Consider the following 288358-nt stretch of genomic DNA (forward strand, 5'->3'; position numbering starts at 1 on the left):
AAAACCAAATTCCTATGGGACCTCATACCCTCTATTTCTAGGAAGACCATGCCTTTTTGAAGCGAGGGATTGGTTCATAGGAACTCTAACCCTAAGCAAAGGACCCAACAAAGTGGTGCTAAATTTATATGGATCACAAAGAGGTAATGGATCCAATTTCATTGAAGTCTTAATAGAATCTTCCGAAGAAGCCATCAAACAAATCTTTCCTAAGAAAATAGAGACACAGTCCATGATAGTGGGCACTATAAGCCAACTCCCGAAAGAAGAAAAGTCTTTATCACTAGGCGAATACCTCATGCCTGAACCCAAAATGACTTCAGAAGTCACCTCTAAGTAACATCAAGATAGAATCATGGATGTATTGTTCTCCTTGTTACATGGTAGTAGTAGAGACAGAAATAGACATAGGGTCAAAGATAGAGACAGAGACAAAAGCAGAAGTAGAGACAGATGCAAAAGCAAAAGTAGAGGACACACCAAAGGATATGTTCTTCTCTTATTGAGCCCCCACACAGAGGAAAAAATAGAGTTCGAAGAGGATGAACAAGACATTGTAGAAGAAGACTATAAAAGCGAATTAGAAGAATCTATCCTACTCGTAGAATGTATAGATTGTAAAAATGTCGAATCTAGAGCATGGCTATGGAGGTTGAAAGAGGAAGAGTGAGCTCATGAGGTAATAGAAATCAAGACCAAATGTCACACAAGTGAATTATTTTCCAAGATAGAATCTTGGACTCATAAACACAGTCTTGTGCATTGAAAATGAGATAGACACTTTTTTGGAAGTACAAAAGTACTATGACATTGCATTAAAAAAGAGAGCAAGTACAATGTTTTATAGGAATAGACTAGGCTGCACTTTCCACCTCTGTGCATATGGGATTCTGCATCCTAAGCCCACTCTGCTCCATACAAAGAGGCTAAGCTAAGTGTGATTGCTAATATCTCAACACCCCTCCTCGATCACAACTAGAGAAGTACAAAGTGTGTAGAGGCTTTAGTGCACAACCACCTGAAAATTGTGGGCACACCATAAACATGGTAAACACCAGAGGCTATCACAGAAAAGGCTAAGTGTGGGTACCAAAGATGTGGTGGACATTTGGATGCTATAATAAGGGCCTCACAAAGTGTACAGAGGTTGTAGTACAAGGTTACATGAGGAATTTACAAGCTTATGTCAGAAGCATTAGGACTAGGAAATACAAGGGTAAAAAAGTCTATCAGAATAGAAGGAATGATGAGGTTTGTCCTTCACCTAGTGGTCTTTTTCTTCTTCTTCTTCTTTTGCTCCATGGTCTTCTTCTTCTTTAATAGCAACTAGATAGGCCTTTTGGGACCTCTTCCTAGCATGACGGAATTTCTCTGTGTGCCCGACTCTTTTGCAAAAGTCACATATCAGTTGATCTTTCTTGCCCTTGTATATGGTACCTACATATAACATTTGTTCATCTTTAGAGGTGCTTAGTTCTTCTTTGGATTTTACATTTTTTTATTCTTCTAGCAGGGAGGCCTTAATGTCAACTAGTTTGGTCATCTTGAGATCAATACCTGCAAGAGCTAAGTTAAGAGACTTTCCATGTAGTTTAAAGAGTTGCAAGAGATGTGTTTGATTTCATATCTAGCATAAAAAATTCAATCAGTAATCCATACTTAGATGACTTTGATTGTGCACCAAACAAAGTATCTAATCTCTTCCATGTATCATTAGAGGTTTCACAGGTATCCACATGGTGGATGTAGTTATCATCCAATTCCATCTTAATGATGGCATACGCTTTGTCATCATTCTTTTGCCAAGTAACTGCAAGGTCCACATCCTGAGGCTTCTTCTCCTTGCCATTGGTAATGGCCCAAAGACCCTTCTTCATCAGGATGAGCTTGATGCAAGTTTTCCAGGTGTGGAACCCAACCCCTTTGAACCAAAAAATTGGAGAGACTTTGTCCATGGTGGAGCAACAAATCAGCACCAAAACTCTTAGATTTGAGCTATAGAAGCTTTAAATGTGTCAAGAGACACAAGGAATGTAGTGTCAAATAACACTTGATAAGTATCAATAGATACTATGCTTTCAGGCACTTTATTTTGATGCTTGGATTTCTCCCCTCATTGCTGATTTCATGGGAAATGCTTTCTGAGAACTTTAGATCAAAGTGGCCTTGGCTTGGTTTAAGTGGAAAGAGAGAGAAAATGAAGGAAAAGATGAGCTTGAAGGTAAGTGGCTATGACTGCCAGTTACGGTTTCAGGACAACAACCTCATATTTTGGCTATAGTAGCTAACCTAGTGGACCATTTGAGTTGAAATTTTGTCAAGAGGTAGCCCATATGATAAACGTCAAAAGCCCTATGGTAGCCATTAACATTGTGAGGTGTGCTGATGGCGCCATTAGTTGAATATCAATAGGCTAGCTATGGCTTCCTACAGTACCACCTCTGAGAAATCTTCTAATATCTCTCTACTGGAGTGGAATTTTCTCAAGCCCTCTTAGTTGAAGTAATTCACCTATATGATCAATAAATCTCCTATGATAACTTGTGGAATAATGCTCACATTAGGGAGAGAGAACACGTCCAATTTATAGTAGTGAAAATTACACCATATCTATGTTTTTCAATAATGTTAGGTTGTATGTTGTACAATGTTAAGCAATTTTTGGCTCAAAAGATGTGCCTTGATCTAAGGAACAACTCTTAAGAAGAAAGCTTGAAGAGATATGACCTCCTTGAAGAGATATGGCTGCTCCAATAGAGGTAGGTAGGTGCTATCTATGGCAACCAAGAGAGATAAAGTGAAGATGGAGATGGAAGATGAAGGGTTTATGTCAAGTTGAGCTAACCAAAGGTTGAGAGGAGCTAAAGGAGTGATTTGTAGAGATGTCCATGGTTAACTTGGCTTTGATACCATGTAAAAATGTCGTATCTACAGCATGGATATGGAGGTTAAAAGAGAAAGAGTGAGCTCATGAGGTAACAGACATCAAGACCAAATGTCACACAAGAGAATTAGGTTCGAAGATGGAAGCTTGGACTCATAAACACAGTCTTGTGTGTTGACAATGACACACACACATTGCTAAAAGTACAAAAGTACTATGACATTGTATTCACAAAGAGAGCAAGTACAATGCTTTATAGGAATAGACTAGGTTGTACTTTCCACCACTATGCATATGGGATTCTACATCCTGAGCCCACACTACTCCATACAAAGAGGCTAAGTTAAGTGTGATTGCCAATATCTCAACATAGATGAGGAAGAAGTTCTAATGGTTACAGAAGCAGAAACCCCCATGCTATTAGATAGAATGACTCTGGTACCCTTTGGACTGGCTAATGAGTTGCATCATATGCAAAATATCCATAAGAAATGGATTAGGAAGAATAAGCCTTCCTTCAAGAGTGGCTCTTGTCATCCAAAGTTACCCGTCTTAAGAGAGGATGATGGCAATGCATCTTGCCAACAACCACAAGTTCGGCAGCCTAAATAGAACTCAAGAGGTTCCTGTTATGCAACATTCTTGGATACATCCTTGAAAGATGAATATCTAAGTCAAGAGATAAATAAACCTCCCACAAAACCCGAAATAGCCTTGATACCATTTCAGCATCCCAAAGAGTGAGTTAAGTCTGCATTGACAAACCAAGTCAATTTCAGTGGAGCATCAAATGAGGAGATCACTCCCTTGGAGGAGTCATATCTATACCTAGAAGTAGTCCATGGGACCTTCATTCGTGAAGTGGAAGGTGGAAAGCAATTAACTTTCCTGGATGTTGATGGTACAGAACGTCACTTGAAGGTGGGAATCAGTCTTCCAGAAGAAGAACTATCGGTCCTGCATGACCTACTGAAAGAGAACTTGAACGTTTTTGCATAGTCATACAAAGATATGAAGGGGATTGATCCTATGGTGTGTCAATATCAAATCAATCTAGAGCTTGATGCCAAGCTTGTGAGGCAAAGACAGAGGTGCATGAATCCAAATTACTCTAGCCTTGTGAAAGTCAAATTACTGAAGCTCCTTGAAGTGGAGTTTATCTATCTAGTGGCCAATAGCGAATGGATTTCGCCAATCGTGGTAGTACCCAAGAAGAATGGAAAGTTACGAATATATATGGACTTGCGAAAGCTGAATTCCAAGACTAAGAAGGATCATTTCCCTATCCCTTTCATAGACTAACTATCGGACATAGTGGCTATCCATGAGCTTTATTCCCTCTTGGATAGATTCAGTGGATATAATCAAGTCCAAATCGTAGAAGAAGATCAATCCAAAACCACCTTCAAACAGAATGTAGAACCTATACTTAAAGAGTGATGTTGTTTAGGCTTTGTAATGCTCTTGTTACCTTCCAACGAGTGATGATGGCCACATTTCAAAACCATCTGCATGATTTTATTGAGGTGTACCTAGATGACTTCTATGTCTATAGCTTAATCTGTGAGCATTGGGGACACTTGGAGCAGTGCTTTGATAGATGTCAAGAGTATATAATCTCTCTCAATCCCCACAAGTGCATCTTCATAGTCTCGTCATCAAGAGTTCTTATGGGCCACATTGTCTCTACATAGGGGATAGTAATAGATCCTACCAATATTGAGATGATCGTAGCCTCAACAATGCCAAATAACCTCAAACAATTGAGGGGATTCCTTGGCCATGTGGGCTATTCCAAAACATTCATTGTGCACTTTGCAACAAAGGCAACCCCTCTACTTAAGCTCCCGAGGAAAGATGTAGAGTTTACATGGACCACTAAGTGTAATGAAGTGTTCAACACTCTGAAAGAGTGTCTAAGAAGCTCCCATGCTGTAACCCCTTGATTGGACGAATGAATTCCATGTGCACACTGATGCGTCAGTTAAAGGCTTAAGCATAGTCTTATGCCAAAAAGGATCCTCAAAGTTGGATCAACCTATCTATTATGCAAGCCAGAAAGTAACCGATAGAGAACAAAACTGCATAGTGACGGAGCTTGAGTACCTAGCAATGGTGTTCGCCTTGGAGAAGTTTTGACATTACCTAATGTGGACGCACTTCAAATTCTATGTGGATCATGAGGCGTTGTCCTTTGTGATGAACAAAGGAGATGTGAAGGGAAGAATGATGAGATGGCTTCTTCTGTTCCAAGAATTTGACTTTGAAGTGATTCCCAAGCCGAGTCATTCCCATGTCGTGGTTGATCATCTATCATGGAACCCTCAGAGCGACAAAGAGGAGCAGGATGATCCACACCTTCCTGATGCTTTAATTTTTCTAGTCAAAAATGTAACCCCATGGTATGCGGACATAGCCAACCTCTTGGAAACACAACAGTATCCTCTTGGTATCTCTAGCTGAGAGAATAAGAAGCTTCTGTTAGAATTAGCCCCCTACACCTTGTTAGGTGGTGCTCTGTACAGAAAAGGAAAAGTTGAAGTACTGTGCAGATGTATTATAGGAGACGAGATCATAATAGTGTTGAAGGGATGCCATGATGAACCTTGTGGAGGACACTTCGTAGGAGAAGCAATAGCTAGAAAGGCCTTGCTCGCAGGATATTGGTTGCCGACCCTCCATAAGGATACTTATGAGTACTACAAATGTTGTGATGCTTGTCAACGAATGGGGAAGCCTACCAAATCTAGCACCATGCTACTACAACCCATACTTCCCCTAAAGCCATTCGAGAAGTGGAGGATCGACTTTGTAGGCCCCATTGATCCGCCAACCAGAAGGAAATAGAACAAATACATCGTGGTTTGTACGGATTACTTGACAAAGTGGTGTGAAGCCAAAGCTTTGAAGTGGGATGATGGCAACAACACGGTCCTATTCTTGTACAAGAACATCATCACCCCGTTGGGAGTAAAGGTGCCTCCGCCTAGCCACCTGTGTATTACTACACTAACAGTATCCACCACTGCACACTGCAGGTGGTGACTACAGGTGATGGTGTTGAGATATCGAGCTCCACTCGTGATATGCCAGGGTGACCGTTGTGCATTTATGTCACCGACTTGTCAGTTGCAGATGCGGTTGGTACACCGCCCATGAATAATAGCTAGATGACAGCTATCCTTATCTACTCTAGTTCGTGGCTCAGTTAGTATGCCACCTTAGTTAGTTGAGTTTGGTTTGAGACCCATATATAGGGTTCTTCTATTTCTATGTACTTAAGTTCTTTTGGCTTATACAACTAAGAAGAGGAAAACTATTTTCAGCCTTCACCTGTGTGTGTATTCCCCCATTGTGCAAGCAAGAAAGCTACAAGTGAGACTCCTTCCTTCTCTCCCACAATCTTGACATGGTACCAGAGCCTTGTTCGTGGTAAGGAGCTCAAGAAAGCAAACCAAGTTCACGGTGTTCTGGTAAGAGGACCAGTGTTGCTTTCATTTTTCTGTTTTGGGAGCAAGTCTCTGCAGGTAGCACAGCCGGAAAGTGCAAGAGTGCATTTTCTCAGATTGAGACGCCCTTCGTGGTATAGCAAGAGGGCAGTATATGCTGCAGGAGAGGGCTTGCATCCCTGGTTCCTCTGTTTTTTTGATTTGAGGCCATTTCAGGGCCTGTTTTGGAGGCGGAAGTTTTCTACACGCACTCAGGAAAAGACCCTTTTTTTGCTGTGCGACCACTGTTCTACAGGTCGGTGAAAAGTTACCATAGAAATTGCATCGTATGCCTGTGCACAGAGATATTGGGAGTTACAGAATCATCCTTGTTGCCTGTTGATGCAAAATCGTCACTAGGAAGTGACTGTGTGGTCAAATACCACTTTCGTCAGTTTTGCAGATTTGCCCTTGAGAGGCTGAAGCTGTGTTTTTTGCAGTGACATAAATTTTTGCAGTGTTCTGTAATGGCATCTGATTCTCTTTCACAGATTGTCACTGAAAATCTTGACAAGAACAACTTCCAAGCATGGAAGTTTAGAATGAAGAATTTCCTTATGGGAAAAGGATATTGGGAATTCGTTGCAGGAAATGAAGAAGAACCAGTTCTTCCTGATGTTCCCAACAATCAACAGCAAATGCAGGCATTTAAAGCATGGCATGAGAGAGCCAGGAAAGTTATGTACTGGCTGTCTATCAGCATTTCAGACTCTATGATTGTGCATATTCAAGATGCAAGTATGCCAAAGGAGGCATGGGATACTTTGTCAAAAATGTATAGTACAAATACGCAAGCCAAGAAAATGCAGCTCAAGCAAGAGTTGCACAATGTGCAAAGAGAAAGTATGAGCATCAATGACTACCACATGAAGGTGAAAAAGATCGCATATGCACTTGCTTCCATTGGGTCGCTAGTGGAAGATGATGATTTAGTTTCTGTGACCTTGAATGGTCTAGGAAAGGATTATGCACAGTTCCGAACATCCATTTTCGTCCGTGAAAGATTTCCTGATTTTGAGGAGTTGATTGCTCTTCTAATTTCTGAGGAGCAGAGAAATGGTGGTGTGTCTTCTTCAAGAAGAACTTGAAAAGAAGCTGTCTTCTACTCAAATGCTGGAAGAGGTAGAGGAGGCCGATCTGGAGGCCGTGGTAGAAATCAAAATATGCAACAAACTCAAGAAAACCAGTTCTTTGGAGGAGGACGTGGTAACTCTAGAGGCAGGGGGAGCAAAGAGGTCGTGGTGGATGGCAAAGAGGCCAAAATGCAAACAACAATGTTGAATGCTACTATTATGGTAAAATGGGTCATATGGCTAAAGACTGCTATAAAAAGTAGAATGACATCATGAATAGAAAATTGCAACAAGGGAATTATGCATCTTCTAGTAGATAAGGTGATGACAGAAATGAGCATTTGTTTATGGTGCAGCACGTGACCAATTCTGTGACAAGTGTAGAAAAAAGCAATGATGTGTGGTATGTTGACTCAGGTGCATCAAACCACATGACAGGTCATGCAGAATGGATGGAGGATGCAAGGAAAATGGAAAAACCAGGATTTGTGGAGACTGGTGATGATATTGCACATCCTATTGTGCAGATTGGAAAAATTCATTTGTCTATGCAGGATGGGAAAAAGAAATACATGTCGGATGTATTTCATGTCCCGAATATCACCAAGAATCTGGTTTCTGTTGGTCAAATGGTTGAGCAGGGCTTGCAGGTTAGATTTAATTCTCATGGATGCTTTGTTGAGGATATGAAAAATAAAGGTCGCTTGATAGCAAAAGGAAAGAAGAAGGGCAGAATGTTTATGTTGGATGCAGACATGCCTGAATTGAGTGCAGCAATGTTTGCACATGGGACCGGTGTAGTTGCAGATATTGATATCTGGCCTAAATGCATTGGTCATGTTAATGTACAGCAACTTAAATCAATGCAAGCCCAAAATGTTGTTGCAGGATTGCCTAAATTCAAGGTTGCAGAAATACATAAGGTATGTGAAGCCTGCCAATTTGGAAAATAGGCAAGGAAACCATTTCCTAGACATGCTCAAGAGAGTAAGAAGCCATTGGAATTAATCCACTCTGATGTGTGGACTACTAAAGTTGCATCTATTGGAGGCTATCATTATTTTGTCACTTTTATTGATGATTATAGCAAAAAAGTTTGGGTGTATTTTATGAAAAAGAAAAGTGAAGTTTTTGGGCATTTCAAAACTCTTAAAGCTATGGTTGAAAAAGAAATATGCCTGCAAATAAAATGCCTAAGGTTAGATGGAGAGGGAGAGTACCTCTCAAATGAGTTTGCAAGGTTCCTGCAGGAGCATGGCATAAAGCAGCAATATTCATGTAGTCATACCCCACAGCAAAATGGAATTGCAGAAAGAAAAAACAGGCATATTGGAGAGGTATCTCGTGCCATGCTCAATGAAAAAGACCTGCCAGATTTTTATTGGGCTGAGGCAGTTGCTACAACAGTCTACATAATGAATAGGACTCCCACTGCAGCAATACATGGCATGACTCCAGAGGAGAGGTATACTGGTAGGAAACAAGATATTTCTCATTTGAAAATTTTTGGTTGCATTGCCTATGTTCATGTGCCAGATGAGTTGAGATCCAAGTTGGATCCAAAAGCTGAGAAGTGCATCTTTATAGGTTACTCTCTGCAGTAAAAAGGGTAGATGCTATAACCCTTCTACTCGTAAGTTTACAGTGAGCAGAGATGTTGTTTTTTATGAGATGAGTAGCTGCTATAAACCAGTAAATGTGATTGATAATGTAGATGTACAAATTGGTAATGCTGCACAGAATTCACAGCAGCAGTCACAAGATATTAGTGGACCTGGAGCGTCCTCTAACAGTGGTTCACATTCTTCGCCATGGACAGGAAGATTGAGATCAGGAGAATCTTCTCAAAGCAATGCAGATAATGGTATGCAGGTATCACGAAAAGGAAAAGAGAAGGTAGATCAGCCCATGTTTGATGTGAATACATGTCACTCTTATGTGGATGGTGAATCCAGTGGCTCAGAACAGAGCATTGATGATGCGTTGGGTATTCCTTCTATTGTTACACCTGGAGTAAGGAAGACCAGGGATGTTTTGAGAGCACCTGGGAGTGAACTTACTTTGCGCAGGTCTACGAGAGCTAGGTATCCTGTGGATAGGCTGAAATATGATGGATTTACAGCCATTTACTATGCCTATATGGTCAAAGTGATACAGGAACCAGAACCCACTTCTTTTGAGCAAGCCATGGGAAAAGAAAAATGGGAGAAAGCCATGGATGAAGAAATGGATACCTTGGAAGCAAATGCTACATGGGAATTGGTACCTTTGCCTAAAGATAAGAATGCAACTGGTTGTAAGTGGGCTTATAAGGTGAAGCACAATGCAGATGGTTCTGTGAACAGATACAAGGAAAGATTAGTAGTCAAGGGGTATGCATAAACATATGGCATTGATTTTGAAGAAACATTCAGTCCGGTTGCAAGGATGGCAACCGTAAGAGCAGTCATTGCTATGGCTGCATCAAAGGAATGGTCTTTACATCAGATGGATGTAAAGAATGCTTTCTTGCATGGTGATTTGCAAGAAGAGGTATATATGGAGCAGCCACCAGGTTTTGTACATGCTGTTCATCCTGAGTTTGTTTGTAGGTTGAAGAAAGCCTTGTATGGCTTGAAGCAAGCACCTAGAGCATGGTCTGACAAGATAGGACAGTATCTTGTCACTATTGGCTTTCAGATTTCCAAGGCAGATTTCTCACTTTATGTGAGAAAAACAGAGAAAGGTATTATGCTACTTGTCATTTATGTTAATGATTTGATTATGACAGGTGATAGTGATGAAGATATCCTTCATGTGAAAATGCTATTGGAGTAGAAGTTTGAGATGAAGGATTTGGGAGAGCTACGTTATTTCTTGGGCATTGAGGTGATTAAATCACCAAGTGGGATACAGCTCTTGCAGAGACAGTATGGATTGGACATACTGTCCAAATATGGGATGACATGCTGTAAGCCTATTTCAGTTCCTTTGGAGCAGAATGTGAAGTTGAGCACAGATGCAGGTGAGCTTCTCGAAGACCCTACTATGTGTACAGACGCATAGTAGGAAGTTTGATTTATATGACTATTACCATGCCAGATTTGAGCTATGCTGTTGGATTGGTAAGTCAGTTTATGAAGGCTCCAAGGAAACCGCATTTGGATGCGGCTAGACGCATACTCAGGTATGTGAAGTCCACATTGCAGTATGGACTATTTTATGAGACTGGGATTCAAATATAGTTGCATGGATACACTGATGCTGATTGGGCTGGTAGTATTTCTGATAGATGATCTACCAATGGATATGTGTTCTCTTTTGGGAGTGCTGCAGTCACTTGGAGCAGTAAGAAACAGCCTACAGTTGCCTTGTCGAGCACACAGAGGCTGAGTACAGGGGCGCAACAATGGCTGCATGTGAGGTAGCTTGGTTGCATAAGCTACTTTATGATATGCATCAGCCTACAGATGGGCCAGTTGTCATTTATTGTGACAACATGAGTAGTATAAACTTGGCAAATAACCCAGTCTATCATGTTAGAACAAAGCACATTGAGGTGCATTATCACTATGTGCGAGAGAGGGTTTTACTAGGTCTTATTGATCTAGTTTATGTCAGCACAGAGGATCAGGTAGCTGACATATTTACGAAGTCATTGGGCGCAGAGAAGGTGCGCAAGTTCAGAGACCTACTTGGTGTGTAGGAATTGGGATTGAGCTCGAGGGGGAGTGTTGAGATATCGAGCTCCACTCGTGATATGCCAGGGTGACCGTTGTGCATTTATGTCACCGACTTGTCAGTTGCAGATGCGGTTGGTACACCGCCCATGAATAATAGCTAGATGACAGCTATCCTTATCTACTCTAGTTCATGGCTCAGTTAGTATGCCACCTTAGTTAGTTGAGTTTGGTTTGAGACCCATATATAGGGTTCTTCTATTTCTATGTACTTGAGTTCTTTTGGCTTACACAACTAAGAAGAGGAAAACTATTTTCAGCCTCCACCTGTGTGTGTATTCCCCCATTGTGCAAGCAAGAAAGCTACAAGTGAGACTCCTTCCTTCTCTCCCACAATCTTGACAATGGGCGCTCGTCACAGTCAATTGGTAGGAAACCAGATATTTCTCATTTGAAGATTTTTTGTTGCATTGCCTATGTTCATGTGCCAGATGAGTTGAGATCCAAGTTGGATCCAAAAGCTGAGAAGTGCATCTTTATTGGTTACTCTCTGAAGCAGAAAGGGTATAGATGCTATAACCCTTCTACTCGTAAGTTTACAGTGAGCAGAGATGTTGTTTTTTATTAGATGAGTAGCTAGTATAAACCAGTAAATGTGATTGATGATGTAGATGCACAAAATGGTAATGCTGCACAGAATTCACAGCAACAGTCACAAAATATTAGTGGACCTGGAGTGTCCTCTAGCAGTGGTTCATATTCTTCGCCATGGACAGGCAGATTGAGATCAGGAGAATCTCCTCAAAACAATGCAGATAGTGGTATGCAAGTTTCACGAAAAGGAAAAGAGAAGGTAGATCAGCCCATGTTTGATGTGAATGCAGGTCACTCTTATGTGGATGGTGAATCCAGTGGCTCAGAACAGAGCATTGATGATGAGTTGGGTATTCCTTCTATTGTTACACCTGGAGTAAGAAAGACCAGGGATGTTTTGAGAGCACCTGGGAGTGAACCTACTTTGCACAGGTCTACGAGAGCTAGGTATCCTGTGGATAGGCTGAAATATGATGGATTTACAGTCATTCACTATGCATATATGGTTAAAGTGATACAGGAATCAGAACCCACTTCTTTTGAGCAAGCCATGGGAAAAGAAAAATGGAAGAAAGCCATGGATGAAGAAATGGATGCCTTGGAAGCAAATGCTACATGGGAATTGGTACCTTTGCCTAAAGGTAAGAATGCAATTGGTTGTAAGTGGGTTTATAAGGTGAAGCACAATGCAGATCGTTCTGTGAACAGATACAAGGCAAGATTAGTAGTTAAGGGGTATGCACAAACATATGGCATTGACTATGAAGAAACATTCAGTCCGGTTGCAAGGATGGCAACCGTAAGAGCAGTCATTGCTATGGCTGCATCAAAGGAATGGTCTTTACATCAGATGGATGTAAAGAATGCCTTCTTGCATGGTGATTTGCAAGAAGAGGTCTATATGGAGTAGCCACCAGGTTATGTGCATGCTGTTCATCCTAAGTTTGTTTGCAGGTTGAAGAAAGCCTTGTATGGCTTGAAGCAAGCACCTAGAGCATGGTCTGACAAGATAGGACAGTATCTTGTCACTATTGGCTTTCAGATTTCCAAGGCAGATTTCTCACTTTATGTGAGAAAAACAGAGAAATGTATTATGCTACTTGTCATTTATGTTGATGATTTGATTATGACAGGTGACAATGATGAAGATATCCTTCATGTGAAAATGCTATTGAAGCAGAAGTTTGAGAATATCAAGCTCCACTCGTAATATGCCAGGATGACCGTTGTGCATTTATGTCACCGACTTGTCAGTTGCAGATGCGGTTGGTACACCGCCCATGAATAATAGCTAGATGACAGCTATCCTTATCTACTCTAGTTTGTGGCTCAGTTAGTATGCCACCTTAGTTAGTTGAGTTTGGTTTGAGACCCATATATAGGGTTCTTCTATTTCTTTGTATGAGAGTTCTTTTGGCTTACACAACTAAGAAGAGGAAAACTGTTTTCAACCTCCACCCTTGTGTGTATTCCCCCATTGTGCAAGCAAGAAAGCTACAAGTGAGACTCCTTCCTTCTCTCCCACAATATTGACAAGCAATGCTCTAATACATCGAATACATAGCATCAGACATGCCAAATCCTAGTAGGGTACATCCGGAGTATAAATCCCAAGCTATCTCAGACCTGTAAAGCATAAGCCTGAAAGCATTCAAAGAGCATGTAATTGAAAACCAAATGTAATGCCCAGTAGGTCAAAAATGCTCAAATACATTTGAAGATGAAGCTCCAAGTAACTGTCAAGCATGGGCAAACCAAGTGGCATCCATATCTGACCAAAGCATAAATGCAAGAAGCCTAAATGTCAAGCAGTGATAATAGGCATAAACCGGTCCAAAGCATGCCAACTAAATCCAAATGCCAGTGAATGACGACCAAAGCGGAGCCTATTCCAAGCTTAAAAGCATTCCGAAACTAAGAAGAAGTATTTGACAATCTCCAAGTACATCGGTATGATCATTCAAACCTTCAGTAAAGCACCCTGTATCCAAGAACCAATGCATACACCAAGTAAATGAGCTTCAGCCCACTATATTACAGCAGCATATTTATTGTTAAATGAAGCAGTCCCAAAGCATAGAGGTAGCATCCCATAACATCCGGGCATCACCAGCCCAGTAAAAATCTGGCAAATCTTTTTCATTGAGCATGGCACGAGATACCTCTCCAATATGCCTGTTTTTCCTTTCTGCAATTCCATTTTGTTGTGGGGTATGACTGCATGAATATTGCTGCTTTATGACATGCTCTTGCAGGAACCTTGCAAACTCATTTGAGAGGTACTCTCCCCCTCCATCTGACCTTAGGCATTTTATTTGTAGGCCTGTTTCTTTTTCAACCATAGCTTTAAGAGTTTTGAAATGCCCAAACACTTCACTTTTCTTTTTGCAAATGCCTTAAGTAGAAGACCAAGTATCCATAATATTTCCGTTCTATCTTTTGATTCCCACCTATGAAAGATACCTGTTGACCAAGACCTCAACTTTCAAGCTTATTAGAATAAATTAGTTGCTAATAACTGGATTCCAATTGATTCATTGTCTTATTCTGATGGATTTATGTTTTATGAGAAAAGGTTGTCTGTAAGTGCTCCATTTAGATCATTTGTGTTACACGAAATTCATTGTCCCCCATATCAAGGCTGTAGCGGTATTATTTCTAATTTACATACATTGGTTGAAGATTTTTTCTAGCCATAAATGAAATTTGATGTTTCTAACTTTTTTCTAAATGTTTAATTTGCTAACAAGTCAAGCGACACCATGGTAAGCAATACAGTTTATTAATGCCTTTACCAATTCGTGAACGACCATGGAAACATATTTCAATGGATTTTATAACTGGTTTGCCTAACACACAAGCTCATCATGATATGATTTGGACTATCGTAGATCAATTTAGCAAACAAGCATATTTCCTTCCATGTAAGAAAACATTAACTGCATCTCAAGCTACACAATTGTTTTTAAAGAGACTGCATCTATTTTGTAACAACTTTTGGACTACTTTGTTTGCTAATTTAGGTACTAAGATTGATTTCTCATCTACATTTCATCCTAAAACTAATGGGCAAATAGAAGCTACTAACAATACAATTTTAGATCTTTTGTCTGCATACACAATTTCAAACCCACAAACATGGGTACACACTTGCATTTACTTTATTTTGCATACAATAATACACCACACACAACTACACAAAAAGCACCTTTTAAAATCATTTATGGACATAGATTGGCTACATCTGTTACATCATTGTCAAACAAAGTTAAAGTTGCTGATGATATTGCCAATATGCATGCTACTATTTTTGCTAAAGTTAAAGATATGATTGTGAAAGCCTAGCAATCATACACTAAACAAGCTAACAAGAAAGAAAAGCCATCAGTTTTAAATTTTATGATTATGTTTGATTGCGCATTGAAAAGAGAATATTGCAAAGTGTTGAGAAACACCCTATTGTTAAGTTAGCACCTCAATTTTATGGACCATTCAAAATCATTCACAAAATCAATGACAATGCATTTAAATTAGAACTAGCCTCACATTGGAAAATCCACAATACTTTTCATATCAGTTTACTACAACCTTTTAGAGGCCAATTACCTGTCCATCCTGTCTATGAAAACCCTCCTTTGTTAGAAAAAGAAACTGAAATACTTGAACTTGAAACTATTCTAGACACTGACTTTATGACCACTAGAACTAGCCATCAATACTCTAGATATTTGGTTAAGTTTAAAAATCATTCTATTGAAGAAGCCCAATGGATGCACGTGTGCGACCTAAGTGCTTACCCCTTACTACTCACTCCACATTGAGCTAATAGCAATTGAGGACAATTGCTATCCCACCCTGGGGGTATGATGACAGGAGGTATATTCCACGGTGGATTCTGTGACACCACGGTGGATTCCGTGAGTTTTTATTCCATGGTGGATTCTGTGAGGTTTTGTAGTGGATTTCGTAAAACTATATTTATTTGCCAGGGCTCGTACACAAGGTGGATTCTTTGTGCGAGAAGTTGATAAGGACGCCTGTCCTTTTCGGGTGTCATGTTAATTTAATATGCACATGGGTGATTTCGCAAAATACATATTTAAATTAATGGACGTTTATGATTTTAGAATGCACTCAGATTAAATTAAGGCTAGGACAAAGTTCCAACCTATTCATTTATTTTGTATAGCTGAAGATTGCTAGGTATTCACTTTTGTCGATTTAATTTCATTATTTTCTAACAATTATGAATGCTTGAGTTGAAGTGTAGAGCAGGCAGCAGTGGCGTTGGGAAGCACTGGGCCATAGCATGTATTTAGATTATCTACAAGAAATTATCATGGGCACGCGCCTTATCATTAAAGACATGCCGCTAATATTTATTTAGACATGCTTATTTATTGAAGTGTTTGATAAATATTTATTATTTTGCATGCGCATGGGTGCTAGATTTAAATAATTCATTATTGGACATTGTATTTGGGCACAGCTCGACTTTTGGGACACCCAACGCTTTATTCTTTATTTGAACAAAAGCAAACACAAAAGCCAAAGCATGTTAATTGTAAATTTGGGCTATTTTTGAGCTTTGAGATGAATAAATTTATAAATACATGCCTTGTGAAGTGCTCACACAACGCATGGGGGGAGATTGTACCCAATTTGACTCTTTTCTTCATGTCATGCAAATCTTCCTTCTTGTTTTATGAGCTTTACTAGAGTTATTTTGTTCTTGGGGACCTTCCGACACTCACTATGTATGCATCTAGCATCCGATTTGCACACCAACACCCCTAGTAGCAAGATCTACACCAATGGCCTATGTGCTGAGTAAAGTATGTTTAAAAAGATCATTGCATGCCATTACCTTGACTACCACTTTAGGAATTAGAGAGAGCTCCAATGAAGTCTCATTATTTACTTATATACCTTACTTGAGAGAGAGAGAGAGAGAGAGAGAGAGAGAGAGAGAGAGAGAGAGAGAGAGAGAGAGAGAGAGAGAGAAAGAGAGAGAGAGGGAGGGAGGGAGGGAGAGAGAGAGAGAGAGAGAGAGAGAGAGAGAGAGAGAGAGAGAGAGAGAGTAAGGACCACACACAATCATAGCACCTAGCAGATTGTAACATTTAGCCCTTACCCACTTTACTTAGGGCACCTCAAGGGTAGGACATCTTGAGAACATTAGTAAACTTATCTCCTTGAGTTTTACATTGTACTTACCCTAGCACTAACTAGGTCCTCAAGTGTGAGACAATACTCCAAGCCTCAACTCATCTCTTAGGTATGCTTACATGAACACAAAAGTCATAGCATAGTGAGATAGACACTCCCTTAGGTGGTGCACACAACCTTCTATGGTGAGAACATAGTTTAAAGAATAGTTTGATGAAACCAGCAACATCGCTAGCCTATATCATCTTGATCCTTCCAGTTCTATCTCAATAGTGATCCTATCCCCAAAGACTAATTTGAAGCTAATTCCATTCCCACCAAGCACTAGTTGAAAGCACAAGGACAGAAACCAGTTATCCTCTACACCTCTAACTAGCAATGATTGTGCATGAATCCCATTATACCAGCGAGTGCCACGGGACTAGCACAACTCTAGAGAGGGTAAGGTTAACCCCATCTACAAAGGCCCAATAAGGAACATGTAGAATAAGGCAAAAAAAAGAAAAAATTTGAAAATTTACAAGTTGCAAAAAAGGGAAACAAAAAACAACTTGCAATAGAAAAATAGCTTATAATTTTCAAAGTTATAAAATTACGTGGAATTATTTTTGTAGAAGAGCATCGAGCTCGCACCTGTACAAATTGTAACAATTAATCTCGTTCACACTAGTTGGTAAACAAGTGAAAGAGTGTATTGCTAGTGAGAGAAGGTTAGTCTAAGCACATGCAAAAAGAGGGTGCCCAAAAATTAAGGCCATGTATAAAAAATAGAAAGTGAATAGATTAGCTCATTCTTGTGGTGTGCAATTTTGCAAGCTCTCTTCTTGCTTCTTGCTTGTGTGTGAGAGGGAGAGATTGAGAGAGAGTGTGTGTGTGAGGTAGAGTGAGGGATTGGTTGGAGAAGCTCTTGCTTCTTGTTTTTCTTCTTTTTCTTCTTGTTCTTCTTTGTGGAGCTTGTGCAACAATCAAAGCAAAGAAGGTAAAGCTCACTTGTTGCATGTTGTAAAGATCGTGGAGCCATCAATGATCCTCCCATGGATAGACTACAATGAGAAGGTGAATTGGCAAGTTCACTACACATGTTTAGATAGTTGCAATGGTTAGGTGATAGGTAGCGATAGCCCCATTACTTGAAATGCTTAAAACAAGAAGTGGTCCGTAAGCTCGTGCAGTCTAGCTCAAGCATTGAGCATGTCTAGGGGTAGTATTTCAAGATTTGGCTTCCATTGAAATGATTGATCCCTTCCCTATCAAGGGTCTCAAGCTCTACATTACCATTTTGCTTATAGCACGAATGCAATGGGTTCCTAACCCTGTAAATTTTAACTTTTATTTGTATCCTTTAAGCAAATAGAGGAGAAACAAGTCTCCTTACTCAATTGATTTTTGCTGCATGTTTTTAATAAACTAGGCCTTCCTGCAATCTTTTTCTACAAAATGTATGCATGAATGACTAAAACTTTGAACCGCTCCAATTGAGCTAGACACGCAACCTAGGTTTTGTTTTCTTCCCAATGTTTGTGTTAACCTAAAAGGGGTCTATCCTCTAGCCATTTTGTAGGTGGTATAGTATGCCAGAGTACTACCGTCACTTTGTTGTCCCAGTTTGACTTAAACCCTAATATAGTTTTGATTCATATACTGATTAATGTTTTTATTTAGGCAAATCTTCACTTTTTAGGCTAAAAATATGGGTACTCGAAAAAATTTGGTGAAAAGTAGGGTCATCTTGTAGCCCTCAAAATCATGATGATTGCCTAATATTGAAATTTTTGGCATAAAAACTAAGATTTGATCGCCTAAAAATGGGTATTTCTATAGAGAAAAAGTATGGATATCCATACACATCCATATAAAATTACATACCAATATGTGTTAAGTTATCTCTCAAGTTGAAGTCCTTGTCACCAAATAATGATCAATTTTTAAAGAGAGGTCTTTGAAAAAAAAATCATTGATACTAATCAAGGTTTTGTGTCAACTCAACTTGGTTGTTTGCTTGCAGATAGTAGGGGACTTATTTTCTATGGATGATCAAGAATGACATAGAGAGCAAGTGCTCCACTACTTCATTCATAAAATGGATCCCTCAATCACTCACAATTACTATTAGGCATCCAAACCATTATATTACCTATTCCCATAGAAATTAAATGGCAATTGTTCTTGTATTGTTCTTCTTATTAATGCGTGCCTCAGCCCTTTTGTCATATAGTCTATGGTGAGTGACTATAATATATTTTGCTTGGGAATTATATGTAGTAGGATTGATGGGTCCCATAAAGTTCATTCCTCAATTATTTGAAGGGCTAGCAAGGGCGAGCACTGGTACAAGCTCATATCTATCCATTTTTATGGGCACTTTTATGCACTAACATTCATCGCACTGCTTTATAAACCTTCTTGCATCCTTGAATAGTGTTGGCCACCATAGTTGAGATTGTGGAACCTTCTATGTTGTAGTTGTGGCATCAAAGTGGCATCTAGCTATTCTAGCATCATGCACTTCTTGTAGCACTTCTTCAATCTCATGCTCGAATATACATCTACTTAGTAATTTCTCTTGTTGTAGCCTATACCATTGTCCTACGATGAGCTAAAAAGGCCTTGTTCTTATGAGTTAGAGTATAAGGTGAGCCTTTTTAATTGGATGCTCAAATGGTCCATTTTTCAACATATCAACAATATTATTGGCCTAATAAGGTCTTATATCAACATTTAAAAATTGAGCTTATTATGATACAATAAATAATTATGAGTCTGAAAGATTGTCATTGATTCAAGTTTCTTTTTCTCCACTTGTCACTCTTGACATGTGGTTCACGATGTAACACTACTTGCCCTTTCTCACAACAATGTTGAGGTTAAACTCAAGTAGCAAACAATATCCATCTAGTGATGCATCTTGTAGCACACTACTTATTCACCAAATATAGCAAGGCTTGATGGTCTTAAAAAAGGTGAAAGGTGTGGCAAGGGAATAATGGCACAATTTCATCATGGTACACACCATACACAATCCCTCTCATTCTATATTGAGCAGTCCATCTCAGTTTTCATGAGTTGTCAACTATCAAAACTCACAAGAAAGTCCATGTTGTTTTCTCCCAGCTGGCAAAGCACTGCTCCAATAGCAATCTTGGTTATATCAATGTGGATATGGAATGTTAGCTTCCAATTATCGACTCATAGGATAGATGAAATGATCAAAGCCTTCGTTAGGGCTTCGTAAGCTTGTTGGCATTCATCAGTCTACTCCCAATTTACTATGAGTTTGTATAACATTGCAATGATGGACATGTAGTTGAGCACAAAGTGTCTATAGTAACCAGTGTATCCTAGGAAGCACTAAACTTCTTTAGCATTTTTTTGTGGCAACAATTCCACAATCACTTGAATTTTGGAAATGTCGATCACTATTCCATTCTTGGACAAGACATGACCTAGAATGATACCATGTTTTATCCAAAACTTACACTTAAGCAGATTTAGGGACAATTGATATTGTCAAGAATCGTGTGGTGGGGAGACTTGCTTGAGCTGCTGCACCAAACACACATTGTATACACAAGAGGAAGCTCACTCAAGAACACAAGAAGAGAGATGGAGGCCAAAACGTTTTCTTGCTAGTTTATTCTTCTTCTTCCACACACTATATAATGTACACAAAGTATAGATAAGATACAACATAAAGGAAAGTGGCCTACTAAGTCAAACAATGCATAACGGACTACACTAATCGACCGGCGCTATGTCTTTGCCAACTGTAGGTAGGTGTAACAAACTAAATATAATAAGTGATAAGTCAGTGGCCATGTGAGTATCATAACACCAACGTGCTAAGTGTAGACGTGCGGACCCATCTAGCTAGGCGGTCCATCATCAATGTTCACACATGTTGAGCTTGCCATCTCAACAAATATTTCATGCACCACTTGAAGACAACTCAAAGCTTCTCTAGGCTTTTCTCCCATGGAGAATTGGCATAAAGGTCATTGACAAATAGTTCAAGATGTTTTTGAAGTATGTCTTAAAAAATGGTACACATTAAATGCTGAAAGGTTGCCGATGCATTCTTCAAACTACAGGCGTGATGATATATGCAAGCACTCCTCATTCAATGGCAAAGGCAGTTTTATCCCTATCATGAGGGTGTGCTTGCATCTAATTATAGACTAAAAATCCATCAAGGAAGCTATAAGCCTCCTTCTTAATGGCTGCATTCATTAGCTTGTAGTGAACATACTCAAAATTTCCATTCTTCTTGAGTGCTACACAATGGGAGATACCCAATCTATATGCTTAATTTCATAAATGAATCCCACCTTGAGAAGTTTGTTTAACTCTTCCCATATGTGATGTTCATATCTCAAATTCATTGAATATGGTCTCTGCTTTGTGACTTTGATGTCTCGATCTATTGGAATAGTATGGGTGAGCTCGTGTCCTAGCACTTTCTTAAGATCGATGTAACCCATGGCAAATACATCACGAAATTCTTTAAGAATCTCAATGAGTTTTTGCTCGCAGCCTCACCCACTGCTACATAATTGACAAAATATGTTGGTTTAGGAGGCTTTCCTTCATCAACCAAACTCACTTCCTTGACCTGTGTGAGTCTCTCAATGGCAGTAGAGACCATTGTGAGATGCCATGCCCTCTGCTATCTTCATCACCAACACCAACAATCCCCTTTAAATCCCCATGTGTTGATTGATGTGGTTTCTAGCAACAATAATTGTGGAGCGCTGGCCACCGAGGTGTAATCATCATTGTAAAAGTTTCTTTTTGTGAGTCGACAACGCCAAAGGTTGAGGATGATGTTTCTACTAAAAGACGATGCCCATTCGGAAGAAAGAGGTTGGAGAGTGGCCAATCTATTGTGTACTAAACTAGTGGCTCATAGATTGAAGGAGGAGGTTGGCAAAGTTGGCATGCTGGGCAAGTGCGAAGTTTTTCAATCTTGGAGATGGTGTCCGCATGTCGTGGAGTATATATGGTGATTATCATCGAGTTGGCGTCAGTTTTATGGCAACTGGGGCTGTATTCCATCGAGAGGGGCATGGACTAGTCGAACCCCTAAAAGCGGCGTTTAGCCCCCTCACATTCAGCTCTAATTTTCTGAGCAACTCTCCGTGGCAAATATATCTATCTAGCAACCCCATGATACCCACAATGGCAGCATTGCCCTTTGGCAGCAAAATGAAGAAAGTGGTAAAGCATAAGAAGTTCACCAAACTGCAGCCTTCTAGAGTCTAGAGTGGATTTTGCACTCCATAGTGAAGAGGCACAATATCATCAATAGGCTAACCCCTATTGACACCGAGCATCTTCTTCACGTCAGCTTGTTGGCTCTCAGCAAGGAGGCAACTAGAAGAATCATGAATCATGGTGGAGAAGCAATGCTTGGACAAAAAGAAGGGGAAACTTCTGCAAATCAAGAAGCTAAAGTAGTAATCCATGTCTCTGTTTCATCCAATACCCTAAAACTTTGGAATTCTGAATTCGAGAGGAATTCCCTAGTAGGTTATTGTCATGGTCAAAGACCCCCCACTAAAATTATGAGAACATGGATCAAGAATAATTGGGAATCGATTAATTGTAGAATAGTCGAATTAAACTATATGCCAAAATTTCTTCTTCATTCTGTTCAAGATAGAAGAAATGGCCCTCAATGTTCTAAAAGTGATTAAGAATACCCCACTAACATTATTCAAATGGATGTCGAAATTCAATCCTAGAACAAATAAGCCTCTTAAAATCCCAATTTGGGTTGAACTTACAGACCTCCCCTATAGTCTTTGGCCATTTGTTAAATCTCTCATAGTACCCTTAGGCAAAATCTGGGATAAAGACCAACCAATATTATCAACCCTTAATGGTTCCCCCAAATCTTGATTGAGATGGGCTTGTCTCATAAGCTCCCTAAATTTCTACTAATTACAGACTTGGAGGGGAATCTGTTGACCAAAAACCCTTGTTTTATAAGAATTTACCCAATGCATGTTTTAAATCCATGAAAGTGGTAAACTTTGTTAGGGATTGCCCTAATCTTAAACCAAAAGATTTTGTTGCAAAAAATGGAGATAAATAACAAGCAGAGGATGGCAATTTTAAAAAGAGGAGGAAAGAAACCACAAAATAATAATCTACCCACATCAAGTAGCTCAAGAAAAAATATTAATAATAGATATTCCCCCCTTCTTTCAGAAATTCCTAATGATGCAATAGGCCCCAGACCTGCCAAAGGGTCTTTAAAGGATGGGCCTTGAGCTAATGAATCAAAAGATGATGAAGAAATAGTTGAAAACATGCAAAAAAATAGGAGTCAGTTCCAAATTTGAATGAAAGGGTGGAGGATATAGTCATAGAGGATGTGGAAGAAAACAATTAGGATTTTGACCAATTTTAGAATCCAAAGTTTTCTCGAAGTCTTCAAAAAATTACCTCAGAGATTAATAAGTCAACCAAAAGAGGAATTTCAAAGGTGGGCCAAAGCAAGAGCAATCCATTTGCCAAGAATAACCAAGGACCAAGGAAAACCAAAAATAAAAAGTAAAAGACATGTCATTGAAATCATTGAAAATAATTCACTAAATTACAAGGGTTTGAGAGACCCCTCTAGAGCAAGTATAATCAGGATGAATGTCCAAGAGTCAATCCTACCTAATTTTGTAGGCTTATAGAAAGTCAAAGCAACTAGTGAAGATCTAGGTAATTTTTAAAAAATACATCAGGACTACAATTGGTGTGCCACCAACCACCATAGCCTTAGAGGGGGTGGGGCAGTAATAGGGCATAGTAGGAACTTGGTCAATTTGGTACCTAAAACATCAATAGATATTGACAATATGTGGTTAGCAATCCATCTTAAAGAAAATGAAGAAATTGTAGTTGTGTCAATCTATGCTCCTTGTTCTACATTAGAAAGAGCCATTTTATGGAGGTTAATGATGTAGATTCAATGCCCTATTATTATTGTGGGAGATTTTAATATGGTTGAAGACATCTCAAAAAGGTACCAATTGAAAGACCAAGTCATTTCAGGTCAGGAGAAAGAAGCATGGTTGGATCCTCTAGCCTTCCATGGACTTATAGAGATCAACTCAAACACTTGCTACACTTGGGCAAACAACCAAAAAGGCAATAGCCTAAGGAAGGATAGGCTCGACAGGACCTATGTTTCTTCAAGTTTGCTCTCTACATTCTCCAAATATAGCTACAAGGTAAGTAAACATTTAGTCCTATTAGATCATTTTCCTATCACTTTCTTTCTCTCTACTAGTACAAGTGTTATTAAAGCTCGCTTGTTCCATACAGATTCCACCTTATTCAAAGGCAATAAAGTAAGGGATAAAGTCACTATGATATGGGACTTAGCTTTCTTCATCTATCTATACCCATAGCCCCTAATGCAATAATAGAAACATAATCCCTACTTAAACAAGCTAAAAAGGAGAGAATTATACAAAAGAGAGAGAAGAGGAGCAAAAAATATGCCCTTCTTACTAAATTAGAAATAGAAATTAATTTGGGAAGAGTAGAACAACAAGAGGAAGTGTTGGAAATAAAAAGGAGTTTGAGGATGATGGAAAAAGAAGAGATAGAATCTATAAGAATGTATCTTAGAACTTGATGGGCGGGGAAGATTGACAAGCCCACTAAACATATGTTTAGCAATATAAAGAAGAAGAAAGAAAATGATCTAGTTTCAATGCTAATGAAGAAAGATAGAACAATAGTTGTCTCAAAGGAGGAGAACCTAGAAATGGCATGAGTCTTCTTAAAGAAATATTCTCCCCCCCTAGCCAACAAGCGCAAGATGTCGTGATGGCTAGAGAAAAAATAGCCAAATTAAGGTCTAAAGTGGTCCCCCATACACTAGCTCACATTCTTGACTTAGAAAACCTAACTAAAATAGAGCTCTCTAATACAATAGATAGCCTTGCCAATGGCAAAAGTCCAAGTCTAGATGGACTCTCAAACAGATTCTATAAAGAATTCAAAAACTATATTATCTCACTACTCCTCATGGTATGGATAGAATCAGTTAAATATGGACTCTCATGGCAAAAGTCCAAGTCTAGATGGACTCTCAAACAGATTCTATAAAGAATTCAAAGACTATCTTATCTCACTGCTCCTCATGGTATGGATAGAATCAGTTAAATATGGAGGCCATCCAATGGATTGTGAAGAATCAAGCTCATTTGTCCAACTCCTTGTCCAACGGTAGGTTAGCTAGATGTCATGTGTGCCTCCATAAATGAGTCAAGATCCAACTCTAGTTAGGTGTATGGTTAGGTTAGCATTATGGTTTTCACTCTATTGAAGCTATGTGTGCTACTCAAATGAATAATGAATGAGACTATTGAGAGCACTCTACTCTCTGAGATTGCCTCACTCTATGTCTCTCTCTCTCCCTCTGCATCTTGAATATGGTATTAGAGCAAAAGAGCTCGACTTGGTGGTGCACAAGAGCTTAGCCTTGAGGGAGCTAGAAGTTGAGAGTGACCTTGACTTGCATCTTGAAGAAGGAACCCTATAGAGGCTCATTGATAGCCATAGCCTACATTGGATGTGGTATGTATCAGTGATTTTTTATGCCTACTCCTGACAAAGCCTATTGAGGCTTGTAAAGTGACTCTATTAGTAACTACTAGAGCTTGGAGAAATGATCTGAGTGGCCAACATTATCAGTAGCAGATCAACATGATCTATTCAAGAGTGCACTTATTTTCATGGGTATGAAATGGGCATCATCGGCAAGTGGTTGCCAATTGAAGCTCATTAGTAACAAAACAAGCACTTGTGACTGCTCATTAAAGGGTCATTAGCAACAACCACATCGTCTCTAGAAATCAACGTGGAGCTAGAAATTTGTGCATGTTTTATGCCTACAATGATCAAAGGATTTCCGCCCCCAATGCTTGACATTAGCATATCCAGCATCAGTGGGATAGGTGTGGCAACTAATGTGGCATCATTCATATATACTTTAGGCACTAGAATGAGGACATGAAGCTCAATCCTAAAGTGCATTCACAGGTTGAAATCTGTCATGGAAGTTTGACAGGTTGCACTTGAAATCTTGGAGCGTATCGAAGCTTGGTCGATACCTACAAATGCTTGGACCTTGTCATATGAGTTGTGGATTATTTGTGGGATATACTAAGCATTTAATGCTTGGATTTGGATAAGCTCACAGCTAGTTATTATAGAGTGGTGGCTATTTACAACCTGTAAGAAGCATATCTCACACTGTTACTTGAAGACTGGGCAAGCATAGATGCTTTTTTGTCTAACTATTGACTCCCAGATGTATTGGCAAATGTCTACTATGATTTGAAGGTGTTTCAAGCTAAGAATACTTTGATTTGTGCAGAGTTTATACTCTTGGTTGTTACAGAATGTTGTTTGTCACTTGACTCTAAGACATACCTACATGTCCACTATGCAGTCAATGCTATCTACATGCAAAATTAGGTACCCCAAATGTTCTGACATATGTTTGAAGATGTTTGACATGTTTGTGAGCTGAAATGCCCTAGTTAATGTAGAGATTTTACTATTATAAACTCTTGGACTAAAACTATCATGTTTGACCAATGGCACACTTATACTACTTGATTGAAAATTTTTGGGATTCTCATTTGTAAACTGATGTTTGCAACATGTTTAGATGAGCTAGACTAAATGGGTTGCAGGGTACCAATAGATGTACTTGTGTTACTTGGATATTATACAAGTATCTTGATCAGTGAAAGATTAACTTGGGTTGTAGGGAGTTAAGAACCGATTGTTTGAATATTGAAGCAAATACATAGAGCTATAAACATGGCAAATGTAGATAGATCCAACAATATTACATAAATAGTGGGTGAGAAGCTACTATTGACTCCCAGATGTATTGGCACATGTCTACTATGATTTGAAGGTGTTTCAAGCTAAGAATACTTTGATTTGTGCAGAGTTTATACTCTTGGTTGTTACAGAATGTTGTTTGTCACTTGATGCTAAGTCATACCTACATGTCCACTGTGCACTCAATGCTATCTACATGCAAAATTAGGTACCCCAAATGTTCTGACATATGTTTGAAGATGTTTGACATGTTTGTGAGCTGAAATGCCCTAGTTAATGTAGAGATTTTACTATTATAAACTCTTGGACTAAAACTATCATGTTTGACCAATGGCACACTTATACTACTTGATTGAAAATTTTTGGGATTCTCATTTGTAAACTGATGTTTGCAACATGTTTAGATGAGCTAGACTAAATGGGTTGCAGGGTACCAATAGATGTACTTGTGTTACTTGCATATTATACAAATATCTTGATCAGTGAAAGATTAACTTGGGTTGTAGGGAGTTAAGAACCGATTGCTTGAATATTGAAGCAAATACATAGAGCTATAAACATGGCAAATAAAGATAGATCCAACAATATTGCATAGATAGTGGGTGAGAAGCTAGGTAATAATGGAGCCCCAAAAGAAACACCGAGAAAGTAGGGAATCTACTACAAGAAAATCTATCTTGTATCATCAACAAGCATCTTCTTCATATTTTATGTGACCACAACAAGGAAAAGAACACTAGGAACAAGAGATCTTCACGCAGCTTCATAGATACAATTCTCCCACGGCTTTTACTTCAACAAAATTGATTGTGCTCTTCATATTCTTCATTGAATTCATCAAGAAACCACAAAGACACAAGATAATACACCACTTTCAATGGAAATCATCACATAGTATTCTTCTTCAAATGTTCCATAGCTTTCTCTCACAATCTATCACTCATAGATACATTGTTTTACATAGATTTGGATCTCTCTCACTCTCTCAATTGTACAATGGGATAATCAAGAAAAAATCATCCATAACTCCTCTTTGGTCGTGGATATCCCTCCCAAGAGGCATGTCTACTATGAAAGGTCACTAGAGCCACTACAATGTCCCTTCGTAACTTAAGAGTGTCACTATCACTTTAATCTTTGCTTGAGTCTTCAGTAGCTACTTCTTCCACCTCTTTGAGCTATTTTGAACTTATATTCATCTCTTCCCAAGGTTGAAAAACTTTCCCAAGCTACACATTCATCCCACGCAATGTTGAGAATAGCAAATGATGTATGCCCATAGAGGCTGAATGTGTGCCCAAAAGAGGCTTGTCCATAAGTGGCTTTGTATGAGAGATATGACAAAGATGTATGCTCTAGAAGCTCTAAGAAGAGATGTCCAAAATCCCATATGCACAGTGAGGTACAGTGGTACTATCCAAAAATCTATAAAGGCATGTACTTGACACTCATTTCAATGCAATGACACTATTAGTTTGAGTCACTCAAAACTGTCTTTATGAGTCCAAGCTAATCTATCTTGGAACCTAATTCATTTGAGTTACAACCTCTCACTCTGATAATGTATCGTGTGTTTGACTTGCGTCCACCATAGCCAACTAGCTCTAGATCCATGTTTCTCAACATGGTATCAGAGCCATGGCTAAGCTAGGAAGCTAGTAGGTGGAATCTCTTCTTCTGTGCATGCTCTAGGATTTTCCCTCCTTCATTCTTCTCCTTTTACAAGCTCATTCCAATCACAATCTTTCAAACCATCCAACATCCATTGTGTGTACGAGGAGAAGAAGCTTAAGGAAGGAGGTGCTACCAAAGGACCTCAAGGAAGAAAGTGCTGCTACTCAAGAAGATCAGTTTAGAGTTTATATTGAAGCTTATTACCTGGAGTAAAGGGCTTGCTTAGTCCATAAAGCACAGGGGCTGTTTTTTTGAACAGAGAAATAGAGAGGAAGGAAGAGAGCTCAAGTTGAGAAGACTTGGTGTTTCGGTTGTTAGGTGGAGAGTCTGGAACCACCTCAGATCAGACTGATCTATCTTGCTGATGAACCATCCTGGTAAAAGGGTTCGACTTGTAGCCCTTACAAACGCTTGAGAAGACGACTGACGCATCATCCAGGAGCGCAGACAGGCCATATGAAAGGTTGATCTGCATCGTTACTACCTCGAATCTACTCGGTTAGCTCTCTCCATCTGCAACAAGTCTGCGGCCAGCAAGAGATCTTTCAGCTAATCTACAGCCTGGTGTTTCACGATGACGCAACTACACCCGTCCAACGTTAAAGGAAAATGTAGACATCGTAGCAGTTTCCGTGGAAGGTACTACTGATGTCTCAAACAAGCATGAACCAGTCGCTCCAGCTTCAGATGTTACGGATGCTCCTATTGCATTTTCGTTCCCATATCCTCCTGTGAATTCGGATGATACTGGTGGTGTAGAGACCACCTTTCCTCCTATTACAAAGCTTACATCAAGTGATGTGTGCAGAACCGGCGGGCTTTTGTTTCAAACCAACTCTCCCACACTCTAAGCTATTCACGGTGATCTTAGTTTTTAATACCGATTTTCTACTTCATCAAGTTTCTTTAGACACTAGCATTTTGTGCCATTTCTTCAATATCTGAAGCACTTGTACGGGATTAGACACTGCCATTGAACAAGATTGCCAATTGGTAAGACCTTTCCGCATGAAATTATTTGCTTGCACAATTATCGAATCCCTTATCTTCTTGTGAAAGGATAGACATTGCCCGAGAGATCTCATGGTAAAACCTCCTACTAAAGATGACTGAAGTGGAACATATAGCAAAATTTAATGGTGAAGGCTTCCATGTCTGGAAGGAGAAGACCATGTACCATCTTATGTGGAAAGACTTATGGGACTTGTTTGAAGATGATGCAGATAACAAGAAGGAAGATGATGAGGACAGGTTCGTTGAAGAAGACCAGTTCAAATCCAAAGAATGGAAGAAGATGAATAATAAGGCACTAGGCATCATTTCCTGGGGACTAAGTGATGATGTGCTACATCATATATCTGGCATAAGAAATGCTAGAACCGCCTGGGAGGAACTGGATAGAATGTTTGGTACCCAAGCAAAGAATTCAAAGGTAAAACTTCTCATGCAGTTTTATAAACTGGATATCAAAGACAGTGCTTCTATGACCATACACATTAATAAGTTTAAGAGTTTAAAAACTCAGCTTGCAACTCTTAAAAAGAATATTGATGAAGATGAAGCAATAGCCGTACTACTTGCAAGTGTAAACAAGGATCCATATGAGAACCTTGTGTCCACTCTAAGTAATGTTCCGAGTCTCTCGCTCAAAGATATTGAGCACTCATTGCTTGATGGAGAAATCAAATTTAAAAGCAAAGATGTAAAAGAGACCAGCTCAAGGGAAAACCTCTTATACACTAGAGGAGCTACTGGACCCAAGGGAAGAGGTCGAGGATTCAACACCGACAACAAGAATCGGATGACATGTCATTATTGTGGTAAAACTGGCCATATTTCCAGTGAATGCTTCCACAAGAAAAGAGCACAGCAGATGCAGAATAACCACCACCAAAATCAATTCATGAATGAAGAAGAAGAAAAAGATACTTTCACTACCATCAACAACTATGATAAACTGTTTTAAGGAATTTGTTCCCATGGTGGATATTGTAAAAACCCTACCAATGATGTAAAGTTTCAAGCCTTAACATGACTAGGTTGCCAAAGAGCTAGTCTCCTGGTCCATGTCTACATGTAGGGGGGGCAAAAGCCAGCAAGGGTAGAGACTCATCATTTGAGGGGGGGTGTTGAGAATAGCAAATGATGTATGCCCATAGAGGCTGAATGTATGCCCAAAAGAGGCTTGCCCATAAGTGGCTTTGTATGAGAGATATGACAAAGATGTATGCTCTAGAAGCTCTAAGAAGAGATGTCCAAAATCCTATATGCACAGTGAGGTATAGTGGTACTATCCAAAAGCTATAAAGGCATGTACTTGACACTCATTTCAATGCAATGACACTATCCGTTTGAGTCACTCAAAACTATCTTTAGGAGTCCAAGCTAATCTATCTTGGAACCTAATTCATTTGAGTTACAATCTCTCACTCTGATAATGTATCGTGTTTTTGACTTGCGTCCACCATAGCCAACTAGCTCTAGATCCGTGTTTCTCAACACACAATACTTGCAAAGGCATACAGAATAGAACAGAACAGAAACAGAGACTCTACAGACGGTCAGTAGAGGGTTAGTAGAGAGTCATCAGAAATTGTTTAGCTCAACTCAAATCATTCAAAACCATCAAGAATCAATCAATAAGCTTCCAAAAACTCCCAAATTCCATCAATCTTTATTCCAACCCCTCATACAAAAAGAAAATAGAGCAAAACGAAAGCTCAACACACCTAATCAGAACCAATCAAACACTATCAAAACACCAACAAAACATGTTAAAACATCATATCTCCACTATAAAACATCATGAGCTTCTCAAATCCTAATCAACCTTATCCAAAAAACTCCCAAACACTTCAGAAACAACTAATCATCATGTAAAATCCATCAAAAATCAACCATTCAATCCATAAAAAAACAAAAATCAGCCAAAAATCAAGTCATTTCAATCCTCAAAATATCCCCATACTTAATCCAGGGTGCGTCCTCACAACCTAGGAAAAAGAGGATAGAAGTTTGAAATATAGCTCAACTTGATCTTCTATAGCATCTTCAAAAAACACCATCCAACCATGACCCCAACTCATAACTTGTATTTAATAAAGACTTGCAACAAAAGGAAAACACCTTTATCCATTATCATAACTTAGAAATATAAAAGCATAACAAAATTTTAAAGGATATAAGAGGTTGGTTTTCTTCCACCATAAGCATCCATCCATTAGATAAAAGCACAAACCACCATCAATCAACTTCTCAATCAGCTTCATCTTTATCTTCAACTCCATGCAAGAGGGATAAAACACCACATATACACCATAGAACATATAGACAACTCACATAGACATAAGACAATGTAGTATAAATCCCAAAAACTAAAGAGCAAGGATAAAGATTTTCATTAAGAAGGATCAGTATATCCAAGAGAGTGTCTGCTGGGCTACGTAGGATGAAGATATTTTTTATTGAACTTCATACTCAGCTTGAGACATTCTAGACTCTTGTTCTCATCCATAAAATGTAAAGGCACATTCTGAAGAAATTGTAAGTAACACATCCTTTCCAACATGATAATAAACCTACTAGGAAAAGCTTGTACAAAATAATACAAGACATCCATCTGAGCAACAGTCACGTCCTCATTTGGATTAATGATCAAGTTTGGAATACTCTTCCTAGTATTCAAGTGAGAGTGATGATGCATAAAGCAATATACCAACAAAAATGAGATGCCAAGAGTACCAAAGTATCCTCAAAAGAAGCATGTGCTCTAGCAAATTAAAGATAAGAAGTAGAACATTGCACAGAAGTGGCCTAGGAACCAAGAATGATAGGCCAATTAAACACTAGTCCTGTCAAAGAATCATTCAATGTCCACTGCTATCGATGAAGGATATCACTCTTATACCCAAGAGTATCCATCACCAATTGTGGAGGAAGATTAATATAATCAAATGGTGATGGTAAAGGTATAATAGGAGAATAGTAAAGAGGTGTGTAAGATAAGTTATAGAATGAAGATATTTAAGGGATATTGAGGGTGGGAAAGAAGGAAAAGAAATGAGAAATTTGTGAAGGGATTCTAGTGGAAGAGGTGAAGGAATAGGTTGAATAACAAATGCATGTTCAATAGGAGTAGGCAAGGATATAGGATCAGCAATAGATGGGCATGTAGTAAAAATTTGAATTTGAGGGGAAACAGTAGGAGTAAAAGATAAAAGAGGGATACTATCTAGATTAGATTGGAGGATAGCAATATACAAAGGTAATCAATAAGAGATTAAGGAATAAGATAGGATATCATGAGGATCATATGGATAGATGGAACATCAAAAATCAAAAGCTGAAAAGAAATCCTCAGTGAATAAAGAATTGTTAGCAATATGATTCAACAATTGAGATCTCAATGGTTGAATATCTGACATGTGAAAGACACTCCATTGACAACAAGGATTCAAAACATCATCCTCCAAAGGAGGATGCCAAGCATAGCCTTTACACCAAAATGTCTATTCATGATAATTCTTGAAGCCATCAACCAAAGTCATTTCAGCTGAATGGACATACGTGACTACCTGCAAAATCACATCTCCTACATAAAGGCTCATGTCCTCCTCATCAGGGATGTGTAGATCTCCTCGGAGATACATAAAATATTATAATTGAGCTTCATGAGAGATCAACTCATCAACAAATATGTCAAATACTACTTTGAGTAAATCTGCTAACTAGATATTTTTCCACCCATCCTCTGGAGGTCCTAAGTCCACATTACTCAAGGATCTGTACAATGCAAAGTGGTACCATTGATACTGAATTCAGAAGGATGATGGAGGTGACACCAATTCAGCATAGTGGATAAAATCTTCCTAGACACAATTCATACACTGCTGAATTCACTCTACCTTGGTAGAAAATCCATCACACAGTTTAGCCTTCTGTTGCAAATGATCTAGCTCTTGCTTAGACAACAAAGAAGATATCATGGGGGTTGGAGGAGGAACACAAAGAGTAGCAACTTTTTGACTAAGCTCATCAATAAACTTCTTTTGCAACTCTACAATTTCTTGAGAATGCTGCAATTGGCCCTCAGAGATACCAAGCTTATGAGCTAACTATATCATTTCTCAAGAGCAGCATCCTTCTCTTTGGTTAAGGACACATTCAATTCCTTTAAAGTAGCAACCTTAGCTTCGAACTCCTTAATCATGGTCTTCTGTGAATCCATCCAACTTGTAACTGTAGCTATTTGGGTATAGATATCACTCAAAGAATTTTTTTTCAAAATATAAATCCTCCAGAGCTTTACTAAGCTGACTAATCAAAGAATCAACCTTGTCTTGCAATGAAGTATACACTCATGTATAGATTGTCTGAAGACATGAAGTCATGGAAGTCTCCAAAGTTGACTGAACACCAAAAACTAGTTGTGATAGCATAGATCCAAAAAGTATTGTTTGCAAGGAAGGAGGAATCTGTGGATCCAATTCTCCTTCCCATTGCGCTACAAAGAGATTGATACAAGACAAGAACAAGGGAAGGGAGCTACCAGACACCTCAAGGATCGAAATCTATACCACAAGGGTTGAAACAGGTAGAGGATCAGAACGATGCTGTGTGTGGTGCTTCTTTCAAATGATTCTAGTAGGGAGTACATTTGCTAGATCTAAATTAACTTCTATAGGAGGAGAAGGAATAGGTGGAGGAGACTATTACAGAAAGTGGAACAAGATAAGGCATAGGAATGCCACCTAGGGGAGGTGCCAAAAACTGAATGATTTTTTGTAGAAAAACCCCATAGGACACAGTACTAAGTTGACCCTTTCGTGACTTGCTGAAAATGTTGATCCATTTTAGCCAATAAAAAGGTTATCCGATTAAGCTTGATCCCTTCGAAAATTCTGATAGAGGCCATGAAGAGTTCTTGGGACAAACACTTTGAAGCAGGCTTGTGTGACATAAAGCGGGCTTGGATGAATAGGCATAATTGCTTCTATAAAGGAGAGAAAATATGTGCCATGAATACTCCTGAACTAGTGATAACCTTATTTGCTACCAAAGGAGTAGAGGTTTCCTTATGCAACAAGGCAAGGATCTCTATAGTGGATAATAAATGATTGCCACTAGGCACAAGGGAAGCTACAAAAGGTAGGAACAAGGCCTCATTTACAGTAGCAGGGGATAAACAAAACCGACAGCCATAAACCAAGGCCATAAACCGAGCCCGGAAGCTTCATGTAAGTCTCCAGAAAATAGTAACAGAGCTTTGCATCCATTGAGGGAACTTCAAGGCCACAAAGAGATGAAGGCCAACCTTTTGAATGCAATTAGCAGCCAAGAGAAGAGAATAATCATGAACCAATAATGGTACATGTTGGATCACAAGTGGGGGAGTGGAAGAAGATGCCATTTAGACCACACTAGAGTATCCACACACATACAAAACCAAGAAAAGGAGGAAGAATTCCTACAAAACCCACACATAACACCACTGAGATAAACAATATGAGAAACAAAAAATAGCAACAACAACACACTGAACAAACCTCCCCAAGCATTCCACGTCCTACGAAAAATTCAACATGACCTAAGCACATATGAGACCGAAAGCTTCATGCGATGCATACATATAGGCACCCAAAAACCTTGTAATCAAACACTCAAAAGAAAATAAAATTCCACACATACTATATCCTAGATACAATACAAAAATCAAGACTAAACCATAGACTCCAACCATCACAATAAATATAAACAAACAAGACCTTTATCTTTGACCAAGAAAAATCCCAATATTAAAATAGTCCATTAATTCATGGTAAGTCGTATTTGGAGCCCAACCCCTACTTAGACTAACTTAACTGGACTGGACTAGGGGTCTCTACAAATGCAATTTGTTTTTTAAAAACTATATGATCTATGGCGCAAAGTCCATGCATGCGTGACTTTGGGGGTTCATGATTAATTACAAATTAATTGTGTGTATAGCGCATGTGTGTGCACTTATCAATGGATTTTTAATTACCAAATTAATTGGGTTATGTTGCGATGTGCTCATGCAACGACGGAGTTCCTTTTATAAATTAACAATCAATTCTTTTTAATTGAAATTTTAAGATGTGCATTCTATTTATTTTGTAGGTGCAACGGTCGGTTGATTTTTAAATGCAATTATATGTGTGTTACAGTGCATGTAAAGGAGGGAAAGAGAAAAACCTGGCGGTGTGTCGATACCCACAAGGTTTGATGCGCAAAATCCCACTTCCAAACAATCCAAAAAAATAGGAGAATCCTTGTATGCAAATAATAATACGACTAAGTGGCAGTCGACCTCCTAAAAGTTACGAAAAACTAAATACTAATATAAAAATAACATGAAAAAAAAAGGGTTTGGCACTTCGGTAATTACGTGTTGAGCTTTGGTTTTGTCTTGTTTTTTTTTCCTTTTTTTCTTTTTTTTTGAAAAGATTTGTATGTATGTATTCTAACATGGGTTTGATTTTGTTTTCTTTTTTCTTTCTTTTTTTATTTTTTCTCTTGTAAATAACTGAATAAATGAATGTGAGTATCCACATGGCAATAAATATTAGGAATATTAAAAGAATTTTGTTAGAATTTTCTAGGTATTTAGACAACCATTTTTGTAACTTCTGTAAATTCTCATTGGTGAAATTGTTTTTTTTCAAATAAATCATTTCCAATGTTTTTTCTAATTTGTATATAGTTTTGACTAATCATAATCATGATGGAAATTTATTTGGACTTTTTAAAGTTTTTTTTCTTTTTTGAAATAATACTTTTTTATGTTTTATTGGTATTTTTTCATTAATACAAATATTCCAATTTTTCAAAAATGGTATATTTTATGATTTTTGTACTTTTTTTCATTTTATTTGAATTTTTATAGATTTTAGATAAGTTTTAAATGTTTTTATCGTTTTTTTTTTCAAAAATTAAAAAGAAGGGAAATATGGTACCCAGTCACAAACTGCATGGGCTGTGTGTGACCAGTTGCAAGCTCTCCACTACGCGGAAAAAATTGCGTGCGTGTCCTCTCGCATGAACGACTGTGCTCACAAACGCGCTCACAAGGTCCAAAGCCTTGCACGTGAACAAGACCTTAGGAATTATCAACACGCATGAAACGATGGAAAAGAGTGGGTGGTCATGGACAAAAAGAGGAAAGAGGAAATGGGAGAAGGGGGGAAAAAACGGAGGGGGGTAAGGGGATTGGTTTGTGTTTCTCCTTTTTGCTTTTTTTTCTTTCTTAAAATTTAAGAAAAATGGGTGTTGGAACTCGGTGGGTTGGTTGTTTAAGTATTCTTTATGTGTGGGGTTGTGTTGTGTGTTTTGTTTTTTTCTCTTTAACTTTATTAATTGTTTAGTGGGAATTGACTTTCCGTGTGGTGTGGTTTTGTTTGTTATATTTTAAGGTATTTTTTTGCTAGGGGAGTCGGTAGTGTATCCGTGGTGGTGTTGGAAAAAACATGCATATATATCTATAGATGTGTGGGTTGTTTGTGTGTGTGTGTACAATGATAGACAGGGATATGGTGTTTTTCTATAAAAAAATTTGGGGACGCATCGAGTGGGCAGGGGGGCATGAGGAGGAAAGAGCGCGGACGTCAAAGGATTGGGCATAGGCGGCAACAGCCGCACGAGGAGGTCGACGAGGGGGAGGCCGCCGACGGTGAGCGCACAACAAGGTGGCGGCGGCGGCCAATCTGCGAGAGGGGGCGACTGCGCCGGTAACGCCAATGGCGACGGCGGCTGCACGATGGCCAGAACAGAGCGGGCGATGAATCCTAGGCAACACGATGGCAGCACTGCACCATGGCGGCGGCAGCCTTTGGCGATGAACGATGGCCGGCAACTACCACGGCAATGCGACTGCACGACGGCGTATGCAAGCAGCGTCGAACGGCCGGGGAGCAGTGTCTAATGTCCGAGCGATGTGGCGATCTTCTCTGGCTACGGGGTGGCTCCTCAGGTACGTGGCCGACGGTGAGGCGTGGAGAGAAGAGGGGAGGAAGGAGGAGGAGGAGGAGGAGGAGGAGATGAGGGAAGAGGAAGAAGAAGAAGAGAAGGGAAGAGGAAGAAGGGAGACGAGGAGGAGATGGAGGAGGGAAGGGGGGGTAGGCAGGCAGAGGGTAAGGGAGAGGAAGAGGGAGAGAAGTGGAGGAGGGGGAGGAAGGAAGGAGGTGGGAGGAAGAGGGGAAGGAAGGAGGTAAAAACGCACGGGGAGGGGGGAGAGAGAGGGGGTGTCGAGGGGGAACAGCTGGGGAGGAAGGGAAGGGGTTTCTTTTTGTTTTTAAATAGTTTTTTTAAATGTGGAAATTTTGTTGAATATATGGTGGTTTCGTTTTTGAAAAAAATGAGGATCCATCCCTCCCTTCACGCACGAACACGGGCGGTGTGGGAGGGAGAATTTGTGATGGCGCAATCGACACGGTGGGCGAGGCATACACGTGGGAGGAAGGACGATGTCACAGATGCATTGACACTTGGAAATTTATGAAAACACGGACGTTCATGTGAAAACACATGAAACGTCAAAACACAAATGACAAAAAAATTAATAACAAATAAGTCGAGCACTAGATAAATAGAAAAAAAAAGGAAAAATAACCCAAAGGACGAGAGGAAGAGCACGGAAAAGTGAAACGAGATGTTTGGGGACAATTAAGGACGTTTACATGGGAAAAAGAAAGAAAATCAATCTTGCAAATACACTCAAAAATTAATACTGGCAAATTCATTGGCCAAAATGAAGGGCACATAGAAGAAAAAATATCTGGGATGATATAACGGACATGCTCTCACATCAAAATGTAGTTTCGACAGGGATAAGACCCGTTCACATGAGAAAAATGGTAAAAATATACTTGAAAATGGGAATTAAAATTAATACGAAAAAATTCGGTGGTCGAAACTAGGAAGAGTGAAAACAAAAAATATCTACAAGGAATTGACAGACATGATGGAACATATAGAATGTGGTTCTGGGGGTAGTAGGGCGCATTCGCATGGAAATTTTTTAAAAATACCAATAAAAACAGAGTCAAAAATTAATACGAGAAAATCCATACATCGAAAGGGTGTACAATGAAAAGAAAAAAAGTCAAGGAAAACCTATGGGACAGGGCTGTCAGGTCAAAATGCATTTCCAATTGCATTAAGGGACATTCACATGGAAAAATAGAAAAAACGACATGAGAACACAAAAAAAAATTAATAACATAAAATTGATGCACTGGAACATGATGGAGAAAAAAGAAAAAATGTACAAGGGAGCTAAATAGACAAGGCTATTTAATCAAAATTGAATTTTGAGGTGATTAGGGTAGGGTCACATGGGAAAAAGAGCCACAAACACACACCAAAATACCTAAAAATATGAAAATTTTAATAAAAGACAAACCATCATTTAAATGATAAGCAGTAAAAAGGAAAAATGTGAAGAGAAAGGTATAGGTTAGAGTGATCACATTGTATCATTGTTTTGAAGCAAAAAAGATGCATTTGCATAGAAATGTATCAATGGAGCATAAAATCCTTCAAATTTTAATAACTTATGAACTGTGGGTCGAAACTGAGGTTTATAAAAAGGAAAAGTGGCTAATTCAAAGGGACAAATGGGGTTGTAAGGTCAGATTTTAATTTTGGGAAACGTAGGGTACGTTCATATAAAAGAAGCAACAAATAAAGGATAAGGCCAAATGGTCAAGGAATGACCCCAAGTTGGGGTGAAAATAGAATGGCTAGGTGGGTAGGGGACCCCATCAGGGCAAAATCAAGACAATGTATGCTTGAATGATCCAACAGGAATGTTTCCATGAAGATATGTTGAACAGACACATAGGGATGCATCCCCACACTTAAGATCTTAATAGATCGGATTGACTAATCCATAGGGGTCTAACACTTGACCACCATACATACATGTATATCTCCACACTTAAAACATAACCCACTCTTGTAAACAAAAGAGGTAGGGTTTGAAAAACTTAGACCGAGGATTGCAGATGGTCGAGGTGAACCGTCGGTGATGCGTGAAAGATCGTAATCGGTGATAAGAGGTACCACAACTCACCATATCACACTTGTCCAGCATGGCGGTAGGGACAGCGTAGCATCACCCAGGGAGGTAGCATCATTGAAGAAGATATGGTTAAGTTGTCGATGGTGAGGTATACAATACTCGATCTCAATAGTCACTCATATTGGAATGTAGATCAGTCACTCGCCCCATACCGTAGGTCACTCAAAGAGAATGATTGAAACCCATATCTCACACCTAATCTAAAAATCGACAAGAGAGATGATTCAGAGGGAGTATGCCAATGTGCACAATTGATGGTGTATCAATGTGTCCCAACCCATCTAGCATAGGTGCAAGAAGGCAAGCTAAGGACCCTTATAGTGCAATACACCAAACAAAGTGAGGTATATACAGTGATGATGGAGGAGGCTCGTCCCATGTGTGCATAGGAAAGTAAGAACATACCTGCTGTTTGCAATGGTCATAACGTCCCTCAATCCTCACCTCTCACTTGATGAAGGGGAAATCAATCATGCTCAGCCTCCCCCTCTATCTCACTCTCTGTTGATGATTAAAAGGAGGGCAACTAAGTTCCTCACACCTCTTTGATTAAATCTTCACTACCACTTGTGCGAAGGTTGTATACCTTGTTCGCAATTGAGAGTGCAATAGTGCATCCTGCCCCCTGTGTCGGCATACGGTGCGAGAAGGCCAAGGAGTCTTATAGTGTCGTGCACATGAACCTATTGTGCTTTGTGCATTGAATGGCCCATCCCATGTGTGCAACACTCCATTCACACATTTCACCTCTTTGTTGAATATAAAGGGAAAGGAGAGGTCACTCACCCCGCCCTCTGTCTCACTCTCTATTGTAATCACAGAGGGTAACCCATACTCACAACCCCATTTGGTTAGGATAAAAGCTCTCGTCGCTCAAGGTTTGTTTATGAAGATTGGCTTCGTTTGGTTGATAATGTCCACTTGTTTCAGTTGATGAAGAGGCGTACCTAGGAAGGTAGCCAATAAGTCTGATACTTGGATTACATCTTAAAGATATCATCTGTGGTAGGAGTTAGAAGCACTGATAGAGTTATAGAATTCAGTGTATAAAGGGAGGCGGCATCAGAATTTCTTTGGGAAGGCCGACGAATGATTCAACTATTCTGGACACTATGGGGTGTTACCACCTTTTCCATAGCCAACTTCCCATCCAAGGGTGTTTGCCACCTTTTCTTGGAACAAGGCCTGTTATAACAAGGAATTTCTTCATTTTCTCCCATAACACTTTTGATTTATTTTCTTCTTCTTTTTTTTTCTTTTCTTTTTTCCTACTTCCAAGGGTATTTTCACCTTTTCTCAAAGAATAGGTCGACATGATACGGACCGAAGTCCTTTTCTCCCATCACACACACACACACACACACACACACACACACACACACACACACACACACACACACACACACACACACGTATATACACACACACATTCAAAAGAAGAATGGCAAGAGTACCATGTATCAGAACTATCCTCACCACCTCTGTGAGATCAGATGGAAAGGGAGCAACGTTGTGGTTGGAGGTGGCTGTGAGGGGCTAGAAGAATGAGGCCACCTCAGCAGGATAAGCAGGACTCGGGCTATTGATAGGAATAGGCAAAGCCTAACTGATCAACATACAAGGAATAAAGGAGCTATAACAGTGATTGTCAAGGACCCCAGGGAGGGTAATACTTCTTAGGAAATAGCCATTAATCAGGAAGGGATCATTAAAAGCATCGATTGTCTGCACTTGGACAAAGCCATTAGGATTAACATCAAGTATCTTATAGGGCCCCATCCATCGTTATTAAAGCTTACATAGAAACTTGCCAAATCTAGAGTCATAAGCAAGGACTAAATCACCTTCCTTGAACTTCTTCTTGATGAAGCTATCATGATAGGCCTTTCTTTGATCTTGCATAGCTTCCATACATTATAGGGCTATCTTGCGAGTCTCATCTAGACATTCCAAGTGCAAGAGACGACGTTGCAAGGACTCATCACCTCCCAAGCGCTCTTTGATAGCTACGCGCAAGAGGGAAACTCCTCTTTAACAAGAAAGATGGCCTCTGTACCATACACCAACTGGAAAGGGGTCTATCCTATAGTAGCCTTATGAGAGGTTCTATATGCCTAGAGGGCCTCTATGTAAGTCGATCATCCCAATCATGACAATGTGTAGCAATCATCCTTATCAGGATTGAGCAGAGAATGTGATTGATAACTTTGACTTGGCCATTGGCTTTGGAGTAGTAAGGTGTAGACTTGTGATGGTGGATCTTGTACAGCTTTTTCAATTCTTCCATAATCTTATTAAGGAAATGAGTACCTCTATCACACTGATGAGCTCTAAAGGACTACCAAAATGGGTGTGAAAGGGAAGTGGAACCCAGGAGAAAGAAGCTTGGCAGTAAGAGCTATGGTGGATGGAGAGCAAAATCCAAGAGAGAGAGAGACTCAAAAGTAGAAACTCCAACAACCACAATGTGTGGCTGGGCCTTCCTTTATTCAAACTATCACTAAAAGAATAAAGAATAAGTGATTGTGACGGGCGTCCGCCACTTGCAGTGTGTGGTGGTGGGTACTATTAGTGTAGTAATACACAGGCAGCTAGACGGAGGCGCCTTTACCCCCAACCACCTCCCACTTAAAGCCGAATCTACCCCGGTGAGAGAGAAAAAAGAAAATACAATACAACATGTGCACATGTACAATAGGATGAGGAAAAAGATGTCATCTCATCCAACGCCCATCAATCTCCTAGGGAAGGCAAAGTGCTTTGTAGTGAGGCTCTTCATGAGCAAGTCTGCACGATTCTGCTCAGTCGAAATCTTGATAAGGTAAACAGACCTGTCCTCAATGACCTCGCGAATGAAGTGATACCTCACCTCAATATGTTTCGTCTTTGCATGGAAGACCGGATTCTTGGCCAACTGAATGGCAGTCATAGAATCCGAATGTAGTGTAGGCATAGCATCTGTCATACCAAGGTTTGCAATCAAACGGCCTAACCAAATAGCCTCCTTGCAAGCATCTGTGGCTATAATATACTTGGCCTCTGTATAGTAGAAAGGGTCGTACAATTCTGCGCCCTACACATCCAAGAGATAGCCCCTCCAGCATAAGTGAACACATAGCAAGAAGTGGACTTCCTACTATCTGCATGTCCTTCATAATCAGAGTCAGTGTACCCCACAACTCCTATATCCTGGTTGCCATAGCAAATACACATATCTGTTGTGCCCTTCAGGTACCTCATGATACCCTTCACGGCATCCCAATGTTTCTTTCCAGGTGTTGCCATATAACGTACAACAACCCCAACTGCAAAAGTTATATCTGGACGGGTGGCTATCATGGCATACATTAGACTGCCCATGGCTGATGCATAGGGACTCTTGGCCATCTCGGCCCTCTGCTCATCGGTCTGTAGACAATCGACCTGTGAAACCTTCACATGAGAAGGTAATGGACAGCCAATATGCTTAACATCCTGCATGCGGAAGCGCTCAAGGACTTTATGAATGTACTCCCTCTGTGACAGATAGAGTAGTCCCTGAGATCGATCGCATGTAATGCGCATACCAAGTATATGAGAGACATGTCCCAGATCTTTCATCTCAAAGCTCTTCTTAAGCTGAACCTTAAGAGCATCTAACTCCTCATGAGCTGTCCCTACTAAAAGCATGTCATCCACATAGGGTACCAAAATCAGTAAAGAACCATCACGGGCTTTCTTCATGTACAAGCACGGATCCATAGCATTGCAGTTGTAGCCCTGTGACTACATGAATGCATCAAACTTATAGTATCATTCCCTAGGTGCCTGCTTCAAGTCATATAAACTCTTCTTTAGCTTGCACACTAGGTGTTCCCTGCCAGGGTCTGCAAAGCCCTTAGGCTGCTCCATGTAAATCTCATCATGCAAGTCCCTATGTAAAAAAGTCAGCTTGACATCCATCTGGTACAAGTCCATGTCAAGCTATGCAACCAAGGCGAAGACTAAGCGTAGGGTGGTCATCTTGACCACAGGAGAAAAGACTTATCAAAGTCAACACCATGCTCCTGCTTAAAACCCTTAGTAACCAATTGAGCCTTGTATGTCGGCTTGGGGTGTCCAGGGGTACTTTTTAGCTTGTACACCCACTTGCATGGCAAAGCCTTCTTACCCTGAGGCAAGGAAACCAAATCCCAAGTCTGATTCTTATGCAATGAGTCAAGCTCAAATTGCATAGCCCTCTCCCAAGAGTGACAATCACCCCTGTGCATAGCCTCATCATAAGTGAGAGGCTCTCTTGCATCTGTAACCACTACATAATACATAGAGGGCACAAAACGGTCAGGAGGTCGTCTATCTCTAGTAGAGTGCCTCAACCCAGGCTCTGCTTCCTGACCGACATCCTATCTAACGTCAGCATGCCTAACATCTGGGCCATGAGTATCAAGTGATGTTGCACGTTGTCTAGATGGCCGTAGAGCGGGCTGAACGGGAGCAGGTGGCTTCTCTTGAAAGATAACTCTACGTACCTCAACCACTTTCTCAGGCTGCATATACATTTTTTCCTCATGAAAAATGGCATCATGGCTACGGATCACTTTTCGCACTTGCAAATCCCATAGATGGTAGCCCATCTCTCTTGCATCTCCATAGCTAATGGAAATGTATTTGACACTTTTAGGATCTAGCTTATTGTGTTTGTCCTTGGGCACATGGCAGAATGCCTCACATATTAAGACACACAAATGATTATAAGAGGGGGGCTTGCCTGCCCATACTTTCTCTACAACCTGAAAGTCAATGCCACAACTAGGCGACCTATTAATGAGATGCACTGCAATAGTAACTGCCTCAGCCCAAAAGTGTTGCGGTAAGCGAGCCTGGCTAAGCATGCTATGGACCCTTTCCTGAATGGTCCTATTCATACGTTTAGCCATACCATTTTGGGGAGGGGTGTAAGGGGCGGTCAACTGATGCTTAATACCCCACTCATCACAAAACTACTCAAAAGCACGTGATATATACTCACCCCCATTATCTGACCTTAGGCATTTTAGCCTTTTTCCAAACTAGTTCTCTACCAATGCAAGCCAATGATGAAATGTGTCTAAGACATCAAATTTTATCTTTATGGGATAATCCCAAACCTTACGTGAGTAATCATCTATGAAAGTAACAAAGTACTTTTTCCCACCAAGTGACACCCACATACATCTAAGTGGACAAGAGCCAAGGGCTCACCCATGCGTTTTATACCAAACTTTTTATGTGGATTTCTAGTCTGCTTGCCATACAAACAATCATCACAAGAATCAAAATGCGAAGATACTGCAAAGCATAGAGCATTTTCATTTTTTTAAGAGACATATGCCCCAAACGAGCATGCCAAAGGGATACATGGGGAATAGAACCCACAAACAAAACATGATCCAATGTAGCTCCAGATACAAGTAAGGGATAGAGGCTGCCAAACTTGGCACCTCTTGCAAGCACAAGCCTGCCACCACGAGTAATATTCCATACAGAGTCTCCAAAAGACACAAAATACCCTACATCATCAAGCTGTCCAGCTGACATAAGGCTGAGAATCAACGCAGGTACATGGTGTACATCATGCAAAACAAAAGAACTACCAGACGGAAACTGCAGCCTAACATCTCCAATGCCCAGAATGTCAAGAGACCTGTCATCACCAAGACGCATAGAACTAGATATGGTACGATAGGTATGAAACCAATCTCTACAGGGTGTCACATGAAATGACGCACCCGAATCCAAGAACTAGCACTGCGCATACATAGAATGTATCTCAGAAGCTTGTAAGGCATCGCATGAAGAAGCTGCAAGTATGTAATCATCATCTGAGTCAGTGGCCTACATGACATTAACCTCTTCTATCTTCACATTGGACTTTACAGGTACAATATTGTGCTCAGAAGACTTTTCCTACACTTTTTCTTTTCCCTTTTCCTTGCGCTTATCATCGCTCATCTTATGGCACTGCGGCCTAATATGTTCTGCTTTCCCACAATAATGACATGTAAGATCAGACTTTTGTCCATGGGACTTACTGCAACCATGTGACTTGGACCTGGACTTCTGAGAGTCTTTGCTTTTATGATCATTATCATGCTTGCCATGTCTACCACCTCTAACAATCAATGCATGTGAAGAGCGGGAAGCATCATTTTTTCTCTTGTTGATTTCCTCAGTCAATAAAGCACTCTCAACATCTTTGATTTTCAGCCCATCAAGCTTGTTCATGCGTATGGCAGTATGGAAGACATTCCATGATTCAGGCAATGTACCAAGTAGAAACAACGGGTGCAAGTTGTCTTTGAACTCAATACCCTATGACAATAAACTCTTCATGATAGCATGAAACTGACGGAAATGAGGTGAAAGGAAGGTCCCCTCCTTCATGCGAAGGTCCATTAACTGCTTCAGCCAATACATCTGTGACACAGGACTCTGCTGCGCATAAAGCTCCTAAATCTTCTCCCATAAATCCCATGCACTCTGATTTCATATTCAACAACATTATGATGGACCTCTTCTAAGAGTGACAAGATAATGGTAGACTTGCATAGCTCATCAACTTCCATCCAAACATCATTATCCATATCCTCTGGTTTAACACCCTTGAAATGCAAGGGTCTAATCTGCAATTTCTGCACCAAAACCTGCCATATTTAGGGCTTCCAATACCCATATTTGGTAACATCCAACTTGCAATGTTAAAGAGAGTTGTGTCTTTCAAATGACCAGCCATACTGTCCCAAATCAAAGCAAAAAAGTAAAATTGCACGTTGTTGTAATTAGCAGTAAATGAACTAAAACCATGGATATCACCAAGAGAAGCACATGTCCACCAAATATGACCAAGATAACATCAAATAGTAAGCATTACCCTCATAGGAGTGCTCAAAATCTGCAGATTTCAGCTTGCTGTAATAAATGACAGGAGTATGTAAAACTATCCAAAAATGAAGCAATCACTAATACATATGTCACTACAACTGCCAAGTAGCAAGATACATCCAACAATGAGTGTCAAGGGACAAGAAGGTACCAAGAATTGTCAAACCAATCACCTATCAGGTAAGAGACATCTCATAGGTCTAGAAGTCATGCATGTAATGGATCTTGGGGTAAGAGAAGAGACCAAACACAAGCACAACTGATAGAGCAATAATCTCAATGCATAACCATCCAAGGTTCATACAAAAGTGATAAATCTGTGACAAAGATAGGTGCCTGCCCCAATAGGCATATCAAATCAGCCCACTATAGACTAACTACATACATAAAGCTCTCAAGAGAGCAAATGCATGTAACTGTCCCACAAGCTCAAGCTCAAGTGTAAATAAGACTCTGTGTATATTCGAATATACCAAGAGGCTCCCACTTGAAGTAAAGTCAGATGCAAAGAGAGCAAGCAATGTTGAGATATCGAGCTCCACTCGTGATATGCCAGGGTGACCATTGTGCATTTATGTCACCGACTTGTCAGTTGTAGATGCGGTTGGTACACCGCCCATGAATAATAGCTAGATGACAGCTATCCTTATCTACTCTAGTTTGTGGCTCAGTTAGTATGCCACCTTAGTTAGTTGAGTTTGGTTTGAGACCCATATATAGGGTTCTTCTATTTCTTTGCATGAGAGTTCTTTTGGCTTACACAACTAAGAAGAGGAAAACTATTTTCAGCCTCCACCCTTGTGTGTATTCCCCCATTGTGCAAGCAAGAAAGCTACAAGTGAGACTCCTTCCTTCTCTCCCACAATCTTGACATGGTATCAGAGCCTTGTTCGTGGTAAGGAGCTCAAGAAAGCAAGCCAAGCTCGCGGTGTTCTGGTAAGAGGAGCAGTATTGCTTTCATTTTCTATTTTGGGAGCAGATCTTTGCAGGTAGCACAGCCGAAATTGCAAGAGTACATTGTCTCAGGTTGAGACGCCCTTCGCGGTGAAGAAAGAGGGCAGTATATGCTACGAGAAATGGATTTAGCCCTTGGCGACCCTGTTTTTTTAATTTGAGGCCATTTCGGGCCCTAATTTGGAGGCGGAAGTTTTCTGCACGCACTCAAGAAAAGGCCAAGTTTTATGCTGTGCAACCACTATTCTACAGGTCAGTGAAAAGTTACTGTAGAAATTGCATCGCATGCCTGTGTGCAGAGACATTGGGAGTTACCGAATCATCCTTGGTTCTTGTTTATGCAAAATCGTCACTAGGAAGTGACTGTGTGGTCAAATACCACTTTGAATTTTTTGCAGTGTTCTGTAATGGCGTCTGATTCTCTTTCACAGATTGTCACTGAAAAGCTTGACAAGAACAACTTCCAAGCATGGAAGTTTAGAATGACGAATTTCCTTTTGGGAAAAGGATATTGGGAATTTGTTGCAGGAAATGAAGAAGAACCAGTTCTTCCTGATGTTCCCAATCAACAGCAAATGCAAGCATTTAAAGCATGGCATGAGAGAGCCAAGAAAGTTATGTATTGGCTGTCTATCAGCATTTCAGACTCTATGATTGTGCATATTCAAGATGCAAGTACGCCAAAGGAGGCATGGGATACTTTGTCAAAAATGTATAGCACGAATACGCAAGCCAAGAAAATGCAGCTCAAGCAAGAGTTGCATAATGTGCAAAGAGAAAATATGAGCATCAATGACTACCACATGAAGGTGAAGAAGATTGCATATGCACTTGCTTCCATTGGGTCGCCAGTGGAAGATGATGATTTGGTTTCTGTGACCTTGAATGGTCTAGGAAAGGATTATGCACAGTTTCGGACATCCATTTCAGTTCGTGAAAGATTTCCTGATTTTGAGGAGTTGATTGCTCTTCTAATTTCTGAGGAGCAGAGAAATGGTGGTGCATCTTCTTCAGGAGGAACTTCAAAAGAAGCTGTCTTCTACTCAAATGCTGGAAGAGGTAGAGGCAAAGGTAGAGGAGGCCGATTTGGAGGCCGTGGTAGAAATCAAAATATGCAGCAAACTCAAGAAAACCAGTCCTATGGAGGAGGACGTGGTAACTCTAGAGGCAGGGGGAGCCAAAGAGGTCGTGGTGGATGGCAAAGAGGCCAAAATGCAAACAGTAATGTTGAATGCTACTACTGTGGTAAAATGGGTCATATAGCTAAAGACTGCTATAAAAAGCAGAATGACATCATGAATGGAAAATTGCAACAAGGAAATTATGGATCTTCTAGTAGATAGGGTGATGACAGAAATGAGCATTTGTTCATGGTGCAGCACATGAACAATTCTGTGACAAGTGCAAAAGAAAGCAACGATGTATGGTATGTTGACTCAGGTGCATCAAACCACATGACAGGTCATGCAGAATGGATGGAGGATGCAAGGAAAATGGAAAAACCAGGATTTGTGGAAACTGATGATGATACTGCACATCCTATTGTGCAGATTGGAAAAATTCATTTGTCTATGCAGGATGGAAAAAAGAAATACCTGTCCGATGTATTTCATGTCCCGAATATCACCAAGAATCTGGTTTCTATAAGTCAAATGGTTGAGCAGGGCTTGCAAGTCAAATTTAATCCTCATGGATGCTTTGTTGAGGATATGAAAAATAAAGGTCGCTTGATAGCAAAAGGAAAGAAGAAGGGCAGAATGTTTACGTTGGATGCAGACATGACTGAATTGAGTGCAGCAATGTTTGCACATGGGACTGGTGTAGTTGCAGATATTGATATCTGGCATAAACGCATTGGTCATGTTAATGTACAACGACTAAAATCAATGCAGGCCCAAAATATTGTTGCAGGATTGCCTAAATTCAAGGTTGCAGAAATGCATAAGGTATGTGAAGCCTGTCAATTTGGAAAACAAGCAAGGAAACCATTTCCTAGACATGTTCAAGAGAGTAAGAAGCCATTGGAATTAATCCACTCTAATGTGTGGACTAATAAAGCTGCATCTCTTGGAGGCTGTCATTATTTTGTCACTTTTATTGATGACTATAACAGAAAAGTTTGGATGTATTTTTTCTCTTTTTCAAGTTGATATTGGATAAGTGGATGAAAACTTTGAATGAATGCAGCCCATTTAATTTGTCAATCTGAAATTTGTGATTGACTAAGGAGATGTGTGATACTTTGTTGATCAATTTTGATCATGAATTCAGATCCCATTAGATAGTGTTTCCATTGACGTAAGGCATGCACTACAGCTAACAATTCCTTATCACATGTAGAATACTTCAGTTTAGAGGGTTTAAGTTTGTAGCTAGAATAGGCTATGGGATGTGAATCTTGCATAAGGACAACTCCTATTCTTGATCTGCTAGCATCAATGACTAGTAAAAAGAATGGTTAATTAAAGTCAGCTAATTACAAAACAGGTGCATGTGTTAAAGCATGTTTCAATAAATCAAAAGACTTTTGCTAATGATCAGATCAATGATATACAACACCTTTCTTTAACAATTTTGTCAAAGGCAATGCAAGCAATGAAAAAATTCTCATAAATTTTTTGTAAAAGCTAGCGACCTAAGAAAGAATGTAACTCATGCACATTATTAGGAATTGGCCAATTTAAAATTACTTCTATCTTTTTAGGATCAACTTGAATACCATCGAAAGAAATAATATGTTCTAAGTATTCAATGTGGGTTTGAAAAAATTCACTCTTTTCAAGGTTAGCATATAATTGATTCTCTTTCAATAATTTAAAAACCAAAGATAGATGTCCATACTTCTCATTCTCATTTTTACTGAAAACCAATATGTTATCAAAGAAAACAATTACATAATGCTGATGCTTCAAAAATATTCGATTCATCATACGACTGAATGTAGTTGGTACATTAGTCAAACCAAAAGGCATAACAAGGAATTCATAATGACCAAATTGAGTTCTAAATGCGTTTTTGAAAATATTAGGTGTATCCAATCTTACTTGATGATATTCAAATTTAAGATCTATCTTGCTAAAAATAGTGGCTCCTTGTAGTTTATCTATGACGTCGTCTACCCTAGGGATTAGATATCTATTCTTGATAGTGATCTTGTTTAGGGCACGATAGTAAATGCATATTCTATAGGTATTATTTTTCTTCTTGACTAATAGGACATGTGCACCAAAAGGAGAACTACTGGGCCTAATGAGTCCTTGGGTTAACAGTTCTTCAACTTGGGCTTGGATTTCTTTCTATTCAATTTTATTGTGTCTATAAGGTGCTTAACATGGTGGTTGAGAACCTGGGATTAAATCTATTTTATGATCTTTAGGACGTGTAGGTGGTAAACCAGGGGGTAAGTCAACATCAAAACAATCTTTAAATTGTGAAAGAAATTATGCATGCCTAGGATGCATCTGATTTTTCTTAGTTTCAATTTCATTCACCCATACTAAGTATGATTTGCTACATTTTCTCAATGCACATTTAGCCTGTGTGTGACTAAGAAATGGGAAATTATCTAAGGTGTGCATACCATGTAATGTGATTTGTTTTCCGTTAGAATGAATTTTCATTGAATGTGTGGAATAATCTATATCTGGATTATATTTGTGATGCCAAGGTATTCCTAAAATAATGTCACCAGCTTGCAAAGATACAACTAAGAAATTTTTGCACTCAACAATCGCCGATTTTAATTTCTAAATCATGAACTTCTTATGTACCATTGTATCTAGTGCCTAAGAATGCAGCCTTTATACAATAATGAGTTGGAATAGTATGTAACTTCTTTTACCAACTTTGTATAAATAAAATCATGTGTGCTCCCATCATCATGCAAAACAATCTTTTCATGACCATGCACAAGACATTTCATTGTTAATAATGAATGAGAATTTGGTATACTTGGTAAAGTATTTGGAGTAGTATTGATATCATCATCATCTTCTGTGAAATTTGGCATTTCTTCATGGTCTTCATCTTTAGTCACTCTCAAGTAATTGATATGAATAGTTGGCTTTTTGGATTGACAGCTTACCACTAAGTGTCCAGGTCGTTGACACTTGTAGCAAACTATAGGCTTGACTTTGGAAACATAATTGGTAATGACTGGAAGTTTAGGTATGTTGGGATTTGGATGGAGAGAAGGCTTAGGATTTGAATTTGTGTTTGATGGTAAAGCAGGGGGTCGTGTCCACGATTTACGAAAAGAAGAAGGAATAAATAAATTTTGATCGAATCTTCGAAAGTTAGAATTGAATTGCTTTGTACCAAAGTTACCGTTAGTTGGAAATTGTTGCAGTTGCTTCTCTCGTCCATGAATTTTGTCTTTAGCATCATGGGCTAAAGAAATTGCATCCTCTAGAGTCGTTTCCTTGAACATATTCACCTCCGCATAGAAGTGACCAAGAAAACTAGACATATACTTGTGCTTGTGGATCACCTCAGTTACATCTGCAAGCATTCGAAGTTGCAATAAGGCATTCCAGAAATGCTTAGTGTATTGCGGAATAGGCTCACGATCTCTTTGTTGCAGAAGATCCCACTATTTGATTGCTTTTTCATGGAATTGAGGTGAAAGAAAATTCTACAATTTTTTTTTTTTGAAAAGCCTTTCAAGTAGTAGGACAATCAATACTCTTGCAGATAATAGTCGACCATAACGATGCTCTATCCACCAAATGATTAGTGACACATTTGAGTTTATCTTTCTCAGCATACTGTTCTTCATGGAAGTAATCATCAAACTAACTGATAAAAGGGAGAATAGTTTTTCCATTAGGTTGCCCATTAAAAGTACAGAATTTGAAATTTCTTTTACTTATCTTAGCATCTTTCCTAAGATATTGTGCTTCGAGTGTCACATCGATTGTACGTCGTATAACATCTTCAGGTTGCACTCCATCTTGATCTCGACAGTGGATTGTTGAAGAGTAGCCAGTTGAGCTTGCAAAGTTTGACGTGCTCTTCGCTCCTCATGAAGTTACATCATAATTAGGTCCAATTTTTGCTCCATCCTTGGTTTTGCTAAATCACCTTTGGCCATAAAATCTTCCATGGTTTGATCAGATATCCTGCAAAATCTCAAACAACCTCACACACTCAAAATCTCGTTCGAGGGATGAACGTAGCTCAAGTTTGGGTTTACAAGGCTTGCTTTTTTTTAATATGACTTTTTCAGTTTGCTTGTTGGAAACTATCTCTGTTAGGGTGCACGTACAAATAGGGGCTTGCTGGAGTTGCAAAATCGATTTGGGATTGATTTGGAGAAGAGCTCAATGTGAATGCCCGCTAAGGAGGGAATTTAAAGATTGAATTTTGAATCTTTAGAAATCTTAATAGGCTTAAGCTTTATTAAAAGCTTACAAATTTTAAGAAAAACGAATGAGGACGACAGTAGGTTTGCACCGGATTCGACGACAATCAGTACATCTTGCCGCCACAAATGTTCGAAATTGTGAGCTTAAGTTTTTTTAAAGATCTAAATCTAATCTTAATGAATTTTTTACTCTCTGTTAACTCTGAAAAAGAAAACATCTTCCAAAGAAGCTTCTCGGGTGGTTCTCCGTCGTCAGAGAGTGGTCCTTCGCGATCCAACATCACAACAGAGGGTTCTTCATTGCCAAAAACACACTGGTATTGACGGTTCATCGTTGACTGTAGAGCCCGTTCGTTCCAGGAGCTTTGCCTTCTCGCGAGATGGTAAGCGATTGGAAGCCCTTGAATCTTGGCTTTGCTTTGATACCACTGGTACGCAAATTGGATGCTACATGGGTACGTAGCGAGTGTCGGAAGGTCCCCAAGAACAAAAGAACTCTACTAAATCTCATAAAACAAGAAGGAAGATTTGCACGACATGAAGAAAAGAGACAAATTGGGTACAATCTCCCCCCATGCCTTGTGTGAGCGCTTCACAAGGCATGTATTTATAAATTTATTCATCTCAAAGCTCAAAAATAGCCCAATTTTATAATTAGTGTGCTTTGGCTTTTGTGTTTGCTTTTGTTCAAATAAAGAATAAAGTAGTTGAGCACCCTAAAAGTCAAGATGTGTCAAAATACAATGTCCAATAATGAAATATTTAAACCGAGAACCCATGCGCAGAAAAAATAATAAATATTTATCAAGCGCTTCAATAAATAAGCATGTCTAAATAAATATTAGCACCATGCCTTTAACGATAAGGTGCGCACCCATGATAATTTCTTCTAGGTAATCTGAATACACGCTATCATCAAGTGCTTCCCAACGCCACTACCGCTTGCTCTACACATCAATTAAAGCATTCACAATTGTTAGAAAATAATAAAATTAAATTGAAAAAAGTGAATACCTAACAGTCTTCAGCTATATAAAATAAATAAATAGGTTGGAACTCTATCCTAACCTTAATTTAATATGAGTGTACTCTAAACTCATAAACATCCATTAATTTAAATATGTATTTTGCGAAATCACCCGCTATGGAATCACCCACGTGCACATTAAATTAACATGACGCCCGAAAAGGACAGGCGTCCTCGTCAACTTCTCACACAAGAAATCCACCTTGTGTACGAGCCCAGTCAAATAAATATAGTTTTACAGAATCCACTGCAAAACCTCACGGAATCCACCGTGGAATAACAACTCATGGAATCCACTCTGGAATATGCCTATTGGCATTTGTTATTGGGAGAAAAGGATAGCTACAACTAGTGAAGTGGCTAACGTTCATGCCTTCTAGTAGTATCTCAAAAGAGTATACGGGTAGTAGTTAGCACAAAGTAGTAATCTCACCATGGCATACCTATCTATTCCTACATTCACATCAAAGAACAATGGATGAAGACCCTCCTTTTCCACCACCTTCTTTTGGTTGAGAAGTTGGAGGAGGAATCTTAAATATTTGTATGTTGCAATGAATGGGGGATGATCTAGGCAGGAAGAGAAATCCTCCACAAATCATTTCAAAGAAGGAATCAAGTCCTTGTCTTGAAACTTGAGGCTATCTTTTGGCCTTTTTGTATTGAAATTATATATCAAAGGAAAATCGTGTGCCATGCCTTGTAGAGTCGTAGTAAATTCCATGTCACCTATGATAAGACATGTGAGTGGGGTTCCTCATTCAGAGAGTAGTGAGCTATAAAAGGTCATCCATGCTTCCATATTGTCATCCAAGATATTCCTTCTCTAGCAAGCTAAGACTTGTAACACTTTATAGTTTGTGGCACCTCAAACACCTTATCATGCCAATAATCTACCAATTCATGTTGCCATAATCTAGGGTTCTTAATATTTTTCTCTAGCCATTTCTTTTGTAGTCTCAATGATACATGAATTACCTTTTGCACAACTATCAATGGCAAAATCTTTTTGAGTCCATGTGAAAAGTTAAAAGAAAATTGCATAGGAAATTCTTGAGCCTCCCATTGTTTCCAAGTGATGAACTCTCTATCCCAATTTATTGATAAGTTCTCTATGGAAAGGGTATGCATGAAACTAGTTGAGTAGTGGTAGTGAGCTCCCTTCTACTTTTTTTCACCCGTGCTCTTCTTCTTTGCATGGCTTCCATAAAAATTTATTGGAGTGGTGAGTACCCTTTCTATTTCTATGGTGGCTTCTGGTCCTTGCTACTCATGTTCTTCTTGTTCCCAATCTACTTCAAGTATAAGGGGTGTTGGCGGTGGTGCTTCCATGGTTTTGGCAGGCTCTTTAGTGATGGCTATCCCAATCATCTTCAGTTTGTTGGTGGAGAGCCCCATTTTCCTAAGCCTTTGCACTTGTTCTCCCTTTGTCATGTTATACTCTTGCTAGGAAATTGTCACATCTAGACTGTGCTTGCTGGTGAGTTACAACTTTTTCTTGAGATTGTTCATCATGTCTGCTTCCATATCTTAAGTTGAACTTGTATCACAGCTTTAATTGCCTTAACTCTTTCTACTTCCAAGGTTCTTTCACATTCTTCTTGTGCTAAATGGGTGGCCATGTTCTACAATGCATCCACATTCTTTTCTTCCCCATGACTCATCTTTTTATTTGCTATCTCTAGCCCTTGGTTTTCCATTTAGCAAGGATTTCTATCATGGTTTGCTATTCTTGCTAGGGTTGGGCAAGGACATTCCTTTGTGCAGTTCATAGTCTAGTTGCTTTTGGAGTTGGGTATGGTAATGCATGGATTTTTCTATCTTATTTTCCAACTCCACTAGTTATTGGGACTTTAGCTTGACCTCTTGGTTTGCTTTGCCTCCTCCATCTCCCTTATTTGTTGTCTATGGACTTGCTTCATCTCCTCTAGTTTAGCTTCTTACTTAGCTTTGTCTTTCATGGCTTGGGCATACTAGCCTTCGAGTTGCACATGATATTCTCTTTCAACTTCACACTGTTCCTACAACTCTTTATATCATTTTTCCTTTTCATTGCCTTCCCTAACTATAGCCAATTCTCTCTTTAGATTGAAAATGTCTCTTGTTTTTTGTTATCGGTATGTGGCATGGGCTCTCTTTTCCTTCTCTAAAGTTGTTAAAGTTGACTTCCTCTCCTCATCTAGCTGATCCCTTTACTCTTCCATCTCTTTTAATAGTGCTTCAAAACTTGGTGCTGGGCGGTCATGGGTAAGGAACTTGTAAAAGGAAGCTAAGGACCCTTCCACTCTTGACGCTTTAGGTTCTTTTTGACTAGACTCCACATTTGCAACTACCAACCATTTGATACTAGTGGTAGTGGCTTCTTTTGATCTCGCTTGTGAGAGATTAGGGACTTGTGTAGCAAGTTGATAGACCATACTCTCTAGACTGCTTCTAGCCAAATTGAGATGATTAGGGGCTTGGCTATAGGTCCTATTGCACTGTTGCCTACCTTTGAAGACCCTCCTAGGTCGAGGTCCATTAGAGCTAGCTCTTCTACTTTGGAGAGTTTCTCTATTAATCTTCTAATCACTAGGGCTATGTCTTCCTAATCTTACTTTCTGAGGTGCTCCTCTTCCTCGTTGTTTTTGCCTTCATTTATATTCTTCCCTTTTGGAGGCTTCTTACACTTTTTTGAGTTCTTTCTCCTTCTTCAATCATGCTCTACTCTTGCTCGGTTGATACTTTGATGATAAAATTTCCCCCTTCTTTCCTTTGATGGATAGGGATCATGGCTTCTATTGCTACTGCTGGGTTTTAAGCCTCCTGTAGTACTGTAGATATTGGAACCTCTTGCTCCTCAACTTAGGTGGCAATTCTAGTGTCATGGCTTGAGCTTAAATATCAGCTAATATAGGCCTTCACTAATTTTCCTTCCATTCTCCAATCGAGCTTGTCATGGGGGCTTTAGTTGCAGCTCTTTTACTAGGTGCTTTCTTGATTTGGAGCTTCTACCGTGTGACAGCAAGCTTTCTCGTAGTCTTCTCTATCTCCAGTTGCAATCTCCTAATTTCTTATTCCTCTTGCTCTCATGAGGATCCATGCTCTAGAGTCTTAGTGCAGGTGGATGAAACCTCTTGTATTGCTATTCCTAGAGGTTTGAGTGCTAATGGTTTTGCTCTTGGATGTGATTCCTTAGTGACTTCTTATATAATGGCTATTACTACCCCACCAAATCCCACCAAAGTGGCCTTGGTTCCTATCTTCTTTCTTTTTGCCTCTTTGCTTGTTGTTGCTATCATGGGTCGTCGTGATTTCTCATACTCTTGTGCACCAAAGCTCAATGCCTTTGCCATGTCATGGATAATTTTTATGATGTAGGCACCAAGGTTTTTGTTATCCATTTCCCGAGTAGCCACACTATCTAGCACTGCGATTTGGATCCTACTCATAATGGAGTTGTAACTGTTTCCAGAGAATAGGGCATGTATCAATTTCACTTGAATTTTAAATGGGAGATCTGGGATGTTCTCCAAGCCAATGCCATCATTAGTGAAAACTTTCTGCTTGTTCATCCCTAGCATTGCGCATATATCTCTCTTTGAACACTTCTACTTATTTGGTAGACCCAAAGCTTTGTGTACCACCATTGGATTAAGAGGGATCTCCACTATTCCCATCTATGGTTGTTGCTCACTATGATCGATCAAATATGCCTCTTAGGATTGTAGGCCATGAAAAATTATGTGCATTGCTCATAATTTATTTCCCCTTAAAATTTCTCTATGTACTTATGCAATTCACACTAGTCTACTAATTCTTTGTATCTAGGTTTTTGGTAGCCACTTCTTTTAGGTTGTGGATCTATTTATACCGCAAGTAGCAATATCCTTTAACTTCTATACTCAACTTGTAGTTTGCCTATTCTCATTTGGAAAATGGTGTTTGGGACTTGGTCATCCTTTCACATGTGACGTTGTCTCCTTGTTCTACCATACTCAAAGTCTGACAACATCTTGTGGTGAGGTTTCAAGAAGCAATGAATTTGTTAAGAACAAAACATATATGTACAAATTGCCAAGAAAAACTAAAGCTTCACACCTCACACAAGCACAAAGAAATTTGAAAATTTTGCCTTAAAGCTTCACATCTCAACCATGATGAGAACATGCCTTAACCCTTAGTGGAGATGAGTTCATATTCCTACCATGATCATGGTAGAGACCTCACATTGTTTGTGGCATATTTATTGAGGAGGTCAAGTTTTTTGTCGTTGCAAGCAAATAGAGTAAAGGTGTTATCTAGTCGTCAAATATGTGTGACTATGTTGTTGATAGTATTTCAACCATGCTAGTAGCTAGTGTTGAGATATCGAGCTCCACTCGTGATATGCCAAGGTGACCATTGTGCATTTATGTCACCGACTTGTTAGCTGCAGATGTGGTTGGTACACCGCCCATGAATAATAGCTAGATGGCAGCTATCCTTATCTACTCTAGTTCGTGGCTCAGTTAGTATGCCACCTTAGTTAGTTGAGTTTGGTTTGAGACCCATATATAGGGTTCTTCTATTTCTCTGTACTAGAGTTCTTTTTGGCTTACACAACTAAGAAGAGGAAAAGTGTTTTCAGCCTCCATCTTTGTGTGTATTCCCCCATTGTGCAAGTGAGAAAGCTACAAGTGAGACTCATTCCTTCTCTCCCACAATCTTGACATGGTATCAGAGCTTGGTTCGTGGTAAGGAGCTCAAGAAAGAAAACTAAGTTCGCGGTGTTCTGATAAGAGGACCAGTGTTGCTTTCATTTTTTGAGTTTGGGAGCAAGTCTCTGTAGGTAGCATATCAGGAAAGTGCAAGAGTGCATTGTCTCAGATTGAGACACCCTTCGCGGTGTAGCAAGAGGGTAGTATATGCTGCGGGTAAGTGCTTTAGCCCTTGGTTGCCCTGTTTTTTTGATTCGAGGCCATTTCGCGGCCTGTTTTGGAGGCAGAAGTTTTCCACACGCACTCAAGAAAAGGCCCTGTTTTTTGTTGTGCGACCACTGTTCTACAGGTTGGTGAAAAGTTATTGTAGAAATTGCATCGTATGCCTGTGCGCAGAGACATTGGGAGTTACAGAATCATCCTTGTTGCCTGTTGATGCAAAATCGTCACTAGGAAGTGACTATGTGGTCAAATACCACTTTCGTCAGTTTTGCAGATTTGCCCTTGTGAGGCTGAAGTTGTGTTTTTTGCAGTGACATAATTTTTTGCAGTGTTCTGTAATGGCCTCTGATTCTCTTTCACAGATTGTCATTGAAAAGCTTGACAAGAACAACTTCCAAGCATAGAAGTTTAGAATGACGAATTTCCTTATGGAAAAAGGATATTGGGAATTCGTTGCAGGAAACAAAGAAGAACCAGTTCTTCCTGATGTTCCCAATCAACAACAAATGCAAGCATTTAAATGATGGCATGAGAGAGCCAAAAAAGTTATGTACTAGCTGTCTATCGGTATTTCAGACTCTATGATTATGCATATTCAGGATGCAAGTACGCCAAAGGAGGCATGGGATACTTTGTCAAAAATGTATAGCACAAATACGCAAGCCAGGAAAATGCAGCTCAAGCAAGAGTTGCACAATGTGCAAAGAGAAAGTATGAGCATCAATGACTACCACATGAAGGTGAAGAAGATTGCAGATACACTTGCTTCCATTGGGTCGCCCAGTGGAAGATGATGATTTAGTTTCTGTGACCTTGAATGGTCTAGGAAAGGATTATGCACAGTTTTGAACATCGATTTTCGTCCGTGAAAGATTTCTTGATTTTGAGGAGTTGATTGCTCTTCTAATTTTTGAGGAGTAGAGAAATGGTGGTGCATCTTCTACAGGAGGAACTTCAAAAGAAGCTGTCTTCTACTCAAATGCTGGAAGAGGTAGAGGCAGAGGTAGAGGAGGCCGTGGTAGAAATCAGAATATGCAGCAAACTCAAGAAAACCAGTCTTATGGAGGAGGATGTGGTAACTCTAGAGGTAGGGGGAGCCAAAGAGGTCATGGTGGATGGCAAATAGGCCAAAATGCAAACAACAATGTTGAATGCTACTACTGTGGTAAAATGAATCATATGGCTAAAGACTGCTATAAAAAGCAGAATGACATCATGAATGGAAAATTGCAACAAGGGAATTATGCATCTTCTAGTAGACAGGGTGATGATAGAAATGAGTATTTGTTTATGGTGCAGCACATGACCAATTCTGTGACAAGTGTAGAAGAAAGCAACGATGTGTGGTATGTTGACTCAGGTGCATCAAACCACATGACAGGTCATGTAGAATGGATGCAGGATGCAAGGAAAATGGAAAAACCAGGATTTGTGGAGACTGGTGATGATACTGCACATCCTATTGTGCAGATTGGAGAAATTCCTTTGTCTATGCAGGATGGGAAAAAGAAATACCTGTCGGATGTATTTCATGTCCCGAATATCACCAAGAATCTGGTTTCTGTTGGTCAAATGGTTGAGCAGGGCTTGTAGGTCAGATTTAATTCTCATGGATGCTTTGTTGAGGATATGAAAAATAAAGGTCGCTTGATAGCAAAAGAAAAGAAGAAGGCCAGAATGTTTACGTTGGATGCAGACATGCTTGAATTGAGTGCAGCAATGTTTGCACATGGGACTAGTGTAGTTGCAGATATTGATATCTGGCATAAACACATTGGTCATGTTAATGTACAACGACTTAAATCAATGCAAGCCCAAAATATTATTGCAGGATTGCCTAAATTCAAGGTTGCAGAAATGCATAAGGTATGTGAAGCTTGTCAATTTGGAAAACAGGAAAGGAAACCATTTCCTAGACATGTTCAAGAGAGTAAGAAGCCATTGGAATTAATCCACTCTGATGTGTGGACTACTAAAGCTGCATCTATTGGAGGCTGTCATTATTTTGTCACTTTTATTGTTGACTATAACAGAAAAGTTTGGGTGTATTTTATGAAAAAGAAAAGTGAAGTGTTTGGGCATTTCAAAACTCTTAAAGCTATGGTTGAAAAAGAAACATGCCTGCAAATAAAATGCCTAAGGTCAGATGGAGGGGGAGAGTATCTCTCAAATGAGTTTGCAAGGTTCCTGCAGGAGCATGGCATAAAGCAACAATATTCATGCAGTCATACCCCACAACAAAATGGAATTGCAGAAAGAAAAAACAGGCATATTGGAGAGGTATCTTGTGCCATGCTCAACGAAAAAGACTTGCCAGATTTTTACTAGCCCGAAGCAGTTGCTACAGCAGTCTACATAATGAACAGGACTCCCACTGCAGCAATACATGGGATGACTCCAGAGGAGAGGTATACTGGTAGGAAACCAGATATTTTTTTTGAAGATTTTTGGTTGCATTACCTATGTTCATGTGCCACATGAGTTGAGATCCAAGTTGGATCCAAAAGCTGAGAAGTTCATCTTTATTGGTTATTCTCTGCAGCAGCAGAAAGGGTATAGATGCTATAACCCTTCTACTCGTAAGTTTACAGTGAGCAGAGATGTTTTTGATGAGATGAGTAGCTGGTATAAACCAGTAAATGTGATTGATGATGTAGATGCACAAAATGGTAATGTTGCACAGAATTCACAGCAGCAGTCACAAAATATTAGTGGACCTGGAGTGTCCTCTAACAGTGGTTCACATTCTTCGTCATGGACAGGCAGATTGAGATCAAGAGAATCTCCTCAAAACAATGCAGATAGTGGTATGCAGGTTTCATGAAAAGGAAAAGAGAAGGTAGATCAGCCCATGTTTGATGTGAATGCAGGTCACTCTTATGTGGATGGTGAATCCAGTGGCTCAGAACAGAGCATTGATGATGAGTTGGGTATTCCTTCTATTGTTACACATGGAGTAAGGAAGACCAGGGATGTTTTGAGTGCACCTGGGAGTGAACCTACTTTGCGCAGGTCTACCAGAGCTAGGTATCCTGTGGATAGGTTGAAATATGATGGATTTACAGCCATTCACTATGCCTATATGGTCAAAGTGATACATGAGAACCAGAACCCACTTCTTTTGAGCAAGCCATGGAAAAAGAAAAATGGGAGAAAGCCATGGATGAAGAAATGGATGCCTTGGAAGCAAATGCTACATGGGAATTGGTACCTTTGCCTAAAAATAAGTATGCAATTGGTTATAAGTGGGTTTATAAGGTGAAGCACAATGCAGATAGTTCTGTGAATAGATACAAGGCAAGATTAGTAGTCAAGGGGTATGCACAAACATATGGCATTGATTATAAAGAAACATTCAGTCCAGTTGCAAGGATGGCAACCGTAAGAGCAGTCATTGCTATGGCTGCATCAAAGGGATGGTCTTTATATCAGATGGATGTAAAGAATGCCTTCTTGCATGGTGATTTGCAAGAAGAGGTCTATATGGAGCAGCCATCAGGTTATGTGCATGTTGTTCATTCTGAGTTTGTTTGCAGGTTGAAAAAAGCCTTGTATGGCTTGAAGCAAGCACCTAGAGCATGGTCTGACAAGATAGGACAGTATCTTGTCACTATTGGCTTTCAAATTTCCAAGGCAGATTTCTCACTTTATGTGAGAAAAACAGAGAAAGGTATTATGCTACTTGTAATTTATGTTGATGATTTGATTATGACAGGTGATAGTGATGAAGATATCCTTCATGTGAAAATGCTATTGAAGTAGAAGTTTGAGATGAAGGATTTGGAAGAGCTGAGTTATTTCTTGGGCATTGAGATGATTAGATCACCAAGTTTGATACGGCTCTTGTAGAGGTAGTATGGATTAGACATGTTGTCCAAATATGGGATGACAGGCTGTAAGCCTATTTCAGTTCCTTTGGAGCAGAATGTGAAACTGAGCGCAGACGCAGGTGAGCTTCTCGAAGACCCTACTATGTACAAACACATAGTAGAAAGTTTGATTTATATGACTATTACCATGCCAGATTTGAGCTATGCTGTTGGATTGGTAAGTCAGTTTATGCAGGTTCCAAGGAACCCACATTTGGATGTGGCTAGATGCATACTCAGGTATGTGAAGTCCACATTGCAGTATGGACTATTTTATGAGACTAGGGTTCAGATACAGTTGCATGGATACACTGATGCTGATTGGGCTGATAGTATTTCTGATAGACGATCTACCAGTGGATATGCATTCTCTTTTGCGAGTGCTGCAGTCACTTGGAGTAGCAAGAAACAACCTACAGTTGCCTTGTCGAGCACAGAGGCTGAGTATAGGGGTGTAGCAATGGCTGCATGTGAGGTAGCTTGGTTGCATAAGCTACTTTATGATATGCATCAGCCTACAGATGGGCTAATTGTCATTTATTGTGACAACATGAGCAGTATACACTTGGCAAATAACCCAGTCTATCATGCTAGAACAAAGCACATTGAGGTGCATTATCACTATGTGCGGGAGAGGGTTTTACTAGGTCTTATTGATCTAGTTTATGTCAGCACAGAGGATCAGATAGCTGACATTCACGAAGGCATTGGGCGCAGAGAAACTGCGCAAGTTCAGAGACCTGCTTAGTGTGCAGGAATTGGGATTGAGCTCGAGGGGGAGTGTTGAGATATCGAGCTCTACTCGTGATATGCTAGGGTGACCGTTGTGCGTTTATGTCACCGACTTGTTAGCTGCAGATGTGGTTAGTACACCGCCCATGAATAATAGCTAGATGACAGCTATCCTTATCTACTCTTGTTCGTGGCTCAGTTAGTATGCCACCTTAGTTAGTTGAGTTTGGTTTGAGACCCATATATAGGGTTCTTCTATTTCTCTATACTAGAGTTCTTTTTGGCTTACACAACTAAGAAGAGGAAAAGTGTTTTGAGCCTCCATCTTTGTGTGTATTCCCCCATTGTGCAAGTGAGAAAGCTACAAGTGAAACTCCTTCCTTCTCTCCCACAATCTTGATAGCTAGTTCCAAGAGAGACTACCTATCATAAGAAGGTCTGAGGCATTTAGCTTTTCAAGGCATTGAATTCAAGATACTTAAGGTATAGGTGGGGGTTTGCTATCCATTGGTCATATTTGGTTTTGTGAATGAGATTGGGGTGCAATTCTAGGTGTCTTTGGCATTTTCCCATAGGTGGGGATAGCTAGTGTATATAGTTTAGCCAACTCATTGGACTGTGATTCTTTGCAAATTATTTGTCAACATTCAAAGCTTGGATTCTTTATAGGATTGACTAGTGGTGCATGTGGTTCTTTCATCTTGTAGGCTTATTGAGGGCCATGATTGGGTAGACCTGGTCCTAGTGCTTGTCTTCTTGGTTGTGGGGGTCTAGCATTGTAGGATTTCATGTATGTGGATATTAGGGTGGCCTTCTCTTGTGAGCTTCAACAACTAGATGAGCTTGTTGCTAGCACAGTAGCCCTGTTCTCTAAGCAAAGATTTAGGAACCCATTGAGTTGGATTTAAGGTATAATGTTTGCATCACCATTGTACTTGATTAGGGGTTGGTCTTATTGGGGATGTGCATGTGAGTGAGCATGTTGTGTTTGCCTATTCAATATTGGACCACTCTTGATGGTTTATATTGGATGGATATATATGATTGGTTAGTCTATGATGGTTTGTGTGAGCTTTGAGCAATTCATTGAGGAGAGCATCATTGATATTTTTAAGGGGTGAATTGGGGTGTGTGGAGGGCGTCCGTGGTAATGAACATGTTGTAGTTTGAGCTTGGCTATACACATGGTGAGTCCTTTAAATGTGCATCCCAAAAATACCTCATTACCAACTTCTTTAGTAATAGGTAGCACGTAGAAGATGAAAGATAGACTTTCAGTCTTGATGGTTGAGGTGACTTGACATTTCAGTAATAATGCATAAGGAGGTCCCTGATACTGATTTACTTTTGTAGTCATTGGTGTGAGTGGGAATGGCTGCCCAATTCCTATCTAGTCCTTATACGTCATGATGTTACTATCAACACCTTCATTGGGTAGGGCGCTAATGTGGTAAGATATCCTTGCGGTTAGGGTGATAGTAAGCCGTAGGTATGGGGTCAAATCTTTAGGGTCAAGTTTGATGATTCTAATTGCTCGTCTAGCCATGCCTAGTAGTGCTATTGGGACTTCGTTGTCATGATGTTATGAGGACATAGTGTGAAAAAGTATGGAATGCATCATCATTTGACTTCTTTATTGATCTAGAGAGTCAATGTGATCTGAGCCATTAGTACTAGTGTGAGTTGCATGGATTATCCAAAAATACTATATTTTTGGATAATTTTAGCCTATTTTTTATATTATTTAATGTAAAATTTTGAAAAGTTTAGAAAAAACTTCTAGATTAGGATGGCATGCAAAAAGCTAGTTGCTTTTTCAGCCAATTAGGGGATTTTCACAAGAGGGACAGATTGATGAAATCGTGCACATCGCGATCACTGTAAACAGCCTGAAAAGTGCAGATTGAACTGAAAGAAGAAGAAGGAGTGCTCTGGGAGATTCGTGATCAGGTGTCTTGGATTTTTACCCCCCTTTCGGAGCCAACAGAGCCATCAGATTTGGGTTCTGAGCAGTAGAGAAGGAGCTGTAATTTTTATGCACGTTTTGTTCTACGAAGAAGCTCTAGGAGATCTAATGCCTGGAGATTGCTTCTGAGTAGTGCAAATATTCCAGGTTCTTTCAGTACATATTGATTCAATTCATTGTGATTTGTCTTTGTAGTGTTTACCATTTGGGTATTCTCTATCTTCTCTTCCATCTCCTATCTCTACTTTCTTCTACTTTTGATCCTCGGTGGATTCAACCTTTCAACAAAAACCCTTCGACATTGATGAACCCAATGTGAAAGGTCGTCAGAAGAAGGAAATACAAGATGGGAGAATCTTCGAATACATTCTCTAGTGATGTTTTGCAATAGTTGGTGCAAAATATGAATATGCTTATGCACGTACAACAACAACAATAGGTGATGCAAGCTTCAGCTCAAATAGAAAGTGTTGTGATGAATGCTTTGGAAGCAGTTGAGCGTGAGGTGAAGTTATTCAATGGCAGGAATGTATCTACATATGTATATACCTATGCTCAGAAGATGGAATTCTTTGGGGTGGCTCAATCTACATGGAGCCGGTATTTTGTACGTGTTACTGTTCATGAACTGAAAGCACGGATTACTAAATTATACTTGCAGGATGCAGAATGGGTAGCCTTCAAGAAGACACTCAGGGAAGAATTTTACATTGAGGACACCAGTTTGATTACGCGCAAGACTTTTCAAGAGTGGGTTTTACAACCCAATAAGGGTCTTGTGGCTACGGAATTGCTAAGAAAATTTGAAAGTCGATTTGAGCACTTGGATCTTGCAAAACAACAAGCTCTTGCAAGTAAGAAAATTGAATAGTTTCTACAGGCAATTGACCTTGAGCTTCAAGAGAAGCTTGATGATTTGCTGGAGGATCAGACTAGAGAGATAGGTTTGAAAACAGAGTGGAGACATGTCAAGGAAGCTGTTACTGCACTTGTGAAGAATCATAGAAGAAGAGAAAGATTGCATGTCTCTAGCTTGCCCACTGTTATAGGCAAGACATTTGATGTATCCAGTAAGCCACCTACTTCTATGACTAACCCTATGGCTGTACCTGCTATTGTTCCCTCTGTTAGGAAAGATGTCTTAGATGAATTGGTCAAAGGCATGCAAGATCTTCAATTGAAGGTTGCAAAATTGGACGAAAAAGGACAAGAGAAAAGGGGATGGGCAGCAGCCCCTAAGCCTGTAAAAAGATGTATGTGGTGTGACAGTTTGCAACGCGAGAGAAAGGATTGTGCTGCCTATCAGGAGGCCTTGGCACGACAGCTTATCTTTTGAAAAGATTGCAAGATCCATGCACAAGAAATGGGATTGCCTCTTACTTTGAATTTTGGAGAGGGAGGTATGCAGAAGTTATTGGAAGACTGGGCTGTCCAAAATGCTTATGCGACGGTACATACTTCTACTTTTGGTCTACAGTTGGATAGAATGCATGGCCAAGTGATGGTTGGTCCAAAGGCTGAAATATGGACACATGCTTTACATGCAGCTGAAAAGAGAAAGGTCACTGATAGTGAAATGTATCATGCAGGGCAAGACATTCATGGCATAATTGGTTGGGAATCACCGGTAGATGCATATTCAATGTATGCATATTTAGCAAAGGTACAAAACATGGATGTACTTGTGGAAGAAAAACGAAAAAGAGATGAAGATATTGCAAGGACATCTAAAAGAATGACAAGAAGAAGTGTGGATCAGCCTAAAGCTGAAAATCAACCACCTCCTCCCGAGCATGTTATGGAAGAGGTCAGTTAGGAGCAAAAATAGGATAACAAACAAGAGGGCAAAAAAAAAGAGCAAGCAACCAGGATATAAGTTGCACTCTGACATTGAGACAGCCACAGATCTTAAGAAGGTTCTTGAAGAATGGATCTGAAACAGTCGGGTGGAATTTACATTGGGAGAGGTGCTTGGCATTGCCAAGTGAGAATTTCATGATGAGATCATTGACATAATTAAAAGGAAGCGTCAGTTTCTTGGTGATACCACTGGTGCATTGCTGCAATTTGAAGAGGAAACTGGTTTGTTGGGTATTCGGGCTGAATATGAGCATGAAGTAAGTACATGATTGTCTATGCAGGATGCTACTAATCAATGGACAGCATGTGGAAAAGAGAAGAAAGTGACTGAAAATGCATTGTCTTTGTAGCAATATGCATGGTGGAGTAAGGAAAATGCAACAATATGGAGAAGAGACTCTAGGATTTATTCCTCAAAGTTACTATATAAGAAATCATTGGGCTAGAGCTACCACTCAAACTTTAGTGAAAATAGGGGAACATGAAACTCCTTGTGTTGCTTTACTTGACCATGGGTCTGAGATAAATGTCATTGAGCGGGGATTGTATGAAAATGGTGCATGGCCTGTAGACACTGATCATGATTGGCGAATGAGGGCTGCAAATAATTCTTCAGGGGAGCTCTATGCTGCATGTCCTAATGTAAAAGTGACAATTGGTGATGTACAGGAAGAGCAACACTTCTTTGTGTAAGATAATTCCTCATATGCAGTGATTTTGGGACAACCCTATATTACAGGTGTGCACATGGAAACAAAGGTGCTTGATGATGGTTCTGCTTATGCAAGAGTCAGAAGCAAGGATGGGAGAAAAGTAGTTCAATTTCTTATTGTTTGTGTTAATCATCGTAGAAATCGAGATATGCTTCGAGAGTCTCCTTTGGTTTCAAATGCAAGGGAATTCAAAGACTTGGATTTTCATTAAGCACTGCTGTAATGTGGGGCTACAGTAGTGCTGTTCAGTGGGTGTACTCGCCTCTTGATGAAATAAAGCATGTATTTACTATTGGTAATTCTCAGTTTACAGCAAACAGTTCATGCTGGTTTAAGCCTATGGAAGCTATGTGTAGGGCTGAACGCATATCTATGAAATGTGCTACTAAGAAACTAAGAGCATTGGGGTTGTTAGCTAAAAATGAAGGCATTCCAGGCATCTTTTATGGGCTGAATATTACTGACACTATGTCTAAAATTTCAGCAACTATACATGCAGAAAATGAGGCTGCAAACAGAGTGTTGTTAGTATGTTCTTTGGATATGTATGATGTTATAGCATTGTTTGCTCAATAGGAAGGATTACAATGGACTGAAGCACTTGTAGAGACAAAGTATAAGACAATTGACAAAAAGGTGAAACCAATTGCTTTACCACTTGGGTATTCTCTATCTTCTCTTCCATCTCCTATCTCTACTTCTACTTTTGATCCCCGGTGGATTTGACTTTTCGACAAAAACCCCTCTGACATCGTACAGTGGGTGTGTAGGTGGATAATATTTTTTGCCTTGGTTTCTGTTGAAGAAGCCTATGTCTTCTCACTTTCCAATGATTCAAGCTTTATGTTACCAGTTTGACTAATGTCACACACTTGAAAATGGCCTAGATCTCAGAATTTCATTTTCTACTTATGCTATCTAATGGAGTAGAGCAATACAAGGTTGCCCTTCTCAAATTCCCATTGTTTGATGTGTTTGTTGAACCAGGCCTTTCTTTGTGTTTTTTCATAGATAAGAGCATGTATCACCAAAGTAATCAAGGTTTTGGTAATTGTTCTGATTATGTTAAGTAGTTAGCCAAGCTTTTCTATCTTCCCATTGCTCTTGTACTCTCAAGCTTGGGAGAAAGAATTTGACTGGCATAATTGCATCAATATCATATGTAAACATAAAGGGAGTTTGACTAGTTACTTACTTTCCCAATCTCTTTGATAGATAGAGACGGTTTTGATCAAGACATTAATCAAGATTTTGTTTGTAACTTTAGCTTGAGAATTTGCTTGTAGTTAATATGGGGAGGATTTTTGGTGTATGATCATGAATGTGGGATAACAAGTATGAAATCACATCATTAATGAAGTGCTTTCAGGACCTATGGTGGGTCTAACATTGGCTCTAGTGCTCTAGCCAGCCTCCTATGCTACTCACCAAACCACTCTCACGGCCTCATGGCCAGGAACATCTAGAGGCTATACACTACTCTAAATAAATCACATATTTGTATTGATTTGTAATCCAACAATTTTTTCCTTTCCAACTCCAATGATGATCAACATCTTGATTCACATACACAAAGAGCTCCTTTCCAATAGAGTGTTGTGGCTCCTACGACTCTCATATACCTTGAGGATTGGCCCTTGGATGCATCGTCTTAACATAAAACACAAGCTCACAGAATTCTCTCATAATATGAATGTAACGATTAGGGAGATTGTATATGTTTCTCACTTAAATCAGTTTTCCAAGATATTGCACTACCCAACAACAAAGGGGAATCTTACACTCTCAACATTGGTCATCACCTAGACATAAAATTGCAATGCATCCAATAATTTATCTTTTAATACCATATTTATATTACATATGTAAAGTGTATGGTACTTTGTGCTCAAACAACTTAACTAAAAACCAGCCAACGTGAAGGGCACAAACAATCTTTGCTTGATTCATTTCCTACTAACGTCGTGTTGTTTGCTAGGGAATAACATTAGGCTAACCCATGCTACTAAACCCCTTAAAATTTATATAAAGCATGGCCTATATGCTAAGATATGCAAATAAATCAACAACTTAATAAAATATCTTTCCATTTTATCCCCACATCCCTTACCGTTTTCATTATGCTTGCTTGCACAAATATAGGGAGATTTCGTGATAATTTTCCATAGATTCAAGCTCTAAACATGCACTTTAACATAGAACTGGAGGTAAACTAAGGTAAACCCTCATGATTTACCTTCATTACACATTTTTTGTAATTTTTAACACACAAAACTTATTTTTTCTTAAAGATTCCACTTAATTTGACTATTTTCATGATTTTTCATTTATTTTAACACATAAATTATAGATTTTTTGAGTTTTATAAATTTTATGACTTATGCAAACTGTGATCCATCAATATATTTATTTTCATACCATATGAACATCATTTGATCCCCAAAATCCAAGAATAATACTATTTTTTATTGAATCCCGTGTTTTAGATTTTGTAATTTTATTATTTTTAATATGTGTGAAGGAAAATGAATGAATTTTTGAAATTACAAACATCAACAAACATATTTCAATTATTTTAAACCATCTTCCCATCATATACTCAAAAGATTCATCATAAAAATTAAATAAGAGTTGCTTTACACATGCCTCGTATTTTGGAAAAATGGAGCCACTAATACTATTTTCCAATCGTCATTGATGCATCCAAATCATTTGATCTATGTGCCATTATGCTTTCAAACCATTTTTCATCCCTGATTCACCAAATCAACCCTCCCTCTCTCTCTCTCTCTCTCATAGCCCATATGAACAAGGAATAAAGAGAAGATAGAAAATGAGAGAGAAAGATTAAAATTGGATCTTTTTATTCACTACATCAAATTGTGTGTAGTTTGAAGCATTGGAGAGTGAAGAATTCAGAGATCTCATGCCGGAGGAGGAGGAAGATTGTAGCAAGTGCAAAATATCATTTTTTAATGAGGAGAAAGGGGAGCTCAAAAAACATGCCTCCCCATTCATGTGAAATTTGAGCTTTTGTGGCTCTTAATCATAATTAGCCACTAATCCCCAACTTATCTAGTTCAAAATTTGCAAGTTTACACTTGATCGAAAGTGGTTTCGACTTGGTGGACAAAGGGCAAATGGCCTTGGAATCGCAATTCGACTAGACGAGTGGCTTTCTGCCATTGAAATCTATCATCCTGCCTCCGTCACATGCTTTTCTGGCTTTTGGGTCTAGTATAGCTGCTTCATAATGCCAAACCTTGTGGCCATTAAATGGGGGTTCAGATTGATGAATGGACACTTGTATTGGATTCCTAGCGTTAAAATGCATTTAGAGAAACTCTAACTCCTTGATTCGTGATCGTTCCATTTTTCACCAAAACCGCCTCTTTTACAGCTCTTGGACCACTTTTGCTCTTGAAATTTGACTTTAAAATTAGCTCTCATTAGTGACCATGGGATAGGGCGACTTAACCCATAAAACCCATGAACTGATCTACACAACCAAGATCCACAAAGAGAATCAAGCTGCTACAAGGAAAAATACACAAGAGAGCACAAACATAGCTCTCACCCTACCCCCTGACTAAATCAAAGCATGAAATCCATGAGGGATAGGCTGAGTATAGTATGACAAAGATCCAGAGTTAGTCGCTAACCAACTACTCCACCACAGAACAGCTAAAAAGAACTATCAAAGGAGTTATTCTAAGCAATGGTCTGACCCACCTACCTAACCTAGGATAACTGGACCAAGAACTCCTACAAGGCGTGGACTTCTATAGCCTGGTCTAAAAAAATTTACCTACATTTTTTTCTTTAGTGCTTTATACTCAGGGGTGTAAAAAGGAGGGAGTTTTCCAAGGAGAACATGGCATCGGCCTCAGGTCATCCTATCTTGGTATCCAAGAACTTGTTGGGATAAAGGATAGTGCCCAATGCAGTGCCCGTGCCTGCCCTAAGGGTTGGGCTTGTACATGACTTATATACCTATATGAAAACTTTATTGGATACTCTTGAGTATTGCAAAACTACTATGTCATTGTCTCTCTCTCTCTCACACATGGATCTACAGCTTCACTCCTTTGATCTCTACATTCAACAAAGTTGTATCAGAGCACAAGACTTGGAGCTAGAGCTTGGCATTATGGAACTAGAGCTTGGCAATAGGGTCAGTAAGTCTTTTTTTTTGAATTCTCACAGGTTGCAGGACAACCATAGCTCAGGTGTGTTGAAGCTTCTCCACCTCTATTTTGTTTGCAACTCATAGAGGCTTGTGTGGGCATTGTGTAAGCCCTCTTTGGTTTTGTCTATGCCCCTCCTTGGGCTCCATCGACTCCACATAGTGCTATTGCTATGCTACCTAAATAGGCCACGATGTTGTTTGTGCTTTAGATAGTAGGCCCTCTCCTGGCACTTTTCAACATATGCCTCATCATAGGAGATTAAGGAGTGTACACTTGAGCTCCTGGATGGTTGTTATTGAGTCCTGGCATTGACATGTTGGTCTTGACATGGGCTTGGAGCACCTATCTTCAAATTTGAGACTATGGTTTACACAGTTTATGAGTTGGAAACAGGTCAGCAAATATCTTTGTGTGTTTGATGCATACATATCATGCTCATTTGATGGCTATTAGATGTTAGTGGATGTTGGATGTCTCAAGGATCATGTGGCATTGTCTTGAGGTCATTTGGAGCTAATCTTGGCAATCATTTTGCTCAATTTGTAGACTTTCTTGTGGCTGGAATACATAGTCCACAGCCTACAATTTATAGGAAAATCTTTGTCATTTAATGACATTGGTCCTTGGACATGCATGTTGATGCATATACATGCTCAAGTGATTTTCAAGACACTGAGGAATGATATGCCTATGTATTAAAGTGCATTTGGACTGATTTTGACTAAGATTTCACTCAGTTTTGATAGGGAATTGTTGGATAGAACATACAGGGCTGAATGCTATTTTGACAGTACATGTCTCATGCATTGCTTCTAGGCTTGATCTCAAGGGTTCAGAATGATATATTGATGCTTGACTTTGATGTCATATATGTGGAAACGGCCTTGGGAAGATCTTATGCTTGTTTTTAAGGATTGAAATATTGCTCATGACTGTCATAAAATTGTAGGTCACAGGAACAAATATGAGAGAGTTTTACTTGGACTTTGTGCTTCCCGCTTGGGTCGGCAGACACTATTTTGGTATTGGATTACCCGCATACACGTCGGGCAAAGATTGGACATGTTTTATATGTTATCTTTGGGATGAAATGCATCACTTTGTGCATACATTTTGAAGTTGTAAACAGTGGATAACAAGTCTTATCTGCAGATAGGTCATAGATATAACTATCAAATGCTTGTTGGACATACACTGATGTATGTAACTGAGTCCATATGCCATTGATATGATGGGATATGATCATTAAACTGATTTGAATTAAAGATCTTGGAATCTCTTGCTAGTTGAAATTTACAATTCTTCTTGGTCACTTGTCTTGACATTTTTTGGCTTGCATCTGTGTACTTTTGGGATGCAACTATGGCTGGAAGTAGTGACAGTAGCAATTTACTACACATCAAGAAGCTTGAAGGAGCACACAACTTTGTAGTTTGGAAAAAGCAGTGCTATAACATCTTATTGTAGAAGAAGCAGGCAAAGACAATCAAAGAGAAGGGGATAAAACTAGCAAATGTAGATCAAGATGACTTGGATGAGCTCAATGAGCTCGCTTGCTCAACCATCGAGCTATTAGTCTCCGATGCTTTTTTGTTCAACATAGAAGGGCTTGATATTGCTTATGCCATTTGGATGCGAATAGAGGAATTGTATGCCTAGAAAAGTGCTACAAGCAAAGTCTATTAGCTGAAGAAACTCATGGATTTACGCATGAAAGAAGGCACTGCCCTGTCTTCTCACCTCAGTGAGTTTAATTCTATTTTTAGCCAGCTTGTCACCTTGAAGTTCAACATTGATGAGGGGGAGTTCAAAGCTATGTTCTTGCTATGCACTTTGCTAGAGAGCTAGGATACTTTCAGGACTGCTATGAGTAATTCTAATGCTATGCTATTGTATTATGATGTAGAGAGTGCTCTACTCATGGAAGAAATGAGTCGACAGAACAATGCATCTAGCAATTCTTCTAGTGCTTTGCATACCAGAGGCAGATTGCAATAGAAAGGGAAATCTGACAGCAAGGGATGCAATAAATCCCATGGTAAGGATGTTGAATGCCATCATTGTGGCAAGAAGAGTCACTTCAAACGTGAATGCTATAAATGGAAGAAAGAGAAAGGCAAGGGCAAGAAGACAGATGACATCAAAGAAGAGAAGAAAGAGAGTCAGTCTACCAAGACGAGCAGTGTAAAGATCGAAGAGGTGAATGTAGTCAGCCATGAGAGCAATAGTGGGAATGATGTCCTCTTGGTCTCTTCTTGTTTCAGTGCACATGCCCTGATTGCAGATACAAATGATGACATGCACACTTGGATTTTAAATTCAGGTGCCTCTTTTCATGTCATCCCTCATCACGAGTGGTTTTCTAACTACACTGGGGTGACGAAGAAAATTTGGTATGGCAGCCTCTATACTATGCCAAACTCCCTTCTGCCACAAAGTGAATGAGGTAAGGGCACCACCTAGTCATGGAAGAGCGAACTAGGATGCTATGCAAGAGGGAGAGGAGCTTGTGAGGGAGAAGAGAGGAAAACTGAGAGAGAGAGAGAGAGAGAGAGAGAGAGAGAACTACAAAAGATAGATGAATCAATAAAACTTAAGATGACACAAGAGATGGAGAACCCTCAAGACATAACCAATATACACAATATGGATACCAATAGCATGGGATTATTACATTGTAGAGCATGCATAAGCTATAGTAAGGGAATGAAATGCATAAGCTCATGAGAGAGAATGGAAAAGGCTCAATAGGGCTGAAAAATGCCTCTTGACTCTCTCTTTTTTTTGCAAATTACAAAGGAGAAGGCCTCTTTATATAGGCCTTGAGGGTGTTTAGGGAGGAGCTTAAGATAGAATAGGGATTAACACCACCAAAGCTGCATTAAGGCGGTTCCATAAATGTGGAAGCTCCATCTAGATGTTTTGTTGACCAATTTTGTACTTAATCAAGTTCCATTATAGGTGAGTTGTCTCCATTCTCCCCCCATAGCTTGAGTCCAAGAGCTCTCCTATAAAAAAATATAGAGAATCTTCATAAAATAAGATCATATCTAGCAATAATGGAGAGAGAGTAGTGAGAATTCATACATTATTACTATAATTAAGGATGATTTGAGGGTGATTTAGGAAGGGAATTCTAATGGTTTATTAGCTTGAGAGAGAGGAGAAGAGAGGGGAAAGGGTTGGGAGTCTAATGAATGATATTTTATGGAAGCGTTAAGTGTGGTGAAGAAAGTGTGGGCGTGTATAAAATTGGGAGGTGGTCTCCACCGTAGTTGGAAAAAGTTGACATCCACCTTTTTGGCCATATCTCCCGACTCGCAGCTCCAAAAAATTATAAAAAAATACCAGCCAAAACTTCAGCTCACGCGTTACAACTTTTATGCTTAAATTTTTTTTACATCAGAGTGGAAGTATTTTCAAAAAATCTTACAAAATCATGTGTCTAATTTTTCTTCCACTAATGCTTCCAAGAAGGGTCCCATTTATTTGAATTATCATAAGGCTCCAAAGCCATGACATTATGAGCCTCACATGCCCTTTGGATGGCTCCAAATCCATTTCATGTCTTTTCTTTTCACATTACACATTTTCTCTTCACCTTCCTCCATTGATCTTTACTCTTCACCCCCCCTTGGTAAACTGGTCCATGAAATATTTCCATCCAGTGATTTCTTGGATTTCCCAAGAGGTTGTTCCCACCCTCTTCTTTATTTCAAACCTCCAAATGTACAAAAAATCAACAAAGTGTTAGACAAATATTTTTTTGTGATTTTCTCGGATCATATAGCCCTCCCCAATCTAGCTAGAGGTATTTATGCCTCTAGACACTCTTTGGTATCTTGAGCTATCCCCACCCTGATGTGATAGGGTTTTAAGCGCCATCCATTTACCTTGGTCTTGTGCACTTTTCCCTCAATGTCTTGAAGTTTGTAGGAGCCATTGTTGAAAATTTTTTGTGACTCGAAACGGTCCCTCCCACTGGTAGAGAAACTTGCCATCCTTTCTTTTATCAAAGCAATTGTCATATTGAAGCACTAAAGATCCCTCCTTGATGTTTTTATCTGTTAGCTTCTTGTTGAACTTTTCTCTACATTTCCCAGCTTCCTGGGAGTAGTGGTTGATGGCTTCTTCACGGTCCAATTGTAGCCTCTCTAGGTCCAGTAATCTTTGATGTAACTTCTCCTTTTGAGAGCCTACTGTGCCACCTAATACAAAGAAAATAGAAGAACCCTTCATCTCCCAAATCCTTCATCTCCCAAATGCTATTGAAGCAGACGCGGTTGGTACACCGCCGATGAATAATAGCTACATGATAGCTATCCTTATCTACTCTAGTTCGTGGCTCAGTTAGTATGCCACCTTAGTTAGTTGAGTTTGGTTTGAGACCCATATAGAGGGTTCTTCTATTTTCTTTGTACTTGAGTTCTTTTGGCTTACACAACTAAGAAGAGGAAAACTTCTGCTTCAATAGCATTTTCACATGAAGGATATCTTCAACACTGTCACCTGTCATAATCAAATCATCAACATAAATGACAAGTAGCATAATACCTTTCTCTGTTTTTCTCACATAAAGTGAGAAATCTGCCTTGGAAATCTGAAAGCCAATAGTGACAAGATACTGTCCTATCTTGTCAGACCATGCTCTAGGTGCTTGCTTCAAGCCATACAAGGCTTTCTTCAACCTGCAAACAAACTCATGATGAAAAGCATGCACATAACCTGGTGGCTGCTCCATATAGACCTCTTCTTGCAAATCACCATGCAAGAATGCATTCTTTACATCCATCTGATGTAAAGACCATCCCTTTGATGCAGCCATAGCAATGACTGCTCTCACAGTTGCCATCCTTGCAACTGGACTGAATGTTTCTTCATAGTCAATGCCATATGTTTGTGCATACCCCTTGACTACTAATCTTGCCTTGTATCTGTTCACAGAACCATCTGCATTGTGCTTCACCTTATAAACCCACTTACAGCCAATTGCATTCTTACCTTTAGGCAAAGGTACTAACTCCCATGTAGCATTTTCTTCCAAGGCATCCATTTCTTCATCCATGGCTTTCTCCCATTTTTCTTTTCCCATGGCTTGCTCAAAAGATGTGGGTTCTGGTTCCTGTATCACTTTGACCATATATGCATAGTGAATGGCTGTAAATCCATCATATTTCAGTCTATCCATAGGATACTTAGCTCTCGTAGACCTGCGCAAAGTAGGTTCACTCCCAGGTGCTCTCAAAACATCCCTGGTCTTCCTTACTCTAGGTGTAACAATAGAAGGAATACCCAACTCATCATCAATGCTCTGTTCTGAGCCACTGGATTCACCATCCACATAAGAGTGACCTGCATTCACATCAAACATGGGCTGATCAACCTTCTCTTTTCCTTTTCGTGATACCTGCATACCACTATCTGCATTGCTTTGAGAAGATTCTCCTGATCTCAATCTGCCTGTCCATGGCGAAGAATGTGAACCACTGCTAGGGGACGCTCCAGGTCCACTAATATTTTGTGACTGCTGCTGTGAATTCTGTGTAGCATTACCATTTTGTGCATCTTCATCATCAATCACATTTACTGGTTTATACCAGCTACTCATCTCATCAAAAACAACATCTCTGCTCACTGTAAACTTACGAGTAGAAGGGTTATAGCATCTATACCCTTTTTGTTGCAGAGAGTAACCAATAAAGATGCACTTCTCAGCTTTTGGATCCAACTTGGATCTCAGCTCATCTGGCACATGTACATAGGCAATGCAACCAAAAATTTTCAAATGAGAAATATCTGGTTTCCTACCAGTATACCTCTCCTCTGGAGTCATTCCATGTATTGCTGCAGTGGGAGTCCTGTTCATTATGTAGACTGCTGTAGCAACTGCTTCAGCCCAATAAAAATCTGGCAAGTCTTTTTCATTGAGCATGGCACGAGATACCTCTCCAATATGCCTGTTTTTCCTTTCTGCAATTCCATTTTGTTGTGGGGTATAACTGCATGAATATTGCTGCTTTATGCCATGCTCCTGCAAGAACTTTGCAAACTCATTTGAGAGGTACTCTCCCCCTCCATCTGACCTTAGGCATTTTATTTGCAGACCTGTTTCTTTTTCAGCCATAGCTTTAAGAGTTTTGAAATGCCCAAAAACTTCACTTTTCTTTTTCATAAAATACACCCAAACTTTTCTGCTATAGTCATCAATAAAAGTGACAAAATAATGACAGCCTCCAAGAGATGCAACTTTAGTAGTCCACACATAAGAGTGGATTAATTCCAATGGCTTCTCACTCTCTTGAACATGTCTAGGAAATGGTTTCCTTGCCTGTTTTCCAAACTGACAGGCTTCACATACCTTATGCATTTCTGCAACCTTGAATTTCGGCAAACCTGCAACAATATTTTGGGCCTGCATTGATTTAAGTCGCTGTACATTAACATGACCAATGCGTTTATGCCATATATCAATATCTGCAACTACACCGGTCCCATGTGCAAACATTGCTGCACTCAATTCAGACATATCTGCATCCAAAGTAAACATTCTGCCCTTCTTCTTTCCTTTTGCTATCAAGCGACCTTTATTTTTCATATCCTCAACAAAGCATCCATGAGGATTAAATCTGACCTGCAAGCCCTGCTCAACCATTTGACCAACAGAAACCAGATTCTTGGTGATATTCGGGACATGAAATACATCGGACAGGTATTTCTTTTTCCCATCCTGCATAGACAAGGGAATTTTTCCAATCTGCACAATAGGATGTGCAGTATCATCACCAGTCTCCACAAATCCTGGTTTTTCCATTTTCCTTGCATCCTCCATCCATTCTGCATGACCTGTCATGTGGTTTGATGCACCTGAGTCAACATACCATACATCATTGCTTTCTTCTGCACTTGTCACAGAATTGTTCATGTGCTGCACCATGAACAAATGCTCATTTCTGTCATCACCCTGTCTGCTAGAAGATGCATAATTCCCTTGTTGCAGTTTTCCATTCATGATGTCATTCTGCTTTTTATAGCAGTCTTTAGCCATATGACCCATTTTACCACAGTAGTAGCATTCAACATTACTGTTTGCATTTTGACCTCTTTGCCATCCACCACGACCTCTTTGGCTCCCCCTGCCTCTAGAGTTACCACGTCCTCCTCCATAGGACTGGTTTTCTTGAGTTTGCTGCATATTCTGATTTCTACCACGGCCTCCAAATCGGCCTCCTCTACCTCTGCCTCTACCTCTTCCAGCATTTGAGTAGAAGACAGCTTCTTTTGAAGTTCCTCCTGAAGAAGATGCACCACCATTTCTCTGTTCCTCAGAAATTAGAAGAGCAATCAACTCCTCAAAATCAGGAAATCTTTCACGAACTGAAATGGATGTCCGAAACTGTGCATAATCCTTTCCTAGACCATTCAAGGTCACAGAAACTAAATCATCATCTTCCACTGGTGACCCAATGGAAGCAAGTGCATCTGCAATCTTCTTCACCTTCATGTGGTAGTCGTTGATGCTCATATTTTCTCTTTGCACATTGTGCAACTCTTGCTTGAGCTGCATTTTCCTGGCTTGCGTATTTGTGCTATACATTTTTGACAAAGTATCCCATGCCTCCTTTGGCGTACTTGCATCCTGAATATGCACAATCATAGAGTCTGAAATGCTGATAGACAGCCAATACATAACTTTCCTGGCTCTCTCATGCCATGTTTTAAATGCCTGCATTTGTTGTTGATTGGGAACATCAGGAAGAACTGGTTCTTCTTCATTTCCTGCAACAAATTCCCAATATCCTTTTCCCATAAGGAAATTCGTCATTCTAAACTTCCATGCCTGGAAGTTGTTCTTGTCAAGCTTTTCAGTGACAATCTGTGAAAGAGAATCAGACGCCATTACAGAATACTGCAAGAAATTCTGTCACTGCAAAAAACACAGCTTCACCCTCACAAGGGCAAATCTGCAAAACTGGCGAAAGTGGTATTTGACCACACAGTCACTTCCTAGTGACGATTTTGCATAAACAGGAACCAAGGATGATTCTGAAACTCCCAATGTCTCTGCGCACAAGCATACGATGCAATTTCTACAGTAACTTTTCACCGACCTGTAGAACAGTGGTCGCACAGCATAAAACTGAGCCTTTTCCTGAGTGCGTGCAGAAAACTTCCGTCTGCAAAATAGGCCCCGAAATGGCCTCAAATCAAAAAAACAAGGTCGCCAAGGGCTAAAGCCCTTTCGCGCAGCATATACTGCCCTCTTGCTTCACCGCGAAGGGCGTCTCAACCTGAGACAATGCACTCCTGCAATTTTCGGCTGTGCTACCTGCAGAGATCTGCTCCCAAAATAGAAAATGAAAGCAACACTGCTCCTCTTACCAGACCACCGCGAGCTTGGCTTGCTTTCTTGAGCTCCTTACCACGAACAAGGCTCTGATACCATGTCAAGATTGTGGGAGAGAAGGAAGGAGTCTCGCTTGAAGCTTTCTTGCTTGCACAATGGGGGAAGACACACAAGGGTGGAGGCTGAAAACAGTTTTCCTCTTCTTAGTTGTGTAAGCCAAAAGAACTCAAGTACAAAGAAAATAGAAGAACCCTCTATATGGGTCTCAAACCAAACTCAACTAACTAAGGTGGCATACTAACTGAGCCACGAACTAGAGTAGATAAGGATAGCTATCATGTAGCTATTATTCATCGGCGGTGTACCAACCGCGTCTGCAACTAACAAGTCGGTGACATAAGTACTCAACGGTCACCCTGGCGTATCACGAGTGGAGCTCGATATCTCAACAAATTTCACCTCAATAGGCAAAAGAGCCTCTTGTCCATAAACTAGATAAAAAGGTGTGAACCCTAACATGGTTTTGAAGGAGGTTCTATAAGCCCATAGAGCTCCACTAAGGTGCTTGTCCCGATCCCAGGGCCTTGAATGTATTTGTTTGCTGATGATTTTACAAATCATTCCATTTACCTTTTCCACCAATCCATTGCATTGAGGGTAGTAAGAGGTAGAGTGTCGTCGTTGAATATTTAGCTTTTGCATGAGTTCACTCACCACATTAGCTCTAAACCATGGTCCTCTATCTAATAGTATTTCAAGAGGGGTACCAAACCTACAACAAATGTGGTCAAAGATGAATTTACTCATTTCCTTAGTAGTGATTCTTCTAGTTGGCATAGCCTCGGCCCATCTAGTCATATAATCTACCCCCATGATAATATACTCTTTTCCTAACGGAGTGCGTGGTAGAGGCCCTATGGCATCAATTCCCCACTTCTCAAAGGATCCATAGACCTTGATTGGGGTTTGGGGTTATGGTATGATCCGTCGTGGTCCTGATTTCTGACATTCTTCTCATATTTGACACCAATATTTGACATCTCGGTGTAGACTAGGCCAAGTAAAGCCGGCTTGTAGAACCTTTCTACTTGTGATGTCGTGTGCAAAGTGGCCTCCACGCACACCATCATGGCAAGATTTTAAGATTTCTTCAATTTTCCATTTTGAAGGCGCTTTCCTAAGCACACCATCCTTACCAAGACAATACAAACTATCATTTACCATGCAATATCTTGTAGCCTTCCGAACTAGCCACTGTCTTTCTCCCTTAGTCAGGTGTTTGGAAGCTTCTCCTTGCTCTAAGAGGTGTAGAATATCTTCTAAGTCTTCCTTGCCTTGTTGAAGTGGGGGTTTGATAGCCACTGCTCCCACCATTGACTCATTCAGCTTTGATGATGCTAGATGGTCGGCATCCTTGTTCTGGTCTCTTGGCACATGATGTACTTGTGCCTCCCTAAATCTTCTCATGAGAGATTTGGCCTCTCTCATTTGATTAGAGAGGTTTGTATTTTTGCATGCCCATGTACTTGGCATCTGCCTTACCAATAGCATGGAGTCTCCAAAAGCATTCAACTTGTCGATTGAATTACTAAGACACCAACAAAGACCATGAATTAAAGCTTGATATTCTGCCTCATTGTTAGAGTGGACACCTTCCAAGATGATTCCTTCACCATAGATTTTCTCTCCTAAAGGAGAGAAAACAACAATGCCTACGGCTACCTTATCCTTAGTTCTCTTGTATGCACCATCAAAGTAGAGACTATAAGCATCTACAAGAGTCTTTATGGATGGGGGTGGTGGAATGTCCTTTCTTTTCATCCTGAGATTTTTCTCATAGTACCTGTTTGCCAAAATATCAGCCAAGCATGCTCGAGTTGTTTTTTCAACCTGCACTATATAATCAAACTCTTGAATTCGGACCACCCACTTTGCTATTTTGTCAGAGATTTCCATATGTTCTAGTGCATAGGGAAACATATCCTCCACAGTGATGATCACAAACCTCTTTCGAAGAAAATATGACCGAAATTCGGTTACTGCAAACATGAGGGCCAACACTAGTTGTTCCATGGAGGTGTAAGCCTTCTCTGAGGCTTTCATGAGGCGGCTGGCAAAATATACATGCCTCATGAAGGATGTTTTTGGATCTTTTTGTAGGAGAGCAGCACCAATGGCCTCTTCTTCACGCTAGGGTTTACAAAGAATGTTTCTTCCCAACAAGGCTGGAGGATTATAGAAAGTGACCCCAACATTTTCTTTATCTCCTTAAAATGTCATTCACTTTGTTCACTCCATACAAGTGTTTCTTGGTGTGTAAGTTGTTGCAGGGGATATATGGCCTGAGAGAGTAAGTGTATAAATCTACCAAAATATATTAGCTTTTGTAAGAAGGAGACTAATTGTTTGATGGAGGTTGGAGAAGGTAGAGCTAGCAATGTTTCTACCTTTTTTGGATCTATCTCAATTCCTTCAATTGACACTACATGCCCTAGTAGTGTAACCTTGCTTTCCCCAATGTGACATTTATTCTTATTTAGTTGTCCACTCAACCTAGCTAAGTGAGTAAATCCTTCATCAACCTTGCGTAGATGTATGTTCCTTGAGCTGTAAATACAAAAGTCATCTATGAAAACCCTTATGGACTTATCAAAGTAAGGTTGGAAGACCATATTCATGCATCATTGAAAGGTTGTTGGGGCATTTGTACTGAGACCAAAGGGCATGACCCAAAAGACAAAATAGCCCCATGGTGTGATGAAAGTGGTATTCTTTTGATCCTCCTCTGCTATGTGAATCTGGAAGTAGCCAGAGTAGTCATCATACACTGTATACCGCTCATGTCCCGCTACTTCATTCAAGATTTCATCCTGAAATGGGAGAGGGAAGTGGTCCCTCTTTGTTGTAGCATTTAGTGGCTTGTAATCTATGCATACTTGCCACTTACCATTTTTCTTTGGCCTCACTACTACTGGGGAGACCCATTCTGAATCTCCCACTGGGTATATGAATCCTGCATTCAAGAGTCTCTTCACCTCCATCAATAGTGCATCCTATTGCACAACTCCCAGTCTTCTCAATCTTTCTACTATAGGTTTGCTTCTTTCTTTGAGTTGGATGTGATACTTCATTGCAGTGACACCTGTAATGTGAGTATAATCAGAAATAAATAATGATACATGCTTCTTGAGAACATTCACATAACCCTCCCTTTCTTCATCCTTTATATCCTTGGATATCATCTTCTCTAGGTTGGCATCCCACACATCTTCTCCTTGGATTCTTGGGTTGTCTTTTGATGAGGTAGGTTCCTTTAAGGTGACGCCCATAACTTCGAGAGTGCTATCACTCTCTCCACTTGAACTCTCTTCCTCTTCTACCGATGAGGAATATCCACTTGAGCTCCACTCATTGGCAGACGTTTCTAGTTCAAGGTTCTCTTGACGCCCACTCTTCAAGTTGTAAACCACCTTTTGATCGTGGCCACCCACTTTACGTGGCCTCAACTCCAGATCCCCTATTGCCCAATCTTGCCTAGCTTCGATGCCTATAAGCCAAGGTCTCCCTAGGATGAGGGGATATCCTTTTCCCTTACTGGCATCACATAAACATCCATTGTTGCAGTGATTCCAAACATTGAAACTCTCAAAGATTTCACTACAGCCACACATGTGACCGCATCATTGTTGACCATCTTTGCCCTAAAGGTTGAGGATTCCATTACTTCTAAGCCTAATTGATGCATAAGCTTTTCTATCATGACACAAACCTCTGCTCCAATATCGGTGTATGTTTTTCAAATCCGTTGACCTTTGATTTGAACCTCCACTAAAGGCACTATATCTTTGAGGCCATATGTCTTGATTGCACTAACAATTTTACCTTGCCTTGCCCTTGTGCTTACCATTTTTGACCATTGTTGTCGTAGCTTTGGAGAGGCATGAAGTAGTTGTGGCCAAGTAAGTTTTTGCCCTTGAGAGCTCACATCTGCTATCAGATCATAAGGTTGTGTCCGAGAACACAAAGGGAAGTCAGAGATATCAATTTTAGACCTATTTCGAGTCTTTCTCTTCTTCCCTTCATCTCTAGGTGCCCGTAATGTACTTGCCTCATTGATTGCTTCCTTACTTGCCTAAGTTTGGACATGTATCCGCTTGATAGGCATGGTCTCTACTACATCTACCTTCATCTTACCTCTCGCTATTTCTTCTTGGAGCCTTCTATCCCTAACCACCTCCTCTATTTTTATGACATTAACATTTGGTTGAACAACAGGGGTTTCGGCTTGAACAGCAAGAGTCCTAGCATGAGGAGGGCTTACTTGTTGTCGAGGACCTCTGGCAGGGTGATCATATCTTCTAGGGTGAGGACAATTGTACATGCCATGTCCATTTTCTCCACAGTTATAACACAGCATCTCCCTTTCTTGTCATTGCATTTGTGGTCGATTCCCACCATTCCCCTCGATAGGTCTTCTTGCACCTTGCACAAGATTCACTCTCAAACCCTCTGGTTGACTAGTAAGATTTTTTATTTGTTGGATCATGTCTTCTTGACCTCTAACAAGGCCTGGTGCATTAGATACATTTGGGGGAACTTGAGAGGCCTCCATAGTTGTGATGTTGTTTCCCAAAACTGCTTGGCTAGCTTGGGCTTGGTAGAGAATGTTTCGATTCTTTTCCCTAGTGATTCTCAAAGCATCTTCAAAAGTGTTTGGAAATTTCACATTTACCTTCTTCCTGAGCAAGGGGTACAAACCTGAAATAAATCGATCCTTTTGAAGGCAGTTTGGAGCTCTCTCACCAAGATTCAGTGAGTCTGACCATTGCCCCCAAAGCTTCAAAAACTCTTCCTCATAAGTTGCATAACCATAAGGATCACTTTGATGGAGGGCCAAAAGCCATTGCCATAACTCCTTAGCTGAGTTAGTTTGTTGAAATCTTTGCAAGAAAGCTGCCTTCAATCCCTCCCATTTAGCTCTTTGGGCTAGATTTAGAGTTTGGAACCACATTCTAGCTTCTTCCTTGAGCACCAAAGGAAAAGCCCTCAACTTTAATGCTTCATCATCCTTTCCAGAGACAAGGAAGGCCATCTCAAGGTTGTCCAAAATATCCACTGCATTTTCCCCATTGCGCCCAAAGAAGCTTGGAAATGCCATGTTGCCTTAGTAGAGTACAAAGATGAACATGTCTAGACTTAAGTTGTATTTTATGAGGGGAAGGATGAATGGATTCATAGACACATTGATTTCAGTAAGATGTTTAGGCCCCAGTATGCTTCTAATAATGCCTTGGAATCTAAGCTTTGTGCTGGCTACAATATGCACAGTTTGCATAGCAAGAGGTTGGATTGGTCCATACAACTCGCGGTGATTCATGAGAAACTATTATAATAAAATAAAGACATGTACATTGAAGGATACATTGTAGTCTAGCATTGGGAAAATTATAGGTTTTGGTGATACAAGAATCTCCCTTAATCTTTCAGTCCCAAAGTATATGACAAGACACTGCTGGAAGAAAATCTTCCTACTGATACATACATTAACTCGGATGTTTTGTACAGAGTGGAAGGTGTAGAAATTCGGGCCATTATTATTATTCATAAGTGGAGACTACTCAAGGGAGCAGAGAGAATGCACTTTCTTGAATTATAAAGGATTTTCCCTAGAGTGTTTCTTTCTGGAACCCACCAACTTTGCTATCCAGAGAATTTTCTCACCAGTGATTGTTCTTGCCTTAGTGTGTCCATCCTCGCCGACATATATTTCATAAGGTGTGATGGCCACCTTTTCAACCACACCCAACCTTTGAGCTAGTAACAGTTGAAGGTAGTCTCCATACTTTGCACCTCTACAAAACTCCACACTGTTCATGCATAGTTGTCCTCCTTTGATGTGGATTAGGCCACAGAGAGAGAGGGATTTGATGATTTGGAATGAGGACCTCCCAAAAGGGCCTTCACTTTGTTTGCAAAACACTCACCACAATTATGAGAACCTAGCAATTGATGGCAACATGTTTTTTTCCGTTGTGAGAGAATGGAATTTCTAAGGTGAACACCTTTTACCCGCATACGTGCCATCATCCGGTAGGCATACGTCCTTTCTTGGGCTTCCTTGGGAGACCATTGTGGGAGTCATGGACTTCGACCAGCTTCAAAAAGAGTTGGTGAAGGCATTGGAGAAGAGCCACTTGGAGCACTTGTTGTAGAGAATGCACTACTATGTGTTGTATCGTCCCACATAAGGAGGTGGAGAATTGTGGATGAGGATGTCCTCAGTGGGGGCACCGATTTATGATGAAGAAAATTCAGTATGGAAGCCTCTATACTATGCCAAAATCCCTTCTGCCACAAAGTGAATGAGGTAAGGGCACCACCTAGTCATGGAAGAGCGGACTAGGACGCTATGCAAGAGGGAGAGGAGATTGTGAGGGAGAAGAGAGGAAAACTGAGAGAGAGAGAGAGAGAGAGAGAGAGAGAGAGAGAGAGAGAGAGAGAGAGAGAGAGAGAGAGAGAGAGAGGGAGAGAACTACAAAAAATAGATGAATAAACTTAAGAGGGCACAAGAGATGGAGAACCCTCAAGACATAACCAATATACATAATATGGACACCAATAGCATGGGGTTATTACATTGTAGAGCATGCATAAGCTATAGTAAGGGAATGAAATGCATAAGCTCATGAGAGAGAATGGGGAAGGCTCAATAGGGCTGAAGAAGGCCTCTTGGCTTTCTCTTTTTTTTGCAAATTACAAAGGAGAAGGCCTCTTTATATAGGGCTCGAGGGTGTTTAGGGAGGAGCTTAAGATAGAATAGGAATTAACACCACCAAAGCTGCATTAAGGCGGTTCCATCAATGTGAAAGCTCCATCTAGACGTTTTATTGACCAATTTTGTACTTAATCAAGTTCCATTATAGGTGAGTTGTCTCCATTCTCCCCCATAGCTTGAGTCCAAGAGCTCTCCTATGAAAAAATATAGAGAATCTTCATAAAATAAGATCATATCTAGCAATAATGGAGAGAGAGTAGTGAGAATTCATACATTACTACTACAATTAAGGATGATTTTGAGGGTGATTTAGGAAGGGAATTCTAATGGTTTATTAGCTTGAGAGAGAGGAGAAGAGAAGAGAAAGGGTTGGGAGTCTAACGAATGATATTTTATGGAAGTGTTAAGTGTGGGGAAGAAAGTGTGGGTGTGTATAAAATTGGGAGGTGGTCTCCATCGTAGTTGGAAAAAGTTGACATCCACCATTTTGGCCATATCTCCCGATTCGCAGCTCCAAAAAATTATAAAAAAATACCATCCAAAACTTCAGATCACACACTACAACTTTTATGTTGAAAAGTTTTTTTGGATCAGAGTGGAAGTATTTTTTAAAAATCTTACAAAATTATGTGATTGATTTTTCTTCCACTAATGCTTCCAAGAAGGGTCCCATTTGTTTGAATTATCATAAGGCTCCAAAGCCATGACATTATGAGCCTCACATGCCCTTTGGATGGCTCCAAATCCATTTCATGTCTTTTCTTTTCACATTACACATTTTTCCTTCACCTTCCTCCATTGATCTTTACTCTTCACCCCCCCTTGGTAAATCGGTCCATGAAATATTTCTATCTAGTGATTTCTTGGATTTCCCAAGAGGTTGTTCCGACCCTCTTCTTTATTTCAAACCTCTAAATGTACAACAAATCAACAAAGTGTTAGACAAATATTTTTTTGTGATTTTCTCAGATTAGGGGGTAGACACGGAGTTTTCCATCTTGGGAACAACTATGCATGTGACATTGTAGGTATTAGCAGTATGCATCTACAGTTTTAGCATGGATTTGCCTTCACTCTCTTCAACATGTCAGGCATGTGCCTCAGCTCAAGAAGAGCTTGATTAGTACTGGTCAGCTAGATGATGATGGTTTTCATACCACCTTTGGTGATGGGAAATGGAAGATTTCTAAGGGTTCTAGGGTTATTTCCAGAGGTTGCAAGAGTGATGATTTGTATCCACTTCATGTATCTAGTATGCATGACCATGTTGTCTCCGTGACCAAGCAACCGAGTATTTCCTTGTGGCATGGCCGGTTGGGACAATGAGTTAGATAGGAAGAATGAAAGTACTTTCTCATTTTGGTTACTTCTTGCGCTATCTTCATTATGATAATTTTGAGCACTGTGATCATTGTGTTTATGGGAAGCATGCACATATGTCTCATAAACGGTCTCTTTCATTAAAATCTTTACCTCTAGAGTTAGTATATTCTGATGTCTGCTAGATGCTAGGGTTATCTCTAGGGGGAAAGAAATACTTTGTCACATTTGTCGATGATGCTTGGAAGGTATGGGTTTACCCTACTCGTAGCAAGGACAAAGTATTTGACAAGTTTTAGAAATTTCTAGCATTGGTTGAGAACTAGACTGATAAGACACTTAAGTGTCTTTGCTCTGACAACAGTGGGGAGTATGTCCAAATCCTTTCAGGCATTTTGTGATAGTAAAGGGATAAAGAGGGAGCTCACTGCCCCTCATAATCCACCCCAAAATGGAGTTGCAGAGCACATGAATCGGACCATATAGGATAAAGTCCATACGATATTGTCTCATGTTGCATTACCCCGTGGCTTTTAGACAAAGGCTGTTATGACAGCCATTCATCTGATTAACAAGTCACCGAATAGGTCTTTGGGGGGAGAGTCCCTTAGGAAGAGTGGTCAAGCAAGCCACCTTCTTATGCTCATTTGTGAGTGTTTGGCTACGAGGCTTTTGTGCACATACAGAAAGAAGAACGCAACAAACTAAAACCAAAGTCTTGTAAATGTGTACTCCTAGGATATGGTGATGAGGGTGAGATGGGATATAGACTTTGGGATCCCAAGAAAAGAAATATAGTATGCAGTAATGACATCATCTTCTATGAAGATCGCATGCATAAGTAGCCCGAGAAGATTGAGAAAGTTAGGAGGGTTGTTTTCACGGAGGATTTTCACAGAGGATGTACCTTTTACAAGTCGTTTGTACCCAGTGGACAAAAGCATATACCTGCTGTAAATGACCATAAAAATGCAGGGAATGGTGCTAGAAATGACTAGCAAGGTATTGCCTAGGATGATTCACAATTGCAGCAAGAAAATATGCAGTTAGGATAGATAGCAGGGACATCATGTTGAAATTTCAGGACATCAAGCTAAAAATACAGGTTTGCAAGTTCCATAGCCTGCAAATGCTGAGCCTTTTCTCCATAGGTCGACTTGACCATCAAGGCCACATGACAGGTTTGTTTTTGGTGCATAGTATGCTGTAGATTATGTCATGGTTACTGATTGTGGTGAGCTGTCATGCTTTAAGGAAGTAATAACTAGACTGGATATCAAGAAGTGGTTCAAGGCCATGCTGTTGGAAATGGAATCACTTGATAAGAATGGCACTTGGGACTTGGTGTAGCTACCTAAAGGACAGAAAACTCTTCCATGTAAGTGGGTTTACAAGATGAACGCCATTTTTGATTCTTCGCCAAAGTACAAAGCACGGTTGGTTAAGAAGGGGTACAAGTAGAAACATGGAATTGAATTTGATGAGATCTTGTGTTCCATAGTCAAGATGACTACTTTAAGAACCATTTTGGGCTTGGTTGGAGATGAAGATATGGAGCTCATATAGATGGATGTAAAGACTGCATTGTTACATGGTGATCTGCATGAGGACACATATCTGCTGCAGCTTGAGGGTTTTGTTGCTGAAGGCAAAGAGATGATGATTTGTAAACTGAAATAGAGTTTGTATGGGCTGAAACAAGCACCGCGAGAATGGTATCATAAGTTTGATACTTTCATGCAGTCTCAGGGCTATTAGAGAAGTTAAGTTGATCACTGCTTGTACACCAAGAAGGTAAATGGCAGCCTAATTATCTCGGTTATGTATTAGATGACATGATGATTGCTAGCAGGGATAATCATGCTTTGATTCATTGAAGCAGAATCTACATGGTAGCTTTGGCATGAAGGATTTTGGTGATGCAAATCACATTCTTGGGATGCAGATACTCAGAAGGGGTTACTCTATTTGTCTTAGTAGGAGTACGTCTCAAAGATTTTGCAGTGTTTCAATACGGAGGGGGGAAAAGAAATCGGAATTCCATTGCCTCCATATGTGAAACTCAATGTAGTGGATAGCCCTACATCTAATGATGAGAAGATTGAAATGGCCAAGATTCTGTATGCTTCAGTTGTTGGTAGGTCTGATGTATACCATGGTTAGCAGGTACATGGCAAACCCTAGCAAGAAGCATTGGGAAGTAGTGAAAGGTATTATGAGATACTCAACGGAACAAGGGATTTGAGCATCTTCTTTGGTAAGTAGAAGGCATCTATTATTGGCTTTACAGATGCAAACTATGCTGGACATGCGAACTACATGAAGTCCACTTTAGGGTATGTGTTTACCTTCATAGGAGGATTTGTTTCTTGGATATCCAAGCTACAAAAGTATGTTGCATGAGGTAGAGTATGTGGATGCCACTGAGGCATGCAAAGAGGCCTTATGGTTGTCACGTTTGGTTGTTGAGCTTGGTATCACTGAGGTTCCTGTCCTCCACTGTGATAGTTAGAGTGCTATCATGTTAGCACACGGAACATTGTCTTTCATGCAAAGAAAAAATACATACACAGGAGAAAAAAGAAAAAATGTGAGGAAAGACTAGCAAGACACAACAATCAAATGAAACTGGAATTCCGGTAAAAATAGGGCATGTTCACATGGAAAAATGTTAAAAATATGCATGAAAATGGCCCGAAAAAGCGCAAAAATTAATATTGGATGAACCGTGCATTGGAAGGACAGGGAGCAAAAAGAAAAAATATCAGGACGAAGATGGAGGACAAGACTGTCATGTCAGATTTGTGTTTGGAAGCAATAAAGGTGCGTTCACATGGGAAACTATCCAATTTACGAGAAATTCTTCAAAAATTAATAACTCAAGTAGAGGTTGGTAAAAACAAAAAATGGACAGTTCAAAGGGACGAACAGGGCTCTAAGGTTGGATTTGGATTCCAGTGAACATAGGATGCGTTCACGTACAAAACATCAAAACAAGGGATAAAGAGAAATAGGGAAGGAACGACCCAAAGGGTGGGGTAGAGTTAGACGGGTGGGTGGGAAAGGGACCCCATGTGGGTAGAAAGAGGTCATGGCATACATGCATGCTCAACTTGAGGCATATGCAGGGGGTATGCACATCAAACGCATAGGTACGTGTCCCCACACTTAAAACCTTTACTGACATAGTAGATTGATCGACACGGCCACAGACTTGTCAATCAACTGGACACTGGTGTACCCACACTTAAGACATCACATACACTTGCAAATAGAAAATTAGGGTTAGGAACACTTGGCCCGTTTCGCGTATGGTTGAAGGAACCATCACTGGTATAGAAGGGTTGGAGTCGGCTATAGGAGAGGTACCACGACTTGCTCCAGCGTTCAGCCAGCATGGCAGGGACCATGCAGCATGACCTAGGGAGGTAGCTAGTTGATAAAGCCCGTCGAGGGAGGTGTCATTGATGAAGGATAGTAACTCAGCTCACTGGCACTCAGATGGGATGAGAGAACAGTCACTTGCACCATAACTTACATCACTCGAGTGAATATTGATGGAAACCAAGATCTCACACCCAATTTAGGAATCAACAAGAAGGTGGGGCAATGTGAGTATGATAGGGTGCACAATTGATGGTGCATCAGTGCATCCAACCCCTCTAGCAAAGGTGCAAGCAGGAAGGCTAGGGAGCCTTGCAGTACCGTGTACAGAACAGAGTGACATGTCCTGTGCTGATAGCAGAGACCCATCCCATGGGTGCATAGGGAAACATAAACGTATCTAACTCCAATGGTCATAACGTCCCTCAATCCTCACCTCTCATTAATTGATTGAAGAAACGTCTGTCACACTCAGCCCACCACCCTCTGTCTCACTCTCTGTTGAAAGATACAGGAGGACAACCCATTCCTGAAACCCATTAATGTAATCCTCACTGTCACTTGTGCAGAGGTTGTATGCCTTGTGCGCTTTTGATGGTGCAACACTGCATCCCACCATGTGCCGGCATACAGTGCAAGAAGGAAGGCCAGGAAGCCTTATGGTGCAGTGCACAGGAACAGATCGTGCATTGTGCATTGAGAGGCCCATCCCATGTGTGCAACACTCTGTTCACACATCTCGCCTCTCATGTAATTTAAAGGGGAATACTGGTCACTCACCCCACCCTCTATCTCACTCGCTGATAGATACAAAGGGCAGCCCATACTCACGTCCCCATCCTGTTAGGATGAAAGCACACATCACTCAAGGGGTTGGTGATGAAGATTATGTCGGCAGTTGTTGTCATCAGGATATTGAAGACAAGGCATACCTAGGGAGGCAACCAACAAGTCTCGTACTTCAATGATTTGTAAGAAAGATCGTTTGTTAAGAAGGGCAGATGGACTGATATTGCAGAGATAGCGCACCAAGGGAGGTGGCCTCAAATTACTTGTTGGAAAGGTGCTGCTGGTGAGTCAGCTATCCTGAACTGTGGGGTATTACCACCGTTTCCACAGTCAGCTAGGCCCAAGGGTGTTTCCACCTTTTCTTGAAACGAGGCCTGTTATGACATGGAATTTCTTCCTTTTCTCCCATAACAGTTTTGTTTGTTTTTCTTCTTCCTTTTTTTTCATTTTTCTTTTTTTTTTCCGTTAAGAAAGAGAATGGTAGAAATACCATGTGTCAGGACCACCTTGCCACCGTTGTTGAATTGGATGAGAAGAGAATAAGGTCGGGTTGAAAGGTATCTGTGAGGGGCTAGCAGAATGAGACCACTGCATGAGGAGAATCATAAGGGCTATCAAAATCACGAAGAGAAAGATAGTGCGACACCCAAAAGGGAAAGGGTAGGTCGACTATGATTGTCAAGATCCCCAAGGAGGGAAGTACTTCTTCAGATGAAAGCCATTGATTAGGAAAGGATCATCAGAGGCATCAACGGTCTGTACCTAAACAGAGCCATTAGGATCGACAGCAAGTACCTTGTATGGGCCCATCCACCTTTGTTGAAGCTTGCCAGGAATCTTGCCAAATCTCGAATCATAGGCTAGGACAAGATCACCTTCTTTGAACTCCTTGTGCTTGATGAAACTATCATGATAGGCCTTGCGTCGCGCTTGAGTGGTTTCCATACACTGTAGGGCCATCCGCTGTATCTCATCCAAGCATTCCAAGTGCAGGAGGCAGCGTTGCAGTGACTCATCATCTCCCAAGCGTTCTTTAACTGCCACTCGCAAAGAGGGCAATTCCAGTTCAACAGGGAAGACGGCTACTGTACCATACACTAGCTGTCCTATAGCTGCCTCTCCCAGCTCTTGCCACATAAGTACTCATTCCCCTATTTTTCCAACTATCATATAAACTTTTTTAGAAAAATCATAGTACTTTTTAACCTCCACAAGACACCTCATTTCTCATATCCTATTTTTTCATGAAAAATTCAAAAATGAGATTCTTCTAAAAAATCTCAAACTATCACCTCACTAGAAATATCCTACATATGGCATTTTCATGTTAAAAAGAATTTAAGAAATTTTAACAAGTTGACACCCAGTTGATCAACCCATCACCCATCATTTTCATGGTGCCACCATGTGACACCTTAGATGCCGCTTATGTAGATCGCTTATGCAGATAGCATCCCACATCCCCCTCCTCTCCTATAAATAAGACCCCTCCTCTCCATTGTGAGAGCATGAGTGTCAAGCTAAATAGACTCTGCTGTGAAGAACGGCAATCAGAGAAGTGATGACGACACCCTTACGCTGCCAAAATCTTCTCTTAATTTTCTTCTTTCTCTAAAATCCTAAAATGTCCTCATCATGATGCCAAGAAGACAAGGTGTGGCATCACCCCCAAATGTGGCTATGTCACCAATATTGTCACTTAATGCGAGGCCGGCTAATCTTAGCCAAAACGAGGTTCTAAAATAAATTAAGAAAATGCTATTTTATTTTAGAAAAATAATAAATGATATTTTATTCTTGAAAGCATGAATTAGATTATTACTTTAAAGAATAAAGCTCAATAAATTAATGATTAAATGTTAGCATTTTGGTGATATTTTTCTTTATTGAATGATAATTTTCATTAGAAAGAAATAATTAGTGATAATTATAGTTAAAGTTAGATTAGGTTCTAGTCATTGGAAATAATTGGAAAATTAGTTGTATATATACATGGGATAATAAAGTCAAATTTAAAAAAAATATTGTTATGCTTTACAAAATTCCTAATATAGAATGCTATATTAAAGAATAAACAAGTATGTTTGAAAATTTTCTAGCTTAGAATATTATACTAACTATTATGCTCTAGGAAATTTTACATAAAATGTTAAGTAAAAAATCCTATTTAGCATCATATCTAGTTGAAGGCTTATCCAAGGTAATCTATTAGAAAACTAACATTATTAGAATATTAGAATTAGTACTAAATATATATATATAGAATATTAGAATTCTTTCCATGATTGAGCTAACCATAAAATTTAGTATTACACTTATAAGGATGATATTAGTGGAATTCTTGAAAATATTAAATATTAACCAAGGATAAATTAGTTAAGTCCATCTCTAAAAGTTAAGTATAATTATAGTAATAATTATTTAGATGCATAATTGAAATTTGAGTTATTCTGTTGACTAAAAATTAACGGTTTCTATGAACGTTTAAACATATAGGACTTATTTCTATGATAATGATAATTGTTAATAGAATTGAAGACTCTTTTAAATAATAATAGTGTTTATTGATTTCACCATGGAAAGACTTTCGTAATCATGAACTATCCTAGACAACATATGAAATATAGATTATTACTTAGAAATAGATTTTCTAACTCTTGGATGACAAAACAGATAAATACGAAAGTATATGAAATGGTTGATTGAGTAAACTTAGAAAAAAATGTCATAGGGAAAGAAGGTAATCGAAGAAATAAAAGAATTGATTGCCACCATTTTGAAAATTTAGGAAATTGGCAAAACAAATCAAGTAAAGTCTTCCCATAGAAAATTCAATAGTCGCAAAAAGGAAGAAGTAGGGAATGGAAATCCTTAGAAATTGTTGGCTGTCAAAATCAAAGTCATTGAAAAATCTTTCCGATAAAGTTATAATCGGCTTTAGAAATTACTGTTTTTAGTAGCATTAATTGCTCAAGAAATATTGATTGCAAAGGATTGGATGGTTGATGGTTTTTGATTTTCGAAACTTGGATGTGATTGCGATTTCTTCACTAATAGAAGGAAATATTCTTGCCCAGATTAAGGGCGATTTTAGTGGTTGACTTTCCCCTAGGGGGGCCAACTGCTAGAGCTCAAAAGAGCTGGATATATTTTTTGGTATGGCTAGAGCCTCTGATTAGTGCCTAGACGGAAGGTTCCCTCATATGGTGACTCATAACCATGAGGGGCTTTGATAGAAACTAATTCCTAGAATATGTAGTCGAGAGAGAAGAAATCCGTACTGTTATCAATGCGGTTTTGCATTGGAGCCTAGAGATGCAGGCTAGAAACGCTTCTCTGGTTTTTGAGGGTGGACGCACCTTTGGTTTTGAGGGTGGAACTGAAAATATATAAATATACTTTTATCCAATGTTTTGAAAGGACTAGTTTCACTATTTTCATGTCGTGAATTAATGAAGATGTAAAACGAACCCTATACTAAAAGGATAATTAATGAAGTTGTTTTTATGTGATCAACATTGTGGTAGTATGCTCTGTTTAGATAACTAAAGAAAACATCATTTAAAGGGAAGTAGGCGAGCAACCTTTCCCAATGAAAGGCATTCGATGGCAGGGTGGACTCGATGAGTAGAGTGCTTTCCTGAAATGGAAAAATAGGATAAGAGCCAGTGCAATGACTTACCCTAGGGTTAGAGTCTTAGAAACTGGGCAGATCATTATTTTCGGGAAAGGTGCAACAGTTGTGCTAGAATGCATCAAGGTTCCACAAACCCGAGTCTGTTACTAGAAAAAAATGTTGCACTCCATGAACCAAGGGTAATAACCCTTCTCCATTCGGATGAGAAGCCCCTCGAAGGACACCTCTAAACATACGCTAGCTAAAGATAAGAGACTATTAGGTCAGTAGGGAACACTTAGGCTGATCCTTGTGGGATGAGGCAAGATGTTCCCCTACAAGGTGGACCTCGGGTCGCTTAGACTAATCAAAGTTCAAACATTCGAGTGGAGTGTGGATAGCGACAGCTAGGAAAGACCCCAGATGATCACCAAATGTTATCGATTATATTTAGCGGTCGGTACATCACACATGGTATCAGAGTAAGAATTATTTTTTAATTATTTTTTTTAAAAATATTGTAAAGAATAATCACACATTAAGCGAGGATGACCTAGGCCAAATTGCCATAAGTACAATTTCGTAGAAAAAATCTTGGAAATGAAATTCATAGGAATTATTTACGAATGGATCTATGGGTAAAATGATGCAATTTGAGGCGAAGGATTATTGGTCATAAAAATATTACTAATCTTGCACTGGAATTTTTCTTAAATAACATTGCTCATCCTAGAATTTATGTGCAGGATGAAGAACGGTTATTTTGTGAAATATTTCAGGAAGTATATCAACATGGAAACCGATGTTCTCTTTCACTAAGAGAGGAAATTTTCCACATTATGGAAAATATTTTTATTCCCCCAAAAATTCAGGCTAATCCTGAGTGGTGGACCCTAGAGGAAAATTGGGCAAAGACACCTACTTATTGGCCAACTTTTGCTGATAGAACAAGCAATATTGAGTATAACTTATGGGAATTACATTGGTGGACATAAAGACTCCAACTAGTTAGGCTCTATATATTTCATAGAAGTGATATGAATCCGACAGTGCACAAAAATGGCAAGACAATGTCTCTAAATCAATGGATCTACAGTTCCATTGTCAACATCATCCAACCAAATCGGGTGATGGTAGCCTATCGTACTCGTTAAGATAATTATGAGGTGGAGGAACTCCCAAATCTTCTCAATAGCTATTTGGCATTGGATACATCCAAAGAACCTCCTACTTATTACTCCCTATCTTTATCCAGAATCCATGGATAAATTTGTAAATTTTCCTAAATACAAGAAGCCAAAAAATATGTATGGAGCTTTAGTAGTTTGTAGGATAAGCCCATGAAAACAAATTTTTTTGTAAAGCCTATGGTGCTTGTTAAAAATATATAATATGCTTTTTTTTGGAAAAGATTCTATCATGGTTGAAAAAAATATTAGTTTGAGATAAAGAAGACTTATCATCTCTAAGGATTTTAGATCGTGAACTTCTCAACGCTAAGAAATTATCGAATTTCAAGTTCCTTCCAATCCTACACCGATGGCGGTTATTGTCCCAATCATGGAATCAGGGGTTGAGAAGAAAGAATTTTTTTTTTGCTCAAATAAGTAAAACTGCCAAAATTTAATAGCGAAGGAGCGAAAGTTGCCATTAATGCCAAAACCTAGATAGAGCAGATTGAGGATTATTTCTCCACTGCTGGCACAAGTGTTGCTAATTAGGCAATGATAGCAAGGTTGAGGCTTGCAGGTGAAGCCACACTATGGTGGAAACAGTGGTGTCAAGACAAATCAGTCTTTGAGCCTACTGTTATGTGGAATCAGATTAAGGAGGATGTCCAAAATCGCTACTTACCCCCTACCTATCAAACACTCAAGATGAACGAGTTATTTGACCTCAAGCAATTGGCAATGATCTTGGAAAGTTACAATTCTTAGTTTGTGACCCTGAAAAAGTACTCTCCTCGCTTGTCAATGAAGCAACAAGTGGTGCATTTCTGCCAAGGTCTGAATTTTCCCCTTAATGAATAGCTCGAATCAATGAGGCCTATAGACTTGGAAGATGCACTACTAAGGGCACAACCTTTGGTGAAGGCTTACTCTAAGTCAAATAATAGGTTCAACAATAGATTTCCCTACTCCAAAAGAGCACAAGTAGGATATCAACAGCAAAGGAGTTACAATCAAGGACAAGGTAATACAGTCAGTGCTCCTCAAAATTGTGGCGGAGATAACAACACAAATAGAAATTGGAATAATGAGCCATGATGCTAGAGATATAATCAACTAGGTCATTTTTGCTCTGAATGCCCAAATAAAGGGACCAAAGCCAATGCCAATGCCAATGTCCTACTATGTCCTCAAAGAAATGAGGATTTTAATAATAGAGGACATGGATCTGGAGCTAGGCGAGGACCTAGTCGTGGAATGGGCAAGGAGCAGGCCGTGGAGTTGGAATCCACACATGTGCCGTCATATTGGAAGAAGTGGATCCAACTATGGAAGAAGAAGTTGAGAGAGGATCCATTCACGCATTCATGAATAATCAGGGCACTAGATGACAATTTTCTGTCATCCAAACACCAGCAGAATATCAAGGTATTCCTTTTAAAATCCTCATTGATTGTGGTGCAACTCATTTCTTTATTTCCCCAAAATGTGCTAAGAGGATGAAGTTAAATCCTAAGCGTGCTAGAAAACTGATGGTGTGGTAGAGCTAGCAAATGGTAGAGAAATAGTCTCAACTCATGCCATAAACAACATACAGTTAGAGTTAGATGGGGAAACCACAAAAGAAAATTTTTAGGTTATGCCTTTAGGGGTATATGATTATCTGCTAGGAATGGATTGGTTGAGTCCCAATCAGGCAAACATCCATTGTGGAGAAGGACGAGTTACATTTAAGAATCTCCTAGGTGAAACAATCCAAGCACAAGGATGGTCAGGCAAGCCAAAAATCTAGCTAGCTAAACAGTCGAATCCTGAAGGGTATTAGGAAAGGACTCCCTGCCTATCTAATAAAATTAAACAAAGTGGAGGATAACAAAGATGAAGAAGAACCTTCATGGCTGATGGGTGAATTTGCTGATGTCTTCCCTGAGGAGCTAATTGAACTACCTCCTGAACGGGAAGTAGACTATGAAATAAAACTAATCATTGGAGTTGAACTAATGGCAAGAAGGCCATACAAGATGTCGATACCCGAAGCTATCGAGCTGAAAGAGCAGTTGAAGCAACTGCTGGAACAAGGCTTCATTTGTCCTAGTAATTCTCCCTGGGGTGCACCTGTCCTATTCCAAAAGCACAAAACCCTTAGATTATGCATTGAATATAGGGGTGTGAATCAGATTACAATAAAAAATAAGTACCCGATTCCTTGAATCGATGAATTACTGGATAGATTACAAGGAGCTGTGATCTTCTCAAAATTTGACTTGAGATTTGGATATTATCAGATTCGGATCAAAGAAGATGACATTCCCAAAACAACTTTTAATACTAGGTATGGTCATTATGAATTCATAGTAATGTCATTTGGGTTGACAAATGCTCCTGCCACTTTCATCAGGTTGCTCCACAATATCTTCAAGCCCTATCTAGATGAGTTTGTACTCACATTTTTTAATGACATTCTCACCTACTTCAAGCAAGAAGAAGTACATCCAGTTCATCTATGGATTGTTCTCGAACTGTTTCGCAACAAGAACAATCTCTTCGCTAAGAAGAAGAATGTTCTTTCTTTAAGAAGATGATAGAATACTTGGGATTCATTGCCTCGAAGGAATGAATATCCATATATCTCGAAAAGATCAAGGATGTCCAAGGACACCACCTCAAAATGTCAGAGAAATCAAAAGATTTCTAGGTTTGATAGGTGCTACAAGAATTTTTATCAAGGATTATTCTTTGATTGCGGCACCTCTCACTGAGTTGCTCAAAAAGCGAGTTAAGATTGTATAGACAAAATGAGAGCAAGAAAGCTTTGATAAGCTAAAAGAGTGTCTCACCATTGCTCCTAAAGTTGCCACTTCTCAATGGAATTTGAGGTCATCATAGATGCAAGCATCATGGCATTGGGATGTGTCCTTACTCAAGAAGGTCGTCTAGTTACGTATTCTTCTCGAAAGCTAAAACCTTATGAGAAAAATTATGCTACGCATGACCTGGAGCTTTTAACAATCATCTATGCCTTGAAATTTTGGTGTCATTATCTGCTAGGCAGAAGGTTCACACTTGTGACTGATTACAAAATTCTTAGGTGGATCTTCACACAGCCAGATTTGAACATGAGTCAGAGAAGACAGATTGAAGTGCTTCAGGAATTTGTTTTTGAGATCAAGTTCCACCTTGGAAAGGAAAATGTGGTAGCTGATGCCTTGAGCACGGAATCATTCCTTAATGAGGAATTCTTAGAATATCCTAACAACAGAGGGTTTCTCGCTAGCCTAATTTCCATGCCAAGCAATTCCATCTTGGAAGCAACTGAAGAGATTCCCAATGACATAGATTATCTGGAGTTAAGAGAGACCATCAAAACAGGAGGTGATGGTTCAAAATTAGAGCCCGAATACAAACATTATCACCTTGAAGGAGAGCTATTGTACAATTAGCATATGCTATGTGTGCCTAACAATTGGAACCTCAAAAAGAAGATTCTCTAGGAGGCCCATGACAGTCTCATAGTTGGACACCCCGGCTATGCTAAGACTATTAATGCTGCTAGGAAAATCTATTATTGGCCAAGAATGAAAGCTGATGTTTTGAGGTACGTGACTCAATGCTTGAGTTGCTAGCGAATCAAGGCAGAAACGATCAAACTTCCTAGAGAGTTACATCCACTTGACATTCCACAAATGAAATGGTAATGTATCCATATGGACTCTGTGGCTGGCCTTCCTACAGTGCAAGGAGGTTATGATTCTATCCTAGTACTTGTGGATTTGCTGACAAAGGTTGCTCATATCATCCGAGTAAAGACTACCTTCAAAGCATCTGACATTGCTAGGTTGTTTGTCAAGGAGATCTTTCGACTGCACGGCTACCAAAGAGGATAGTTAGTGATAGAGACTCACTATTCATGTCCAAATTCTGGACTTGTATCTTCCAAGCTATTGGAACCCAATTGTGCTTTAGTACTGCCTATCATCCACAAATAGATGGGCAAATTGAACATGTAAATCAAGTATTGGAGGAAATTTTAAGGGCATACTGCACCAAAGAGCCTAAGAAGTGGATCCAATATCTTTCCTTGGTGGAATTCGCCTATAATGCCTCGTACCAGCAAAGCATTGGTGTGACTCCCTTTCAGGCATTTTATGGGCAAGAGTGCTTGTATCCTCTAAAATTTTCAGATCTGACCTTAGGGGTTGAAGCACCGAGGAAAATGTTGGAAGAAATGGAAGAGCAGACCAAAGTGATTCGTCAAGACATTAAGGCACATTAAGGCTACTCAAGACAGGCAAAAGGCTTATGTAGACACCAATAGAACTTCTCACACATTCAAGGAGGGCGAGACGGTCTTCTTAAGGGTTCCGACCTAAGAAAAGTCCTCTATCTCTTGGAAAATTTAAGAAGCTAAGCCTTAGATATTGCCGCCCCTACAAAATTATCAAATGTCTTGGTAGGGATGCCTACAAATTAGAACTTTTTCCTCGTTTCAAAGTTCATAATGTTTTCCATATAAATCTTCTAAAACAGTATGTTCCAAGTCCTGATCGTGCCTTAGATGATGGACAAATTGTAATGCCAACTCAAGGAATCTTAAAAGTCTAGCCTGAGAGAATTCTAGAGGTTAGAGAGAAGCCTCTCAGAAATCATACTCTCCATGAGTACCTTGTACAATGGAAGGACTTCCCTGAAGAAGATACCACTTGGATCAAGGAGTCCATTCTCCGAAGAGACCACCTAGAGTTTCTTTCAAGATGAGGACATCTTGATTTCTCTAAAGGGAAGAGGATGTAACAAACCACCTTGACAATAAAAAATGTACACAAAAAAATTTAAGAAATCTCCCATGGCAATTTTCTTCATCGTATACACGAGCAAAATTTTTGATCCTTGCATGAACTCCCCCCCCTCCCTTCTCCCACTAGCCAAAGAACTTAAGCCTTAAAAGTACCAAATCGGTGGGGATACGTTATCCATGTGAACTCATCCTTAGGCATATGTGCACACATATACACGTGAACATGTGCATGCACATTTCATAAATAAAGATATATTTTATGCTTGTGAACTCACTCTTGATATATGGTGTCATAGCGCATAGGGTTGAAGGTCACCATAGGAGTTTGGCAAGAAAATTGAACAAGATAGACAGAGATGTGTCTTCAAGAAATAAGTAGATTATAGTGAATGTTTAAAGGTTCGAGAGGTACTTCATGGTCAATCACAAGGGTTTGAGAGAGAAGAATGTATGGGGGTTCAAGAGCTGACTACAGAAATGGTAGAGATATGAGAAGGGTTGAAGGTTTCAAGACAAGTTCTTGAAAATGTTAATAGAGCTTCCAACTTCATGTTCTTAGCAAAGATCACAAGAGTATTATCTCACAAGTTCTAACTCAAATCAAGCTTGTTTTCTTGACTGTAAGAGCAATCAAAAATTATAAAATCAAGTACAATATGCTGTCATGTATCATAAACAACTCTGTATCCCTTCATTCATACATGATGCCATAGCATGAATCAACTTTGCATTATTAAATTCAATGTAGACTGTTAGGGACAAAAGCTTATGTGCAATTACAAGGCTTGTAGGGCAAAGAGAATTGCTTCAAGAAAGCTTCAAATTGAGTTCCTGATAAGGATAAGTTACCATAGCCAATAAATAAGAGAAAAAGCTCCTCTTAATTCAACTCAAAGCATCTATGAATGATCTGCAAACATTGCCGTGCCATAGGGGCACATAATACCTGCATATTTTGACAAGATGTATTCTGTAGTCTAAGAAATGAATTAAAAGAACATTGCTATAGCTATTTCTCTGAATATGGCTGAAGATATCAGCCCCAAATCAACCCAAATATCGTCCAAAATTCACCTATGATGATAGCATAAACTTCCCCTAACACGGTGTTGGAGCGTTTGGTGTCGAAAGTCCACCACAGGGGGTAAGAGACAACAGGGTGAAGGGAGATTCAGGGAGACGAGTAGATGGAAGAGAAGGGGTTCAAAGAAATAGAAGACGTAGAAGAATACTCACAAAAAGAAATAGAAAATGTAGAAGAATACTAATAGAGATGAAGCCTATCAGTTTATTTGTGCATTATGAGAAGATAAAACTCTAATAGAAAAAATATATATAAAATAATACCTTCCTCTACGCTAATCAAATCACGAATCTGATACTTCCATTGGCTCCAAAAGGGGGGTAAAATACCAGGATACCTGACCAAAATCAGCCAAATCACTCCTTCTTCATCTCCCTCTTCCGGAGTGCTATTCATTGCCTGAAAACAACAATCGCGTGTCGCGGGATTTCGCCAATCTCTCTTTTTACATAAAATCCTCTCAAAATAGCTAAAAGCTACATTCTTTCTTTTACATGTTATCCTAATCTAGAAGTTGTCTACAATTTTATGGATTTTTACAAGAGATAATATCTAACATATCAAAAATTGGCTAAAACTTGTCCACAAATATAATATTTTGGAACCATAGACACCAACACTAATGTCTAAAATGGCATTGGCTCTCTAAATCAATAAGAAAGCCACACTCTAGATTTTTTTTACACGGTGTGCATGTAGTGGCACGACAATGGTTGTGCATTTACTTAAAAGCACACGAACGCGTGCAAAAAGAATAGTTTTTGCAAACATGGGCTAATTATTTTCAATAGTGCATGTGCGTTATTCCTTATCATAAAAACTTCACCTTAGTCACATTGATTAAACACGTAAGAAATTATGTATGTATGAAAAGGAAGAATTGGAAGAAAAGAAAAAACATCTAGTTAGTATAATTCTAACGAAAAGCCAAAGAGTAGTTAGCTAAAAGAGAGAAAGAGTTCAATTAATATAAGTAGGACTTTATAAGAGAATAACACATGGTGAGAGAGAGATAAGCAATGATTAGAAAGAGTATGTACTTTTCCTTCCATATTTTGCCACATAAGTACTCATTTTCCTATTTTTTCAACTATCATATATAAAAATTTAGAAAAATCCTAGTACTTTTTAACCTCCACAAGACACCTCCTTTCTCATATCCTAAATTTTCATGAAGAATTCAAAAAACGAGATTCTTCTAAAAAAATTCAAAGTGCCACCTCACTAGAAATATCCTACACATGGCATTTTTATGTTTAAAAATTTTTATAAATTTTAACAAGCTAACACCCAGTTAATCAATCCATTATCCATCATTTTCATGGTACCACCATGTGACACCTCAGATGTCGCTTATACATCCAGCATCCAACATCCCCCCTCCCCCTCTCCTATAAATAAGACCCCTCCGCTCCATTGTGAGAGCATGAGTGTGGAGCTAAACAGACACTGTTGTGAAGAATGGTAATCAAAGAAGCAACGACGATACCCTTACGCTGCCAAAATCTTCTCTTAATTTTCTTCTTTCTCTAAAATCCTAAAATATCCTCATTATGCCGCTAAGAAGACGAGGTGTGGCATCACCTCCAAATATGGCTACGCCACCAATATCGTCACTTAATGCAAGGCTGAGTAGGAATAATCCTAACCAAAACCAAGTTCTAAAATAAATTTAAAAAATATTATTTTATTTTAAAAAATAATAAATATTATTTTATTCTTAAAAGTATGAGTTAGATTATTACTTTAAAGTAGAAAATCTTAATAAATTAATGATTAAAATTGATTTTTAATGTTAGCATTTTGGTGATGTTTTTCTTTATCGAATGATAATTCTTTTTTAGAAAGAAAAAATTAGTGATAATTATAGTTAAAGTTAGATTAGGTTCTAGTCATTGGAAATAATTAGAAAATTAGTTGTATATATACATGGGATAATAAAGTCAAAATTTAAAAAAAGATTGTTATGCTCTACAAAATTCCTAACATAGAATGCTATACTAAAGAATAAACAAGTATGCTTAAAAATTTTCTAACTTAGAATGTTATGCTAACTATTATGCTCTAGGAAATTTTATATAAAATGTTAAGTCAAAAATCTTGTTTAGCATCATATCTAGTTGAAGGCTTATCCAAGGTAATCTATTAAAAAACTAACATTATTAGAATATTAGAATTCTTTTCATGATTGAGCTAACCATAAATTTTAGTATCACACTTATAAGAATGATATTAGTGGAATCCTTGGAAATATTAAATATTAACTAAGGATAAATTAGTTAAGTCCATCTCTATTAGAATTTAAGTATAGTTATAGTAATAATTATTTAGATGCATCATTGAAATTTGAGTTATTCTCTTGACTAAGAATTTACAATTTTTATGAACATTAAAACCTATAGGACTTATTTCTATGATAATGATAATTGTTAATAGAATTGAAGTCTCCTTTAAATAATAATAGTGTTTATTGATTTCGTCATGGAAAGGCTTTCGTAATCATAAACTATCCTAGACGACATATGAAATATAGATTATTATTTAGAAATGGATTTCCTAACTCTTGGATGACAAAACATATAAATATGGAAGTATATGAAATGGTTGATTTAGTAAATATAGAAAAAAATATCATAGGGAAAGAAGGTAATCGACGAAAGAAAAGAATTTATTGCCATAATTTTGAAAAATTAGAAAATTGGCAAAACAAATCAAGTAATTCTTCTCGTAGAAAATTCAATAGAGCCTCAAAAAGGAAGAAGCAGAAAATGGAAATCCTGAGAAATTATTGACTGTCAAAATCAAAGTCATTGAAAAATCTTTTCGATAAAGTTATAACCGGCTTTATAAATTACTGTTTTTAGTAGCATTAATTGCTTAAGAAATATTGACTACAAAGGATTGGATGGCTGATGGTTTCTGATTTTCAAAACCTAGATGTGATTGCGATTTCTTCACTAATGGAAGGAAATATTCTTGCCCAGATTAAGGGTGATTTTAGTGGTTGACTTTCCCCTGGGGCCAATTATTGGAGCTCGAATGAGCTGGATATATTTTTTGGTTTGCCTAGAAGCGCCTGACCAATGCCTAGAACCGGATGGTCCAATATGAAATTTCCCTTCTATGGTGACTCATAACCATGAGGGCTCTGATCGAAACTTATTTCTAGAATATGTAGTCGGAGAAGAAATCCATACTATTATCAATGCAGTTTTGCATTGGAGCCTAGAGATGCAGGTTGGAAATGCTTCTCTGGTTTTTGAGGATGGATGCACCTTTGGTTTTGAGGGTGGAACAGAAAATATATAAATATGATTTTATCTAATGTTTTGAAAGGACAGGTTTTACTATTTTCGTGTCGTGAATTAACGATGACGTGAAATGAACCCTGTGCTAAAAGGGTAATTAATGAAGCTGCTTTTATGTGATCAATAGTGTGGTAGTATGCTCTGTTTAGATAACTAAAAAAAACACCATTTAAAGGGAAGCAGGCAAGCGACCTTTCCCGACAAAAAGAGTTCGATGGCAGGGTGGACTTGATGAGTTGGATGCTTTCTTGAAAGGGAAAAATAGGATAAGAGTCGACACGATGACTTACCCTATAGGGTCAGAGTCTTAGAACCCGGGTTGATCATTATCTTAGGGAAAAGGTGCATCGGCTGTTCTAAAACGTGTTAGGGTTGCATGAATCTGAGCCCGTTACTAGAAAAACGTGTTGCACTCCATGAACCAAGGGGAATAACCCCTCTCCGTTCAGATGAGAAGCCCCTTGAAGGACGCCTCCAAACATGAGGTAGCTAAAGATAGGAGACTGTTAGGTCACCAGGAAACACTCAGGTCGATCCCCTGGGATGAGGCAGGACGTTTCCCTACGAAGTGGACCTTGGGTCTCGCCTAAAACATTCCAGTGGAGTGTGGATGGCGGCAGCTAGGAAGGACTCTAGACGACTACCAAACGTTATTGACTATATTTAGTAGTCGGTATGTCACAGATAAGGACACTGATGGTCCTTCCTCTTCTGGTCCATTTAAACACATAACATTAAGTAAAATGGAGCAACAAAAAGAGGCTGAAAAAGCCATACCTGAACATGTTATGGAGGATGCATCTCAAGAGAATAAATAAGAAGGGAAGAAAAGGGGCAAGTAGCCTAATTACATGTTACAATCAGATCTTGAGATTGCCACAAACCTTAAAAAAGTCTTGGAAGAATGCATACTTGGCAGTAGAGTGGATTTCACACTTGGTGAAGTTCTTGGAATCGCGAAGCATGAATTTTATGATGCAATCATTGATATGGTGAAACAAAAAAGATAGTTTGATGGTTAAGTTTTGCAAGCATTGATGCAGGTTGACAAAGACATAGAGAAACAACTTTAGAGAGAGTATGATGATGCATGTAATGTTGTTTTGGAGTAGGCTGATGTTTAAAATGGGCTAAATGGGAGTGTAGACAATAAGCTTTGGTTGAAATTGGTCTTATGGGCATCATTAAGCATAGAGAGAAGGCTATATATAATGGGAATGTCCATCAATAAGTACATGAAGAAGAAGATGCTCATTTTATTCCAAGCACAGTCATTATTCACGAACGCATTGAGCTCATGCTATAACCGAGACAATTGTTAAAGTGGGAGAAAGAGAGATGAGTTGCATATAGCTCCCTTAGATTATGGTTTCGAAATTAATGTTATGGTACGCAGTTTGTATAAGAATGGAGGTTGGCCGATTGATGTAGATCTGAGATGGTGCATGCGGACATCCAACAATTCATCAGGGGAACTTTATGTGTCTTATCCGAATGTACCCATAACTATTGGAGATGTTAGGGATGAATATCATTTTCTTGTGCAAGATTCATGTAGCTATCCAGTGATTTTGGGGTAGCCCTATATTTCGAAATTAAGATTGGTGACAAAAGCTTTGGATGATGGTTCATCCTATGTTCGGGTATGAAGTAAAGACAAATTTACAAAGGCGGTATAGTTTCTCACTGTTTGTGTGAATCATCCTTGCAATCGGGATAGGCTGCGGGATAATCCTATGCCACCTAATACATGAGAATTTAAGGGTTTTTAGAATGCACTGATGTAAGTGGAGGCTATAGCATTGCCTTTAGGGAGATAATTATGCCTCCAAGAAAGGGAAAACTATGATTGTTTGGATTACAACGATGGACAACATGTAGGAACATTCATAAAATGCTTGCTTTTTTAATGCATGTTTATGAACTTTTTAATTTATAACATTTATATTCAAACTAAAATAATCACTACATGATGTATTACTAGAATTTTAGAAATTGAATCAAATATTATTGCCATTCTTATGGAAGTGAGTATAGAACATTACATTAATTTTGTTTACTATACATGTTATAAAGTCCATTTGAGCTTCATACAATTGAAATGATTTGATGAGTTCAAAGAGAAGTTAACCTAAATACAATGTACAATTTACTACTCTTAAGAGTTATGTTTCCTATGCCTAATTATCAAGTTTAACAAATTCTATACACAACTCATTAATAGCACATGGATTTTATGTACTTGTACTACTTTTGACCATATTTTAATTGATTAACAATAAAATGCATAAAAGAGGAATTGGAATATGAAACTTTTATTTAAGTTGTTAACCAAATTGAACCATCAACGAAATCCACAAAAGGGTATTACAATATGGAATTTTTAATTAGGTCTACAAGGAAAATAATGTACTGAATGAAAGTAGAAACTATGTACAATTAGATGCTAAGTATTGGTAAAGTAACTAAAAATCTATAGTTTTTTGCATATGTTTTATTGAATGTGATGGAATGCATCAAATTGGCAATTAGGGTTACACTTTTTGAGTTTTGTATTGACTAATGATGAGACAATGCATTGAATTCATTTATTAAAGCTACCATTTTTTTACTTTCTTCTTGCAAAGGTTAATTTTCACTCTTTAGATGGAGATGGTTAAGTGACAAATTTTGTAGTTTTTCAACTAATTTTAATGCAATGCATCGAATTAGTGATGTAAAGTTGCAAATTTTTATGTTGATGTGCTGCCTCAAGGGCTTTGCCATGTCCTCTGTCACCCTCCATTTCCCATGTCATGCACCCCACCACAAGCTCGTACATGACAATATGCCCTCTAGCCACCTCTCGGGCATCCTCATTGGCCTATCCGTCCTCCTCGACACTTGCGTCATCCACATATGCATCTAGGCTCCCTTCCCCTATTCATGGAAATAACTAGTATGTGATCCTAACCTTTATAATGGTTCTCATTATCCTGAGTCCTCTTTCCATGAAGTTCACCTAGTGTCTAAGGTCAATCGTTGAGCTTGACAAAAGAAACCCTTGAAATTTTATCAAGGGAACATATTTTCCTTTGAGCTTGATGAAAGAAAACCTTGAAATTTTATCAAAGAACACTATATTAGAGAATTCAATAATCTCCCAAGTTCCACTCTCAAATTAAAAATAAAGATTTGACCATGTGGCTAAATCTTAATCCCTTTTTTGAAGATGGAACTTGGTACTATCATCTATATAGTATCTAGAAAAAGTTTCACCTTCAAGGAAGGGGGTAACAATTTGACCATGTGACCAAATATTGACCATCCTATAAATTCCCAAAGTATATGAAAATTCCCAAAGTCCCTAATATAGTGTTAAGGGAACATCTTTTCCTTTTTGTCTGGTCTTAAAATCTTCACATTGGTTTGGTAACAATGGCTCAATACACTCCAAAAATAGTTTTTGAAGATAGATGACTTCAATTTATAATGTATTTCAAGGAATTAGTGACTCAACAACCATCATATGATTATGCTAGCGGCCATCATATGATAGCCATCGACTCTCTATTGGGTGGGGATTGCATGTTATCCTGGCCATTTTTGAGTTCTTAACTTAAATGCAGTCCATTGTGCTTGAGTGATGATTGCTCAATTTGCCTCTTTTATGACAATGTAGGCAAAGCATAGGTTCCTTTGTGTGGCCTCATTCCCCATACTTTGTCATGTAAGCAACACACCACAACAAGGTTTTATGAAATTTGGAGGATTTGTACAGTGTGTACAAGAGGCCCATCACAGCTTTGCTAAACTTACTAAATTGTTGTTAGAAAATGTACCAGATCGCATATTTTGCTAAACTTACTACAGTATAGTTAGAAAATGTACCAGGTCGCATATTTTGTTTCTTGGAGCTATTGTACGAATTTGATACACTTCATCTATGTGGAGCATTAGATTTTTGCTAGCCATATTTTGGGGAAGCTCAAAGGAGTATGGGGTCACTGGTCCATTTGCCAACATCGTGACCATGATAGATTCTACCCAATTTTTTTCATCCTAAGGGCATGCCCCTTCCATTCCATGTTTAACAATTGAAGCGGGATGTAGTTGTCAAAGATATATCCAGTGAAGCACCAAAGAAGATGGTATATTCTAAGTATTAATATTAACCTTGGTACAACATGTAGACAAATATTACATCCCTCAAAATTATCAAGATTAGCTATTGTTGCAAGTTGGGATTCATATTTCTTTTCACTTACAATTGTGTAAGGGAGAGAAGAGTGATAGGCAATGATATGGAAAATTTTCCCTTTGATTTTAGTACTCATAGAAGCTACATAATGAAAAATTTGAGCTCAATCACAAAATTTGATCGATATAATGCTTGACAATTGGAAAATTGGTTTTGTTCAATTTACTATACACAATGGAAAGTTAGAATTCCATTGTGATAGGAGCTGATTATATCAAAGGGCAGTTGATTCAATAAGATTGTTGCTTTTAGGTTTTTTTCTCTAAGATTTTATTTGGAAAAAAGGAAAAGGTGTAAGTTAACCTTGGTATCCAAAAGATTACTAGTACATTAACAATATAATGCATCGTAGTATCTATCCCACTATATTTAGCATATATTATCAAGGCATAAATTTATATTGGAAAGAGTTAGAAAAACAACAATATGTACTCCTCACTTTTAAAAGTTGTATGATTCCATGTTTCAAACTATAAATATATTAGTGCTATTATTGAGGCTAAGATGGTGCACTAATAATTGTTCTCATTTTCTAGGTTGTGCATAAATATACAAGTTGTATTTAGAATTGTTAATCAAAAAATAAAATAATTTAATGAGGTTTGTAGCTTTCCTCTTTTTAAAAAGTTATGCAACCTTGAAAAATTTGAAGAAAAGTATAAATGATTTTTTTCATGATCTAGTCCATATAAATATAGAACAAATAGCATTAAAAACACTTGAAGAAAAAAAAAAGGCTACTAATATAGCCACATTGCAATAAAAACCTAAAAATTGATAAACTTTTGGTTACTTCAAAAAAATAGAAAAACCAAAAGTACTTTAGTTTTACCTAGCTTTTCATAATAGATGACTCACAAACATGTCATTTTCAAAAAAATTTATTAGAAACAAGAATTTTTAAAATTAATTTTTTTTGAACACTCCAAATGTTTCTCCTAAGACATAATATTTCCCAAATGGTTTGCAATGTGTTATAACTTTTAAGTGAAGCAACCTCTGGATGTTTTGAGAAGAGGTGTCTCTCCATGACCCTGGGTATGAGCTTTAATACCTCGCAATACCTTGGATCAGTTCTGTGTGTGTGTGTGCTTACCTTCTACTTTCCCTAAAGAGTTTTTTTTTTTTGCTTTTTGGAATACATGACTTTGTCACTACTTCATTTTAAAGCGGTAAACCTATAGTAGGACATGAAATATGCATGCAAATTCTATGGTTTTTTTTTTGCAATTGAAGCCATGTTTATAGATGAGATTTCCTTGGTCCTAGGAGTTTAAATGGTAATATAACTGCATATTTTCATATGCTCTCTTGTGTGCATTAGGCTTTCATATTTGTACTTCCATTCTTTTGTGGTGGTTTTGCAAGTGCTTGTTGTAATAGACTCAAGTAAAAGAGGAGAAAGGAGTTGGCAAAAAGTTCAATTTTTGTAAGCTATTACTTAAATCTTCTGTTATATAGGACCAAACACATAAGGAGGAAGAGAAAGGAGTTAGTCAAGGTGGAAAGACCAAGTTTCTGAGGAAGGAGTCACTAATTGAGTGGTACGTACACCTCATAGGTTTTTAGTGTACAAGGTACAATCAATTGAAGGGTTATTTTATTTGTAAAATTTTGGACAAACCTAAGAGATTACATTTACAAATGAAGAGTCTATATTGTAAGTTTAAAAGTAACTATCACATTTCTTAGGAAAAGAAGATCATTCAAGTTCCTTGTAACATATTTGTAAAGGGTATTTTGCAATACCTTTTGAACATATATGATATGGATAGTTTGTCATATGTGCCACCCCCCCAAAATGACCCTCGCCTCCCCAACCCACAACACATGCACACAACCCCCTAGGTGACGATAGTCTGCCTATTAGGCAACATAGACTTTGATGAATGGAGAATGGGACCACCCCCAACTCTATAGTTTGTGGAGAGAGTTTTGCCACCTCTCCACCATAAATAGTAAATGGCACTTTGGTAGCCTGAGGAAGGATTTTGTCCCCCTTGTTTCTTCCAAAAGCAATCTAATACTTGACAATTTGTGAACATAGCAATCTCACTAATACTAAAAGCAAGACAAGAGGAAGATGCATTGGCATCACAATAACTTGTAAAGTTGAGCAAGAAACATTGGCACCACCACAAGAACTTATATACTCAATGGACCTCACGTAACACTTAAAGGAGCATGCAAAATCTAATTATAGAAGGTCAATACATGTGCCTTCAGGAATTGGAGCACGCAATGCAGTCATGGCAATCGCATGTCCAGCCATCGCAGGAGCCAGAACACCGTACGCAACCTCCTTTGTCGGGTTCGAAATGGCAAAGCCCGCAGTAAGTGGCACAGTCAGCGGAGCTTGCCAAGCACAGTTCGTGCAGCTGCTCGGAGCAATCAGCAGCCACCCACAGGACTGCTGGCGCATCGTCCTGGACGATTACATTACATATAATGAGGCTAGTTGATATGATGATCAGGAGCACCTGCAGCAGCGACGCCAGCCTGAGCTGGCGGAGGAGATCACAGCGTCGGCTCATAATTATAATAGAAGAAGAAGAAGAAGACGTCGGAGGAGGATGGACCGCGATCGCCCTTCTCCTTCTAATTATATACATTCCAACATCGACATGCCGCCTGCCGACTGATCGCACAGCCAGCCAACTTTTATATATAAATCCCCGGCCGGCAAAAATCGAGGCGGCCTCCTCGCCGGCGCCATGCAGGGGCTTCTGTCGTCTCCGACGGCATATCCTCCTGTTTGTTATTTATCCATTTGACCTGAAGCATCCTCCTGCCGACCTTCATAACGAAGCCAGACATAAAGAGGCAACAAAATTAAAAGCCCGACCTTCGATCATCTCTATTGCCAAGGCTCCTTAGAAAACAAGTATCTTGATTCTTGTTTTCACATAGGCGACCAAAATTGTCAGTGTAAACAAGGTGGAGTTTTTACATTAGGTGGAGCTTCATCCCTCATCAGTCCTTCAATAAAAGTTGGCCCTTTTAATGCATGGGCCCATGTGTGGCACTTGTTGCCTTGACATATGTGTTTTGTGCTATGATGGTAGATTATTAGGTGTGATGCTAGATTATTAGTAGGTGGAGTTGTGCAAATTAACATTTTTTAGTCATTATTATATCCCTGTAGATACTTCTTAGTGTAAGCTTAAATGTATGTGCACACATGCAAATTTTACTTGGTTGTAAGTTTTATACAAGAAGCACTGGAAAGACTAAAAATTTATTTTTGTTGTAAAATTCTTACAAGAGGTCTATAGTTTGATATTTTTAGGTAAATGCATACTTTGCATGGAGAAGAAAAACAAGAGCCCAAAAAAGGGCACCCTTTTAATGTATTTTGAGCACAAAAGCTACTCAAAAATATGCACTAGAGAGGTGCTCACCCATGTATGGGGAGAGACTGTACCCATAGTGTGCTCTTTCGTTTTTCTCTTCTCTCTTGCAATTTGTGAGTTGATCCAATTTTTAGTCAATCTTTCCTATTGTATGCTGAAGGATTACAACATTGATACCAAAGCAAGGCTATTGGTCTATACAACAACATCATAATGAGGTTATACATCCATCTTGGACCCTACAAAGGATTTGGACCACAAACAACCAAATTTATGCATTTTTAAAACAGGGAAATAAACTTTTGGACGTGTCTATTGTCGTGATTAAAAATCCCTCAACAGACCTCCATTCAAAATCACAAGTTTTCACATAGTATAAGTACGACATTTTGCATTTTTATAATGGCACTTTGTTTGTAGATTTCATGATAAGTTAAATATACACTTAAACACACTAAATATTGTTTTAAGCAACCAGTCAGGGCTATTAGTTGTAGAGCTCTGGCTCTAGCCAATTAGTAGCTCCTTGGTTTTTAAAAACCCCTTTTTTCTAAAATCCTTAGGCCTGGGCTTATAATCAAGTTTGTGAAGTTGGGGAAGAATCATAGTTACCTAAGCCATAATGAACCTAAGCAATATGCTTCCTACTCTAGAAATACATGGACTATGTCCACATGACTTGGGGTATATATATATATATATATATATATAGAGAGAGAGAGAGAGAGAACTAAACCAATAAGAAGAAATAATAATAAAAGGAAAAAAGAGTTTTAGAGAACACATAATATACATTCTCACATGTTGAATCTAGATCTAGTGCTCAACGTATGATGATGGAAAAGAAAAAGATGTTCTCTTTCTCTACTCATGTTGATCTCCAATGCATTAATGCACTTCATTGTTGTGAGCAACCTCCCACCTATGCCTTTAATAGATTTATCTCATGATCTGACAGCATTGATTTTTCTTATCATCTGAATTAGGTGGCTACATCCAGGCCAGCAAAATCATTAAAAAAAAGGACTTTCAATGTGATGATTTATCTTGGGAGTCAAGAAGGAGAACCAATTTGTTCTGATCCATAGGTATCTCCTAGCCATAACCAGGAAGTAAGACAATCCAAGGGACGTAAAGATCGTGAATTTGAAGTAAGGTGTTCTTAAGTAGAAAGGCCATTGCACTACATACAAGAAAAGGAATGTCATTGGGAGCTTCAAGCAAGCACGAAATCAATTTGTTTCAACCGATTTTGCCAAAGCTGAGTTTGAGAAGTCCAACTAATTTTGCCAAAGTTGAGTTTGAGAAGTCCAGTGGAAATGATGGTGACATGAGTTGGCTTATGATGGCAAGGAAGTGAATATACTTTGCAATGATCAATTTTTGGTTTTGAAGGAGGCAATGAAATTTTTTCTATTATACTTTGCATTGTTCTTGATCTTAGGTTCATAGATTTTACCTCTTTTGTTGGTGGCTTTAACGTATACATAACTATTTATTTCAACACGTGCTTTTGGAAGACAATGTGTGTGCACTATTAGACACAAACTTCTAGACAAGAAACAATTTGTAAAAGCTTTTTTTGGTCATAAATGCTTCAAGGGTTGTGGTTCCATTATTATGGTTGGTATATCTTGATTTTTTGTTGGGTGGTGGTGTTGAGGGAAGAAGTTTAGATTATTGAGTACTCTAACATTTTAAAGATAGTTTTGTTTGGATTGACAAAGTCAATTTGAAAACTCTTAGAGGATAGTACCAGGCCACGAATCTATATCGGCACTCCTTGTCATCTCATTTTCGGGTTGTGTGAGTTTTTCTCTGATCACTACTAGCAAAACAATGTAGTAGATCTATTATATACAAAGATTTAGAGTTTAGGATCTAGGCTTTGAGATTTGGGACTTAGGGTTTATAATTTAGGATTTTAGAGATTGACATGCTGAAATTAGGGTCTAATGTTTTGGACTTGGGATTTAAAGTTTGGAGACTAGGGCTTAGGCTTTAGAATTTGAAGTCGAGGGTTTAGATTGGAGATTTGGGGTTTAGGGATTGTTGGAGCTACAAGGAGAATAAAGATTTAGGATTATAGTCTGGGGTCTAGGGATTAGTTTTAGGATTTATAGTTTAGGATTTAGGATTTACGATTCTTGATTCGGGGTCTAGGGACTATTGGAGCTATAAGGAGAATGAAGATTGCATAGAGAGAGAGAGAGAGAGAGAGAGAGAGAGAGAGAGAGAGAGAGAGAGAGAGAGAGAGAGAGAGAGAGAGAGAGAGAGAGAGAGAGAGCATTAGGAAAAAAATGAACTCACAAATGGGCCCTTAAAAATAATATAGTTTAAGGTGTGGGCCTTTTGGATTGTCCAATAGGAAGCCTCGATGTTGACATCCATGGAGGTGAATCTTCTCTCTCCAAATCTTGGGTTTTTTATTAAAAAAAGGATAGTGGGGGATTTTAAAAAAGGGAGAGTGAATAGTACACAAAATTTGAGTTTCTCTCACCTCGTATTTCCCCCCTTTTTTTGGAGAATTTTCAATTTTGGTTTTTTCCCCTCTCACGAATTAATGAGTTTGACCCAAAAGTTGAGCAACAGACCATTTTCCCTCTCTTCTCTATGCTGGTGAATTTTCATGTCCATTGAAGCTGGTTTTGAGTGTTTCGCTTACCTCTGCATTTTCTTCTCTATACAGCATTAGATTTTAGGCAAAACATAGGCGCTCATCTCACTTTGCAATTTCTCTTGTTTGCTATGTTTTCAATAGGGTTTGATGTTTTTTCTTTCTATTATTGTTGTTTTATTGAAGAGGTCATTTTGGGTAGGAGGCAGAGGTGCTCATCTCTCTCTCTCTCTCTCTCTCTCTCTCTCTATGTGTTGTTTCTCTTTTATGTTGTTTTTTCAATAGAATTTGATGTTGGCTCTAATTGTTGTTGTCTTGTAGAGTTTATTTGGAGCAAGAGACAAAGGTGTTAATCTCTCTCTCTCTCTCTCTCTCTCTCTCTCTCTCTCTCTCTCTCTCTCTATTTGGTTTTTTTTTGCCGCTATCTTTTCAATGCAACATGATGTTAGTTCTAACCCTTGTTGTTGTTTTATGTAGAGATTGTTTTGGGTGACATTGCATAAGTTCTCATGTCTCTCTCTCTCTCTCTTTCTCTCTATGTTTCCTCTTTTCTACTATTTTTCGGTATACTTTCATGTAAATACTAACTCTTGCTATTGTCTTTTGTAGAGATCAATTTGGGCAAGATTGGAAAGGAGCTCATTTCTTTCTCTCTCTTGTGTACTCACACACACTCTCTTTCTTCCTCTCTGCATTTTCCCTTTTCTACTATCTTTACAATAGGGTTTGATGCTAGTTCTAACTTAAGGATTAATTGTTGTTGCAACACTTAACACAAGGTAGAGCAGAGATTCTATAGCTCAATTTACGGGTATATCTGCCATATTTTGTGGTGCCAAAATTTATTCATTTAATTAGTGACCTTTATGTTTGATGGGATTGATGTTTTCCTTTATCCACCATTTGCAATGGGTTTTGATTAGCAATGATTCAATATTATCTTCAGCAGATCAGCTTATAGGTAAATTGGCCCTATTTTGTATTGCTTCTATTCATGTAGTTATCTAGATATTTTTTGTTAAAAGGGATTCATGCATGTATTTTTTTGTACATGTAGATATTGTACAAGGTTTAGGTGAAGCACATAATTCTCAATTGACTATTTTGATGTGGTGAGTGATTCCTTTGTGCTAGATGATATGGATATATTGGAAGTCGATGGTTCAAAAATCCTCTGCTTTATTGGTCATGTGTGTCCATTTAGATCTCCATGCCAATTGGCAATGATCCATGAAACTGATCTTGTATCATATCATCCATATAATACACAATATGTTGAGTCATAGAATATCTCAGGTGTCAATCCAATGTGCCTATTAAGATTTGCATGCCATGTGGTTGCTATTCTTGTAACAACTGCTCTATGATGCCCACGTTTCATACAATGTATTGAGTCAAATCAGACTCCTATTCATAATAATAAAATTTATTTTGGAAAAATTCTCTAGGTATTCTTGTGATATTCTTTTCATTATATTTCATGTAAATGCATATAAATGGTATGATTAAATTGATGCCTTGAAATTGAATCTATAGTTTGTGTCGATGTACATATCCACATGCATTTCGATATCAATGTTTGTGTCTGTTTACAAAAGTGTAAACATCCCTTAATGCCATGTTGATTTGTATGGCATATTGGTGATTACTAGATAGACTTAAAATGGTTATTATTTAGGGATTAATACATACTTCTTTGCATCTAATGCCTAGGTTATAATGCCTGAGAGAAGAACAAGCATTCTCTTGATAGAAGTATGTAACATAAAATATGAAGAAGAGAATTGGATCACTAATTATGCGTCCAAGAATGAAGGGATCTTTTAGGGTGAAAGCATATGCAATTGCGGATGTAAAAAAGCACTGGAAGGGTAAAATTTTAGCTCTTAGACAAAGAAATGTTGATTCTCACCTTGTAACAAAGGTATTTGTACAACATGTATTCATGCAAAAACAAATACATATTGTGCCCACTGTGCCCTTTCAATGAAACATTGTAAACAATAAGTATTTGCAACTCATTGAGAATGAGAAATTTCATGGTATCTATGTAACTATTTGTCTCGTATTTATAGAATTATACCCTTTGGATTGCTATGAGTAGCAAAATGTCGAGAGTTTCACAAGTTCTTTTAAGTGTTACCACCTTGAAATTGGTAGCTTGCTCTTTGAGGGGCATACAACTAAGCAGCTCCTTGCTCTTTGAGGGGCATACAACTAAGCAGCTCGCAAAGGACCTTGTTATTTTCTATGACTCCAAGTACATATTTCCCAAGGGGGGTTGAGAATATGGAACCCTTGAGTCTATACACATATCGAATCTCAATAGTATAGAATGGCCATTGTGTAGTAGCGACATTTTGCACATGTGTAGCAGAAAAATTTTAGCAGACATATTGAACTCTATGAAGCCAAGCACTGATCTAAGTTTGTTCATACCCATTGCAATTTTTGCACATATTTTCAAGGAATGTAAGGTTTCAGAGGTACTAAAAGCACATACATCATAAAAAGTGTATCAGAGGATTATGTAACAAGGATTCTAGGCAAAACTTGGACATAAAAAATGACTCATAGTCCTAACATAGTGGAGTGTTGAGTCACAACAAGGGACATGACTTTCAGGTAAAATTTTTCTCTCTTAGTTGACTATTATCTTAATTTGGGATGGATCGGCTAACTTTCCTTTCCAATTACAGGTACTTTGTCACATGATAGACTTTATGCCTAATGTTCAAGTATCGTAGATGGACGATGCTCAAGGGTAAATGGTTGTGCCTTGATCAAGACACATGTGAACGTACAGTTGTGGATACTATTATCATTTGTGAGGGCCGCAATCCCCAAGTGTTGCAAATGGAGGATGATTGGACCTTGAGTATAATGCGGCAAAAAATTACAATGTTAATGTAGAATCCACCTGTTAGCTTCTATTTTAAAGTAGATGGTAGGAAAATTCGAAGCCGAGCTGAGGATATTGTTACCAGTGGAAAGTGTGTGGCTCCACATATTTTAGAAATTATAGAGTCTCCCTAAAAATCCCAACACCACAAGTTGTAATATCCAACACTTGTAAATTTTTGGATTTGTTTTTCCAATAGAATATTGTCGCTTGTAAACTTGCAATATTTAAAAATTATTGTATTTATGAAAAATCATACACTTGCTATACACTTTTCACATCAACACATTTACATATGCATGTAAACTTTACAAAGATGTAAGTAAAGCCGTAACTAAATATCGTATGCCAAATAGCCCTTAATGGTTTAAAACTTAAGGCTTTTAAGGTAGAACTATTTTAGTTCTTGTTTCATTGTTTCATTTCACACTTTCTCTCTTCATCTCTTTATATCCACCACATCCCTCCTACTTGCTACGATGGGTGCTCGCACACACTTTGATGAGTGGATCCACGAGCCAGCTAGGGTGACGAGATATTTTAGGTTTTCTCTAAGAACTTCAACCTTGAAAGCATGCTCTCATTGCTGGATCCCCCCCTTCAAGTTTTTGAAGACTTCGTGAGCACCATTGCTACATGCACATACTCCATCAAGGGATCTGACATGACTTGGATGCCTCTAGAACAATTCATGGTATTTCAAGCAAGGAAGAATCACCAAAAAGTGGTGAATAGGTGTCTGGCCCACGTGGATCCTTCGCACAGAGTATGCACTATTTCCATGGATAGTGCACCAGGTACAACACCTTTGGATCTCATGGAGTGTGATTGTGCATTGGCAATTTACCTCCTTGCATTGGATACACCCATGAGAACTCATTTGCCACATCTTTTAATGTGCACTCAAATACCTTTTCCTTCACAACCTTAAACTTAGGATTACTCAAAGTGTTTTCCAATGTACTTGCCTTCAGCAATCTACTAATACAGGATCCAACCTCACCCTCAGCTAGGTTCTCATTCTGAGCTACCTTACATACTTTGATACGTCGCTTCCACTGGCCGCTATTCACAATTAACTCATTGATTGGCTTCTTCTTTCATTTGAGTTTCTGTGTTAGCTTGTTGTTGATCTTTCTTAGGTCATCCAATTGTGCTTTTGCCTCCTTATATGAGATACCAATGTCATGGATAGTGACGTGCATTGAAATAATTTGATTGTTTTGTTGAATTATAGTGTCATTCAGTTGTACTACTTATCCTATGAGCTATTGTATATGAAGTTGATGTGCAGCGATCACATGATGACAATTTTTTATGGTTGCTTGGTAAGTTGTAAATACTTTGAATGATTGATCATTGAGTGGCCTAGTGTAATTCAGCAACCCAATTTCACCCTCGCACACATACTTCAGTAAATTTGTGATTCTTGAGAAAGTTGGGAGGTCTATTGTTTAAGGGATCAATTGGGTAGATTCCCCCATCAACCCACAAGTCCACATGTTTCAATCCCATTTACATGTAACTCTACAAAACTTGAGGGTTGACACTAGTACACTGGGCTCTTTTGAGTAGTGGGGCGTATTCAATATCTACCTTAATATGCAGCTCCTTCTTTCTTGTATTCATTTTACTATTAATAAAAACGGGGAGCCTATTTGGTTGTCATAGAAGGTAGAGTGGAGATGCATAGAGAGGCACACAAAGGTGCCAAGGGAAAGGTGGGTGTAAGTAATTCACTATGTTAATGAAGGTTGTATAAACATAGAGAAGATGTCACAATAGGGCCATGAGAGAATATAGATATGGGGAAAAATAGCTCAGAGGGTAGGGATATCCAAGACTTTTCATATTTTAGACATTTCTAATTTATCTCCAAAAAATTTCCAAAAAACACAAAATTAGACCAGTTGGTTTTTTTAAAACACAAAAGCTAGAATATAAAAAACCCCCAAAATATCTTGAAAGGAACTTTCGAATTTTCATTTTCCTTGTTCTCGATTAAAAAATCAATTACCTCATATCTACTAATCATTTTGCATTGAAAACAAAGCACCACACTCCCGTAACTAACTCCTTTTTGAATATAAAATTTGGTTGAAAAAGACTTCTTGAATGAGGAGAGAGAAGGAATCTAGGTATATCTTTGTAGATAATATAAAAAAGGAAAAACAAGATTGCAAAAGTGGAGAGAGAAGAGGTTTATTTTACTATTCTTGTCTTCTCTTTTCCTTGTTTTAAGGAGGAGAGAGGGGGAACTAAAATGACCATTTGTGAGTTCATTTTTTTCCTAATGAGAGAGAGAGAGAGAGAGAGTAGACTATGTTTGTGGTGCCTCCAATAGCTCTCTTATGAGTAGCACCTTATTATCTCTTCACTCAAAGAATAAAGAATGAGTGTGTAGATATATAGTTAGGGTTAGTGAGTAAGATGGGTGACTGGCCACATTGGAATTTACCCCAACAACCTCCCACTTAAAGATAAATGTGCCTTTAAGGAAGACAAAATAATGAGAGAATGTATGAGGTATAATACATGTGAGTTACCCTCACCCAATACCTATAAACTCCTTGCAATGTGCAAACTTTTTGAGGGGTAGACTCTTGGCAAGAAAGTTTGCATGGTTAACATCAATATGTACTTTGATAAACCTAACTCACTTATCCTCAAGTAGTTGATGAATCAAGCGATACCTCACTTATATATGCTTGGTTTTTGCATGGAATAGATGATTATTTGTCAACATGATAGCACTTTGACTATCACTATGCAACAATGGCATGTCTTTACTAAGGCCCAAGTCTCCCACTAGATTGGTAATTCATATGGCTTCTTTGCATGCCTTTGTGATTGTAATATACCTGGCTTCAATGGTAAATAATGCCATATATTTCTACAAGTGAGACATTTATGAGATTGCATTACCTCCACTGTCTCTCTTATGAGCAAGACGTCCGGTCGTTAGCTTGTGGGACATGTCTTAGCAACCCATCGGGAGGTAGGTCTAGAGGGGCTCCGCCTAGCACTCCCAAGGAACGACACAGGGTTTGCAATCTAGGTCTTTCCGAGTCTGCCCCGAGCGGAAGTGTTCGGCCGTTTCCACTTGGGATCAACCTGGGGTCAGGGTTCCTTTCCTATCAGCAAAGTTGAAGCGGATTCATGCTGCACTTGGTTAATGGAGAATGGGAAACAAGAGGGCTATGAAGCTCAACCTCTCTGCCATATGGCATAGTCCCATTCCTTTCCCCTAAGACAGAATAAACTGGGATTCTACATCTACTGACACTAGGTCTTCATAGTCTTATTATCCCATCCTTTGAGAAAAGTTCCCAGCTAACCGGGACCACCCTTCCGTAGGATGGACCTAAGCCATGTCCATCGCACTTTCCTCAGTTTGCTTTAGTTATCTAATTACCTACCACGTTATGTTTTGACATGAAAAAGTAGATTCCTTAATTAATCAAATTAATCACGGGTTCCTTCACGCAAAGGCACTGACACAAAAACAATGTCAAGCAAGTTCCTTTTCCTCCAATATCTGCTCTTTATTTATCAAAATCTTGGAGTACATCCAATATCACGCCCGAAGGCTATCCAAGCAATCTACAGGATTGCTGCTCCAAGTTTCGCTCGTGACTAGTACACGGGCCTCGAAATCCCATCTCAAGTCACGTCAACCTCTTGTGCGGGATCCGAAGGCAAGGGATTTACAGTCAGAGCCTCCCCTGGCACCCAAGCATCCTCCCGCTCCAAGTAGCACCCACGAAGAGACCTCTCATGGCGGGTTAGGTCCATGTACCTGGCGCGGCTAACAACCCCCTTGGATGGGGCCAGGCAGATAGTCAGAGGTAACTGTTCATGCCTCTCCCTCCAGGCCTTTAACCTGAAGCATTAAGTGTTTTTCCTTGAATTAGTTCCTTGAGCAAAGAGGGTCAAATAATGTACCTAAGTGTATAATCACAAGCATTTCGGAGACCGTTTGCACAACCAACTCTAAGGTGTGACTCCTTTTTTTTCAGGTGCTCCCAGCATCCGATCCTAGGTCTTTTTCCCGGATGCTCCCAGTATCCGATCCTGGATCGTTCGCGACTTGGCGAGATCCCAATAATCTCAAACAAGATTACACAAGCAAATGTTCTTGGTAAATTAACTTATTTTGATTTGCCCTTTTCCCTTGGGTTTTACCTTATGGTATCCTAACCTAACCCAAGCATTAACTGGACAATCAAGGCAACAGACATGCCTTCATTCGCAACCCAACCAAAGGTCTTTTATTTTTCTAGTTCTAACCAATTTCGGTTAATACACTTGGCAACACAGGACTCTTCATTTAGGCCTTCAAGATACAGTCTAGATGCATGCGTTCCTTCCATTTCTCTTAGTGCGGTTCTATGCAGAATTTTCCAATCAACCTTATCCATCATGCACATGGTGCATTTAGTATAGTTGTACATCCAAAATGACCTTTATCTCTCTTTATTCCTGGCAACGAGTACTTATTCCTAATGCATCGGATCACATGTGACTTGCATATATGAAAGTCTAGGTTTTTGTCCAACGGTGCAAGTGTATCTCATGAACGGAAACTAACATTTCATGTGTTCCTTTTAATCATGATTGCGAAACGTGAATTCTAAATGACTATTCATGCACTAAACTGGTTAAAGAGCTATCATTTTATGTGAAGTAAGGCGATAACCTCATCATTTTATGTGTGTAAAAGCTATCATGTATATAAACTTATGCGAATTCCATTCTCTACCATTTCACGCATGCAACCTAGCGCTTAGAGTAACAAAAACCCTAAGACTCGTTCTTGTTCCATGCACATAGCTAACCCTTTCATCTCTTCCTCGAGAAATAATACATAATTAGTTATAACACTTAAAGAACTTGGGTTTGATTCGGGTTTGTAGGGGCATTTATTGCGTTGGTCACTCCGTAGGGGCATTTATTGCATTGGTCGCTCCGCTTGCCTCTCCCGCATTACCGGTATCAACGATAACTTTGGCACCAACGCTTCCCATGATTTTCTTCTTGGGAGCCATTTGTACTCGGGCTTTGGGTAGTCCAGGCCTTAGCGGCCTTCAGGATGACCGGTTCGGGAGGGAAAGGTCGCGGGAAGGGAATCCTTTGTCGATGAGGGGGTGACTTGTCTCCAACTCTCTTCCTTTCTCTTTCTCCTTCTCTCTCTCTCTCCCTCTCTTCTTCCTCTTCTCCTTCTTTCTCTCTCTTCTTCCCCTTCTTCTTTTTCTACTTCTCTTCTTCTTCTTCTTCCCCCTTCTCTCTCTCCTTCTCTCCCTCTTCCTCTCTTCCTCTCTTCTCTCTCCCTCTCCTTCCTCTTCTCTCCTTCACCTTCTCTCCCTCTTCCTCTCTTCTTCTCTTCTCTCTCCCTCTCCTTCTTCTTCTCTTGTTCACCTTCTCTCCCTCTTCTTCTCTTCTCTCTCCCTTCTTCCTCTCCTTCTCTTCTTCCCTCTCACTTCTTCTCTTCCTCTTCTCTCTCTCCCTTCTCCTTCCTCTTCTTCTTCTCTTCTCTCACCCTCTCCTTCTTCTTCTCTCCTTCACCTTCTCTCCCTCTTCTTCTCTTCCCTCTCCCTTCTCTCTCTCCTTCTCCCTCTCTTCTCTCATTTCTTCTCTTCCTCTTCTCTCTCTCCCTCCTTCCTCTTCTTCCCTTCTCTCTCCCACTCCTTCTTCTCTCCTTCTCCTTCTCTCCCTCTTCTTCTCTTCTCTTCCCCTCTCCTTCTCCTTCTCTCCCTCTTCTGCTCTTCTCTTCTCTCTCTCTCTTCTTCTCTCCTTCTCCTCTTTCTCTTCTCTCTCTCCTCCTCTCCTTTCCCTCTCCTCTCTTCTTCTACCTCACAGGCCCGCAGCTGGCTGGCAATCAGGGGGTGGCTTAAATTGTGGGCCCCAAGAGCGCTGTCATAGCAGGATGGAGGGGGGTGAAGTCTCAAACGGAAGGCCCAAGGGGTCCGCGTAGCAACTGCCGTGGGGACGTAGGGAAGGGAGGGGGCATAGTCTCCCTGTATAGCCAAGGGAGGGGAGGGGCCTCCCCTTATATAGGAGGAGGAGGAGGTGGGTGGCATGGCCACCCCTCCCACCTGGGGGGCTACATGCCCCTCATCACCACCACTCCCTCTCTCTCTCTCCCCGACGTGCTATCGGCGGGGAGAGAGAGGGGGGTTAAAAATTTTTGAACTGTTGATTTTTTTTTTGAAATTTAAAAGGGGGGTGTTCCTACGGGGGAGAAAACACGGGACTATTACATTCTCTTATTGCACCTCTCCAATTCTCAAATATTATTCTTGGTGTGTCATTTAGACATCAATTTAATCCTACCATTGATTATCATACTCACATGATGACATTTTAATTTCAAGGATAAAAATTTTCATTGACTAGTGACCTTATGATTGAATTGTTTTCACTAATTAGTCAAATGCAAGTAAGAGAGCACTTAGAAAACAACATAAGTCACACATAATTTTTGTGACTGAAGTAGAATATTCTGAATCTTCTGTGATTTTTGTGACTGAAGTAGAATCTTCTGAATCTTCTGTATTAATGGCTACATAAAAAAGCTTTTACATTCATATAAGCATTGTTTTGTGAATGATTACCCACCCAAGTTGCCATCATCTTGAGGAGAATTAGATCACAAAACTCAACTTTTCCATGGAGTTTCTCCATTGCATAAAGTTCCATATAGGTAGAGTATTTTGCACCAAAAATAAATCCAACGATAAGTATCCAAATTGTTAAACAAGGATTTGATTCTTCCTAGTTCTTTTTCTTTTGGTGCACCTCACTTGTTGGTTGAAACAAGATATAAAACATATCAAATGTGTATCGATTATAGAGCTTTAAATAAAGTGACTATTAAAATCGATACTTTATTCCAAAAGTTAATGATTTGCTTGATAAATTTAGGGGAGCCAAAATATTTAGTAAGTTAGATCTCAAATTAGGATATGATCAAATTTTAATGGATTCACCTAATATATTTAAGATTGCATTTATGACATAGTTTCATCATTATGAATTTATTGTTATGCCCTTTGGTCTCATTTCATGCACTACCTACATTTACACTGATGATGAATAGAATACTTTTGGATTATCAAGGTTTTGTAATTGTTTCCTTTGATTATATACTTATTTTCAATAAATCAGAAGAGAAACATAAGAAATATTTTCATTTTGTATTTTTTTAACTACATAAAAATTATTTGTATGTAAATACAAATAACACTATAAGGAGATGGAAGCATAGCGACAGCCGTTTTCAATGCGATTAGGTGGTATTGCCATAATGACAACCATTTTTTACATGATTACATGGTGTCACTATTAGCATTTCTAACAGAAATAGCGACGCTAATAGTGGCACTGCAACCATCAATATATGCATAATTATTTGCATTGCTAACACAAATAGTGATGCAAATAGTGATGACACACTGAGAATAAAAAAACACAAAAATTCGAGTGTGGCATTTTGCAAGTTTGTAAATGAGCAAGAGCGAGAGAGCAAAAGAGAGAGGGAGAGAGCTCAAAGAGAGAGAGAGAGAGAGGCTACCACCACCACTAACATCCACAAAGAGGGTGGAGACATGTGTAAAGGAGAAGGAGGGAGCCTGTGAAGGACAAGAAGAAAAAGAAGAAGAAGAAGAAGAAGAAGAAGAAGAAGAACAAGGGAAGAACAAAGGGATTCTTCTTCAAGCTTTGAGGTAAGTGCATTCTCTCTTCTCTATTTGTTTTTCTCTTTTCTTTGCTTTTGTCTTTCTTTTTGTTTATGAAAAGATGCATAGAGAGAGGGAGGGAGAGAGCTCAGAGAGAGAGAGAGAGAGAGAGAGAGAGAGAGAGAGAGAGAGAGAGAGAGAGAGAGAGAGAGAGAGAGAGAGAGAGAGAGAGAGAGAGAGAGAGAGAGAGAGAGAGAGAGAGAGAGAGAGAGAGAGAGAGAGAGAGGCCACCATCTCTAGTGCCATCCATGAAGAGGGAGGATACAAGTGCAAAGGATAACGAGGGAACACATGAAGGAGAAGAAGAAGAAGGACAGAAACACGAAGGGATTCTTCTTCAAGATTTGAGATACGAGTATTCTTTCTTCTCTCTTTCTTTTTGTTTATGAAGAGATGCATAGAGAGAGGGAGGGAGAGAAACAAAGAGATGGAGAGAGAGAAATAGGAAGAGGGAGGGAGAGAGAAATAGGAAGAGGGAGAGAGAGAAAGAGAAAAATGGAGAGAGCAATACAAAGAGGAATGAATAGGGACAGAGAAATATAAAAAAGAAGATAAATTGGAGAGAAAGAGAGAGAGAGGGAGGGAGAAAATTATATATAGAGAGAGAAAGAGAAAGAGAATTAAAAGAAGAAGAGGGGGAAAGAGAATAAGAAACGAAGGGAGAGAGAAAATTAAAGAAAAGAAGAGAAAATAGAGAGAGGAAAGGAGAGTGAGTGAGAGAGAGAATACACACACACACACACACACACACACACATATATATATATATATAGAGAGGGAAAGAGAGATAGAATAGAGAAATAGAGAGAGTGAGGGACAAATAGAGAGAGGGGGAGGGAGAAAGAGAAATAGAGGGAGAGAAAAATCAAAAATTGAGAAAAATAAGAGAAAGAGGAAAAATAGAGATAGGAAGGAAGAGAGAAATAGAGATAGGGAGGGAGAGAGAAAGAAAGAGGGAAAGAGAGGAAAATAAATAAAACAAAGAGAGGGAAAGAAAAAATAGAAAGAGAAGAGGCATAGTGATAAATAGGAGGAAGGGAGAGAGAGAGAGAGAGAGAGAGAGAGAGAGAGAGAAAGAAAGAAAGTTATATTAACGTCTTCTAAAGACCAAAACTGGCCTATGAGACAAACTGTGATACAACTGATGAGGTCCAGCTATCCAAAATAAAAGTGTTGAATGAAAAGCTAAAAACTGGAAACTGAAAATACGGTGCTGTGAGTGTGATAAGTGTCGTGTATGTGTATGTGCGTATGTAGCTCTGGTACTCCAGATAATGGCTACAAAAGGGGAACAAATGTCGGCTGTGATAGGGGAACAACTGTCAGCTGTGATAAAGTGGTGAGATGTGTATATGTAACAGATGCAGGGAGATATACTATCCTGGGATGTAGTAGCAGTCGTCGAAGTCGCTAATAGCAGGTGATCCCTCCTGGATGCAGGATGTGGTACATCGGCGGTGGAGAAAGAGCAAACTGGAGATCTGAGATCCAATGTGTCGAGTGTCGTTGGATCTTAGTCTGCTGTCGATGTAGATCAAGAATCCTCCAGATCTCCTGTTGGTGTGGCTGTGGGGTCCGAAACCCACGGATCCTCGTGCGGCGTCGGGTACGTTGGTCCTCAACCTACTGTAATGTGAGCCCGGAGGTCTGGCTGGAGGCTGGTACAGTAGCTCTCACTCTGTCTGTCTAAAAGAACTGTGTAATAGTCGTCTGGGTGGGCCCCTCTCTGACTGGGACCCGCTGTGTGCTCTGCTCTCTGATGTACCATGCCTCTCCCAGAAAACGGCCAAATGATCTCTGATCCATATCAGTCATACATCCCTGAAGTGAGCTGCTCAATGTGTATCTAGATCTCAACTCTGAGTATGCCGGGCATCTGAGAACAAAATGCTCCTCACTCTCCACCTCTGATCTGCAAAGGGAGCATATCCTCTCCTCCCGTGGGATGCCACTGGCTCTGCTACTCTCAATCATAAGCTGATGTGATGATACCCTGAGCTGTCCAATAAGAACTCTCAATCGATGTGGCATATAGATCTGCATATATCTCAGAATCTCTATGAATCCCTGCTCTAATATACTCAAGAACTGTGTATAATAATGTGCCATCTTCGATGGCAGTGGCTGTGCAGGGCTGACCCATGTCCTCTGTATATAAATATGCCATATCTCCTGTCTAATGACTCTGTTCCTCTCAGAGAGAGAGAGGGTGTAAGTGGGAGCCTGAGTATCACATAGAAGAGGTGGGAGTCTATCAATGTCCAGCCCATGTCTGTCAAACCAAGCTCTAGTCTGTGCATACCATGATGTGGTATCCCCCACTCGAGCCATCTCCTGAGATGCCATATATGCTCTATATGCAATGCGATCTCTGTCCATATCCTAAAATATGTTTAGGAAGCAGACTGTCTGAAATAATGCCTCAACTAGCATGGGCGGTGTGGCAAGCTCTGCTCGCACAATGTCATGTGGGACTGAGGCCTTGCTGCGAATCAATCTAGATATCATGATCACCTGAGGTCTCTCCATCAATGTCCATACATAATCGGCAAGGCCTGGCCCCCATATAGCTGCTCCATACATCAGTGCTGGAGTGACTAGAGTATCAAAGAGCCACCCCTTGGTGCGGGGCTCCTGGAAATGTGCCTGATGACACTGTCACTCCATAAGAGCCAATGCTGAGTATCCTCTAGTGAGGCGGTCACGAGCTGCCTGCGTCATCGAGAAAGTCCCTGAAGCTGCTGTAAAGGTGACTCCCAAATATACATATGATCCAGTGACCTCAATACTCCCTCTTGCTGCCATGAAAATACTCTGTCTGCGTATCTGAGCTGATGTATGGAATATAAGAACCTTGGTTTTACCAAGGTTCACTATCATGCCTCTCTGTATGCAAAAATCATCCAATGCTAATAAATGCTCCTGTAATCCCTGAGCTGAGTCTGAGACCAACACAATGTCATCTGCATATATTAAGATATGAACTGTGGCTCCACTGAGATCTATACCTCCACCGGCTTGCTGTTGAATAAACTCTGCTATCTCATCAATGTATAGCCCAAATAGAGTCAGTGAGAGTGGGCATCCTTGCTTCACACCAATGGTGCTCACAAGGGGATTTGATATACCTCCCGGACATCTGACTCTGCCAATAACCCGCTCATATAGTGCATAAATACCCCACATCATGTCATCATTTACCCCCAGATCAAGTAGGCATCTGAAAAGCCTCTCTCTCGGAACCATGTCAAAGGCTTTGCGGAAATCCACAAAGCAACAGTACAATCTCTGTTTCTTCACTCGTGTCTGGTCGATCAGACAACGAAGAGTGAAGATGTGGTCTCTCTCTGCCAGCGTGCTGAGCTCCTCCTCCATCACTATGCCATAAAGTTTGGACAAAACTGGCCCAATCATGATGGTCATATATGTGTTAGGATCCATAGGATCCCCTGACTTGTGGATAGGTACAATGGTGTGCTCTGTCCACGAGTCAGGGAACCCCTCAGACAATGCACGGTTGAAGAGGTGAGCAATGAGTGGAGCCAATGTGTCTCTGCCATATATAATATACTCTGCCTGAAGATCAAACTGGTCTCGAGTGCGGCCATGCTGTAACCGTGAGATAGCATGTTTCACCATACTAGTGGTGAAAAAGGATGAAATACCCGGTCTTGGTGTACATGGTGTGGGTATCAGGCAGCTGTGCGGGTACATGATATAAACTCTATACGTATCCATGCCATACTGCAGGGTCATGTATCGGTGTGGGTAAGCGTGGTTCTCTGATCTGCCTCAATGCCTATGCACAATCTCTACTCATAAGAAGGTGGTATATATCCCAATATCTCTCCTCCTCCCATTCCCGCTTTTTACGGAGGGTCAAGCGGTGCATGCGTCTTTGCGCCTTTCTATGTGTGATCTCTCCTCTGGCCTCCAAATCGCGTAGCTGTCGACGTAGATCTCTGCACTCATCATCATACCACCTGTTCTGTGGCATGGTACCGGTCCGAGGGGGGTGCGTGTATGTGTGATGTGGAAAACTGAGTGTAGTAGAATCATGCAGAATGCGTGTGATATCAGTGGTCAGTGTATCAAGGGGTGCGTATGGATCAAGTGACGTGATGTGCTCCTCCAGATGCTGTGAGTAAACATGTGAGAGCTCATGAGTGAAGTGTATGGTAGTATGCATGTGGGGTATGATATCTGTAGGTGGTGATGGTAATGAGGTGAGGAGCAAGAAACTGAGAAAGGTGTGATCGTCACTGAGTGGAAGTCTCCCAAGGCTGAAGGACTCGATAGTATGCATCCCATCGATCGGTCCGAGCAGATAATCTACAATACTCTCGCCCCCCCCATGTGGGAAGCATGTAAGACCTCCTGAATATGGCCATCGTGCCATCCCGTTATAAATAACGAGATGATGTCTACTACCAAGCTCAAGTAAATGCCCTCCATACCCTATGGCGTCTGGCCCAGTATCTGCTGACTCCCTACTGATCCCCAACTCCTCAGGGTCTAATGCTCTCATGATCTCTCGCTGCTCCATATCAAAACTCTCACACTGTCGGCTCTGTGTGCACCCGTTGAAGTCCCCCATAAGGAAGACCTCACCCAAACTAGAATACAAAATAATGTCCTCTGAGAGCTGTGAATAAGGGGAGGGGGAATCTCTGGCCTGAATATCACCCTGCGTAGTAGCATATCTGGACCCTCGTGGTGAAAAGTAGCATACTGCCATATAGATCCATCTCTCATCTGATATCTGCACTCTGATCCATATATATATATATATAGAGAGAGAGAGAGAGAGAGAGGGAGAGGGAGAGGGAGAGGGAGAGAGAGAAATAAAGAGAGGGCGGGAGAGAGAAATAGAGAGAGACCAGGGAGGGAGTTCGAGAGAGAGAGAAAGGGATAGAAGATAGAAAAGGAGAGTTAGAAAGAGAGAGAGGGATAGACTGAGGGGACATGGGATATAGAGAGAGGGAGGGGCAAAGAGAGAAATTAAAGAAATAGAGAGAGAATATTTATATCATCAAGCTTATTTTGTTATTGCAACTCAAGATATAATGTTTTTCCTTATCATGGATTCCTGAAAATCATTTTTTTCCCCATGATGTTCAAGTTTTGTAACCATTTTAGGATAGCATTACTCAAGAATTCAGGTTATATTAAGATGGATTTTAGCTTTTCCACACTAAAAGTAATGGACAAACTAAACTAACCAACAACACTATGATTAACCTTCTTAGATCTTAGATTTTGAACTAATGAAATAATTCAGACCAATATCTATCTATATTATAGTTTGCTGATAATAACACTCCACATTCTTGCATAGGTACCACCCACTAACTCTATATACAATTGTGGAGTGGCCCAGGCACACTTTAACTACAAATACTTGACTTTTATTGAGCACATCAATCTATCCACCTGTTGAGCATATTTACAAGCCACACCTAGAAGGCAAAGGACCTAGAAGGTGGGGCCTTGTGAGAGGAGGCCCAATTTGGCCAAATCTGTCAATTTGCGTTCAAGATAGGAGAGATATTTTGACCATGCTAGAGTGATCGCATCCCTCCACCTGTATGAGGTAGCTTTTTGACCCCCATGGGATAGCCACATGTCTCACAATGCAAGAGGTGCACCTTGAGTATGCACCATGAATACCATATTAGAGAAATCGGGAATCTCCCAAGTTCTACTTTCAAATAAGGAGTAAGCATTTGATCAGGTGGCTAAATCTTAACCCCATATTTGAGAGTGGGACTTAGGGGGATTGCTTATATAGTATCTAGGAAAATTTTCATCTTCAAGTAAGGGGATAAGATTTGACCATGTGTCCAAATATTAATCACATTAGAAACTCCCAAACTTTATGAAAATTCCCAAATTCCTAAATACGTGGTTCTTGGGTCTTAGTTGCCTTGATTTGCACTTTGGTGACACAAGCATCTTTTTGAAGGGGGCATACCACCATCTTGCAAAGGTGGCATGTCTCCTTTCATGGAAGGCTCTATCTTAGCACTTCACACCATTTGTCTTCTTTTGCTTGGACCTTTAAGGGATAGGAGCACCTGTAATAGAAATGGCCAAGGAACACGCAATGTTGTTGCATGTCTCTTTGCATGCTATGTGAGGTCCATTACACTCATGTCAAGTACCCTTCCCTCCTTTGACGAACATTTGGAAGGGGGTCAAGGAAGGTATTCCTACTTGGATTGGAGATTTGGAGCACTTGGACAAAGCATGGTGACTTGATGGGTTGCATCAAATTGTTGCGCCTACAATGCAAAGGTCATCTCCCTTGTGGTCAAGACCATTGGGCCTTTGTCACCCAAATACATCATTATGAGCCACACGAATATTTGGAAGGGGGCCAAGGAAGGTCTTCCTACTTGGATTGGAGAGTTGGAGCACTTGGACAAAGCATGGTGACTTGATGGGTTGCATCAAATTGTTGCGCCTACAATGCAAAGGTCATCTCCCCTGTGGTCTAGACCATTGGGCCTTTGTCACCCAAATACAGCATTATGAGCCACAAGTTAGGTAGGCACCCCTTAGGTAGATCATTCCATGATATGCCTACATTTATGTTGGGGCCCTTGATGGCCAAATCAATTGCTAAGGCATTGAATGCTTCTAGATTGATCAAATCTATATCATCAAATCACCTAGTTTGCATGGCACATGCCATTACCTGTGCCATGACTACTTTGACTTGGCCCTCAATGATCACATAGTACATGAAGTCACTGGAGGTTGGGTGTGGGCTAGCATTGTGTCCCAACACAAGTCAAAGCCACTTCCATTGGGGACCTTGTCATGTTCATATCTATTTGGGGTACATGGGGGAGCTAAGTCTTCAAACCTAGCTCATTCCAACCTGTCTCGCTCTATAATCAGCTGCATCCATCATGAGAGACCTAGAGGGTGAAGTATCTTTGGAACCAACTTGGTTTGATCATGAAGCCAACCAACTACCTTGATCTTGCCAAGAAGATTACACCCTTTTGGTCCAAAGACTAGAATGGGCTTGAATGCACAACTGGGCTTCTTAGGCAAAGGAACCTCCTTGAAGTTCACTTTCATGGTAAGCACAGACTTAGTGTCATTGCATAACTTAGCCAATTGGGATCCATTCACTGTGATTGGTCCACACAAGAGGTACCCTAGTATTTTCCTCAACTTTGCTATATGGGAGCTCTTTTCCCTCCGAATCAGCCATTTGAGTACACATGGTTAACTCCTCATCTTGCTCATAGGAGTGGATGGTTAGTTGCTTAGAAAATATCACTCACTTTCTCTAATTCGCAAGCTTGGATTATTGAGGCTCGGGAGTTAACATGGGAGTCTCATCCTTCGCCTCAAGGGATGGTGTTATGTTCTTAGGTTTTGCTCGTGCATCAGCTTGGGCCTTCATCTTCTTTCTCTGGGGGCTTCTACTCATGTGGCTGATGGAGTGAGGTGTAATGGAACTCTTACAAATGCCCAAATGCTCCCCCAGAAATACTTGAACAAGTTTGGAATAAGATGGAGTAAGCAAAAGAGCAATGGGATTGATGCATATCTCAGGGCTTGACTACCATGAAAGCTTAGTTCAATCTCTTTCGGGCTTGAGTAAGTGATAAAAAATCTCCTTGAGTAATACTTTTTCAACCTGAGTATATCCAGTTTTTGCAATTAATGGATTCCTTGTTTTGGTGAATCATGATATATAATTTTTGGACGTTAGGTGTACCTTGCATTGGTAAATGAATTATGCAAGAAAACTCAATGTATATAGCTACAAGGGTGGTAAGGCTGCATGCCCTACCAATTTTTTCCCTCTATAACCTTCATTATTTGCATAAAAAATTCACTCTGCAACTGTCATTATTTGCCTTACTATTTGTGTCACTATATGTGTTCCTACTTACCGATGGTTGTCATGTCATTAATAGCGATGCGAATAGCAATGATAGGGGCAAAATTTTCCATAAATAGTTCCATCGCTTTAAGCATCGGTATTGGGTCTATATATTGTAGTGTAAGAGTTCCTTCTTTTAACACAAAATTAAATATTTGGGACATAGTTTCTAGTTAAGGTATCATAGTTGACCCAAACTATAAAATATTGACCTAATGCTAAGAGTGTGCATGAAGTTTGATATTTTCTTAGATTAGTAAGATTTTATAGAGAACTTTTCAAAAAAAAATCCTTGATTGCTTTTCCTTTGACTATATTGCTGCGTAAAAATATTATTTTTTATTGGAGCTCTAGTGAAAAAAAATCATTTGGCACTTTAAAATACATTTTAACAGATACATCTATCCTTCAATTGCTTGATTTTTTTCATCAATTTTTTCTTGTCATCGTGGTTTAGGTATAGGTGCAGTTTTAATGTAGAATGATCATCCTATCACCTATGAGAGTTGTAAATTGAAACCTTATAAACAATATTATAGTGTCTATGATAAAAAATTAACGGCTCTTTTTATGCTTTAGAGATTTGGAAATACTACCTTATGAAGTTCAATGTTCTCATAAAACCTTATCAACTAGTTGTAAAATATATGTTTAGCCAATCTCTAATTTTTAATCAACACATTAAATGGGATTCTTTTATTCTAAATTTTTATCCAATGATTCAATACTAGCCATGTCATATTAATATGGTTGTAGATACATTGAGTCATAAGCCAATGAAAATATTACATCTCATCATTTGCTTGTTTTTTATAAAATCAAAAGTGTGTATTAAGTTCAAACTTTTGATACAATGATTCCTATATATGCTCTAGACTTTGATTTTTCAAAGAGTGGCCGAGACCAATCTACCATTATTATCTAGGACCCATAGGTTATTTAGACAACATATTATGTGTATGCCTCTTGCTATCTATGCAGGAGGGATGGGTCATAACCTCATGCATTTAGTCTAGGGCTAGAAGCCTGTTTTTCCTCCTTGGAAAGGAGCTTATTATTGTATATCTAGATTCTTCCAAGGAGGGATGTGTAGGTGCTATTCTGTTTGATCTCGTTAGGCCAAGAGGGCTGATTCAGTTTGGTAGTGAAGTGCTTTATTTCATTAGGCCAAGAGGGCCAGTTGTCTGTTTAGTGCAGGTGCGGTTAATGGTTTCTTACTTTGTAGGTATAAAACTCAAACTCAACCCATAAAAGTTACCTTAGGGAGTCTTGTAATAGATATACCCTTTAACATAATCCATTACCCAAATATTCCCATTGTTATTGGGCTACCTTGGGTATAATTACATAACCTTGATATCAATTGGAGGTCTAGAAAGGTTAAATCAAGGAAAAATATAAAAGTTGAACCAATGCACAATAATGAAAGGAAGAATTCTCAACCAATATACATTGGGGAAAAGGTATACGTATGTCAAGCAAAGAAGAAACCATCCTTTCTTATTTATGCAATTCCAATGGAGAAGCCAAAGAACAAAATCCTTGACATACTACCCCAGCTTAATATGTAGAGTTTCAAGGATGTGTTTGAAAAGAAGAAATTGTATATACTATTGAAACATTGACCTTATGATTGTGCAATAGATTTACAAGAATGAGCTCTCCTTTTGGCCCATCTATAAGCTATCCCAAGATGAATAAGCTCAATGAATATATTGATGAGAATCTTGCAAAGGAATTTATACATTATTCAAAATCACGAGTAGGTGCTCCAATTCTATTTGTCCAAAAAAAAAGATGGATCTCTCCGTATATGTATGGATTATAGAGGGTTCAATAAGATTACTATTAAGAATCAATACCCTTTTTCCTTCGTTGCAAAACTCATTGAATGACTTGGAAAAGCCAAATTCTTCACCAAGATAGATCTTCGTGATTGTTTATGGTTGCAAATGTGGAAACTAGTCTCTAAGGATTTTGTGCATTCTTTTGACATGTGCAATCAAGCTAAAGTCCCTCATCATCAACCTCATGGCCTTCTTCAACCATTATCTATTCCAAGTAAGCCATGGTCATCCTTATCCATGACTTCATTGTTGAGCTACATTTTTATAGAGGGTATGATTTTATCTTGGTGGTGGTTGATCAATTTACAAAAGCGGAACACTTTAGCCCAACAACCAAGGGCATCAATAAGAAGAGACAACAAGGCTCTTCTTGGAACATGTATATTAGTACCATTGGTCACAAAATGATATTGTTTGTGATTGTGGCCCCCAGTTTATATTTGGGTTTTGGAGAAGGCTCTTTAAACTTCTGGGAGTACAAGTGAATACAAAGTCTCTATATAGGTTGAGAGAGAGTTCGAAGATGCCACGGAAGATGAAGATCCCATGCTATTGGATAGAATGACTATGGTACCCTTCGGACTAGTAGTGGCTCTTGTCACCCTAAAATACCCTTCTTGAGAAAGGATGATGATGATGCACCTTGCCAACAAGCATCAATCTTGCAACCCAAATAGAATGTAGATAGTCCGTGTTATGTGACATTCCTGGATGCATCCTTATGAGTTCTTAAGTCAAAAATTAATTAACTCTTCAACAAAAAAAAATATTCCTAATACCATTTCAACATCTAGAGCTAGATAATTTCCCTTTGAAGTCCAAGCTAGTTCTAGCAGAGCATCAGACAAGGACACCACTCCCTTGAAGGGGTTGGATATTTATCTAGAATAAATCCATGGGACTTCATTCCAGAAGTCAAAGGTGAAAAGAAGTTGACTTTTATTGATGCACATGGCACAAAAAGACATCTCAATGTGGGTAATAGTCTTCCAGAAGAGAATCTATTGACCATTCATAGCCTATTGAAGGAGAACCTTGATTTTTTTTCTTGGTCTCATAAAGGTCTAAAGTGGATTGATCCCATTGTATGCCAACACTACATTGACCTAAAGCTTGATGCTAAGCCTACATGGCAACAATAGAGGCATGTGAATCATAATTACTATGCCCTAGTGAAAGCAAAGTTGTTGAAGCTCCTAGAACCTAAGTTCATCTATCCAGCAGGCCAATAGTGAATGAGTCTCACCCATCGTAGTAGAACCCAAGAAGAATGGAAAACTTCAAATATGTGTGGACTTCTGAAAGCTGAATTCCAAAATAAAGAAAGAAAATTTCTCTATCCCTTTCATCGACCAATTGTTAGACACAGTGGTGGTAGGTCATGAACTTTATTCCTTTGCTAGAAGGTTTTAGGGGATATAATCAAGTGGAAATCGCAGAAGAAGACCAATCTAAAACAATCGTCACAATAGAATGGGATACATATACCTAGGAGTGATGTTGTTTGGGCTTTGTAATTCCCCCACTATCTTTTAGCAAGTCATGATAGCCACATTTCAAAATCACCTACATGATTTTATTGAGGTATATCTAGATAATTACTATATCTTCAATCCATTGAGCAAGCATTGGGACACCTTCAGGAGTGCTTTGATTGATCCCAGGAGTATGGGATCTCGTTGAATCCCAACAAATGCATATTTGGAATCCCTTTAGGCATTCTATTGGGCCACATTGTCTCTGCACAAGGAATAGCCACAGACCTTGCCAAAATTGAGAAGATTTCGGCCCTATCTACACCAATCAATCTAAAGCAGTTGAGAGGATTTATTGGCCATGTGGGCTACTATAGGAGGTTCATCGCACATTTTACAACAAAGGAAGCTACCCTACATAAGCTCCTGAGAAAATATAAAAAGTTTATTTGTACAAATAACTATGAAGGATCCTTTAATACCTTGAAGCAATGTCTCATCAGAGCACCTATCCTAGAACCTCTTGATTGGACAAAGAATTCCATGTGCACATTAATGCATCTGTAGAAGGGCTAGAAGTAGTTTTTCATCAAAAAGGCCCCTCAAACCTACACCAATGTCAAAGAGTGGACTAGAGAGAGGGAAAGAGGAGAGAGAAGACTGCAAAAGAGAGAGAAAGAGAGTGATGAGGAGAGAGAAATACTAGAATTGGAGAGAGAAATATAGGAAAGAGATAGAAGCCATAGAAGCTGTGAGCAAGATGGGAGAGAAGGATAGTAATTGTATTAATGTGTCAAAAGATGTAAAAATTTGTGTGTCCTCTCCTTTTATATGAATGTCAGTGTGACATGGCATGACATCAATATTATTTTTACACTAAATCCTTATTCTTCCTAGCTTCTTACAATCCATCCCTTCCCAAAGGTTTTTACCCTCAAAAACAAACCTGAAAGACTAGAAAAGGATGGATAGAATAGAGTACTACTCTATTTTTACAACTTTACAAATGGAAAAATGAATGAAAAATGACCAATATATGAACTAAAATGGAAGAACAAGAGTAGGCCTCAACTATATACATGATCTGGAATACTTCAAAAGTATATGGAGCCATAAAAACTTCAACAGATAATCTCAAAATGAAGTAGACAACTTGCTATGTAAACAGACCCTACTGGACCAAATCTGCCATAACTTTTAGTAGAAGTGTCCAAATGAGGTGTGCCATATATCAAAACGTAGATCTTGAAGAGTACTTTGACCCCATATAGATAACTTAATTCTAAAAATTAGGAGCAATAAAAATTGTTCTAAAACAGCATGATGTTCTGATCCCGTCTGCATTAAAACTACCTCCATAATCAATAGGCTTCAGTCACTAATGTATCCCTTAAGAAAGGAAACTCATCCAATATAGAATTAGGCCTCCAAGAAGCTTTCTCACGTGGTAAAACTCTCCATTTGATCAAATATTCCATGATCGAATGAGATCAAAACTGCTTCTCATGTTGACCTATAATAGCCTCTGGGATATACTAATTAAGACCTTCTTCATCAATAGGTGGTAGCTCATCAATTATATCAACTGGATCACCATAGAAAGGCTTGAGATGACTAACATGAAAGACATTGTGAATCTTTGTGGAAGAAGGGAGCTCTAATTTGTATGCCAAGTCTCCAATGCGCTTTAGGATCTAGTAAGGTCCATAAAATATGTAAGCAAGCTTATTACTAGACCCATCTTTTAATGTAGAGTATCTAGACTTGGGCACCTTCACTAAGACCAAATATCCTTCTTGGAACTCTAAAGGCCACCTCTTCTCATTAGCATACATCTTCATTTGGTCTTGAGCTTTCCTAAGATTCATCTTACATTTCTAAAAGAAGGGATTGCATTCTTTCCAACTCTTCCTTTCCATGAGGGTTGATCCTTTCATTAAAGATGACTGTGGGTAAGGGCACCTTGTAGCCATACATTGCCTCAAAAGGTGAAACTCCAATACTAGCATGGGTAGAGTTGTTGTAAGAATACTTAGCCATGCGTAACCAAGAATCCCATGAATTTTGGACATCATAGCAGAAATGGCAAAGATAAGTCTCCAACCATTTATTAACTCTTTCTGTCTGTCCATCAGTTTGTGGATGATAGGTCGTAGATGGAGCCAATTTAGTGCCCATAGATGTAAATACCGCCTGCCAAAAGTTACTCATAAACTTTGAGTCTCTATCATGAACAATCACCTGCGGTAATCCATGTAGTCTAAAAATTTGCTCCATAAACTGACTAGCCACTTGAGAGGCAGTAAATTGGGTCTTGGTTGGAATGAAATGGGCTACCTTGGTGAGTCTATCTACCACCACATATATACTATTCCATCCCTTCTTGGTAGTAGGCAAGCCAATAATGAAATCCATGGTAATGTGAGTCCATTTACCTATAGAAATAGGTAATGGCTACAACAAACCTCCTGGCTTATGGCTACTGCCCTTCTTTTGCTAACAAGGCATACACTTCATCACAAAGTCCTTGACATCTTTCCACATCCCTTTCCAATAGAAGCTTTTGCTGATCTTATCATAGGTCTTGAAAAATCCAAGATGTCCAGCTAAAGGCAAAGGTTGGAGTTCCTCCATAATTTTTTGCGTCAAAGAAGAGGTAGAAGGAATGGAAATCTTGACTTTCAACCAAATAAGGCCATTTTTAAACTGATAATGCGAGTTTTCTTCCATAAGACCTTGTTGTAATTTTCAAAAAATATGGCTAAATTCTTCATCCAAAAGATAAGCCTCCTGTAGTTCTTCAATCCAATCACTATGTAGTTCAGTCTGGTTGAAACTTTATAAGTCCACATACAAGAAAGAGAATCAGCCACTATATTGTATTTGCCCCTCGTATGAGTGATGTCAAAATCATAATTCTGTAGTGCAGCTACCCACCTATGCTGCTTAGGAGTAAGTTTGGACTGAGTAAGGAAATACTTAAGAACCTTATGATCACTCTGGACTCTGAATTGACTACCATACAAGTAATGGTGCCATTTCTTTATTGCATGCAAGATAGCCAATATCTCTTGGTCATTAACATTCATGGCCATTTCTTTATCTATAAGCTTACGGCTCTCAAAGGAAATCACTCTATGCTCCTGTAACAAAGTAGCCCCAATGCCACAGCCATTGGCATCACACTGTATGGTAAATTCTTTGGAGAAGTTTGGGCATACTAAGATAGGAGCAGAAGTAAGAAGTCCCTTTAACTAGTTGAAGCTACTATCTGTAAGAGCATTCCAAAAGAAAGCCTCCTTCTTCAACTTGTCAGTCAAAGGAGCTGCAATAGCTGTATAATGCTTGATGAATTGGCGATAAAATGAAGATAGACCAAGGAATCCTCTAAGAGAAGTAGTAGTAGTGGGTATTGGCCAATCTTTTATACATTGCACCTTCTTGGGATCAGCATGTATCCCTTTTTCACTGACAATATGTCCCAAATATTCCCCTTTAGTGTGCATGAAAGAGCATTTCTTCTCCTTAACAAAAAGCATGTGATGTCTCAATACATCAAAAACCCTCCTCATATGTGCTAAGTGGTCCTGTAAAGTCTTACTATAAATCAGAATGTCATCAAAGAACACCAAGACAAACTAAAAGAGGAAAAGCTGCAAAATCTTATTCATCAGGCTCTGGAAGGTAGCTAGAGCATTTTGTAAGCCCAAATGGTATCACTAAGAAATGATAGAGCCCTCGATCAATCCTGAAAGGAGTCTTGACTTCATCACCCTCTTGCATGCGAATCTGATGATACCCTGACCTCAAATCAATCTTTGTAAATAATCGAGCCCCCTTAAGCTCATCAAGAAAATCATCAATCCTGGGTATCAAATACATGTTCTTCACTATGATCTTATTAAGATCCCTGTAGTCAATGCACATTCTGAAAGATCCATCTTTCCTTTTTACTAACAAAATTGGAGATGCATAAGGTGAAGAACTTGGTTCAATGAATCCCATCTCAAGAAGTTCCTTGATTTTCTTGGCTACTTTCTCTCGTTCACACTCAGACAATCTGTAAGGTAGCTTTTTGATTGTCTTTGAGTTGGGCTCCAAATCAATAGGGTGATCTATTGCTCTTTTGGGAGGAAATGAAGTAGGCACCTCAAACAAATCCCTACACTCCTCAACAAGAGCTGTCAAAGCTGGATGGCTTGCTAAATTATTGAGCTGATCTTGCATCTCTTTATTCAAATGCAAAACAAATATTTATGAACGCCTCTTGTACTCCCTTTTGAGTTGTTGGACGGTGATAAGCTGAAAATCTGATCTATTAGGAATTCCCTGTAAATGGATGAGTTGTCCATTGAAGATAAACTCCATATAAAACTGTGAGAAATCCATAGTGATCTTGCCTAATTTCATCAACCAATCACAACCAAATACAATGTCTATAGGCCCCATTTCCAAAGTAATCAGGTTTACTTTTGCTTCAACATTTTCAGAAGGGTGTACTTGTAACAACCTATAAATGCCTTGTAGTACCCTGTAAAATATCTGTTTTACCCTGTTTTGATCTTGAAGATACTTGAGCCTTCGGAAATTCTTCAATCTTCAATTCTCCACTTGTTGTACCTCCCTGAGGGATAAAGCAGCATGACAGGCTCCCTACACAGGCTCTGAATCACTAGGAGGTGGGCAAAGTTCCCCCTAGGGTTGGTTGCAACCCTTCGGGATATTTGATAGTGAGGGAGGGTCACCTATCTTTTGTCTCACTATCTCCCCCGACATCCACCTTTTTCCTCGGTGGGTATATCAACATGGCAATGGCATTCTATTATAATCAACTAGTATGAAATGCATTGCTAAAATATTCATTGAGCCCCTTTCATGAGATGCAATTGAATGAAATTTGGAAAATTTGGATAAGGAAAGGTAGATGGTTTGCAACCCTCCATTAGTCACTATCTTTACCAAGTAATTCTCTGAAATTGATTTTTGATGGAGAAAATATGGCTGAAAATAGAAGGAAAAATGGATCAAAGACCAATGCTCTGATACCACTTGTCAGAGAGTGGACTAGAGAGAGAGAAAGAGGAGAGAGAAAACCACAAAAGAGAGAGAAGAGGAGAGAGAAATACTAGAATTGGAGAGAGAAATACATGAAAGAAATAGAAGCCATAGAAGCTATGGGCAAGATGGGAGAGAAGGATAGTAATTGTATTAATGTGTCAAAAGATGTGAAAATTTACATGTTCTCTCCTTTTATACCAATGTCAGTGTGACATGGCATAACATCAATATTATTTTTACACTAAATCCTTATTCTTTCCAGCTTCTTACAATCAACCAATTTATTATGCAAGCCAAAAAGTCATTGAAAGAGAGAGAAACAATACAATGATAGATCTTGAGTGCTTAGCGATGGTGTTTGCCTTGGAGGAGTTTTGACACTATCTGCTGTCGATGCACTTTAAGTTTTATGTGGATCATGAAGCTCTATCTTTCCTGATGAATACGACATATGTTAAAGGCAAAGTGATGAGATGGATCCTTCTATTCCAAGGTTGTGATTTTGAAGTGGTCACTAAACTTGGTCATTTTCATGTACTAGTTGATCATCTATTGTGAATCCCTCAGAGTGACAAAGGGGAGCAAGATGATCCAGACCTTCCTAATGTAGCTTTGTTTTTAGTAGAGATCATGACTCCCTAGTACATAGATATTGACAACCTCTTAGCCACACAATAGTATCCCCTTGGTATCTCTAGTAGAGAGAAGAAGAAGCTTCTCTCGAAATTAGCTCCCTACACCTTGCTAGATGGCTCATCCACTTTGGCAATCCCTTAGATATTTTCAATGATAGAGATACTCACTTTCTAAACAAAATCATGGAAGAGCTAATAGAGATACATAAGATCTGACATTGTAAGTCCACACCCTACTATCCTAGAGCCAATAGCCAAGTCAAAGTCACCAATCGCATCCTCTATTCCAATGATGAGGATAATTATCATACATTGTCGTGATTGGGATGATTGACTTACAGAAGCCCTCTGGGTATATAAAACCTTCCATAAGGACACAACACAATACATACCTTTTTAGTTATCTATGGTATAGAAGCCATCTTTCTAGTTGAGCTAGAAATGCACTCTTTGAGAGTGGCCATTAAAGAGCAGTTAGGAAATATAGAGTCCTTGCAGTGCTATATCCTACACTTGGAATTTCTAGATGAGACTCATCAGATGGCCTTACAGTGCATGGAAGCCACACAGGCCCAATGCAAAGTCTATTATGACAACTTCATCAAATAGAAATAATTCAAAGAAGGTGATCTCATCCTTGCCTATAATTTGTACTTTGGAAAGTTTCTTAGAAAGCTCCAATAGTACTAGATGGGCCTTTACAAGGTACTTGCAATCAACCTTAACGCCTATGTTCAGATCTAAGTCATAGATACCTCTAATGATCCCTTCATGATCAATGGCTATCGCCTAAAGAAGTATTATTTTCCCTTGAAATCTTAACAATCATAGATGATAGTCCCCTTTCCCTTTGACATTGCTCCTTAATGCTTCTTATGTTTTTCTTAATAGTAATCACCCTCATATGGATTTTTTTGATGAAGTGAATTATTTTTATTGTACCTTTTGCTCCAACTACTACTCCTGTTTTGTTTTATTTTCTTTTGACCCAACATATGTGGAAGGGTTGGTTTTGAACACTAGGATTTTTATTTTTAAAAATGAAAAAAAAGGTTATGGTAGAAAAGAACTTCAGTTCTTGCCATACCGACCTAGTTTTTTAGAAAACATGGAAACATCCTTAGGGATAGGAAGGGGGAAAAAAAAGAATAAAAAATTTAATGAACTATTATGGGAGAAAATGATGAAATTCACTATCATAAGAGGTCTTGGTCTAAGAAAAGGTGGCAAACACCCTTAGGTAGGAAGCTACATGTAGAAAAGGTGGTGACACCCCACAGTCTAGAATAGTTGTAGTCTCTGTTGCAATCTTCAAGATGCAATTCTGAAGCCACCCTCCTTGGTGCATTGTGTCCTATGATTCCATAGTGCATTTGACTCCTATAGTAGACCAAATCTTCTCCATGTACTTCAAGTTCATGATTTGTTAGCTACCTCCCTAAGTATGCCTCTTCATTCATCACATATTATGTTTGACATCATTTGAGTAATGTGAGCTTTCATCCTAACCAGATGGGGATATGAGTATGGACTGCCCTGTGTATTCATCAATAAAGTGAGACAGAGGGTTGGGTGAGTGACTAGCCTTTTTCCTTTCAATCCAAACGAGAGGTGAGATGTGTGAATGGAGCATTGCACACACAGGTTGGGTCTCTTAATGCACAAAGCATGATCGATTTCTATGCATAGCAGTATAAGGCTCCTTGGCCTTCCTTCTTGCTTTGTTTGTCCCACACAAGGCAAGATGCACAATTGCACCATCAATTTCGCACAATGCATATAAACCTTTGCACAAAGTGATAATAAGGATTATATTAATGGGTATAAGGAGCTTGGTTGCCCTCTTGTATCTATCAATAGAGCGTGTGATAGAGGGGGGGTAGCATGTGACTGGTCCTTCCTTCAATTTAACAAAGAGGTGAGGATTGAGGGATGTTATGACATCTAGTGATCGGGAACATTCTTGTTTCCCTTTGCACACAGCGGATATGCATCTGTCATCACCACATCAGGACACATCACTTTTTCTATGAATTTCACTAGAAGTTTCCCTATGCCACATGGGTTAGGACACACCCACTAATGCACCATCAGTTGTGCACAATGGCATACTCCCTTTGAGCCCCTCTATTTTTCAATTTCTTAACTGTGTGTGAGATAAGGGTTCCTTTCATTCCTCTTCAAGTGACGTGAGCTATGGGGTGAGAGACTACTCTATTATTCCCACACAAGTGGTTGCTAAGGTGAGTATAGCATCCTTCATCCTCGACAAATTAACGAGTCTTCATCGATAATATTACCTCGCTGGTGGGTACTACTGCATGGTCTTTCCATGATTGAAGCATGCTGTGGTGAGCTATGGTACCCCTTGCATGTCAATGAAAGTTCACCTTGATTCTTTGCTAAACCAGCCAAGTGTTTCTAACCCTACCTCTTATGTTCATCTGTCTATTTCATGACACAAGGGTTCAGTATGTTATCACAGATTAAACCCCTATCGATTAACAAAACTAGTCCAAAAGTGTGGGGATGTGTCCTTGCACATGATCTCTTATGTATACACTTATTAGAACACTCCTATGTGATCGTTCACTAATACAATGTCTTTTTTATATTCTGTTGGGGTTCCTTTCCCACCCACCCATCCTGTTCCACTGCGTACTTGGGGTCTTCCCTTCCCCACATATCCAATTTTCTCTTTTTCTTGTATTTTCATTTGAATGCATCCTTGCTTTTTCAGAACTTCACTTTGATAGTACAATCGTGTTTGTCTCTTCAAACTGGATATTTTTTCCTTTTACATTCCCTTGTTCCACCTCACCATTCATTTGTTATTAATTTTTAAATATGTTTACGCTCTACGGATATTTTTCCATGTGAACGTATCTTACATTCACCAAACCTAAAATTGTACCTTCTATACCTCTTTTTTCCTCTAAACCGAACACTTTTTCCTTTTAGTGACCTTTGTTCCAAGCTATGGTTCGTAAGTTATTAAATTTTGAAGGATTTCAAATGAATCATATGTGTTTCCATGCAAACATACCCTTTTTGCACTAGAACTGTGTTTGACTTTATAGCTCTGATCATCCCATTCCCCTAAACATTTTTTCTTTTTATCACATATTAATCTAATGCAGAGATTGGTTGTTATTAAATTTTTTGTGTTTTTGTATATTTTTGTTAGTATTTTTAATATTTTTCCATGTGAACACCCCTATTTCTCACCGGACCCATGTTTTGATTTGATAGCCATTTTCATCTTGTCCAATTGAACACTTTTTTTAAACTACACTCCATTCTAGCAAATAGATTTTTTGTTATTAATTTTTGATCACATTTTTGGGTTTTTAAAATAAATTTTCCATGTGAATGCTTGTTTTTTACGCCGGACATATCGTTCCTATTCTCCATCCTATTCCATTGGCTGTCTTTCCCACTTTTTCTTTTTTACTACACATCAATACGATGCTTGGAACTTTTCGAATAAAGTTTTCCATGAATTTTTGGTTCTATTGTCCCTGCACATCCGCACGATTGTTTGATTTTTGCCTCGAGATGTGCATCATTGGGTTCGATGTGTATCGACAACTTGCCCATGCTCTTCCCTCTTCCATCTGCTTCTAGTACTACAAATTTTTTTACTCTGCCCCATGCTTGTACGGAAGACAGGGGGAAGGTTTCCTTTTTCTTAAATTTATTTTAAATAAAAAAACAAAAATTAAAGAAAAATAAAAAACCCCACCCTTTCCAACTATATGCATTCTCTCTCTCTCTCTCTCTCTCTCTCTCTCACCACCCTCCCTTTCCCTACCTCCTCCCTATCCCATTGCCCTCCCTTCCCTTCCTCCATTCCCCTTCCTACCCTGCATTCCTACCCTCTCTCGCCTCCTCCTTGTCTTGGTACCCTCCCCCTACTCTCTTGCCTCCGCCCCACCACCCTGCCCCACCCTCCTTTTCATCTCCTACCCTCCTCTCTGCCACCTCTTTTCCCGCTTTCTCCCAAACACCTATGCTTTCTTTCACCTCTCTACCCACTTCCCCTCAAATTGTTGAGAATGTAAGCTTCGGTGTTTATGGGTGTGTATATGTGAAAGCACTCTTATGTGCTTAAGATTGTATGGTGCATGAATAGGGATGAGAGATGTGGACTAAAAGTATGCCACATAGGGCACACATGTAAAGTGTGGGTTGTATAGTGTCACATGGGGACACACATGGAAAGTGTGAGAGATCATTGATGGAGCATCTCCTATGCAATGAAACAAGAGAGAACATTTGAGTGTGCATATTGTGTGCCTTCTCTTTATAGCCCTGGAGTTCCTTTTCTATTACAATCCACCATAATTATGTGTCAATCATTTTGTATACACCATGATCAACCCCACTTTGGGTTTCTTGACATGGTATCAGAGCCATGGTTAGGGCTCTTGATCATGGCGTTTTCTTAATGTATGTAGCCTATATGATTGTATGCCCTTAGTATGATTTAGCTATTTTTTTGTTAAAAATATTGCACACTTATTATCATTATGATTGCAAAAGAGGGAGCTGAAAGTTTTAGGGGATTATGGAGAGGCCATCAACATGAAATGAAGGAGCTTTGTATTATGGAGGTTGGAAATGGAGTTATTCACAAAAATGAGTGGAGCCATCATCATCAAAGAAGTTATTGTTAGAAGTCAAAGGTATTTGTTTGTTTTTCCTCTTCAGTTATTGTTTTTGAGCATGGAAGAATGCTCAAATAAGAGAAGGGTTGTTGTTTGTGGACATTGTTGTCCTATTGGCTCTTGCCCTTGAGCAAGGAGCATGTGAAGGTGTATATGCTTGCTGTTATTGGAATAGGAAGTGTTGTTGGGCTGGCTGCAGTCCAAGATGGTGCATGTTAGTTGAGGCATGTCTCATGTGTGTGCTCAAGGATGGGCATGTGAAGTGGAAGCAGGAGTGGAAGCAAGGACATCTTCCACATAATTTTCACTTTGGAGGCTTCTCTAGTAGAAAAACTTGTGAAACACACCCTTTAAAGTGCATGTTAAAAGAGCATGCAAATTAAGAAATCATGTATGCTATATTGAATGCAATGTCTATGTGATGATTTAGATTCGAGGGCTGCCCCTTCGTAGCCCAAGCAATGGTCAATGTGATACAAAGCTTGAAGAGGAAGGAAAGGAGGGAAAAAAAAGAATCAAAAAATAAAATGAAAACAAAAAGAGAGTAAGCTAACAATGTTAACTAACAATGCTATGAGCCTTGAGCATTGGTAAGGTCAAAGTTGCTTCATAGGCAAAAATCAGCTCACACCTGGTGATTTATGACAGCATGGAGCGAATTAATTGAGCTGGAATAGGAAATGGGACAGGTGTGAACGCCAAGTTTCAAATCTTGGCTTTTTTTTCCTGAAAATTTGAGTGTGGCATGCTAAGAATTTGACACCGACAAAGAATGAACTGCCCGAAACAAATGGTGCCTGGGCTGACAGTGATGCAGAGGAGAACCATGATGAGGAGTCCGGGTAGAGCACATGATGTGGTATGATAACGGCATGCCAAAAAAGGTAGGAGCAGCAACAATAGCTCCAAGTCGAAGATGGTGACTAAAAGAAAATGAAGTGGGGGCAAGAAAAAGACACATTTCACGTGCCATCTCAAGGAAATGGTCAATCCTTGGTGCTTTTTGATTATCAATATTGCAAAAAGCAATGCTGACAACACTGTAGAGGGAAAGACAATACTATGCTGAAGCGAGCTTGTGGCCCAATTGCATCGCTGCCATATCCATGTCACCGATTGATGGTAATGATAACGAGCAGCCACAGTCTAGCCACAGTCCACCGGACCTGATGGGAGACAGAGAAAAAGCAGATGTGGTAGCTTGTAGACAAAGAATAATCATTTTGTCAATTTACATGTAGTAATAGGGTAGCTCCAGAGGCAGCACCAACTACATGAATAGTCCAAGGTGCAACAATGTTAGGTGCATGCTATGATAATGTGGAGCAGATATACACAGAGACTAAGAAGGTAAGAAACTTTCCAAAGTTGTTGGAGGTGAAGGGAAGTAGCCAAAATGTTTGGAATGATGGCAGCTCATGGCATAGCATTTTGCCGAGATCAAGCTTACCCTGGAGAAGAAGCATGCGACTGCCCTCTAGAAGGAGTTCCAAGCCTGAGAGTGAAGGAGAGGGAGCATGCCCTCGACAAGCATAAGGGTGCAATTGAGAGCTATGAGGAAGTTCCTTTCGCACACGCTCAGGAGCAGAGGGAATCTACCATCGCTACAATCTGTGATGAGTAGAGGTAGAAGTGGATGGAAGAGAAGATAATGCCCATGTGGCTTCACAGTGACCAATCATTTTTTTGAGGGAAAAAAAAACATCACCACTATGTACCTGTATCTGAGCCTTAGTGCTCAATAGAAGTTTGCACTCACCCATGGTATGAAGGTACTCTGTTGGAGCCCACCTAGAGGCTCAAAATGAATGTATTTATATGCATGTGTGTCTCGACAAAGTGTGTCTGAGACAAGGTTGCACAAGAATTGGCTTGTGTTGGGTTCTCTGCCCATTGAGACTAAGATCTCCAAAAGAATTTGCGAGTGCGTCGTGTGTGCACATGATTGTTGCACAATGAGGTTTATCATACCTTTCCCGAACATCTAGGATTGTTAAAAAATGATGGGGTAGGTTTACCCGAGCAAGTGGTGCTCAAACGAACATTGTACACGCACATAAAACATGCATATGGTGGACTAGATGTGTCTAGTCATATAAATACTCCAATATAGCATTGAGGGGGAGTGTTGAGATGTAGCGATTGTGGTCATGCAATGCTACATTGGATGGGTGATAAGGTAAAGTAAAACACCTCGCTTAAGAGGGGGTGTTGAGAATGTAAGCTTCGGTGTTTGCAGGTGTGTATATGTGAAAGCACTCTTATGTGCTTAAGATTGTATGGTGCACGAATAGGGATGAGAGATGTGGACTAAAAGTATGCCACATAGGCCACACATGTAAAGTGTGGATTGTAGAGTGTCACATGGGGACACACATGGAAAGTGTGAGAGATCATTGATGGAGCATCTCCTCCTTTATATATGTAAGCGATTTATGCAATGAAACAAGAGAGAACATTTGAGTGTGCATATTGTGTGCCTTCTCTTTATAGCCATGGAGTTCCTTGTCTATTACAATCCACCATAATTATGTGTCAATCATTTTGTATAGACCATGATCAACCCCACTTTGGGTTTCTTGACACAAATGCATGTCCTTGTGGCCTCCTCCTCCTTCTAACCTCTGCCACCTCCTCCTTCCTTATCTCCTCCTCCTTCCCCCATTTCTCCACCTCCCCTCCTCTTCCTCTCCTCACCCTCCTCCCTTCCCCCCACATCTCCTCCCCACCCTCCACTCCCCCTTCTTCCCATCACTACCACTCTCTTTCACCCGTCCCCCCAGCCCCCATTTTCTACTACCCTCTTCCCACCCCTATAAGCCCCTGTTCCCTCCGCAAACTTGCATCTCCATTGGTGTTCATGACGTTGGCCTCATGTGTGCATGGTCTCGTTGTTGTTCACACATTGGCATTATACAACGTCTACCTTCCTCCTTTGTTCGTGGTTTTTGTTCACATGTAGCAACCTGTGTGTTTCCTGTTTCACCATCACTTGTTGGTATTCACACATGGAGTGTTCGTGGCTCGCATACGTATTGATTCCGGTCCCCTTTCCATGCAAGGATGCACGTGGGGTCTTGAATGTGCCATGCAGCCTCTATTGTTCACACGTTGCATAGCCGAGTACCCATATTTTCCCAGATATTCCTTCATTAAAACAACAAAATTAAAAAAAAACATTAAAAATAAAAACCGCAAATTTAAAAAACCATTAAAAAAATTAAATACATTGAAAAATCATTTAAAATAGCAAAAAATCAAAAAATTATTGAAATTTTTTAGACCATAAATTTAAACTAAAAATTCACATATAAAACAAGAATTTTTTTGAAAAATCTCAAAAAAATCGAATATTCCATGAAAAATCCTTTAAAATTCAAAAAAATATTAAAAACTTATTGAAAAGTTTGGAAATTTTTATTTACAAATTCTAACCATTTTTATTCATGTTTGATAATCCCATATTACATTTTTATTTACTTATTTATTTATTTAGAAAATACATAAAATGGTAATCACAATAAAACAAACAACAAAATACAAATTTTAAAAGTCATGATGAATAAAAAATTAGAAAAATAAAAAAGATAATAGTAATAATAATAAATAAATAAATAAACCAATAAAAATTTCCATCCTTTTATTCCTTCATGTATTTATGTTAGTTGTTTTTTTCTCAAATTGTTTAGGAGGTTGGCTTTTGGCTAGTCAACCTACTATCCTTTTGCTCATGGATTTTATGTTTGCTTTGGATATTTGGACATGGGATTTGTGCTTCTTACCACTACGTTGTCATCAAACCTTGTGGGTGTCCACACATCACTAGGTTCCATTTCTTTTTCCTCCTTTGCATGCACCATAACACACAAATAAATTGTAAATAAAATTAATCTAACAATTGCATCCATCAAACTAATAGAACGTGCTCCATAATTTTATAGTTAAAATCCACCTGACTATTAAATTGTAAAATGAACCCCCACAGTTACACGAGCACATGGCATAATAACTCACATAATTTTGTAAAGTAAAATTAACTCCATGTTCACAATGCACGTGCATATGCGCTACGTACACATTCACTTGTAATTAAAATGAATCCCTATTGTCATGCATGCATGCTTTTTGCACCAAACATCATGTAAATTATAACAAGGAAGTGCATTTGTAAAGACCCATGGTCAAGTCAAGTCAAGTCAAAGTGGGCTTTGGGTTACAAAACACAACTCATTGTGCATTAGGGGAATAATTTAAGAATGAATTGCAAATTGATTTCGCATTTGATAAAAGGAATTCGTGTAGTTTTCACTCATTCACATCATCGCATCATAGGTTGGTGAAAAGCATTCATGGGGATGGGGTTTTGTTAGTAGTTAAATGTTAGTCTTATCAAGCATTTATAGGGATGGGGTTTTATAAGTCAAAAGTTAGTCTTATCAATCCTCCCCTATCAATTATGTTTGTTAGTTAGTGGTTGTGTTATAAGTCTATTTTGATCTATTTGGTCTAGTCCAAGTCAGGGATGTGGTATGATTAAGATTACATTTTATTTGAGTGCTTGAATACGGGGTTTCAAGGTGCCTATATGTTTGCATATCATGAAGCTTTCAGTTGCATGTATACATAGATCATGTTGAAAATTTTTCATAGAATGTGGTCTACCTGGGGAAGTCTGATCCAGTCATGTTTATCTTCTTGTTTTCTTCCTGATATTTGTCTTCATGGTGGACTCTGTGGGTTTTGTAAGAACTCCCTCTTTTTCCTGGTTTTTGTGTGTGTGGGTGTTATCCTTGTAGTGTAATTGGCATCTTCTTCCATCCCACAGATAGTGGTTCAACATATCCCACCACCTATCCATGACTACCCCTCCTTTTGCTCGAGTCCTTTTGGAAGCTAATTGTATTTTTTAGATTGGCCTTCGTCAATTTGTTGCCCTCAAGTTTCCAACCATGGATGCAAAACTTTGCTATTCCTTCTTGGCATCTTACAAGAAATATTATGGCTTGGAGTGTGGTCACACATTTTTCATATCTTCTGCTAGCATCACCGAAGCATTGTTCTTACCCCTCTCTACTTTCTTTGTGCCTAGTGGTAACCAACTGCTCACAGTAGTAGAGGAGATTCTTGCCCTTTTACAGAAGGAAACTTCAACCCCCTTAGTGAAGGAAGTGAGCCCTAAAGAGGAAGCTCAGAGTAGAAGCAAGAGCTATGATGGAAGAAGTAAGAGCAAGAGAAAGAGAGAGACAATATGTGGAAACTCCAACAATCACTGAAGCATTGTTCTTACCCCTCTCTGCTTTCTTTGTGCCTAGTGGTAAATAGCTGCTCACAATAGTAGAGGAAATTCTTGCCCTTTTACAGAAGGAGACTTCAACCCCCTTAATGAAGGAAGTGAGCCCTAAAGTGGAAGCTCAGAGTAGAAGCAAGAGCTATGGTGAAAGAAGCAAGAGCAAGAGAAAGAGAGAGACAAGATGTGGAAACTCTAACAATCACAATATGTGATTGGCATATCCTTTATTTAAATGGTATTGAAAGAATAAAGAATGAGGTGATAGTGATAGGGGCTTGGCACTTCTAGTATACAAGTGTACCGATATGCAACTATGATCTAGTTTTCATACTATTGACCCAAGATATACTTTTCAATATTCACACATTGACCATTGGGAAGCCACTTGACTAAAGGGAAGAGGAAAAGGTAAAGTATACTGAGCACTATGAGTATTGACCCATGCAGTATACTATTAATGTAACTAATATACAAGAGCTAGGTATAGACACCTTTACTCCCAATAACCTCCCACTTGAAGGTGAATGTGCCATTAGTGAGGAGAGAGCAAGAAAAGAAAGTGACAAAGTATAAATGTATATAAGTACAATAGGATGAGGAAAGACATTGTCTCATCCAATGCCATCAACTTCCTAAGGAGGAAGGTAAAATGCTCTATTGAGAAACTTTTAGTGAGGAGATTTGCAAGATTTTGGTTAGTTGAGATCTTGACAAGATTAATGGACTTTTCCTCAATGACCTCTCATATAAAATAATAATGCATCTCAATGTGCTTCATCTTTGGAATGGAAGATCAGATTCTTGGCCAATTGAATAGCACTCATAGAATTTGAATGTAGTGTAGGGACCACATCAATAATGCCAAGGTACCTAACCAGAGCACCTTCTTGTAAGCCTCAGTGTTGTGGCTACAACATACTCTATATTTGTAGTAGATAGGGCTATGCATTTCTACATCCTGGACATCCAAGAAACAACACCTCTAGCAAAGGTGAAGACATTGCCAGAGGTGGACTTCCTACTGTCTATATGACCTACATAATTAGAGTCAATGTATCCCAGGACTCCTATATCCTGACTACCATAAGAGATGCACATGGATGCTTGCTCTTTAGTTGCCTCATGATACCCTTGACGACATCCCAATGCCATCTACTAGGTGTAGCCATATAGCATGCCACAATTTTCACTGCAAGTGCTACCTTAGGATGAGTGGTTATCATGGCATACATCAAACTACCTACTATGGATGCATAAGGGATCTTGACCATCTAGGCCTTCTACTCATTAGTCTTGGCCTAACTAACCTTCATGTGAGAAGGTAAATGATATCCAATAGGCTTAACCTCCTACAAATAAAACCACTCAAGGACCCTCTAAATGTACTCCTTTTGTGACAAGTAGAGGAGCCCCTTAGAGGGATCATAGGTAATGTGCATTCCAAGCATATGTGAGGCTTCTCCCATATCCTTCATCTCAATGCTCTTCTTGAGCTAACCTTTTTAGGCATCTAGCTCATCATGAGTACTTCCACCAATCAACATATCATCCACATAGAGGATCAAAATCATAAGGCTGCCATCACAAGCCTTCTTTGTGTATAAACACGGATCCAAATGACTGCAAAAATATCCCTATGAATGCATAAAGGTATCAAATTTTTGGTACCATTCCCTAGGTGCCTGTTTAAGGCCATAAAGGCTCTTCCTCAATATACACACTAGGTGCTCCCTGCCATGTTCTACAAAGCCCTTAGAACTACTCCATGTAAATCTCATCATGCAAAACCCATGAAGAAAAGCCGTCTTGGCATCCATTTGATAGAGATCCAAGTTAAGCTGAGAAACCAAAGCCAATACCAAGTGCAGGATATTCATCTTCACAATAGGAGAAAAGACTTCATCAAAGTTCACACCATGTTCTTGCTTGAAGCCCTTAGTAACTGATCTAGTCTTGTATCCCTAGCTTGGGTTTCTGGGGATATTTTTCAACTTGTACACAACTTGCATGGAAAATTACACTTGCCATTAGGCATAGGAACCATATCCCATGTGTGTTTTTTTAATAATTAGTCATACTTTGACTGTATGGCCCTCTCCCAAGAGTGACTATCACCTCTACACTTGGCCTCATCATAAGTAAAAGGTCACTAGCATCTGTCACCATAACATAATCCATAGAAGGCTCAAACCTCATAGGCTATCATTTATCTCTAGTAGATTGCCTCAAAGTTGACTGTGGGGGGCTTGTACATCCTATGGAGCATCAAGGATCTAGGCCACTTGGGTATCAGCTCTGGGGGCTGCTACTGCTACAAGATATCTAGTTGGTTGCACAATAACACGAGGTTTCTCCTGAAAAAGATCACCTTGCACGCCTCAATAACATGCTCATGCTTCTTATATATTTTCTCCTCATGGAAAACAACATCATGGCTATTGTGGATAATCTTCCAAGTCCCTACGATAGCCCATCTCACCTACATCCCCATAACCAAGAAAGATACATTTTCTAGACTTAGGATGTGACTTATTGCACTTATCCTTGGGTACATGGTAGAAACCCTCAAACTGAAGACACTTAAATGAGCATATGAGGGAGGTTCTCTAGACTATATCTCCTCTGTAACCTGATAGTCAAGAGTGGTACATGGGGATCAATTTATCAAGTATACATCATAGTAACTATCTCAGCCTTGAATTGTCATATTCATGCACTCAGCCATACCATTTTGGGATGGGGTGTATGGGGCTATCAATTGATACTTAATATCCCTCTCATCACAAAACTGCTCAAAGGCTTTAGACACATACTCAACCCATTATTTGACCTTACGTATTGTCATATTCATGCACTCAGCCATACCATTTTGGGATGGGGTGTATGGGGCTATCAATTGATACTTAATATCCCTCTCATCACAAAACTGCTCAAAGGCTTTAGACACATACTCAACCCCATTATTTGACCTTACGTATTTTAGCCTATACCTAGACGAGTTCTCAACCAAAGCAAGCCAACACTAAAATGTTGCCAATACTTTTGATTTATGCTCAATAGGGTATGCCCAAACCATATGCATATAGTCATAAATGAAAGTAACAAAATACTTCATGCAACCTCATGATTTGCAAGGTATGGGGCCGCATACATCTGAATGAATGAGAGCTAATGGCTCACCCATGTGTATCATACCAAACTTTTTATGCATATTATGTGTTTGTTTGCCATATAAACAATGATCACAAGACTCAAAGAACTTATAGTCAAGGGGCAAAAGATACTCCAAATGAGTAAGAATTTTCATTCCTTTCAAGGACATATTCCCAAGGCGATGATGCCAAAGAGATACGTGTGGAATTGCATCTACTCTCAAAATATGGTCAACTAACCCAAATACAAATAGAGGGTAGAGTGTATTGGACTTAGCACCACGTGCAATGACAAGATTCCCATGGGTAATATTCCATGAGAAATCACCTAAAGAAACTATATAACTTGCATCATCCAAAGTACCAGTAGAGATAAGGCTCTTCATAGAGCTGGTACATGACATACATCATGAAGAGTAAACATGCAACTTGAACACAACTCCACTTACACATCACCAATATCAATGATCTCCAATGTTAGGTCATTACCCAAATGGACAAATCCAATCATACTCTGCTGGGAGTGAAACCATTCTCTATGAGGGGTCACATGAAAAGAAACATCTGAATCTATCAACCAACACTAAGTATACCCTAACAAAGCATCAGTTAGCTATGAAGTGCCAAGAGAAGAAGCTCCAATAATGAAATCATCATCAGAATCAGTTTGCATAACATTAATCTCTTCAATCTTAACACTAGACTTGCTAGGGACAATGTTGCGATCATCATTTTTCTCATGTGCTTTACCCTTGCCCTTTTCTTTGCACTTGTTCTTGCGCATTTTATGGCACTGCATACAAGTCAATGAGGACTTACAGTCATAAGATTTACTGCAAAACTATCCACCTAACTGAGAGCGAGACTGCTAAGATTTTTTTCCATGTAGATCATTACCACTCCTACTATTATTTGTTGAGAAACACGCATCCTTGAGCAAGGTTTAGCTATGAGGACAAAAGTCAATGACAAGAAGCATGATGACTGAGACTGGATACACTGAGTGTTACTCAAGGTAGAACTTTTCCACACTGTGCCTATGGATACATGTAGCTTCTCCTAGGCTATTGCATGTCCCTTGCCCTACTACTCTTTACAAAGAGGCTATCTTAGGAGTGTAGACATGGAAAAACCAAACATATAAAGCTAGAGGCTGTCACAAGGCCTCACTAAGTGTAGAGGCTATAATGCATAGGTTACATGAGGGATGCAAATCTTATGATTGGAGTATTAATGCAAGTACATACAAGGCTTAAAAATTTTCTAATAAAACTTGGAGACAAGGACTGATAGGCCCTTGTGGGTTTTTTAAAGGATCTTCTTTCAAATATGACATCGTAAGCTTTTTGTGATTTTCTTACAACATAACAAATTTTCTTTTCCTTGTCCTTCTTTACTTTGATGCCCTACACTTTTCTTGCTTCTTCTTTGTCTTTTATCTTCTGGTCTTCTTCTCCATTGATTGCTTTGATCTTCTTTTCACTGTTCTTCTCCACTTTTCTTGCTTCAATCTTTTGGTTCCCCTCAAGCAAAGAGGTCCCACACTTAGGAATTAGCATGTTGAGAAAATTCGCTAAAACATATTTAAGGTATTTAGGTAAAATCATTGATTGCACTTGGATATAGGCAACTTCATTTCCTCTTGTAAGTAGAGAAAAACTATCTTCTATGTAGTACAGGTAAGAAAAAAGTGTTGTGTCACTCTTCATAATAGGTACCCAAATAAAAAACTTCATTCCATGACTAAGGATCAGCCTCAAATCTTTTAGTTTTGACCAAAAAAAGAGTTGAAAGAAATTGTGTCAAAGAACATAAGTGATGGCAATGTCTGATAACACTATGTAGTATAAAATGATACTAGATTGAATCTTAATGTTGGATTTTTATACTTGATCTTTAACTTGGATCTTCTTCTTTCTATTGGCTTTGTTGAGAAGTGAGTTCACACTTAGATAAGAGTGGTAGACACTTGAGTGAGTTGAGAGGATTGAGAAAATGAAGTGAAATATGAGCTTCAATGAAAGTGGCTATGACTACCCACTTTTGGGTTTACATAGGGGCTTGGTTTTTTAAATTGTATGGTTGATCAACTAAATCATTCACTACGCGAGCCTCCAATGCTAGAATCCCTTGTAAATGTGAGAGTTGCCACTATCATTGAGATTGAGAAAGAGGATGAGGAAGCAGTGGCATCTGCATACCTAGGCATATCAGTGACTGCCCACAATACACACATCTTTGACATGCTTATTGATGAGGGAGCTAATTGTAATATCCTTATACTTGACCATTGGATCCTCATTGGTCAGCCGCAACTATAGCCTACTAATGCTAAACTCAACCCATTTGGGGGTCAGTCCTACTCACTACTGGAAAAGTGCAAAATAACGGTCTCTATCGAGTTTGAAAACCTACCTATGATCTTCTATGTGATGCCTAACACCAAGGTCACTGGTAATGAATTTTTGCTAGGACATTCACTTAAGAAACAAGTACATTGCAATGTCGACTATGACTTGTAACACATTCACCTCACCACATTGGCAATGTTTGGATAGTGCCCAAAGACCTATTACGATCTCAAGGCTACTACAAAGGCAACAACTAGATTTAATTGCCCAAAACTACAAGCGGCATGCATGCCCCTCAATCCAAGCCCTCTAGTCTATCTCAACAAAATGCTAAGCTAGCGAGGAATGAGAAATCCATGGACTCCAAAAGCACCAAACCCATAGAACCTCAATGAGTCTATCGACCAAAGTTGAAACCAATTGGTCCTAGCCCAACTGACCCTAACACTTCTAGTGTCCCAATTGCTCCATGAGCAGAAGATAGTGCATCATCTAAGCTGCAAGACCAATCCATGGCACGTGGCTGACAAAAAACCCATGGAATAACCTAGAAGGCATGCATTGGTAGTGGATTTATTTAGCCCTTGGCCAAATCCCAACCTCCACAGGCCTCACACCCTTCTATAAGCATAGATCTATCGTTACCTTGGCCTTAGACCTAGCCACAAATACAGGGACGACTTAATCACCTAATTGAATGCTTGGATGCCACATTCACCATGCTAGCCAAGAATTATGAACGGCTAGACTTAGGCCTCCTTGACAAGGCATTAACAATGGAAGTGCACTCCTTGCCATGCACTTGGGAGGACTATGAGTTCAGGTTCATCAAGATTTCAGAGGTACCGAGGAATTGATTGACAATGAGATCTCTCTAGAGCAAGCTCGCACACAACAGTTGATCACATCGATTGTAGGAGCAGAGTCTTTGCAACAAGCCATGAGTTAGAAGATCTGACAAAGCTAGCCAACTCTAACTCTTCCTTTTTGGCAAAATGGTATGATTTTCATCTCCAATGGGAACATGAGGGCTGCCAAATCATAACCAACAGTGAGCAAAGATGTGCAATCAAAACCGTTGAGTATGACCCTACCTATGTGGCTCCTACCTCATTCTTTAGAGTCTTGGGGCCATCATGCACAAATGACCTTTAGAGGAATATGTCATGGCCCACCCCTATTTTGATTGGATCTCGACTGAGGAAGAACTACATATTGCTAGTAGAATGAACTTCGGTGACTTCGTCACTGATGTCCTGACCTACATTACATATGTAGTCATTAGACCTCATGACATGGATCGTCATGCCCACTTGGAGTATAATCCACACTTCTACACTTGGCTCATGATGGAGTAAAGCACAACAAGCATGCACCTAAATGCCCTTAACCCTTCACCCTCCATTCCTAGGAATGATTTTCATCATTTCTCGAGGGAGGGAGGGGGTAAGGTGGAAAAGAAAACATGACTCAAACTTCAGAACTTCAAACCGAATTTCAAAAGCCAAAAAAGGACGAATAAAGGGAAATTTTACATGGAGAAAATATTTTATAAAATTCATGCTTGGAATGTGTGGATTGCTTGAAGTACAAAAAGTTTCCATTCTTTACTGAAACATTGCACCATTCCATAATGATTCTATCTTAAACTTTTTCATTTTTTACAAAAAATACTCTCAAATGAGCTAATTGTAAGCTGTTGTGCCATAATAGGAACTCAAGATGGCAGGACAACTTCTATTCTCAGAGGAAGAGCACAACAAGTACTATTGACTGGCCGCTTAAACACAAGTCTACAAACCAACTGAAGTACCATAGTGTTAGCAATTTGGAAGAGTTGATAAATAAGGAAGCAGCGGTGAGACAAATAGTCGACCAATGCAATCTCTGTAGATACTAGAGAAGCTGGGCCAAAATATTGACCATGGTGGATGCACGGAATTCCTGATTGAGAGCCTTTGACATGAGGAAGAACAATGGCATGATAATTGTCAGGAAGGAAGGCTCCCCTAAAAGGATAAAAGTTGTGCTTAGCCCAAAGATAGTAGAGAAGGCCTTAGGGTTGGCCAATACACACGTGATAGAGACCAAAGAGAGATCTTTATAGCATGTTGAAGATTCTCCAGAAAAAGGTTCACACCAATGATGAGATCATTCTAGAAGATATCCTTGACCCTTCCATCTAGTTACAGGCCAAGATGGTGCATACCCTATTGTCCAGCCACTAGCACAATACCCTCATGGCTCGGATTCCAGTGCACCGATGATTGAAAGTATTGTAGTAGCAAGGGCCCTAAATGAAGTAAACCTGAATTCCTATGTCCCCAAGACGATTGCATCATCAGCCAAGGCATTATCATCAAACTAGAGACTTGCACAAGGGGAGTTACCAGCCACCACTACAACCAAATCAGACTGAAAAATGCTTTCATCAAAAGCATCCCTGAGAGGGTTTGGAGGGGTGCTAATCGCCATCCCTGATAGGGTTCAGAGGGGTGCTAATTGCCATCAAAAGCATCCTTGATAGGGTTTGGAGGGGTGCTAATCGCCATCATCCAAGAAGCTATGAGAGAGACAAGAAGGGAAGAGAAAATAGGGGAGAATTTGGAGAGATCCCCACCCAGGAGCAGCACCTCTCCCTAGTCCCACAAAGCCCATGAAAATCTCCAAAAGGAAGATGGAAAACAAAGAAGCAAGCCACAAAAAGAGAAGGTATAGGGAGCCTCAAGACAGAAGGGAGTTCAACCCTGAGCTCAGTAGCAATAGGAGGAGTCCAGTGAAAGTATCGTGAGTGAGCAAGACAGGGAGGGTTTGGTCCTATCAAGCCAGGGGGGGTAGAGGAAAATCTTGTTGAAAATTCCAAGCAAGAAGAAGAAGTAGGAAGAAGAGGATGAACACCTACTTGAAAGGTAGAAGAAGAATCCTAAAGGACAAAGGAAGAAGTCACAAGAGGAGTAAAGGCTAAGGAGAGAAGAGGATGAGCAAATGGCTCTCACCATCAGGTTGTTGGTTGAGCAACCCTCATGTGCCAAAGAACTTGCTAGAAGGAGCCTACATGATGCACCTAGAACCAGATCTGTAATAGCAAAAGAAGCTAGAGGACCCATGCTAGAAGTCAAAGGGAAGGCCCCATTGGAACCTCCCTTGTTCGTCATGGTCACCACCACTACTGCCACCCAAGAAACCATGGATGCCACAGTGAACCAAAGCAATGTGATGGCTTGGGTGCAATACCTAGTCAATATGTTGTAGGATCTTGGACCATCACCAAGTGAAGGACGCCCCATACTAGGAACAAAGAGGCCTAACCCGAAGAAGGCTAAGGTGGAAGCATTGACCATGTCCATACCCTCGACCATGCCACGGATGGTGCAATACCATGAGTATGTCCAAGAACTACTAGGCCAGCTGAAAAGAATAAAAGAAGAGAGGAAGGTAGCACTGGCGGAGCTAAAAATTGAAAAGAAAATATTCTCAACCTACCAACTCAAAAAAACCATGCCAAATAGCCATCCAACAAAGGTAGATAAGTGACTTGAGGGAAGAGTTGGAAGCCAGACAGGCAATAGAAGGAAAAACGGAGGAGAAAGTTGCAAAAGAGCCCCATGGCGAGGGAAGTGGAGAATAGGTGATACTAGAGGAGGACTTTTTGGTTCTTCTAGAACAAGCAGATGCAAGAGTACCTTGACTAGCTAAAGAGAATTGGAGATGAGCTCACTAAGGAGCTATAGAGGGTTAGGACCCAAGTCTATACAGAGAATGCAAAAAGGAGAAACAACAAAAGAAAGAGCTGCTCAAGGAACTAGTGAGACCAAGGTACAAAGAGATGAGATCGTAGCTAAAAAAATAATAGAGATGAAAAACCAACTTCAGATGGCCCTCTTAGAACAAGAACGACTGGCAAAGCAGGTGAACCGCCTTAAATAGTAGAAAGAGAAAATGCTCGAAATCTGGAAGGAGCAAGAATAGATGGTTATGATACTATCTTGGTACCAAAATCAGAGTGTAGAGAGGATGTGCGAAAAGGCCAGGGCAAAGGAGGAATAGACCACTAGAAGACTGAGAGATCTCACTGAATGCCTCGCCTTGGTAGAAAGCAAACAACTCATGACATTGGCTAGGGTGGAAGCAATGGAGGCAGTTTTTGAGGCCCAACATCAAGCCTTTTTGAACACAATCCTACATGTGACTCAAGATAAGGGTGAAGTCACCATGGAAGGGCTGTGATGGAGGAAGCTCAAACTTACAAGACGTGCCCTGAGATATGGCCTTTAGAAAAGAGTACTAAAAGAGAGCACCATGTTGAGATATCGAGCTCCACTCGTGATACGCCAGGGTGACCGTTGTGTATTTATGTCACCGACTTGTCAGTTGTAGATGCGGTTGGTACACCGCCCATGAATAATAGCTAGACGACAGCTATCCTTATCTACTCTAGTTCGTGGCTCAGTTAGTATGCCACCTTAGTTAGTTGAGTTTGGTTTGAGACCCATATAGAGGGTTCTTCTATTTCTTTGTACTTGAGTTCTTTTGGCTTCCACAACTAAGAAGAGGAAAACTGTTTTCAGCCTCCACCCTTGTGTGTCTTCCCCCATTGTGCAAGCAAGAAAGCTTCAAGCGAGACTCCTTCCTTCTCTCCCACAATCCTGACATGGTATCAGAGCCTTGTTCGTGGTAAGGAGCTCAAGAAAGCAAGCCAAGCTCGCGGTGTTCTGGTAAGAGGAGCAGTGTTGCTTTCATTTTCTATTTTGGGAGCAGATCTCTGCAGGTAGCACAGCCGGAAATTGCAGGAATGCATTGTCTCAGGTTGAGACGCCCTTCACGGTGAAGCAAGAGGGCAGTATATGCTGCGGGAGAGGGCTTTACCCCTTGGCGACCTTGTTTTTTTGATTTGAGGCCATTTCGGGGCCTGTTTCGCAGACGGAAGTTTTCTACACGCACTCAGGAAAAGGTTCAGTTTTATGCTGTGCAGCCACTGTTCTACAGGTCGGTGAAAAGTTACTGTAGAAATTGCATCGTATGCTTGTGCACAAAGACATTGGGAGTTTCAGAATCATCCTTGGTTCCTGTTTATGCAAAATCGTCACTAGGAAGTGACTGTGTGGTCAAATACCACTTTTGCCAGTTTTGCAGATTTGCCCTTGTGAGGGTGAAGCCGAGTTTTTGCAGTGACAGAATTTTTCGAAGTGTTCTGTAATGGCGTCTGATTCTCTTTCACAGATTGTAACTGAAAAGCTTGATAAGAACAACTTCCAAGCATGGAAGTTTAGAATGACGAATTTCCTTATGGGAAAAGGATATTGGGAATTTGTTGCAGGAAATGAAGAAGAACCAGTTCTTCCTGATGTTCCCAATCAACAGCAAATGCAGGCATTCAAAACATGGCATGAGAGAGCCAGGAAAGTTATGTATTGGCTGTCTATCAGTATTTCAGACTCTATGATTGTGCATATTCAGGATGCAAGTACGCCAAAGGAGGCATGGGATACTTTGTCAAAAATGTACATCACAAATACGCAAGCCAAGAAAATGCAGCTCAAGCAAGAGTTGCATAATGTGCAAAGAGAAAGTATGAGCATCAACGACTACCACATGAAGGTGAAGAAGATTGCAGATGCACTTGCTTCCATTGGGTCGCCAGTGGAAGATGATGATTTAGTTTCCGTGACCTTGAATGGTCTAGGAAAGGATTATGCACAGTTTCGGACATCCATTTCAGTTCGTGAAAGATTTCCTGATTTTGAGGAGTTGATTGCTCTTCTAATTTCTGAGGAACAAAGAAATGGTGGTGCATCTTCTTCAGGAGGAACTTCAAAAGAAGCTGTCTTCTACTCAAATGCTGGAAGAGGTAGAGGCAGAGGTAGAGGAGGCCGATTTGGAGGCCGTGGCAGAAATCAGAATATGCAGCAAACTCAAGAAAACCAGTCCTATGGAGGAGGACGTGGTAACTCTAGAGGCAGGGGGAGCCAAAGAGGTCGTGGTGGATGGCAAAGAGGCCAAAATGCAAACAATAATGTTGAATGCTACTACTGTGGTAAAATGGGTCATATGGCTAAAGACTGCTATAAAAAGCAGAATGACATCATGAATGGAAAACTGCAACAAGGGAATTATGCATCTTCTAGCAGACAGGGTGATGACAGAAATGAGCATTTGTTCATGGTGCAGCACATGAACAATTCTGTGACAAGTGCAGAAGAAAGCAATGATGTATGGTATGTTGACTTAGGTGCATCAAACCACATGACAGGTCATGCAGAATGGATGGAGGATGCAAGGAAAATGGAAAAACCAGGATTTGTGGAGACTGGTGATGATACTGCACATCCTATTATGCAGATTGGAAAAATTCCCTTGTCTATGCAGGATGGGAAAAAGAAATACCTGTCCGATGTATTTCATGTCCCAAATATCACCAAGAATCTGGTTTCTGTCGGTCAAATGGTTGAGCAGGGCTTGCAGGTCAGATTTAATCCTCATGGATGCTTTGTTGAGGATATGAAAAATAAAGGTCGCTTGATAGCAAAAGGAAAGAAGAAGGGCAGAATGTTTACGTTGGATGCAGACATGTCTGAATTGAGTGCAGCAATGTTTGCACATGGGACCGGTGTAGTTGCAGATATTGATATCTGGCATAAACGCATTGGTCATGTTAATGTACAGCGACTTAAATCAATGCAGGCCCAAAATATTGTTGCAGGATTGCCTAAATTCAAGGTTGCAGAAATGCATAAGGTATGTGAAGCCTGTCAGTTTGGAAAACAGGCAAGGAAACCATTTCCTAGACATGTTCAAGAGAGTGAGAAGCCATTGGAATTAATCCACTCTGATGTGTGGACTACTAAAGCTGCATCTCTTGGAGGCTGTCATTATTTTGTCACTTTTATTGATGACTATAGCAGAAAAGTTTGGGTGTATTTTATGAAAAAGAAAAGTGAAGTTTTTGGGCATTTCAAAACCCTTAAAGCTATGGTTGAAAAAGAAACAGGCGTGCAAGTAAAATGCCTAAGGTCAGATGGAGGGGGAGAGTACCTCTCAAATGAGTTTGCAAAGTTCTTGCAGGAGCATGGCATAAAGCAGCAATATTCATGCAGTTATACCCCACAACAAAATGGAATTGCAGAAAGGAAAAACAGGCATATTGGAGAGGTATCTCGTGCCATGCTCAATGAAAAAGACTTGCCAGATTTTTATTGGGCTGAAGCAGTTGCTACAGCAGTCTACATAATGAACAGGACTCCCACTACAGCAATACATGGAATGACTCCAGAGGAGAGGTATACTGGTAGGAAACCAGATATTTCTCATTTGAAAATTTTTGGTTGCATTGCCTATGTACATGTGCCAGATGAGTTGAGATCCAAGTTGGATCCAAAAGCTGAAAAGTGCATCTTTATTGGTTACTCTCTGCAGCAAAAAGGGTATAGATGCTATAACCCTTCTACTCGTAAGTTTACAGTGAGCAGAGATGTTGTTTTTGATGAGATGAGTAGCTGGTATAAACCAGTAAATGTGATTGATGATGTAGATGCACAAAATGGTAATGCTGCACAGAATTCACAGCAGCAGTCACAAAATATTAGTGGACATGGAGCGTCATCTAGCAGTGGTTCACATTCTTCGCCATGGACAGGCAGATTGAGATCAGGAGAATCTTCTCAAAGCAATGCAGATACTGGTATGCAGGTATCACGAAAAGGAAAAGAGAAGGTATATCAGCCCATGTTTGATGTGAATGCAGGTCACTCTTATGTGGATGGTGAATCCAGTGGCTCAGAACAGAGCATTGATGATGAGTTGGGTATTCCTTCTATTGTTACACCTGGAGTAAGGAAGACCAGGGATGTTTTGAGAGCACCTGGGAGTGAACCCACTTTGCGCAGGTCTACCAGAGTTAGGTATCCTGTGGATAGGCTGAAATATGATGGATTTACAGCCATTCACTATGCATATATGGTCAAGGTGATACAAGAACCAGAACCCACTTCTTTTGAGCAAGCCATGGGAAAAGAAAAATGGGAGAAAGCCATGGATGAAGAAATGGATGCCTTGGAAGCAAATGCTACATGGAAATTGGTACCTTTGCCTAAAGGTAAGAATGCAATTGGCTGTAAGTGGGTTTATAAGGTGAAGCACAATGCAGATGGTTCTGTGAACAGATACAAGGCAAGATTAGTGGTCAAGGGGTATGCACAAACATATGGCATTGACTATGAAGAAACATTCAGTCCGGTTGCAAGGATGGCAACCGTAAGAGCAGTCATTGCTATGGCTGCATCAAAGGGATGGTCTTTACATCAGATGGATGTAAAGAATGCCTTCTTGCATGGTGATTTGCAAGAAGAGGTCTATATGGAGCAGCCACCAGGTTATGTGCATGCTGTTCATCCTGAGTTTGTTTGCAGGTTGAAGAAAGCCTTGTATGGCTTGAAGCAAGCACCTAGAGCATGGTCCGACAAGATAGGACAGTATCTTGTCACTATTGGCTTTCAGATTTCCAAGGCAGATTTCTCACTTTATGTGAGAAAAACAGAGAAAGGTATTATGCTACTTGTCATTTATGTTGATGATTTGATTATGACAGGTGACAGTGATGAAGATATCCTTCATGTGAAAATGCTATTGAAGCAGAAGTTTGAGATGAAGGATTTGGGAGAGCTGCGTTATTTCTTGGGCATTGAGGTGATTAGATCACCAAGTGGGATACAGCTCTTGCAGAGGCAGTATGGATTGGACATGCTTTCCAAATATGGGATGACAGGCTGTAAGCCTATTTCAGCTCCTTTGGAGTAGAATGTGAAGCTGAGCGCAGATGCAGGTGAGCTTCTGGAAAACCCTACTATGTACAGACGCATAGTAGGAAGCTTGATTTATATGACTATTACCAGGCCAGATTTGAGCTATGCTATTGGATTGGTAAGTCAGTTTATGCAGGCTCCAAGGAAATCGCATTTGGATGCGGCTAGACGCATACTCAGGTATGTGAAGTCCACATTGCAGTATGGACTATTTTATGAGACTGGGGTTCAGATACAGTTGCATGGATACACTGATGCTGATTGGGCTGGTAGTATTTCTGATAGACGATCTACCAGCGGATATGTGTTCTCTTTTGGGAGTGCTGCAGTCACTTGGAGCAGCAAGAAACAACCTACAGTTGCCTTGTCGAGCACAAAGGCTGAGTACAGGGGTGCAGCAATGGCTGCATGTGAGGTAGCTTGGTTGCATAAGCTACTTTATGATATGCATCAGTCTACAGATGGGCCAGTTGTCATTTATTGTGACAACATGAGTAGTATACACTTGGCAAATAACCCAGTCTATCATGCTAGAACAAAGCACATTGAGGTGCATTATCACTATGTGCGAGAGAAAGTTTTACTAGGTCTTATTGATCTAGTTTATGTCAGCACAGAGGATCAGGTAGCTGACATATTTATGAAAGCATTGGGCGCAGAGAAGCTGCGCAAGTTCAGAGACCTGCTTGGTGTGCAGGAATTGGGATTGAGCTCGAGGGGGAGTGTTGAGATATCGAGCTCCACTCGTGATACGCCAGGGTGACCGTTGTGTATTTATGTCACCGACTTGTCAGTTGTAGATGCGGTTGGTACACCGCCCATGAATAATAGCTAGACGACAGCTATCCTTATCTACTCTAGTTCGTGGCTCAGTTAGTATGCCACCTTAGTTAGTTGAGTTTGGTTTGAGACCCATATAGAGGGTTCTTCTATTTCTTTGTACTTGAGTTCTTTTGGCTTCCACAACTAAGAAGAGGAAAACTGTTTTCAGCCTCCACCCTTGTGTGTCTTCCCCCATTGTGCAAGCAAGAAAGCTTCAAGCGAGACTCCTTCCTTCTCTCCCACAATCCTGACACACCAGCCTAAGTTGGAGGAGTTAGGGTTTAGAGAGCCAGAACAAGCAAATCAACAACCTACTGTAGCTCCAACAGAGCCACCAAGAGAAGAAGGGCTAGACTTCAAATAAGGCCAAGATGAAGGAGAACAACCACAAGAATAGATCCTAGCATAGCACGTGTGCAAGCACACACGGAAGAGAAGGGTGAGAAAGCTACCCTTGAGAGGGTTGTGGAAAGGAAGTGCAAGTAGAGAGAGTAAGTAGAGCTAGCACAAAGAAGGAGACTCCAAGCAAGGCCGTAGCAACTTCCTGAGGTCCAGGTCCCACAAAGAGAGAAATGCCACCCTATAAACTAGGCCCAGGAACTGGTTGTTTGGGAGCAACGGGAAAATCAAAGCCGACCCTTTGAGTTCTCTTTCCACTATCCTTGTTCCTTAGACAACATTCTATCTTTAAGGATGATGGAGTAGGTGATCAAGCTCACGCAGCAGCTAGGGAAAAGGTGGACAAAGGAGAGGAAAAGACACCCCACAAGGTGGCAAAGAGAGCCCGCAGATTATTGGCAAGACAAGGTTTGGAAGATTTTGAAGACTGTCAGTGGATATGAAGCCCAACCACAATGTGGCAGCGATGCATCTAGGACACCAATCTTGATGCTTGGATGGCCTTCTATTGCACCATACTAGATGAGCGCAATGACCCTACCTACATGCCATATGCGCAGAGAATAGAGAAAGATTACAATCTGTAAATAAATGGCACGTACAACTTTCCAAGGACCTATAATATGAATGCAAAAATCCCAAAGGAGTGCCTAATCTTTACCAAGCGAGACATTTTCCCATCCATCACACACTTCCTCGACCAATGAAGGAAGAGGCCCGACTCTCGCAACTCTTTTTTAATCTAAATGCAAGTATTGATAGCTATGTGATGACTTCTAATGATGAGGGGAGGCTGCACTCCTGCCTTCTTTTTGCATGGTCATCCTGGAATATGTGAACGATAGCCGTTTCACCAGGTGCAGCCATCCCTTTCTATTAACAACACCTCTAAATATACCTATTAACATAAAATCCAACTTGGAGAGTAGATCCTTCCTTACCAAGTCCCTTAGGCCCCCTCAAAATGTAACTTCTGAGGAGTATCAAGATGATGTCCGCATGCTCCCTCCCAATAAATTTTAAAACATGTAGCACTGCATGGTGGGTAGACACACCCCCAGGTAGTGCACTTCCTTTGTCTTTTTCAAGTATACTCAACAACTGTGATCAACCATCGACATCGGAGGCCCTCACTACCCACTCAAATCTATCCTTGACCTTTGCAATCTCTCATCCAAATTTGTAATGCTTCTTCTTCATGACCAATCTCCACAAAGCCCATCATCGATCCACATGACAACCCTTCAACCACCCAAGCTCTCATCAACAAGTGCCAGCAAGTGCCATGGGATTATCACTCAGCTAGGAGGGGGGTAATGTTAACCCCCATGCAAAGAAAGCAAAAAGAAATTAAAAAGATGCAGGAAAAAAAAAAGGTGGCCCGACTGAAGAAATATGAGAAAAAAGGCCAGAAAAGTGAGGCACAAGGACAACCTTAAAAGTTAAGGGCAAGTGCAAAAGATGAAAGGTGCATTTTAATATAAAAGCACACTCTACACTCTAAATCTTTGTAAAAGAGCACCAGGCTTCCTCCTGTGTAATTTGTAAATGTAGATGGGCATGGGTGAAGGCACAATGCAAATAGAAAGAGAATAGAAAAAGAGGACCTAGGCTAAAATGACCGATCATGTAAAAAAGGGAAGGGTGCCCAAAGGGGATTAGGGTTTTATATAAAATGCAAAAAGTGAATGAAGAAGCTTATTCTTGTGTGTTGCCAAAACTAGCTCTCCTCTTGTCTTTTTCTTTTGGTTCTTGCTTGCTTGAGCTTGTGCTTGAGAGAGAGTGTGTGAGGGTGAGGGACCGTGGTGGAGAAGCTCTCTATCTTCTCCTCTCTTCTTCTTCTTCTTCTTCTTCTTGTCTTGCACATGGAAATGGAGCTTGGAGCTTGAAGCATAAGGATTTAAGCTTGCACCTTGGATCATGGAGATACTAGAGTGCTTGAGGGGAAGGCAACTCGATCGAGCATGGAGGTAAGCTCACTACACTTGTAGGTGTGAGAGTGTGTATGGCTATGCGAGAGGTAGGCATTGCACTTAGTCTTGAAACACTTGAAGCAATAAGAAGTTCCTAGGTCTTGGCGGTCAAGCGAGAAGCTCCCACAATAACTAATCTTGGCCATGAGGTGAGGTTCATTGAGATAGGTGCATAAATTATCAATAGTGCTTGCAAAGTTATCAGAAAAGGAGAAAGGAGGAATAACTTGTATGACATAAGTGCTCTTACATCCATCGCTAGTGTAGGTACAAGTAAACTTTGGCATGAAACATTTGGTCACATTGGTTTTGTAGTGGTGAAGGAGATGCATAAGTAAGGTATGGTTGGTCACCATTGTGGAAATGGCAAGGTACATTCTTAAGGGCAAGGGATTTCCTTACTAGTTTTGGATAGAAGCTATTAATACTATAGTCTACATTCTCAATTAGAGTTACAGAAAGGCTCTTAAGGGAAAAACTCCTAATGAGACCTATTCTAGTAAAAAGACAATTTGTCTCACATTTTAGAACTTTTGGATGTGAATGTTATGTGTAGAAACAAGTCAAATCCAAAAAGCACAAATGTATCTTCTTAGGTTATAGTGATCAGCAAAATGCTTACAAATTATATGACCAAGAGGCAAAAAAGATCATAGCAATCCATGATGTGGTGTTCAAGGAGTAGCCTCATACAATGCAGGAGGAGAATATAAATTCTTCCACTTTATCATCTAGCAAAGAATGGCTCCATAGAAGCTCTTGAAGTTCTTGCTCAATCCTTACAATTCCTTCAAGAATATTCACTAAAATGAATCCCAGGGTTGAAATAATGAAGAATCTTCAAGAAATAGAAGAGAAATTGAAGCTTGAGCTGAAGCTTTCATGGCTATCCATGGATTGCATAGTTAGGGTTTTAAGGGAGCAAAAGGATGAGAAATAGATCTTCATTTGAGAGTCTAGACATCAGAGACTTGAAGTATAATGTGCCAACGATGGATCAGAAGCATCAATGTTGTCAAGGAGGTGAAGAAATCATGAAGAACATGCTGATAAAATCAATGCTAGTTTTAGGTAGCTGTCTACTCCATGTGGCATCATCCCAGATTGATCAAAATGATATTCAACCTATAGAGTTTGATCCTTGGAAGTTTCCTATACCATCCATTCTTGAAGAGAAGTAAGATTCATGGAGAAAGATAAGGTTGAAGGGATGAAGGTTCCATGGAGATTTTGGACATGATGAAGAAGAAGATATTTTCTAAAAAAGTAACCACAATTTGTTTCTCTTCCAAGTCCGATGAACTCCTATTTGACCATCTTATCTTCAAAATTGCATGAAAAATTGATGAAAACATATTATCTTGTCCATCCACCTCAATATCTGTCCCTTCCATCTGTTGAGATATTCAAGCTCAATCTACCTACTACCTATTGACACATGACAACCGAGCATGTGTAGCTATCAATCATGTGTGTGTCTTGAATAAGTCAGTAGCTCACTTAACTAGAGTTAGAGAGTTAGTTTAGTGATTAGTCCCTAGACCTAAGTTATATGTACTTTTTACTTTTGAGTGTGATAATAATGAAAATGAATATTGACGGTGGCGGATTGCTCTTTGTTGCCTCTCTCTCTCTCTCTCTCTCTCTCTCTCTCTCTCTCTCTCTCTCTCTCTTTTAACATGGTATCAGAGCCATGAACCCCCATGAATTTGTGAGGCTTGAGATGTTTGGGAGCTCGGCATTGGCATTGTGGAAGTTGGAGTTTGAAGTTAGGAGTTGGAATGAAGAGATTTGAAGTGGTCTATCGGAGAAAAGAGAGCTATCTTGAAATGTCTTGTAGCAATGGTAGCATAGCTTTGTTCATTGGTATATATCTTGTGCATGAGGTGCCTACAACTTGTTGAGGATTTTCAAGAGGAGTTTTTGCCACTTGAATGAGCTCTATTGCATAAGAATTCAACGGAAGAACAACAACAAATCCGAAAACATGAGCAGATCTGTGCCTGCTCAAGAATGGATAAATGGACAACTTGAAGGGTTGATATGATGAAGGTTATGTAGCTCAGTACGGATCTAATAAAAGCAAGCATTATTGGCATCACTAATTACAGTAGAAGCAGCCCCCATTTGAACCTAGAGACCATTGTAAACAGATTGAAACTATCTATGTATCTACTTAGAATTGTGAGAAGTATTCAGCCTTGAAATGCTTGTATTGGTGGGCATAGTCAAGTACATGATATGTTTGGCAATGTATATGTCTTGAAATTTGTGTTTGGAATGATTAAAAGGGGATAATAATTCAGTTTTGGAATACTTTATAGATCTAAAATTGCAGGCTGAAAATTTTCATTAAATGTATGTCATATCATACTTGACAGTTGAAGTGCTACGATGCTTGTTTGGTACCTGCAAAAGCATGGATCTTTTCCACATGTATTGGGGATGTGATATGGATGTTGTGGGCTGGAAATACTTTAAATATAGACTAAATTCACTAGTAGTTATACAATGGGCTTGCTATTTATAGCTACTGATCATATACACCACTATTGATGCTTGTATGTACCTGCATTGAACCCTCATGGTTATGGGACATGTCAAAGATGTTTTGAGGCTATTTTGAGCTAAAATTTCTTCAAATTACACATATAATTTACTACTAGTTACAAGATTGAACTGATTGAAAACTATCTATTACAGTTATGGAAATTTGAGCAAGAATTTATGCCTATGTGATCATGTATTTTTCTCTACAAGTCATGGCACATGTCTAATGTGATTTGAGGATATTTGTGGCCAAAAATTGCTTCAGTTTTACACAGACACTTGTTGCTAGAAATTGTAGATTGTAATCTACAAATGGTTTTGGGAACATACATATATGTTCTACATGCAGTGAATGAAACCTACTTAGCATGCTATTGAATATAGTTGTTATGACATGTTTGGAAATGTTTGCCATGTTTTTGAGCTAGGAAATCATTGATTTTTGTAGTCAAATTACTATCATAAATTTGAGGATTGAAACTTTGTACAAAGTGTACTGGGTTAGCCAGGGAGTCACTAGACACTATCTAATTTAGAATGCATTGAATACATAGAGTTGTAGATATGGAAAATGCTAAAAGGATTGATAACATAACTCAAATAGTAGGTGTCAAATTAGACAACAACAACTATGCTATCTAGAAGCTCAGGATGGAGAACTTTCTCATTGGCAAGGGTTACTGGGACTTGGTTACAGGTGTGGAGGTTGAGCCCACACTCCCTGATAAGAATGAAACTCTTGATGAGCTTAGGGCACATTGGGCATGGACTAAGAGAGCTCATAGGGGTACTACATTGGCTATCCCTATGTATTTTTGATGCTATGGTTATGCAAATAATGAATTGTAGCTCACTAAAGGATGCATGGGATATTCTGAGGAGATACTATGGTACTACCACTAGCGCCTAAAAAATACAACTAAAGCAGAAGTTTAACACATTGATGGATAGGAAAGGATAGTCCATTCAAGGATATGTGACTGAGATCAAGACTATTGTGGATCAGCTAGTGTCCATTGGCATTGAGGTAGATGATGAGGATTTGGTGGCTGCGACCCTCAATGGTCTAGGTCCTAAATACAAGTCCTTCGATACGTCAATTTCAGTTAGGGTTGAAATGCATGACTTTAATGAACCTGTATCCTTTATTATCCATGAAGAAGTGAAATTGGGTTGCCTATAAGCTTGAGTAGCTCTAACAGCAGAGATGTAGCTTTTTACTCTAATCAAATAGGTCATAGTCATTGTGGAAAAGGTTCTAGCCATGGCAGGGGAACTCAGCATCATGCATCTCAACATGGATAAGGTCAACATCATGCATCTCAACATGGATAAGGTCAGTACATGGATTTGTTGGTAGAGGTGGTGGATACTCTCATGCGAGGGGGATATTTCATTCTAGGGACAGAGAATCCTGGTATACTTAGTCTACTCATGAAAATGCTAATAAGGATAAAGATTGCCATTATTTTGGCAAGCATGGCCACATTGCAAAAGAGTGCTAGAAAAACCAAGCTAATCAGAAAAATAGACAGCAGGGATACTATGCGTCTTCTATCATGCATAGCTTGAGACTGTTGAGAGATTGTTTGCTATGCCTTATGTATGCAACAAAGGCAAGTAGCAAGGAAAGTATGATGATTGCCATTATTGTGGCAAGCATGGCCACATTGAAAAAGAGTGCTGGAAAAACCAAGCTAATCAGAAGGGTAGACAGCATGGATACTATGCATCTTCTATCATGCATAGCCTGAGACTGCTAAGAGACTATTTGCTATGACTTATGTATGCAACAAAGGAAAGTAGCAAGGAAAGTCTGATTATGTCTAGTTTATAGATTATGGTGCCTCAAATCACATGACACCACATGGTGAGTGGTTTGATGAGATAAAAACAAGTGCTAATTGCTATGTATGTATTAGAGATGATTCTTAGGAAGCATGACATAGTACACACAGGGATTGTTCCCTTGGTTATGCCTAATGCCAAGAAAAAGCATTTGCATAATGTATTACATATACCATTGATCACCAAGAATTTGTTATTTATAGGTTAGATGGTTGAGTAGAACTTGCAGGTATGATTCAATAGAGATGGTTGCTTTATGGAGGAATATAGTAGAGGCTATATATTGGTTGCTAAAGGCCAGAGACATGGTAGGATATTTACAATGGATGCAAACATACCTGAATTGAATGTTGCTATGTTTGCTCATGATGGGGCAAGTATCCGAGACATTGAACTATGGCATAAATGGATTGGACATATAAATGTCCAAATCTGAAAAATATGCAGCATAAAGAGCTTGTTACAGGGCTACCAAGGTCTAAGTATGCTGATTTGGACATGTATGCTCAGCATGCCAATTTGGGAAACAAGCTAGATTTCCATTTGCCAAGAATACACAAAATAGTAGCAAACCTTTATAGCTTGTGCACTCAGATGTTTGGGGACCCACCCATAACATATCCCTTGTTCGTGGATCTAGATATTATGTGACTTTTGTGGATGACTATAGCCGGTACACATGGATATACATCTTAAAGCATCAAGACGAGGTGTTGGATAGCTTTATGGATTTTAAAGCTCATGCTAAAAAAGAGCCTAATTGTTATGTCTCATGCTTACGGTTTGATGGTGGTGGAGAGTATTTATCAAATGAGTTTGATAAATACTTGGCAAAGCAAGGGATTAGGGGGTAAAAGACTTGTAGCTATACTCCACAAGAGAATGGATTTGCTAAACAAAAGAACAAGGTGATTATGGAGGCAGCTAGGGCTATGTTGAATGAGAAGGATATGCCTTTGTCTTATTGGACTGAAGTAACACTTACGACTGTATATGTTAAGAATAGAACACCTACAATAGGAATATATGAAAAGACACTGAGCAGTGGATTTTTCCAGGAAACATGCTCAAAATTTTCCAAAAATTTTACATTTCAAGGGAAAAATAGACTTCTTCCAAGGGAAATCGAATCGATTTTAAGCAGCAAGCAGCTGACGGGTTCCAAAAGTGCTTTAAAGACGCATCGAGCGACAGTTGGGAAATTTTCATATTTTCCCATGATGTCAGATGAGACCCTGAAAAGAGCCAAGCAGTGCGGGACCTCGAGACGGACACCCAGAATTTTTCAGAAGTCGATTCGGAGGCCAGTTGGGAGTGTTCGGAGGTCAAGGCCCAAAATTAACTCAAGTGTAAAAGGACTTATGACTTAGGTGGTGTGACCCTTGGGGTCTCCACCCCCCAAAATTTGATGAATGGGGGGGGGGGGGGGGGGGCATTCTTTTCGTGAAGGCGTGAAGGATATGGTGACGTCTTGCAACATGGTGTTGATTTTTGTGAGAGGGAGGGGGCTATGCACCTCGATACACCCATACTATCTAATCTTATTAGCCTGATGCATCCTCCTTTCACCTTCTATCACCGTTCTCTACTTGTCCAATGGCTGCCTAGGTTGATAGATCAAAAACTAGTCTTTCTCTCTCCTCTCTCTCTCCCCTCTATGGGCTGTTCATGCACACTATCTTGAAGGAAGAGTTGGGAAAGAGATTGAAGCAAATGATGATGGAGATTAATGGAGATGGTGAAGCTTGATGTGCAGCATGGAATTGAGAGCAATGGAGGCTCCGTCTGCTGGTCACGCAATCATTCAATGCGTATCAAGTTTCGTAGAAACACGGTATGACTATTTTTTATGAAGGAAATGAAGGTTTTTTAAATATTTTATGATGGAAATGATATTCTTATGCAATGAAAAATTGTTTGAGTGCTGGTTGCATCATTTTTAATTGTTGTCTATCAAAAAATTCTGATTTCATAATGATTCACATGCGCTATTTAAATCCCCGCAAAACCCAAAATGCAATTTTTAAAGGGTAAAATGATGGTTTTGTCGTTTTGGGTGGGTGAAATGTGTTCCTATGGGGAAAATGGAAATAAAAATTAATTTTGGTATGCTAAAGTGACTAGTATAAGGAAAATTAGAAAATAATAGTGATTATTTTCAAATAAATGCTAAAAAATAAGAAAAAATAAGAGAAAAATAGAAATACACTTCATAAAAATAAGAAAAAATATAATGAGTGTTTGTGAATGTATGGTATGGCGGAGCATGAGGTTTAGCCTTAAATTTCCCTATCTCTTTTTCAAAGTTTGTGATTTATCACTTTTCATACATTAAAATATGACAAAATGACCCCCTATACCTATGCAATGGAAGCACTACCTAAAAGTAGGGGATGGAATGTTTGAATGATGCGATTTGGGTGCTATTTATTGCTGATTTTGCTGATGCATATCATGATATAGGGCTTTTAGTATTTTAATTAAGAGGATAATGGCATGAGCATTGTCTCGGTGCTATCCTTACATCGTCGCAACGAGTTACTAAATGAGCATCGGAAATCCTTGTTGTGAATGTCACGTTTCTAATTGAAAATTATGTTTGAGCACATTAGGATCACCCACTTTTACATGTGCATATCAACCATGGTATTGGAATATGAAGAACTGGATGCGTAACACCTGTTTTCCATTATGATGACCTACGCTTGAGTGTGTGAGACAGCCTAATTTGTAGGCTAGTCGATCGTTTTTCGAAATTGTTTGGTAAGGGCACATGGTATCTCTTGGAATATGTTCAAAATAAAGAGTAGAGCTTGTATCTTGTGTACTCTATGTTAGAGGGACACATCTTGGGGCCAATTCCCGAGGTGTAGGAGAGTCGCAATGGAGCCACGATAGTCAGTGGAGAGGTTCTTCCCATTTGTGCTACGATGTATTATGCCTATATGTTATGGGATCTTCCTCTGAGGAGAAGGGATGGTAGATGTTGGACTATGACCCAATACAAATGCAGAATCGATATTAGCATTTAGTGTAGAGTGAATCTTAGATGCTCCTAGCCCATGAGGCCATGTGGTGGGGGTGTTTCTTGTGTGCATGAGGTGTGCCATAGCTAGTGCCAGCCAATTTTTAGGTCCCAGTAGTGGTGCATCTGTCGGGAGAGCCACCAATAAGGAGTGGCTCCAAATCTAGGGTTTCTGGGAACCAAATAGTTGGTTTATGTCCTTCAACAATAACCGTCAAGCCAAAATACAAAAAGAGGAATGTGCTAAGAGGGCTAGACGGCGGTTGGAGATTCTAAGGCACTATTCAGTCCACTATGCATAAGCAACAGTGTGCTGAGAGGGCTAGACGGTGGTTGGATATTTTAAGGCGCTATTCTCTCAAAGGAGCAGCCCACTACACATAAGTGGTAGTGGTTCTAATAACCTAAGTGTCATAAGCAACCCTTTGAGTGCAGAGGAAGTCTTAGTACTTCCCTTCTTCTAGTCAATCAACCCACTTCAAGTCGAGGTGTATTTTTACCTACACAAACTCCTGTTGTCAATCTGGTTGTAGCCATGGCACAACCCATCATAGTTCCACTAGGGACAGTGGATTTACCGGCATTAGGAGCACCTTTGCCCATCTTCCATGGGTTAGCAAAAGAAGATGGAGAACTCCATATTAAAGAGTTTCAAACACTCATGTTCAACTATCGACTCCAAGACGAAGGACACTTAATGATGTTCTTCAATATGATATTAAAAGAAAGGGAAACGATATGGTATCACGGTCTAGAGGCCGAAACCATGACTAGAATTGACCAATTCTTCATGCCCTTCCGTAGAGAGTTTGCCCCTGAGAGGGGTGGATAGTATTGGTTGCGTGTCTTGAATATGTAACACGCCAAGAGCCAAATGAGAATATCCAAGCCTATGCCAAGAAACTTAAAAAATTTCTTTGCAAACTTAATACTTATATTCCCATTCCACTGGCTGCACAGTTGCAATATTTCCTACATGGATTAGATTTCAACATCTAGGTGCAGTTGAGTAGTGTTGCTTTAGCCGACATTGACACAGCTATTACCCAATTTGAAGAAGTAGAGTCGTGCTTGCAAGTAACTTATGTAGCAAGGATAAATTGGAATGGTAATAATTTGACTCTGACCAACAGGAGTCAAGGGGACCCCAGGCTAAATGTGAATGAAAGACAGAGTATCATGCCAAATTTGCTTATGTTACCATCTCCTCCTAGTTTGACTATGCCTACAGCTAGTCAGATGGGTCCACTAAATGGTGGAGGCCAAATAACAAACCCGAATATTGTCCCAGTAGGTCAGTGGCTGATTCCTAATCAAGTGGTTAGGCCAATGGGACGACAGATAGACAATTGTAGCTATGAGTCGAGTGCCTCTAATGTCCTTGGCAAAGTTAAGGACATGATGAAGCACTACACTGATATGATTTCTGAGCAATATAGACAAATAGCTGTAGATGTCAATTTTCTTAAGAAGAAGCAGAATTTGATAGGAAGTCGACGCCCTGAAGAGGGTGCCCCCTCAAGATTCAGCTATAAGTGGTGTGGTGCCCAACATTTCCCTAGGAATTGTCCAAATGTCAAATGCGATATTTACAAAAAGTCTAGCCACTTAGCTGCTACCTGTTGGAGTAAGATGAGTTCTATCCAACAAGGGAGTAAACTACTATTTCCAATTAACCATTGCGCATAAGGGAATAATCTCCAGCAAGATGAGGAACCAAGACAAATACTACAATGAGGAAAGGCTATTGTAGAGGAGTTGCCTCATGCAAGTGGAGTCAGTCTTATTGAGGCCGTACATGTCAATGACACTAAAATTTCTAATCTACGAGCCGTAACAAGAGATCAAAACACTAGAGAGGGTGACAAAGGAACTGTAAAACCTGTTGAGGAAAACTGTGAGCAAGATGCTAGGGGAGAGCAAGTTCTGAATCTTGATATGGAAGGTGGACCTCTAGGGCTTGTTGATGGTAAAATTGATCCCAAGAAGGATAAAGGATTGGCAAGAAAGCAGGCAAAAGTTAAAAGAGGCACCAAATCCAATCCAAAGACCAAAGGAGAGACTAGTTTAGCGAGAGAAGAGAACTTTGGCTAACTATTACAACTTTGATCTAGCAAGTTCTCTTTGCAAAGTGAAACCAGATGTGAATCTCTTGCAATTGATTAAACTGTCTCTAGGAGTATGCAATGCATTCAAGAAAATCTTGTGTATTGGGTATATTGTAGAACCTTTGGGCATAGCACGAGTGGGAGAAGATTGGTTTAATCATGCTGAAAAGCACTCTCCCCCAGGGTTCTAGCATATGTGGATGGAATATTAGTGGAGCTTGCTATCGTAGACACTGGATCCTCTGTCTATATTATGTTCAGATTTGATGGAGAGGCTAGGTCTTGAAATCCAAAAAGACAGCTCCACACTTCTTAGAATGGTGATGACAATTTAAGGCAACCAGAAGGTTGCATCACTAAAGTCCACATTACTGTTGCAAGCATGGAATGCTATCTGGACTTTAGGGTGATAAGGTTTGCAGGACGTCCTAGCTATCAAGTTTTTCTAGGCAGGCCATGGATTTTACGAACATACTGTCAAGTTGATATACCCACTGGTCGAGTGATTCTAGGTAGAGGTGCTAATCGTGTAATAGTGGATGCTTACCCTGAGTCTCCTCAGAGTGAGAGAGCACCTTTATCCTCTACTGAACTAGAAACAGTAGATGATCCATTTGGTAGTGAGACGTCATCAAGCGATGGATCTAAAGAAGGGTCCACTACCGAAGACATCTATCAAATAACATTGAATGAGCCAATAGAGCCTCAAAATAGGATAAGAGACACATACATTATTGAGATGGACCTTGGTATGCCAAATGATTCGCACCAATAAAATTAGGTTCCATGCTCAGTGTTCGGAAGAAAGAGAGGACTATGTGTCCTTAATATGAGAGTTCTGCGATATCTTTCCTTGGAGCTACGAAAAACTTAGGGGCATTCCCCCCAGTCTGGTTGTGCATACTATTCCTCTACAGGAAGGAAGTGGGGCTGTAAATCAGAAAGTAAGGCGCATGCCTTTTGAACTAAGGGACGGGCTCTTCGAGGAGCTACAAAAGTTGCGAAAAGCAGGTTTGATCTTCCATGTTCAGCATACTGAATGGTGTTTACTAGTTGTGATCACAAAGAAGAAAAATAATCAAATCCAGCTTTGCGTGGATTTTAGAGAGCTAAATAAGCAAATAGTTAAGGACTACTACCCGTTGCCCTTTATTGCCCAAATTTTTTATCAACTAGCGGGTAGGGAAATTTATTCGTTCATGGATTGCTTTGTAGGGTATAACTAAATCGTGTTGCTGAGCAAGACAAGCTGAAACAACATTTATTACTATCTTTGGTACCTTTATGTACCATGTGATGGCATTTGATTTATGTAATGCACCTAATTCGTGGCAAATAACAGCCGACAAGACCTTTGGTGCTATCTCCCCTAAGGAGTTGAAAGGATTCATTGATGACCTGGGGGCAACCACCACAAGAAAAAGGCAGTTGATTATTTTGTGGAAGTGTTTTGAGTGTTGCAGACAATTCTGCATAGCTCTTAACCCATGGAAGTGCGTCTTTGGGATACCTTATGGACTATTATTAGGTCATTTGGTCAGTTCAGTAGGGATCGTGACTGACCTTGAAAAGATCAAGGTCATAGTTGCCATGATTCCGCCACGTACTCCAAAGGAAGTGCATAGCTTTCTGTCATCGATAGGGTATTATCGGAGGTTTATCAATGCCTTAGCAGAAAGAACGTTGCCACTGACGAACCTATTGTCCTTTAATTGTCAATTTGCATGGAGTGATTCTTGCAAAGTATCTTTTGACGATGTGAAGCAAGAGCTTGCCAAAGCACCTCTTTTAAAAGCACCTAAAAGGGGGAAAATAATCTACATATTTTCAACAACCACCATGTATAGTATCAACTACTTCTTATTCCAAATTTGGGAGGAAAAGTGGTATCATTCGATAGCTTTTGCTAGTCGGAAGTTGGGCATATTGGAAATTAACTATACCTGTATGGAGAAGTTGTGCCTTGCAATGGTATTTGCGACCAAAAAATTTAGTCACTACATTCTTTATGAGAAGGTGGTTTTTTATACAAAGGCGGAAGGACTTCGATTATTGCTAAACAAGTTACAACAGCTTGATCATTTAGCAAAGTGGTTAATCACTTTTTGCAAGAGTTTGATTACGAGATTAAGAGCAAGCCACCAAAGCTATAGGGCATTGTAGAATGTCTTGTGGATTTCAAAGAGCCAAAAGAGGTCTTGGCTAAAGGAAGTGACATGGAAACATTGTTTAAGATTGATACAACGTCTATTTCCTCTTGGTAAGCTAGTATAATGCACTATCTATCTACAGAAGAGACTGGAGCTACTCTATCAAAATCCAAGAAGAGGAAAATTAAACAGCAAGCATTGAAATTTTCATTGATATCACAAGAATAGTATATCGGCAGGGTATTGATGATATCTATTGCTGATGTGTGATGCTTGACGAGGTTCCATTTATCCTGGAGGAGTTCCATGACTTTTCTTATGGGGGCACTTTGCTCGCAGTTGACGGCACAAAAGGCTTTAAGAGTTGGATATTGGTGGCCATCCATCTTCCAGGATTCATTTGAGTATGTTAAGAGATGTGATACATGTCAAAGGCATGACAGTAGAGAGAATAGGAAGCACCCACTTACTCTGGTTATGGCTATCCTTTCATTTGAGAAGTGGGGTATCGACTTCATGGGTCCTATTACCTTGTCGTCTATTACTCAGAAGAGATACATTATAGTTGCAACTGATTACTTCACAAAGTGGTCAGAAGAACAAGTGACGAGGTAGGACAATGCAAAAGAGACTGCCAGTTTCCTAATTGAGCAAATCATCTGCCGATTTGGTCCGCCAAAGGAAATAGTATCAGACCGTGGAACTCACTTCCTAAACAAGGTGATTAAAAGCTTGACTGAAGCATGGAAAATTTTGCATAACAAGACGACCCCCTATAATTCGCAAGAAAATGGACAAGTTGAAAGTACCAATAACAAGACAAAAGGTGGTATTCGGCGATTGTTAGTAAAGTGGGTTTCCGAGCTGATCTTAAATAAACTAAATGGGACATACACACTCTAGAATCCCATCCTTTGCATGTATCATCAAGCTACTATGACCCTACTTGATGACTTTGAGAGTGTCTCTCTTTAGTTGATTCCACATTCTTGGAATCAATTTGCGGATTCATTAGCAAATTTTGCTTATGAAGAGGACCTCTTCATAAGCAAAATTTTGCTTATGAAGAGGACCTCTTCTTCAACTTTGGTCCTAGTCCTGATGTTGCTATTGCTAATGAGATAGGACCTAGTCATTTATGGGAAATTTTATCAAACCATGCGGTATATGGTAGGTGATGGTTGGTGATGGTTGGTATGGGTAATGCGAAGAGTGGCCAAGACCCATCTACCACTATTATCTTGGACCCATAAGTTGATCCAATGACATGTTATGCGTACACCTCTTGCTATATATGCAAGAGGGATGGGTCACAACTTGATGCATTTAGTTTAGGGATGAGAGCCCTATTTTTCCCCTTGGAATGGAGCGTATTTTCATATATCTGCCTTATTCCAAGGAGGGATGCGTAGGTGCTGTTCTGTTTGATCTCATTAGGCCAAGAGGGCCAGTTAGTTTGCAGAAATATGTGCTATTACTTTAGGCAAAGAGGGCCCTATGTTTGTTTGGTGCAGGTACATTTAATGGCTTTTTGTTTTAGTGATTTCCTCATACAGGTGGACGAAGTCGCTGGAGGGAGCCTTTGCTACGGAGGAGCTTCTTGTGGCCATTCCAGGTGGTTTCATCCCCTTCTCAAGTCTTTCCCTTTTTTCCTTAAGCAATTACTATTATATGTGTATGTAAGGGGTACCTTCTTGTTGTTTGTTGGGGATTGGCACTCAAGGCATGAAGTCCCAGGTTTTGGATAGGCATGTCTAGGGGAGGTTTGGGTAGTCATTGCCTCTTGTACAGGCATTGTCAGGATTGAAAGACCTATTTTAGAAGGAAATTCTAGTGACCTTGTTCTGGTAACTTGCTAGGAGGCCGTTCTAGGAGTTCCTGCTAGTGTGAGGCAGTTAGAAAAGCCTACCAGACAAAATGATGACACAATGGAACAAACCCTAAATATTTGAAAGAAAATATATGAATATACGGAATTGTATAAAAAGGGTTTCTAACCCCCTATAAAAATAGAAAAAGGAAAGAAAGAAAAATCCTTGAGCAGTTGTACATTGCCTTGCGAAGGCCTGGTAGGTTCTTGGGGGCGAGACAAGACCCGGGGCCAATGCCTTGTCTTCCTAGGGGTGGCATCTAGCTAGAAAGCAAAGAAAATAAGGAAGGTTGGAGCAAAAATAAAAGTGAGCATAAAAAAAGGATTAAGTGTCACCTTGTGAGGGCTTGGTAGGTTCTTGGATATCAAGATAGGACTTGAGGCCGATGCCCTATTCTCCTTAGGTCACTATGCTCAACTTCCTCCTTTTTACACGCCCAAGTATGGAAAAATAAAGGCCTAACATGAAAAAATGTGCTCAAAGATAACATTTCTTGATCAGACTATAGGAGTCCTCGCCTAGGAGGCACTTCTCATTGAATTGTCCTTAGTTAGGTAGGTAGTTCAGACCACCACTTAGGATGACCTCTTTGATAGTTATTTTTAGCTTGGCTGTGTTGGAGCAGTTGATTATTGACTATCTTTGGGCTTTCTGTCCGATTATACTAGACCTACTCCTCGTGGATTTCATGCCTTGGTTTTGATAGGGGGTAGGGTGAGAGCTATGATGTGTTTTGTTGAGTATTTTCTATATCAGCTTGATGCTCTTTGTGGTTGTGTTGATGTGCAGATCTATTTGTGGGATTCGACTAGAGCTAAGTCGCCCTATCCTGTGGTTGCCAATGAAAGGTGGATTTTGCTCAAAAAACATGCTCAAAATTTGCCAAAAAAACTGCATTTCAAGGGGAAAATAGACTTTGTCGAAGGCAGTATAAGTAATCAAGCTGATTTTAAGCAATAAGTATCTGACGAGTTCCAACAGTGCTTTAAAGACCCACCGAGCAATGGTTGGGGAATTTTCATAATTTCCCATGATATTGGATGAGACCCCAAAAAGAGCCAGGCAGTGCGGGACCTCGAGACGGACGCCCATAATTCTTCAGAAGTCGATTCGAAGGCCGCAAGAGTGCTCAGAGACCAAGGCCCAAAAAAAAATCAAGTGTCAAAGGACTTATGACTTAGGGGGTGTGACCCTTGGGGTCTCCACCCCCTAAGGGGTGAAGGATATGGTGACGTCCTGCAACATGGCACCGATGTGTGAGAGGGAGGGGGCTATGCATCTCAATACATCCATACTATCTAATCTTACAAGCATGTTGCATCCTCCCTTCGCCTTCCATCACCGTTCTATACTCGTCCAATGGTTGTCCGGATTGACAGATCAGAAACTAGTCTTTGATCTCTCTCCTCCCTTTCTCTCCCCTCTGTGCACTATCTTGAAGGAAGAATCTTGAAGGAAGATTCGGGAAGGAGATTAAAGTAAATGATGATGGATATTAATGGAGAGGCTGAAGCTTGATGTGTAGCATGGAATTGAAAGTGATGGAGGCTCCATCCGCTAGTCATGCAGTCATTCAATGCATCTCGGGTTTCATAGAAACACAGTATGACTATTTTTTATGAAGGAAATAAAGGTTTTTTGATATTTTATGATGGTACTGATGTTCTTATGCGATGAAAAAAATTTTGAGTGTTGGTTGCATCATGATTAATTGCTGTCTATTAGAAAAATCTGATTTCATAATGATTTACATGTGCTATTTAAATCCCACAAAACTTGAAATGCGATTTTTAAGGGTAAAATGATGGTTTTGTCATTTCGGGTGGGTAAAATGTGTTCCTATGGGGGAAAATGGAAATAAAAACTAATTTTAGTATGCTAAAATGATTTTATAAGGAAAATTAGAAAAGAATAGTGATTATTATCAAATAAATGCTAAAAATAAGGAAAAAATAGAAATACACTTCATAAAAATAAGAAAAAATATAATGAGTGTTTGTGAATGTATGGTAGTGGCGGAGCATGAGGTTTAGCCTCAAATTTCCCTATCTCTTTTTCAAAGTTTGTGATTTATCGCTTTTCATACGTCAAAATATGACAAAATAAACCCCTACACCTATGCAATGGAAGCACTACCTAAAAGTAGGGGGTAGGGTGTTTGAATGATGCGATTTAGGTGCTATTTATTGCTAATTTTGCTGATGCATATCATGATATAGGGCTTGTAGTATTTTAATTAATATGATAATGGCATGAGCATTTTCTCAGTGCTATCCTTACATCGTCGCAATGAGTTAGTAAATGAGCATCGGAAATCCTGGTTGTGAATGTCACGTTTCTGATTGAAAACTATGTTTGAGCACATTAGGATCATCCACTTTTGCATGTGCATATCAACCATGGTATTGGAATATGAAGAACTGGATGCATACCACCTATTTTCCGTTATGATTACCTATGCTTGAGTGTGTGAGATAACCTAATCTGTAGGCTAGTCAATCATTTTTGGAAATTGTTTTGTAAGGACACATGGTATCTCTTGGAATACGTTCAAAATAAAGAGTGGAGCTCGTATCGTGTGTACTTTATGTTGGAGGGACACATCTTGGGGCAAAGCCCCGAGGTGTAAGAGAGTCGCAGTGGAGCCACGACAGTCAGTGGAGAGGTGCTTCCCTATGTTTGTGCTACGAGGTATTATTCCTATGTGTTATGGGATCTCCCCTGAGGAGAAGGGATGGTAAACGTTGGATTATGACCTAATAAAAATGCAGAATCGACATTAGCATTTAGTGTAGAACGAATCTTAGACACTCCTAGCTTGTGAGGCCATGTGGTGGGGGTGTCTGTTGTGTGCGTGAGGTCTGTGGGGCTAGTGCCATTGCTAGTGTTGCCGGCCCATTTTAGGTCCCATTAGACACCTTATGAGCAGTTGTATGGCTACAAGCCTGACATTCAACATCTGAAAGTATTTGGTAGTATTGCCTATGCTCATGTTCCAAATGACAAATGGAAGGAACTTGACCCTAAAGTAGTGAAGTGTGTTTTCATTGGATACGTATAGGAAAGAAAGGCATATAAGTGCATTGTTCTAACTACACGAGAGATAATGCTCAATCGTAATGTTGTATTTGATGAGTTAGCATCTTGGTATGGTGCTAAGAAGTCTCCAATATATGATGACACTTCACATGGCACATATGCTAAAAATGAACAGTCATATACTTTTTCTATCAGTGGACCTACTCAAGATGCATCTAGCATTGTGAGTCCTTGGATAGGCAGGCTATGTAGCCATGGGTCTCCATCCAACTAACATGGATATGTTTGTGAGGGGGAGAGATAAAGGAAAAGAGAAGTTCTTTGATGATATTACAGGTCCATTGGCTTTAGGTTATGACTCTTCTAAGATTCTTGACACAGCACATTTTGTATACGTGCAGTGGTTACACTTGGAGTTAAGGAAAGATATGTACCACATCATGATAGACTAGAATCTAGTTCCCCTCCATTGTGGAGATTGCAGAGAGAAAGAAATAATGGGGATATGCTTACCTACACTGGATACTCGGTGAAACATTATGCATACATGAAAGAGGTGTAGAAATACAAAGAGCCTAGATCTTTTGCAGAAACAGTTAAGGATGAGAACTGATGCAAGGCTATGGATGATGAATATGAGGCTTCATGAGATTTGGTTGAGTTGACTGAGGGCAAAGTGCCTATTGGATGCAAGTGGGTCTATAAAGTAAAGTGTAAGTTTGATGGCTCAGCAGAGAGGTATAAAGCCAGATTGGTAGTGAAAGGATATGCCCACAAGAATGGGCTTGATTATGAGGAAACCTTTAGTCCAGTTGCTAAGATAGCAATTGTACAAACTGTTATTGCTAAGAATTGCATGGTGGGGGGACTTGATTGAGCTGCAACGCCAAACACACACTATACACACAAGAGGAAACTCACTCAAGAACACAAGAAGAGAGATGGAGGTCAAAACATTTTCTTGCTAGTTTTTTATTTTTCTTCCACATGTTATACAATGTGCACAAAGTATAGATAGGATATAACATAAATGAAAGTAGCCTACTAAGTCAAACAATGCATAATTGACTATACTAATCAATTGGTGCTATATCTATGCAAGCTGTAGGTAGGTGTAACAAACTAAATATAATAAGTGATAAGTCAATGCCCACGTGAGGATCATAATGACCACTAACGTGCTAAGTGTAGACGTGCGGACCCATCTAGCTAGGTGTTCCATCATCAATGTCCCCTCTTTTTGAGCTTGCCATCCCAACTGCTATAACATTGGCTGCATCCAAAGACTAGAATCTTGATCAGACAGATGTTAAAAATGCTTTCTTAAATGGTGATTTCGAAGAAGAGGTTTATATGGATTAGCCACCACATGGCTATGTGCATCCCGACTATTGGTCGTATGTATGCAAATTGAAGAAATCATTATATGGCTTAAAGCAAGCCCCACGAGCTTGGAATGCTAGGATTACTTTCTACTTGTAGACACTTGGATTTTAGCTAGGAAAAGCTGATCATAGCCTATTTACCAGGAAAATAGAGATAGGATATGTGATTTTGGTGCTCTATGTAGATGATCTTGTGATCATAGGTGATGATATACCTGGCATTGATCACATAAAAGCTATGTTGCAGAAAGAATTTTAGAATACAGACTTGGGAGAGCTGGAATTTTTCTTAGGCATTGAAGTTATGCATACATCTCATGGGATATGGATGATACAAAAACAATATGCACAGAATATGTTGGAGAAGTATGGCATGTTGGAATGCAAACCCATGGACACCAGTGGAGCAAAATGTCGGTTGTTGATACAAGAATCCTTGTTTTTATCTCCATAACAATAACCCACTCAAAATTTACTATCATTTGTTGCTCTAAGACCCTATTCAACTCCATTTCCTTTGCATATGTCTTGAGATACTTAAACACATCATGACCTTCAAATTGATCTATCTTGTTTACCACAGATTGAAGTGCCTTTGTTATAGCTCTTCCATCCTCTCCATGCTTTGTTGTTGTCGGATATACATTGCAAACTCCTTAAACATCTACAACATGTCTTCTTGCCACACAACGCCTTCATGAATACCTAGATTCATCATAGCTTTGAAGTCCCACCTCAACTATTTCTCATCAAGTTCACCAAAAAGATGTTAAGATAATCTGTGTATGATGCTGGGAAGACATCAAGTCTCTAGGTCTACTCTATTGCTCAGACAGCAAATCTAAGAGGGGTAAAACTCCAAGAAACCTACTCAAAATTCTCTAGTACTCTACTACTCAAACAACAAATCTAGTAGTTCCATTGGCTCCAAAAGAGGGGTAAAACACCAGGACACCTACTCAGAATTTAGTCCACCGTGCGAATTTGGGAGCTCTTCTTTTTTGCATGAGATCTCCAAAACTAGCTAAAAAGCAACTTGCTTTTTTGCTTGACATCCTATTCTAGAAAATTTCTACACTTTTTTAGGATATTTAAAAAAATTAATGTCCAAAATATCAAAAAATAGACTAAAATTGTCAAAAAATCCTGTAAGATCAAACTAACCATACTATGGATAATAACACTAATGACTAATATGACATTGAATCTCTAGGTTAATACGAAAGCTGAATGATGATGCACTCAAGGGTTTTTCACACTATGTCAGTGTAGCAGCACAATAACATCTCTTCTAAATTTTATCTTATTTTCTTTATATCTATATACAAAGAAAGAGTAACAAGAAAGAAAAACGGAATAGAACCAAAATAAACTGCAAGTAGATGAAATGTATTTTCTTTCATGCCTTTTTTAAAAAAGGATATGTAAGTTTTTTTAGTTCATATGTTAATACTTTTCTTCATCTTTATTTAGTGCTTAGATTTAGTATTTAGATACTTATTTGTGTAGAATTTGCTCTATATAGAGCTATCAGTATGCATATTCTTGTATGTATTATAAGTGAGGGTGGAGCTTGACATGGAACTCAAACAAAGTCATGCACCATGTAATGTCATCATGAGGAGATCCTTATCCTCCTCTATTATATACACTTCCTAGGAAGTGAGCCTCTATGTTGAGACATGCACAAACTTTTAAAACTATTTTGTTAATTTTGTGTTCTATTATCACACAATGCTCTATTGATGTGACTGATATCAAAGATTTTTTTTAAAAAATGAGGGAGGTACTAGTTATATAAGTATAGCCTCCTTCTATAATAACCAACAACTCCATGGTTTTTCTTTGTGTCAAAAATTAGTATATTTGTATATGCATGTAGAAGCGTGGCTACACACATTCAATATTTAGTCTTAATGTGTATTAGATGCAAGGCACTTGGTGCAAATTTTACCACCTCTATAGACACATCCATAAGTTTTTTTATAGTTCATGAGATGTATCTTCTTTGGCCATCTACTAGGCTAATCCTTTATAGTGCCTATTGGTTACAAAATTATAGCTGAAGCATTAGGAAATGTGTAACCTCAAGAAATGTTTCATTTGTAGCTCTAATTATAGCATAGTAGACCATCATACTCGTATCTACTACTTGATTTGTTTAACTTGTACCAATCTATGCCTTGAAATCCTACACCTTAACCAAGTTTAAAATGTTGGGGGATTGAGAAAGACACTAAGGTTAAGGTGTAGGATTTCAAGGCATGGATTGGTGCAAGTTAAGAAATAATTTATGTAGGTTTCAATATAGCATTCTACTATGCCATATGATTATTTTCATAGCTAGAGATGCATAGCTTCTTGGGGTCTACACATCCCCCTATAAGGTAGACTTAGTGGTCATTTTATTTCTCTCACTACTATGCCTCTTTGCATGCAAGGTCATCCCCTCGGGGAGTCCACCGATAAGAAATCATCTATATTATGTGTGTTCAAAGGATATTAAGAAATAACATTTCTTTACATGCTATAAGGTCTTAAAATGACCCCTTTTACTTTAGTAAACTTACAATTTTTTTTCAAATTGTAATTGAAAACCCCCTTTTGTAAATATAATCTTGTAAGTTTTACTAAGTATAATACCCTTTCTTTTGAACTCATGTGGTATCTTACATATTCTATAAGGTGGACTCCCCAGGGTCATCCCTTGCTATTAAAAGTTGAGGTTGCATAATTGTGATACTAAGGAGTGTTGTTAGAGTGAAATGAATAGTGTTATTCTCCATTTAGTTAAGATCTAATACAAAAGTCCTATGAGTTCCTTACAAAAAACCTCAAATACCCAAGGGTAACAACAATTTTGATCTCAAAGCAAGGATCTTCTATCTATCTTAATTTTCCTCTAGAGAGAAAATAAGTTGCAACAAGTTAAGGATAGGAGCACTATCCTCAGAGTTTTGAGATAGGGTTTCTTGTTTAAGGCTTCTACTTGCCTATTATTGGTGGATGCTTTGGGGTATTGAAAGGGATATTATTTCTCATGGTATTACTATAGTAAAATTATTTTGGGCTGCATAGAGTGTCCAAGTTATCTTCTTCAAAGATTCTAGTTTGAGTAATTAACATAGACACAATGTTTGTAACCCAAGGGTGTAGCTACAACTGTACAGATTCATTCAAGAGTAATACATAGTTTACTAGAATCTTTCTGTCTTCCATTTGTCTTGATTCTTTTCTTGAACCCTTGTCATTTGTCTCTCGCCTCTTATCAGTTTGTGCTAGGCCTACTCCTTGTGGATTTCATGCCTTGGTTTTGTTGAGGGGTACGGTGAGAGCTGTGATGTGTTTTGTTGTGTATCTATTTTGTATTAGCTTAATGCTCTTTGTGGTTGTGTTTATGTGCAAATTCGTTCGTGGGATTCGACAGGCTGAGTTGCTCTATCCCATGGTCACCAATGAGAGTTGGATTTTAGGACCTGATTTGGACTCGTTCATGAAGCATTGAAACTCATTTTGGAGCCGGAAAGTGCCCGAGAGGCGTTAAAGAGCCAATTTTCATGAAAAATCAAACGGTGGTGGATGGTTGAGCTAGGATTTTCCTAGATACATTTCGATATCAGAAATCCAACACAAGTCTCAGATTGTCAATCAGAGGTCGTTTGACCCTCCATTGAATCCCTGCAAGGTTTGGCATTATAAAGCAGCTACTAGATCAAGAAGCTATAAAGTGGGTGGGAGAAGCCAGGTTGATGGAGTTCGATGCCATGAAGCCACCCGTCCAGTCGGATTGCAAATCAGAGTTCGTTTGGGCCTTCAAAATTGAAAAATCCACTTAAGAGACAGTGTGAACACAAAAAGATGAACAGGTTATTTTAATGTTTTAAACCTTAGGCTTAATAAAAGCCTTGAAACTAATCCAAAAACTGTCAAACAGAGGGAAGCGTCAATGAGTCTCCTCATTTTTTCTCATTACCTCTTTGATTCAAACCTGTTTGAAGAGAGAGAGGGAGATTCTCGATCAGGGCAGGGAGAGGAACAGGATGGCTGCAAGCTTGCCCATTTTTATGAAGGATTTAAAAATCTCATTTTTTAGTGTTTCTCTCTCCTCCTCTCTCTCCTTAAGAGGCAATTCATGCCCATGAGGAAGAAGCGAACCGATTGAAGGATGCTTGTCTGGCATGGTACCGGATTACTCCCGGATCGATGGAGGGCTAGAGTTGGCTGTTCGAAGGTGGGCTGAGCCTTGAATGAGAGTTGATCTACAATCTTGCATTAGATTTTAAAACCCGCAAAGAATGAAAAAATTTTGTAATTCTATTTTACAAAGAAAAATTACTTATTTTTTATATTTGATTGAGCCAATGTTGTTCTTATGGAGTGAAAATTGGTAGACATGCTGTTTACTGTTTGTTCTATGCTTGCATGATGAAAAAACCAGAAAAAATAAAGTCAAAATGCTGGAACTAATTTTTAGAAACCCGTAAAACACTGTTTTTATGAGGAAAATGGGGCTTTTGGTGTTTTCGGGTGGGATAAACCAATACACATGAGATAAAATGCTAATAAGATCTATATTTTTACTTTTCTAAGAATCAAAAGCCACAGCTATAAAAATGTATTAATTTTTTTTTGGAAAAATAGAGAAAAATAAAAAAATGAAAAAAAATAAGAGAAAAATAGGAACATGCCTTAGAAAAATAGGAAAAAATATAATAAGTGGTTGTGGATGTATGGTAGGACAAAGCATGAGGTTTGGCCTCAGTATGCCCTATTTTTTTGTCACAGTGTGTGATTTATTGTTTTTATACACTAAACCATAACAAAACAACCGCTAGACATCTATGTAACGAGGCAAAACTTAAACGGTGAGGGGGAGTAGGATTTAATGCAACAATTTGAGGGCTGAAATAATACAAAATTTGATTGTTTTTTCTATGCATAGCATTTAGGAAACGGCCTATTTGGAAATTAGGGATCTAGTAGCACAAGGTTTGCCTTGGTGCTAGATTCTTACAATGAAGTATATACGTATTAGTTGGAATTCATGGAAAGAGTGTTTGCGTACTAGCACATAGGCTGATTTTGAAACATAATTGTTTGTGCACGATGAGACATCCACTATTGCATTGATCATACATGTGGTATCAACTCCTGGAAATACATAACAATTGTTTGAATTATAGTTGGCCCACACTTGAGAGGGCGAGATTCCCCTTGTCGTAGGTTAGTCGTTCGTTTCTTGGAGGAGATTATTAGTGAGGAAATATGGTATCTCCTAGATCTCGCTGACAAAGAGAGGAGTCTTGTGCGAATGTGCTTATATGTAAAAGTAGCACATTGAGGGGCCAATCCCCAAGATGTAGGAGAGTTGTAGTGGGGTCATGGCAATCACTCGGTGGGGTGCCTCCTATGTCTGTGATACATGGCAGTTATTGCCAATATGTGTGGGATACCCCTTTGAGGGGTTTTGGGGAAGGTGTGTTGGACTCTTATTCAGCTACAAATGCAATATTAGATGTATCTAGTGTGCATTTAGTTATTAAAGACGCTCCTGGACCATGAGGCCGTGTGGTGGTAGAGTTGTCTATTGTATGCATGACGTCCGGCTAGTGACATAGCAAGTGCCGGCCCATTTTTGGTCCCATCAAAAGTTTTGAAAGGAGAGAAGACACAAATCCTCACATAGAATTGGTGTATGAACCCATCAATTAGGGAGGGAAACTCAAGGGGGGAATTCCAAGGATAGCCATGTAGGCCCTTACGAACCAATTGAAGGCCAAAGTCAAGCATACCCTTAGGGACCAAGTGAATTCTAAGGCCAAGTGTAGACACTTAGAAAGGAGATAAAGGCCAAGTTCCTAGGACACTATGGACACTATGATATGTTCAGAGGGTCCAATCCCTATCATAGTGACTTCAGAGGGCAAGACCTGAAGGGTTGGGAATTTTGGAAAGCGCAAACAAGGTGCATTTGCCCATGCATTGGACAATTGTGCAAAAGAGAGGGATACAAAATCAATGAGGAGGAGGGTGAAGTAGCAAATCAATGCATTCAAGGAAATAGGAAAGTCATAGAAGTCATTTGATGATCTTATTCCTAAGGCGTATCAAGGAAATTGGTGATAGATATGGCCTAAGAGTTAGACGGTAGAGTTCTACTCTAGCATGTCTTCAAGAATATGCTAAAGATTACTTGATTGATTTCCTATAGGATAGCTATATTTGTGTTGCACGTGCCCATAGAGTCACAATGATGGAAAAGGATATGCACATTGCCAAGTTGATAAGATAGAAATTTGACAAGTTGCATATGCCAACTCACATAGTTGATAGAAAGGCATATGAAATATGAAATATTTTTCTTATTAGAAGGCCCGAGGAATCCAAGAAGTCCTTTCATAGAGGTGTTCATATTGAAGAGGTGACTTCAAGCAAAGGTAAAGAAAAGGCTAAAAAGGACTTTGTTGATGAGGAAAATGAAAATTGACAGCTTTGCAAATGAAGGAGGAAAAGAGGACAATTTGCCTAATAACTAGGGTGAGCAACACAATAAGGGTGATGATAAAGAAAAGGAGTAACAAAATAAGGGTGATAATAAAGAAAGAGGAATACAATTTGTTGAATATGCTACTAGATCTAGAAAAAGAAAATAATAGAAAGCTGAATGAGATTCTAGGGCAAGTGGTTGCTAACGTTAGACAACAAGAACCACAATACCTCTCCATCTCACTAAGGACATAATATTCCTTCATACGAAGGAAAAGGAGATGAATGACACATAATTCTAGTTCTTCTAAGGTATTCTAGTCCATTGATGTATTTCATTTTGTCCTTGATTTTTACATTGTATTATCTTCATTGTTTGCTTTCCATGCAAAATAGTTTTTGGACCCAAAAACGGACCCAAACCTTACGGCATGCATATAGACTATCCAATACCTTTAGAATGCCCCTCTTGTGCATTTTGGGGTCTGGGTCATGAACTTTCTCATGTTGTACCATTTTGCTAATTACATGTCTAATTTCATTGTTTCTAGGTATCTAATGCTCACACTTTCACTCAACAAGATCAAAAAGGTTTTTGTGGTGGATACTCTTGTCTCTACAAAGGCAAATTCAAATTCAATTTAATGCTTCTTACAAGAGATAAACCCTAATGAACTTTAGTTTTTCATCATATTTATTATTAATTATTTTGTTTTATCATGCTCATCTACATTTCATTTTATGCAGTTCACATTCAAGTACCTCTATTTGGACCTCAAATTTAGAGAAATTTGTCGGATAAATTCTCTCAATGGTTTCCATGGGGATGTTAGACTCTAAATATGATTTGAATTTTGTGTTATTGATATGTTCTAAGTAAAATTCAATTGACACCAGCATATCTACAATTTTTCAAAAAGACTTTTTGCTACTCTTGAGGACAAGTTTCCAATGTTGAAAAATGATAAGGAGATTTTTGTTGTCCCCTCACCAGCTAGACACCTTCTCTTATGGATGGAGGGTAATTGAAATTTCATTGAGATTTCATCTAGCAAAGCCCATGCTAGAGAACAAATCAATAACTATAAGTGATTTCGTAGTTTCTTAACATAATATGAAAATGTTTCTATCCTTTCTCATATTCTTCATCTTATTTTTGCAATTTACACAAGATTGCTATAAAGATTTTGTTTAGCTTGTAAGGGCTTTAGTAAATCAAAGTTATCTTTGAAAGGCAAGTTATCTCCTTCAAGCCCCAGATTTCCTAGAACTTCAAAGAGTTCCAAGAGCTACAAAGCTAGATGCAAGCAACCAAGAAGCTAGTGACTGTAAGTATTACAGGACTACACAAATGCATAAAGATAAAAACAAGGTTCTAGAGGAGCACACACTTTACATCAAGGATTCCCTATTAGGGAATGATACCTAAGGACCCTTGTATGATACTCAAATATACATGGAGCGTATTCAATTGACTGCTACCTTGCATGAGCATGAAACTTGACACTTCTCAAGGCATGAGTAATTGTTGAATGCCATGAATCAGAATAGGTCCTCCATTGATAGACTTGGAAAGAAATTTGAAAAATGGATGGAATTCCAAGAAAAGGAAAGAGAACTTAAAATGAAGGAAAGAAAACTTCAAATGAAAGAGAAACAAAATAGAGAAAAACCAAAACCATATGTTGAAAGAGTGCCATTTTAGTAAATGAGTGTTAATCGGTAGGGCATTCTTGGAAAAATATGGATTCCTACCAGCACCTATGAGGTGGGAGACCTTCCCATAGGAGTGAGGACAATATTAGAAATATTAATGGAATAAATTTTCATTCTCTAGTACAACCCATTCCTATAGTAAGACCTTAGCCCTCTTATGGTAGAAATTACTCAAGAAATAGTGGCCTTATGGGTAACGATAATGAGCAACTCTATAATGAATAACCTACATACAATGAATGGGAACTAAGAGATAAGATAGTGTTACCAAAATACAATGATCAATACTCATCTCCATTTAAACTTGAAGAATGGATAGCTAAATTGGAACCTTACTTTCATATTGTTTCAAGGACGAATTATCAAAAGATACAAATTTCCATTCTACATTTAGAAGGATTTGCACATAATTAGTGGCACTTTATGAAGAAATAAAATCCACATGTAGATACTTGGAATGATTTTAAGGTACTCTTGGCATGTTTTTGTCTCTCGGTTCAAAAGGAAAGGCTTGTTTAAAGGTAATATAGCTTAGAGCAACGTTGACTTTCCATATGAGAATACAAAAATTAATTTATTAACCTTACCATGTACATGGAAAGCATTAGTGACGATGCCAAGCTACACAGTTACATATATAGGCCATGTACTACTTTTTCCAGTGATGTAATGCCCCAATCTCCTACCAGTCTATTCAAAGCTATTGAGCTAGCTGAAAAGTATTCTAGGAAGTACTAGATAAAGCCATCATTTCAACCATCTCTTGACAGCCAAGGAATTCCATGAGGCATGGACAATTTGGAGGAAATTATGGTGGAAGTAATGTGTCCAATAGCAACCCCTAGAGTGCTCACTAACCTCCCATTTAATTCATCAAGGCCACAATGCAATTTTGGGACAACAAATAGCCCTAGGTGAATAATAAGTAAGTTGAAAATAGATTGAAGAATTTTACATCTTAAGGTGCACAAAAAGTCATCTTCATATTCCTTTTTAAGGAGCACAAGTATAAAGGGTTATGCTTTAAGTGTGGGGATATATATTAATTTGATCATGCTTCAAAATTTTTCTACAAGAATTCTTAAGGATTTTGAAGAAGAAGTTGAAGATCCAAATCTTATGATGAGGATTTTGATCAAGAGCAGTTTTATGACCCTTTGGATAGCTTTCCTTTTGATTTGTGTGGACATGTATCTTTGACCTAGGAGGGATTGTCATATACTACCACTACAATTTATTCTATCTCTATGGATGCATGGAAAGATTCTAGGATCCTGAATGCACTTCAAATTTAGGTTAGCATTCATGGAAAAAATGTCTTTATTTTGGTAGACAATGGAAGTACTCATAACAAAATCAATCAATCAATCACCATTGACCAATTAAGTTGTCTTTCCATGGAATTACAAAAACCCATTAAGGTACATGTAGCTAATGGTGATGAGGATATTAATGCCCAAGTATGCCCCAAAGTTCCCTTACATTTGGCCAAAAAATATGATGCATAGGTAAACTCAATTGATTTGGAAATGGGTCCCATCCCATATATGTGGTATTGGGTTATGATTGGTTGATAAAATTTGGAATGATTACTATGGATTTTACATAGCTTTATATGGATTTTGTCACTTAGGCACAACTCATTCATTTGTAAGAGTCCATAATCATTTAGATTTTTAGCTTATCACAACTAAGCATCTCAAAAAGAATTTTAAAAAGTGTTCTCAAATATTTATATTGCACTTAAATAGAGGTATCAAATCAATCTAAAGAATCAATGAATAATTCAACATTGAAGGCTCTTCTTGATGAATACAAAGGCTTATTTCACGTTGTTGTGCCACTACACAGACACAATGTGAAAAACTCTAGAGTGCATCATCATCCGAATTTCTTATTGAAGTAGAGAGTCAATATGATTTGAGTCATTAGTGCTAGTGTTCGTGGCATAGATGGTCCAAAAATACTAGATTTTTGGATAATTTTAGCCTATTTTTTATATTATTTATTGTAAAAATACTAAAAAGTTAGGGAAGCTTCTAGATTAGGATAGCATCCAAAAAGCAAGTTGCTTTTTTAGCAAGTTTTGGGATTTTTCATCAAAAAGAAAGATTGGCAAAATTGTGTGCATCACGATCGTAGTTGACAACCAGAAAACAACACTTTGAACTGGAAAAAGAAGAAGAAGTGATCTAGGAGATCCCTGAACACATTGTCGTCGTGTTAAGAGTTGAAGGTCTACCACCGGGGCTTTTAGTGTAGAAGAAGAGTTTAGGATTCAAGATTCGAAAAGGGAAAATGGATTGAGGTTTAATAAGATCCGGGATTTAGAAATGATTTAGGTACGGAAGAAGAGTTCAAGCCTTCTCACTATGTACTTAGCATACATGAAGAGAAGGGATAAGACTAACTTGATTACATCAAATGCCTCAGGATACATACATCATATCATAAAGGATATTTTCAGATTCTCAATTCATTTATGAATGTCAAATGCAAGCTCTAATGACATTTATTTCATGTACATAGATGAACTTCAACCCTTTGGAACAAGTATTTTGTTGATAGATTCAAATGCATCCAAGATTTGGGCCAAAGCTACATGAAATGAATTGAAAAAGTAAAATTTTAGCTTCAGCCCTGTTTTAAAACAGAAAATTCCATCCCATAATCAAGTTCAAAATGAGCGCATAAACTCATGAAGAAGCACTTTTGATCATCTATGAACAATGTCCTGAAGAAAAGAGGTCATTTCCCTCCATTACAACCATAAAAAACCCATGTTTGCTCATAAAAATGGATCATAACAGTGGGCTACCCTGTTTATGACTGGTTATTATAGCCCATAACAGTCCATAAGTCTTCAATATCCTCACCCTTTGCTTGCCCCAAAGTCACTCAAGTACTTGGGTACAAGTCAGGCTTCATTGGACCAAGAATAAGGTAAATAAGATGAGAGAAGTCATGCATAAGAGCAGGTTGAATACTCTTCTCTCAGATTTCCCTCTTTTATAGACTGTTTCAACATGCATTTTCGTAAGACCAAAGAGGTAGAGAAGTGGAGCTCTCACCATGTTTACATCTTCAGTAGTTGGGCTTGTTAATCTTCAGTTTGCATGCTCCATTTCATGCACCATAGCTCCAGCTCTCTCCACTTTGCCTCAGATAGTGCAGCCCGCATTTTGTGCCGAAAAACGCGGGCTGCTCTCTGCTCAATCCCTGGTCACTTTTTGACCAGCCTAGGTCACTTGCTGGTCACTTAAGTCAGTTACTTCTAGTCCCATGTGGACCTAGTGGACTTTTGACAGTTTTTGGCATCATTCTTGGGTTGTGACCATATTTTTGTACCTGAATTAATGTGATTTATCCTGCAGACTGTGAATTACTTCCAGATGTCCAAGTTGTAGGTTCCCATAGACTTATTTTTCATAAATGTACATAGTATAACTGAAAATTATATGCTAAATACAAAAAAACTTGTATAACTAAGGTGGTTATTGGATAACAATGCCTGAATTTTGTATGCAAATATCTCATATAACTTCCAGTGAAACACTTTTGTGTTCATAAGAATCCCATGATTTATATCATGAACAGTAAACTCTTTGACATTCACCCCCTCCTAACCTGCACATCGTCCGGCATGTGCCATTTCATAAGATTACAGGTCAAGGAGGGTCTTCTTCTTCATCTTCATTTCCTAAGTCTTGTTCTTCCTGCATGTCTTCAAGTAGAGGGCTTATATCTAAGTCATTGAGTTCATAAGTTGAAGATTCTCTTCATTTGAAGAGTTTGATTCGTTTCCCAGCTATTGGAGTCTTTATCATGGTCCCATCCATTTCATCCAAAGAGTAAGTAGCATTATGATGTACTACTTTTACAACATATGGTCCAAACCATCGCTTGGCTAACTTCCTATGAGCACTATGTTGATTGTCCAGGCTGCTATCATAAACAAGAACCCAGTCATTCTCTTGAATAGCTCTTGGACGGAGTCGATGGTGCTTGTCAAACCTCTTCTTATTCTTTAATCTTGTTGTTTTTAGCCTTTCAATGGCTATTTTAACATCTTCTGGTCTTCTTTCAAGTTGCCTTATGCGTAAAGACAGCAATTCTTCCCTGTTCATGCCTTCATCCCAAGGCAAGATACTCCATGTGACAATGGATTCTTCAATAGGCATAATAGGTGGCTGACCATACATGATTTCAGCCGGCATATATCCTGTCACTCCACTATGGGTTGTTCTATCAGCCCATAATGCGAATGGTAGCATTTTAGGCCATTCCCTCAACTTTCCTTTGCATGATTTTGCTAAAGCTTTAAGAATTGGTTGATGACCTCTTTCACTCTTATCATTGCCTTCAGGATTGTAGGCTGAAGTAAGAGATAGCTTAATTCCCAATTGAGCAAAGAAATGGCGAGCCTCATCGGCATCCAATTCTCCTCTATCAGTAGTTACTTTAGCAATACATCCATACCTGTAAAATACTTCTTCAAGTAAAAATCTACAAACAACATGAGTGGATTTTGTTGTCAAGGCCTTTCCTTCCACTTGATTTGTGAGATCTTCTCTAGCAAGTACTAGATATCTCATGTTCCAAATTCCTATAGGCATGGTTACTAAATCAATAACCCATCTATAGTGAATGGATAAAGGATAGGTAGGCTGAAGCCCATCTCTATGCTTTACCATAGAATACATTTGACAAACATGACAAGACTCAACAAAATGCTCAATGTCTTTATACATGTTTTGACACCAAAATTTCTCTTTTATTTTGGCAAAAGTACCCCATATGCCTCTATGACCAGCCAATAGGCTTTCATGGAATTCTTGCATGACCTGTCTTTGTGTCTTTTTGTCACCTAAGACACGAACATGCGCCCTTCCTTTCTTTTTTGCATGCCTCCAAAGGTAGCCATCTTTAAGAAAAAAACCATAGGCTTTTCTCTTAATTCTCTTGAACTCTTCATTAGTCCATTCTTCCTTCTTTGTCATAGTGCTCAAAAATTGGCCAATTTTTAGCCAATCATCTGCATAATATTCTTCTTTAAAATGTGAACAAACCATAACAAAACATGGAATATGCTGTTTACTAGGTGTCCATTGTCCTTCTTTGGTTGATTCATCCTTCCTTGCTGATGTAAAAGTTGTTTTAACAGCTGAACCTGTTGTTCTTGCTGTAATTTTTGTTGTACCTGCATTAAAAGCATCATTTATAAACTCTGTTTCTTCTTTATCCATCATTTCTTCTTCATCCATATATCTGGCATGTGAAAGCATGTCAGCCAACTGGATTATCTCTACCTGCAATATGTTTTAAATCAGGATTTAAGGATTTAATATAGGCTATCCATCTTAGCATGGCTATGTCAGGAGTGGAACAGTTGGCTATCATGCCCAAGAGTGGAAGGCAATCTGTCTCAACTATAACATGTGCGCCCATGAAGTACTCGCTGTCACATTTTAATGTAGTTACTACTCCCCAAAGCTCTCTTTTAATTTGAGCATACCTTCTTTGTCGTTCATTAAGAACCTTCACTCCAAAGCAGATTACATATCTGTTGCCTTCAAGGTCGTCTTGACCAACTGCCCATCCTATTCCAATAGGACTTGTGTCCACTGTGGGTATAATGGGCTGTCCATTAGAGTAGTTAGCCCTCTTTAAAGTGGGAGCTGAAGTCAGCATTTTCTTGAGTTTCCGAATAGCCTGAGTGTGTTCCTTTGTCCATAGAAACCTTTGGCCCTTTCTTAGAAGCTGATAAAGATTTTCAGCAACATGGGCAAAATGTGGTATCCAAATAAGGTAGAAGACACATGCACCAAGAAATCTTCTCACTTCCGAAACATTTGTACATTCTTCTTGCATTTTGCTGATTGCATTTATTTTAGATGGAGAAGGCTTTCGGCCATATGGACCACACATATGACCGACCACAAGGACTTCTTCAACTCCAAAAATAGATTTAGCTCCTGAAAGAGTAAGATGAACTTCTTCTAATTTAGACAGGATTTGAGCACAATCATTAATATGATCAAAAACAAACTTTCGACATCCAAGTTCATTGAGTTCTTCATTTTTCTCATGAACTTCACATCCTTTGATTGGAACATCATCAAGAAAAGGAAGAGTCAATTGAGGAATATAATCCCTCAATACTTTATGCATAGCATTCATCATGTGAGCTACTGAATTCGTAGCCCCTTGAGGTAGAGTACACATGCGGACTAGGCCAAGAGGCATCTTCATTGTGGTAATGCCACGGCTTTCCAAAGCAAGCTGAAATTGGTCGTAGCATGAATATAAGTCTCCCATGGAATAGATTGCCCTTCCTGCAAATGCTTCAGCGAACTCATCCACAATTGGTCCTGATCCAACATTTCTTATAGTGACTTTATTGACGGGTTGCAAATCTTGAATGAATCATAAAGATCCATTCTTCTTAGGTACGGTAAACCATCGGTTGGAATATGGAGCTGAAGATGGCTCCAATATTCGCATTTTTATCTTTTCATTTAAAAGCTCCAATAATTTAGGCAAATGAGCCCTTGGAACCGAAATTGGTTTAAGATTCCAAGGCACATGTGGGACTGTAAAAATTACCATTGGTGCCACAATGCTTGGATCCACACAGCCAATTTCATGTGGCTAAAATGAAAAAGCTTTACCATGGTTCTTTAACATCTGCATGAAGATTTGCTTTTCAGCTGGCAAGAGAAAAGAGTTGTCACCAATTTTTAGCTTTTGTAGACTTTCTGCTGTAAATTGGTGACCAATATCTTTAGGATCATGAAGGCTTGGTTGTTTGGAAGCCCTTTTCACCAGTCCTTTGCTTTCAGGTGGTAGAGGAGTAGCTACCGGCTTGACCTTCTTATCAATTGTTTTATACTTTGTTTCTACTCTTGCTTCATCCTTGTTTGGCTATCCAAAAGCTTTATAATCTGCAAATTCTTGAATTATGTCATACATATCCAATGTACATACCTGTATGAACTGATTTTCAGCTTGATTTTCTGCATGAATGGCTATATAAATTTCAGCCATTGTATCATTATAATTCAGCCCATAAAACAGTCCTGAAATTTCTTCATCTTTAGGTAAAACATCAATTTGCTTCAGCTCTTGCTCCATATGACTCAAATACTTTCTTTCAGCCCTGTTCATGGGGTTGAAAACTATTTATAACAGCCCACTCCATTGGCTGAAAAAACCTGCAAATCAGCTTTTGGCCTTGCCTCCTTCATATGTGGAGGCAATTTTTTGTGACATGATGCACTGCCATAGCCTCCACTTATAGCAGCGCTACCCAAAAACCCTTAAATTCTTGGGCATTAGGAGGAACATGATGATCTCTCAATCGATCCCTATTCCGATGGTGATTAACACATACAGTTAGGAATTGAACAGCTTTATCATTATCCTTGCTTCTTATCTGAGCATATGATGAACCATCATCAAGAGCCTTTGTCTCTAAATGAGACTCGGAAATAAATGGTTGTCCAAGAATGATTGGATAACTGCAGGAATCTTGAACAAAGAAATGAAATTCATCTTTTACATTACCAATAGTAACTTGTACATAAGGACATGCTGCATAAAGATCGCCAGAAGAGTTATTGGCTACCTTCATGCGCCACCCTGGGTCCACATCAATGGGCCATCCACCATTCTCATAGAGACTTCTTGACATAACATTAATTTCTGAACCATGGTCTATAAGGGCAATGCATGGAGTTTCTTTCTCATCGATTTTAACAACAGTTTCAGTAGTCGCCCTTGCCCAATGGGTACGGGAATAGTGACTACTTGGAATAAAGTGAGTTTCACTTTCTTCTTGCAGGTTGTGAAGAAGAGTCTCTTTCTTATGCATGGGCTGAACTTTAGATTGAGAAGTTTCCACCATTATGGCTTCTTCAGCTTCTGCTTCATAAATGTCTTCTTCTTTGGCTTCTATGGCTGCAATCAATTCTTTGATTGCCTCCAGTCGAATCCCTTGGGTTTTCAGCTTCTCTTCATCCTGCAAATACACATGAAGTACTTGCAAAAAAGCATGTACAGATTCTTCAATTTCCTCTCCAACATATTGTCTTTTTCGTTTAATTACATCAATTATTACATCATGAAATCCTCGTTTTGCAATACCGAGAATTTCACCTAATGTAAATTCAATTCTTCTTCCAAGAATCCTTTCTTCTAGGATCCGTTTAAGATCCGTTGCGGTCTCTATGTCAAACTGCAACTTGTAACTGGGATGTTTGATTTTTCTTTTTCCTTCTGTTTTCTTTGCTTGAGGGGCTTCTCCCATGTCAAATTTTGGTGGTGGTGGATTTTCAGCAGCCTTCTGTTGGTATGGTTTGCTTCTTATTATGCGTTTAGGCGGTCCTAAAGAGGAAGGACCGGCAACATCTTCTTCTCTTTTCTTCTATCATGGCTTCTTGATTATTAATTTCAGCTAACCGGCAAAAGCTGAAAATGAATCCACAGGCTCGGACCATCCAGTTCTTCCTCGAATACATTGGTTGGTAGTGGTTAAATCATCCTTAGTTGCCTTGCCTTGCTCCATGCGTTCCAAGGCCTACGTCCACACTTTATATTTTGCATTAGTTTTACATGTTTTAACAATTTCATTAGTTGGCTCAATTTGCAACCCATAAGTTGCAGGATCAACAGCTGCATCGGCCGTTCTTGTTGCCAAATCCTCCAACCTTTTCTTCATGCCACCATTGCTGAACTTTGGCTCAAGAGGAAGCCCGGTTTTGGTTGCATGAATTTTTCCATCCTTCCAAAAGACTAATTTTTGTGCTTCAGCTTCACGGAATGCACTGCACTCCCTCTTGTCATGCTGAAGGCTATCACACCAAATGCAACATCTTTTGAAGCCTTCTCATGCAGGTCTTTGGGCGGTTGACTGACCCCTTTCTTCTACTTTAACATCAAGCCTTTCTACTTTAGAATTAATTTCTGTTAAATTAAGATGGAGATCCCGCATGCTTTTAATTAACTCATCCATGACATCCTTCTTTGGAGAAGGAACAACAGAATTTCTTGATTGCTCGGCCGTAGAGACAGGAGGTCGAGAAACTGGAACAGGCTCCTTCATAGATTCAGTTGTTACAGGGGTTGATCCCCATCTTAGGCGCAATCGCTCTCTTCGAGCAATCATATTAATTGCTTCAGTGAATCACTCCAAGTAGTCTTCAATCCCAACTCAGAGTCAGGGCCTTCAAGTCGATCAATCAATTTCTCCTGAAGAGAAGAATCTGCAGCTTTTAAAAATAATTCAATCTTTTGACTTCCCATACCTTGTTGGTCATCGGGATCTAGTTGGGCAAATTTGCTTTCAAACTCATGATGAAAAGCAGTAGCAGTTAGACCCTTATTGGGCCTTTTGACCCATTCGGTGAAGATTTTCTTTGTCATAAGGCCAGAATCTTGAAGGAAAAATTCTTCTCGAAGAGCCTTCTTGAACATAGTCCATCCTGCATCTTTTTGGGAAAGACCATGAATTCGGTCCTGGAGACCATGCACAGCCAGGCGGGCAAAGTAACGGCTCCAGGCATGTTGAGGAACTCCAAAGAAGACCATCTTGTCAGTGTAGAGGCGGATAAAAGAGGACACATTTTGCCCATTAAATTGCTTGAGCTCATGCCCAACTGCTTCTAAGGCCTTAATGGCAGCAGCATCAATCCACTCTTCTTCTTGTCTCCGTTGTTGTTGCAATTGCAACTGCTGCTGAAATTGCAACTGTTGTTGTTGGCTCTCTTACATTAGACGAACCAACTGTTGCAAAGCATCTCCTCCTGAACTTGATGATTCTCCCATTGGACTTCTTCTTCCGCAGCAGACCTTCACGTTGGGTTCACCACTGTCGTCGTGTTAAGAGTTGAAGGTCTACCACCGAGGCTTTTAGTGTAGAAAAAGAGTTTAGGATTCAAGATTCGGAAAGGGAAAATGGATTGAGGTTTAATAAGATCCCGGATTTATAAATGATTTAGGTATGGAAGAAGAGTTCAAGCCTTCTCACTATGTACTTGGCATACATGAAGAGAAGGGATAAGACTAACTTGATTACATCCAATGCCTCAGGATACATACATCATATCATAAAGGATATTTTCATATTCTCAATTCATTTATGAATGTCAAATGCAAGCTCTAATGACATTTGTTTCATGTACATAGATGAATTTCAACCCTTTGGAACAAGTATTTTGTTGATAGATTCAAATGCATCCAAGATTTGGGCCAAAGATACATGAAATGAATTGAAAAAGTAAAATTTTAGCTTCAGCCCTGTTTTAAAACAGAAAATTCCAGCCCATAATCAAGTTCAAAATGAGTGCATAAACTCATGAAGAAGCACTTTTGATCATCTATGAACAATGTCCTGAAGAAAAGAGGTCATTTCCCTCCATTACAACCATAAAAAACCCATGTTTGCTCATAAAAATGGATCATAACAGTGGGCTGCCTTGTTTATGACTGGTTATTACAGCCCATAACAGTCCATAAGTCTTCAATATCCTCACCCTTTTGCTTGCCCCAAAGTCACTCAAGTACTTGGGTATAAGTTGAGCTTCATTGGACCAAGAATAAGGTAAACAAGATGAGAGAAGTCATGCATAAGAGCAGGTTGAATACTCTTCTCTCAGATTTCTCTCTTTTATAGACTGTTTTAGCATGCATTTTCGTCAGGCCAAAGAGGCAGAGAAGTGGAGCTCTCACCATGTTTACATCTTCAGTTTTAGTTGGGCCTGTTAATCTTCAGTTTGCATGCTCCATTTCATGCACCATAGCTCCAGCTCTCTCCAGTTTGCCTCAGACAGTGCAGCCCGCATTTTGCGATGAAGAACGCAGGCTGCTCTCTGCTCAGTCTCCCTGGTCACTTTTTGACCAGCCTAGGTCACTTGCTAGTCACTTAAGTCAGTTACTTCTGGTTCCATGTGGACCTAGTGGACTTTTGATAGTTTTTGGCATCATTCTTGGGTTCTAACCATATTTTTGTACCTGAATTAATGTGATTTATCCTGCAGACTATCAATTACTTCCAGATGTTCAAGTTGTACGTTCCCATAGACTTATTTTTCATAAATGTACATAGTATAACTGAAAATTATATGCTAAATACAAAAGAACTTGTATAACTAAGGTGGTTATTGGATAATAATGCCTGAATTTTGTATGCAAATATCTCATATAACTTCCAGTGAAACTCTTCTGTGTTCATAAGAATCCCATGATTTATATCATGAACAGTAAACTCTTTGACAACCTGTCCTGCAGTTTTACCCCCCTTTTAGAGCCAACAGAGCCATTAGATTTGGGTTCCAAGCAGCAGAGGGGAAGGTGTTATTTTGATCCACGTTTTTGGTCTATGAGGGAGCTCCAAGAGATCATGATTTGGAAGTTGTAGCTATAGCTTCAGTGGGCTTGGCCATGTTAGTGATTAAGAATGATTGTGTGCTTAGATCCTTGGGATAATTCAAAGTATTCTTGGGTTTAGAGAGATCATGGCCATTTTTGTTAGGGATTCTTTCTAAACTTCTAACCATTGACACAATATTATGTTGTTGTGTAGTTGACCAAATCTTGACTTTACATCTTTCTAGCAAAATATTCAAGAATTCCATACAACCAAGTCAAGGCACTAGATACTTGTTTTGGTCATATAGTATGGATTTATGAAGTGATTATGGTTGGATACAATGCTTAAATAGTAAGTCATTCAAATTAAGTACTACCATTAGAACCACTTTCTCCATCGTGATCAGTATTGTAGAAACATTTAGGTTGTACCGAATGATTCCTCCATCACTTCATCTTTTATTCGCCTCTCAATATTGAAAACACATGGTGACTCTATCTTATATCCTACTCAATTGAAAGATTAGTAAAGATCACAATGGAATGGATAGTTTAACTCACATAATCAATTATGCTATGCACAACATAAGACTTCAATGTTCCAAAAATAACTTAATATCTACTTATTAAATAAATCTTTTAAGTTGTATATGTAAGTAAAATGACATATAGTGTCGTACATCGTGACAAGAAAAGCTATCATTCATTCAATTATTCTCTCATTTAGCTTGGCCATGTTGCTAATCTCAATCAACCTTTCTTTTGAGAGGCTAACTCTCCCTACTGTTTGTGAGATTAGGCTTTGGCACTATCCTTGAGCTCAATGAAGCACTATTTGAGATGAAATAGGCCTACTCTTTATGGATTTTGGAGTCTTTGTGAGATTGAGCTTGATCTCATAGCCATGCTCATTCAAAGTCTCTCTCATATTCAAGTGCAATCCAAACTCTCTTTCACATTTTTGCCATGTGCACCAGCTTATAGCATTAAGTTGCACTTTGAAATCTCTTTAAGGAAGGGCTTCAAGCTTATATTATCCCTCTCAATTTTAGGTTCCTTTGAGGTAGCATAGCTTGGGCATATGCTCACAAGCCTATATCAACTCTCTCTTATTTCACTATTCTATATGCATCCATAACAAAAGTATTTGATTTTGAGGCTTTGCTTGGCTATATACTAAATTTTATAGCATCTCTCTTTTTTTAAAAGATCTCTTTAGGGCATAACTTTAGGGCACAACCTAGTTGAGTAATCAAGTTGATAGAGATATGTTATACTTTGAAATCTCTTTGAAGTAAATATTTGCCATATGCTCAAACTTGTAGCAATCCTAGCTTTTTCACATGTCCAAGCTTAATCAAACTCTCTCTCTCTTTTATGTGTTGTGTGTTTGGCCATGTGCACAATTTTATACTAGCTCCCTCTTTGGTCCCATGCCTTAAGGAGGCAAACCCTATCCATGTGCTCAAGCTTGACCTCTCATTGAAATATATTTTCCATGGTTGAGGGGGGCCATGTGCTCAAGCTTTGTGTTGTGGCCATGTGCTCAAGCTTTGTGGTGTGTCCTTGAGCATATATTAAGAATTTCTCTTTGAGTTCTCTTTGAGAAATAGATTGGACATATACTCAAGCTTCTAGCAACTCTCTGTCATCCCAATCCTTAACAAGACACAGAGCTTGGACATACACAATAGCCCAAAGTAACCCTATCATTCAAATATCCTTGCACATGGACCAAGCTTGGCCATGTTCTCCAAGCTTGTATTGGCCTCTCTTTTGGAGACCTCTTCTAATAATATATTGGCCATATATGAAAGCTCATATCTTCCCTCTTGTTTTGAGATCTCTTTGATGTGTAGCTTGGCCATGTGCTCAAGCCTATAGAAGTATGCTACACTTTGAGTTCCATCCAAGACCAAGCTATTTCTTTGGGCTTAAGTTTAGGTTGATCTTGGGTATGTTTCCAAGCCCAAGCAAACTCTCTCTAAGGTTTAAAGGAGGTCCCTTCTCAATTGAGATCGGGCATCTGGCTACTCTTAATCAAAATCTTTGTGAACATAGGATCAAGCATATCATTTTATTTATTTTGATATAAAAACTAATTATTTATATTAATCTCACAGCATGCATATGACTACATTAATAGTCAAGCATACACTAATTTCTTCTTTACATATGTTGCATATGCACGACAATTTTTAATCTAGAAAAGATAGTTTTGATCTACTAGTTTAATATTGACCTTGATCTACTTGTTTCATAAAGGATCATTTCTAAAACACATAGAAAAGAAGATAGAAATCATTTTTTAGTTTGGATATACAAGATTCATACAAAATTTTGTAAAACCATTACAAAATATAGATTTACTCTATATCCATATCATCCTCCTGGGCTACATAGTTTGTTGCACCTTTTGGATCATCCATAAGTTATGGTTCTAGAATTTGTTTGCCTTTGTCACTTGTATCCCCTTTATTTCATTCAGCCTCCTCTATTGGTTAAACCTCCTCAAGTAGGCATGCCCAAACTCTAATGTTTGGTTGAGTTTTTAACCATGTCATTAATGTTTCATGTATCTCCTCATGCATTTTTGGTATTTCTACCAAACATAACACACAACTTTGAATTTGTAGGACTCTCTATATGTCCATCAGAGAATGCATCCATGATGTAGTATTAAACCTTACAAAATTTGTTGTTGCACATATGGATCAAGTGTGCCTTTTGCTATTGGGAGGCTGCCTCCCATTGTGTTATAATTATGAATATCTAGTTTTCTTCAGTTGAAACAATCAAACATATATCAAAACCCTCATAATTATGTTCCTTTGCAATAAAGATAAGCATCAACATAATGTCAAAGCCATGCTTGAAGGGTGCATGATTTGTTGTGCTTGGCATCCCAAAGAAGATATTATGCTTCCAAGATCCCCATTTCAAGGCTCATTGCATCACTACAAAGCTCTCCATTTTCATGAATCCAAGAACAATGGTTTGCTATAAAACATGCACAAGTGCCTCAAAGAACTTGAAATACATTTGGGAATCCCATGACATCTTTGAAGCATGTCTCTTAGTTTGGTCAATTATACACATACCCAAAGATAGAATTTCTATGGCAAAGCATTTGTCTAAGAAAAAGTCACCATCCATCTAATTACTTACCATATATTCTTTCCATTTGAGATCTTCTTTTGGTTGCTCAATTGCCTGCACTTGGTCTACTAACCACTTTACATATGTTGTAGCATTAAAAGGGAACTTGATGTCAAGAAGTGAATTGGAGAGAGAGAAAGAGGAGAGAGAATACTACAAAAGAGAGATAAGAATAAGTGCAAAAGTGAGAGAAAGAGAGTGAAGAGGAGAGAGAAAGACAGGGAGAAAGAAGCCATTGAAGCTGAGAGCAAGGTCATGAGAAGAAGGATAATAATGTATTAATGTGTCAAAAGATGAGAAAAATTACATGTCCCCTCCTTTTATACCAACGTAAGTGTGACATGGCATCAATATTATTTACACACTAATATTCTTCCCAGCTTTTTACAATCCATCCCATCCCAAAGATTTTTGCCCTAAAAAACAAACTTATAAAGACTGGAAAAGGATGGATAGAACAGAATACTACTCTGTCTTCAACATTACAAATGGAAAAATGAATGAAAGATGAAAGACATATGGACTGAAATGGAAGAATAAGAGTAGGCCTCAACAATATATATGATCAAGAATCTTTCAAAGGTACTTTGAGCCTTAAAGTCTTCAACCGATGAGCTCAAAATGAATTAGACAGCTTACTATGTATAAACAGACCCCCCTGTTGAACCAAATCTGCCATAACTTCTGGTAGAAGTGTCCAAATGAGGCATGCCACATGTCAAAATGTAGCTCTTGAAGAGTAATCTGACCCCATGTAGGTAGCATAATTCTGAAAATTAGGCAAAATAAAAACTGTTCCAAAACAATCTAATGTCATGTCCCTATCTGCACCATAATTGGCTCCATAGTTAGTAAGCTTCAGCCACACCAATGTGTCCCTTAGGAAAGGAAACTTATCTAATATGGAATCGGGCCTCCAAGAAGCTTCCTTAGCTGGTAGGCCTCTCCATTTTATCAAATATTTAGTGATGGAACAAGATCCAAGCTTCTTCTCACGCTGATCTATGACAGCCTCTCGGATGTACTGAATAAGACCTTCTTCATCAATCGGTGGCAGCTCAGCAACATGATCACCATAGAAAGGCTTGAGCTGACTAATATGTAATACATTATGAATCTTAGTGGAAGAGGGTAGATCCAATCTATATGCCACAATGCACTTCAGGATCCAGTAGGGGCCATAAAATCTATGAGCAAGCTTGTTACTGGATCCCTATTTCAAAGTAGAGTACTGAGACTTGGGCACCTTCAACAAAACCAATTCTCCTTCTTGGAACTCTAAAGGTCACCTTTTCTCATCTACATACATGCTCATTTGGTTTTGAGCTTTCCTAAGATTCATCTTACACTGCTAAAGAAGGGTCTACATTCTTTTCAAATCTTCTTTCCCATGAGGATTGATTCTTTCATTAAAGATGACTGTAGGTAAGGACACCTTATAGCCATACATAGCCTCAAAGGGTGAAATTCCTATGCTAGCATGAGTGGAGTTATTGTAGGCAAACTCAACCAAATGTAACCAAGAACTCCATGAATTATGGACATCATAATAGAAATGGCGAAGATAAGTCTCCAACCACTTACTCACCCTTTCTATTTGTCCATCAATTTGTGGATGATAGGCCATAGAGAGAGCCAATTTAGTGCACATGGATGTGAATACCGCTTGCCAAAAGTTACTCATGAACTTTGAATCTCTATTATGAACAATCACCTAGGGTAATCCCTGTATTCTAAAAATCTATTCCATGAACTGAATGGGCCACTTGAGAAGTAGTAAACTGGGTCTTGGTTCCTATCCACCTTGGTAGTAGGCAAGCGAGTAATGAAGTCCATGGTAATGAGCATCCATTTGCTTGTAGGAATGTGTAATGGCTGCAAAAAACCACCTAGCTTATGGGTGATGTCCTTATTTTTCTAACAAGGCATACACTTCATGACGAAGTCTTTGATATCTTTCCACATCCCTTTCCAATAGAAGCTTTTGTTGATCCTATCATAGGTTTTGAAAACTCCAAGGTGTCCAACTAAAGGAAAAGAATGTAACTCCTCCATATTTTTTAGTGTAAAAGAAGAAGTAGAGGAATTACAATCTTGACATTTAACCAGATGAGGCCATTTTGAAGTTGATAATGCGAGTTATCTTCCAAGAGACCTTGCTGTAATTTTTGGAAAAATATGGCTGAGCTCTTCATCCAAAAGATAAGCCTCATGTAGTTCTTCAATCTAGTCACTATGTAACTCAGTCATCATTGCTGAAACTTTGCAAGCCCACATATGAAAAAGAGAATCAGCAACTACATTGTCTTTGCCCCTCATATGAGTGATGTCAAAATCATAATTTTGTAGTGTAGCTACCCACCTACGCTGCTTAGGACTAAGATAATACTGAGTGAGAAAATACTTAAGGATCATGTGATCACTTTGAACTCTGAAGTGGTTACCATACAAATAATAGTGCCATTTCTTTATTGCATGCGAGATAGCCAACATCTCTTGGTCATAAACGTTCATAGCCATTTCCTTATCTATAAGCTTACGGGTTTCAAAGGCAATCACTCCATGCTCTTATAACAAAATAGCACCAATGCCTCGACCACTGGCATCACACTGTATGGTAAACTCCTTTGAAAAATCTAAGCATACTAGAATAGGAGCTAAAGTAAGGAGTTTCTTTAACTAGTTGAAGCTATTATCTACAAGACCATCCCAAAAGAAAACTTCCTTCTTCAACCTATTAGTCAAAAGAGCTACAATAGCTGTATAATGCTTGATGAATTGGTGATAAAATGAAGATAGACCAAGAAATCCTCTAAGTGAAGTAGTGGTAGTAGGTATTGGCCAATCTTTAATACACTGCACCTTCTTGGGGTCAGTCTAGATCCCTTTTTCACTAACAATAGGTCCCAAGTATTCCACTTCAGTCTACATGAAAGAGCATTTCTTCTTCTTAGCAAAGAGTCTGTGATATCTCAATACATCAAAAACCTTCCTCATATGTGATAGATGGTCCTGAAGGGTCTTACTATAAATCAGAATATCATCAAAGAAGACCAACATAAACTAAAAAATGAAAGGATGCAAAATCTTGTTCATCAGACTCTAGAAGATAGCTAGAGCATTTTAAGTCCAAATGGCATCACTAGGAAATAATAGAGCCCTCGATCAGTCCTAAAAGCACTCTTGATCTCATCACCCTCTTGCATGTGGATCTGATGATACAGCCTTGACCTTAAGTTAATATTCGTAAAGAATCTATCCCCTTGACCCCCTTCCAAATGTTCTTCAAAGGAGGGAAGGGTACTTGACACGAATGTAATGGACCTCACATAGCATGCAAAGAGACATGCAACAACATTGCGTGTTCCTTGGCCATTTCTATTACAGGTGCTCCTATCCCTTAAAGGTCCAAGCAAAAGAAGACAAATGGTGTGAAGTGCTAAGATTGAGCCTTCCGTGCAAGGAGATGTGCCACCTTTGCAAGATGGTGGTATGCCCCCTTCAAAAAGATGCTTGTGCCACCAGCGTGCAAATCAAGGCAACTAACACCCAAGAACCACGTATTTAGGATTTTGGGAATTTTCATAAAGTTTGGGAGTTTCTAATGTGATTAATATTTGGACACATGGTCAAATCTTAACCCCTTACTTCTTGAAGATGAAAATTTTTCTAGATACTATATAAGCAATCCCCCTAAGTCCCACTCTCAAATATGGGGTTAAGTTTTAGCCACCTGATCAAATCTTTACTCCTTATTTGAAAGTAGAACTTGGGAGATTCCCGATTTCTCTAATATGGTATTCATGGTGCATACTCAAGGTGCACCTCTTGCATTGTGAAGCATGTGGCTATCCCATGGGGGTCAAAAAGCTACCTCATACAGGTGGAGGGATGCGATCACTCTAGCATGGTCAAATTCTCTGAATGTAGATTGATAGATTTGTCCAAATTGGACCTCCTCTCACAAGGCCCCACCTTCTAGGTCCTTTGCCTTCTAGGTGTGGCTTGTAAATATGCTCAATAGGTGGATGGATTGATGTGCTCAATAAAAGTCAAGTATTTGTATTCAAAGTGTGCCTAGGCCACTCCACAATTGTATATAGAGTCAATGGGTGGTACCTATGCAAGAATGTGGAGTGTTATTATCAGCAAACTATAATATAGATAGATATTGGTTTGAATTATTTCATTAGTTCACAATCTAAGATCTAAGAAGGTTAATCATAGTGCTGTTGGTTAGTTTAGTTTGTCCATTACTTTTAGTGTGGAAAGCTAAAATCCATCTTAATATAACCTAAATTATTGAGTAATGCTATCCTAAAATGGTTACAAAACTTAACATCATGGGGAAAAAAATGACTTTCAAGAGTCCATGATAAGGAAAAACATAATATCTTAAGTTGCAATCAAAGTCTCTTGGAAAGGAACAAAATAAGCTTGATGATATAGATAAATATTCTCTCTCTATTTCTTTAATTTCTCTCTTTGCCCCTCCCTCTCTCTGTATCCCATGTTCCCTCAGTCTATCCCTCTCTCTCTTTCTAACTCTCCTTTTCTATCTTCTATCCCTTTCTCTCTCTCTCTCGAACTCCCTCCCTGGTCTCTCTCTATTTCTCTCTCCCGCCCTCTCTTTATTTCTCTCTCTCCCCCTCCCTCCCTCCCTCCCTCCCTCCCTCCCTCTCTCTCTCTCTCTCTCTCTCTCTCTCTCTCTATTTCACCCTCTCCCTTCCTCCTCTTTATCATTGTGCCTCTTCTCTTTCTATTTTTTCTTTCCCTCTCTTTGTTTTATTTATTTTCCTCTCTTCCCCTCTTTCTTTCTCTCTCCCTCTTTCCATCTCTATTTATTTTTATCTTGCCCTCCCTAACCTCTCTCTACTTCTCTCTCCCTCCCTATCTCTATTCTCTCTTCCTTCCATCTCTATTTTTCCTCTTTCTCTTATTTTTCTCAATTTTTGATTTTTCTCTCCCTCTATTTCTCTCTCTCCCTCCCCCCTCTCTCTATTTATCCCTCACTCTCTCTATTTCTCTATTCTATCTCTCTTTCCCCCCCTCTCTCTCTCTCTCTCTCTCTCTCTCTCTCTCTCTCTCTCTCTCTCTATCTGTGTGTGTATTCTCTCTCTCACTCACTCTCCTTTCCTCTCTCTATTTTCTCTTCTTTTCTTTATTTTTCTCTCTCCCTTTGTTTCTTATTCTCTTTCCCTCCTCTTCTTCTTTTCATTCTCATTCTCTTTCTCTCTCTATATATAATTTTCTCCCTCCCTCTCTCTCTTTCTCTCCATTTAATCTTATTTTTTATTTTTCTCTCTCCCTCTTCCTCCCTCTTTGTATTGCTCTCCATTTTTCTCTTTCTCTCTCTCCATCTCTATATTTCTCTCTTCCTCCCTCTTCCTATTTCTCTCTCTCCATCTCTTTTTTTCTCTCCCTCTCTCTCTCTCTATGCATCTCTTCATAAACAAAAAGAAAGAGAGAAGAGAGAATACTCATATCTCAAATCTTGAAGAAGAATCCCTTCGCGTTTCTCTCCTTCTTCTTCTTCTCCTTCATGTGTTCCCTCGTTATCCTTTGCACTTGTCTCCTCCCTCTTCATGGATGGCACTAGAGATGGTGGCCTCTCTCTCTCTCTCTCTCTCTCTCTCTCTCTTTGAGCTCTCTCCCTCCCTCTCTCTATGCATCTCTTCATAAACAAAAAGAAAGACAAAAGCAAAGAAAAGAGAAAAACAAATAGAGAAGAGAGAATGCACTTACCTCAAAGCTTGAAGAAGAATCCCTTTGTTCTTCCCTTCTTCTTCTTCTTCTTCTTCTCCTTCACAAGCTCCCTCCTTCTCCTTTACACATGTCTCCACCCTCTTTGTGGATGGTAGTGGTGGTGGCAACCTCTCTCTCTCTCTCTCTCTCTCTCTCTCTCTCTCTCTCTCTCTCTCTCTCTCTCTCTCTCTCTCTCTCTCTCTCTCTCTTTGAGCTCTCTCCCTCTCTCTTTTGCTCTCTCGCTCTCGCTCATTTACAAACCTGCAAAATGCCACACGCAAATTTTGGTGCTTTTTTATTCTGAGTGTGTCATCACTATTTGCATCACTATTTGTGTTAGCAATGCAAATAACGATGCATATATTGATGGTTGCAGTGCCACTATTAGCGTCGCTATTTGTGTTAGAAATGCTAATAGTGACACCATGTAATCATGTAAAAAAATGGTCGTCATTATGGCGATACCACCTAATCGCATTGAAAACGATTGTCACTATGCTTCCATCTCCTTATAGTGTTATTTGTATTTACATACAAATAATTTTTATGTAGTTAAAAAAATACAATATGAAAATATTTCTTATGTTTCTCTTCTGATTTATTGAAAATAAGTATATAATCAAAGGAAACAATTACAAAACCTTGATAATCCAAAAGTATTCTATTCATCATTCGTGGTGTAAATGTAGGTAGTGCATTAAATGAGACCAAAGGGCGTTACAATAAATTCATAATGATGAAACTATGTCATAAATGCAATCTTAAATATATTAGGTGAATCCATAAAAAATTGATCATATCCTAATTTGAGATCTAACTTACTAAATATTTTGGCTCCCCTAAATTTATCAAGCAAATCATTAAATTTTGGAATAAAGTATGGATTTTAATAGTCACTTTGTTTAAAGCTCTATAATCGATACACATTTGATATGTTTTATTTCTTATTTCAACCAACAAGTGAGGTGCACCAAAAGAAAAAGAACTAGGAAGAATCAAATCCTTGTTTAACAATTTGGATACTTATCTTTGGATTTATTTTTGGTGCAAAATACTCTACCTATATGGAACTTTGTGCAATGAGAAACTCCATGGAAAATTTGAGTTTTGTGATCTAATTCTCCTCAAGATGATGGCAACTTGGGTGGGTAATCATTCACAAAACAATGCTTATATGAATGTAAAAGCTTTTTTATGTAGCCATTAATACAGAAGATTCAGAATATTCTACTTTAGTCACAAAAATTATGCATGGCTTATGTTGTTTTCTAAGTGCTCTTTTACTTGCATGTGACTAATTAGTGAAAACAATTCAATCATAAGGTCACTAGTCAATGAAATTTTTTATCCTTGAAATTAAAATGTCATCATGTGAGTATGATAATCAATGGTAGGATTAAATTGATGTCTAAACGACACACCAAGAATAATATTTGAGAATTGGAGAGGTGCAATAAGAGAATCACATTTTTCTTTGTATATACCCATAGAAATTTATAACTATTTGATTTTCCATGTTCCATTAAATCTAACACCTTGAAATGCGGATTTAACCTTGTATAATGAAGGACTACTTTCTAATTACAACCTCCTAACTAAAATTTTTAGACTTTATTAGAACTACCATCGTTATGCAAAATAGTAATATATGAATCATTCACATAACCTTCCTTTTTCAATAAAGCATGTAAATAAATAAGCATATATGGTTTTACTTCAATCATTGCTTCTTGCTACAATGTATCCATAGTCCAAAAAGGGGCATAGTCAAGTACCTCTTTGATGTTGTGTAATTGGGCTACGTTTTGATTGTTATTGGGTGAAAGTTTAACTCAAAAATACGATCAAAATTATCTAGGTTCTTGGCAATGATGACAACCAAAATTAGGCTTTTATTTTGAACATTTAGCTTTTTTGTTTGATGATTGACCTTATTATTTGCATTTTACCTTTGTGCATTGCCACTTCTTGGTTGAAAGTTAAAGGAGACATTTGGTGAAAAAGAATTAGGATGATAAGGTACAAAAGGTTTCTTCTTATTGTAGTTGTTATTGAAAGGCTAGGATAGGTAAGATTGTTAATCGTGAAGCATCTAGGATATGGATTGAAATTCTTTCTTGACATCATATGTATAAGAAATAGCTTCATGAAAAGAAGTGGATTTAAGAGAATTTAGCGTAGCTCCAATGTTAGATTGAAAATCATCTTTATATTTGCATTGTAGCATGTTCTCGAAAACTTCCTCAAGCATGGGAAATAGTAAAAGTCTTTGTTAAAATCTTTCCATATAGACAAACACATTATCACCTTTTTGCCAAGATAAATAAGACCAGTTTTGCCTTGTTGAATATGAAATTGAGGCAAAAGGAAATATTCTCTAACTTTTTATTGAGAATTGGCTGCATCTTCATTCAATTGATACTATGGCAAAGAATGTTCAACCAAAATGACACTTTATCTATTAGATAATTAGTTACATGCTTGATTTTATCATTCTCGAGAAAAGCTTCTTCATTGAGATAATCAATCACCAAACTGACTCAACCAAGAAAAAACACATACATAGAAACAATCTTTGAAGGATGAAGAAATTACACGTTACAACGGACATAGATTCTAAGCAAGGAGTAAAGAACACACAACGAATATGAGAAGAATATATATTCCTTTAATTTCAAATGAATTGATACAAAGATGGCTCTGTCCACCCATGTGCTTCCACTGTGAAGCTTAGATGGCAATCGAGATAGATGATAGATGAAGAGCTTAAGGATAGTTGGAAGAACTTTGACTAGGTGAAGATTGATCATGGCTTTAGAGGAATCTTACTTTTATAGCTTGGGAAGGTAGTTTGGTCACAACATGTCCAATCATATTATGAACCTTCTCTTGTCGGCGAAGGAGTATTCTAAGAAATATTCCCTTTGTCGTTATTGCAACTTGATGCATTGTACCTAGAGTTGCTACCAACATAACTACTTTATCTAACCCAAAGGCTAGATCCACAAAGGTTACCTTTTTGCCATCCAGTCATATAGACCTCATCTAATATACAAGTCAAGACCCACCCAATGTACTTGCTCACACATGGCTTCTCCTCATAATGGATGCCTTATAACTTAGAGCACCATGGATCATTGGTGGCACCTTACAAGGGTGGGGCGTTGAGCATATCTAACACCCCCCATCAATGTCCACCTACAAGTGAACTACATTCTTGGCCCAACGTCAAGTCTTTGAAGATAAATTTAAAGAAGATCTTTTGTAAGAGCTTTGGTGAAGATATCTGCTTCATTCTCCTCCATTAGACAGTAGATCACCCATCCTTGATCAAGTCACACACATAGTGATACTGGATCTCAATGTGTTTGATGCATGCATGAGAAACTAGATTTTTGGTAATGGCGATGCAACTCTGATTGTTACATCATAGTAATATTTGATCTTCATCTTGTACTCCCATATGCTATAGAATCCTTCTTAATCATACTATTTATATGTATCAACGCTGGCTCCCTTGTACTCTGCTTCAAGAAAAGACAATGCCACAGTTAGTTGCTTCTTATTGATTCAAGAGAAGATTCTTGAACCTAGAGAGAAACAATATCTAGAAACTGATTTCTTGGAATCACTATCACCTACCCAATCTGAGTCACGGTTCTCCATAAGAGAACTTTCAGAATTGTATGTGATACCATAGTTAAGAGTTCCCTTCAAATATTTGAGCACCTGCATATCCTAGCTTTCCAATGACTTTCTCATGGTTTATTTGAGAACCTGCTCAAAACACCAACAACAAAATTGTTATCTGGTCTAGTGTTACACAAGTAGATGAGGCTACCAATCAATCTCTTGTACCTCCCAATGTCTGCTAGTGTCAATGTATCCTCAACAATTGATATCTTCACATTGACATTCATAGGTGTAGCTATCTCCATACACTTGATCATGCCAAATGCTTTTAAGATCTTCCATGTATACTTATTTTAAGAGATGAAGATTTTGTAAGGCCTTCAATCCCCAAACAATAGTAGAACAAGTCCAAGTCTATCATTTCAAACTCAGAGCTCAAAGCCTTTCAAGTGTGATGGATCATATCTTCATAGTCACCTATAACAAGTAGGTCGTCCGCATATAGGACAATAACTACAACTTTTCACCATTCCTATAAGCGTACAAATTAGCACCTGAGACACATCTTTTGAAATTAAATGTATCTATCTATCCACAATGGTACCATGCTCTAGGGGCCTATTTTAGCCCATACAATGCTTTCTTCACCTTACAAACTTTGTTCTCTAAATGGGAAGTCTCAAACCCTGGTTAGCCACGTACATCTCCTCTTTGAGGTCACCATTCAAGAATGCTAATTTGATATCCATTTGGTAAATTGGATACTTCTTGTAAGAGACTACTTCAAGTACGATGCGAATAGTGGTCATTCTAGTAGTTGGAGAAAATGATTCTTGAAAACTAAATCCTTCAACATGTGAAAATTCCTATGCAACTAATCTAGCTTTGTACTTTTCTAAGTTGCCATCAGCCTTGTACTATACATTCTAGACCCACTTGGTGTTAGTAATATTCCTCCTTTCTAGCTAATCTACTAGTTCCAAGTATCATTCTTCATTATGTTGTTGTCATACTCAACTTGCATAGTTGCTCTCCATGATGGACCCACAAATGCTTCTTCCAAGTCTAGTGGCTCCTTTACTCCTCTCATAATCTGAGCCATGAAGGCCATATTGACTATGTGAACATAAGCCTTTCTTTGCTCCTCTATTATTAGTGACCTCCTTGGTCCACCATCTGCCTTTTCCTCAACTATGGTAGGTATAGGATTATTGCGATCATAGCTCAGATGCTTCACCCATCATAGCAATGGATTTTCTGGTGACATGATTGTGGGTTGGTGGACTTTTTTCTCATCATCTAAAGATGATGCTTCCTCCTTCTTGAGGGTAGGGACAACTCTTGAGCTAGGTTCATTGTGGACTAATTATTCACTAGATGATAAAGCAGAAGAATTTATATTCTCCTCCTCCATTATATGTGGCTACTTCTTAAATACCACATCACAGCTTGCTATGATCTTCTAAACTCTTCTTCATCACTATAACCTAAGAACATACCATTTAACACTATATTAGGGAATTTGGGAATTTTCATATAGTTTGGAAATTTATAGGATGGTCAATATTTGGTCACATGGTCAAATTGTCACCCCCTTCCTTAAAAAAGTGAAACTTTTTCTAAATACTATATGGATGGTATTACTAAGTTCCATCTTCAAGAAAGAGATTAAGATTTAGCCACATGGTCAAAACTTTATTATAATTTGAGAGTGGAAGTTGGGAGATCCTCCAATTCTCTAATATAGTGTTTTTTATGCTTTTTGGATTGAACATGTTTCTCTTATTCTTTGGAACATGTGCATAACATTCACATCCAAAAGTTCCAAAACTTGAGATAGATGGTTTCTTACCAGAATAGACCTCATGAAGAGTTTTGTATAACTCTGATTGAGAATGTAGACTACAGAATTAACAGCTTCTGCCCAAAATTGGTTAGGCAATTCCTTGCCCTTAAGCATGCACCTTGCCATTTTCACAATGGTGCGATGTCAGCACGTTCAACAATGCCATTTATTGAGGTGTATGAGGCATCATCCATTGATGCTTAATCCCTTTGCTCTTAATAAGGTCTTCAAACTCCTTTGAGTTGAACTCACCACCACCATCTGTTATAAACTTCTTCACACTTTGCCCTATTTCATTCTCAAAAAGTTTTAGCCATTCTTTAAACTTACCAAAAGCTTGAGCCTTATCGTGAAGGAAGTACGCCCACATCTTCTTACTGTATCATCGATGATCAACATAAAATAAGAAGATTCTCCCAAGGCTTTTGTAGGAATTTTACTACACAAGTCAGCATGCACCAACTCTAGAGGAGCATTCACTCTATTCTTACTTCCTTGTGGAAATGCCTTTATGTGTTGTGATTGCCTATCACACATGCTTGATGTGGTTCCTTCCTTTTAGTTACTACACGTAGGTGGGTAACCTTACCTTGCTCATGCATCTCTTTTAATATTACAAAACCAATGTGACCAAATCTTTCATGCCAAAGTCTACTTGTGCCCACACCATCGATGGCTGTAAGAGCACTTGGCTCATATAGGTTGTTCTTTCTTTCTCCTTTTCCTACAACTTTACCAACATTGTCAATAATTTCTACATCTATCTTAGTGAACCTCATCTCACACCTCTAGCAAAAGTGAACACATAGTCAGAAGTGGACTTCCTACTATCTGCATGTTCTGCATAGTCAGCATCAATGTATCCCATGACTCATGTATCCTAGCTACCATAACATATGCACATATCAGCACTACCCTTCAGGTACCTCATGATACCCTTAACGGCATCCCAATGCCTCTTGCCAGGCGTAGCCATATAACATGCCACAACACCAACTGCAAATGCAATATTTTGACGGGTGGCTATCATGTTGTAATGTACCTGCCTTTATTATGTGACAAGCAATGTTTTAGTAGTCGCCTATTCGGCGCTGAAGTGGACTGAGAAGAGTGAATACACATATTGAAATCTCCCATCAAAAGCCCCCTTCGGCCACGTGACATGGAGGCCTGCAAAGTGGACCAAAGATCCCGTCGGGATGTGGGATCATTCGGCGCATAGAGGCCCAATAACCATAAAATCTCGCCTTCAAATAAGACTTCGATAACTAGAAAGCGGCCCTGCACATCATTTTTAATAAGGACAGGCTGATATTTCTCATGGACAATCATCAGCACGCCCGAATAGTGCGTAGCATGGGTGCCTGCATAAAACAGACGGAATCCATGACAATCCACAACTTTCCCTGCTTCACCGTGACTTTTGTGCTCAACTGCACACAATACATCCCACCGATTTTCATGCAAAACGGTCCACATGGCGTGTTGCTTATGGTGAGAGCAAATGCCTCTCACATTCCATGTGGCTAGCTTCATATTTCTTCAAAAAAGAAAGTCAACAGCAGGCTGAGGACCAGCGCACCCGACGCTGCACGAGGATCCGTGGGTTTCGGACCCCACAGCCACACCGACAGGAGATCCGGAGGATTCTTGATCTACATCCACAGCAGATTGAGATCCGACGACACTCAACACATTGGATCTCAGATCTCCAGTTTGCTCTTTCTCCACCGCCGATGTACCACATCTTGCATCCAGGAGGGATCACCTGCTATTAGCGACTTCGATGACTGCTACTACATCCCAGGATAGTATATCTCCCTGCATCTGTTACATATACACATCGCACTCCTAATCTCTAGAATATACAATACGTTTGAAATTTTTGAATTCACCATTTATAGTAACAAAGAAAATAGTACTAGTACCCTCAACATGGCATTTCACATCATTTTCAACCATCACAATGATGGATTCTTGTTGCAGAAACTTTATAAAAATATATAGACCTTTCTTATTGGTCATGTGATGAGAGGCTCCACTATCCAATACGCATGAGCTGGTAGTAGATATTTCTTGCACCAAGGAACACACTCCTCAATATTTTCCATGATTAACTCCAACTTTGCTTTAGTCGTACTAGCTATCTCCTTCCCTTTAGTTTTCACGATGCCATTCTTTTCATCTATCTTCTTGACACGACAATATGCAATTACATGTCCTTTCTTCTTTCAATAGAAGCACTCTCTTTGAGACTTTTTCTTACCACCCGTCTTTTTCTTGTCACTATTTATAGAGAAACCATCTTTGCCTTTCGCATTGGTAGAGAATGAAACATCTCCACTACTGCTATCTTCTTGGGCTTTAAGCCTCAACTAGTTCTCCATTAGTAGTGCACAAAATTTCTTAAACGTCAAAGCTTGAGGTCTCACCTAAGTGTTTAGGGTAGTTACCAATCCATCAAGATTTGGTAGAAAAATTCAAAGATACCTTCGAGCTAGCTCCTCACTAGTCTTTTGTATCCTAGCACTAGCCATTTGGTCGCATAGATTCTTAATCCGAGTGATGAAAGCTTCAACTATCTCTCCTTCGATAAACTTCTCTACTACTAGTTGATTCTCCAAGTTTTGAATCCTTGTTTGATTCCATGTTTCTACTAACTCCTCAATACATTCCAAGCCTTTGATGCCTTGGTTGTATATTGAATTAAGGTGAAAATAGTGTAAGAAAAACTTGTAACTAAGGCACACAATTCATATGTATTCCTTCATTTCCAAGCTCATGGAAGATCTTCATTTGGAGGAATCATAACACTCGAAATTGATGGATCAGGGGTGGATTGTAGTTTTGGGTCAGACCCCATCACTATCTCCAAAAGCTCATAAGAATCAAGGATAGTTATGATTTTAAATTTCCAAAAAGTATAGATTGTACCATCTAACTTGTCTTCATTGAAGGTTAGTGGATGAATCCTCAGTGTTTAAATTGCCAATACAACAGTACCAACACCTAATGCACCAGTACCACTACTTGACACGGTAGATGAAATTTCTCCTCTTTCCCATTGAATCCCTTATATCTCATGTATTCTTCACTCCTCAGAGCCCTCTGGGCTCTAATACCATGTAGAAATTACATGGCATAGTGGATAAAATTTGAGAAAGAAGTAGAGAACACACAACAAATATGAGAATAATAGAGACTACTTTAATTTCAAAAAAAGTGATACAAAGATGGCTCTCTATCCACCCATTCACTTCCACTATGAAGCTTAGATGGCGATCTAAATGGATGATAGGCGAAGAGCTTAAGGGTAGCTGGAAGAACTTTGACTAGGTGAAATATAGATTGATGATGGCTTTAGAGGAATCTTCCTTTTATAGCATGGGAAGGAAGTTTGATTGGCATATCTGACCACATTATGAGCCTTTCTTAGTCAGCCAAGGAATAGTTCCTTTACTATTGAGTCAGAGAGGCAATGCTTCAACAACCCCTAGACCCCAAAATAGGGTTCCCTTGATAGCTCCCACACCCCACAACTCAATTCATTGTGCCTTGAGTTGCTACCACCATAAATACTCTATCTAATCTAAAGGCTAGATCCACAAATGTCATATTTTTGCCATCTAGTCACATAGACCTCATCTGACATACAAGTTAGGACCCATCCAATGTCCTTGTACTCACACATGGCTTCTCCTCATAATGGGAGCCTTACAACTTAGAGCACCATAGATCATTGATGGCACCTTACAACGGTGGGGCATTGAGCATATCTAACAAAGGAATCCTAAAGAATAAATAATTTCTATAGAATTTTGATTTGTGCATGTGAATAGTTTGCTAAGAAAATATGAATCCTGAAGTATCTCTACAGTGCGAACAAGTGCTTGTTGGGAAGAATTTTGGAAAGGGCACAAGAACACAATCTTGGATGCATGGATCTTAGAAATAGATGGTTACAATAAATAATAATAGAGAACCTTGAAGCCAAAATCCTTTGTACAAAGCCTTGTCTAGTAGGCAAAAAAGATATCTTAAATGATGGATATGGTGGAGCTCTTCCACTACAATAAAATAGGAGCAAAGACACAAGCACCCAACACACATTAGCATGTGTATTTAACTACATTGCAAAAATTGTACTACACTTGTGGTTGCCATAAAGTATTCTCACATATATTTAAACATATTCAAAGATGCATACAATTTAGCCACATTTAAATTGGCATTCAAAATTATGACTATAGAGTTGAATTATATATGGATTTATATGTGCGTACTGTTGTGCACTTAAAGGACTATTTATCAATGTACTTATGAATGGCTTTAATTATATATTTAAAAGGGAGTTTAAAAGGGTGTTTACAAGTTCAATACAACAACATATTTATACATATTCATAAATTCAAAATCTTTTATGAGTGTAAAAGGAAGAGTTTCAAAAGGCCAGAAATATGCAAGCACAAGAGCGGAGCCATTTTCTTCCATCTTTAAGTAAAGAAGGGTAATGTGGCCGAGCAAGAAAGAGGAGGATATACATTTTTCCCTCCTCTTATTCTTGTTCTTCCTCTAGTTATTGTTTCAAAACTTACTTGAAAAATGTTTTTTTTTTCTTCTCTTTGTTTTCATAGTTGTGTTAGTTTAGTTCTTTATTTTGTTTGTTTTTTTCAAAACAAGAAATAGACTTGCAAAGAAATATGTCAATAATAGCATAGAGAAACATGCAATTAATGTGACACATAAGTATTTTTCTAGTTCAAGGAAGAGGAGGTACATTTTTCCCTTCTCCTCCTCCTCCTCCTCCTCTTCTACTTATTATTTTAAAACTTCCTCAAACAAGGTGGATGTTTGTTGTTCTTTCTCCCCTTTTTTTCATCTTTATAGCTCTCTAATTTGTTTATTCTCTCAAAACAAGGATCAACATCACAAAGGATTGTGCAAGTAATGGTACAAAGAAATGTGTAGTTAATGTGACACATAAGTTGTTTTAGTAGTTCCAAGAAGAGAAGGGCATATATTTTCCCTGCTTCTTCTTCTTCTTCAACTTATTATTTCAAAAATTCCTTGAACAATGTGGATGTTTTTTATTATTTCTCCCCTTTCTTTTATAATTGTGTTATTTTAGTTCATTGTTTTGTTTGCCTTTTCAAAATAGGGAATAGCAAAAAGAAATGTATGCGTAATGACATAGAGGAATATGCAATTAATGTAACCTTTAAGTTTTTTCCTAGTTTAAGGAAGATAATGAGATAGATTACTTCCTTCTCTTATTTTTCTTATTATTCTTCTACTTTTCAAAACTTCCTTGAACAATGTGGATGTTTGCAATTCTTTCATCCCTTTTTTTTCATACTTTTAGTTTAGTTCTCTATTTTTTTTGTTTTTTCAAAACATCGAATGACATAAACCCTGAAGCTTAAACCCTTAACCCTAGACTCCTAACCTAGATCCTAGATCCCAAACCTTAGACCTTACACCTTGGATACCAATGTCTAAATCACAAATTCTAAACCCTATATCCAAAATGGAAAACCCGTAACCATAGACTCTAGAACCAAGATCCTATATCTAAATTCTAAACCCCACCTTACATCTAAACCAAAAATGCCAATATCTAAATCATAAATTGTAAGCCCTAAATCACAATACTCAAATTCCAAATCCTAAACCTTAAATCCAATATGTTCTAGAGTCCAAATCATAGACCATAGCTATTAAATGCTAGTATTTAAAGAATTAACTCTAATCCATATTGGGGTAAAGGCCAATATTATTGGTGGCCCATCTTACTCACTAATCCTGACTATATATGTACACACTTGTTCTTTACTCTTTGAGTGATAAGATAATAAGATGTTGCTCATAAGAGAGACAGTGGAGGTAATGCAATCTCATAGATGTCTCACTTGTAGAAATATATGGCATTATTTACCATTGAAGCCAAGTATATTACAATCACCAGTCTAGTGGGAGACTTGGGCCTTAGTAAAGACATGCCATTGCTGCATAGTGATAGTCAAAGTGCTATCATGTTGACAAATAATCATCTATTCCATGCAAAAACCAAGCATATATAAGTGAGGTATCACTTGATTCATCAACTACTTGAGGATAAGTGAGTTAGGCTTATCAAAGGGCATATTGATGTTAACCATGCAAACTTTCTTGCCAAGAGCCTACCCCTCAAGAAGTTTGCACATTGCAAGGAGTTTATAGGTATTGGGTGAGGGTAACTCACATGTATTATGTCTCACACATTCTCTCATTATTTTTTCTTCCTTAAAGGCACATTTATCTTTAAGTGGGAGGTTGTTGGGATAAATTCCAATGTGGCCAATCGCCCATCTTACTCACTAACCCTAACTATATATCTACACACTCATTCTTTATTCTTTGAGTGATGAGACAATAAGGTGCTACTCATATGAGAGCTATTGGAAGCACCACAAACATAGTCTACTCTCTCTCTCTCTCTCTCATTAGAAAAAAAAAATGAACTCACAAATGGGCCTTTTAATCCCCCCTCTCTCCTCAAAACAAGGAAAAGAGAAGAGAAGAATAGTAAAATAAACCTCCTCTCTCTCCACTTTTGCAATCTTGTTTTTCCTTTTTTATATTATCTACAAAGATATACCTAGATTCCTTCTCTCTCCTCATTCAAGAAGTCTTTTTCAACCAAATTTTATATTAAAAAAGGAGTTAGTTACGGGAGTGTGGTGCTTTGTTTTCAATGCAAAATGATTAGTAGATAGGAGGTAATTGATTTTTTAATCGAGAACAAGGAAAATAAAATTTTAGAAGTTCCTTTCAAGATATTTTGGGGTTTTTTATATTCTAGCTTTTGGTTTTAAAAAAAACCAACAGGTCAAATTTTGTGTTTTTTGGAAATGTTTTTGGAGATAAATTAGAAATGTCAAAAATATAAAAATTATTGGATATCCCTACCCTATGAACTATTTTTTCCCATATCCATAGTCTCTCATGGCTCTATTGTGACACCTTCTCTGTGTTTATGCAACCTTCATTAACATAGTGAATTACTTACACCCACCTTTCCCTTGGCACCTTTGTGTGCCTCTCTGTGCATCTCCACTCTACCTCCTATGACAACCATGTAGGCTCCCCGTTTCTATTAATAGTAAAATGAATACAAGAAAGAAGGAGTTGCATATTGAGGTGGAGATTGAATACACCCCACTATTCAAAAGAACCCAGTGTACTAGTGTGATCAACCCTCAGGTTTTGTAGAGTTACATGCAAATGGGATTGAAACATGTGGACTTATGGGTTGATGGGGGAATCTACCCAATTGATCCCTTAAACAATAGACCCCCCCAACTTTCTCAAGAATCACAAATTTATTGAAGTATGTATGCGAGGGTGAAAATGGGTTGCTCGGTTACACTAGGCTACTCAATGATCAATCATTCAAAGTATTTACAACTTGCCAAGCAACCATAAAAAATTACCATCATGTGATCGCTGCACATCAACTTCATATACAATAGCTCATAGGGCAAGTAGTACAACTGAATGACACTATAATTCAACAAAACAATCAAATTATTTCAATGCACATCACTATCCATGACATTGGTATCTCATATGAGGAGGCAAAAGCACAATTGGATGACCTGAGAAAGATCAACAGCAAGCTAACGTAGAAACTTAAATAAAAAAAGAAGCCAATCAATGAGTTAATTGTGAATAGTGGCCAGTGGAAGCAACGTATCAAAGCATGTAAGGTAGCTCAAAATGAGAACCTAGCTGAGGGTGAGGTTGGATCATGTATTAGTAGATTGCTGAAGGCAAGTACATTGGAAAACACTTTGAGTAATCCTAAGTTTAAGGTTGTGAAGGAAAAGGTATTTGAGTGCACATTAAAAGATGTGTCAAATGAGTTCTCAGCTAATGATGCACAATCCATTTGTAACAGGGCCGGTATTAGCATAACGACTTACTCAAAGATATACAAAGGTGTGAAGGCCTTTTGATTGTGTGCTAAAGAGAAATAGAACCATGCCTCTTCCTCAACCTTCAAAGTTAATAGAGGCCCGACCACAACTTAATACAAAGGTTTTGGAGCTAATAGGAGGTCTCATGCATATTCAATGCGTGGAAACACTAAAGGTTGGGACAAAAAATAGATATGAGGTGAAGTTCACTGAACTCAATAATTATTATTTATATTTGTACAAGGTGCACTAGGAAATGGTAATGTACTACAATATGTCTATTGAGGAATATGATGGCAAATTGCAGTTTGTTATAAAATTAGATGAAAGTGAGGTCATCAAAGGAGTAAAGCTGCTAATGTACTACAATATGTCTATTGAGGAATATAATGGTAAATTGCAGTTTGTTATAAAATTAGATGAAAGTGAGGTCATCAAAGGAGTAAAGCTTGAAAGAGTTAGTGTAACTTTGATGAATAGAGCTTTACAATTTGACAAGAACAACCCAGAGAAATTTAGTGTTCAATTTGAGTGCCATGCATGGTGGCTCACTGCATTTGAAGTTTCTAAGGAAACATTTGAGGTGCTGCAGCTGTTCTTTATGCACACAAGCATTCTAAGCATCATCAATCATCACGAACATGGTGAGATTCTCTTGGTTGAAGGGTATGGTCAATACTTGGTTGACTGTCATCTTGCAAGAGACTTGAAAACTTTAAAATGCATGTGTGGAATCTTCAATGGTGCAAATACAAAGAATCCATGTCTATATTTCTTGAAAGAGAAGGTGGAAGGAAAGGACGGAAAGAAGAACTGGCAAAGGGTGACAAGTGCTACACCGACATGCAATAGAGAAGATCCCACTTGGAAGCCCATCTTCAACACTCCATTGGATCATATTCACATTTGTTCATTGCATGCTTTTGTCAAAATCATGGAGAAACTTGTATATGAATACATTTGCTTTACTTATAGGATGCAACCAGAAAAAGAAGCCATTGCAACATGTAGGAATGTGGAGCGACTGCTGTCAAAAATTGGGCTACACAAGCATCAAGTGATGATTGAAAAAGATGAGAAGAGATCAAGAAAATCTGGAAAAAATCCTTGCTTTGGAGGAGCAAAGGCTAGGAAGTTTCTCTTAGCACCCATCAATGAGGAAGGGAATGTCATGGTTCGTAGGCTGCACGACTATGATGGGTGGAAAAAGTTATATTTTGCAGTTCCTGATCGAAGTAATGGAGAAAAAACAAGGTTGGCTAAAGCTAAGGTTTGGATAAGTCTTAACAAATTGGCTCCCTTACTTCGCAAGATGGTGTTTAACAATGAAGATAAGCAAGAATTTATCAATGCTGTGCATAGCTTCTATGAAAACATGGTGGAAGCATGGGGAAAAATCTCTATCACACATTGTATGGTGCGTACTAAGTTAATATTTTAAAATTGTATGAATTGTATAAACTTTTGAGAATAGTTTTACTCATGTGTAATATGTGTCTCTGTAGCATATCTTTGAGGCACATGGGCCATACTTTGCAAAAAAGGGAAGCATCGGAGTTTGGTCCACACAAGGGATGGAAAATTCACATTGGATAGCGCATGGTGCATACAAAGAAAAACCGATCATGGTTGAGGGGTGAATGGTAGCAATCCAATGATCCAATTGCTATCTTGGTGGTATAGGATTATAGTACTGGATGAAGCTAAAATCTCGCAAAACAAAGCAAATGAAAGTGTTGATGAATCAACTGCAAACATGATGGAATCACGTCGTGTCACTAAAAGAGTGCATTATGAAGCCTCAACTGCCAAATAAAACCATGCCACGTGGCTAGAAAGAAGGCTTCAACAAGGGAGCAAATGGGTTCGAAGAAAGCTAAGATAGTAAGATGGACAATGTGTTCAGTATATGAATGCAATTAATAGTTTAAGAGAGAAAGAGAGTGTGCATCTATGTGAATGAGTCTTAAAATTTAGGGTTATATAAAAGAGGGTTTTACTTTCTATCTTATTCATTGAGTTCTCACATCTCTTGTGCAGCAAAGATGGCTAGGCCTAAGATAGTTGCAAATAAGCTTCCGCAGAGTCCCATATCATGTTCAACCCCTTGGAGTATCTACTAGCTCAGATACATCCCCTTCTCAACCTAACCTAGCTTCCTCAAGCCGCCCTCACAAGGGTCCTCCTCAACATCCCCACAAGAAACGCAAGTGGAAGCTAGGTACATTCTAGCTTGTATGAAATCTTCAAGCAGTGAAGGATGCATTCATTCCAATGGAATGATCACAATTTGTAATGTTATCTTTTGTGGAATAGTGTTCTCCTCTTGCATTGGACATATGACTATATCTTAGTGCAAAACTATTGTACGCGCCCTTAAAATATGAATTAAATTTTTACTCTTGTCCTTCACTCGCAACTTTGACTATGCATCTTCATTGTATTTTCAACTCTTACTTACAGTTTTTGCTAGCACTGTCAATTCAATAGGAAAAATATGCAAAAATTGGCCATTTCTTATTGCAAACTTTACTCATGATGCCTATGTATAGTCTATGTGGTGCGAAGTTTCTAAGGGCTAGTAGTCACAATATTGATTTCTCAATTATCAATCCATCCATAATTTTTATATGGGATGATTTTTAAAATACTAAAATATATTGGAATGTGACAAAACTTCACATGCGCAGTGGTTAGGTGGCCAAGAGCCCAAATTATTATTATTTTGGAAAAAAAAATACTTGCAAACCCCTGGGACGTCTGCCTATAAGAAAAGTGGCTCCTGATACCAGACTTTGGACCAGAGGTCTACATGCATTTTCTTTTTCCAAAAAAATTTAATTTGGCCTCTTGGCCACCCTAACCAGTGTGCGTGTGAAGTTTCATCGCATTCCGATGAAAGGTTATGGATTTACGATCACACGATGGATAGTGCGTATGAAGCTGCATTAACCCGGTTTTGGGGTTTAAATGGGTTAAAAGTTCATTCCTCTTCTCATTTTCACATCTTGCTTTCTTTGCTTCCTCCATTTTCACAACCCCAACCTCTATCTCTTTTCCATCTTGCCCTCCTCGAGCTTGCATGGCACGCACTAAGCAAGCATGTCACCATTTGGGCCATGGGAAGGCCTCACACCAAGGCATGCCACCTAGAGCACAAGGTGGAACCTCCTCTAGTGTAGTAACAGGTGTTCCCCGTAGAGCACAATAACCACCACAGAAGAAGAGGAGATGGAAACCATGCATTATTGCCCTTCAGGAGATAAGGAGAATCCAGCACGGATACAAGCTTCTCATTCTGAAAAGATCTTTTTATAAGGTTGTTTGAGAAGTCATGCAAGACTTGGAGCTGAAGGGATGGGAAGATTTTGGGCACGAGTGCAGGATGGCCCACCAGCAGAAAGGTGGACTATTGCAGCTATAGAGGCCCTGCAAAGAAATGAAGAGGGGTTTCTCATCAACTCTTTCGATGATACATAGCTAGCAGCCATCCATGCAAAGTGCATCAAAATCATAGACAAAGGCGTGAACTTTATCATTGGGCTTCGACACGGCAAGGGGACTCCTTCATAGGTTATGAGATTAATGATGCAAGGTTTTGTAATGAGTGTTATAGAACCATACGATCTTGGAAGGCCAAAAAATTTGTATACTCTACCACATTGGAATATATATATATATATATATATATATATATATATATATATATATATATATATATATATATATATATATATATATATACATAATATCTCATGTGATGTGTATTGAATTCAAATAATTGAGTAAAGTTGCTTTGTTTTTTTCTTGAAACGCACGACTGTTAATTTTTGTTTAATGTACGCACACATTGAAAGTAGTAATACGTACGGATATGAGTTACGTTATTTCTTATGCACAATTGCAAGTGCAGTACTACACATTGACATAATTAAATTGGATTATGTTAATGTATGTGAATGTGTCATTCATGTATCATACATTATCGTCACACTTATCGGAACCATACATTTATTCAATAAATATTTATTTATAGGAACAAAGTAAAATATCTTATATCCATCAAGAAAAATACATGTGATGGGGTTGCTAGTGATGGCAGATACAAAAAGTTGATAGCCAACAAAAACTCTCATTCATTCCTTGGCTTTTTCATCGGTGGAGAGGAGGGGCTAACTTCCGATGAAAATAGAAGTTCTTTCTTTGCTTCAAAAATGGTACGCTCCCCCTTCAGCTCATTCTCCAAGAGAAGTGGATTTGACACTTTAGTAAGGTCACCTAATGTAGCAAGCACACACATTGCTCCACCATGCATTTGGTTAAATAAGTAAAGAAGCTTTGACCACTTGATTAGCACCACCTTCTCCAAGCTAGATGTCACAGGCATCGCTCAAAAATGTCCAAACTTGGTCAAAGCTTGAATTTTCATGATTGTTTCTTTCCCTGGTGGTAAGCACTTCTTATGGAAGACCACTAAGTCTACAACAAGGTTGCCAATGTACTCCTTTAGAGCTGAATCCTTCCATGGATCCGCATGTTGAGCTCCTCCTTGCCTTGATGCAAACTCATCTAATATACAATATATTCTAAATGACAAAGTCAAATCAAACAATATATTTAGCAGCTAACCTAGAGTTATCAGAAAGTGACGAATCCTGACGCTAGGGTGCATCGGGTCCCTTCGAGTCCACCAGTGAAATCTTGGCCAAAAATGATGCCTGTAGCTGCCCTATCCAAACTCATGGCATCTGGGGCCACTTTTTGGGCCAAAAAGTGGCCCTAGATGCCAAACTTCTGCAGCTGCCTTGTCCCAAGTTTGGGTGTTGGGGCCACTTTCACGGCCACAAAGTCGCCCTAAACAAGTGTGTGGGGTCACTTTCTGGCCCAGAAAGTGGCCCTAGATGCCAGAATTCGAACACGGCAGGCCCTAGACGCTAGACTTCAAACAGGGTAGTTGCAAGCATCATTTTTCGGCCAAGATTTCACCGGTGGACTCAGACCCGATGCATCCTACCATCAAGTTTTGTCACATAAAAATATATGGTAGTTTGAAATCTCACCTTCTCCACATCATCTTGTATCTTCATTTCCTTGTGTGTCAACGAGGCAACTCTTTGGGCAGATGGATCTACAAACTCCTTGCTAAGAAGCTGGGGCCTTGGCCCGAATAAATCATGTTGTAGTGCTTCAAATTCAACATTTTACAAAAAGTAATCTTCTTCAACTGAGGTAATATGCTCCTATGTTGCTATGATGTCACTCACTATATCTAAGCTTATGCCATTATATCTTCCAATTCCTGCCATCATTGGATCCACATCCATGTAATCATAATCGATTAGGTCTTCCATTGAATCCCTCACTAGGATGGAAAAAAACTCTTCTTCCTTCATTTCCAAGTATTGTAGCACATCGGATAAAGCAAGTATTGTACACCATCTACTTCAATGGGTATCAAGGAGGCAAGGTTGGGTTTGTTGACTTGTGGTTGTTCTGAAAAAGATGGCACCATGAGAGCCAACCCTTGCTCTGCCACCACCCGATGTTCCTCTTCAACATTTATAAGCTCTTCAATCGATTCTTCTCCTGTTTATGTGATAGCAACAACCTGTGGAGTTCTTCATCGCTTTCCTCCTCTATGGGTGTATCCAATGCAAGGAGGTAAATTGCCAATGCACAATCACACTCCATGAGATCCAAAGGTGCTGTACCTTGTGTACTATCCATGGAAATAGTGCATACTCTGTGCGAAGGATCCACGTGGGCCAGACACCTATTCACCACTTTTTGGTGATTCTTCCCTGCTTGAAATACCATGAGTTGTTCTAGAGGCATTCAAGTCATGTCAAATCCCTCGATGGAGTATGTGCAGGTAGCAATGGTGCTCACAAAGTCTTCAAAAACTTGAAGGGGGAGATCCAGCAATGAGAGCACGCTTTCAAGGTTGAAGTTCTTAGAGAAAACCTAAAATATCTCGTCACCCTGGCTCGCTCATGGATCCACTCATCAAAGTGTGTGCGAGCACCCATCATAGCAAGTAGGAGGGATGTGGTGGATATAAAGGGATGAAGAGAGAAAGTGTGAAATGAAACAATGAAGCAAGAACTAAACTAGTTCTACCTTAAAAACCTCAAGTTTTAAACCATTAAGGGTTGTTTGGCATACGATATTTAGTTTACAGCTTTACTTACATCTTTGTAAAGTTTACATGCATATGTAAATGTGTTGATGTGGAAAGTGTATAGCAAGTGTATGATTTTTCATAAATATCATAATTTTTAAATATTGCAAGTTTACAAGTAACAATATTCTATTGGCAAAAAAAATCCAAAAATTTACAAGTATTGGATATTACAACTTGTGGTGTTGGGATTTCTAGGGAGACTCTAAAATTTCTAAAATATGTGGAGACACACACTTTCCACTGGTAACAGTATCCTCAACTCGGCTTCGAATTTTCGTACCATCTACTTTAAAATAGAAGCTAACATATGGATTCTACATTAACATTGTAATTTTTTGGGGCATTATACTCAAGGTCCAATCATCCTCCATTTGCAACATTTGGGGCTTACGGCCCTCACAAATGACAATAGCATCCACAACTGCACGTTCACATGTGTCTTGCTCAAGGCACAACCATTTACCCTTGAGCATCCTACATCTACGATACTTGAACACTAGGCATAAAGTCTATCAAGTGACAAAGTACCTGTAATTGGAAAGGAAAGTTAGCCGATCCATCCCAAAGTAAGATAATATTCAACTAAGAGAGAAAAATTTTACCTGAAAGTCATGCCGCTTGTTGTGAATCAACACTCCACTATGTTAGGACTATGAGTCATTTTTTATGTCCAAGTTTTGGCTAGAATCCTTGTTACATATGTGAAAAAATTGCAATTGGTATGAACAAACTTAGATCAATGCTTGGCTTCATAGAGTTCAATATGTCTGCTAAAATTTTTCTGCTACACATGTGCAAAATGTCGCTACTACACAATGGTCATTCTATACTATTGAGATTCGATATGTGTATAGACTCAAGGGTTCCATTTTCTCGACTCCCCTTGGGAAATATGTACTTGGAGTCATAGAAAAAAACAAGGTCCTCTGTGAGCTGCTTAGTTGTATGCCCCTCAAAGAGCAATCTACCAATTTTGAGGTGGTAACACTTAAAAGAACATGTGAAACTCTCGACATTTTGCTACTCATAGCAATCCGAAGGGTATAATTCTATAAATACGAGACAAATAGCTACATAGATATCATGAAATTTCTCATTCTCAATGAGTTGAAAATACTTATTGTTTGCAATGTTTCGTTGAAAGGGCACAGTGGGTGCAATATGTATTTGTTTTTGCATGAATACATGTTGTACAAATACCTTTTTTACAAGGTGAGAATCAACATTTCTTTGTCTAAGAGCTAAAATTTTTCCCTTCCAATGCTTTGTTACATCCACAATTGCATATGCTTTCACCCTAAAAGATTCCTTCATTCTTGGACGCATATGTACCCAGGACGAGCAATGATACATATTAGTGATCCAATTCCCTTCTTCATATTTGATGTTACATACTTCTATCGAGAGAATGCTTGTTCTTCTCTCAGGCATTATAACCTAGGCATTAGATGCAAAGAAGTATGTATTAACCCCTAAATAATAAGTATTTTAAGTCTATCTAGTAATCACCAATATGCCATATAAATCAACATGGCATTAAGGGATGTTTACACTTTTGTAAACAGACACAAACATTGATATCGAAATGCATGTGGATATGTACATCGACACAAACTATAGATTCAATTTCAAGGCATCAATTTAATCATACCATTTACATGCATTTACATGGAATATAATGAAAAGAATAGCACAAGAATACTCAGAGAATTTTTCCAAAATAAATTTTATTATTATGAATAGGAGTCTGATTTGACTCAATACATTGTATGAAATGTGGGTATTATAGAATAGTTGTTACAAGAATAGCAGCCAAATGGCATGCAAATCTTAATAGGCACATTGGATTGACACCTGAGATGTTCTATGACTCAACACATTGTGTATCATATGGATGATATGATATAAGATCAGTTTCATGGATCATTGCCAATTGGCATGGAGATCCGAATGGACACACATGACCAATAAAGCAGAGGATTTTTGAACCATCGACTTCCAATAGATCCATATCATCCAGCACAAAGGAATCACTCACCACATCAAAATAGTCGATTGAGAATTCTGTGCTTCGCCTAAACCTTGTACAATACCTGCATGTACAAAAAAACACTTGTATGAATCCCTTTTAACAAAAATAATTGCATGAATCCCTTTTAACAAAAAATATCTAGATAACTACATGAATACAAGCAATACAAAATAGGGCCAATTTACCTATAAGCTAATCTGATGAAGATAAGATTGAATCATTGCTAATCAAAACCCATTGCAAATGATGGACAAAGGAAAACATCAATCCCATTAAACATAAAGGTCACTAATTAAATGAATAAATTTTGGCACCACAAAATATGGCAAATATACCCATAAATTGAGCTATAGAATCTCTACTCTACCTTGTGTTAAGTGTTGCAACAACAATTAATCCTTAAGTTAGAACTAGCATCAAACCCTATTGTAAAGATAGTAGAAAAGGGAAAATGTAGAGAGGAAGAAAGAGAGTGTGTGTGAGTACGCAAGAGAGAGAAAGAAATGAGCACCTTTCCAATCTTGCCCAAATTGATCTCTGCAAAAGACAACAACAAGAGTTAGTATTTACATGAAAGTATACTAAAAAAATAGTATAAAAGAGGAAACATAGAGAGAAAGAGAGAGGGAGAGAGACATGAGTACTTATGCAATGTCACCCAAAACGATCTCTACATAAAACAACAACAAGGGTTAGAACTAACATCATGTTGTATTGAAAAGATAGCGGCAAAAAAAAACCAAATAGAGAGAGAGAGAGAGAGAGAGAGAGAGATTAACACCTTTGTCTCTTGCTCCAATTAAACTCTACAAGAAAACAACAATTAGAGCCAACATCAAATTCTATTGAAAACACAACATAAAAGAGAAACAACACATAGAGAGAGAGAGAGAGAGAGAGAGAGAGAGAGATGAGCACCTCTGCCTCCTACCCAAAATGACCTCTTCAATAAAACAGCAATAACAGAAAGAAACAACATCAAACCCTATTGAAAACATAGCAAACAAGAGAAAATGCAAAGAGAGATGAGCACCTATGTTTTGCCTAAAATCTGAAGCTGTATAGAGAAGAAAACGCAAAGGTAAGTGAAACACTCAAAACCAGCTTCAATGGACATGAAAATTCACCAGCATAGAGAAGAGAGGGAAAGTGGTCTGTTGCTCAACTTTTGGGTCAAACTGATTAATTCGTGAGAGGGGAAAAAACTAAAATTGAAAATTCTCCAAAAAAGGGGGGAAATACGAGGTGAGAGAAACTCAAATTTTGTGTACTATTCACTCTCCCTTTTTTTAAATCCCCCACTATCCTTTTTTTAAATAAAAACCCCAAGATTTGGAGAGAGAATATTCACCTCCATGGATGTCAACATCGAGGCTGCCTATTGGACAATCCAAAAGGCCCACACCTTAAACTATATTATTTTTAAGGGCCCATTTGTGAGTTCATTTTTTTCCTAATGCTCTCTCTCTCTCTCTCTCTCTCTCTCTCTCTCTCTATGCAATCTTCATTCTCCTTATAGCTCCAATAGTCCCTAGACCCTGAATCAAGAATCGTAAATCCTAAATCCTAAACTATAAATCCTAAAACTAATCCCTAGACCCCAGACTATAATCCTAAATCTTTATTCTCCTTGTAGCTCCAACAATCCCTAAACCCCAAATCTCCAATCTAAACCCTCGACTTCAAATTCTAAAGCCTAAGCCCTAGTCTCCAAACTTTAAATCCCAAGTCCAAAACATTAGACCCTAATTTCAGCATGTCAATCTCTAAAATCCTAAATTATAAACCCTAAGTCCCAAATCTCAAAGCCTAGATCCTAAACTCTAAATCTTTGTATATAATAGATCTACTACATTGTTTTGCTAGCAGTGATCAGAGAAAAACTCACACAACCCGAAAATGAGATGACAAGGAGTGCCGATATAGATTTGTGGCCTGGTACTATCCTCTAAGAGTTTTCAAATTGACTTTGTCAATCCAAACAAAAATATCTTTAAAATGTTAGAGTACTCAATAGTCTAAACTTCTTCCCTCAACACCACCACCCAAAAAAAAATCAAGATATACCAACCATAATAATGGAACCACAACCCTTGAAGCATTTATGACCAAAAAAAGCTTTTACAAATTGTTTCTTGTCTAGAAGTTTGTATCTAATAGTGCACACACATTGTCTTCCAAAAGCACGTGTTGAAATAAACAGTTATGTATACGTTAATGCCACCAACAAAAGAGGTAAAATCTCTGAACCTAAGATCAAGAACAATGCAAAGTATAATAGAAAAAATATCATTGCCTCCTTCAAAACCAAAAATTGATCATTGCAAAGTATATTCACTTCCTTGCCATCATAAGCCAACTCATGTCACCATCATTTCCACTGGACTTCTCAAACTCAACTTTGGCAAAATCAGTTGGACTTCTCAAACTCAGCTTTGGCAAAATCGGTTGAAACAAATTGATTTCGTGCTTGCTTGAAGCTCCCAATGACATTCCTTTTCTTGTATGTAGTGCAATGGCCTTTCTACTTAAGAACACCTTACTTCAAATTCACGATCTTTACGTCCCTTGGATTGTCTTACTTCCTGGTTATGGCTAGGAGATACCTATGGATCAGAACAAATTGGTTCTCCTTCTTGACTCCCAAGATAAATCATCACATTGAAAGTCCTTTTTTTTAATGATTTTGCTGGCCTGGATGTAGCCACCTAATTCAGATGATAAGAAAAATCAATGCTGTCAGATCATGAGATAAATCTATTAAAGGCATAGGTGGGAGGTTGCTCACAACAATGAAGTGCATTAATGCATTGGAGATCAACATGAGTAGAGAAAGAGAACATCTTTTTCTTTTCCATCATCATACGTTGAGCACTAGATCTAGATTCAACATGTGAGAATGTATATTATGTGTTCTCTAAAACTCTTTTTTCCTTTTATTATTATTTCTTCTTATTGGTTTAGTTCTCTCTCTCTCTCTCTCTATATATATATATATATATATATATACCCCAAGTCATGTGGACATAGTCCATGTATTTCTAGAGTAGGAAGCATATTGCTTAGGTTCATTATGGCTTAGGTAACTATGATTCTTCCCCAACTTCACAAACTTGATTATAAGCCCAGGCCTAAGGATTTTAGAAAAAAGGGGTTTTTAAAAACCAAGGAGCTACTAATTGGCTAGAGCCAGAGCTCTACAACTAATAGCCCTGACTGGTTGCTTAAAACAATATTTAGTGTGTTTAAGTGTATATTTAACTTATCATGAAATCTACAAACAAAGTGCCATTATAAAAATGCAAAATGTCGTACTTATACTATGTGAAAACTTGTGATTTTGAATGGAGGTCTGTTGAGGGATTTTTAATCACGACAATAGACACGTCCAAAAGTTTATTTCCCTGTTTTAAAAATGCATAAATTTGGTTGTTTGTGGTCCAAATCCTTTGTAGGGTCCAAGATGGATGTATAACCTCATTATGATGTTGTTGTATAGACCAATAGCCTTGCTTTGGTATCAATGTTGTAATCCTTCAGCATACAATAGGAAAGATTGACTAAAAATTGGATCAACTCACAAATTGCAAGAGAGAAGAGAAAAACGAAAGAGCACACTATGGGTACAGTCTCTCCCCATACATGGGTGAGCACCTCTCTAGTGCATATTTTTGAGTAGCTTTTGTGCTCAAAATACATTAAAAGGGTGCCCTTTTTTGGGCTCTTGTTTTTCTTCTCCATGCAAAGTATGCATTTACCTAAAAATATCAAACTATAGACCTCTTGTAAGAATTTTACAACAAAAATAAATTTTTAGTCTTTCCAGTGCTTCTTGTATAAAACTTACAACCAAGTAAAATTTGCATGTGTGCACATACATTTAAGCTTACACTAAGAAGTATCTACAGGGATATAATAATGACTAAAAAATGTTAATTTGCACAACTCCACCTACTAATAATCTAGCATCACACCTAATAATCTACCATCATAGCACAAAACACATATGTCAAGGCAACAAGTGCCACACATGGGCCCATGCATTAAAAGGGCCAACTTTTATTGAAGGACTGATGAGGGATGAAGCTCCACCTAATGTAAAAACTCCACCTTGTTTACACTGACAATTTTGGTCGCCTATGTGAAAACAAGAATCAAGATACTTGTTTTCTAAGGAGCCTTGGCAATAGAGATGATCGAAGGTCGGGCTTTTAATTTTGTTGCCTCTTTATGTCTGGCTTCGTTATGAAGGTCGGCAGGAGGATGCTTCAGGTCAAATGGATAAATAACAAACAGGAGGATATGCCGTCGGAGACGACAGAAGCCCCTGCATGGCGCCGGCGAGGAGGCCGCCTCGATTTTTGCCGGCCGGGGATTTATATATAAAAGTTGGCTGGCTGTGCGATCAGTCGGCAGGCGGCATGTCGATGTTGGAATGTATATAATTAGAAGGAGAAGGGCGATCGCGGTCCATCCTCCTCCGACGTCTTCTTCTTCTTCTTCTATTATAATTATGAGCCGACGCTGTGATCTCCTCCGCCAGCTCAGGCTGGCGTCGCTGCTGCAGGTGCTCCTGATCATCATATCAACTAGCCTCATTATATGTAATGTAATCGTCCAGGACGATGCGCCAGCAGTCCTGTGGGTGGCTGCTGATTGCTCCGAGCAGCTGCACGAACTGTGCTTGGCAAGCTCCGCTGACTGTGCCACTTACTGCGGGCTTTGCCATTTCGAACCCGACAAAGGAGGTTGCGTACGGTGTTCTGGCTCCTGCGATGGCTGGACATGCGATTGCCATGACTGCATTGCGTGCTCCAATTCCTGAAGGCACATGTATTGACCTTCTATAATTAGATTTTGCATGCTCCTTTAAGTGTTACGTGAGGTCCATTGAGTATATAAGTTCTTGTGGTGGTGCCAATGTTTCTTGCTCAACTTTACAAGTTATTGTGATGCCAATGCATCTTCCTCTTGTCTTGCTTTTAGTATTAGTGAGATTGCTATGTTCACAAATTGTCAAGTATTAGATTGCTTTTGGAAGAAACAAGGGGGACAAAATCCTTCCTCAGGCTACCAAAGTGCCATTTACTATTTATGGTGGAGAGGTGGCAAAACTCTCTCCACAAACTATAGAGTTGGGGGTGGTCCCATTCTCCATTCATCAAAGTCTATGTTGCCTAATAGGCAGACTATCGTCACCTAGGGGGTTGTGTGCATGTGTTGTGGGTTGGGGAGGCGAGGGTCATTTTGGGGGGGTGGCACATATGACAAACTATCCATATCATATATGTTCAAAAGGTATTGCAAAATACCCTTTACAAATATGTTACAAGGAACTTGAATGATCTTCTTTTCCTAAGAAATGTGATAGTTACTTTTAAACTTACAATATAGACTCTTCATTTGTAAATGTAATCTCTTAGGTTTGTCCAAAATTTTACAAATAAAATAACCCTTCAATTGATTGTACCTTGTACACTAAAAACCTATGAGGTGTACGTACCACTCAATTAGTGACTCCTTCCTCAGAAACTTGGTCTTTCCACCTTGACTAACTCCTTTCTCTTCCTCCTTATGTGTTTGGTCCTATATAACAGAAGATTTAAGTAATAGCTTACAAAAATTGAACTTTTTGCCAACTCCTTTCTCCTCTTTTACTTGAGTCTATTACAACAAGCACTTGCAAAACCACCACAAAAGAATGGAAGTACAAATATGAAAGCCTAATGCACACAAGAGAGCATATGAAAATATGCAGTTATATTACCATTTAAACTCCTAGGACCAAGGAAATCTCATCTATAAACATGGCTTCAATTGCAAAAAAAAAACCATAGAATTTGCATGCATATTTCATGTCCTACTATAGGTTTACCGCTTTAAAATGAAGTAGTGACAAAGTCATGTATTCCAAAAAGCAAAAAAAAAAAACTCTTTAGGGAAAGTAGAAGGTAAGCACACACACACACAGAACTGATCCAAGGTATTGCGAGGTATTAAAGCTCATACCCAGGGTCATGGAGAGACACCTCTTCTCAAAACATCCAGAGGTTGCTTCACTTAAAAGTTATAACACATTGCAAACCATTTGGGAAATATTATGTCTTAGGAGAAACATTTGGAGTGTTCAAAAAAAATTAATTTTAAAAATTCTTGTTTCTAATAATTTTTTTTGAAAATGACATGTTTGTGAGTCATCTATTATGAAAAGCTAGGTAAAACTAAAGTACTTTTGGTTTTTCTATTTTTTTGAAGTAACCAAAAGTTTATCAATTTTTAGGTTTTTATTGCAATGTGGCTATATTAGTAGCCTTTTTTTTTCTTCAAGTGTTTTTAATGCTATTTGTTCTATATTTATATGGACTAGATCATGAAAAAAATCATTTATTAATTTTCTTCAAATTTTTCAAGGTTGCATAACTTTTTAAAAAGAGGAAAGCTACAAACCTCATTAAATTATTTTATTTTTTGATTAACAATTCTAAATACAACTTGTATATTTATGCACAACCTAGAAAATGAGAACAATTATTAGTGCACCATCTTAGCCTCAATAATAGCACTAATATATTTATAGTTTGAAACATGGAATCATACAGCTTTTAAAAGTGAGGAGTACATATTGTTGTTTTTCTAACTCTTTCCAATATAAATTTATGCCTTGATAATATATGCTAAATATAGTGGGATAGATACTACGCTGCATTATATTGTTAATGTACTAGTAATATTTTGGATACCAAGGTTAACTTGCACCTTTTCCTTTTTTCCAAATAAAATCTTAGAGAAAAAAACCTAAAAGCAACAATCTTATTGAATCAACTGCCCTTTGATATAATCATCCCCTATCACAATGGAATTCTAACTTTCCATTGTGTATAGTAAATTGAACAAAACCAATTTTCCGATTGTCAAGCATGATATCGATCAAATTTTGTGATTGAGCTCAAATTTCTCATTATGTAGCTTCTATGAGTACTAAAATCAAAGGGAAAATTTTCCATATCATTGCCTATCACTCTTCTCTCCCTTACACAATTGTAAGTGAAAAGAAATATGAATCCCAACTTGCAACAATAGCTAATCTTGATAATTTTGAGGGATGTAATATTTGTCTACATGTTGTACCAAGGTTAATATTAATACTTAGAATATACCATCTTCTTTGGTGCTTCACTGGATATATCTTTGACAACTACATCCCGCTCTAATTGTTTAACATGGAATGGAAGGGGCATGCCCTTAGGATGAAAAAAATCGGGTAGAATCTATCATGGTCATGATGTTGGCAAATGGACCAGTGACCCCATACTCCTTTGAGCTTCCCCAAAATATGGCTAGCAAAAATCTAATGCTCCACATAGATGAAGTGTATCAAATTCGTACAATAGCTCCAAGAAACAAAATATGTGACTTGGTACATTTTCTAACTACACTTTAGTAAGTTTAGCAAAATATGCGATCTGGTACATTTTCTAACAACAATTTAGTAAGTTTAGCAAACCTGTGATGGGCCTCTTGTACACACTGTACAAATCCTCCAAATTTCATAAAACCTTGTTGTGGTGTGTTGCTTACATGACAAAGTATGGGGAATGAGGCCACACAAAGGAACCTATGCTTTGCCTACATTGTCATCATAAAAGAGGCAAATTGAGCAATCATCACTCAAGCACAATGGACTGCATTTAAGTTAAGAACTCAAAAATGGCCAGGATAACATGCAATCCCCACCCAATAGAGAGTCGATGGCTATCATATGATGGCCGCTAGCATAATCATATGATGGTTGTTGAGTCACTAATTCCTTGAAACACATTATAAATTGAAGTCATCTATCTTCAAAAACTATTTTTGGAGTGTATTGAGCCATTGTTACCAAACCAATGTGAAGATTTTAAGACCAGACAAAAAGGAAAAGATGTTCCCTTAACACTATATTAGGGACTTTGGGAATTTTCATATACTTTGGGAATTTATAGGATGGTCAATATTTGGTCACATGGTCAAATTGTTACCCCCTTCCTTGAAGGTGAAACTTTTTCTAGATACTATATAGATGATAGTACCAAGTTCCATCTTCAAAAAAGGGATTAAGATTTAGCCACATGGTCAAATCTTTATTTCTAATTTGAGAGTGGAACTTGGGAGATTCTTGAATTCTCTAATATAGTGTTCTTTGATAAAATTTCAAGGTTTTCTTTCATCAAGCTCAAAGGAAAAGATGTTCCCTTGATAAAATTTCAAGGGTTTCTTTTGTCAAGCTCAACGATTGACCCTAGACACTAGGTGAACTTCATGGAAAGAGGACTCGGGGTAGTGAGAACCATTATAAAGGTTAGGATCACATACTAGTTATTTCCATGAATAGGGGAAGGGAGCCTAGATGCATATGTGGATGACGCAAGTGTCGAGGAGGGCGGATAGGCCAATGAGGATGCCCCAGAGGTGGCTAGAGGGCATATTGTCATGTACGAGCTTGTGGTGGGGTGCATGACATGGGAAATGGAGGGTGACTGAGGACATGGCAAAGCCCTTGAGGCAGCACATCAACATAAAAATTTGCAACTTTACATCACTAATTCGATGCATTGCATTAAAATTAGTTGAAAAACTACAAAATTTGTCACTTAACCATCTCCATCTAAAGAGTGAAAATTAAACTTTGCATGAAGAAAGTAAAAAAATGGTAGCTTTAATAAATGAATTCAATACATTGTCTCATCATTAGTCAATGCAAATCTCAAAAAGTGTAACCCTAATTGCCAATTTGATGCATTCCATCACATTCAATAAAACATATGCAAAAAACTATAGATTTTTAGTTACTTTACCAATACTTAGCATCTAATTGTACATAGTTTCTACTTTCATTCCGTACATTCTTTTCCTTGTAGACCTAATTAAAAGTTCCATATTGCAATACCCTTTTGTGGATTTCGTTGATGGTTCAATTTGGTTAACAACTTAAATAAAAGTTTCATATTCCAATTCCTCTTTTATGCATTTTATTGTTAATCAATTAAAATATGGTCAAAAGTAGTACAAGTACATAAAATCCATGTGCTATTAATGAGTTGTGTATAGAATTTGTTAAACTTGATAATTAGGCATAGGAAACATAACTCTTAAGAGTAGTAAATTGTACATTGTATTTAGGTTAACTTTTCTTTGAACTCATCAAATCATTTCAATTGTATGAAGCTCAAATGGACTTTATAACATGTATAGTAAACAAAATTAATGTAATGTTCTATACTCACTTCCATAAGAATGGCTTAGACATGTTGTCCAAATATGGATTAGACATGTTGTCCAAATATGGATTAGACATGTTGTCCAAATATGGGATGACAGGCTGTAAGCCTATTTCAGTTCCTTTGGAGCAGAATGTGAAACTGAGCGCAGACGCAGGTGAGCTTCTCGAAGACCCTACTATGTACAAACACATAGTAGAAAGTTTGATTTATATGACTATTACCATGCCAGATTTGAGCTATGCTGTTGGATTGGTAAGTCAATTTATGCAGGTTCCAAGGAACCCACATTTGGATGTGGCTAGATGCATACTCAGGTATGTGAAGTCCACATTGCAGTATGGACTATTTTATGAGACTAGGGTTCAGATACAGTTGCATGGATACACTGATGCTGATTGGGCTGATAGTATTTCTGATAGACGATCTACCAGTGGATATGCATTCTCTTTTACGAGTGCTGCAGTCACTTGGAGTAGCAAGAAACAACCTACAGTTGCCTTGTCGAGCACAGAGGCTGAGTATAGGGGTGTAGCAATGGCTGCATGTGAGGTAGCTTGGTTGCATAAGCTACTTTATGATATGCATCAGCCTACAGATGGGCTAATTGTCATTTATTGTGACAACATGAGCAGTATACACTTGGCAAATAACCCAGTCTATCATGCTAGAACAAAGCACATTGAGGTGCATTATCACTATGTGCGGGAGAGGGTTTTACTAGGTCTTATTGATCTAGTTTATGTCAGCACAGAGGATCAGATAGCTGACATTCACGAAGGCATTGGGCGCAGAGAAACTGCGCAAGTTCAGAGACCTGCTTAGTGTGCAGGAATTGGGATTGAGCTCGAGGGGGAGTGTTGAGATATCGAGCTCTACTCGTGATATGCTAGGGTGACCGTTGTGCGTTTATGTCACCGACTTGTTAGCTGCAGATGTGGTTAGTACACCGCCCATGAATAATAGCTAGATGACAGCTATCCTTATCTACTCTTGTTCGTGGCTCAGTTAGTATGCCACCTTAGTTAGTTGAGTTTGGTTTGAGACCCATATATAGGGTTCTTCTATTTCTCTATACTAGAGTTCTTTTTGGCTTACACAACTAAGAAGAGGAAAAGTGTTTTCAGCCTCCATCTTTGTGTGTATTCCCCCATTGTGCAAGTGAGAAAGCTACAAGTGAAACTCCTTCCTTCTCTCCCACAATCTTGATAGCTAGTTCCAAGAGAGACTACCTATCATAAGAAGGTCTGAGGCATTTAGCTTTTCAAGGCATTGAATTCAAGATACTTAAGGTATAGGTGGGGGTTTGCTATCCATTGGTCATATTTGGTTTTGTGAATGAGATTGGGGTGCAATTCTAGGTGTCTTTGGCATTTTCCCATAGGTGGGGATAGCTAGTGTATATAGTTTAGCCAACTCATTGGACTGTGATTCTTTGCAAATTATTTGTCAACATTCAAAGCTTGGATTCTTTATAGGATTGACTAGTGGTGCATGTGGTTCTTTCATCTTGTAGGCTTATTGAGGGCCATGATTGGGTAGACCTGGTCCTAGTGCTTGTCTTCTTGGTTGTGGGGGTCTAGCATTGTAGGATTTCATGTATGTGGATATTAGGGTGGCCTTCTCTTGTGAGCTTCAACAACTAGATGAGCTTGTTGCTAGCACAGTAGCCCTGTTCTCTAAGCAAAGATTTAGGAACCCATTGAGTTGGATTTAAGGTATAATGTTTGCATCACCATTGTACTTGATTAGGGGTTGGTCTTATTGGGGATGTGCATGTGAGTGAGCATGTTGTGTTTGCCTATTCAATATTGGACCACTCTTGATGGTTTATATTGGATGGATATATATGATTGGTTAGTCTATGACGGTTTGTGTGAGCTTTGAGCAATTCATTGAGGAGAGCATCATTGATATTTTTAAGGGGTGAATTGGGGTGTGTGGAGGGCGTCCGTGGTAATGAACATGTTGTAGTTTGAGCTTGGCTATACACATGGTGAGTCCTTTAAATGTGCATCCCAAAAATACCTCATTACCAACTTCTTTAGTAATAGGTAGCACGTAGAAGATGAAAGATAGACTTTCAGTCTTGATGGTTGAGGTGACTTGACATTTCAGTAATAATGCATAAGGAGGTCCCTGATACTGATTTACTTTTGTAGTCATTGGTGTGAGTGGGAATGGCTGCCCAATTCCTATCTAGTCCTTATACGTCATGATGTTACTATCAACACCTTCATTGGGTAGGGCGCTAATGTGGTAAGATATCCTTGCGGTTAGGGTGATAGTAAGCCGTAGGTATGGGGTCAAATCTTTAGGGTCAAGTTTGATGATTCTAATTGCTCGTCTAGCCATGCCTAGTAGTGCTATTGGGACTTCGTTGTCATGATGTTATGAGGACATAGTGTGAAAAAGTATGGAATGCATCATCATTTGACTTCTTTATTGATCTAGAGAGTCAATGTGATCTGAGCCATTAGTACTAGTGTGAGTTGCATGGATTATCCAAAAATACTATATTTTTGGATAATTTTAGCCTATTTTTTATATTATTTAATGTAAAATTTTGAAAAAGTTAGAAAAAACTTCTAGATTAGGATGGCATGCAAAAAGCTAGTTGCTTTTTCAGCCAATTAGGGGATTTTCACAAGAGGGACAGATTGATGAAATCGTGCACATCGCGATCACTGTAAACAGCCTGAAAAGTGCAGATTGAACTGAAAGAAGAAGGAGTGCTCTGGGAGATTCGTGATCAGGTGTCTTGGATTTTTACCCCCCTTTCGGAGCCAACAGAGCCATCAGATTTGGGTTCTGAGCAGTAGAGAAGGAGCTGTAATTTTTATGCACGTTTTGTTCTACGAAGAAGCTCTAGGAGATCTAATGCCTGGAGATTGCTTCTGAGTAGTGCAAATATTCCAGGTTCTTTCAGTACATATTGATTCAATTCATTGTGATTTGTCTTTGTAGTGTTTACCATTTGGGTATTCTCTATCTTCTCTTCCATCTCCTATCTCTACTTTCTTCTACTTTTGATCCTCGGTGGATTCAACCTTTCAACAAAAACCCTTCGACATTGATGAACCCAATGTGAAAGGTCGTCAGAAGAAGGAAATACAAGATGGGAGAATCTTCGAATACATTCTCTAGTGATGTTTTGCAATAGTTGGTGCAAAATATGAATATGCTTATGCACGTACAACAACAACAATAGGTGATGCAAGCTTCAGCTCAAATAGAAAGTGTTGTGATGAATGCTTTGGAAGCAGTTGAGCGTGAGGTGAAGTTATTCAATGGCAGGAATGTATCTACATATGTATATACCTATGCTCAGAAGATGGAATTCTTTGGGGTGGCTCAATCTACATGGAGCCGGTATTTTGTACGTGTTACTGTTCATGAACTGAAAGCACGGATTACTAAATTATACTTGCAGGATGCAGAATGGGTAGCCTTCAAGAAGACACTCAGGGAAGAATTTTACATTGAGGACACCAGTTTGATTACGCGCAAGACTTTTCAAGAGTGGGTTTTACAACCCAATAAGGGTCTTGTGGCTACGGAATTGCTAAGAAAATTTGAAAGTCGATTTGAGCACTTGGATCTTGCAAAACAACAAGCTCTTGCAAGTAAGAAAATTGAATAGTTTCTACAGGCAATTGACCTTGAGCTTCAAGAGAAGCTTGATGATTTGCTGGAGGATCAGACTAGAGAGATAGGTTTGAAAACAGAGTGGAGACATGTCAAGGAAGCTGTTACTGCACTTGTGAAGAATCATAGAAGAAGAGAAAGATTGCATGTCTCTAGCTTGCCCACTGTTATAGGCAAGACATTTGATGTATCCAGTAAGCCACCTACTTCTATGACTAACCCTATGGCTGTACCTGCTATTGTTCCCTCTGTTAGGAAAGATGTCTTAGATGAATTGGTCAAAGGCATGCAAGATCTTCAATTGAAGGTTGCAAAATTGGACGAAAAAGGACAAGAGAAAAGGGGATGGGCAGCAGCCCCTAAGCCTGTAAAAAGATGTATGTGGTGTGACAGTTTGCAACGCGAGAGAAAGGATTGTGCTGCCTATCAGGAGGCCTTGGCACGACAGCTTATCTTTTGAAAAGATTGCAAGATCCATGCACAAGAAATGGGATTGCCTCTTACTTTGAATTTTGGAGAGGGAGGTATGCAGAAGTTATTGGAAGACTGGGCTGTCCAAAATGCTTATGCGACGGTACATACTTCTACTTTTGGTCTACAGTTGGATAGAATGCATGGCCAAGTGATGGTTGGTCCAAAGGCTGAAATATGGACACATGCTTTACATGCAGCTGAAAAGAGAAAGGTCACTGATAGTGAAATGTATCATGCAGGGCAAGACATTCATGGCATAATTGGTTGGGAATCACCGGTAGATGCATATTCAATGTATGCATATTTAGCAAAGGTACAAAACATGGATGTACTTGTGGAAGAAAAACGAAAAAGAGATGAAGATATTGCAAGGACATCTAAAAGAATGACAAGAAGAAGTGTGGATCAGCCTAAAGCTGAAAATCAACCACCTCCTCCCGAGCATGTTATGGAAGAGGTCAGTTAGGAGCAAAAATAGGATAACAAACAAGAGGGCAAAAAAAAAGAGCAAGCAACCAGGATATAAGTTGCACTCTGACATTGAGACAGCCACAGATCTTAAGAAGGTTCTTGAAGAATGGATCTGAAACAGTCGGGTGGAATTTACATTGGGAGAGGTGCTTGGCATTGCCAAGTGAGAATTTCATGATGAGATCATTGACATAATTAAAAGGAAGCGTCAGTTTCTTGGTGATACCACTGGTGCATTGCTGCAATTTGAAGAGGAAACTGGTTTGTTGGGTATTCGGGCTGAATATGAGCATGAAGTAAGTACATGATTGTCTATGCAGGATGCTACTAATCAATGGACAGCATGTGGAAAAGAGAAGAAAGTGACTGAAAATGCATTGTCTTTGTAGCAATATGCATGGTGGAGTAAGGAAAATGCAACAATATGGAGAAGAGACTCTAGGATTTATTCCTCAAAGTTACTATATAAGAAATCATTGGGCTAGAGCTACCACTCAAACTTTAGTGAAAATAGGGGAACATGAAACTCCTTGTGTTGCTTTACTTGACCATGGGTCTGAGATAAATGTCATTGAGCGGGGATTGTATGAAAATGGTGCATGGCCTGTAGACACTGATCATGATTGGCGAATGAGGGCTGCAAATAATTCTTCAGGGGAGCTCTATGCTGCATGTCCTAATGTAAAAGTGACAATTGGTGATGTACAGGAAGAGCAACACTTCTTTGTGTAAGATAATTCCTCATATGCAGTGATTTTGGGACAACCCTATATTACAGGTGTGCACATGGAAACAAAGGTGCTTGATGATGGTTCTGCTTATGCAAGAGTCAGAAGCAAGGATGGGAGAAAAGTAGTTCAATTTCTTATTGTTTGTGTTAATCATCGTAGAAATCGAGATATGCTTCGAGAGTCTCCTTTGGTTTCAAATGCAAGGGAATTCAAAGACTTGGATTTTCATTAAGCACTGCTGTAATGTGGGGCTACAGTAGTGCTGTTCAGTGGGTGTACTCGCCTCTTGATGAAATAAAGCATGTATTTACTATTGGTAATTCTCAGTTTACAGCAAACAGTTCATGCTGGTTTAAGCCTATGGAAGCTATGTGTAGGGCTGAACGCATATCTATGAAATGTGCTACTAAGAAACTAAGAGCATTGGGGTTGTTAGCTAAAAATGAAGGCATTCCAGGCATCTTTTATGGGCTGAATATTACTGACACTATGTCTAAAATTTCAGCAACTATACATGCAGAAAATGAGGCTGCAAACAGAGTGTTGTTAGTATGTTCTTTGGATATGTATGATGTTATAGCATTGTTTGCTCAATAGGAAGGATTACAATGGACTGAAGCACTTGTAGAGACAAAGTATAAGACAATTGACAAAAAGGTGAAACCAATTGCTTTACCACTTGGGTATTCTCTATCTTCTCTTCCATCTCCTATCTCTACTTCTACTTTTGATCCCCGGTGGATTTGACTTTTCGACAAAAACCCCTCTGACATCGTACAGTGGGTGTGTAGGTGGATAATATTTTTTGCCTTGGTTTCTGTTGAAGAAGCCTATGTCTTCTCACTTTCCAATGATTCAAGCTTTATGTTACCAGTTTGACTAATGTCACACACTTGAAAATGGCCTAGATCTCAGAATTTCATTTTCTACTTATGCTATCTAATGGAGTAGAGCAATACAAGGTTGCCCTTCTCAAATTCCCATTGTTTGATGTGTTTGTTGAACCAGGCCTTTCTTTGTGTTTTTTCATAGATAAGAGCATGTATCACCAAAGTAATCAAGGTTTTGGTAATTGTTCTGATTATGTTAAGTAGTTAGTCAAGCTTTTCTATCTTCCCATTGCTCTTGTACTCTCAAGCTTGGGAGAAAGAATTTGACTGGCATAATTGCATCAATATCATATGTAAACATAAAGGGAGTTTGACTAGTTACTTACTTTCCCAATCTCTTTGATAGATAGAGACGGTTTTGATCAAGACATTAATCAAGATTTTGTTTGTAACTTTAGCTTGAGAATTTGCTTGTAGTTAATATGGGGAGGATTTTTGGTGTATGATCATGAATGTGGGATAACAAGTATGAAATCACATCATTAATGAAGTGCTTTCAGGACCTATGGTGGGTCTAACATTGGCTCTAGTGCTCTAGCCAGCCTCCTATGCTACTCACCAAACCACTCTCACGGCCTCATGGCCAGGAACATCTAGAGGCTATACACTACTCTAAATAAATCACATATTTGTATTGATTTGTAATCCAACAATTTTTTCCTTTCCAACTCCAATGATGATCAACATCTTGATTCACATACACAAAGAGCTCCTTTCCAATAGAGTGTTGTGGCTCCTACGACTCTCATATACCTTGAGGATTGGCCCTTGGATGCATCGTCTTAACATAAAACACAAGCTCACAGAATTCTCTCATAATATGAATGTAACGATTAGGGAGATTGTATATGTTTCTCACTTAAATCAGTTTTCCAAGATATTGCACTACCCAACAACAAAGGGGAATCTTACACTCTCAACATTGGTCATCACCTAGACATAAAATTGCAATGCATCCAATAATTTATCTTTTAATACCATATTTATATTACATATGTAAAGTGTATGGTACTTTGTGCTCAAACAACTTAACTAAAAACCAGCCAACGTGAAGGGCACACACAATCTTTGCTTGATTCATTTCCTACTAACGTCGTGTTGTTTGCTAGGGAATAACATTAGGCTAACCCATGCTACTAAACCCCTTAAAATTTATATAAAGCATGGCCTATATGCTAAGATATGCAAATAAATCAACAACTTAATAAAATATCTTTCCATTTTATCCCCACATCCCTTACCGTTTTCATTATGCTTGCTTGCACAAATATAGGGAGATTTCGTGATAATTTTCCATAGATTCAAGCTCTAAACATGCACTTTAACATAGAACTGGAGGTAAACTAAGGTAAACCCTCATGATTTACCTTCATTACACATTTTTTGTAATTTTTAACACACAAAACTTATTTTTTCTTAAAGATTCCACTTAATTTGACTATTTTCATGATTTTTCATTTATTTTAACACATAAATTATAGATTTTTTGAGTTTTATAAATTTTATGACTTATGCAAACTGTGATCCATCAATATATTTATTTTCATACCATATGAACATCATTTGATCCCCAAAATCCAAGAATAATACTATTTTTTATTGAATCCCGTGTTTTAGATTTTGTAATTTTATTATTTTTAATATGTGTGAAGGAAAATGAATGAATTTTTGAAATTACAAACATCAACAAACATATTTCAATTATTTTAAACCATCTTCCCATCATATACTCAAAAGATTCATCATAAAAATTAAATAAGAGTTGCTTTACACATGCCTCGTATTTTGGAAAAATGGAGCCACTAATACTATTTTCCAATCGTCATTGATGCATCCAAATCATTTGATCTATGTGCCATTATGCTTTCAAACCATTTTTCATCCCTGATTCACCAAATCAACCCTCCCTCTCTCTCTCTCTCTCTCATAGCCCATATGAACAAGGAATAAAGAGAAGATAGAAAATGAGAGAGAAAGATTAAAATTGGATCTTTTTATTCACTACATCAAATTGTGTGTAGTTTGAAGCATTGGAGAGTGAAGAATTCAGAGATCTCATGCCGGAGGAGGAGGAAGATTGTAGCAAGTGCAAAATATCATTTTTTAATGAGGAGAAAGGGGAGCTCAAAAAACATGCCTCCCCATTCATGTGAAATTTGAGCTTTTGTGGCTCTTAATCATAATTAGCCACTAATCCCCAACTTATCTAGTTCAAAATTTGCAAGTTTACACTTGATCGAAAGTGGTTTCGACTTGGTGGACAAAGGGCAAATGGCCTTGGAATCGCAATTCGACTAGACGAGTGGCTTTCTGCCATTGAAATCTATCATCCTGCCTCCGTCACACACTTTTCTGGCTTTTGGGTCTAGTATAGCTGCTTCATAATGCCAAACCTTGTGGCCATTAAATGGGGGTTCAGATTGATGAATGGACACTTGTATTGGATTCCTAGCGTTAAAATGCATTTAGAGAAACTCTAACTCCTTGATTCGTGATCGTTCCATTTTTCACCAAAACCACCTCTTTTACAGCTCTTGGACCACTTTTGCTCTTGAAATTTGACTTTAAAATTAGCTCTCATTAGTGACCATGGGATAGGGCGACTTAACCCATAAAACCCATGAACTGATCTACACAACCAAGATCCACAAAGAGAATCAAGCTGCTACAAGGAAAAATACACAAGAGAGCACAAACATAGCTCTCACCCTACCCCCTGACTAAATCAAAGCATGAAATCCATGAGGGATAGGCTGAGTATAGTATGACAAAGATCCAGAGTTAGTCGCTAACCAACTACTCCACCACAGAACAGCTAAAAAGAACTATCAAAGGAGTTATTCTAAGCAATGGTCTGACCCACCTACCTAACCTAGGATAACTGGACCAAGAACTCCTACAAGGCGTGGACTTCTATAGCCTGGTCTAAAAAAATTTACCTACATTTTTTTCTTTAGTGCTTTATACTCAGGGGTGTAAAAAGGAGGGAGTTTTCCAAGGAGAACATGGCATCGGCCTCAGGTCATCCTATCTTGGTATCCAAGAACTTGTTGGGATAAAGGATAGTGCCCAATGCAGTGCCCGTGCCTGCCCTAAGGGTTGGGCTTGTACATGACTTATATACCTATATGAAAACTTTATTGGATACTCTTGAGTATTGCAAAACTACTATGTCATTGTCTCTCTCTCTCTCACACATGGATCTACAGCTTCACTCCTTTGATCTCTACATTCAACAAAGTTGTATCAGAGCACAAGACTTGGAGCTAGAGCTTGGCATTATGGAACTAGAGCTTGGCAATAGGGTCAGTAAGTCTTTTTTTTTGAATTCTCACAGGTTGCAGGACAACCATAGCTCAGGTGTGTTGAAGCTTCTCCACCTCTATTTTGTTTGCAACTCATAGAGGCTTGTGTGGGCATTGTGTAAGCCCTCTTTGGTTTTGTCTATGCCCCTCCTTGGGCTCCATCGACTCCACATAGTGCTATTGCTATGCTGCCTAAATAGGCCACGATGTTGTTTGTGCTTTAGATAGTAGGCCCTCTCCTGGCACTTTTCAACATATGCCTCATCATAGGAGATTAAGGAGTGTACACTTGAGCTCCTGGATGCTTGTTATTGAGTCCTGGCATTGACATGTTGGTCTTGACATGGGCTTGGAGCACCTATCTTCAAATTTGAGACTATGGTTTACACAGTTTATGAGTTGGAAACAGGTCAGCAAATATCTTTGTGTGTTTGATGCATACATATCATGCTCATTTGATGGCTATTAGATGTTAGTGGATGTTGGATGTCTCAAGGATCATGTGGCATTGTCTTGAGGTCATTTGGAGCTAATCTTGGCAATCATTTTGCTCAATTTGTAGACTTTCTTGTGGCTGGAATACATAGTCCACAGCCTACAATTTATAGGAAAATCTTTGTCATTTAATGACATTGGTCCTTGGACATGCATGTTGATGTATATACATGCTCAAGTGATTTTCAAGACACTGAGGAATGATATGCCTATGTATTAAAGTGCATTTGGACTGATTTTGACTAAGATTTCACTCAGTTTTGATAGGGAATTGTTGGATAGAACATACAGGGCTGAATGCTATTTTGACAGTACATGTCTCATGCATTGCTTCTAGGCTTGATCTCAAGGGTTCAGAATGATATATTGATGCTTGACTTTGATGTCATATATGTGGAAACGGCCTTGGGAAGATCTTATGCTTGTTTTTAAGGATTGAAATATTGCTCATGACTGTCATAAAATTGTAGGTCACAGGAACAAATATGAGAGAGTTTTACTTGGACTTTGTGCTTCCCGCTTGGGTCGGCAGACACTATTTTGGTATTGGATTACCCGCATACACGTCGGGCAAAGATTGGACATGTTTTATATGTTATCTTTGGGATGAAATGCATCACTTTGTGCATACATTTTGAAGTTGTAAACAGTGGATAACAAGTCTTATCTGCAGATAGGTCATAGATATAACTATCAAATGCTTGTTGGACATACACTGATGTATGTAACTGAGTCCATATGCCATTGATATGATGGGATATGATCATTAAACTGATTTGAATTAAAGATCTTGGAATCTCTTGCTAGTTGAAATTTACAATTCTTCTTGGTCACTTGTCTTGACATTTTTTGGCTTGCATCTGTGTACTTTTGGGATGCAACTATGGCTGGAAGTAGTGACAGTAGCAATTTACTACACATCAAGAAGCTTGAAGGAGCACACAACTTTGTAGTTTGGAAAAAGCAGTGCTATAACATCTTATTGTAGAAGAAGCAAGCAAAGACAATCAAAGAGAAGGGGATAAAACTAGCAAATGTAGATCAAGATGACTTGGATGAGCTCAATGAGCTCGCTTGCTCAACCATCGAGCTATTAGTCTCCGATGCTTTTTTGTTCAACATAGAAGGGCTTGATATTGCTTATGCCATTTGGATGCGAATAGAGGAATTGTATGCCTAGAAAAGTGCTACAAGCAAAGTCTATTAGCTGAAGAAACTCATGGATTTACGCATGAAAGAAGGCACTGCCCTGTCTTCTCACCTCAGTGAGTTTAATTCTATTTTTAGCCAGCTTGTCACCTTGAAGTTCAACATTGATGAGGGGGAGTTCAAAGCTATGTTCTTGCTATGCACTTTGCTAGAGAGCTAGGATACTTTCAGGACTGCTATGAGTAATTCTAATGCTATGCTATTGTATTATGATGTAGAGAGTGCTCTACTCATGGAAGAAATGAGTCAACAGAACAATGCATCTAGCAATTCTTCTAGTGCTTTGCATACCAGAGGCAGATTGCAATAGAAAGGGAAATCTGACAGCAAGGGATGCAATAAATCCCATGGTAAGGATGTTGAATGCCATCATTGTGGCAAGAAGAGTCACTTCAAACGTGAATGCTATAAATGGAAGAAAGAGAAAGGCAAGGGCAAGAAGACAGATGACATCAAAGAAGAGAAGAAAGAGAGTCAGTCTACCAAGACGAGCAGTGTAAAGATCGAAGAGGTGAATGTAGTCAGCCATGAGAGCAATAGTGGGAATGATGTCCTCTTGGTCTCTTCTTGTTTCAGTGCACATGCCCTGATTGCAGATACAAATGATGACATGCACACTTGGATTTTAAATTCAGGTGCCTCTTTTCATGTCATCCCTCATCACGAGTGGTTTTCTAACTACACTGGGGTGACGAAGAAAATTTGGTATGGCAGCCTCTATACTATGCCAAACTCCCTTCTGCCACAAAGTGAATGAGGTAAGGGCACCACCTAGTCATGGAAGAGCGAACTAGGATGCTATGCAAGAGGGAGAGGAGCTTGTGAGGGAGAAGAGAGGAAAACTGAGAGAGAGAGAGAGAGAGAGAGAGAGAGAGAACTACAAAAGATAGATGAATCAATAAAACTTAAGATGACACAAGAGATGGAGAACCCTCAAGACATAACCAATATACACAATATGGATACCAATAGCATGGGATTATTACATTCTAGAGCATGCATAAGCTATAGTAAGGGAATGAAATGCATAAGCTCATGAGAGAGAATGGAAAAGGCTCAATAGGGCTGAAAAATGCCTCTTGACTCTCTCTTTTTTTTGCAAATTACAAAGGAGAAGGCCTCTTTATATAGGCCTTGAGGGTGTTTAGGGAGGAGCTTAAGATAGAATAGGGATTAACACCACCAAAGCTGCATTAAGGCGGTTCCATAAATGTGGAAGCTCCATCTAGATGTTTTGTTGACCAATTTTGTACTTAATCAAGTTCCATTATAGGTGAGTTGTCTCCATTCTCCCCCCATAGCTTGAGTCCAAGAGCTCTCCTATAAAAAAATATAGAGAATCTTCATAAAATAAGATCATATCTAGCAATAATGGAGAGAGAGTAGTGAGAATTCATACATTACTACTATAATTAAGGATGATTTGAGGGTGATTTAGGAAGGGAATTCTAATGGTTTATTAGCTTGAGAGAGAGGAGAAGAGAGGGGAAAGGGTTGGGAGTCTAATGAATGATATTTTATGGAAGCGTTAAGTGTGGTGAAGAAAGTGTGGGCGTGTATAAAATTGGGAGGTGGTCTCCACCGTAGTTGGAAAAAGTTGACATCCACCTTTTTGGCCATATCTCCCGACTCGCAGCTCCAAAAAATTATAAAAAAATACCAGCCAAAACTTCAGCTCACGCGTTACAACTTTTATGCTTAAATTTTTTTTACATCAGAGTGGAAGTATTTTCAAAAAATCTTACAAAATCATGTGTCTAATTTTTCTTCCACTAATGCTTCCAAGAAGGGTCCCATTTATTTGAATTATCATAAGGCTCCAAAGCCATGACATTATGAGCCTCACATGCCCTTTGGATGGCTCCAAATCCATTTCATGTCTTTTCTTTTCACATTACACATTTTCCCTTCACCTTCCTCCATTGATCTTTACTCTTCACCCCCCCTTGGTAAACTGGTCCATGAAATATTTCCATCCAGTGATTTCTTGGATTTCCCAAGAGGTTGTTCCCACCCTCTTCTTTATTTCAAACCTCCAAATGTACAAAAAATCAACAAAGTGTTAGACAAATATTTTTTTGTGATTTTCTCGGATCATATAGCCCTCCCCAACCTAGCTAGAGGTATTTATGCCTCTAGACACTCTTTGGTATCTTGAGCTATCCCCACCCTGATGTGATAGGGTTTTAAGCGCCATCCATTTACCTTGGTCTTGTGCACTTTTCCCTCAATGTCTTGAAGTTTGTAGGAGCCATTGTTGAAAATTTTTTGTGACTCGAAACGGTCCCTCCCACTGGTAGAGAAACTTGCCATCCTTTCTTTTATCAAAGCAATTGTCATATTGAAGCACTAAAGATCCCTCCTTGATGTTTTTATCTGTTAGCTTCTTGTTGAACTTTTCTCTACATTTCCCAGCTTCCTGGGAGTAGTGGTTGATGGCTTCTTCACGGTCCAATTGTAGCCTCTCTAGGTCCAGTAATCTTTGATGTAACTTCTCCTTTTGAGAGCCTACTGTGCCACCTAATACAAAGAAAATAGAAGAACCCTTCATCTCCCAAATCCTTCATCTCCCAAATGCTATTGAAGCAGACGCGGTTGGTACACCGCCGATGAATAATAGCTACATGATAGCTATCCTTATCTACTCTAGTTCGTGGCTCAGTTAGTATGCCACCTTAGTTAGTTGAGTTTGGTTTGAGACCCATATAGAGGGTTCTTCTATTTTCTTTGTACTTGAGTTCTTTTGGCTTACACAACTAAGAAGAGGAAAACTTCTGCTTCAATAGCATTTTCACATGAAGGATATCTTCAACACTGTCACCTGTCATAATCAAATCATCAACATAAATGACAAGTAGCATAATACCTTTCTCTGTTTTTCTCAGATAAAGTGAGAAATCTGCCTTGGAAATCTGAAAGCCAATAGTGACAAGATACTGTCCTATCTTGTCAGACCATGCTCTAGGTGCTTGCTTCAAGCCATACAAGGCTTTCTTCAACCTGCAAACAAACTCATGATGAAAAGCATGCACATAACCTGGTGGCTGCTCCATATAGACCTCTTCTTGCAAATCACCATGCAAGAAGGCATTCTTTACATCCATCTGATGTAAAGACCATCCCTTTGATGCAGCCATAGCAATGACTGCTCTTACAGTTGCCATCCTTGCAACTGGACTGAATGTTTCTTCATAGTCAATGCCATATGTTTGTGCATACCCCTTGACTACTAATCTTGCCTTGTATCTGTTCACAGAACCATCTGCATTGTGCTTCACCTTATAAACCCACTTACAGCCAATTGCATTCTTACCTTTAGGCAAAGGTACTAACTCCCATGTAGCATTTTCTTCCAAGGCATCCATTTCTTCATCCATGGCTTTCTCCCATTTTTCTTTTCCCATGGCTTGCTCAAAAGATGTGGGTTCTGGTTCCTGTATCACTTTGACCATATATGCATAGTGAATGGCTGTAAATCCATCATATTTCAGTCTATCCATAGGATACCTAGCTCTCGTAGACCTGCGCAAAGTAGGTTCACTCCCAGGTGCTCTCAAAACATCCCTGGTCTTCCTTACTCCAGGTGTAACAATAGAAGGAATACCCAACTCATCATCAATGCTCTGTTCTGAGCCACTGGATTCACCATCCACATAAGAGTGACCTGCATTCACATCAAACATGGGCTGATCAACCTTCTCTTTTCCTTTTCGTGATACCTGCATACCACTATCTGCATTGCTTTGAGAAGATTCTCCTGATCTCAATCTGCCTGTCCATGGCGAAGAATGTGAACCACTGCTAGGGGACGCTCCAGGTCCACTAATATTTTGTGACTGCTGCTGTGAATTCTGTGTAGCATTACCATTTTGTGCATCTTCATCATCAATCACATTTACTGGTTTATACCAGCTACTCATCTCATCAAAAACAACATCTCTGCTCACTGTAAACTTACGAGTAGAAGGGTTATAGCATCTATACCCTTTTTGTTGCAGAGAGTAACCAATAAAGATGCACTTCTCAGCTTTTGGATCCAACTTGGATCTCAGCTCATCTGGCACATGTACATAGGCAATGCAACCAAAAATTTTCAAATGAGAAATATCTGGTTTCCTACCAGTATACCTCTCCTTTGGAGTCATTCCATGTATTGCTGCAGTGGGAGTCCTGTTCATTATGTAGACTGCTGTAGCAACTGCTTCAGCCCAATAAAAATCTGGCAAGTCTTTTTCATTGAGCATGGCACGAGATACCTCTCCAATATGCCTGTTTTTCCTTTCTGCAATTCCATTTTGTTGTGGGGTATAACTGCATGAATATTGCTGCTTTATGCCATGCTCCTGCAAGAACTTTGCAAACTCATTTGAGAGGTACTCTCCCCCTCCATCTGACCTTAGGCATTTTATTTGCAGACCTGTTTCTTTTTCAGCCATAGATTTAAGAGTTTTGAAATGCCCAAAAACTTCACTTTTCTTTTTCATAAAATACACCCAAACTTTTCTGCTATAGTCATCAATAAAAGTGACAAAATAATGACAGCCTCCAAGAGATGCAGCTTTAGTAGTCCACACATCAGAGTGGATTAATTCCAATGGCTTCTCACTCTCTTGAACATGTCTAGGAAATGGTTTCCTTGCCTGTTTTCCAAACTGACAGGCTTCACATACCTTATGCATTTCTGCAACCTTGAATTTCGGCAAACCTGCAACAATATTTTGGGCCTGCATTGATTTAAGTCGCTGTACATTAACATGACCAATGCGTTTATGCCAGATATCAATATCTGCAACTACACCGGTCCCATGTGCAAACATTGCTGCACTCAATTCAGACATATCTGCATCCAAAGTAAACATTCTGCCCTTCTTCTTTCCTTTTGCTATCAAGCGACCTTTATTTTTCATATCCTCAACAAAGCATCCATGAGGATTAAATCTGACCTGCAAGCCCTGCTCAACCATTTGACCAACAGAAACCAGATTCTTGGTGATATTCGGGACATGAAATACATCGGACAGGTATTTCTTTTTCCCATCCTACATAGACAAGGGAATTTTTCCAATCTGCACAATAGGATGTGCAGTATCATCACCAGTCTCCACAAATCCTGGTTTTTCCATTTTCCTTGCATCCTCCATCCATTCTGCATGACCTGTCATGTGGTTTGATGCACCTGAGTCAACATACCATACATCATTGCTTTCTTCTGCACTTGTCACAGAATTGTTCATGTGCTGCACCATGAACAAATGCTCATTTCTGTCATCACCCTGTCTGCTAGAAGATGCATAATTCCCTTGTTGCAGTTTTCCATTCATGATGTCATTCTGCTTTTTATAGCAGTCTTTAGCCATATGACCCATTTTACCACAGTAGTAGCATTCAACATTACTGTTTGCATTTTGACCTCTTTGCCATCCACCACGACCTCTTTGGCTCCCCCTGCCTCTAGAGTTACCACGTCCTCCTCCATAGGACTGGTTTTCTTGAGTTTGCTGCATATTCTGATTTCTACCACGGCCTCCAAATCGGCCTCCTCTACCTCTGCCTCTACCTCTTCCAGCATTTGAGTAGAAGACAGCTTCTTTTGAAGTTCCTCCTGAAGAAGATGCACCACCATTTCTCTGTTCCTCAGAAATTAGAAGAGCAATCAACTCCTCAAAATCAGGAAATCTTTCACGAACTGAAATGGATGTCCGAAACTGTGCATAATCCTTTCCTAGACCATTCAAGGTCACAGAAACTAAATCATCATCTTCCACTGGTGACCCAATGGAAGCAAGTGCATCTGCAATCTTCTTCACCTTCATGTGGTAGTCGTTGATGCTCATATTTTCTCTTTGCACATTGTGCAACTCTTGCTTGAGCTGCATTTTCCTGGCTTGCGTATTTGTGCTATACATTTTTGACAAAGTATCCCATGCCTCCTTTGGCGTACTTGCATCCTGAATATGCACAATCATAGAGTCTGAAATGCTGATAGACAGCCAATACATAACTTTCCTGGCTCTCTCATGCCATGTTTTAAATGCCTGCATTTGTTGTTGATTGGGAACATCAGGAAGAACTGGTTCTTCTTCATTTCCTGCAACAAATTCCCAATATCCTTTTCCCATAAGGAAATTCGTCATTCTAAACTTCCATGCCTGGAAGTTGTTCTTGTCAAGCTTTTCAGTGACAATCTGTGAAAGAGAATCAGACGCCATTACAGAATACTGCAAGAAATTCTGTCACTGCAAAAAACACAGCTTCACCCTCACAAGGGCAAATCTGCAAAACTGGCGAAAGTGGTATTTGACCACACAGTCACTTCCTAGTGACGATTTTGCATAAACAGGAACCAAGGATGATTCTGAAACTCCCAATGTCTCTGCGCACAAGCATACGATGCAATTTCTACAGTAACTTTTCACCGACCTGTAGAACAGTGGTCGCACAGCATAAAACTGAGCCTTTTCCTGAGTGCGTGCAGAAAACTTCCGTCTGCAAAACAGGCCCCGAAATGGCCTCAAATAAAAAAAACAAGGTCGCCATGGGCTAAAGCCCTCTCGCGCAGCATATACTGCCCTCTTGCTTCACCGCGAAGGGCGTCTCAACCTGAGACAATGCACTCCTGCAATTTTCGGCTGTGCTACCTGCAAAGATCTGCTCCCAAAATAGAAAATGAAAGCAACACTGCTCCTCTTACCAGACCACCGCGAGCTTGGCTTGCTTTCTTGAGCTCCTTACCACGAACAAGGCTCTGATACCATGTCAAGATTGTGGGAGAGAAGGAAGGAGTCTCGCTTGAAGCTTTCTTGCTTGCACAATGGGGGAAGACACACAAGGGTGGAGGCTGAAAACAGTTTTCCTCTTCTTAGTTGTGTAAGCCAAAAGAACTCAAGTACAAAGAAAATAGAAGAACCCTCTATATGGGTCTCAAACCAAACTCAACTAACTAAGGTGGCATACTAACTGAGCCACGAACTAGAGTAGATAAGGATAGCTATCATGTAGCTATTATTCATCGGCGGTGTACCAACCGCGTCTGCAACTAACAAGTCGGTGACATAAGTACTCAACGGTCACCCTGGCGTATCACGAGTGGAGCTCGATATCTCAACAAATTTCACCTCAATAGGCAAAAGAGCCTCTTGTCCATAAACTAGATAAAAAGGTGTGAACCCTAACATGGTTTTGAAGGAGGTTCTATAAGCCCATAGAGCTCCACTAAGGTGCTTGTCTCGATCCCAGGGCCTTGAATGTATTTGTTTGCTGATGATTTTACAAATCATTCCATTTACCTTTTCCACCAATCCATTGCATTGAGGGTAGTAAGAGGTAGAGTGTCGTCGTTGAATATTTAGCTTTTGCATGAGTTCACTCACCACATTAGCTCTAAACCATGGTCCTCTATCTAATAGTATTTCAAGAGGGGTACCAAACCTACAACAAATGTGGTCAAAGATGAATTTACTCATTTCCTTAGTAGTGATTCTTCTAGTTGGCATAGCCTCGGCCCATCTAGTCATATAATCTACCCCCATGATAATATACTCTTTTCCTAACGGAGTGCGTGGTAGAGGCCCTATGGCATCAATTCCCCACTTCTCAAAGGATCCATAGACCTTGATTGGGGTTTGGGGTTATGGTATGATCCGTCGTGGTCCTGATTTCTGACATTCTTCTCATATTTGACACCAATATTTGACATCTCGGTGTAGACTAGGCCAAGTAAAGCCGGCTTGTAGAACCTTTCTACTTGTGATGTCGTGTGCAAAGTGGCCTCCACGCACACCATCATGGCAAGATTTTAAGATTTCTTCAATTTTCCATTTTGAAGGCGCTTTCCTAAGCACACCATCCTTACCAAGACAATACAAACTATCATTTACCATGCAATATCTTGTAGCCTTCCGAACTAGCCACTGTCTTTCTCCCTTAGTCAGGTGTTTGGAAGCTTCTCCTTGCTCTAAGAGGTGTAGAATATCTTCTAAGTCTTCCTTGCCTTGTTGAAGTGGGGGTTTGATAGCCACTGCTCCCACCATTGACTCATTCAGCTTTGATGATGCTAGATGGTCGGCATCCTTGTTCTGGTCTCTTGGCACATGATGTACTTGTGCCTCCCTAAATCTTCTCATGAGAGATTTGGCCTCTCTCATTTGATTAGAGAGGTTTGTATTTTTGCATGCCCATGTACTTGGCATCTGCCTTACCAATAGCATGGAGTCTCCAAAAGCATTCAACTTGTCGATTGAATTACTAAGACACCAACAAAGACCATGAATTAAAGCTTGATATTCTGCCTCATTGTTAGAGTGGACACCTTCCAAGATGATTCCTTCACCATAGATTTTCTCTCCTAAAGGAGAGAAAACAACAATGCCTACGGCTACCTTATCCTTAGTTCTCTTGTATGCACCATCAAAGTAGAGACTATAAGCATCTACAAGAGTCTTTATGGATGGGGGTGGTGGAATGTCCTTTCTTTTCATCCTGAGATTTTTCTCATAGTACCTGTTTGCCAAAATATCAGCCAAGCATGCTCGAGTTGTTTTTTCAACCTGCACTATATAATCAAACTCTTGAATTCGGACCACCCACTTTGCTATTTTGTCAGAGATTTCCATATGTTCTAGTGCATAGGGAAACATATCCTCCACAGTGATGATCACAAACCTCTTTCGAAGAAAATATGACCGAAATTCGGTTACTGCAAACATGAGGGCCAACACTAGTTGTTCCATGGAGGTGTAAGCCTTCTCTGAGGCTTTCATGAGGCGGCTGGCAAAATATACATGCCTCATGAAGGATGTTTTTGGATCTTTTTGTAGGAGAGCAGCACCAATGGCCTCTTCTTCACGCTAGGGTTTACAAAGAATGTTTCTTCCCAACAAGGCTGGAGGATTATAGAAAGTGACCCCAACATTTTCTTTATCTCCTTAAAATGTCATTCACTTTGTTCACTCCATACAAGTGTTTCTTGGTGTGTAAGTTGTTGCAGGGGATATATGGCCTGAGAGAGTAAGTGTATAAATCTACCAAAATATATTAGCTTTTGTAAGAAGGAGACTAATTGTTTGATGGAGGTTGGAGAAGGTAGAGCTAGCAATGTTTCTACCTTTTTTGGATCTATCTCAATTCCTTCAATTGACACTACATGCCCTAGTAGTGTAACCTTGCTTTCCCCAATGTGACATTTATTCTTATTTAGTTGTCCACTCAACCTAGCTAAGTGAGTAAATCCTTCATCAACCTTGCGTAGATGTATGTTCCTTGAGCTGTAAATACAAAAGTCATCTATGAAAACCCTTATGGACTTATCAAAGTAAGGTTGGAAGACCATATTCATGCATCATTGAAAGGTTGTTGGGGCATTTGTACTGAGACCAAAGGGCATGACCCAAAAGACAAAATAGCCCCATGGTGTGATGAAAGTGGTATTCTTTTGATCCTCCTCTGCTATGTGAATCTGGAAGTAGCCAGAGTAGTCATCATACACTGTATACCGCTCATGTCCCGCTACTTCATTCAAGATTTCATCCTGAAATGGGAGAGGGAAGTGGTCCCTCTTTGTTGTAGCATTTAGTGGCTTGTAATCTATGCATACTTGCCACTTACCATTTTTCTTTGGCCTCACTACTACTGGGGAGACCCATTCTGAATCTCCCACTGGGTATATGAATCCTGCATTCAAGAGTCTCTTCACCTCCATCAATAGTGCATCCTATTGCACAACTCCCAGTCTTCTCAATCTTTCTACTATAGGTTTGCTTCTTTCTTTGAGTTGGATGTGATACTTCATTGCAGTGACACCTGTAATGTGAGTATAGTCAGAAATAAATAATGATACATGCTTCTTGAGAACATTCACATAACCCTCCCTTTCTTCATCCTTTATATCCTTGGATATCATCTTCTCTAGGTTGGCATCCCACACATCTTCTCCTTGGATTCTTGGGTTGTCTTTTGATGAGGTAGGTTCCTTTAAGGTGACGCCCATAACTTCGAGAGTGCTATCACTCTCTCCACTTGAACTCTCTTCCTCTTCTACCGATGAGGAATATCCACTTGAGCTCCACTCATTGGCAGACGTTTCTAGTTCAAGGTTCTCTTGACGCCCACTCTTCAAGTTGTAAACCACCTTTTGATCGTGGCCACCCACTTTACGTGGCCTCAACTCCAGATCCCCTATTGCCCAATCTTGCCTAGCTTCGATGCCTATAAGCCAAGGTCTCCCTAGGATGAGGGGATATCCTTTTCCCTTACTGGCATCACATAAACATCCATTGTTGCAGTGATTCCAAACATTGAAACTCTCAAAGATTTCACTACAGCCACACATGTGACCGCATCATTGTTGACCATCTTTGCCCTAAAGGTTGAGGATTCCATTACTTCTAAGCCTAATTGATGCATAAGCTTTTCTATCATGACACAAACCTCTGCTCCAATATCGGTGTATGTTTTTCAAATCCGTTGACCTTTGATTTGAACCTCCACTAAAGGCACTATATCTTTGAGGCCATATGTCTTGATTGCACTAACAATTTTACCTTGCCTTGCTCTTGTGCTTACCATTTTTGACCATTGTTGTCGTAGCTTTGGAGAGGCATGAAGTAGTTGTGGCCAAGTAAGTTTTTGCCCTTGAGAGCTCACATCTGCTATCAGATCATAAGGTTGTGTCCGAGAACACAAAGGGAAGTCAGAGATATCAATTTTAGACCTATTTCGAGTCTTTCTCTTCTTCCCTTCATCTCTAGGTGCCCGTAATGTACTTGCCTCATTGATTGCTTCCTTACTTGCCTAATTTTGGACATGTATCCGCTTGATAGGCATGGTCTCTACTACATCTACCTTCATCTTACCTCTCGCTATTTCTTCTTGGAGCCTTCTATCCCTAACCACCTCCTCTATTTTTATGACATTAACATTTGGTTGAACAACAGGGGTTTCGGCTTGAACAGCAAGAGTCCTAGCATGAGGAGGGCTTACTTGTTGTCGAGGACCTCTGGCAGGGTGATCATATCTTCTAGGGTGAGGACAATTGTACATGCCATGTCCATTTTCTCCACAGTTATAACACAGCATCTCCCTTTCTTGTCATTGCATTTGTGGTCGATTCCCACCATTCCCCTCGATAGGTCTTCTTGCACCTTGCACAAGATTCACTCTCAAACCCTCTGGTTGACTAGTAAGATTTTTTATTTGTTGGATCATGTCTTCTTGACCTCTAACAAGGCCTGGTGCATTAGATACATTTGGGGGAACTTGAGAGGCCTCCATAGTTGTGATGTTGTTTCCCAAAACTGCTTGGCTAGCTTGGGCTTGGTAGAGAATGTTTCGATTCTTTTCCCTAGTGATTCTCAAAGCATCTTCAAAAGTGTTTGGAAATTTCACATTTACCTTCTTCCTGAGCAAGGGGTACAAACCTGAAATAAATCGATCCTTTTGAAGGCAGTTTGGAGCTCTCTCACCAAGATTCAGTGAGTCTGACCATTGCCCCCAAAGCTTCAAAAACTCTTCCTCATAAGTTGCATAACCATAAGGATCACTTTGATGGAGGGCCAAAAGCCATTGCCATAACTCCTTAGCTGAGTTAGTTTGTTGAAATCTTTGCAAGAAAGCTGCCTTCAATCCCTCCCATTTAGCTCTTTGGGCTAGATTTAGAGTTTGGAACCACATTCTAGCTTCTTCCTTGAGCACCAAAGGAAAAGCCCTCAACTTTAATGCTTCATTATCCTTTTCAGAGACAAGGAAGGCCATCTCAAGGTTGTCCAAAATATCCACTGCATTTTCCCCATTGCGCCCAAAGAAGCTTGGAAATGCCATGTTGCCTTAGTAGAGTACAAAGATGAACATGTCTAGACTTAAGTTGTATTTTATGAGGGGAAGGATGAATGGATTCATAGACACATTGATTTCAGTAAGATGTTTAGGCCCCAGTATGCTTCTAATAATGCCTTGGAATCTAAGCTTTGTGCTGGCTACAATATGCACAGTTTGCATAGCAAGAGGTTGGATTGGTCCATACAACTCGCGGTGATTCATGAGAAACTATTATAATAAAATAAAGACATGTACATTGAAGGATACATTGTAGTCTAGCATTGGGAAAATTATAGGTTTTGGTGATACAAGAATCTCCCTTAATCTTTCAGTCCCAAAGTATATGACAAGACACTGCTGGAAGAAAATCTTCCTACTGATACATACATTAACTCGGATGTTTTGTACAGAGTGGAAGGTGTAGAAATTCGGGCCATTATTATTATTCATAAGTGGAGACTACTCAAGGGAGCAGAGAGAATGCACTTTCTTGAATTATAAAGGATTTTCCCTAGAGTGTTTCTTTCTGGAACCCACCAACTTTGCTATCCAGAGAATTTTCTCACCAGTGATTGTTCTTGCCTTAGTGTGTCCATCCTCGCCGACATATATTTCATAAGGTGTGATGGCCACCTTTTCAACCACACCCAACCTTTGAGCTAGTAACAGTTGAAGGTAGTCTCCATACTTTGCACCTCTACAAAACTCCACACTGTTCATGCATAGTTGTCCTCCTTTGATGTGGATTAGGCCACAGAGAGAGAGGGATTTGATGATTTGGAATGAGGACCTCCCAAAAGGGCCTTCACTTTGTTTGCAAAACACTCACCACAATTATGAGAACCTAGCAATTGATGGCAACATGTTTTTTTCCGTTGTGAGAGAATGGAATTTCTAAGGTGAACACCTTTTACCCGCATACGTGCCATCATCCGGTAGGCATACGTCCTTTCTTGGGCTTCCTTGGGAGACCATTGTGGGAGTCATGGACTTCGACCAGCTTCAAAAAGAGTTGGTGAAGGCATTGGAGAAGAGCCACTTGGAGCACTTGTTGTAGAGAATGCACTACTATGTGTTGTATCGTCCCACATAAGGAGGTGGAGAATTGTGGATGAGGATGTCCTCAGTGGGGGCACCGATTTATGATGAAGAAAATTCAGTATGGAAGCCTCTATACTATGCCAAAATCCCTTCTGCCACAAAGTGAATGAGGTAAGGGCACCACCTAGTCATGGAAGAGCGGACTAGGACGCTATGCAAGAGGGAGAGGAGATTGTGAGGGAGAAGAGAGGAAAACTGAGAGAGAGAGAGAGAGAGAGAGAGAGAGAGAGAGAGAGAGAGAGAGAGAGAGAGAGAGGGAGAGAACTACAAAAAATAGATGAATAAACTTAAGAGGGCACAAGAGATGGAGAACCCTCAAGACATAACCAATATACATAATATGGACACCAATAGCATGGGGTTATTACATTGTAGAGCATGCATAAGCTATAGTAAGGGAATGAAGGCTCAATAGGGCTGAAGAAGGCCTCTTGGCTTTCTCTTTTTTTTGCAAATTACAAAGGAGAAGGCCTCTTTATATAGGGCTCGAGGGTGTTTAGGGAGGAGCTTAAGATAGAATAGGAATTAACACCACCAAAGCTGCATTAAGGCGGTTCCATCAATGTGAAAGCTCCATCTAGACGTTTTATTGACCAATTTTGTACTTAATCAAGTTCCATTATAGGTGAGTTGTCTCCATTCTCCCCCATAGCTTGAGTCCAAGAGCTCTCCTATGAAAAAATATAGAGAATCTTCATAAAATAAGATCATATCTAGCAATAATGGAGAGAGAGTAGTGAGAATTCATACATTACTACTACAATTAAGGATGATTTTGAGGGTGATTTAGGAAGGGAATTCTAATGGTTTATTAGCTTGAGAGAGAGGAGAAGAGAAGAGAAAGGGTTGGGAGTCTAACGAATGATATTTTATGGAAGTGTTAAGTGTGGGGAAGAAAGTGTGGGTGTGTATAAAATTGGGAGGTGGTCTCCATCGTAGTTGGAAAAAGTTGACATCCACCATTTTGGCCATATCTCCCGATTCGCAGCTCCAAAAAATTATAAAAAAATACCATCCAAAACTTCAGATCACACACTACAACTTTTATGTTGAAAAGTTTTTTTGGATCAGAGTGGAAGTATTTTTTAAAAATCTTACAAAATTATGTGATTGATTTTTCTTCCACTAATGCTTCCAAGAAGGGTCCCATTTGTTTGAATTATCATAAGGCTCCAAAGCCATGACATTATGAGCCTCACATGCCCTTTGGATGGCTCCAAATCCATTTCATGTATTTTCTTTTCACATTACACATTTTTCCTTCACCTTCCTCCATTGATCTTTACTCTTCACCCCCCCTTGGTAAATCGGTCCATGAAATATTTCTATCTAGTGATTTCTTGGATTTCCCAAGAGGTTGTTCCGACCCTCTTCTTTATTTCAAACCTCTAAATGTACAACAAATCAACAAAGTGTTAGACAAATATTTTTTTGTGATTTTCTCAGATTAGGGGGTAGACACGGAGTTTTCCATCTTGGGAACAACTATGCATGTGACATTGTAGGTATTAGCAGTATGCATCTACAGTTTTAGCATGGATTTGCCTTCACTCTCTTCAACATGTCAGGCATGTGCCTCAGCTCAAGAAGAGCTTGATTAGTACTGGTCAGCTAGATGATGATGGTTTTCATACCACCTTTGGTGATGGGAAATGGAAGATTTCTAAGGGTTCTAGGGTTATTTCCAGAGGTTGCAAGAGTGATGATTTGTATCCACTTCATGTATCTAGTATGCATGACCATGTTGTCTCCGTGACCAAGCAACCGAGTATTTCCTTGTGGCATGGCCGGTTGGGACAATGAGTTAGATAGGAAGAATGAAAGTACTTTCTCATTTTGGTTACTTCTTGCGCTATCTTCATTATGATAATTTTGAGCACTGTGATCATTGTGTTTATGGGAAGCATGCACATATGTCTCATAAACGGTCTCTTTCATTAAAATCTTTACCTCTAGAGTTAGTATATTCTGATGTCTGCTAGATGCTAGGGTTATCTCTAGGGGGAAAGAAATACTTTGTCACATTTGTCGATGATGCTTGGAAGGTATGGGTTTACCCTACTCGTAGCAAGGACAAAGTATTTGACAAGTTTTAGAAATTTCTAGCATTGGTTGAGAACTAGACTGATAAGACACTTAAGTGTCTTTGCTCTGACAACAGTGGGGAGTATGTCCAAATCCTTTCAGGCATTTTGTGATAGTAAAGGGATAAAGAGGGAGCTCACTGCCCCTCATAATCCACCCCAAAATGGAGTTGCAGAGCACATGAATCGGACCATATAGGATAAAGTCCATACGATATTGTCTCATGTTGCATTACCCCGTGGCTTTTAGACAAAGGCTGTTATGACAGCCATTCATCTGATTAACAAGTCACCGAATAGGTCTTTGGGGGGAGAGTCCCTTAGGAAGAGTGGTCAAGCAAGCCACCTTCTTATGCTCATTTGTGAGTGTTTGGCTACGAGGCTTTTGTGCACATACAGAAAGAAGAACGCAACAAACTAAAACCAAAGTCTTGTAAATGTGTACTCCTAGGATATGGTGATGAGGGTGAGATGGGATATAGACTTTGGGATCCCAAGAAAAGAAATATAGTATGCAGTAATGACATCATCTTCTATGAAGATCGCATGCATAAGTAGCCCGAGAAGATTGAGAAAGTTAGGAGGGTTGTTTTCACGGAGGATTTTCACAGAGGATGTACCTTTTACAAGTCGTTTGTACCCAGTGGACAAAAGCATATACCTGCTGTAAATGACCATAAAAATGCAGGGAATGGTGCTAGAAATGACTAGCAAGGTATTGCCTAGGATGATTCACAATTGCAGCAAGAAAATATGCAGTTAGGATAGATAGCAGGGACATCATGTTGAAATTTCAGGACATCAAGCTAAAAATACAGGTTTGCAAGTTCCATAGCCTGCAAATGCTGAGCCTTTTCTCCATAGGTCGACTTGACCATCAAGGCCACATGATAGGTTTGTTTTTGGTGCATAGTATGCTGTAGATTATGTCATGGTTACTGATTGTGGTGAGCTGTCATGCTTTAAGGAAGTAATAACTAGACTGGATATCAAGAAGTGGTTCAAGGCCATGCTGTTGGAAATGGAATCACTTGATAAGAATGGCACTTGGGACTTGGTGTAGCTACCTAAAGGACAGAAAACTCTTCCATGTAAGTGGGTTTACAAGATGAACGCCATTTTTGATTCTTCGCCAAAGTACAAAGCACGGTTGGTTAAGAAGGGGTACAAGTAGAAACATGGAATTGAATTTGATGAGATCTTGTGTTCCATAGTCAAGATGACTACTTTAAGAACCATTTTGGGCTTGGTTGGAGATGAAGATATGGAGCTCATATAGATGGATGTAAAGACTGCATTGTTACATGGTGATCTGCATGAGGACACATATCTGCTGCAGCCTGAGGGTTTTGTTGCTGAAGGCAAAGAGATGATGATTTGTAAACTGAAATAGAGTTTGTATGGGCTGAAACAAGCACCGCGAGAATGGTATCATAAGTTTGATACTTTCATGCAATCTCAGGGCTATTAGAGAAGTTAAGTTGATCACTGCTTGTACACCAAGAAGGTAAATGGCAGCCTAATTATCTCGGTTATGTATTAGATGACATGATGATTGCTAGCAGGGATAATCATGCTTTGATTCATTGAAGCAGAATCTACATGGTAGCTTTGGCATGAAGGATTTTGGTGATGCAAATCACATTCTTGGGATGCAGATACTCAGAAGGGGTTACTCTATTTGTCTTAGTAGGAGTACGTCTCAAAGATTTTGCAGTGTTTCAATACGGAGGGGGGAAAAGAAATCGGAATTCCATTGCCTCCATATGTGAAACTCAATGTAGTGGATATCCCTACATCTAATGATGAGAAGATTGAAATGGCCAAGATTCTGTATGCTTCAGTTGTTGGTAGGTCTGATGTATACCATGGTTAGCAGGTACATGGCAAACCCTAGCAAGAAGCATTGGGAAGTAGTGAAAGGTATTATGAGATACTCAACGGAACAAGGGATTTGAGCATCTTCTTTGGTAAGTAGAAGGCATCTATTATTGGCTTTACAGATGCAAACTATGCTGGACATGCGAACTACATGAAGTCCACTTTAGGGTATGTGTTTACCTTCATAGGAGGATTTGTTTCTTGGATATCCAAGCTACAAAAGTATGTTGCATGAGGTAGAGTATGTGGATGCCACTGAGGCATGCAAAGAGGCCTTATGGTTGTCACGTTTGGTTGTTGAGCTTGGTATCACTGAGGTTCCTGTCCTCCACTGTGATAGTTAGAGTGCTATCATGTTAGCACACAGAACATTGTCTTTCATGCAAAGAAAAAATACATACACAGGAGAAAAAAGAAAAAATGTGAGGAAAGACTAGCAAGACACAACAATCAAATGAAACTGGAGTTCCGGTAAAAATAGGGCATGTTCACATGGAAAAATGTTAAAAATATGCATGAAAATGGCCCGAAAAAGCGCAAAAATTAATATTGGATGAACCGTGCATTGGAAGGACAGGGAGCAAAAAGAAAAAATATCAGGACGAAGATGGAGGACAAGACTGTCATGTCAGATTTGTGTTTGGAAGCAATAAAGGTGCGTTCACATGGGAAACTATCCAATTTACGAGAAATTCTTCAAAAATTAATAACTCAAGTAGAGGTTGGTAAAAACAAAAAATGGACAGTTCAAAGGGACGAACAGGGCTCTAAGGTTGGATTTGGATTCCAGTGAACATAGGATGCGTTCACGTACAAAACATCAAAACAAGGGATAAAGAGAAATAGGGAAGGAACGACCCAAAGGGTGGGGTAGAGTTAGACGGGTGGGTGGGAAAGGGACCCCATGTGGGTAGAAAGAGGTCATGGCATACATGCATGCTCAACTTGAGGCATATGCAGGGGGTATGCACATCAAACGCATAGGTACGTGTCCCCACACTTAAAACCTTTACTGACATAGTAGATTGATCGACACGGCCACAGACTTGTCAATCAACTGGACACTGGTGTACCCACACTTAAGACATCACATACACTTGCAAATAGAAAATTAGGGTTAGGAACACTTGGCCCGTTTCGCGTATGGTTGAAGGAACCATCACTGGTATAGAAGGGTTGGAGTCGGCTATAGGAGAGGTACCACGACTTGCTCCAGCGTTCAGCCAGCATGGCAGGGACCATGCAACATGACCTAGGGAGGTAGCTAGTTGATAAAGCCCGTCGAGGGAGGTGTCATTGATGAAGGATAGTAACTCAGCTCACTGGCACTCAGATGGGATGAGAGAACAGTCACTTGCACCATAACTTACATCACTCGAGTGAATATTGATGGAAACCAAGATCTCACACCCAATTTAGGAATCAACAAGAAGGTGGGGCAATGTGAGTATGATAGGGTGCACAATTGATGGTGCATCAGTGCATCCAACCCCTCTAGCAAAGGTGCAAGCAGGAAGGCTAGGGAGCCTTGCAGTACCGTGTACAGAACAGAGTGACATGTCCTGTGCTGATAGCAGAGACCCATCCCATGGGTGCATAGGGAAACATAAACGTATCTAACTCCAATGGTCATAACGTCCCTCAATCCTCACCTCTCATTAATTGATTGAAGAAACGTCCGTCACACTCAGCCCACCACCCTCTGTCTCACTCTCTGTTGAAAGATACAGGAGGACAACCCATTCCTGAAACCCATTAATGTAATCCTCACTGTCACTTGTGCAGAGGTTGTATGCCTTGTGCGCTTTTGATGGTGCAACACTGCATCCCACCATGTGCCGGCATACAGTGCAAGAAGGAAGGCCAGGAAGCCTTATGGTGCAGTGCACAGGAACAGATCGTGCATTGTGCATTGAGAGGCCCATCCCATGTGTGCAACACTCTGTTCACACATCTCGCCTCTCATGTAATTTAAAGGGGAATACTGGTCACTCACCCCACCCTCTATCTCACTCGCTGATAGATACAAAGGGCAGCCCATACTCACGTCCCCATCCTGTTAGGATGAAAGCACACATCACTCAAGGGGTTGGTGATGAAGATTATGTCGGCAGTTGTTGTCATCAGGATATTGAAGACAAGGCATACCTAGGGAGGCAACCAACAAGTCTCGTACTTCAATGATTTGTAAGAAAGATCGTTTGTTAAGAAGGGCAGATGGACTGATATTGCAGAGATAGCGCACCAAGGGAGGTGGCCTCAAATTACTTGTTGGAAAGGTGCTGCTGGTGAGTCAGCTATCCTGAACTGCGGGGTATTACCACCGTTTCCACAGTCAGCTAGGCCCAAGGGTGTTTCCACCTTTTCTTGAAACGAGGCCTGTTATGACATGGAATTTCTTCCTTTTCTCCCATAACAGTTTTGTTTGTTTTTCTTCTTCCTTTTTTTTCATTTTTCTTTTTTTTTTCCGTTAAGAAAGAGAATGGTAGAAATACCATGTGTCAGGACCACCTTGCCACCGTTGTTGAATTGGATGAGAAGAGAATAAGGTCGGGTTGAAAGGTATCTGTGAGGGGCTAGCAGAATGAGACCACTGCATGAGGAGAATCATAAGGGCTATCAAAATCACGAAGAGAAAGATAGTGCGACACCCAAAAGGGAAAGGGTAGGTCGACTATGATTGTCAAGATCCCCAAGGAGGGAAGTACTTCTTCAGATGAAAGCCATTGATTAGGAAAGGATCATCAGAGGCATCAACGGTATGTACCTAAACAGAGCCATTAGGATCGACAGCAAGTACCTTGTATGGGCCCATCCACCTTTGTTGAAGCTTGCCAGGAATCTTGCCAAATCTCGAATCATAGGCTAGGACAAGATCACCTTCTTTGAACTCCTTGTGCTTGATGAAACTATCATGATAGGCCTTGCGTCGCGCTTGAGTGGTTTCCATACACTGTAGGGCCATCCGCTGTATCTCATCCAAGCATTCCAAGTGCAGGAGGCAGCGTTGCAGTGACTCATCATCTCCCAAGCGTTCTTTAACTGCCACTCGCAAAGAGGGCAATTCCAGTTCAACAGGGAAGACGGCTACTGTACCATACACTAGCTGTCCTATAGCTGCCTCTCCCAGCTCTTGCCACATAAGTACTCATTCCCCTATTTTTCCAACTATCATATAAACTTTTTTAGAAAAATCATAGTACTTTTTAACCTCCACAAGACACCTCATTTCTCATATCCTATTTTTTCATGAAAAATTCAAAAATGAGATTCTTCTAAAAAATCTCAAACTATCACCTCACTAGAAATATCCTACATATGGCATTTTCATGTTAAAAAGAATTTAAGAAATTTTAACAAGTTGACACCCAGTTGATCAACCCATCACCCATCATTTTCATGGTGCCACCATGTGACACCTTAGATGCCGCTTATGTAGATCGCTTATGCAGATAGCATCCCACATCCCCCTCCTCTCCTATAAATAAGACCCCTCCTCTCCATTGTGAGAGCATGAGTGTCAAGCTAAATAGACTCTGCTGTGAAGAACGGCAATCAGAGAAGTGATGACGACACCCTTACGCTGCCAAAATCTTCTCTTAATTTTCTTCTTTCTCTAAAATCCTAAAATGTCCTCATCATGATGCCAAGAAGACAAGGTGTGGCATCACCCCCAAATGTGGCTATGTCACCAATATTGTCACTTAATGCGAGACCGGCTAATCTTAGCCAAAACGAGGTTCTAAAATAAATTAAGAAAATGCTATTTTATTTTAGAAAAATAATAAATGATATTTTATTCTTGAAAGCATGAATTAGATTATTACTTTAAAGAATAAAGCTCAATAAATTAATGATTAAATGTTAGCATTTTGGTGATATTTTTCTTTATTGAATGATAATTTTCATTAGAAAGAAATAATTAGTGATAATTATAGTTAAAGTTAGATTAGGTTCTAGTCATTGGAAATAATTGGAAAATTAGTTGTATATATACATGGGATAATAAAGTCAAATTTAAAAAAAATATTGTTATGCTTTACAAAATTCCTAATATAGAATGCTATATTAAAGAATAAACAAGTATGTTTGAAAATTTTCTAGCTTAGAATATTATACTAACTATTATGCTCTAGGAAATTTTACATAAAATGTTAAGTAAAAAATCCTATTTAGCATCATATCTAGTTGAAGGCTTATCCAAGGTAATCTATTAGAAAACTAACATTATTAGAATATTAGAATTAGTACTAAATATATATATATAGAATATTAGAATTCTTTCCATGATTGAGCTAACCATAAAATTTAGTATTACACTTATAAGGATGATATTAGTGGAATTCTTGAAAATATTAAATATTAACCAAGGATAAATTAGTTAAGTCCATCTCTAAAAGTTAAGTATAATTATAGTAATAATTATTTAGATGCATAATTGAAATTTGAGTTATTCTGTTGACTAAAAATTAACGGTTTCTATGAACGTTTAAACATATAGGACTTATTTCTATGATAATGATAATTGTTAATAGAATTGAAGACTCTTTTAAATAATAATAGTGTTTATTGATTTCACCATGGAAAGACTTTCGTAATCATGAACTATCCTAGACAACATATGAAATATAGATTATTACTTAGAAATAGATTTTCTAACTCTTGGATGACAAAACAGATAAATACGAAAGTATATGAAATGGTTGATTGAGTAAACTTAGAAAAAAATGTCATAGGGAAAGAAGGTAATCGAAGAAATAAAAGAATTGATTGCCACCATTTTGAAAATTTAGGAAATTGGCAAAACAAATCAAGTAAAGTCTTCCCATAGAAAATTCAATAGTCGCAAAAAGGAAGAAGTAGGGAATGGAAATCCTTAGAAATTGTTGGCTGTCAAAATCAAAGTCATTGAAAAATCTTTCCGATAAAGTTATAATCGGCTTTAGAAATTACTGTTTTTAGTAGCATTAATTGCTCAAGAAATATTGATTGCAAAGGATTGGATGGTTGATGGTTTTTGATTTTCGAAACTTGGATGTGATTGCGATTTCTTCACTAATAGAAGGAAATATTCTTGCCCAGATTAAGGGCGATTTTAGTGGTTGACTTTCCCCTAGGGGGGCCAACTGCTAGAGCTCAAAAGAGCTGGATATATTTTTTGGTATGGCTAGAGCCTCTGATTAGTGCCTAGACGGAAGGTTCCCTCATATGGTGACTCATAACCATGAGGGGCTTTGATAGAAACTAATTCCTAGAATATGTAGTCGAGAGAGAAGAAATCCGTACTGTTATCAATGCGGTTTTGCATTGGAGCCTAGAGATGCAGGCTAGAAACGCTTCTCTGGTTTTTGAGGGTGGACGCACCTTTGGTTTTGAGGGTGGAACTGAAAATATATAAATATACTTTTATCCAATGTTTTGAAAGGACTAGTTTCACTATTTTCATGTCGTGAATTAATGAAGATGTAAAACGAACCCTATACTAAAAGGATAATTAATGAAGTTGTTTTTATGTGATCAACATTGTGGTAGTATGCTCTGTTTAGATAACTAAAGAAAACATCATTTAAAGGGAAGCAGGCGAGCAACCTTTCCCAATGAAAGGCATTCGATGGCAGGGTGGACTCGATGAGTAGAGTGCTTTCCTGAAATGGAAAAATAGGATAAGAGCCAGTGCAATGACTTACCCTAGGGTTAGAGTCTTAGAAACTGGGCAGATCATTATTTTCGGGAAAGGTGCAACAGTTGTGCTAGAATGCATCAAGGTTCCACAAACCCGAGTCTGTTACTAGAAAAAAATGTTGCACTCCATGAACCAAGGGTAATAACCCTTCTCCATTCGGATGAGAAGCCCCTCGAAGGACACCTCTAAACATACGCTAGCTAAAGATAAGAGACTATTAGGTCAGTAGGGAACACTTAGGCTGATCCTTGTGGGATGAGGCAAGATGTTCCCCTACAAGGTGGACCTCGGGTCGCTTAGACTAATCAAAGTTCAAACATTCGAGTGGAGTGTGGATAGCGACAGCTAGGAAAGACCCCAGATGATCACCAAATGTTATCGATTATATTTAGCGGTCGGTACATCACACATGGTATCAGAGTAAGAATTATTTTTTAATTATTTTTTTAAAAAATATTGTAAAGAATAATCACACATTAAGCGAGGATGACCTAGGCCAAATTGCCATAAGTACAATTTCGTAGAAAAAATCTTGGAAATGAAATTCATAGGAATTATTTACGAATGGATCTATGGGTAAAATGATGCAATTTGAGGCGAAGGATTATTGGTCATAAAAATATTACTAATCTTGCACTGGAATTTTTCTTAAATAACATTGCTCATCCTAGAATTTATGTGCAGGATGAAGAACGGTTATTTTGTGAAATATTTCAGGAAGTATATCAACATGGAAACCGATGTTCTCTTTCACTAAGAGAGGAAATTTTCCACATTATGGAAAATATTTTTATTCCCCCAAAAATTCAGGCTAATCCTGAGTGGTGGACCCTAGAGGAAAATTGGGCAAAGACACCTACTTATTGGCCAACTTTTGCTGATAGAACAAGCAATATTGAGTATAACTTATGGGAATTACATTGGTGGACATAAAGACTCCAACTAGTTAGGCTCTATATATTTCATAGAAGTGATATGAATCCGACAGTGCACAAAAATGGCAAGACAATGTCTCTAAATCAATGGATCTACAGTTCCATTGTCAACATCATCCAACCAAATCGGGTGATGGTAGCCTATCGTACTCGTTAAGATAATTATGAGGTGGAGGAACTCCCAAATCTTCTCAATAGCTATTTGGCATTGGATACATCCAAAGAACCTCCTACTTATTACTCCCTATCTTTATCCAGAATCCATGGATAAATTTGTAAATTTTCCTAAATACAAGAAGCCAAAAAATATGTATGGAGCTTTAGTAGTTTGTAGGATAAGCCCATGAAAACAAATTTTTTTGTAAAGCCTATGGTGCTTGTTAAAAATATATAATATGCTTTTTTTTGGAAAAGATTCTATCATGGTTGAAAAAAATATTAGTTTGAGATAAAGAAGACTTATCATCTCTAAGGATTTTAGATCGTGAACTTCTCAACGCTAAGAAATTATCGAATTTCAAGTTCCTTCCAATCCTACACCGATGGCGGTTATTGTCCCAATCATGGAATCAGGGGTTGAGAAGAAAGATTTTTTTTTTTGCTCAAATAAGTAAAACTGCCAAAATTTAATAGCGAAGGAGCGAAAGTTGCCATTAATGCCAAAACCTAGATAGAGCAGATTGAGGATTATTTCTCCACTGCTGACACAAGTGTTGCTAATTAGGCAATGATAGCAAGGTTGAGGCTTGCAGGTGAAGCCACACTATGGTGGAAACAGTGGTGTCAAGACAAATCAGTCTTTGAGCCTACTGTTATGTGGAATCAGATTAAGGAGGATGTCCAAAATCGCTACTTACCCCCTACCTATCAAACACTCAAGATGAACGAGTTCTTTGACCTCAAGCAATTGGCAATGATCTTGGAAAGTTACAATTCTTAGTTTGTGACCCTGAAAAAGTACTCTCCTCGCTTGTCAATGAAGCAACAAGTGGTGCATTTCTGCCAAGGTCTGAATTTTCCCCTTAATGAATAGCTCGAATCAATGAGGCCTATAGACTTGGAAGATGCACTACTAAGGGCACAACCTTTGGTGAAGGCTTACTCTAAGTCAAATAATAGGTTCAACAATAGATTTCCCTACTCCAAAAGAGCACAAGTAGGATATCAACAGCAAAGGAGTTACAATCAAGGACAAGGTAATACAGTCAGTGCTCCTCAAAATTGTGGCGGAGATAACAACACAAATAGAAATTGGAATAATGAGCCATGATGCTAGAGATATAATCAACTAGGTCATTTTTGCTCTGAATGCCCAAATAAAGGGACCAAAGCCAATGCCAATGCCAATGTCCTACTATGTCCTCAAAGAAATGAGGATTTTAATAATAGAGGACATGGATCTGGAGCTAGGCGAGGACCTAGTCGTGGAATGGGCAAGGAGCAGGCCGTGGAGTTGGAATCCACACATGTGCCGTCATATTGGAAGAAGTGGATCCAACTATGGAAGAAGAAGTTGAGAGAGGATCCATTCACGCATTCATGAATAATCAGGGCACTAGATGACAATTTTCTGTCATCCAAACACCAGAAGAATATCAAGGTATTCCTTTTAAAATCCTCATTGATTGTGGTGCAACTCATTTCTTTATTTCCCCAAAATGTGCTAAGAGGATGAAGTTAAATCCTAAGCGTGCTAGAAAACTGATGGTGTGGTAGAGCTAGCAAATGGTAGAGAAATAGTCTCAACTCATGCCATAAACAACATACAGTTAGAGTTAGATGGGGAAACCACAAAAGAAAATTTTTAGGTTATGCCTTTAGGGGTATATGATTATCTGCTAGGAATGGATTGGTTGAGTCCCAATCAGGCAAACATCCATTGTGGAGAAGGACGAGTTACATTTAAGAATCTCCTAGGTGAAACAATCCAAGCACAAGGATGGTCAGGCAAGCCAAAAATCTAGCTAGCTAAACAGTCGAATCCTGAAGGGTATTAGGAAAGGACTCCCTGCCTATCTAATAAAATTAAACAAAGTGGAGGATAACAAAGATGAAGAAGAACCTTCATGGCTGATGGGTGAATTTGCTGATGTCTTCCCTGAGGAGCTAATTGAACTACCTCCTGAACGGGAAGTAGACTATGAAATAAAACTAATCATTGGAGTTGAACTAATGGCAAGAAGGCCATACAAGATGTCGATACCCGAAGCTATCGAGCTGAAAGAGCAGTTGAAGCAACTGCTGGAACAAGGCTTCATTTGTCCTAGTAATTCTCCCTGGGGTGCACCTGTCCTATTCCAAAAGCACAAAACCCTTAGATTATGCATTGAATATAGGGGTGTGAATCAGATTACAATAAAAAATAAGTACCCGATTCCTTGAATCGATGAATTACTGGATAGATTACAAGGAGCTGTGATCTTCTCAAAATTTGACTTGAGATTTGGATATTATCAGATTCGGATCAAAGAAGATGACATTCCCAAAACAACTTTTAATACTAGGTATGGCCATTATGAATTCATAGTAATGTCATTTGGGTTGACAAATGCTCCTGCCACTTTCATCAGGTTGCTCCACAATATCTTCAAGCCCTATCTAGATGAGTTTGTACTCACATTTTTTAATGACATTCTCACCTACTTCAAGCAAGAAGAAGTACATCCAGTTCATCTATGGATTGTTCTCGAACTGTTTCACAACAAGAACAATCTCTTCGCTAAGAAGAAGAATGTTCTTTCTTTAAGAAGATGATAGAATACTTGGGATTCATTGCCTCGAAGGAATGAATATCCATATATCTCGAAAAGATCAAGGATGTCCAAGGACACCACCTCAAAATGTCAGAGAAATCAAAAGATTTCTAGGTTTGATAGGTGCTACAAGAATTTTTATCAAGGATTATTCTTTGATTGCGGCACCTCTCACTGAGTTGCTCAAAAAGCGAGTTAAGATTGTATAGACAAAATGAGAGCAAGAAAGCTTTGATAAGCTAAAAGAGTGTCTCACCATTGCTCCTAAAGTTGCCACTTCTCAATGGAATTTGAGGTCATCATAGATGCAAGCATCATGGCATTGGGATGTGTCCTTACTCAAGAAGGTCGTCTAGTTACGTATTCTTCTCGAAAGCTAAAACCTTATGAGAAAAATTATGCTACGCATGACCTGGAGCTTTTAGCAATCATCTATGCCTTGAAATTTTGGTGTCATTATCTGCTAGGCAGAAGGTTCACACTTGTGACTGATTACAAAATTCTTAGGTGGATCTTCACACAGCCAGATTTGAACATGAGTCAGAGAAGACAGATTGAAGTGCTTCAGGAATTTGTTTTTGAGATCAAGTTCCACCTTGGAAAGGAAAATGTGGTAGCTGATGCCTTGAGCACGGAATCATTCCTTAATGAGGAATTCTTAGAATATCCTAACAACAGAGGGTTTCTCGCTAGCCTAATTTCCATGCCAAGCAATTCCATCTTGGAAGCAACTGAAGAGATTCCCAATGACATAGATTATCTGGAGTTAAGAGAGACCATCAAAACAGGAGGTGATGGTTCAAAATTAGAGCCCGAATACAAACATTATCACCTTGAAGGAGAGCTATTGTACAATTAGCATATGCTATGTGTGCCTAACAATTGGAACCTCAAAAAGAAGATTCTCTAGGAGGCCCATGACAGTCTCATAGTTGGACACCCCGGCTATGCTAAGACTATTAATGCTGCTAGGAAAATCTATTATTGGCCAAGAATGAAAGCTGATGTTTTGAGGTACGTGACTCAATGCTTGAGTTGCTAGCGAATCAAGGCAGAAACGATCAAACTTCCTAGAGAGTTACATCCACTTGACATTCCACAAATGAAATGGTAATGTATCCATATGGACTCTGTGGCTGGCCTTCCTACAGTGCAAGGAGGTTATGATTCTATCCTAGTACTTGTGGATTTGCTGACAAAGGTTGCTCATATCATCCGAGTAAAGACTACCTTCAAAGCATCTGACATTGCTAGGTTGTTTGTCAAGGAGATCTTTCGACTGCACGGCTACCAAAGAGGATAGTTAGTGATAGAGACTCACTATTCATGTCCAAATTCTGGACTTGTATCTTCCAAGCTATTGGAACCCAATTGTGCTTTAGTACTGCCTATCATCCACAAATAGATGGGCAAATTGAACATGTAAATCAAGTATTGGAGGAAATTTTAAGGGCATACTGCACCAAAGAGCCTAAGAAGTGGATCCAATATCTTTCCTTGGTGGAATTCGCCTATAATGCCTCGTACCAGCAAAGCATTGGTGTGACTCCCTTTCAGGCATTTTATGGGCAAGAGTGCTTGTATCCTCTAAAATTTTCAGATCTGACCTTAGGGGTTGAAGCACCGAGGAAAATGTTGGAAGAAATGGAAGAGCAGACCAAAGTGATTCGTCAAGACATTAAGGCACATTAAGGCTACTCAAGACAGGCAAAAGGCTTATGTAGACACCAATAG

Source organism: Lygodium microphyllum, chromosome 13 (genome assembly GCF_053477565.2).
Source record: "Lygodium microphyllum isolate KBCC chromosome 13, Lygodium_microphyllum_v1.1.10, whole genome shotgun sequence".
Taxonomy (NCBI): domain Eukaryota; kingdom Viridiplantae; phylum Streptophyta; class Polypodiopsida; order Schizaeales; family Lygodiaceae; genus Lygodium; species Lygodium microphyllum.